A 288,358-nucleotide genomic window follows, 5' to 3' on the forward strand; every position below is an offset into this window, starting at 1 on the left:
ATTTTGAACTATTAATAAACTATTCATCACATCACATCGCCCCAATTTCACAAACTTTTCTAGTACAGGTAAAGTGAAACATATCATATAAAATATACGCTTTTATTATTTAATAATAAAAAAACTCGTATTAAGTAACTTACCTACAACGGCGGTGATACAAAGAGCCAAGAGGTAAATAATTTTAGCCATTCTATCGGAGGAATAGCATATTACATATACGTCGTGTGTTTTTATAGTACCAACATATCAATTACTAGATTAATTAATTGAAACTCTGATAAATATTTAATTGATAAGTGATTGAAATAAATATATTTTGTTCCGGTGCTTTACAACATAATAAAGAATTACGTGGTCTTATTAATGAAAGCCAGTCAAGTGCGAATTTGACTCGCATGGAGAGGGTTTCGTACTATTGACGTAGTAAATAAACGAGGAAGAAGAATTAATATTATACTTGTCAATAAGAAATTTTACGATAGAAAAATGTTTAGAGACTTAAAGTATTCTACTGATTTTCACCTTCTGCCATCGCGTCACAATTCCAAGTTTCATCCGCACCACCTAGATATCCGAAAATCCAAATCAGCGCGATAACCACTCTGTGGAACCAGCTTTCGCCGGGGGTTTCCGAACTGATACGACTTGGGAGCCTTTAAGGAAAGAGTGTACACATTTCTTAAAGGTCAGAAACGCTCCTGCAAGCCCCTCGGTGTTGTAGATGTCCATGGGCGGTGGTAGTCACTTTTCATCAGGTGAGCATACATTCCTGCTCGTTAGCCACCTATATCATAAAAAAGAGTCAATGTATATAAAATTTAACTATAATAGAAAGGATTAAAACGGTACTTTTTCAACAAATTATTATTTAATGTTTTATTCATACAAATAATATTATTTATGACTCAAGTTGTACAATAATTTGTAATTGAGTTCTAAAAAATATTAATCCTTCCTGCCCTGACTGCCTGAATGATGATTAGATTAACATTCATAAATGAATTAAAATCGTTCAACTGATATAGATAAGTTATGGCTGTTCTGGCAGCATTGCTAGCATTAACGGCCTTTGGCATCTTCTTCATAATCCATAAAAGTATGTTATCCAATGCAGTAAATAAAATAAAAATAAAAAAATAATAATCTTCAGGATATATGCTAGTTAGATAGTGTTTTGAAAACGTGATATAATTAATTTGATATGATAGAAAAAAATCACAAACTTACCTCTGTAAAAAGCTATTGAATCTTTTAACGACGATTCATTATATTCTTAATTTGGTGCGTAAACGCCGTGTACAGACAGTGCACAGGCTTGCCGTTTTTGTCGATTGTGTAAGTGCGTGCGATTTACAAGGACACTTAGTTCTTGTAGTACTACTCTTAAACTTGATGAAAGAAAAGTGCTTATAATACAAGACTATTTTATAAAATCAATTTTGATTAATATATTTGTAAATTTCGATGTCATTTAAATTTACCCGATGTAGTTATAATTTTTTTTCTCATAACTTATTCATAGAACAAACTCGCATGAATAGTTTTGAGCGAGCCGTGGCATAGTTGCCAAAGGAGACAAGGTACTATTACTTTTTTATTTTATTTAAATGTCATCTCTCACTCTATTGATGCCAACAGTCGCCCAATTTTATTAACCGTAAAATAAGAAAACTTTTTAAATTATATTTAAAAAGTTTAATACAAGAATTAAAGAATTAATTAATTTTTTAAAGTTATATATTACATAAAACTGTAAGAAGTTTTAACAAACTTCAAAACTGCATTATTATTATATTTTGAAAAGATATACGCTATTAAAACAATGAAATACGATACAATAGGATAACTCACCAATACATTCAGCATATTCAATTTGATGTTTGAATCTAGTGCTAAGCCGATGATATAAAAATGCAAAAAGAACGAATACGAAAGTTTTTGAATTTGAAAAGGTTCATCGTGGCAAGTATATTAAAAAAAAATACTCCAAATTAAAAAGTAATTATATCCATATTTAAATCAAATAAATAATTTTTCAATAATTGATTAATTTAAAATTAAGTTAAAATAAATGTGTCATAACAAATACTCTAACGATTTCCGATCGACTTTTTTTAATCTTTTGGCTAGTTATGCGTTTAGATTTCGAATTATTACGTCGTATCGTTATAGCCGAGTGTATCGTCAGCCCCGCGCCCCGGCATTCTGTCAGGAGGGGCAAGCTTATGGCGGTTTACCCATAATAGTATATGTTAATTTTTCATTGCTTACAATATTAATAATTATTTTATGTCTAACGTTACCAAGGATCATATGTATAATAAAAATAATAATTTAATTTATATTAACACTGATAAAAGTAATTTAAATTGAATTTTAAGACAATAGAGGTAGTCTCTGGGTCAAGTATTATTTATTAATACTAATATTAATTTACCTAATAGTAATTTCTCCATGGATAAATTCACATAGATATAAATAAACAAAACAGTAATAATAGTAAACTTGTAAACCTGGTGCACCAAAACATTCAAGGAATGACAGGAAAAGATTTAGAAATTGAGTTATTCATAAACAGTAATGCCATCGATATTTTATGTATAACAGAACATTGACTTGTAAATTATCAGTTGATGTTTAACTTCAGTGGTCACCAGATGGCTAGTATGTTCAGTAGAAAAAAAGCTATACGTGGTGGCTCATTAATACTTATTAACAAAAATCTAAAATTTAAAGAATGTAAGGATGTTGTGAGCCTTTCTATTGAGTAGACTATTGAAATAGCCTGTGCAGAGCTTGAGCATGTCATTGTTGTTTGCGTATACAGACCTCCTAGCGGGTTATATAAAGCATTTGAGAAAATATTGGAAATGGCATTATTGAAATTATCTGGATCAAGTAAATATATTTTCATTTGTGCTGACTTCAACATAAATTTATTAGAAAACTATAGCACATATAGATTCAGATCATTATTATATTCATATAACCTAATTAACTTATTCTTAGAGCCAACTAGAATCACTGAATCCACTGCAACATGTATTGACAACATATTTACCAACTGTGTACCTAATTATAAATGTATTATAAATATGTTAAGTTCTGATCATTGTGGACAATTGGCAAAAAGTCAAAAGTCAAAAAATCTTTATTCAATATAGAAGTGTTTACACTTGCTTATTGATTGTCAAAAATCTACCACCGGTTCGGAATTTAGCACCTCGGACCTGAGAAGAACCGGCGAAAGAAACTCAGCGGGATATATATATATCTTCTTTTTTTTATTTTAACCATTTTTCATGTACAAAGATGATTATATTTTAGTTATTTGAAACAGCCTGGAGGCGATCATTTCATTCCCAAGGTGTGCAGTCAACTAAAAAGTCATTAGTGTTGTAATATCCTTTAGCACACAAACGCTCTTTAACGACTCTTGAATTTTATAATTGAATAATTTTGAACGTTTTCTGGGATCCTGTTGTAAAAACGTATACATTGTCCCAAAAAAGAGTTACTAACCCTGTGTAATCGGGTACTTGGAGTAACAAGTTTATTCTTGTTCCTAGTGTTAATAGAATGTACGTCACAATTTCTGGGAAAATCATTTATCTTTTTGCGTACATACATAACATTATCAAAAACAAATTGAGAATCGACAGTCATTATTTTAATTTCTTTAAATTTAGCTCTTAACGAATCTTTTGGGCCCAGGTTATAAATTGCACGAATAGCCCTCTTCTGCAGTACAAAAATAGTATTAATGTCAGCTGCATTACCCCAGAGTAGGATGCCATACGATATTATCACTTAATTCGCAAATAAAAAATAATGCTAAGGATTTAAAACAGACATTTGTTCCAATTAATTTGTATCGAACTGAGAAGTTCAAGAGTAATATCATGGCAAAGCTCTCATATTTACAATTAAATGATAATTCTAATGAGCTTTATAACATTTTTTTTTAAATAATTAAAACAGAATTTAATGCCATTTTTACTTCCAAGACAGTCAATTCTAGGAATTTTCTTAAATTTAATGATTGGGCTACTATCGGAATTCACAAGAGTAGGCAGAGGTTGTATGAACTTTATAGTGAAAGATCATACAACCGGTCTTTTTCATTTATCGGCTATGTGTCTAGTGTCTACTCTAAACTATTCAAACGAGTATGTCATACAGCTAAATAATTGCATATAAAAAAAAAATTATTGACGCACCTGATAAAATTATAATGACATGGAAAATTATTAATTGCGAAACTGGAAGAGTCAAAAATAACATCTCCGACTTTAGCTTATCTATTGATAACAATTTATTTTCCTCAGATCGGGATGTTGCAACTGTTTTTGAAAAATTTTTGCTGACATTCCATTTTCGACTACTAACTCATTAAATTCCTCTTCTATCGTTGCTGAATCATTATTAAAAAACCATGTGGAAGAATGTAATATTCGCTTTAAATTTAATACAGTAAGTGTAAATGATGTAATAAGTTCCTTCAGATCACTAGATATCAAGAAAACGGCCGATCTGTGGGAGATCTCTGTTAAGGTGGTCAATTCAATAATTGATGTAATCGCACCCTACCTTGTCACTATATTTAATAATTGTGTCCTTAGTGGCGTGTTTCCTGACCTCATGAAACATAGTAGAGTATTACCAATATTTAAGCCAGGTAGTACATCAAACCCCAACAAGTATAGGCCCATCTCTGTACAACCAACTCTTAGCAAGATCTTTGAAAAGTTATTACTATCTCAAATGCATAGTACATTTTAACAATAACAAGTTGCTACACAAGAAACAATTTGGATTTACAAGGGGTCGCTCAACAACTGACGCTGGTGTTGAACTCGTTAAAAATATTTACAAGACCTGGGAGGAGTCACAGGATGCCTTAGGGATATTTTGTGATTTATTTAAGGCCTTTAATTGTGTGCAACACGAAACTTTGGTCAGGAAGCTACGTCATTATGGAATTAGGGCCACTGCACTCAGTCTTCTGATTTCGTATCTGAGTAATCGGATTCAGAGGGTTGATGTAAATGGAAAGAGATCTCCCGTGTCTCCAGTTACTGTGGAGGTCCCTCAAGTATAAATTCTTGGACCATTTCTCTTCCTTGTTTATATAAATGACCTGCCACATCTCCTAGGTGATAAACTCGACATAGTATTGTTTGCTGATGATACTTCTTTAATTTTTAAAATAAAAAGACGTATTTCAATATATGACGATGTGAACAATGCTCTCTCTGAAATAATAAATTAGTTTAGTGTTAATAATTTAATGTTAAATAGTAAAAAGAAAAATGTATTAAATTCACTACTCCCAATGTAAGATGTGTCAAAACGAGTGTATCTTTAAACGAGGAAGCATTAGACGTTTTAGAATCAACAGAGTTCCTTGGTATGACAATAGACTCTAAGCTCCAATGGGGCCCCCATATAAATAAATTGGCGAATAGATTCAGCTCTGCAGCCTATGTGGTAAAAAAAATTAGACTTTTGACTGATATGGATACGGCTCGCCTTGTGTATTTCAGTTATTTCCACAGTATAATGTCGTATGGCATCCTACTCTGGGGTAATGCAGCTGACATTAATATCATTTTTGTACTACAGAAGAGGGCTATTCATGCAATTTATAACCTGGGCCCAAAAGATTCGTTAAGAGGTAAATTTAAAGAAATTAAAATAATGATTGTCGCTTCTCAATTTGTTTTTGATAATGTTATGTATGTACGCAAAAACATAAATGATTTTCCCTGAAATTGTGACGTACATTCTATTAACATTAGGGACAAGAATAAACTTGTTACTCCAAGTACCCGATTACACAGGGTTAGAAACTCTTTTTTGGGGCAATGTATACGTTTTTACAACAGGATCCCAGAAAACGTTCAAAATTATTCAATTATAAAATTCCAAAGAGTCGTTAAAGAGCGTTTGTGTGCTAAAGGATATTACAACACTAATGACTTTTTAGTTGACTGCAAACCTTGGGAATGAAATGATCGCCTCCAGGCTGTTTCAAATTACTAAAATATAATTATTATTGTACATGGAAAATAGGGAAAAAAAACATATCCCGCTGAGTTTCTTTCGCCGGTTCTTCTCAGGTCCGAGGTGTTAAATTCCGAACCGGTGGTAGATTTTTGACTATCAATAAGCAAGTGTAAACACTTCTATATTAAATAAAGATTTTTGACTTTGACCTTGAATACTATCACAAGATTTTTTGGTGTCTTTTACATAAAAAAATCCAACATCGTCTAACAAATTAGTACGAGGCATGACGTTGTGTTGCAAAGGGCAGTGTCGCTTTTCCCCTCAAAAAGAGGTGTGAGTTCTGCGAGGGCAAATTCATTGGTTACGTCTAATCAAGCAAGATATTAACATAGGCTCCTGTTGAACCGGGGGAATTCCACTAACACAAAAGGGTTATGATTCGTTCCCAATTCTAGTCGTTTAACTTCGACCGCATCTGAATCGTTGTCTTAGTAGAATAAAAAACGTCTGAAAGGCAACGATAACGTTTAGATTCGATTGTTATAAAGTGACAATTTGTAAGCAGAATTGGCACAAGTGTGCGACGCTACAATAAAAAAGATTTTTTTTGAATTTTATTATGTCTTCTGAAATCCTCAAATCCTAACAGTTTTATTATAACTATTCATGACATTTATAGAAGAAAAGGTACATAAATTTTAAATACTAAGTAATTTGTTCTAATATATTTTTAGAGTCATATTTTCATTAAATATATTACAAATTGTATTTCTTTGATGACATTTATATTATAAATGAAAGATTTAAAAATCTTAAGCATTAGTTTGAATCCAGTCCGTATATTTTGAAACTCGTGTGAATATTCCAGGAAATTGTGGTAGTCCACAATTTGCGCCACGCGACACGACGCCTACGATCACATTATTGTGAGCAAGGGGCCCGCCAGAATCTCCACTGCAGATACCATTATTTGCCACCCTTGGTCCGGCACATAAAACACTGTCTGGAATTGGTATATTCATATAGTTTTGTTGGCAAATATTTTGGTTAACTGTCCAAATCTGAACGTGACGGAGTTCCTCTGATGGTTGCCCATTGAACTAAAAAAAAATAAAAAAATACATAAACTTTGAATGAAATCTTTTAGGATAATCGCCTAGTAAAGATATTCTATAAAATAACTAATTTCGTAACTCAATCGTTAAATATTGAAAATCGACTTAAGGTGATATACTATTTTGATGCACACTTTCATTGGCCCAACTATTCTACTCAATGTCGTACTCTCTGATATTTCGCGAATGTATTCTGATGTGAGTTACGAAGTTGTTCTTATTATTCTACAGTAATTAAAATAAGTTATTAGATATTTTAAGCTATTGGTAATATAAATAAATGTCCCATTAATAGTGGAAATAAAAATAATTTGTTTCTGACATAAATCATCTCAATGTTTTTAAATTTCATTTTTTAGTAGGAAACTTGGGTCGCAAACCAATAATTAGGACCAATTACTGCCACACTTTTCGTTGATAGTTATTATTATCCTATCGAAAAGTAATAACCCGTATATGTCTCACTGCCAAAATCCTCTCCACTTAAGAAGAAGAAATTCATCAACGAATTTCCTGAAGCCAATTTACTTCATCGCAATAATAAATCCTCTGAATAAATATACTTATGCTTGTTATTTAGTAGTCTAATATTTCGACATATGAAATAAACATTTAGATTGGATTGACAATACAGAAGTAAAACCGCTTAATTGTTTAAATCGAGAAATACTCACGGAAGTATATCCCCATCCTGCAGCCCAGACAACTTGATTATCGCCGATATGATATCCACCGATACGTCCCACTTGCACATTACCGCCAAAGAGAAATGTACTTGTTATTCTTATCATGCCGATATCATTGTTTGCTGTCATTATTTCGTAATTAAAATGATTATTCATACTCATCACATTGTAAGTCCTACCGCCACTGTTTCCAAAACTGGATCCAGCCCGAAGGCGATAATTCGACGGTGAACCTCTAAAACGGTGATCCGTGCTACAGTTAGGTTTAATCGCACAATTGTGTTTAAATTAAGTAACGTGGGTGGCCGAGCAAACTGTCCACCTGATGCTAATGCCAAAACACCACCAACCTTTAAAATAAGATGTTATTTCCTTTTTACCTGTTGTAACACTAGTTTAGTTACCTTTCCGGAACCAAAACACAACAATACTGGGTATTCGACGGTTGAATATCTGATGAATACCATAAATGATAAATTTCTTACTCGGACGGTCTTACACAAAGCCTTACCTTCAAATGAACTCAGTAACTGTTAAAGCTAGTGGATTGTCAAATATCAATATATTTATTATCTCTTTGAGTCTAATGCTAATGAATCACACTAGCTGGCGTGTTGTTTTATCCTAGGATACACTGACAGCTTAGTGTCATGTGAAGCCTATTGTCGTTCTGGATTAGATTTACTTGGTAGGTGCAAGCCTGCCTGGATAGGTACCACGCACTCATCATATTTTCTTTCGCCTAGTAGCAATACTTAGGATTGTTATGTTTCGGTTTGAAAAATGGGCAAATCAATGTAATCACAGGCCCAAAACACATCACATCTCAGTTCCCAAGGTTGATGGCGCAATATTTTAAAGCGCAATTTTCGAAAACAGTATTTTTTGAGAACAATTTAGTGGTAATTATGGGTATTTACTTACACTAAGCAATGGGCAGCCGTAAGAACTGATCTATTGTTGATTATTGATCCACCGCAAATATGACGGAAAACTGAGCTATCTTGACTATATAAGACTGCTACCAAATACGGATAGCGGCTAATATCAACCGTTGAACCGCCAACTATCCTTGATTCGATTGGTGAACCTGAAAAAGTGCCGTAACTATTAAGATTTTGTTATTAAAAAAGCTAGACAAATTCTTCGCTCTAATCTTATTATTCATTTATTAAGTTAAAGTAATTGATGTACATAATTAAAATGTTTATATAATATTATCATTCATTTATTAAGTATTTTTAAATAGGGAAAAGTTATCGTTTCGACTTACCAAGAGCGACACTTAGACTAAGTGCCAAAAGGCAGATAATTTTGGCCATTCTACTAAAGGAATATGACTGTACTAAATTGTTAATTTACTAGCCGGTCCTTTTATAATATCTAAATTTTTTAAATAAAATATAATATAGATAATAAGATAGATCACTATAAAAACGATAAATACTAATATATTGATAATTGTAATTAAATAAATAAAAAGATATTGATTTAAATCATATTCAAATTATCGAAATAGGAAAACCCCCGTCATTTTCATCATAATTTAGATTGTACCTTTAATTTTGATTACTACATTAAGTTTTAAAATATCAAATATTCGCTTGCTAATTCGCTTGCTTGAAATTGTCATACTCAATAAAGCCTACTAGACGCTTCTGTCTTGGAAGACATGGCCATGATTTGAGAGCACTGCATATGTAGCCAATCAGCTCTTTTGTGCTGGCGACCATTCACATTCCCGTCGACTTCCACAGTTGCACTATGGCAGAGAACGGTGGTCAGTTTCGTTACCGATGCGGTTGAACCGATGCGCCACCACTCGGTATCAATTGTGCGGTTGGAACGACCTGCTTTAGCTGGCTAGGCCCGGGTGCGCGTATCTTGGACAGGGCCTCGGTAGTCTGCACAAAACATGGCGTATAATACCGCCGCATGTCTTTTGTCCACCATTAGTGTGCAATGGACCAATGTTCGGAAGAAATCATTTCTCAATTCAGTATGATGAGATAGACATGAGTTACGAAATGAAGGAAACTAAAATGAAATCCTCCAAAATATTTTTTCCTCTGGCCCTTTTAATCATAATGTAATTATATATAACATGTTTTGAAAGCCATGAAATCTCAGGAAAACAGTTTATACGATAAAATACCTTCACAGTTCACGCATTTAGTACAAATATTTACAAATTGTGTATGAAAACCTTCCTCGCTTATTGTTCTTTCTATTAGTTTAAAAAGTATCAAAATCCGTTGAGCGGTTTAGAAGAAGTAAACAGAGGAAGGAACAGAACGCGACTTTGTTTTTTTTTATGTCAGAGATGGCAAACGAGCAGGAGGGTCATCTGATGGAAAGTGACTACCACCGCCCGACATCTGCAACACCGGGGAGCTTGCAGGTGCGTTGCCGGCCTTTCAGAAGGTTCCAAAGTCGTATCGGTTCGGAAAAACCGCCGGCGAAAGCTGGTTCCACAGAGTAGTTGTGCGAGGCAGAAAATGTCTTAAAAATCGCGCTGTTGTGGATTTTCGGACATCTAGATGGTGCGGGTGATATTTGGAATTTTGACGAGATGTCCGAAGGTGAAATTCAGCAGCCGGGATTAATCCGAACAATTCCTCGGAACATTCCCCGTGATAAATCCTGTAGAAGATGCAGAGCGATCCTAAATCTCTACGCAGAGCCAAAGGATCAAGCAGATTGGAAAGGGCTTGATCGTCGATAATTCGAGCTGCTCTACGTTGGATACGGTCAAATGGAAGGAGCTGGTACTGGGGAGCACCCGCCCAGAGGTGAGAGCAGTATTCCATGTGAGGCCGAATTTGCGCCTTGTATATATAGTCTTAGACGATGGGCCGACGTGAAATACTGTCTTGCCTTGCTGAGCGCACCGAGCTTTTTTGATGCCAATTTGGCTTTGCCTTCCAATTGACCGCGGAACTGAACGAGGCTCGAAACATCGACGTCAAGTATTCCGAATCTTATGTTGCAGAAGTCCACGGTGAGGGTGGTAGGGGTTGCCTTATGATGCCTGCTCCACTTGCCCCGAACATTTTACGCTCACCACGAGCGTAAAATTGCACCCCAAGAATTCGGAGGACAGCCTGGGCATCCCTGCTCAGGTTGTGTACGTCCTGAGCATGGATGCCCAGAGAGTGATTCTCCACCGCAGTCGCTGATGGTACCCTCCTGGGGTAATAAAACCAAATTCTGCACAACCATTATGTTTTGGGGAGGACGGGGATCGGGCCTCCGGGACTCTCACATACACATACGTAGTAGCATAGCTACCACTTCACGCCGATTTTAAGTGAGAGAGTAGTACTTCCCCGGGCGTGCTGGCCCATTCTGCTGCAACCCGAAAGTATGCAGTGTGGCACTACCACTAGGAAAAACTTGTTTTAAACTATTTATCATATTACGGATCAAGGAGAAGATACGTTTCGTAGCAGACAATAGCCTAAATTTAAACCGTTTAACGGGTGGACCGTTGTAAATTTAGGCTATTGTCGTGAAAAGCGTAAATTTCATATTCTTGTTTTGTTTCTACGGCGAACTTATTTAACCTTGTCTCCCTATTAAGAGAACGTCATCCAATAAGACAAAATTTCTTGAATAAGTACTTTCAATTGAACACTAAAAACAGCGGGTGACCTCGATAAATCACCTTATCAAGGGTATTAAAATAATCTATTAATCCTATTAAAATTATAAATGTGAAATGATTATAAATATAAATTATCGAGAAAACTGATCTATTATTAAATGCTTATTTATACTCACAGAAGAATTTCTATAAGTATTCATGTTAAAAAACTAGTACCTACTAAATACGATATTTTATAATGTAATAGCGATTCGCCCCGGCTTTGCAATAAATTTCATTTATAAAAAATTTAAATTATGAATATAATTTATTTTATTACGATTTTTTAGTTATAAGTTTATACATATATACGTTTATGTCTTAAAATAAAAAATGTAAAGGTAAATTTGTCGAATCACGGCTCCACCTCGAAAGTGCTCCAAATTGGAAATGCGTAACTAGTTTTTCCAGCGAGATAAAAAAATAGAACCTAACCTATTCATCTATGTTATATTTTTTAAGGGGTCCAAAGCCACGCGCCTCCTTACTATACTTAGAGATACAGGATACTACATACTATACTTAGGGATACAGGCATATTTCAATTAACAATAAAAAAATTAAATTGTAATATATTAATAACAACGGTACGGACAGCACGTTTGTTGAGAAATTACTATAAAGTAAAAAATATTTTTATTTTTTTTAGCATTAGCGGCCTGTAAATTTCCCAAACTGAAAACTGCTGGGCTAAAGGCCTCCTCTCCCTTTGAGAAGAAGGTTTGGAGCATATTCCATCACGCTGCTCCAATGCGGGTTGGTGGAATACACATGTAGCAGAATTTCGTTTAAATTAGACACATGCAGGTTTCCTCACGATGTTTTCCTTCACCGCCGAGCACGAGATGAATTATAAACACAAATTAAGCACATGAAAATTCAGTGGTGCTTGCTTAGTATAGAATCAATTTCACGTCCTATTACCTACATCAAAATTATTGTAGCTTCAATGCACATTGCATTTTGTATGAAAAAAAATGCGTTCTAATTTTGAATAAGAAATTAGGTAATATCTTTTTTACTAATAAAATATTCTATCTTTGCCCTTTAATCTAGTAAAAATGTATGTTCAGGTAAAAATTGTGATTATGTGAACACACACAATACAGAACCCTTATACGAAAATTATAAATGGCCGGTCATATTCTTCCTTTACAACTAAGTAGAAAAAAAAGTATTAGATAGTTTCAGAGATTCTGATAGTTAAAATGTATTTACTTTATAATATTATTAATAAAATAAATATTTTTTACGGACTTAAAACTTTAATATCGTTCACATTAGTTTATATTTATACACTCATAACTTTACAATTTGACAGACACTAAATAAATATTATTCCTTAATTTTTCTCTTTAAGACCATCTCTCATCACCAAACGGGCATGCATGGGCCGCAGCACCCTCCACAAACGGGAACTCCAGGATAACTACACCGCTTTGGCGAACAAACTGCTGGTTCCGTGCAGCAGTAACAGGGACAAGGCTTGCAACGGTTCGGTCTACAGCAAGGAATAGCAACCGAATCGCAGAGTCTTGTAGGTAATGGAACGGGGTTGCCAGGCTGAAATATTCATAATTTTATATTTAATATCACAATTATAACCGTCTAAAAAAACATGAACACATCCTTTGAATGAAATACTTTGTTAAATACCAATAAAGTTTTAACACCTTAGTGTGCTTTGTAATACTACATATATATATATATATATATATATATATATATATATATATATATATATATATATATATTAAGTAAAGTTACCACCGGTTCGGAATGTAGATTCTACCGAGAAGAACCGACAAGAAACTCGTGCAAAGTTGGGACGTGTAGCTAATATAATGAAAGAAAAGTATATTTTGTTAACAAACCTTATCACATGGGGGGCATGGAGGCAAACAAGGTAGGACAGGTGGGGGCAAGCATGGTGCAGGACATGGGCGCACTGGTGCTGGGCAAGGAGAACATCCACCACCAGGACAAACAGAGCACGGCCTTATGTCGTTACATGACGCAACGCAAGGTTTAGTCGAGTAAGGGTAGCATGCTCCACATGGCATGCCAGTACACACACAAGGGTCGTAACTATAAAATGGAGCACTCATGATGTTTTTATTTAAATTTTTAACTTTTTTTATGTTAATAATTTATACAAAAATTTTATCAAACGGCAACTAGCATGTATTTTTGATTTTTATATGATAGACAATTACATTGTCAAATAATTTTGTTTTGAGATCTTCAAATATTTTTTCAAAAAATTAAATAAAAAAGTACCGATAGCATATTTCAATTAAAGGAGTAAACATGTAAAGTTTGGTGTTGTTTGCTGATAACTCTGCTGTGTAATATATATTATGACCTACAGTTTTTCTTACATATATTTGTAAAGGGTAATTAAGCGGAGGGCAAACAAGCCAGATGGTAAGTGGTCGCCACTGTCCATATACTTTGACACCGTAAATTTTTTTAACAATTCCATTTTCACATCATATTTCCACTATTTACATCGTCAATGAGCCACTGATCTTGGGGAATAACGTTATTATGTTGCTTATGCCTGTAGTGGCAATGGCTCACTCATCCTTCATCACAACAATACTAAGTATTGATGCTTGGAGGTAGAATATAATGGTGAATGGTTGCATAAAGTTTTACAACGAGTTTTCAAATTTTTCCCAAAAATATTTATCAATTAAAATTCAAAAGCGCCTACTGAATTTACAAGGCAATTTTACAACTGTAGTCTTTTGAAATTAATATGTTCTATGCGTAATAGTCCAAGAGCCAGTGATCGGCACACTTACGGTATAGTAGCAAGCTCCATATTACTGCCAGGTATACTGCTTCACCTACTGTTGGTGAAATGGAGGTTCACTATTCCCATCGAGGGTTCCTTTGAGCGTGCCGTGGAGTCGAAAAGCATAAAAATTGACTTTCAAAACGTGATCGCAGCAAGTCTGCCCTTTTGATATCTTAAAATATGTAAAAAAATATATAGAAAACTTCAATGGCAGACACTTACTCCGGTTCCTTCTATATTTTTTATAATTTCAATGCTACTTAAATTTGACAAAAAATTTCTTATTTCAGCAAGGCTGAAATTTATATATATTATTTATATTATTATTATATACATATATTTACAAAGGCAGACACATATGTCGGTTCTAAGGTGCAGGCAGACCACATAAAAGTTTATTAGCTGTCCTTATGAAGGTGCATTATTTTGATTCTCGCACTCTTCATTTCGGAAAAACTAGTGTTTCAGCATATCTGCAATTTATATATATTATGTATATTATTATTATATACATATTTCTACAAAAGCAGACATATAGGTCAGTTCTAAGACGCAGGCAGACCACATAATAGTTTCTCAGTCGTGCTAATAAAGGTGCATGATTTCGATTTTCTCATGCTTCATTTCGCGAAGACCTAGTGTTTCAGCATAGCTTCAATTTATATATATTATGTATAACTGGATAATATAACGTTATTTTTGTACAAACCTTACTCGTTTATTGCTTTTTGTGGTTGTAAAAACCGCCTCAAAATCTATTGAAAGATTTTTTATGATATAGGTTAACGTTGTAAAAAAATGTTATCCATTCCTTACATACATCACCAATGCGCCACCAACTTAAGGAACTGAGATATTATTATGCCTGTAGTAACATTGGCTGCCTCCCCTTCAAACCGGAAAACAACAAAACTGGGTACTGTTGTTTAACGGTTAAATATTTTAAGTCAATGAAATAAAAATAAGTCAAATTCAATTCAAATTATACGAATATAATTAAAACAACATATATAAAAAAATATAAAACGGTTTTTTATTTATCTATTATCAATTTTAATAAATCAATTTAAGAATTGCTTTGAATCCAGTTGATGTATACTGGTACACGGGTATAAACGGCTGGGTATCCACGGTAGCCGCATCCGCTAGCCCAAGATGAAATACCAACGACAACACCGTTGTGAAGTAGAGGACCACCATAATCACCAGTACAAGGGTCACGACCACCCTGATTCAGAATACCGGCGCACATCATGTTATTAGTGACAGTCATGGCGATAACATTGTAGTTACTTCTACATACGTTTTGGTTCACTGTAACGACTTGGACATGTCTCAGCTGGTTTGATTTGGGACCATTTACCTAAAAACAAGAAAAAATATATGAAATATTAACCAGTAAATTAAATTCTCTATACAGTTAGTATTGAAACAATGTACTACAAATATGCTTACAGAAGTTGCTCCCCATCCAATAGTCCAAACAATCTGATTGTCAGCTACATTATAGTTGGAACCTGCAAATCTTCCTGGCTGTACGTTTCCTCCAATACTGAAAGTTGACGATACTCTGAATATACCAACATCATTTTGTTTAAGGGCATTGTAGTAGTTGGGATGGATGATCAGTCTGCCAACATTGCGAGTAGAGCCTCCGCTGCTTGCATATGAAGATCCAATTCGTATGCGCCAAATATTAGATGAAGTACCGCTGTAAAATAAAATAAAAAATTTTGTAAATTTTTGATGAAATCACGATATTTAAATACTTTTTGCCATTGAAAGGAGTATTTGTTTACTTAAAAAAATCTGTTACGAAAAAACTAAAAAAGGCTATAGGTATTGGTGGTGATATTTGCAAAAGCTATATTCATAGCTTACAAATATAACAACAACATTGTGTGAATAATGTGGGAAAAACTTGAAGCCATAACATGAGGCGTCCCTATTCATCCATATTGGTGATCCCTTTTTTATTTAAAGCGATGATATCAATAATAAGACTGCATGGACATAAAACATTATACACCAACGACTCTTGTTTATTGTACTTGGGGAACATATTATAAGATATTTTACAAAAGTTATATCTTAGTAAAAAAACTAGAATATCAATGAATTTTATTAACTTACTAAAAGCAGTGAGCAACTGAAAGAACAGATCTATTGTTCAGAATAACACCACCGCAGGTTTGTACATAACCTTGGTTAGTGTTCCTCAAGACCACAGCGGCGAAGGGATAATTTTGTATGGTAGTGAGTGAGCCACCAAGGATTCTTTCCTGTGTGGGTACGCCTAAAAATTAAGATAAGAACATTGTTAATTATGGTCATTTTAAATATTAATTCAAGGTTGTTTGTATGAGCCTAGTTTACTTAGTGTTTGTATGAGCCTAGTATTCTTATATTGCCTGTTATATGGACTAGGAAATGAACCACCTGACGGTAAGTGGTCAACACTGCTTATAAACATTGCTCTTGCAAGAAATATTAATTATTTATCTTGTCACCAAGACGCCGCCAACCATGGGAACTAAGATGTTATGTCACTCATACTTGACTCACACTTCAAACCGGAACACAACGCTACTAAGTATTGCTGTTAGTTTTTATTCTGTGATGAATGGGTGTTACTTACCCGAAGACGGTTTACCACCACGAAACCCTACCACCAAGCAAGTGTTACTGTCTTGACCCCGTGTGCCGTAAAATGATGGTGATGATATAAATATATCTTTAACCCTTCGTTATAAATAGGTCATCAAACGCAAAAAGTTTTTTTCAAATTGGACAGTTAAATTCTGAGATCATTGATTCCAAACAAAACAAAAAAAATAAACTCATCAGATTTATATATATCATTATAATATTATTAAAAAATGCTTACCCACAACAGCCGTTAAGCCCAAGGCGAATAGAAATATTAAAGAACGCATAGCTGTTACGAGTTATTAAAACTGTGTAATAAAAGCAATTTTAGGTAGTTCATATATATACTCAATCAATATCAATAATAAACAGCATAATCTGATAGACGTTAAGACATTGACTTTTATCTGTAACTTAATTTATAACCCCAATAATTGTATTATGGAAGTAATATTGGCTTAGCAACTAATGTTTATACATTTATACCAGTCATGTTTTTAACGCAATATAGATCGCTTAGTTCGTCGGTGAGTTCATCAATAATATCTTCGCCATATTTATTCAGCAACGATAATAAAATTAGTCAACTGAAGTAGCAGTAGGCTGGTTATGTTTAAGCGGCAACGCTTCTTAGAGCGATCTGTCCTGGTGACTTCAGGCTGAAGTGCTCGCAGTATTATACCAGTTCCCTGTGAAAACTGAAGAAGTGTAAGAGCAGCATCGTTGAGTAGCGAGACGAGATGACATTCTCACGTACATGCTAACGGAGGTACCAGACACGGCTGTTTCGGTAAGTACCTACATGGGATGGCAAGTTGGGAGGCATCGCCCTGCTCTCACAAGGGTGATGCACCACTGGGCACAGCAAACCGCAATTTGATGAAGTTTGCTGAGTGGAGCTCCAGATGCATTCTCTTGTTGTGATAGCCGTTGGAGATCTCTCACTGCTGAGTGTGATAAACGCTATTTTCGGTGACCAGCTCCATATAGTTGCTTAATGGAGATGGTCTCTTTCTGCACAAGTGTTATATCATGGCAGGAGGCTGAGGAGCGGTATCGTGGGGAGAGTATCTCCTCTGGCCCACTTCGTCAAAAGAGACAAGCGTCAGCGTAATGTGCACTTTCTTCTCCTCCGAAAGCGTCGCTAGAAGTAGAGGGTTACTTGTACCCTGATAAACCTTGTAAGAATAATGCTTGGAAGCCCACATATATAAGCCAACCAAGGGCATTTCATGGTAGCTTGCGCAAACAATCCCGATATAACAAGGGAGGTCAAAAGATACAAGTGCAACTGTTTTTTTATGGGTATTCTAACGTACCCAGCATCTACAAGTTCTAAAAACCTACGCACTTAATGTTAAGGAATCGCGTAAATGCCATTATTCAAGGATATAAAAAAGAATAGTCATGTATGTCGAGGGACGGATAGCTGTTGGAACGGAGGAGTGAAAGTAATTAGACAACGCGTATCAAGTGGTCTCCATGCGTAATGGCCATTGTCTCGAAGTAGATTATGGGACTTGATTGGAAGGGCGAGAGATGAGAGGATAGGTCTTGATTATTTTAATAAAACTAGTTCTTGCTTTCTTTATTTCAGTGGAAAATCCATAGCTAAATTTGGAATTTGCTGAAAGAATAAAATCGAAAAATATTTCTTATGAAAGACTGATTTCAAATTCGTTTTTTTATAATTTTAGCAATTAATTGCAATGAACTAGCGCTGAGCCCAAAATTTATTCCAAACATTTTGTTAAGAATAAGGTTAAGGAGTTCGGTTAGTCACATATCGACTCCGTCATCAGACCCTGGATGGACAACACCTTGGGGGCAAGGTATTGGTTAAAACAAATTAGAATTAAATGAAACTTTTTATAGCAATTTGTCACTAAAAACTGAGCATCAAATAGATAGGACTACGTTTCGTCGTTAAGGAGTTGCGTTGATCTAATTTGAAAAAATCTTAGTAAAACGAGTGAAGCGGTTTAGGTATGGTATGGTATCAACTCCATACGGAGCGCCATCGTCGCTATGCTTGACCAATCAGAGGATTTTGCTGTCGTCTGATAGGTCCTTTTAAATTTTATCAAAATATATCGAAGTGGATTTGTTTACTGTACCAACATTTTTCCCCGAGACGTCATCGCAGTAAATTGTTGATCCGTTCGGAGCGATATTTGATAATAGAAATATATTCGTATATCATTAATTATGAGACCTGGATTAAAATGCATTTTCGGATAAACTGCACGATAGCGCACAGGATCACGATTTGACATATTGCTATTTCATGTATATAAATATACTAGCTGCTCGTTCCGATTTTCGGCGGGTGAAAAAGATTTTATTTTACTTCGGTCCAACTGTTCAGAATGCTTGCAGTCAGAGGCACAAATAAAGAAGGTTTAGATATATAAAGATGCCTTTATTGAAAGTCACTTCTTTAATATGTCATAATTGTTTGGGTTTTGCTAGTACTCCAGTTCGGTAAGCAAAAATAAAAATCTACATGTTTTTGTAACTAATAAAATATGGACATCAGTATTTAGGCTTATATTATATGTGGCAAACAAGCAGGAGGCTCACCTTATGGATAGTAACTACTACCGCCCATGGACATCTGCAACACCGGAAAATTGTTACGAGTTTCATCAGATAATGAATTAAAGCAACCTCTGAAATATTTACCTATGTATGTCATATATATGTTATTTATAAAAGGGTGTCTGTCTGCAAAAGAGTTTCTGAAAATTAACTACCTAACAGGGTGAAATTGGTGATGAATGTTTTTAATTTTGTAAGCTATTAACATGGAAATCTATATCTCCTGTTTATAAGTAAAAAACCAACGTTAAAGTGTTTTCTGATGGGATATTTCATCGGGTAGTAAATTATAATGTTAAGATAAGATAAATAAGATAAATATACTTTATTGTACACCGAAACAAAAAAAATACAAGAAGCAACACAACAAAATAGAAAACACTGTACAAAAGGCGGTCTTATCGCTAAAAGAGCGATCTCTTCCAGACAACCTTTGGATAGAGGACATTGAATACTCTAAGAAAGGGGTTCGGAGGTGTACATAATGTTATAGATAACACATAAAAATAACATTTCCTTATGATATATATTTTTGTTATCTTATCTACTTTGTATATTAAATATAAAACAATAACACATGTAGATACTAGAAGTGTTTATTCCACCTCTAGAATAAATTAATGATATTAAAAATATTATATAAGTAACAATCTCAGAAGAAAGTCAAAGACTCGGACGTAAAGGTCAGAGACAAACATTTAGTGATCATTGCTAGAAACACGCCCACTTGAGAATTCTTCAATTTTGTTGATTTTTTTTTAATTACTTCTCAGTCTTTCTTAAGAGCTAAGTGTCCTCAGTTTTGTATGAAAATCACGGTTTGGTTATGACATACTCATATCTTATTCATAGAGGATGAGGAAGGCTTGCAGCTTACACACACATTCATAATACAACAAGTTTAATATAATTTAATTAATTGTTTATTAAAAACGTGTTAAATTAAGCTCTAGCAAATTGTTGTTGGTTCAAATTATCGCAAAATATGCCACACCAATCTAATCATATAAGCTTCTGTTCAGTTTAAATTTTATTACCGTTTAATGGAATTACATAAAATGTATATTGATAATACAGAGCTCGATTTGATTTGATAATAGGCAATTTGACAATTCGAAAAATAAATTGTCAATTATAATTGTAATCAGTATATATTATGAGTTTTAAAATCGTTATTTATTAACGAAAGATGAAAATAATAATTAATTAATCCATAAATAAAAATGCATTTTTTTAAACGTTTGTCACGTGACACAAAACGCTACTCGTCGGTCGGGCTTATGATACATGTTAACCTCGTTTACTTACTGTATGTGGATTATATGTGCCACAGATTATTAATACAGGAAAGTGACGTCACAGACCCCATTGCAGCGCCATATTGTCAAAGTAGCGTTTTCGCGCGCTGTTTAAATATGGAATTTTTAATTTGATATTTTTCAGCAAATATATACTAGAATTTAAAAAAAAATCAACTTTTACTGGCTTCCTTAACCTCTACTAAATAATATAAAATGGATTTACAAAAACAGTCAAATAGCCTATTTCTATAAATAGCAATTGTTTCGATAATTTATACTTTATATGAAGCATATATTATGGTTATCACACTAATATTATAAAAAGATAAAGTTTGGTTTCCTCCGAATTGACGTAACAACTGTTCTACTAAGATATTTGATAAGGTACTTTCACATTATACAAATTATTGTTATCGGTCGAACCTAGGCGATATATGATTTTGTTGGTGTCGCTGAGATTATTGATAATATGTGATTTTTAAGCGATCGCTGACAAAATTGTACAGATATAAGAGATACGTATGAACGATCTCTGAGCATATAAATATTTGTCTGTAATAGACAACTGATCAAAATAATTATTTAGATCATTAATTCATCAGTTATTTGGAACACATTTTTTGAACGCATTCATAAACTTCAAACATGGCCGCCCATCGTACTGTCATGTCATTAAATTTCATAGATTTAATACGAAATATATCGTATAAAAAACACAGAAAGCGACTTCGTTTCATACTATTTAGTATTTACTATATTATCGATATAGAAGTAAGTACGCAGCGTGGCACTACTACTAGATAAGGAAAGTTTGCAACTCCGATACACACATTCATAATACAACAGAGTTTATATGTGATAAATTGTTTATAAAAATCATGTTAAATTATAAGTCTAGCAAGTTGTATTTGATTCAAATTATTATAAAAAAATGGCAGACTAATGTAATCTTATAAGCTTCTGTACAGTTTTACAATTATTATCTTTTAATGGAATTACGTAAAATAGCTACTGATAATATCTAATATAGTATTTGATTTGATAATTTCTAGGAATAATAATTTAGTCTTGAATTTATAGTATCTAATATTGAACCATATATTACGGTTATCACTTTATCGAATCCACTCACTTAAACTACGAGCATCCAACATAATAATTCGACGCCCGAGATACACACTTATTAATCTACGATATCCTGGTATCTCCTTAGAAGCCTCACCTCGGAGAAACGATATGTTATCGCTCTTTTAATGTTTTGGTAAGTGATTTTATGCAGTACCTGTAAATACTACTGTTTCATTTTACGTTTCTTTTACAATTTAATATTGTATTTTTTATTAATTTTCTCATCGTGATACTACTACTAGGTCATTATTCACAAAGAACTCACTATTTCAGATTTTAACTCTCGTTCAAACACTTTTGCAAAGATAATTTTTTGACATCGAAAGCCTTTTATCTGAATCAGTACCTGCCGGACTTATCCTGATTACTTACGACTGCTACAGGACTAACTTAAAATTACTTCATATTTTTCCCCAAAATTTACAAAAATCTAAAAATAATTCAAAAAATTATGAAGACTATTATATTCTTGTAGAATTCAACATAAAGTTGGTGATTTCGTTTATTTATGAAATCATTTTAGACATGCTATTCATATGGAAGGACCCGTATACAGCAATGATGATTCATTATTACTTATAATTCAGCGTCATGTGAAACACTACTTTGACGTAACAAACACGCACAATTATACGAGATACCTTATTCTAAAAATATAATTTACTTGAACATTTAAAATTTAAAATCTAAATTTTACATATAGTACCAGAACTTAATGATAGAACTATAGGAGATAAAATAGATGACTTTATTGAAGATTCGTTATAATACGAATATGAACGATTTGATAAGCATTAGTAGCCCGTAAATGTCCCACTGCTCGGATAAAGGCCTCCTCTCCCTTTGAGGAGAAGGTTTGGAGCATATTCCACCACGCTGCTCCAATGCGGGTTGGCGGAATACACATGTGGCAGAATTTCGTTGAAATTAGACACATGCAGGTTTCCTCACGATGTTTTCCTTCACCGCCGAGCACGAGATGAATTATAAACACAAATTAAGCACATGAAATTTCAGTGGTGCCTGCCTGGGTTTGAACCCGAAATCATCGGTTAAGATGCACGCGTTCTAGCCACTGGGCCATCTCGGCTCTAACGATTAACGATTTGATAAAGTTGGCCTTATATTTTTTTCAAAATGTGATTTTTTTTTTTATTTCACAGACGTTAAATCTACAATAGACATTTTGGTAACGGAATTATTTAATAAACTTTAATCTAGCATTAAAATGCTTCATAAACTTTGTTTATGCTTAATGATATTTTTTTTTTGAACAATATAGTCTTAAATTCTCTTACCTTTTATACCTTAAATTCTCATATAACGTATATGTCGGAGAAGTAGTCGGGTTTACAGATTCCATCGCAGTGAAACGCAATCAATATAAATAATCTTTATTAGTTCTGTTAACAATTTATTGTCTTTTTTAAAAAATGTGTCAATGCAATATGGCGTTGCTATAACAATGCCCGTTTCTAACGCGTCCTTTTCGAATGAATCAAACGGATATTCACAACGACAACTTTTTATAATAAATTAATGCAATTACTGCAAATTCATTCTTAAAATATAGTTTGATATTAAAGATGAATATCTATTTGGTTCTTATTATTAAATATAGCTCTTAATTAATTACAATTGAATTACTTAAAAAATAATATAATATTTTTATTACATAGTCCGTTATGACACATTACAGGTGGCGCTACAAGACGGATCCAAATTAAGTTTTACTTATTGAATAATAGTGTTTTACAAATTTACATAATAAAATATAAACATTAAAATGATAATTGACAATATACTTATAATTATTATTTTATATTATTAATATTTTAAACCATTGCCGATAAATGGCTACTTGCGCCCATACGGCCATACTGACTCCAGCGCGTCCCCTGCGCTGTTACATGTTATGATATAATTTCATACAAGGCATCGACCATGCTGGGATCTAGCCAACACACAAGGCATCACCCATGCTGGGATCTAGCCAACACACAAGGCATCACCCATGCTGGGATCTAGCCAACACACAAGGCATCACCCATGCTGGGATCTAGCCAACACACAAGGCATCACCCATGCTGGGATCTAGCCAACACACAAGGCATCACCCATGCTGGGATCTAGCCAACACATAAGGCATCACCCATCCTGGGATCTAGCCAACACATAAGGCATCACCCATCCTGGGATCTAGCCAACACATAAGGCATCACCCATCCTGGGATCTAGCCAAAACATAAGGCATCACCCATCCTGGGATCTAGCCAACACATAAGGCATCACCCATCCAGGGATCTAGCCAACAAGACCAGGTTTAAGGATACGCATGGTGGCCAACCAGCGTTTTAGGAAGGGATATAGGATAGGATAGGTTAGGAAAAATAAATTTACACATACACGCACATATTAATTATATCATTAAATAAATTATATCAACAAAAAATGATGTTAATTACGCCATAAAATAAAACATATCAACAAAAAAAAATATATGTTAATTACACCATAAAATAAATCATATCAACAGAATGTATCATACATTATCAACATTGACCGGAGCGGCAATAGATGCACCGTCACGTTAATCAGTCTCATTTGATTCCTCCGCCCATACGGTAAATTCGTCCGAGTTGACAGAATCATTAAAAGGGTCTGATTGAGCTGTAGGGCCAGGCCGTAAGGCATTATGACTTACAATTTTTTCTGAACACCCACGAAGGTTAACATGCTTAAGTCTGTATCGATCATTTGCCAATATATCTAAAATTTCCATCGGGCCTTCAAATTTAGGACCTAATTTAGTGGTGTGTCGTTCATGGCGCTGCATCAAGACGAAATCACCGACTTTAAATGGGCGAGTTGTGGCTTTACCTCTACCAAAGCGCATTTTATCATTAAGGGACCGCTCGTCCATCCGTTTTTAAGCAATTGATCTAATGTCCTCTACGTTGTCTGTCAGTATGTCATCGTCAATTTGTAACATTTTGATGGCAGGTGGGGAACATCTTTTACCTATTATATATTCCATTTGATTTTTTCCTGTACTTTTTATACTGTACAGTTAATAGCTAGTTGTAATTTTTGTAAAGCGGTGTGCCATGGCCTATTAGATTCTATAACGGAAATATTATCTTTTAAGACTTTCATTAATCGTTCAACTTGCCCGTTGGCCCTGCTAGCTCCCTTGCCTACTACATAATATTGAATCTCATATTGTTCGCAAAAATTTTTAAGCTCTGTAGATGTCATGCTTTTATCCTGATCGGTAATTAATAATAAATAAAAATTAAGTAATAAATTTTGAAAACATTTGATAGCAGTTTCGCTTGTACAATCATTGGTATAAAGCATATGGACATACTTAGTGAAACTATCAATAAATACAAAAGCATATGCAGGTTCGTTGCATTTTCCGTTCATTCGTCCGGTTATATCAGCATGAACTGTGATCAGTGCATCTACCACCTCGGCAGCGGAAGCTTCTGGTCTAACTCTCTTGAAAAGCGTCCAGGCCGTCGTAGCATATTCAGCGTAGCTGCTCGCATGGTCCGAAGTGTAGCTGCGCCATTTTTGCACATCATCCGCGTACCGGAACTCTTCACCAAACGTATGGATCAGCTCCTGCTTCACTTGCTCCCACGTCGTTGAGTGCAGCGACCAGGTGTCGGCCCATACCTTGGCTCGTCCTCTCAATTGCAGAATGGCCTTCATTCGAGCTTCGTGTGACGGAATATTCAATTTTGTAATGGTTTGATCAACATTAGCGCACCAGTCCCTGATGTCATGTGATCTCTCATCAGGGTTGAACGGCGGAAGATAAAAGTCATGGTGTCGCCGCAAAGTTACGGTCTCCTCAGTTAATGTTGCTCTTGCAGCGCTTGTCGCAGCTGTCCTCGTAATAGATGTTAGAAGACCCATAACTTGTTCCATAGTGAATATTGACTCATCCGGAGGTCTTGAAGAGTCTCGGGGCTGTGATCCCACCGCTGCTGTCGGAGAAGTAGTCGGGTTTACAGATTCCATCGCAGTGAAACGCAATCAATATAAATAATCTTTATTATTTCTGTTAACAATTTATTGTCTTTTTTAAAAAATGTGTCAATGCAATATGGCGTTGCTATAACAATGCCCGTTTCTAACGCGTCCTTTTCGAATGAATCAAACGGATATTCACAACGACAACTTTTTATAATAAATTAATGCAATTACTGCAAATTCATTCTTAAAATATAGTTTGATATTAAAGATGAATATCTATTTGGTTCTTATTATTAAATATAGCTCTTAATTAATTACAATTGAATTACTTAAAAAATAATATAATATTTTTATTACATAGTCCGTTATGACACATTTTTTTTTTTTTTTAGACAACCACCCGATTGAGACAACCTTAATAATATGACTAACCACTGGGTCCATAGGACCCTGACCCACTGGGTCAAAACAAAATGACACGGTAGCTAAGGCTACCGGGGAGGAGTTGCCCGGGTAAGGAGGGATTCCTCGAGGCCCGTACCCAGTTCGGCCTAGCCGAACAGGAAGACCTAGGATGATGTATGACACATTACAGGTGGCGCTACAAGACGGATCCAAATTAAGTTTTACTTATTGAATAATAGTGTTTTACAAATTTACATAATAAAATATAAACATTAAAATGATAATTGACAATATACTTATAATTATTATTTTATATTATTAATATTTTAAACCATTGCCGATAAATGGCTACTTGCGCCCATATATACTATCTTAAAACACTGCTTTATTGTCATCAATTAAAGAGTCATGTCTCTGGTTGTATGTCACTGTTGTATTTGAATATAATTAAGACCTTAATGTAAATAATTATTTGATTTTAATGATTAATGGACAATCTTGATATTATAATTTAAATTAGTATAAAATATTTGCATACTTATCAAAAATATTAAATCGAAAGTAATCCTGAACTTTGATACAGCTTATGAGTCCGTCACCTTATTAATATTAAGGTGTAGGTAAAATTATTCACAATTTTATACAGCTTTTGTCAGTTTCAATTAGTCAATTACAATTAAGAATTGTTCTGAATCTAGTTGATGAATAAAGATACACGGCTATAAAAGTACAGGACAACAAAAACCACCTTCACAAGGGTCATGACCCTCCTCGAGAATACCGGCGCACATCTTGTTATCAGGGAAACCCACGGAGATATTGTAGTTAGATCTATATATGGTTTGGTTGACTGTAAAGACTTGGGCATGTCTCAGCTGGTTTGCCTTGGGACCCTCGTAAATTGATAGGAAATATTTCTAGTTTAGTTTTTACAATATTTAGATTTTTTGTATGAAGTGAAGAACAAGACTTACTTGATTTCACTTAAACGAAATTAAATATGAAATAAAAAACTATTAAGTTTTGTAAATAGATATATTTCTAGATTTGCATAATATATAAATAGGGCCGTCCACCTGATGGAAACATTTCATCTCTTTGTAAACCTATTAAACCAACAGTGAATTCATTCTCATAAAAAATATGCTCACATAAATAGCTCTTCATCCAATAGTCCACAACACAATGTCAGCTACTACATTATAGTTAGAACCTGCGAATCTACCAGGCTGTACGTTTCCTACAATGCTGAAAATTGATACTCGAAATATACCAATATAATTTTCCAGCATAGCGCAGTATAGTTCGGATGGATAATCAGGCTGTCCAGATTGTGAGTAAAGCCTCCGCTGCTTGATGAACATCCAACTCGTATGCGCTAAATATTAGGTGAAAAGTGCGGCTGTTAAATAAAATAAGTTTTTATATAATTTTCACAAAAGCTATATGAAGTACATTGTCGCAGCTTGTTTAAAATCATGACGTCACGAATTTCAGGGTTTGGATTTCTATCCATCCTCGAAGGTATGAAATTAAACGCAGCAAATATTGTTCTTCGATTTATTCCAAGCGAGGAGGTCTGATCGTTTCGACGGCTCGCACAAGCCTCGAACTATTCGCTTAAAATAACACCTATTTATGTAATATTGAGTAATTTAACACATAATTCACTAATTATAATTTTAATAAACAGTTTTCAATCATTAAAAAATCTGAGAAATAAGAGCCATGCCAGGATTATAATATAATGTGAAGAAAAATGTGTTGGGAATAAGAAAAAGATGCTTTAGTTTAAAAAAAACTTTATTTTCACATAATGCACGTAACAGGTATGCCTAACACCCTATACAACTGCAGCAGACTTAGAGACGAAAAACTAACAGATCTTCGTACAGCACGTGTAAATAGTGATGCAAGGACAGCATGGGCCACAGCCTCCGCAGCAACCTCCACAAGGTCCACACCTAGAAAAAAGACAATGTATTTGGCATCAGCAAACAATAGCACCACTAATTTTAATATTTGAGTTATTTGACCGACTGAGGTCAGACTTACATTTTTGCTTAGGGTATTCTTGATTCCGGACTATGAAGAAAAAAAGTAATAATTAGTTTTGATTTTGCTGGACAAGGGTACAGAATCTAAATTTTCTGAATTTTTTTGAGCTTTTTATATATGTGTATACAACTCGAATGATTTTATTGAACTGACCTACTGAATCATTTTACTTCTACACATCACCTCTGTTTCTGCACAAATCAGTTTAAACGAAGAATTTTAGAGAAAATATATATTTAAATTTTTTTATTACGTTTTTTTTTCAGCCAGAAGGACATTTTCTATTGACAGAATTACTGACAGTATTATCAAAAATAAGGGCGGCGTTACACAAAGCGGGTAAATTTACTTACTTTTAATTATAATAATTAACAATTGTATTATAATAGCCATATCTAAAAAAACTCACTCATAAAAAGATAATATACGGTAGTATCATGAAATTTTTTGATGTGTAACATCTTTACTCTTTTTCCTACAATGTGTTGGAATGATTTTGTGAAAAGGGAAGTGGCGGCTTTATTTATAACATGCTTTTAACTTTCTACAACATTCAAGAATTCAATTTACTAATACAGGCATGGTCATCCATAATATGGGCAACTAATAAACTTATTTTATAAAAAAATAATACAAAGTAGCATAACCCTCTTGATTTATACAATTTTTGTCACAATGAGTAGCTTAAAATTGACTGTGTTAAAAATGAAAATGTAATTTTTATTTTTTTTGTTGACTAATATATCAAAATTATTAGTAAAAAAATTTACAATTTCATAGCATAATTACCAGTTTTTTTATACAGTCGAATTGTTTTTTTATTTATTCAAATATGGTTCGTAGCAAGCCTTGCGCTCCTTTGAGGAATTGCCAAAGCCGTGAGTTACGGGGTGGTGTACTTTACACAGACTGCTATTGTCTACGTCGAAATGGATTGCAGTATGATTGTCGTAGAAGTGGTTGTCAAACTTCGCCGCTGTGCCAAGTATTGCCAACACCATTGTGTGGTCCAGCAACCATGGCATGCATCAAACACTGCGGTAATCCACATGCTGAAGCGTTGTATAGCATTTGTAAAATGAAAAAGAAATATTAAAGATATTACCTATAAAGATTTCAATGACTGGCGACAAATAAAATAAAACTGAAATTGGAAGCCTTTGAAAAAGTACTGGCACGTTATTTTGACAATAATATTCATAGAATAATTATTAAGTTTTGTACCGATTTAAAATGAGAACACAGGAGCAGAATACAAATCGATATCGTCATGAGTAGACATAAATAACATACGAAAAATTATCAAGTAAATTAAATAAATTTTAAAAATTTCTAGTGTTATATTCGGATAATATTTTGTTAATTTAATTTAAAATCATTAAAAATCAGTAAAAATATATAAATTACATCGTTTCGACTTCAACGCGGTATAGAAGGATTATAAAATGTAAGTGTGCTTTCCATTTCATACGTTATTTTTTGCTTCACTAGGCTTTAGTTTAAATAAAATGCTCTTAATTATTCCAGGTGTTCGCCGTGCGGTCCCATGGTTTGTTACAAGTATGAAGACTGCGGACCGCCGGTAAGTTTATATAAGAACTTCAATAAGTAAAAAATGTTACTTCTATAACATTCGTTGTAATATTAGTTGCAGTGTTTGCCGCGGTCTGCATTTAAGCGTAATGGACTGCAGGACTGTCAGTTCTTTCAGCAGGGGTCGATTCGATATTTATGTCGGGCGGGCCCTTGCTGTTCAAAGCCGTGTCCACCGCCCTGTCCGCCGTGCGTACGCTGCCCACCTCCCGGCAAGACCTACGTGACACGCTTCAGTGATTTCGACCTTATTTCGCAATGGTAGCAACTGCATCGTTAATCAACTGATTGGCAAAAAAAATTCGGGTAATACAAAACTATTTTCACGGCGGACATGATGTATACTTTGAAAATAAATTACTTTTTATTCTTTAGATAGGTAGAGCAGCCGAAAAGGGGGCTCCCACCGCGGAAGAAAACGATGCAGAAAAAACAGGATCAAAGGAAAATCAGCTGAAGAGAACAAAAAGCCGTGAACTCCGTGGCGGAATTATGTATTATAGCTGTCATTGCATAAAAAGAAATGGTCTTCAACATGATTGTCGGCGTACTGGTTGTGGTGGAGAGGCGGCATGTTTAGTTTTACCTGACCCTTTGTGTGCGCCAAGTCAACTAGCGCGAGCGCGTGGACTTGCAGATCCGGCTCCGCTAGCAGCTCATCTTCGGGCTCAAGCGGGCACTTCGGGAGATTTAGCAGAATCGAATTTCGGATCTAGTGGTGGTAAAAGGTTTATAGTCTGTGAACTAAAAGGCGTGGTGCCCGACGGTTCATCGACTAAAAAGGAACAATGTTGTTGTAAGTTACCTACACCCCTTCCTAATCAAGTAAATAAAGATTGCACTAGAGATTTTAAGAGTCAGAATACACCTGAAAGTCTTTTCGTTCTGGACGAACAAACAATGAATGCAATTATCAACAATATACAAAATAAAAAATTATTAACCACAGATTCTAAAAAACCTAATGATCGATCACAACGAATAGATACGGTTAAAGAAGTGTGTACTAGACCTGGCTGTGTACACTGGAAACCGCCGTCGCCTTGTTTATGGGATTTACCTTGTAAAGCAGACTGTTTTGAGGCACCACCTGGTATTCAACCTGGGCGTAATCTATTAAGTGGTAGCGGCGGTTCCAGAATACCAAGCTTGCCACATCGAGAACCCGGTCAACACATGATAATACTTAATCCTATAGAATGAATTTTACGCAGGTTCCTGTGCAAAGAGTGGTGGTGCTGATACTGCTGATGCTGCTGGATCTCCGGCAGCAGGATTGCCAGTTTTGGTGATGAAACTTTGCTAAAATTAGATCGAATTAAGATAAAAATTGCAATATATTAAATGTTTTGATGTACCTATCTTGACTTTGGTTTTATTATGAAGTTTTCATGTCACTTACTACTTGAAGCTTGAAAAGCGCTCTGAAACTAGAAATGTATATTCATTTAAGTAGAATATATTGAAATCGAATTGAAAAGGAAAAATAAACGTCAGTAAAGTTTTTAAAAATATATACACGAACCAATTTTCATACAATATAAACTTTTATCCTAAATTTCACCTTGGAATTTTGAAAAATGTTTAACATTATTCTATGATATATATATTTTTATTCTTTTATATTTTTACAATTCTGTTATATTCTTTCCGCCCCGTTGCTATCGCGATCCCTCTTTTCTGTTACTATAGTTGCCATCGGCAACGGTCTCGCATAAATAACGAATGACGTTCCGAAAAGAATGGTTTGGGTATTCCATTCCTCACTGTATAATGGGATGTGACGTCACTAAGTCCCAGGCGGGCGGGCTTGGCGGGCAGGTCCAGTACTAAGTCGTGATATGGCTTGGCTTGACTGGGCTCGGTTCAACTCGGCTCGGTTTAACATATAGTGTGGCGTTACAGAGACGAATTTTGAATAATCCTCCTTTTTTGCTCACCTATGTTCCATCCTTGAAAAAAAATCCTTTGCAAAATTGCTTCCAAATAGACACACAAGTTTCGGCGATGCATTGTATGTCTGTCAGTTACTTTAATATTATGTACTGTAACGTTACTCTATATGCTAAGCCGAGCCAAGCCTTACCAAGCCTAGCTTACTAGTTGTTATTGCCTTCCGTTTCAGTACATATCAAATTGATTATATATTTTGTTAATTAAAAACTTAACACGTACAGAACATATTACTCTTGTACTTGTTGATAAGATATTATTATAACAGTGCCACCTATTATCATTTTGTTAAACTAATTCAAATTCTACTGTCGTACATTACTTGATATTGAAGTGCGACATCTAGTGATTTAAACTTAAACTAATCTCTGGTTATAACCACTTATACAAACGTCCATTATTGTTGGCAGTGTTTGAATTTTGATGGTGTTTTCAGGGCGCTAAATGCTGTTACTTTAATGTCAAAGTGACTACGTTTCGTAAACCTCCAAACAATATTTTTATACAATAATTTGGGTTATATTCCCAATTTCCTATTAGATGATTAATTTCTAATGGGTATAAAAAAACAAAAACCACGGGAAGCATGGAGAAAGGCCGAGGGCTGTGTTCTGTTAGAAGTCTATAGTGCAAAAAAAGGTTGCTTTCATTACAAATATGAATGCTGTGTTAATAATGATATGTTTTGAAGATATAACCAACAATTAAATATAAATTTAGAGTTTTGTTAATATTGGATTATTACATATATACTTAATCTTAATTAAGTTGTCAGTTACTTATTGGCGCTCAAACCCTCACGAAATGAGCTCCTGGCTACAGCCATATCTTATGAATACATTATTGACAGTTGGATTAATGAAAACCATAAAAAATTCATATTTTAATTGAAAATAAGGTAAATTAATATATTTAAAAAAAAAGATCTAACACACAATCTTTTATGACATACATACCAGTACTGAAAAAATATGCCTGGGTTATTTAAAGTAAGGTTAAGTAGATGCATTTGGAAACAAACTTAATTTTTACATCAAGAGAAGGTCAACAAATAAAATATATTCATGAAGGTATTTTATTTTTAGCCAACTAAAAAAAGAGGTTATCAGGTAGCAAGTACTACGTAATTTTACTCGATAACTTTGTCGATTGTAAACCGATTACGTTAATTTAGTTTTTATTTGATAGGTTTTGAATTCGAATTGCCTCATTATAATTGAAAAACATAAAACTGATTTCAAATTAGAGGAACTTTTACGAATTAATATGTGCCTTTTATGAAGCAATATTTAGATTATATGTTTTTTATTAAATTACAGGTTTCGGGAGGACCCATATATCGAAACATTCCCCGTAACAATCAGTAAGTGAAATGACGGTGAATAGTTAGGAAATTGTACACTTTGATAATTGCAAATCGATTTTAATGCATTTTTAACGTATAATAAATAGATAGATAACACTTCGACGAAACAATACGTGTAAATGGCATTGTCTCTTGAGCAGCGCGCTTAGATCTATATTTATTATATACTTGAAACATGAAAGGCCGGCAACGCACCTGCAAGCATTACCGTCTTTACCATAGGGCACATGGGGCACGTACCCAGGGCCCCCATCCTGAGAGGGCCCCGAAGAACCAACAAATTACTAAATTAAACCAAAATATATCTAGCAAAAGGCCTCCAAATTCATGGGTGCCCAAAGGCCCCAGCATAGCTTGAGACGGCTCTGCCTGCAAGCCCCACGATGTTGCAGATGTCCATGGACGGTGGTAGTCACTTTCCATCAGATGAGCCTCCTGCTCGTTTGCCACCTATAACATAAAAAAAAAACATATATTTACTACAGAGAAATACTAATATATATTAAAACATAAAACTCGTATTCGAAAATATTGTTCCAAGAATATCATCATATATCGCAGATATTTTACAGGGGTAGCAAGAAGTTCTAAAGCTAGACTGCCACTTGGTACTTCATATGATCACTCTCCAGTAGTCTCTTATGACTCTCCCATCGGACCATGATGGTGAGGAAATAAAGATTACTTACGTTTGCGTTCACATTTAAGCTTTATATTACTTTGGCGTCATTGATATCAGACATATTTCGGATAAACCCAGAAATGTGTTTATCTATCTATTATGATTAATTAATGATAATTTTGTTTATTTCAATCATTAATCATAATCATCATTAATCATCATCATTATAGTTTAGCATAAATTAATGTTGATAAACCCAAGTTTATATCGAATATTTTTTTTTTATCCACTGATCTCTTTAGTGTTTTGGGTCTGGTGATTGATTAACAATAATGAACTCCTTATGATTATGTCCACATTATTGACACATTTGGTGATCAAATGGATTTCCAAAGGAATGAAACAATGCCATCTAGGGGTGTCTTGGGATAACCGGGTGACACATAGTTGAAATGATTATGTATTAAACAATAAAAACAACACAATAAAATAAATTAACAAAAGTTTTAGAATAATTAAATAACGTTGGTAAAATTGTTTTTAAAAATCACTTGTGAATCGAAATAATAATAAAACGAACTTGAAATAATATTATATAAATCCATATACAATAAAAGAGACGGAGAGAAAGGTTGTCCGAAGAGGTCATACCGCTTTTTCCTAACACGACGAAAGGACTTCGTTCCAAAAATAAACAAGGTGTATAATTCATATATGATCAATAATATATATTGGACGAATGTTCTTGGCAAGCCTAGTTGGTACATCTTATAAAGAAGGCCGTTGGATTGGACATAATTGTGGGTTTGGACAATACCCTTGAATTTTTGGACAAAAATTGGTAATTAGTAAGAATGTTATTAACCTTTGTCTTTTGATCTCAGTACCGTTACCAATATAGTTCAAAAGGCTAATGAGTCGATAGCTCGTCGGTTAAATCCAGAGTAACGTATCCGGGAGTCGTTTGGAGGTTTAATTTGTGTTGCGATCTGTGCGCTTATTATCCACTCAATATCACCAAGATATGTAACTCAGGATAAAAGATGTATATCTGGTTTTATTGAGGATCTACCTATGTCTTCCTAGTCTACGTGGACGAGTTGCACGGATTTGTTATTATCTTAAACTTTTCTAATAAATGTAAAAAAAATGTTTTTATTTTTACATTATCTACGGATCTCTAAAACGAGCATGTACTGAATATTTACAAAGATATAAGGTATTATATTATTAACATGTTTAGATAAATAAATTCAATGTTTTTCAATCAATCACACGATTAAGGATTTAATATAAATAGACGCCTAATTTTTGAGAACACGTGTAGTTGGCATTTGACGATCATGATAAAAATTGTCTGTCTCTTGGCTTTGTGCCTCACTGCTGTTGTGGGTAAGTAATTCTTATATAGAGGATACATATAATGTCAAGAAACTATTATTTTATATAGATAATAGGTTTATTATTTCTTTGAAATGGAAGGAAGACAGTCCATAGACATCCAATCTGTAAGATATAGAAAATACTAATGCACGTCACACGCGATATAGATGCTTAAATATTTTATTTTAAGATAAAATATTGCTCGTCATACAATTAATGGACCTTTACACATGGAATAGTTTATATATATTATACAGAAATATATACAGAGTTAAACTTCGAGGTCATGTATATTGACATCTGTGCAACTTATGCTTAAAAAGATATTTCTCCCTCTCTCTCTCGACTGGCTTCGCAGAACCAGGTCAGGCGTAAATACAAGAAGATATCTCTAAACACCGGAGATAATGCTTTCTTTCGGCATGTTGTTATAATCCTTGGATTTATTTTAAAATTAATTATATTTAATAAATAAATATAAAGAAAATAAGTCATTTTACTTAAAACGTCTATTGCAGCTTTTATTCAATCAAACAAAGCGATATGTTTTGTTAGCACGCAATGAAAACTAACGCAATAGTTGCTGTCATATGCGCTTAAGCACGCAGTACAGAGGATTTTATCTTTCCAGTGAAACGTGTACTCAAATATTCGATTATGTTTTATTTAAAATTAATTGAATAAATACATAAATTCAATGTGACGATTTCGATGATACGAATTATTAACCTTGTCATTTTTTTGTTTGACAATGACATTTAAATGCTCATGACTGTATAGTAGACGCTCTCATGATAATGAGTTTTCCATTTTATCTTAACTCTATGAGTGGACGGAAGTAGATTATGATTTTTTTAATAAGCTTAAATTGCACCACATTTCTCTATTGACTTTTTATAATAATATTATTTTGAATTTTATTTGTGCCCAATTCTAATCATATGGTTTATCTTATTAATTATTATTTATTATATAATAATTTAAAAATGTATTGTATTTCTTATTTTTAATTATTATGCTTATGTTTAATTCATATTTTCAATAATTACATTGTGTAATATGATAATGCATGGTGAGACTACCTGTAAGTAGTAGATAGAACTTTTGCCTTGATAATTTTGAAATGTAATTTTTTATTTTTATTTTTATTTTGGATGTGATATTGTATCTACTGTTGGTTGTCCTAATGAAAATAAAATATTCATTATGTTTTTGTATTCTTGTAGCTTTACCGTCACAGCAGAGAATAGTAGGTGGATCATTGACTACTATTAACCAGTATCCATTTGGGGCATCAGTTTTAAAGTTATTCGGTTCAAGTCACCGCCAAGAATGTGGAGGTACTATCATTAACAACAGATCTGTTCTTTCTGCTGCTCATTGCTATTTGTAAGTAAAAATATTTTATTTAAAACTTTGTTTATGCCTACATATAATAACGCATTTAAAAAAATTAACAATATTTTAATGACTACTTAGTTAATAAACAAAAAATGAGTTTTTTGTGTTAAAATCAGGCTTCTGGCTGTCTTTGATACCATAGACAACATATTCAAAATTCACCGAATTTTCAATAGTGTATCTGCTATGGAAGTCGTGTTCCATGTTAGAAATATAATATTAATGACATATGATGATAAGTAATTCGCGTAAGTATTTTTACAAATAGGTATATATCTCAAAATTTTCATTTTGTTTCACTATTGTGTCGGCTATTTGAACAGGGAACATGTTAATTTCTGTTAAATTATTTTACATGCATGCATCTTATTAAATGCAAGCAAACAAAACAAAACAACTGCGAGCATATTCGGACATTAACAGTAATTAAGATTTTACTTTAATTTCAGCCGTGAACCAACTAATTTATTCCAAATTCGAGTCGGCTCCACCTTTGCCAACAGCGGTGGTTCCGTCCATCCTGTATCTCAAATCATCAATCATCCCAACTTTAGATTGAATAACAATGATGTCAGTGTATTGAGAGTTTCCCGAGCCTTTACTTTTGGAAACACTGTGCGAGTTGGACGTATAGCTGGTAGCAATTATGCGCTTGCTGATAACCAAGCCGTATGGGTTATAGGATGGGGCAAGACATCTGTAAGTACTCGTATAAATACTACGGTCTAACACCAATATAGTTAGTATATCATTATTTATACTTGTTATGTGTGTTAATTAATACAAAAATCCTTTTTTTTAGTTCGGTGGTTCGCCGTCTGAACAACTTCGCCACGTCCAGGTATGGACAGTCAACCAAAATACTTGCAGAAATAATTACGGTAGCGTAATCACTGACAATATGTTGTGTGCTGGACATCTGAACGTGGGAGGACGGGATAGTTGCACTCAGGACTCAGGCGGCCCTCTCCTCCATAACGGTGTTGTGGTAGGTATCGTCTCCTTCGGTAATGGTTGCGGAAACGGTCGTTTCCCAGGTGTTTACGCAAGAGTTTCAAGATACACAAGCTGGATACAATCTAATTCGTAAATAAAAAAATGCCCGAAAGCTATAATAAATATTTATTCTATATTTTAGAGTTTTTTTTTATGCCATCGCTTGACAACTCCCTTTTAATAATGATAAATAACTTAAATATTATAAAGTGTTTAATATTGTAAATTATGCTAAAGTTTTACTGTTCTCGAGACATTCGAAACGGAAGTTGATAAATAATGAACGTATACATAGACACATATGTTGCTTTAATCCATAGTTTTGCTCCAGGGTTCTTAAAACATTATCTATGTTTAATAAATGTTACTAAATATCTAGAAAGCAAGTAGTATCAAATATTCTAAAATGTGAAACTGCAGAGGAGCCAAAACATAATTATGCCAGCAGTGTGAAGACCACCAATCTTAACACATTTACGAATGCTTTAGTCTGTACAGATGAAAATCGTTACGAATAAAAAATGGAAATGTTATTATGCTTCTACTTGTGATTTTATTCGTTTTTTCAGTTATTCAATATGAATAAATTTGTGTTACAAATTAGTTTTTGTTTTTTTTACGAAATTAATGTTTTATAAAAACCCATCAAAACTACCTATTTGCTTACACATTCATTTTTGTTACTGGTTGCGGAATCAGGCGCTATTTACTTGACGCCCTAAATGTCAAATAAATAATACCATTATTTAAATTACTTTTTTGACTCTTAGAAAGTATATCTAAGAATGCTCTAAGATTTTAATTGGAATTAATTTTTTTTTTTTTTTTTCTGGCTTTTATTTGTGTCAAAAAGACACAGATTATTTCGCCAATGTCACGTGCGAAATTGGAATTAAAAAATAAATACTAATGGCATAAGTCAAAAAAAACTTTTACGTCATGTACTATCAAAAATGAAAACGTTTTCTACCAACATTAAATTTTATTAAAAAATAATTTATAAAAACATGCAAAAATGTTATCAAGCCAATTTCGTTTGACGGTTTTTTCTGATTGCCGGTGTATTCCAAAATATATTAATCGATACAAAAGTGGTGTTTGCGAAAGTGATCTAAGTAAATACAAAAAGAGCGAAGAGACACTGTGCGCAGTGTGCCGTGCAAATCCTTGTGAATGTAACCCGTCATCACCCACAATGTATGATGTAAGATATCTAACTTACCCGAAATTCATATAAATTCAGTAATAAAAACTATAGAAGAAAATTAAATTGAACAAAAAAAAACGGACAAAGAAATAAATATCCCGCTGTTTCTTTCACCGGTTCTTCTCAAGTCTGAGGAGTTTATTTCCGAACCGGTCGTAGAATTTCGACAATCAATAAGAAAGTGTAATACTTCTATGTTGACTTAAGATATTTGTATTTAAATAATTGCACCTGAATATCTTGTATTGTGATTTGACGTTCAAGTATCATTAACTGTAATATTTATTGTTATAAGAGAGTGGAGGATTATTTACTGTATCATCTTTTTATAATTTCGAATCTCGAGACTCCTTTCCGGATATTTTTAACAAAGATATGCTATTATATACAGTTGCGTTACGATATTATCCGTGTTTATATGTATGAAATATTGTACTTTTATCTTTATCGTTATCTTGAGATAATATTGTAGTATCATTTACGTGTGTGACACATTTTATTCAAAAGAATTTTATATATTTTTAATGTATCTAAATTTTTCCTTATCAAATAAAGCCGAGATAGTTGAATTTATTTGGTGGTAGGGTTTTTGCAAGCCAATCTGGATAGGTGCCAAGGTTGGTGGCGCGTTATTTTTTTCATATAGGTAGACAGACTCAAAAAAATGTCTATCTGATGATCAATATTGACATTGGAAGAAATATCGAACATAAAATTCAAGATATTCTTTATTCAAGTAGGCACTTCTGAATCGTCATGATATACTGTTGAATTAAATATAAAGCTACCACCATAACTAACAATGGAAACTAATATTATGTTATGTCCCTGGTGCCTGTATTTACACATGCTTACTCAAACTTAAAACCGAACTCCGACAATACTAAAAAATATTACTAATCAAAGTAAATATGAGCACGTGGCACTACCTAGACGGGTTACACTAAGCCTACTAAGCAATTATTTTCTCCACATGTAAGTTACCGCAAAAAATAATTGCGCGAATTTCGACAACACGCGGTACTAATCGTATAATTTGTGTGTTTTTCTTTAGAAGAGAAAATATGGTCACAATCTACCCTGTGATAACACAACACCTCAATTTGAAACTCTGCCACACTTTCCTAAGGGTATATTCCGCTGCACTGATGGCGAGGTATGCAATGCTTCATCGAAATATCCTTAAAAGTGTTTTATATAAACTTTTTAGACAAAAAATATTGAAGGGAACGATATAACACTTGTATTTTAATCTTAATAATACTCTATTAGACTGAGTGAAAAATGATAGAAAATGTAAAAAATAATAATATAAGTGGAACTTGAGCCCAAAATTTAATATTTAGGAATATTAATCGCAAATCTTGTTTTTTTCTTTTTTTAATTCTTTGTAATCGTCTTATTTGTTAACCTGTTTCAGACTCTCGGTCGCGGAGCAGATAAATGTTCTTATTACCAAAATCCTGAGTACTTTTCATATCATCACATGACCTTTTATGATATGCACATGTTTTTAAGAAGTTATCGCAAACCGAGTGCTGAATCTGGAAGAAAACCGTAAAAACAATAAAACGGGTTGCTTTTTGTCGGTTTTTTTTTTTAAATATATTACGAAATTCATAGACACATAATTCAATTCATTTAATACCCAATATTATTATCCTACATTTCTAATAACATCAACAAAGATCACAAACAAAACACAAACGTGTTTTTTTTTTAGTTATTTAGGAAGGTCAGACAGGATGTGAAGAGTCCGTGTTCTCTGCGTATATCTATACAATAGTACTACTAATATTACATATGTGAAAGTAACTCTGTTATCTGTTCAATTTGGTATGGAGATAGTTTGAGTCCCGGGGCAGGTCAAATATTAGTTTATATCATCCTTTTAAGGTGTGAAGCTGGAAGTTTGTATAGGAAATTAAAGTATTTTTTTTTGGTTGTGTGTTGTAAAGTTTTATAAATATTCGCCCGAGCAAAGCCGTGGGTTCGGCTGGTACGAAAATATGCATTACAAAACTAGCTTTTATATAATTTCTCGTCTATCACGGTGATTGTTGAGGACCACCTTTGTTATAATTCACTTTAATTCATCACTCATCATTCATTTCTTTTTAATTCATCTCATGCTCAGCGGTGAAGGCGAAATTCGTGAAAAATATCTGAATGTGATTAATATAAATCTGGCACAGACAGGCTTTTATTTGTGCCGAGAGGGCACAGATTAAGATTAAAGTTGTCAAACAAACCTTTATATGTCATTAGTCAAAAGTACGTTTGACAATAATACCGGCCAATGGTAGTCCGTGCTTACCGAATATTTTACAAAAAAAAAAAACATATTCAATAGATATTATTAATCGCCTAAATGTTTAAATAGCTAGAACAGTTTTTAAGAATAAAATATGGTATATAAAGAAATATTTAAAGTTATCGTTATTAAAACATTAAGCGAATTAGGTTATTTTTAAAATCGATACAGTGAATACAAGGAAAATCTATTATTATATATATAATATTCATAAGTCATTTTCCTCGTTAAAGCAAACGCTATTGCAAGAACAACGCCTGAATACGATAATGATAAAGTTGCTTAAACGGTTTATACTATAATTATTAAGCAGGCGTTTAATAAATGTAATAATTATTTTATGTAAATTGTATAAATCATATTAAATTTTAGCATTACGAACTATATTATTCATAGTTATAAATTTTAATATTTTAAATTAACAGCGATAAATTGTTAACTAATATGGTAGTTAATGTATTACGTTGAAAAATAAAAACGCAACTCATTTAAAAAAACTTAAACTCGTAAACCTATTTTAATAATATTAATTAACGTAATACTATTTTATAGGGAGAACATCAAAATAAATTAAAAAGGACACAAAATCAAACCCTGCATAACGTCTCATCTGACAGTGTAACGAACGATTTCACACATTTTGAGCAATTTGAACTCTAACACTAAGATAAGATCTCAATATATCTATTGATAAGCATTTAACGTTATTTAGTACGAAGAAAATATTGATCAAACTGAAGGAATAAAATAAATGTCACACACATGAGTAGTAAAATTTTTCTCCGTACTTAGCCGACATCCGCTTCGATTTAATAATCATACGACGTACATAACATTTGTACCGAGACTCCTAAGATTTACAAGTGAAAGTAACATAAGAATTCTCCTTACTCTTTCTCTATAAAACTTTACGTGATTCGAATACAATTCGATCAAAAAAAGATGAAAACAAAATCTTAACTTATCCTAAGACATGACCAGACTGCTAACAATAACTGACATTTAACAGAGAGCCAGCGACAAATGAGGAGTTACTAGTTAAAACTCTTGTTATTTTGCTGTACGGGTAATTTAGAATTTTGCTCAGCATTAATCTACATTTTCTATGTAGAGCAACTAAGTACAGCTATTATTGTGAAATTTGCTTACGGCTTTCGATGATCGGGATAGACGTGCATGACAAATAATAGAGATCCGTTTCTGATTCAAATCAAAACGGTATAAGGTAGAGGAACCAGTAATTTAACTATAATTTAAAATACGCTAAATTTAAATATAACGCCACTTCGAAAATTCACTATAAATTTATAATATTAAATATACAATTAAATATCAACATTGTTCAATAAAAAATAAAAGTTAATTTCGTTTAATTGTGTCCCATGAACATATTTGTGAAGGAAATAACATTCTGTCCAATAGAGAAATGAGAACTTCGAATGTTAAGCACCTTCGTGCTCTATTGACTCTGAAAGAAAACATTCAACACGCGAAGCCATCGCTCCGTCATTATACATTCAATTATCAACGATCACTCTTGATTAAAGACATTTAACACTAATTATACCAAAATTTATACGCTCCTGCTGCACCTGCGTTAACGCTATTGAAATTGTTAATGTCACTCCGTAATTGTTACATAAGTCGTATTTATGAACGTAGTAAACATTCACGTATTTAACAGTTGACAATGGGAATAGAAACTACTGCGCTGCAATAATGCGCTAACAATAAACTCACGCTAATGTGACCGCTGTTTGTGTGTAAAATTGCAAACCAAATTATTAACAAACTACCTCTTACGGATTTGGCCACCTCTGCTTAGTTATATTGTGAAACATAATATCCTGCTTTAGGACGCAGATGTAACAGTACTACAAACAAAAATTAATAAATTTTCGAATTAATGTTTGAAATATATTTTTTAGTTTATCTAGCATTCTGGTTAGCACAACGGTGTCTAGTGGTAGCTCTTTGTGCAACTACTGCTAACTATTGCTATCCGTCTGCGTAGGTTGTCCACCCAATCACCAAACTTTGTATTGTTGTGTTCCGGTTTGAAGGGTGAGTGAGCCAATGTAACTACAGGTACAAGTGACAAAATCTTAGTTCCCAATGTCGGTGACACATCAACACACACTTTCGTACAGCGTCAATGTGACTACTTACCATCGAGTGTTTATTTTTTTATATTTTGTTGTGGTATACAATAAAATACAGTTTATCTCTTCGTTTGCGGTTTCACAGTCAGGAATAACCTTTTTGTGTCGTCGTCGTTTTTTTTTTCGATCATATAAATACTTCTAAATTTAAATTCAACTTGACAATCTAACCATGTAGGTCGATTCACGCTCTCTTTTTCATTTGTGTCCCGCCTTTCAATTATATCTCTTTGTCCCTTAAAAGGCAGTGAATCTGTGAATTGACCGAAATTTTTAACTATCATATAAACTAGCAGATGTATCAAATCATTACAATTAAGAGGGATGTCATGGTATGACATGACAATCCGGTCTAAACAAATTTATAAGTGAATTTAAAATACTCTCCACACGAGCAAAGCTTTAGAAATAGCATTGTTTGGTTTTGGGTCACTTCAGTTCTCCACTTGATTCACAACACTAAAATTACAAAACGTCATTTATTTTCGAAACGTGTACGTTTTGTTTTATTCCCTATACTACCGCTAAACATTTTTTATTTTCAAGAATAGTGTCGATTCTTCATGACTGGGCTCTCCGACTAAATCTCACTAATTATTTTTTAAATTAAATTGTGGTAACACTCATTGAAGTAGAGAAGTTATATGATATATTTAACCTATATTAATATTTTATATGTAAGTAAGGCTGCATCTTCACATAAGAAAATTCTCGATTTTTCGAAGCATAGCACAGCAATTCCCTATTATTTCAGTGGAAACACACCATAATATGTTAAAATTGTAAGCAAATCTATACATGCACTTGCATCTATACAGAGTTGTACCCGCAAGAACTTTACTTTTACTCCGGTCACTCTATGCAACTAGCAACAATAAGGGCTAGCTTGCATTGCGCAAAATAACCCGGTTTGATTTTCGCATTTCTGTACGTCTGTAATCATAATATTATTTACGCACACTGACTCGCGAAAAAAATTTGCCAAATACAATAATACAATTTTGATGTGACGCAGTGCGGATTGAAGCCGCAAAAATGAAAATCGCGCGTTAGGAGTTTACAGTGCGACCGTAGCTTTACACGTGTTCCTATATTTAGTAAATCCACTTCGACTTCGTTAATTAAACACCGGCTGCTGAAAGTACCGCGACACGCGATCGATTATATCAATCTATTCTAAAACTCGTTGGTCTAATGGTTAGATTATAAGGCAGTAGATTCCGCAATTTTGGGTTCTAATGTCGTGTTGAGGTAATAAATATTATAATTTTAGATAACTTTGCTTAAAACCTATCCCAGAAAGTAGGTGAAACCGTTGGTCCTGTGCCTGAACTCTTTCTGGTCATGCCGGACTTGCAGGCCCATTGGATTACGAGAGCCTAACTAAATATTAACTGGAGAAGTGCACTCTAATTTCTTACGCAGTTTGCTAATCCCTATACATACGACCGTGGCCGATAATTTTCAAAAGAACATAACATCAAAATGCCTGCCTGGGTTTGAACCCGAAATCATCGGATAAGATGCACGCGTTCTAACCACTGGGCCATCTCGGCTCTTAAAATTATAATCATTAAAGCAAATAAGGTTACTATGACATTGGCTATTTATTCATTAGTAAAATCTCATAGCGATATAAAACCAAGGCGATATAAAAGGTCACCAAAAACAACAGTTAATCGTTGTAGTTAATACTGACTCATTTGTCACGTGAACCTCGTGCTATTTAACCGAGATGACCATGTAGAAGAGTATATTAGGATGCCTACTGGAATATCGCGGGTTCGAATCTGGACTATGGACTGTGGTTTTAAAAGCTTAATTTATAGTTATAACGCACTTCATAGTTGAAAGGAAAACATCGTGAGAGAATCTGCGTTTATTAAATGATATTTTGGCACATTTATATTCACCAACCCGTTCTAGAAGAGTGTTGTGAGGTACGCCCCAAATCTTCTTAATCATTTAGGAAATGGCCAACAGTTGGACACAAGCGGACTGAAACTATAATATTTTTCTATAAGTGAACGGGCAAATGGGTCACCTTAACCAATCCTTATCAAATATCTTTTATTCGTGTTTTTTTTTCTTTATTGTTGTTTTTTTTTTTTTAAATCAATAATCAATAATACTTTATTTATTTTTATTTTTTTATTTGTCAGATTGTGTTCAATTGTGACGTGTCCTTAATAAAATTTTCTTTCTATCTTTTTAACATCGCAAATGCAACCTTTGGAGCTAAGAAACTTCTTAACTATACCTATCCCCTATGTCTGTAATTACTGGTTCACTCACCATGTAAACCGGAACTCAACAATACTAAGTATCTATATATCTAATGAGTGGCTGGTGTCTACCCAGACTGGCTTACACAAAGCCCTGTCACCAAGTAAATATATATATCTTACTGTAAAAACATATACAATATATACAATTAAGTAAAATCATTTTTATCACAAACAAGGTTTATTAAATAAGTAATGGCGGTAGCCATATTTCTATTTAAACGTCTATTCACATTCTTTTATTTGACTTAAAGGTGACGTCTAAGGTCATGTTCGTTTGTTACACGTAAAGATCAAGGTGACTGACCATATCGTTACTAATAAGTTGAAGCTTACAATATAGGAGAATAAGACACAATAAAAAAGCCATTGGAGATTTTTTTCTTTCTAACGCAATTTTTATTTCATTTTTAATTAATAAATGTGTAATATTATAGTCTAGCTTTATTTTTATTTAATAATATTTACTGACTGTAATTGTGTCTCAAACAAATAAGTGTAGACATATACAAACTATCGAAAACCATTACCAACCATAGTAACCATTGAACCCTCCCGATCTCCGTCATCAAATCAGCTCGATAGTACTAAGGTATTATATTAACATCCGTCATCGAGCCTCAGGCATCAGAAGTTCAGGCCGTCGTATTTTTTTTTCTCGTTATAGTTATAAACCCAAGCGTTTCACCTATAAAATTATATTTAGATGGATAGTTGAAAAATAAAAAAACACTTATTACTGTAACTCTCACAATTTTATTGGTAGTTTTGCTTATAAATGTAGACTTTGAATATTTAACTTTCTAGTCTTTAAAGAGATTTTTAGGTAATTCATAGATTTCTTTACAAATACAGAAATAATTACAACTCTAACTACATCATTTAAATTGATTTTGAGTTAGAGTATAAAGGATAATTACTATATTTTGCTCAATCAAGTATGTACTTTGCATTGGCGCGACATTATTGGTCGAGATTTTGTCAAAAAAATTGCATTTCGTCGTGTCGGCGAACTGTGATCAGAACGACAAGTAATATTAAAGTGGATGCAACTAGTTAAGTGTTGTGTTATAAATAAATAGATATTAATCAAATACTGTTTTTGTAAAATATAGCTGAGTTATTACAAGAAACGCTTGGAATAGTAATTCAGTTTCTATAATTTATGTTGCCTGTAATTTTTCATAGATTGTAATTGGGTATAAATTACTTACCGATGTTTACCTTTGCCGCGAACCACGAGCTGCATCATAAACACAAATCATGAACACATTGAGGCATGTGAAAATTGTTTGCCCGTATCTAAACTTCGACCTTTCGGTAAATATACACGAATTCGTATCCACGATCTCGACCACGTATGATGAAAGGAAAATTAAAATAACAATAGTCCTTGAAAACTTTATTTACAGACCATTGATTTATAGAATTGTTAAAGATAAGCATCATAGTGATGGTATAATAAAGTGTGTGAAACGAAAATATTGCCGAATTGTCTTTTGCTAATATATTATTCGTAACAGAAAACGTAGTCATAGTAGGCAAAAACAAAACAGATTCAGACATAATTCAGCTTCATTGTTCAATAAAAAAAATACAAACATACGATTTTTTCTCAAATTTTCATTAATTAGAGCCGAGGTGGCCCAGTGATTAGAACGCGTGCATCTTAACCGATGATTGCGGGTTCAAGCAATCACTGAATCATCTCGTACTCGGCGGTGAAGGGAAACATCGTGAGGAAACTTGCATGTGTCTAATTTCAACGAAATTCTGCCACATGTGTATCCAATCCACCAACCCGCATTAGAGCAGCGTGGTGGAATATGCTCCAAACCTACTCCTCAAAAGGAGAGGAGGCTAAGGCCGCCTTTTAGCCCAGCAGTGGGAAATTTAAAGACTTAATGTAAAAGAAAATAATTAATTCTGAACGACTTTCTACCACTGTGCAACCTCTAGTTATTATTAAAATAATAATGTTTATTTCTGTAACGGCTGATAAATTTAAGTGCGTTTTATTCGCAACACATTAAAGTTTTTATTACTAAGTTCCCTTAAACCACTTAAGGAGTCGGACGGATGAGTCACGCTGTTTGCCTTTTTTGCGCGTGACACAGAAATGGTGGCTTTGGTTTTGTCTACTTTTACTTTACTATCCTATTAGTCACAAGATATTTTATAAGATAAATAATATATTCATATTAAAAAAAAAACTGTTGCATCGAAAATGTATAGAAACGGACTTCGTTTTTTCCGGTCAAGAGCCAAAATATTCATATTTGCAATACGTGAATCTTTAACAAAAAACGTGGATTCAAATCACACGCGAAGAAAAACATGTCTCATTCTGCTACATATGATATGATACAACAAAATAAAGTACCTATGACCACAATTTTCGTGCAAACATTCGCCTGACCTTACCTTCCATTCAAAAAGTACTTAAGAAATAAAAGTAACAGTGGAAGAAACTACCAAGTAGTTCATTACGAATATGGCGACCCTTCAAGGGTTCAATTACGTAATCAATGAAACGAAGACGACCCCTATGACCAGCGTTATGATGATTGGCTATTGATATTGCATCATTAAATAAGTTTCTAAGAGACAATGTGGCTTTATTAAACAACTAGATTGAACTACGATTTTAATTATTTTCATTAATCGCGTCGTTTGAGACTTGTATTGTTGTGGTGAATTATTTCATATATTATCATGTAAGTAAGATTGATTCTGATCTATCTGCTACGTGCCTTCTCATTCTTACGTGACGTTTGCAATTTTTGCGCCTAAATAGTGAATACATATTAAATAGTGTTGACAAATGTAAATATACCTAGTTTGCTCTGTTTCTAATTACATAAAATAATATATTAAAATATAAATAGTAATTCAATATCCATTGGCTGTTGAAAGACATACTTTTACAACAAAAAAAAAAAAGTAATAAAATCCCGACCGTATTTGAATCATGGGTTCAATTCAATTTTCGATTCAGATCGACTTGAAATTTACACTAGTTTATTTTAGCTTTTTACTGTAAACCATGTAAAATTAAGTATCATATTAATCTAATAAAAATAACTTTACCAAAATATCTTGGTAAATCCAGTCACCGTTGATAAATTGATAAAATACGATCATGGCTATGAAATGAGAGATATGCAATCGATATACATATATGAACATTTTCTTCTCTCGTAACATTATTTACGATTTCAAAACAAAGTCACGATTGTGTTTCATCGTCGGCTCGTTGAGTAAGTTATAATTATGCCTCACAGTCTATATGAATATTTAACATAAATTTTTCTAAAGCGGCTATTTCCCACGAATTGCATATTGGTGTTTTGTATTACAGGTTTATCCGTAAATAAAATAGAATTATCTTATCTGCTATGCGGCAGGCCGGCTCGTGTGGAGGGGAAGGGGGGCGGTGTGACGTTCCGTTAGCCGCAGCCACAGCTGATTTCACATGTCTGTGATCGTTCTGTCGCGCGCTCGCTCTGTGCACTGAGCGAATATGCGGAGTTCGTAAATGCAATATTTGCTTGTTAATAGTGAATGGTGTTTTTATTTATTGGGATAATAAGTAATATAACCGTTGGAAGCCGAAAAACTATACATTTTGTCATCGGTGAGTGCTGGTTTTATATAGTTTATTCGATTTAATATTTTTAATTGTTTTTCTCGCGTCATCGTTAAATAAGGATAATCGTTTTTTTTTATATTTATTGTATTTATTAGTTATTCATTGTTATTATATTTATATTCATAATAAATTGATTTCTTAAAATAATATTATAGACATTTGGATTGAAGATTTTATTGTCTTATCCTTCATAACTTTATCCTAGGTATCATTAAATAATAAAAAAAAAACACAAAATATAATAAAATATTTATTTTAATGTTCGAAAATTAAGTTGATATGATATGGATGCGATTGTAAAAAACCCAGTTTATTAGAAATTAGAATATATATATTATAATGTGCGTTTAAGAAACAAAATTGAGAAAGTAAATATTTTTGTTTAAATTTCAAAGCGATCGTGATACCTTATTTTGCCTCGTAAAATTAATACCTAGATTAAAATTACTCTAAATAGATGAAAATTATACAAATACTTTTTGAAATGGTTAAAGTCTTGTTTATAGAATAAGTATAACATTTTACTTCTAATATAGACATAAATAATATTTCCCTTGCGGTGTTTTTCTGTTTCAACCCTTAAGATTCAATCAAAATCTGTCCGTATTAATGTTATCGATAGTTACTTGATATCCTAAATAAATCGTAATAATGATTGGCTGCGCCTAGTTATCTATATATCTAGGGTATCTATATATCTAGGGGGAGGTTCTCGGTGGCAAGAAATATTTTTTAAAACAAACAATTTTATATGAAATACCTAAAAATATAGCTAGTCGCAGGTCCTCATTTGGCGTTACTGTTGCAAAGAATATAACCATTCACTAACAACTAAGTAATCAAAGTTGTTATCACTTAATGTGCTGTACTTTGTTTTGCACTAAGCCGAGACCAACCACTTAGATGTCAGGTTAATCTTAACTTAAGATTGCGCGTTCTAACCCAATCCAGCACCACTGAATTTCCACGGGATTATAATACATATCAAGTTCAAAAAACAAGAGCAAACCTGCACTTATCGGATTAAATCTGCCAAATATCAACCTACATACAGCGTGTTGGAATAAGCTTCAAATTCACTTAAAGAGGATATGTCTTAGCTCACCAGTAGGATATTTATTAATTTATACAAATCTAACTTTTTTATTGCGCTTATTTGAATTTCTAGTGATAGAAATAATAACAATTAAAAACCTACCAACACGATAAGAGCTACTGCATAATAAAACAAAGTTATTTGGTATAATATAATGTAAATAAGTCGTTATGGTGCACATTTCGTGGCGCGTACTGCGTTAAGATATATTTGCCGTTATACTTATAGACACCGCGAAGTGCAATGCCACTAAATATTTAATTTATTAATGAGTATACTTGTACGTATCTTATAATTGATACGTTTACAACTTAGTTTCTATCTGTAAATCATTTTATAAATATTCATAAGTGCATGGGGCAATAGACTGAGATATAATATACACTTACATAATTTAATATATGTATATATATATATATGTATATACTGTACATGTGATCGCTTGATTGATTATGTGTTAAATATTAAATAAAAGCGTTGTGTAGATAAGCGTCGTTTTAATGTTTGTTTATTTTTTTGCAAAATTTAATTAATATATAGTAATTCTGTCTGTTGCTCTTTCATGTCTTAATTTGATAAAATTGAATTTGAAGCTTGCTTGAACTCGAAGGAAGGACCTCCTTCCTGGCAAAGCCGCGGTCGACAACTAGTTGTAAATAATATTAGTAGTTACAATTATTATATTTTTTAATTAATATAAAACCTATTCTAATTGTTAAAATAACTTTTTTGGAAAGATTCAAATGTGCCGGTAAGATCTTATAAGACTGGATTAGGTATATTAAGGTTATATTTGATTTAAAAATAGTCAGTCTGTGACCATGTGACACACGAAAAACAAAGTATAATCGCGTCTAAAGCCCGGGAGACTGAAATGCGTAATAGCGTGTTCCCGCCACTGGACAAAGGGCTTCTCTGTGTCTTTTGATGACTTGGAGTTTATTCCAATTATTTATTATTTAAATTATAAACGCTTATATATTATAAATACTATATTTCCTTCTAGATATCCAAGCGAATGAAATTTACAAGCGACAACGAATTGTAACAATTATCAAAATCATATACAGTTTCTTTCACCTGTCCCGTTTCGATTAATTAAAAATTCCAACTGTAAAATAGCTTTGAAATATATAGAATGCAATCGGTAACTCAATAGTCAATAACCATAGACGATAGTACATTGATACCGGCGCACGCGCACGGCTGTGGTCATGTGTGCGATTAGTCTCGAATGAGCCGTTACATTTCAATGATCATTATGTTTTTTTTTTCATAGATCTTGTTCTCATTAACCTAAGTTTTGAATTGAACAAACCAAGTATTGTATCGAATTTTTCACATGATAATTTTCTAACACGTTCACATCATTGTTCATTGAATCACTTTAAAAACAGTTCCATAAAAGGTCATATCAAAAAAAGCCAATAACTAATAATGTCAAATAAAATATACGCAGTGTGAGGTGTAATAAGTTTTAATATCAAATATCACATACGTCTTATACTTCTATTAATTATAAGAAAATACTTTTTTGTACGTATTTGAAGAATATAATAAACGCGTAAGCGAAAACAAATCTCAAATGATTGTTTTCTTTGTTAGCAATTGTAAGAGATCAAGAAATTTACGGAAATATAATTCTATTTTATTTTTAAACTAGCAAGCGATCCCGGCTTTGTACGGTTAAAAAGGAGGTCTTTGGGATACAGACTTATGCAGTCTTATGTGTTAATCTTTATAAGTTATTTATATTTTATGAGTAATATTATTTGTATTTTATGAATGGTGTCCAAAAACTAAGGAAGAAGAAATTTCCGAAGACAATTTAGAATAGAATAGAATAAGTTTTATTCGGGAACATGTACACGTATACAAATTAAAGTAATAGACAAAAAAGCATAAGAAAAATTAAAGTAATCTTAACAATTCTTAAAAGAGAAAAAAAAACAACATACAATCATTAAAAAAAAAACAATATACCTAAAATGATGAAAAGAAAGATAATAAAAAACTATAATAAAACATGAAAAATGAAAAAAAACATTAGGTAATGAAAATAAAATGCTTATCTATCTGGTGGTTATATAATGGTGCAATGTCCCCGAAAAGGAATGTCCCTCAGTTATGATAGGAGTTTTATTTAAAGAACTATGCATATCTTACAAAGTTTTCGTATATAAATAAATCTGCAATAGTTTTGGCGAAGTTAGACCATACCGAACATTTTCTCTCATACTGCGTCATATACCTAATTATACATATATTAAACAATATATAAAAAATATACAACATATTCACATACTAAAAAACGAACGTTCGTTCTGAAACTAAAAACAAAAAAGTGAACCACGACCACGGCCGGAAAAACAAACGATCATCAAACAACAAACATCGTCTGATCCGATAATGTTCTCTCCAATTGTAATAAAGTGTTGTTCAAATACACAATAGTTGTAACTTTAATGAGAAATAAACAACCCAACAATACCTCTTTATATATTAGTATGTTTTTGTAAACAAACAACATTTAACACTGCGGAAAAGTTGGATTCGGTTAGCGGCGCGCAAGAGTGTTCCGGATCTAATTGTCAAAGTGCGACGTCACAGAACCGCGTTCTGTGATCATACCGCGTGACTAAACGACAAAAGGCCATGACGATTGTATACCGCAACGAAATGCGAAAAAACGCCGATTAATTATATAGGATGGCCGTAATTACGTTTTTACATACGTAATCATTAAAGGTATGAAATAAATTAACATTATTTAATATTAAGATTATTAATTTTGCAAATTTCTATTTAATTTTTGGTATTCTAATGATCAAATGCCACCTTATGGTAATTGGTCAAATGTATCTATAAGTACTGGAACTGCTAGAAGTATAAATCGTTACACACAACGCGCCGCCAACCATGGGATCAAAGATATAGTACCGTCCCTGGAGTCTGCAATTACACTGGCTCACTCACCGTTCACGGTAATATGAATGATGTGTCCCTTTGAGACGAGCATGTATAAGTCCTACCTAAGTTAAAAATATTTTCGATGACAAAATCACGGTATTAGATGACCACAGTAACTCCATTGAGCCAATCAAATTTTTTTTATCATTATGTTTGGCATGGAAAAACAAAAAGAGTGTTTCTTAAGGGTCAACGCTACTTGTATGTCAAAATTTATTACAATCTTTTATATAGTTAATTTCACAATTAATTATATTTTTTTATTATAGTAATACTCCACTTGTTTCGATTCCTCGATCGTGTGTCGTAACCCTTAAAGAGACTTCGTTCCATATTCCCGCAGGCTTTGCCTTAATTCCATTCGATGCGGTCACGTGAAGTGGCCCATCAATACGTCGATACGTCACGGCAGTTGTCAATCAGAGCGAGAGACCGATGTTGATGTGCCTATACAATTGCACGATACCGACCTCGATTCTGAAGAGATTTCTCTTAACCGAGACAATCGTTCAGCTTTGCATAATCCTCTTTTTGAAATTTTATTCAAATTATGAAACAACATGAGAAAATTACAAATAATTATAGTAATTGGTTTAGTTCGTTTGATTCGATCACAGATGATTATGTAAAATATTAGATATTATTAAAAATTTGCCGCTAAAAATAAAAAAGTACCTCAATCATTATCATTAGTGATAAATAATCAACAAATTAATAGAGTATATGAAGAAAAATATTTGGGATTAATTTTGGATACCGGGATGACATGGAAACCCCACATAAATAAAATAAAAGTTAAACTTATTTCTTTGATGGGTTTTTTGCGAGGCATTGTGCGTTGCTTACCACGACAAGTGCGTTATATTATTTACAATTCTCTTATCAAACCTCACATAGACTATTAAATACAAATATGGGGAACAGCTGCTAAAACTAATTTAGGAAGTCTACAAATAACTCAGAATAAATTAATAAAACTATTATTTCATTATAACTATTTAACACCAACGCAAAAAATCTATAAGGAAACCCAAATCATGAGCATCCACCAATCATATATATATTTTAATTGCGTACTAATACGAAAAATATTAAATAACGAAATACACACTCAAATAAAATTTACTAAAAAACACGAAGAGCAAAAAATGACATTACGATCAGCAAACGACATTAGCTTATTTAAGCCGCGTACTAAATACGGTAAAAAGTGCATTACGTATGAAGGTGCTAAATTGTATAACTCTTTAACCAAAAAAAAAAAAAAATATTCATACATAGCATTAAAAAAAATCTTTATTTGGTTATAAATTTTCTGTTAATTGTACGAAAAGTAGCTATATAATTCCAAGATTTTTGATTAATAATGTCGAGGCTGGTTGTTTCTTTTATTTTGACAAAAAAAATTATATAGAAAATTAACCTCTTTTTTGATTTCATATTTATTTGAAATAAAAAAAAAAGAAACTGAATATAATCCCTTCATCTATATTATAAAACCGAACCAAACACAATGACTATTACTAAAGCCTTTATTATTCTAATTAACTGTATGAAATAGTTTTTATTGTTTACTCATAATAATTAATGCCAACGTACATTTCACGGTGTAAACCCTACATAATAAATATTTTGCGAAAGACTTCTAAACACATGAAGAAAATAGAGCATCATGAACAATCTGTCTTTTCCAAATAATTTCAACGAAAAAGTATTTTTGAATAGCTCATACAGATTAAAATAGCATTAACTATCCACGACAAGAGTTTTTATATTATTTATGATGCAGTAACACAATCGCGCTGTGATCGCACTAATCACCATATAATTGACAGATGGTAGTAAAGTAACAGCTCGTAAATCGTTCCCCTGCGTATAATCATAACCAGATAAGGATTTATGTGGTTTTGGTATTACAAAGTAGTATTAATTTCAACCAAACTCGTCTTGGGGAAGACAAGCGGGTGCAGTCTTTTGGCGATCTCCTCTCCTCTAAAAACCTTTATAAGAAACTTTCCAGGACGCCTTACCGATGACCTAAGACTTGACGGCGTGGCGCCAACACGTGGTGCCGGGTTTTTGAACCCCTGCACCTTCGATTAAGTCAGGCTTGATTTCCACCAAAATAGCTAAGATATTTTTTATCCAAGTCATCCATCAATTAAACACGTAATCGCCTGAACCAATTGGATTGTATGGAAGTAATAAAGACTAAGTCTGCCGAATGATTAAGATGCAGCTTACACGCTAAAGGATCCCATATAAATGAGATAAGATTGAAGACGTTCAGATACATCCGTCGTTTTTGCCACGCCAACCACCAATGTTTAGTTTTTTTTTTTAATTTCATCTAGCTTAATACAATAAAGTAGGTTACTATTTTCTCTTACGTAAATAATTCATTCAAATAGTTAAAAAACAATTGCTATTTTCTCAACGACTGCAATTGACAAATTCTCTTGAATTGTCATCTGTATTCTACAATGACACTTATGTTACTAGTTGGTAACTTTTGTTTATTTTATTGTTTTAATTTGATTCAAGTAATGTATTGCCAACGCCACAAAAAAGTGTATGCAAAATTTGTCACACAAATGCTACAAACAGTTATATTTAGACAAAAATGCTTGAAAGTATGGGAAAAAAATGACGGTCCGATTACGTGTCACTATCGATCCTTATTAAAATAAATCATAGTGGAATTATAAACACTTAAATAAGCGTAAAGTCGATTTAAACGTTCGCAATAAATTGCATTACGTGTAGATATAACAAATGCATATGTCATGGTTACTAATAGTTACATTTATTTCTTTATTCACCGGTTATTTCTTTTTTAGATTTTTTTAAAATTAGTTTCTTATATTTTCTAAACTTTATCACAATACTAGAAGGAATTTATTTGTTTTCAAATTAAGTTGTTTCGTTGACTAATTAATTTAAGTATGTCAATAGTGTCTGAGTAAAAAAGAAAAATATAACATTTTCGATAAAAAATTAAAGTTTTGACAACTTATCATCGACTTTAAATGCTAAGTTTGAGGTTATCGCGAATGAAAAAAAAACAAACAAAAATACATTACATATATAAACGCATTAGTTCTCGAATATAATTAATATTTAAAATATAATTATTGGGTATGTAAAGTCTTTCAATGTTGTTTTTTTAATTCACAGACGAGTAAATATTTTATTAGCACAATGCAATTTGTTGAATATTATAAGAAGTATTCATTGTAAAATATAAATAAGTAAATGTTTTTAGTTCACCGGAAAAACACACGGAATTGTGTCTTTATTTTATCATTCCAAGAGAAAACAAACATATCATAATACATATAAATCTAGAAGAACTAAAAAATACTTGCATTTTATTTTACCATTCCATTTTGACCTGTGCGAATTGCAAGTTTGTCGTGATAATGGGTTAAAATCAAAAAAAACCCCTTACGCATAAAAAAATAGTCGTATAATACTTTTACCAACGGTCGTGTTTAGCATTAATTCTTTTGCAATACGCTAGCATTATAATGCAATTATATTATTAATTCATATGCGAAAGTATTTTTTTAGCCAATTATAAAATTGCGTAATTTTTATTACATAAATCTTTGAATCTAAAATTTAGTCTCTTAATATATGATAAAATATGATTGCAACAAAACCGTTCATTATTTTCAAAGAGCAATCATTGTAAATATAAATGTCGATATTGACGCTGCAATAGTAAATACAACAACCGAGTCTTTACACGCATCACGTAAATAAATTGGTAATATTTTAAAACGGAACTGCAATGCTCGTGATCGGCGGTGAATCTAAATTGCAAACAGTTCTGTAAAAATATTCCACATTTATATTATAAAGATAAGTTGGATTTTTTATGAATTATATCAAGAGTATAACTTGACAGCTGACAGATTTATGAATACGTATGTATTCGTAGAGTTAGGCCCCTGTTGTGGTTCATTCGAAGTTGAATCGGAATATAATCGGGAACATTGTATAGTCGTATCGTAACTACTATACATTAGATATATTAGAGAATAGAGAAATATAGTTAGTAGAATTTGTCCCCAGTTACATGAGAACTGTAGTGTATAAAAATCTTGGTTCTGTATATTTTAAAAGCTGACCGTTCGAATTACGAATAGAATTAAATTGAATAACGAATCAAAATGTTTACAGTTTGTAATAAATTGGACATATTGCAAAGAAATACGAATAACTTTAAAATTCCTTTGCGTTAAAGGCTTTTCGTATGAGTACAAAGTTATTGCGGCATGAAAATTGTGAAGCACTAATGAGTATTTCTTAAATATATTACAAGATAAATAGGATGAGATTCTTTATTTATTTTGGGATAAGAACTAACGCTTAACACTAACGATCCTGGTATTGTACGTCTACTATAGGACTTAAATATTCTGTGTCTAATTTAGTGAGGAATTGAACTGACATTTATTTGTATTTGACGTCAAAACAAGTCCAATTCTCCGAAGTAATGCTATCATTTGTATATACACGTCTTTAGCACATTTTTTTTTAAATGATTTTATTTAGTTTTTTGTAATGCAATAGAAAAAATATTGCTGTGATGTTCTATGTAAATATGTCTTACAAAGAAATACATCTATTTTTTGTATCGTCTAACTGATAGTTTAAAAAAAATGTTCTGGCTCTAAAGAATTTTCATTGGAGCATTAATCGATATCATCTATCAATATAATCGGTTATTGGCGCAATAAGAGTCGTAGACACTTCATCGTTTCTAATTCACGGAAACAACCTATAACCTCTTTGGTAGAAACTAGTTCAGGCATTCGAGCGATCACTAATGATGTTTCTGTTATATAAAGATTGAAGTCTATATTTGGACTAGCATTACTATCACAGATAATGTTCAATATTACAACAATTATTTGTTTTGATATTATAAATTTTATATTGTTAAGTAAAATAACAATTTGTGAAATCTATACAAATATTATAAATGCAAAAGTGTCTGTTGGCCTTTCACGGCCTTTCGCGGCCTTTTTTTCACCACTGAACTGTATTTAAAAAAATATATAAAATTTAGTATGAGGAAAGCTTGATACCCACGGAGAGACATAGGCTTTTTAGGCCCTAAAACGCGAGCGAACCTAACTCTACAGCTGGTAATGTATTACTTTATAACAACTAAATAAAGGACTGCACAGAAATTGAAACGAAATTCGACAAAGATATGTGTGTGTGGGCGTGTGGTCTGGATAATAGTAGAGAGGATCTACGGGAAAATAAATGTAATGAGAATGAATTAAAAGCCGAGGTGGCCCAGTGGTTAGAACGCGTGCATCTTAACCGATGATTTCGGGTTCAAACCCAGGCAGGCACCACTGAAATTTCATGTGCTTAATTTGTGTTTATAATTCATCTCGTGCTCGGCGGTGAAGGAAAACATCGTGAGGAAACCTGCATGTGTCTAATTTCAACGAAATTCTGCCACATGTGTATTCCGCCAATCCGCATTGGAGCAGCGTGGTGGAACATGCTCCAAACCTTCTCCTCAAAGGGAGAGGAGGCCTTTATCCCAGCAGTGGGACATTTACGGGCTAGCAGCCCGTAAATGTCTAAAAAAAATGCTAAAAAAAATGAGAATGAATTTGTTGGAAATATCAACATTGTATAATCCTTGGTGCGTCTGTCCGAAGTCGTGTAACTCGAAAACGCTTAACAGATTGAGGTTCTATTCACACAATAGCAAGTCTAGTCTACCGAGACGGTCGTTTATAGCTATGCTGGTATTCCATATAAAAAAAAAAATATATAATTTTAAACAAATTTTATATTAATTGAGTAAAATTACTCATTCATTAAGGCTTTAAATTAACATAACCGCATATATATATTTTGTACGCTAGACTTTCATCAATTTTATCCCTAACTTTTTAATTGTAATTAATATTATTGACAGAATAAAACCTTTTTTTTAATGTTAGAAAGCATTTGTTAAGCCTACATTTTAATACTGTTTTAATTACATTATAATAGTCAGTTTATTATGTAACGTCTCAAGAGCTACTTCGAGTCCAGGCTTTGCGCAGTTTATTAGATAATATAAAAGTAAATTTACATGCATAATATAACTACTAATTTAATGTATAATAAGTACACGTATTGTACTTTCTTATTAAGATATATAATTTAAAATATAACGTTAACTTTAACGATGAAAATATTACCTATATAAATATATAATTACAAAGTTATCGTTTTAATGTCGTTACTAATATTTAGTACCTACATATGTACGTCTAAATTGTATTTACAAGTTGTTGAATCACTATCGGCTTTGAATATAGTAGATATATTATACTCAAGAGAACCGGTAATTATTTTATCTCATCAAATATGTATTTATGTCACCGTAACATACAGCTTACAATTTAAGGCATTATTTTTCTGTAGAACAAAATCTAACAAATTGATTTCTATTAATTTATAAAAACTCTAACCTAAATGAAGGATACTCGAAATTTTATGTGTTTTATTGTAAATCGAATAACCGTTCACAATATTTCAACAGCTAACAATCTCTCGAAATATATTATAATATAACGGTATTTTAACAAACATGTCATTATCATATACAATTAAATGTATTTATCCTGTATGAAATCAAAGAATGTTAACATAGAGTTCATTCATCCATACAATATTGAACGTTTACATATATAATATTTATTAATAATTATCACATGTGTGTGAAATAGTGTTAATTATTCATACACACACACACATATATACATTTTTTCAAAATTTGCATAAAAAGATCCGTGATAAAGCAAAGTGCTGATATAATTGTTTATGGGTTTTGAAACACTGTATGGTTGAGTAGCATACATGCACTGAATACCCTCTACCGAACAATATCTAAGTATATGAAGAGTACGTACAGACAAACGAATAATGCGAATTGTCATTGATGCGTTTTCGCGCGTTTGTGTGAAGTGCGACCGAACAATGGAGACGTTAGTCATTGTTAAGCGATTTTGCTAAAGACTTGCATCATTTCAGTGTATATTCCATGTCCTAACTTTTATTCAAAACACTAAAATTATGTTAAATTATATACAATTGAAATTCGCAGCGATATATTAACATAATTAACTAATTTAGACGAATTATGCAAATTAGATTAATGTTGATCGAAACAACAAAATTATACACATGTTTAATTGCCTGAGATTTTGTAATCATTTCGAGATGATATTTGGCACAGGTCAATTAAAAAGAGTTCCTAAACGAGGTGATATAAACATTGAAATGTTGCAGTTTGCCGGTTAGTTGTAGGTAATTATAACGAAAAGTGCCACGCTTACTAACTAATCATGAATAGGTATATTATCGTGTAAATAATATGCGTGTATGGCTATTACGTGATACTAAAAACTATATAAATATGATCGATATTACTTCAAGTGATGAGGGGGAGCCCCGATGCTGACATATCTCAGCTCATTTTTCACGATTCATTTTCCTTACACGCTTTTTCAAGTATCGTGTGAAATGGCTTTGTATAAACTCTTCTCGATGAACTCTACTATATATAGTGTGAGTGAGCCTGTGCAATAACAAATACAAGAGACATAGCATTATAGTTTGCATAATTAATAGCACATTTCTGGTGTAACACTGAATATTTCTTAGAGGATAAATGTCGGTGCTTGGCGGACTTCCTATCATTAATAAAAAAAAAGAAATATATTAGTAGGTACACATTAATCATTTTATTAGACAATTGTTAAGAACAGATAATTTGTTTTATGTTACAATATACAACACTAGCACGATATAGATTAAAAAATCTCAACATTTTAATTAGGTCTTGGGAACGAAATAGTTTCAGATCTTATTAGAAAAAAAAAAAAATATGTATTTATAACAATCAAGGTTACCGTATCAAGTTGTAATACTGTCCCAACTTGCGGCAGATAGCTTATATTTCCTCAAGAAACCTTGTAACTGTCAACTTGTGTTTTGAATATGATTTGTGGTAACATTGCAACGTAATTGAGACTACTAGCATTGTTTGACAAGGACAAAAAGGTTAATTAATGCTTATACAGTGCATTAAAGTTTTAAGACGTAAATAATTACGTATGACGTAACATCAACAAAGTGATAAATCTGAGCCAACATTGCTACTCTAGTACCTATACACTATCATTTTAACCGTAAAAATGTTCCCAAAAATAAAAAATATAACTACCACAGATATTGGCAGAATTTACTATTCCCTTGTTTCATATAGATAATTTAAAAAAAAAAACGATGCTGTCAAATTTTCACTTACAATAAAAATAAGTGTTATGTGTAATATTACGGATTTTTTTTCAATAAATACAGTTTTATTACGAAATAAAGATAAGATTTTCTTTATATCAAGCATGGCTCGTAACATTGAATACTAACGTCATGAATACAAGAGAAAGCAGAACTTAAGCCCTAAAGGATCGATAAGTTAGTGAAAGTTGTTTGTTGCGAATTGGTTTTATTTGTTGTTAGTATCATTTTTATGATAAAAGATGGCGGACTGGTTATAAATTATTTTTGGCGCTTTAATGTTTTGAATTTCGAATACATATTATTTTACTGTCACAGTCACACATTACGAGATATTCGGGCGACTTTATTGCCACGAACGCTTGTGATAGGGATTTGACTTAAATCTTTCTACGTAAAGTTTGAATAATACGGAAAAGGTCACGAGAACTGAATTTTTAATTACGAGATCGTTTTATTTCGAATTATCGTGTTTTAAAATGACTTTATGTATCAATGAAATAAAACCACTGTTTTTTGTGTATTATTTAAAAAGGAGCCCCATCATATTGTTATGTACATGTTGGTAATCCGATAAAAACTATTCATAATTTTATTTTATTCAGCCAGTGTTTTGAGTTTATTTTACTATCTAGTTTTGGCATCTGTAAACACCAGAAATACAATTATAAAAGTATCTTTAACTCACAAGCGACACTTATACGTTTTTTTTATTATTTTATCTGGCAATATTATTGGAAATAAAAAAAATTAACATTTCGTTAATATTTTAACTGGAACAAATTGTATAATTTATTTCGAGTGCACATTATTAACAAATAATCTGTGTCAAAACTGTTTTTATTATTATCCTTAACAGTAATACGCGACGGCTTCGCACGAAAACAGAAACAGAAATAGATAGATAGATAACAGAGATTTGGCTTTAAAAAATAACATACGATCATTTTCATATAACTTTGTCGAATATTCATGGCTTGTAATGGAAGCCCTGGAGAGGCGCGATGTAATCAACAAATGTGATCATAGAATTATTTAATTTTCACATAGTTTCTCACAATTGATGAAGATGATTCTAGAGCTAGTCGGTCTGTTATGGGCTTATACATAGCCCCACCACCAAATAAGAATTGTTTATTAAATTTCCTGATTATATATTTTTTTAAATGGTTCTTATCGTCGTTACCGTTCACGAAAATTGCCAACCATAATTTTGGGACGTTTTTATAAAAAATAATAATATTAAAAGGTATATTTTTATTAGAGATAAGGGGGTCGTCATTATGCAATTTCTGTCCCGGTTCGAAAAAACCGTTGATCTGAAACTCGAAAAATATACAGACAGTTTGGAACGATTAAAGACGAATAATCATTGTGAACATCGAAATCATTCAGAAATATGGGGAAGTGAAAGATTGTTAACCCACACATGGCTATCAGTGCCAACTGTTGAATAATCAATGAGCACTCACCATTTAATATTTACCTAATTTGTTTTTTATTCAAATCGATTATTCTAACGATCGAGTTTTATACACGTAACGCTTTGTTAGCAGCGTGATACGGAAATGAAATTATAAACAGTGGCTTGACATCGAGACATATTTATTTGGGAAACAAACAATTATCTACAACACTACTATTAATACACTTAAGTGAAACATAAATTAATCACTCAAGTTTCCGCCAATTACAATATAATTATTATAAATTAGACAGAATTAATTAATTGGTGCTTAAAAAAATGTACAAAACTTGTTGCAAAAAAATCTAACAAGCGCAATTAAAATAGAAATGACAATATATATTTTTTTGTGTTAGTAATTTGTATCAGATTAATGTATGGAGAGAGAGCCGAGATGGTCCAGTGGTTACAACGCGTGCATCTTAACCGATAATTTCGGGTTCAAACTCAGGCAGGCACCACTGAGTTTTCATGTGCTTAAATTGTATTTATAATTCATCTCGTGCTCGGCGGTGAAGAAAAAAATCGTGAGGAAACCAGCATGTGTCTAATTTCAACGAAATTCTGCCACATATGTATTCCACCAACCCGCATTGGAGCAGCGTGGTGGAGAGGAGGCCTTAGCCCAGCATTGGGAAATTTACAGGCTGTTTGCAAACCTACACGCAATAGCGCAGCGTAGTTGAATATTAATTCTAACATTATATTTAAGAATAGAAGAGATTCCTTTTGAGACATTTATGACCTGTTGATTATTTTCAGATGAACCCCTGATTCTTTTTCCAAGTTTATATAAACATGACAAAAGTTAAGAAATACGATCCGGGACTCGTTTAGCGAAATATAATCTTATTAACGTAACAATAGCACAGTCAAGGTTTCCTCATCGAGTCACATGTTTTCAAGGTAACGGTCAGGGATTAAGGCAGATGCAAGCGACACGGCTTAGTGTACACGTGAATCCTTTGAAAGTACGTACGCAGTTAAGAAACCGTTTTAGTGCGCTGACACATGAGTGCTAAAAATAGCCTTATCGCCTTAAACTATTAGGTTTTCATTGCGAATCGATAGCGACTTTGACGTGAATAATACTAACACAATGTCAAGTAAAGGCATTACAGCACGGTCTTGGGAGTACCTGCCTCAGATTATAAATCAATATCGAATATATTATTAAAAAGATCCTTTCTTTGTCTGTATTGAGTGTATTGTAATTCTATTTTCACCAATAGCTATAAACAGTGGCAAACGAGCAGGAGGCTCACCTGATGGAAAGTGACTACCACCGCCCATGGACATCTGCAACACCGGGGGGCTTGCAGGTGCGTTGCCGGCCTTTCAGGAAAGAGTACGCTCTTTTCTTGAAGGTTCCCAAGTCGTATCGATTCGGAAAAACCGCCGGCGAAAGCTGGTTCCACAGAGTGGTTGTGCGAGGCAGAAAATGTCTTAAAAATCGCGCTGTTGTGGATTTTCGGACATCTAGGTGGTGCGGGTGATATTTGGAATTTTGACGAGATGTCCGAAGGTGAAATTCAGCAGCCGGGATTAATCCGAACAATTCCTCGGAACATTCCCCGTGATAAATTCTTATGGCGTGCGCTGTGACAAATCGAGACAGTACAGTACAGTAACAGCCTGTAAATTTCCCAATGCTGGGATAAGACCTCCTCTCCACCACGCTGCTCCAATGCGGGTTGGTGGATACACATGTAGCAGAATTTCGTTGTAATTAGGCACATGCATGTTTCCCCACGTTGTTTTCCTTCACCGCCGAGCACGAGATGAATTATAAACACAAATTAAGCACATGAAAATTCAGTGGTACTTGCCTGGGTTTGAACTCGTAATCATCGGTTAAGATGCACGTGTTCTAATCACTGGGCCATCTCGGCTCGAAAATCGAGACTCGATATCGAGGTATGAATATAATGGTGGAATAGCTCCTTTCAAACAGGTCTATCTGCCTTGGTTATAGGGTTTATATTTGAAACATGAGTTGTTAAGTTATTCTATAACACGTTAAATAGTGGTTATTGAATGTCAGGGAAACTGATGAAACACGGGTACATTATAGGTCTATATATAACTTTTAAATTGAAAAGCAAATATAAACGAAAACTTCTTGTTTTTTTCCGGCTAGGATAGATGAAATTTTCGGCTTTTTCGATTATAATATGCATGTATTATACGTACAAAATCCACTTTGAATCATTCTGTTTATTGATGAGAACAACATTAAAACAGTTGCGAAAGATCTATGAGATAGTATGTAGAAAAGTTGTCAATCAACAGTTATTTATAAAACATTAATTCCAGAATATTTAAACGTTATGATTGCAGTTACCTGGCAATTTCTCTAAAGTTAATATTACTATTAGCGTATGCAGGCTTTTGTTATAAAAGGGAACGAAGCTCAATCTTTAACAAATTTTGATTTAGATAAGTTTAATCCAAGTCTATTTAGCAGTGCCCACCCATGCCTGTACTTGGCCCTGATAATGAATATTACTAGATTTTTAATTATAGTTTTAAATCGTACCTTACATAAAAACCAAATGAATTTATGTAATTATCATCTTATATCATATTGGCAATAAATATAAAACCGACTGACTGTAGTTGAGTTTAAAAGTCAATCAAGTACAATCAGTGAGCTCGATGACTGATGATTTTTATCGTGAGTACATCATCATTATAGCAAGTAGAAGTTAGACTAGAAAATAGTACAAAATCCTGAATGTCTAGATTATTTTAATAGATTCGTCGTTGACCTTGTTCGATTGGACTTTAAATACGCCACGTGGAAACGTCAAAGCCCCTGTGCCCTGTATTTGCAGAGAATATCATATCCGGTCCGTTCAAAAGCATCAGAGGTATTGCATCGTGATTTGTGCGTATCAATTACGTAATAAAATCTTGAAAAAAAATTTAGTAAAACTAATCTGCAAAAATAAAGGTTTAGTGTTGTATGTATTTTTAATGTTCCGTTCTAAATAAAGTTAGTAAAACTTAATAATTTAATTAAAATTAATTATTTTATTTTTATTTGTATTTCTCTCTTTATCTTTAACTCTCTTTATCGTGACACATTATCGTTCCATCTTATTTCAAATCCCAACCCAATAAACAAACAAATATAAAGTAGTTAATACACTTCGATTTCATTTATTTGTATAGAATTTAATTTATGTATTATGAGGCTGACATGTACCGAATTGTTTTACCGTGTAATTATAAACTATTCCAATTGAAGAAGAAATAAGTTAGACAAACCTTAAATTAACGTAATAAATATTAGACAACATCACATACATTACTCTGATCCTAATGTAAGTAGCTAAAGCAGATGTGCTATGGAAAATCAGAAGTAACGACGGTACCACAAACACCCAGACCCACGACAACATAGAAAACTAATGAACTTTTTCTACATCGACTCGGCCGGCAATCGAACTCGGGACTTCGGAGTGACATACCCATGAAAACCGGTGTACACATGCCATACCGGTGTAACATATGCGACTTGCTTTTAACTCAATTATATAGTGCACTACTAACAGTACTTGATAAATATATATTTATTTATAATAAAACACTATTCCAGTTGAATACTTACATCCACTTTAATTATACTTTCACAGTTCCGATAACAGCTTCGTCGACGTGCAAAACGCCATTTTGTCGGCAATCCATAATGAATACCATAGAATACTCAAGCTCTCGACCAAAGATATCGCGTCGATTCGATGTCAAATGTTATTTATCTGGCTTTTGTGCTCTTGTGGTTGGAATAAAGTATACACACATGCAGGTTGATGTATCTACAGACGGTAAAAATATTGACGCACCTATTAATTTCCGATCATTACGCAATCGAGGTTTTGTAAAGCCATAAATTGCTATTGTGTGCAAAGGAAGTATGGCCGAATGGATGTTTTTGTCCAATTGTTTATGATATAATAAAGTGTGACGGATCATTGCGCTTTTATCGCGTTTTATCATTGAAATATATTAAGCAATGAAATACTTAACTCTGAATAGATATCATTGATAGCAGTAGCAAGTTTAATATTATTGGCAATTGTAATTATTAATAACTAGTTGTCGCTTGCGGCTTCGCTCGTTTTACAACTTGGTCGTTAGGTATTAGGTATAAAAAGTTGCCTATGTCCTTCCGTGGAGTTCATTTACTTCATAGGAAATTGGCTAGAAAACTGGCTCACTCGCCCAGGAAATCGGAACAAAGCATTCGTCATATATTCTAATGCCAAGCAGCAATACTTAGTGTTGTTGTGTTCCGGCTTGAAGGGTGAGTAAGCCAGTGTAACTACGATTGGCGGTTATGTAAAATTTCCTACAGCGCTAATGTCTATGGGCAAAGTTACCATCAGGTGGCCCATTTGCTAATCCATTTACTGACATAAAAAATATGCGATAGACATAACATACTAAATATACGTGATATACATAAGTGAAATTAAAAACAAATAAGTTCCATTTTTTACACGTTCTGTGTTAGCTTAGCCAATATGAACACGTAACGATGTCAGTGTGTATAAAAAACCTAGGAAGTAGATTTACCCTACTTCTCTCTGTATCGACTATTTACAATCAATTTGGAACTTCAGATTCATATAACATGGACAAATATGACTGAATTTGAGCTTATAAATTCATGATTCATCCCATGCACGGCGTGGATGGCAAAAGTCATATTTATAGCTGTATGAGTTGGATGAAAATCACACGTGTATTAACTAAATCGTATTAGATTATCGTAGTAGAATAAGCCGTCTTATCAAGAGTACACAGAATCTTAGCACAGCTATAGAACATATACCTACAGACCGCTTTTTACTTCAGACATAGGCTAGTCCAGCTGATATAACGATGTTTTGGTTGATAGTTGACTCTTCTTCTAGGAAACCCATAGAACTTTACCTTATTTTAGTTGCTTTAGACCATTAATTTGTTAATAATAAAATAACGATTATTAAACTTAATTATTATTATTATTAAATAAAAAACAAAGTCTAAACTGTAATCGGAGTCAGCGTAAACCCAAATAATAAACAAGAATTTTAAGCAATTATTTCTTATTGCATCTGTGTGAGTAAGATCTATTTCTTTTTAAATTGCTTTATAAATACCAATACCATTGTTCGGTGCCGCTGTCGCAATAAATACAGATATCGTATACTGTTCAACAAGCAGTCTAAGTTTGCATTCGCTTCGGTGGAACGAAAGTAAGGCCATTCGATACCCGCGTTATCCAACCTTGGAGTCATCAAAGAGTCCATTATTTGTCTAAAATCAATCGCTCGCGTCATTAAAAAAAAATGTTTTATTACTAGGTTAATATCTATTACATAAACTCACGTATATAAGATTTCTAATTACTTGTGAATACAGGTTTAAATAATGTGTCTGTCACGGAACGCCCAGCAGCATGTGAAACTTCGAATTTATAGTTATTGAAATAATTTATTATTTAAAAAAAAGCAATTATAAATGTGGAGTTAATTAAATAAAAACAGAGAAGTTTTTAATAAAATACATCTAATTTTCTTATTATTGCAATAACATATATTAAAGTAACCTGTAATTATCCCACCGCTGGGCTAAAGCCTCTCGAGAATAGAGAGAGGGAGAAAGGCGTGACGTTATATGAGAGCGCCATGCCGTTTACCGTCTCGGAATACGAGTCGTTCGAAGGCACGCCAATCGATGTTTCATATAACAAAAATCAGCAAAATAATCCAGGCAATTTTTCTAACGTGATTTTCGATAACAGGAAATGATAAGGCTAATGTTACGTCGCGTGTATCTCCATTATTATATTACTAAGCCGAACTAAGTATATAATTAATTATTGTTCAAACTACGTGTTATCTTGGACATTTAATTAGTTAAAAAATGTATATTCTTTAAAAATGTTTTAAATAATATGTTATTAAAAGAAATTGTCTGTATTATTTTTTGGGATAAGGATTATGGAACTGCGTCACGCGGTCATGTTGTTTATGAAAAAAAGTCGTGTGTTTTTTTTTTATGTATTACTTGAAATGTGTTTAATGTGTACCTAGTATTAAAATACGTACGTTTATTTTTAAAATAATGTTATTCGGTTACTGTAAAAATCATTTTAAGTAAATCTTGTTGGTAAAAATATGCTAAAAATTTATATAATGCAATCCTTGAGAATATTATTAAGGTGAAAGTTTGTATGTATGGATGTTTATTACTCTTTAACACAAAAACTACTTAATCAATAAAACTTTACAATTATACAACTTATACATCAGAAAAACAGATAGTCACACATATAATTTATAAAGATATTATGTAAATACCTGACAGCCAATCCTCAAAACGCGAGCGACGCCACGGGTGAAAACTCCTGAATGAATTTGTTAGCGATGCGAACGGTATATAGAGGCATCAGTTTAGTCATGCCATTCTAAAACGCTCATCCTTACCACATTTGAAGTATATAAGATGTAATGTACCTAATAATAATACGAAAAAGAGTTTATCAGTTTGATGAAACGCGCTAATCTCGTAACTGACCAATTTGAAATAATAAATCTACCTTAGATAAATAAATAAAGAAATATTATAGGGCTATCTAACATTATGCTATGATCCAAGGGGGCGAAGAGGTGTCATTTAACGCAAGTGCACGAAGTAGCCAGTAAATGATAAAATATAAAATAATGTAACATTACTTAAAAGTTAACAATTCTCTTGTTTTTCGTACAACGTTTTTGGCCTAATATCGCCACGCTACTTCACTGCGGGTTAGTATAAATAATTGGTAGAGTTTCGTCCGTCATTTGTTTATTTACGTATAATGTATTCCCGATATTTCGTTATCTAAAAGTAACCTTTAGTAGGATTTTTAGATAACAAAATATCCGAAATTAAACTCGTGACTCATAGATTAAGATCGCGGCTATTAATGTTATTACCTTAATGATATGTTATATCCTTACTAACAGCCAATGCTTGATCTTTATTATTATATACATGATATATGACGCGTCTGTTAGTGATCGGGTAACTTCTGAACGACTTTTGTTACGTCATAGGCCTACCTATATCGGTATCGAAGAAATATCTTGACATCTAGGCTAGGCTGGTTTTCTTCGCGTCTAATTAATATTTTAGATTTAAGAATAATTTAACAGATGCAATTAGTCTTCACGAATTAACTTTATTATATTTTTTTAGATAATCCGTATATTTAATTTAAAAAAATATATTTAAATGCCTTATGTTTTGTAGATCTATTCTATAAACAAACTCGTTTTCAACGTAGAATACGATTTTGTAATATCAGAAAGTTGAATTCGTTATTGAATACAATATTAATAACATTTAAAGGATATACTCATCAAGATAACGTATCGCTGTACGTTCTCACTCGCGGATGAAATTCAAAGTGAATTATTACAGAACACTGCAGGTAAGTAAAGTTTTCTTCAAAGATAAAAATCGTTACGTGACTATAAAAGATCATACCTAACAAAAAACGAATCGATTTTTTCTGCTCTAACACCATAGTTATTGATAATTGAAAACTATTATTTACCCTATATAGTAAAAAAGAAAGTGTTGCTTTCTCGACTTGACGGTATCGATGTTTCGAACGACGATGCTATTTTGAAGTCAGTTTTAAATCTGTCATCGGTTTTGTAATCGATTTCAGTTATCGAGCATTTATAATCGATGTTTCACGATTGAATCTGATTTAATGTAAAAGCGAAATATTTTTTTATGAATTATGAATACAATCCTAATATTATAAAATTTCTTTTATTTCTTTGTTTGATTGTTTTGTACGCTTTCATAGCTATTCATCCGATACTGATGAAATTTTGATACTGGTCATCAAGGGTTCTGGAATTCAGAAAAAAATTATAGCGAGTATAAGGTATATTCCAATGGAAGTAGGAAAAAAGATAAACAAACCTTAGATTTACGTATTTCATACGATTTGCTAATAACTCGACTATATTGTGCACTATCAAAAGTTCAGTATCAATATATCTTTATTTCAAATACAACACTATTATACTTAATTACTTATTTCACCTTTAATTTGAATTCCAAAATTTCGATAACAGTTTCACCGATCTTCAAAATTCCATTTTGTCGAAAATCCATAGCGAATATCATAGATTAATCAAGCTCTCAACCAATGATATAGCGTCAATTTGCTGTCTCTTTTTTTTCCTGTTCTGTTTGGAAAGACTATACTAAGTCCTGGGATCCAATACTACTAACAATTAATTTGTCCGCTTGTCGCAATCTAAGCGTTGCTGTTCAGCCATTTTCCTATTCCACAAACGCGGCTATCCAGTACGGTTCGTTCAAAGTTGGGACGGAATATAATGGGGATCGTATCGTAGTCGATATAAATAAGTGGAATTGGTCTTCAGTAGCGCCGTAAGACACTTTAATCATTCCTTACATCACCAATGCGCCACCAACCTTCTACACTAATTTATTAAGTTATTGAGCCTGTTACACTGGCTCACTCAACCTTCAAACTGGAACACAACAATACAAAGTATTGCTGCTTGGTGGTACTCAGACGGGCTTGAATGAAGCCCTATCACTAAGTACTTATTTACCAACACATCGGAATATTGTGTGGAACAAACTGCGTTCTCCTCGAAATGTGAGGAGGCCTCAGCTTAGCTTACTTTCACAACCAGACGGGTTATCTGTATTACCCATGGAGATTTATGATAAGTATATTTTTTAAATATAGAACTTAATAACTAAATCGTCTTAATAATTTTGTTTAATAGAATATCTATTAAACAAAATTATTAAGACGATTTAATTCCAGAAATAAATCTAACGTTCACTTTAATATATTTTTTAACCTAAAATGTTAGATTATTTTTTAGAATATTCTAGAGAATAAATGTGTTTGTAAGCAATTATCTGAGAGCGCTCACGCGTCACTTATTGTACGTTGATGGTACCACCAGTATGTCAAAACCTTCACGCACGTGTCAACAATCAATGTACGAGGTTTCAATTGTATAGGAACTCATATTTGGCACATAGAGAATCATTTATCTTTAGAAATATATATGATTAAATAAAATTAAAATAACACTTAATAGGCGGCTTAACGGACAACTTGATCCTTTTTTTTATCGCACTAAAAGTAATAGACCTACATGGTTGAAAATATTATTTTAATTATCTTAAAAAAAAAACTATTATTTTATTTTGATTCTCCTAAATATTATTCTTTTTTTAAATGTTCGTTGGTATTCGACCAACAGTATGAACAACAACTTTCAAGGCTATGGCTTCAATTGCATTTGCATACAAACACGTCTGCAGTAAATTCTTGAAAGGACCGAAACAGGTTCGAATGACCGTTGTTTTTTTTTATTTGTTTCGTTTTTGCGATCTTTTGTCCATTATTTGTTTTTAAATTCAAATGTGGAATTGTTCTTTGATAGAACAATAGTTAAATTATGTGGATAATATTGTGTATGTTCCAAATTTAATTTTCGTAAAGACATGTCATTTTTAATCTGTGTATTTTATTCATACTGATTGAGCATAAGGACTTATTCACTTATCTTCTATAAAGAAGATAACTTTACATACAGCCTTTTGCAATAACACTAGCGACATGTTATGTTTAGCGGTCTGGGTAACCGGCATCTGTCAGATTACGTTCAACCCATAATAGGGCGACTTGGAATAAGGCAAAATAAGAAATAGGACTGTATTATAAAAGGACAAGATGTCTTTACCCAATATTAGAACACTTACGATAATTTCGTCTATAACACTAAGAGGATATCTAATAACAACATCAAAGTTTACTATTATTAAAATAAAATTGTAATTTGCATTTATATATAGAATATCAACTTTTTAACAACTACTAATAATTGTATGTTTAGGTAAGTTTGGGTAAATTAGGTAATTACCGCTCACGCTATTCTGTCGTCAATCTGCGATACTTTATTTTTGTTTGTCCTAATTTATATAGCTGAATATTTAGTAGCTTTAGTACAAGTATATTGACTATTGTTAGAGTTACTTTTTTACACATTGTATAACTATAATTTATTAGAATAATTTAATTAATAATATGTTTTAATGTAATATTTTAGTTTTTCACGATTAATACTGATACTAGCCGGTAAGAAAAAGAATGTCAAGAAATCGAACGCGGCGGCAGTGTTTTGTTATAATGTCAATTATTTTTAAATAATTAGAATTATAGAAAGATTCGGAGAACAAGGGATGTATTGTGAAACACGGATTAGTGGGTAAAATAAATGTGAAAATAGTGTTAATAAATGAATCTGGAAGAATATCGTTGTTTAAACTTGCGACCATCCTAAGCTTATATTAAAATATTAATAATATACTGACAGCGCTTTAAAGCTAATAAAAAAAAAAAGTTATTTTTAAATATATATTCAAATAAAACGCTTCAAATATTGGTATGCTATTAAATCCCAGCCGGATTTTCTGTTTGTTTTGAAGTTTTTGTTTATTTTGTAAAACTATGGCCCTCAGGCTAGTACGAGTTGATACATAAACGGTACATCGACCCTAATCGGGTGTTCCGGCTGCATTCAGTTCAAAGGAGTTCTTAGGCCTTAAAACTAGGTTTTATTTAAATGTTACAAGTTTTTAAAGAAAGTACTACTTTGTTTTTGAAATTTTAAATTGTTTAAAAGATAATAAGGTAAATGAAACTTAAAGCAAAGTTTGGATTAAAAAATCTTATCGGCAATAATCTCAATATTATATAGACGTGTGCAAACAAGACGCTTGTTTAGTTTAAATATTTTTTTACGTTATTATAAATTTATTTTAACCTACTTCACTTTATTTTATACTTTATTGTACATCGCACCGAGAAAATATATAAATACAACATAGGTCCAGCCTTAATAAAAGACGCGTACAATTTTGACGCCCTTATCGCTACATAGCGAACTCTTCCAGGCAACCAACGTATCCACCCATATAATTATAATCAAGTAAAATTCATAATTTAAATGACTTTCAAAATAGATGTGTTTATTTTTATATAGACGCAGTTTCTCATAAATAAATGAAAAAAGAAAGTTTACAAATTACATATTTTAACTCTCTTATAAGTAAATGACAGTACCCGAAGCATTTACTTAGATACAATATTTTTTTTTTAAATATAATAAAAATTATAGGTTATATCAATGAAAGTAGCAAAACGCCATTCTCTGTAAATATAACCGTATTATACAAAACTAAAACATATAATCACTTGACGTTCTGAATTATAAGTTAACGCTTGGTGCATATTGGCACCAACACCGATCAATTTTATGTCAACTAAGGCTACATTCACACAGCGATGAATTCTATAATCTTCTAACGTAACTACCAATAATCGAATGTATATTTTTCGAACTCCATTGTATTAGTACATAAAATTTTAATTACCTATAAAGTTACGAATTCGCTTTTACAATAATTGAGTTTGACTATAAGATATTTAATAAAAACCGCTTCTATTATTTTACATTGTCTATGGTTACTGACTTTCTTTTAAAACACAGCAGGCAGACAATTGAAATGCATTTAACTTATTGTTTTATTTGTTAGAACTCTTCAGACGTCAAAATATTGTTTGAATATTTTTTTATGTTGCGAAAATTAAACAATTATTCGGTCTGGTTAGTAAGTGCCGAGCGAGTGGTTGTCAAGTGTAAAGAGTGTGGACGATTAAACATTTGCATTTCAGACAAAGACAACTAATATTTAATGAACTTCACTTGTTAAGCAAATATTTTATGTCATCATCGATTTCTCAAGAATGCCGTGTTTACATTCAGTTCGTGATCTTAGATGTATTTCTATCTCCTATATTTAGATTATTGTCTAGAGTGAAGCACTATAAAAGAACAAAAACAAACGGGTCAATTTTTATATCGAAGTGTGCGTGAAAGCTACGCTTACTACGCTAATCGCGAAATTTCATTCTAATTTACTAGTGTGCGTGTATTTAGTGACCAAAAGTGGATAAGATATATGAATAATCAAATCTTATATATAAGAACGGATCTTGTCTTTAACACTATTTTACCAATCACCGCGGAATCTTCAAATGGTTAGTGTTTGAGATCGGCAGATAAAATTAGGTCAGACGGAGTTTATTTCTTAATATTATCTTTAGATTTAAAAATAATGAATACTTTAGTTTTGCTTAATAATGCTAACCTAGTTTTCCTTTGTTTTACAATTTAATTCTTAATTTATTGAATTTTAGTTGGACCATCGATTATATATCTTTTTGGAGTTAAAAGTAGAAAGAAAAATAACATCGAAATACAAACATATATGTTTTCGTCAAATTTCACACACACAAACACAACAATACATAAGTGTTATTTTTTTTATATCGGGACCGATGATGCGTGTTCCTTCAACCAAGATGGGTGTGTTTTCCGAGTTAGAGTGTTATAATACCAACAAATATAGACATACATACCAATACGAATATCCGTTTCCAACAGTAATTGAGCACGCGATTCATAAATATACCTTATTCAAGTAGTATTTTACAAGCAATCAATCCTCGATTTCAATCCTCGTTTTATGTCTATCGTGACAGTTTAATAAAAAGTTATCACCAATAAGGAATGTTGATTTATATTCTCTTTTAAATTGATTTCGTTTTATGTATTTATTCATGTGTACAAAACGAAACGAGATAGATAAGTGTGTGAAAGACTGAATCTTAACCGAAGATTGAGGTTAAGATCCGGAAGACAAAACACTATAGAAGTCCCAATGTTCCATGGATACATTCCGGAACTTATTCTCCAATGCGGGTTGGAAAGTGTACATATATTTTCATCCAACATATGTTGTTTTTTTTGTGATGTTCTACATACGAACAACAAATTTATTATATTAAACGTGTGCTCGCCCAGAACTGATGCTTGAACTCACTGCCTTTTATTTAAATTAACGTGTTCTAACAACTGTTCCACCTCGACTCTAACAGTAAACACGAATAATCTTTTAATTGAAACCTTATACAATTTCATGGAAACTTCTATAGAAAACATGTTATAATTATACCAAATAAGTACACAATCGTGGGACTCTTAAATCATTAACATAAAATTACGCGCATGTGAAATACATTGACCCCTTAAGCTATGATATATATCTATGAAAGGCACTCTGAATTCCTTTATATTAATCACACGTGTTCGTCATTACTATCTAGATGAGATCGAGAATATTGTGTTATTATGTTAGAACAATAGAGTCAAGTCTTCGGTTAAATCGTAGTTACGAACGTAATGAGACACCACGTATAGTATTATATTGCTAATTTAATATTATTGAATCGTACACGTTTAAATGTATGTTATTAATATCTAGGAAACGAATTCAATAATATTAACGCTCGAGTAAGCTCTGTAAGTTCCTGAATACGTTGAAGGTTGAATTCGTAGTGTGACCGAGTTGTTGTTTCATAAGTTAGTCTATATATATATATTTTTTTTATAGTATATATTTTAGGCAAAGATCGATGTATTATGCATTAGTGTTATCGAAGTTAAATTATCTGTATGGATTAACGCTGAAAATATTTTAAAAAATCTTATTCGTAAATGTCTATCTATTAAATTTGACACAGTTCTAATTAATTTGATGCTAAAAATGTACGGAATTCTGTATCAAAAACACGCACTTATCGCCATATTTTCCCTTTGTTTCCTACAGAAAAAAATTGTTACAAAGTAATAAATTTTTTTCTCGTATAAGTATTAATGTGCATGTCAGACGTTATAAATAATATTATCGATTCAAGTTCTTCAATAAAAGAATTTATGATTGATTTACTTGTAGAAACTTGCTTAAGCATTTAACATTGAATATTTAATAGTTGTTTATTAAATAATTTTAATCGTTTATTACAACATTCATCAATATTAACAGCCTGTAAATTTCCCACTTCCGGGCTAAGGCCTCTCTCCCTTTGAGGAGAAAGTTTCGGAGCATATTCCACCACAGTGCTCCAATGCGGGTTGGTGGAATACACATGTCTTTCTTCACCGCCGAGTAAGAGATGCATTATAAACACAAATTAAGTACATGAACATTCAGTGGTGCTTGCCTGGGCTTGAACCCGAAATCCAAACCACTGGGCCATCTCGGCTCATTTTATAATATGTGTGTTTAATTAAATGTAAAAATAAAAACAAAAAAAATGAAAGGTCATCACATTCATATTTCAAAAACGAATTAATCAATATTTAAAGAAATTAATGTTATGCATATAATATTAAAATTCACACGTCTTGTTCGATTTAAAACGAACTTACGTCGGTTTCGCAAAATACAATAAGTAAAACCGAAAAAAACACAATCAAAATTTATAATTAGCAAATAACAAATAAATATTTGCGTAATTACAATAAAAATATAGGATAAATATTTGAGGACTTTTTTTTAATTATAGGTGTTATTTAAATGTGCTTGTTACGGAATAATTTTAACACTTGGAAGCGCTTCTCGTAATTTTTTGTGGATTTGGTCAAAATGGCTGCTCTAGGAAGCGAAGTACGGCTATTATTTTATCCAATATTCCTTATTGAACGTATTTCAAATTAGAATTTACTTTCTCGTTTATAAAAATACATCGTAAGAGATCTCCCTGACGACGATCTAAATACCAAACGCGCAATGCTTGAACTTTAAACGTTTAAAATCGCTTTGTTAAGTGATTCACAAAATTGACATTTAATATTGAACATTGATAGACAAAAGGTCACTTTAAAGTTTATAGTTCGTGTTTTTTTCAAATAGTAGATATGATACACAGAGAATTATGATTATGCGTACAAATTAAATAGGAACGCTGAATTTGAGAAACGACTTAAAATTTGATGGTACATATATATTTTTTTTATACCGTCATTTTAACATTAGATCTTTTATATCTTGAAAACTTCCAAGGCGTGCGTCCGGGTAGGTTTGATTAGTCACTCACTCATCCGATGATCTGCCGCCAAACAGCAATACTTAGTTTTATTGAGTTCCGGTTTGAAGGATTAGTGAACCAGTGCATTTGCAGGAACGAGGTAACATCTTAGCTCCCAAGGTTGTTGGCGCATTGGTGTGATTTAAGGAATAATTAATATTTCTTACAACGCCAATATCTATGAGCGGTGGTGACCATTTTACATCAGGTGGACCATTTGCACTTACAATACGGAAAAAAAATTCAGTGATATTTTTATGAAAATTTTGAATCCAAAACTGAGGGTATACAAACTGTGTAAGGTTTTAGATACCCTTACCGTATGTTCGAAACAGTTAGCCATCTCTGTATAAATACTAAAAATTAAACACTCATTTCTAAAACTGTATATGTAGCAAAATCACAAGGATCTCGATTCTCAAGATGTGTCATGTTAAAAGGCAATTCGACTAATTTGTCAGCGTCGTTGCAGCTTCGTGTTAAAAACATTAGTGAAAGTGTCGCCTCCGTCCATCCATCCGTCCGCGAGTGTCGCATGAAAATATTTTAATGCCATCATTACGTTGTATTATTCGCTAATTACGGCTGGTGTCGTGTTTTGATATAATACATAACCTTTCGCTATAGCTTAACTTATATAAAGCGTTATATATAATCTTCTTCTTAGTAAATAAAAATTTAGATTGTTTTTTTTTTATGAATCTTGATGTGTAGTTCTCGTACACTCATTCCTGGCCAAGAGTTTATTCTTTGTATAAATGTCATAGAATATTATAAATGTTCTTTATGAACGAGTACCTAGATTTAAATCAATAAGTATTTCATATTAACTAAATTAATTAAGTCAAGTAACAGTCAGTCAGTCATATATATATATATACATCTGTCACAATATTATTTTCACCGCCAAGTATTAATAGCATTAAGTGCTCAAATGTATACAAATATGAATTTAAAATAGTTACTGTATAAATCTTGACCGCGTGGAATGGTGGCAAGAATGCTACCAGCATTTCCCCGTTGAATCGCAATTCCGATCCTCTGGGCAAAAAACGAACCAGCCCTCCTGGCACCAGTGAAGGCAATAAGGCGAGGTGTTATACTTTTGATGAAGCATTTTGCGCCACTACTCCAACTACTCTTTTTTTTTGCTTCAGCTTTTACCGCCAAGTACAAGATGAATAATTATAAACACAATTTAAGCATATGAATATTAATTAATGTTTGTCCGGTTTTAAGCCCGCGATCATTGGTTTCGTGTTAATCTCGCGTTCTCGCCACTGAGTCAACTTGGCTTGATTAGCATTTATACTCTTATACAGAACAGAGTGCTGATTTGTTGAAAATATATCTTTAATTAAATCGAGACGTGCTTATAAATGATGCTTATTAAAAATTTATCAATAAAAATTATTCAACCAGCTGTCAAAGTATACTAATGGTCGTTTTATGATTTTTTTCATACATATTCAGTGGAGTATTAAAATTATCATATTGCGAACATAGAAAAGTCAAATTAATATTTTTTCAAAATAAATCAAAGCATTCCTGCCTTAAAAGTAATCTATACTGCATATTATATGTTAATATAATTCTAAAGACATAACAATTTTTTTTACATAATAGGTAATGATCCATTTCTAAAAATGTTTTCACATACATATATATCTCATAGTATTTTATTTACTAAGAAACTGCACCCGTGCGAATGCAGTGCGGATCGCCAGTTTTAAACTTTATTGAACCTATATAAAATTAAAAAAATATGTTAATATTAATTATTATGCATTATAGGGTATTCCATTTTCAAATTTAAATGTTTATCCAATCACTAACGGCTACAATAAATTACAAAAAGGCAATCAAATACCAATAATTTGTAGGAACTTATGTTAAATAAATAAAACGTATAGTTCCTCGACTTTCTAATTACTTTATAATAATATTACATTTTTTTTACGGCTTAAACAACATAAGACAAATACGTTTATGATCACATAATTGAATACATATTATAACATCTATGTTACTGCATACAAAAGTCCAAATATTACGATTCATGTTCCTATTACGCCATACAAATACAGTACCACAAAGTTGACACCAATTTGACACCTGTGGAGTTTATTCTGTGACAACAAACTCGAAACGCGACGTAGAACTCGATCTTGTTATGTCAGAAATATGGATTAGCAATATTGACTACTAGATAAAAACTTGGCTCCGCTCATTTATTAATTTATTTTTTGATAAGTTTCCATTGAGTTTACTGTACCGTTCGTGCAGGGACGGAATTATTATTTAGAACACACTGAACGCACCCGTAAACGTCAAACATGGCCGCCCGTTGAACTTAATGACATTTAATTGTATGGATTTAATATAGAAATATCTCGATTATATGATATTTTCGGATATATGTTGTAGATTAATTTTATTTTTATTTTTTAACGATCTATTATTATGGATTGATTTAGATCTATCGTAGACCTGCACAAAATTATTAATATACTGATAATAGATAATCGTTCTCATGTAAAAAAAAAATTATGTAACTAAAGTGCAAATATATTTATATTTTGTGAATCAATCAAAGATACAAAAATAAGTATGCGTTGTTGCAGATTTTTTTATACTTTTTTTTAAGCTCTTAACTTTTCTATAAAAAGCAATAATGTTTACTTACCGTTAGGACTGCGTAATAAACGAATTCGCTCGACCGTTTTTTCGTCGACCTACATTGTACAAATGGTCTCCATTTTCCTGAAGGTTTACTCCAAATATCGGTAAAAGAATTCTTGAAATCAAATGAGCAGCTTCTAACATTACTTCCTATATTAAAACTAACAAACTATTTCTTTATAAAAAAAATACGCGTAATATAGCGCATCACGACATAAGTCGCTTTTTAACGTTTTACGATCGTGTCGAGCGTTAAGTGCAAATTTGTTTCTTACGGAATAACTTTTGTTGTATAAAAATTGTCAATAAAAGAGTCGCAGTTACATCATAAGATCAACTATACCATTTACCAATAGGTATAATATTCTCGTACGTTATACGTTCACTTGTTCTCGATTTCAGTATGTGTAATGTGTGTCAGATGACGGAAAAAAATGTTTGTACTATTTTACGACTACTTAGATAAAAAAAAAATAAACATATATCACGGATTTTTTTTGAATAATCCATGTTCGGTGCGTGATTATGGTAATATTTTCAAGGTCGAATTAAAGTTCTATTTTTCTGTTCCTAAATGTGACGTTTTAAAAGTGTGAGACTCAAAATTATATTATTTTGAAAGAATACTAGAAGTGCCCCAAATTAATTAAGGAATTACTAATATTCCCTCCTTTTAAGCTTATCACAGGTGTTATGTTAGGATATTGACGCCTAAAACTACACTATAGTGTTATCCTGTGTTTAAGTGGTAAAAGGTTTCTGTAGATTTTAATGTAAAATTCCGCTAGGTGGAGCTGTATGACATAATCTTCTATACCGTTCAATCGATCGCAATGATGATCGCCAATTGATATATTATATACTTATAGCTTATTAAAATCGAAGGAAGCATATAAGACATAGCTCTGCTATATAATACACTAATAAATTTTTTTTTAATTTATTTCACTTTAATTTTACTTCCAAAGTTCCAATCCAATCCAATCCAAGTTCCATACAAAACGCAATATTTTCGCGAATCCATATTGAATATTATATATTATAGATTTAAGTTTCGGAATTTGTTTATTTTCATTTACACCTCTTGTGGTTGAAATATACTATATATTTAATCAGAACAATGTTTAAGGGTCTGTTAAGCTTACCATGATTACATATACGAGATCTTTGTTACTTCATTTTGTTTACTTTAAATAAAGAATAAAATTATTATTATTATAATAATTACAGAAATTTATTTATAAATACAAACTTCATTGTAATTTAAATATAACTGTAATTTGCATATTTTATTTACGAAATACCGTCTAAAGATTTTTATTTAAAATTAAACGAGTCATAAAGATTTAAATTATATTAACATATTTTCGCTAAAATAATTACATTTAAATGGAATTCCATTTAAAATAAAGTTATAAAAAATTATAACTCGAACAAATAAAAAAATATACTTGCATATAATTAATATGTAGATTATTATCTATGTCATTTGCGCAGGTCAAAATAGACGTATGTACATTCAGAAGCTGTATAATACGGGTTAGAATTATAATTGTATTATGTTACTTTTTTCTATTCATGAAAATATTTAATTTATAATTTGTTTTAGTTTTTCCCGCAATGTTTTTTTGTCATTAAATGATATGCATATTGTATAAACAACTCAGTAACTATGTTATGCAAATGATTGTATGATTTTGTACGAATTCGATGTTAGGACGGACTGCTAGTATTCTTTATTTTTTATGTAGGCGTATATATATATAAAGGCGCTGTAAGAAATATTAACCCTTCCATAGGTCGCTTATACGCCACCAACCTCGGGAACTAAGAGGTTATGTCCCTTGTTAAAGTGGCTTTCTTGCTCTTCACACAGGAACACAGCAATACCAAGTATTGCTGCTTGGCGGTAGAATATCTGATGAGTGGACGGTACCTACCCAGAAACTTGCACAAAGCCCTACCAACAAGTAGCACCAAATAGTAGATCTTAATATTAGTATTTCTAAACACACACACACATCAGCCCGCATTCGTCCACTGCTGGACATAGGCCTCCCCAAATGCACGCCACTGTGGTCTTTCTTCGGCAACTCGCATCCAGCTCCTGCCAGCCGTCTTGCGCAAATCGTCACTCCACCGTGCCTGAGGACGTCCTACACTACGTTTGCCGAGACGCGGTCTCCACTCTAGAACACGTTTTCCCCAACGGTTATCGGTTCTACGACAAATATGGCCAGCCCACTGCCACTTCAGCTTACTAATCCGGTGGGCTATGTCGATGACCTTGGTTCTCTGACGGATCACCTCATTTCTGATGCGATCCCTCAGAGATACTCCAAGCATAGCCCTTTCCATAGCACGCTAAATTTACTACTAATCTACTGCATCAGTATTTAATATAAATGGGGTACCGATTTCATTCCAATAGTTGAAGAGGCCAAGCTTCTGGTTTGATAGGAAATGTCAAATGATATGTTATGGTTGATGCATTTCTTAGTTTAAATACGGGATTTATACTGTTACAATTCTTCGATGAAAACAATGATTCACAAACACTACTTATCGGTGAATTGATAGACGGTGCGAACGCAATCAACAGTCTGCTGTCAATAGTAACCGTTATTGTATAACGTTCCGCTACTTACGTTTCAAAACCATTATAAAAAAAAATCATACCGATCAGATTAGTGCGTAGTTTTCGCAAGAATCTTTGAAAAAAAAAAACAATCCAAAACTTACCTCTTTATAATTTGAATATATACATATATATTAAAAGTATAATGATATCTCTTCATAAAAAGTATCCAAGGTGCCAATTGCAATTCTATCATTCAATACGATCCAACTTGATGATAACTCAAATATAAACCTCATCTGAATCGTACCAAGAGGTGAATTCTACTAATTTATAATGGCAACGATACGTTTCCGATTCTAATCTGAGCAAACATCAACCGAACCGCAACTGTTAGGCTGTACCAAGAAACTCAAAACTCACCGCAGAATACGATATTGAAACGTCAATATGTGATACGCGACATTGAATATAATAATTATAAAATTTATAGGACACACGTATCAAAATGGCTTATCGCTATATCGTAATGAACTAAATCGTAAATCGGTCGTCGATATATCGCGAGTGTTAGATAAACGGAAGACGACGACGGATAAATGCTTTTCGTTTGACTGCGATGAAGCGGCAATTTGTTAGTAGAATTGACCAGCAGCAGCGTGCACAAACAAGTATCGATGGAACCAAAATGACATTAATAGGAAATCAATAACGTATTTATTTCGTGTAGATAAAGCCGCAGATTCAGCTAGTATTCCTACAGAAATCTAGTATTTTTATTTATTTTATTATTAACAAAAATATTATAAACAGAAATGTTGGAACGATAACGTTATAATGCTTATTTGTCAAGCACTTGACCGCGTTTTTATTGCCGCTTCAATTCCAGATAAGTCATTTCATAACTTTGTTTGTGAATATCTGTTGCAGATTACAAACATAATATCATTATTATAATAAAGTTTTTCTGTCATATTTTTATAATGAATAAATATACCTAATTTTTTTTTTTAGATAGTAATGTATTTGTAATGTATTATAATCTGATCGGACGGTAAATCCAACACGATCGTAAACTTGACGCGCAGGATCAACGGCTTTACAAGCTTCAAGACTCCAGGCTGTTTTGTTTTTGTACGACCTGGGATTTGAAATCAGGAATTTATGATCTGCCTTCTATCCAGCCACTAGGCTAACGAGGCAGTCAAACCTCTAAGCAGTTAATCTATAACCTAAAAGCTATCCACCAACTTTGGATTGCTTTGATATTAATTGAATTTGAATCACGCAACAGAAAATTTCAATCACTTTCCCCTCCCGGAATCACCCCAAGACCTCGAGATATGCTGTCTTATAGCCACTAGACCAACAATGAATGAGGTAGTCTCGTACTATAATAAATCGAAGGATAAAAAGTAATGATAGCTTTCATAGTATGATAGCAATAGCAATTATTTGACAAAACCAATATTTACTTATCTTTATAAAAAAAAAAATGCATATCAATAAGTGTGTGATATGGCAATCATGCTGACTTTAATGTCTTCGCTTAAAACGAGTCACGTAAGGTAGCTAACACACAACGGTGAGCTTCATATTAAACGATGTAATTTTTCTCTTAATTTCAAGTCACGATATAGTTGCGTAAATATATTTTTAATTGAAAAAAATGAGTTTTGAAGTTCGTCCAATCATATGTACCTTACATATACGATAAATATTTTTAATTACTTGATACGTGATTGATATATTCATTGTTTTCGATAAATAGTTACTCAAATAATGTTGCAAGGAATAAAGACTTGATGTCCTAGTTTTTTTTAGGTTATATTTGAATTGTTTGTGATCTTTTATTTCACTTTTAATATGTTTTCCTCACTCTTAGTATAGATACACAAACTACGATACGATAAATCTCTCACGCTTAATGTATTCATATAAAAGTACCGGACGTTGAACGGACATGCTAATTAACTATTTATCTAAATATGCATTTATTAAATAGGAACAAGTTATGCCTTATTTGGAGTTGTTTTATCTTTAACGCTTAATAAAAAACGGAATTTCTTTTCATTCACCAATACGGTACAAAAAATAAACAGTTAGTCGTTTTATTTAGATCTCAGATAGTTTTCAATCTAATTACCTCGTGGGTCTAGTAGGTAGTTTAGATGATTGCGGTTCGAGAAGATTCGAGTTTGCATCGGGAGTTGAATCATCAATAAAAATAATTCGTTTTGTACACAAATAATATCTCTATCAGCTTGGAGACACTTCCTATCAGAGAATAAGTTGTTAGCGCTGTTATACTCCAGTACCTTAAAAATGTTCGTTTTTCTGCGATTCATTATGATCAAACGCATTCGTCAGTTGGTTAGTTTCATGTGCTTAGTTTGTGTTTATTTGTTACAATTCATTTTGTTTTGTTTACTATACATAATAGTAGTACAGGATGCTACTATTATGTATCTAGAATACGGAACTTGATGTTTGTGCGTGTTTCAAGACACTATATTCCATTAAGATTTTTTTGTTGGAAATCAATACTTTCTTCACCATAGTAAAATAGGTATTGTTTTCATGTAAGCATATAATATAAAATATTAAAGTTCTCATTTTGAATATGATGAAGTACAGATTTAAATATTTTGTGAAAATAGCTTTAAGTCATAACTATCAATTATTTTAGTGACAGTTTTAATATAATATTGCAGATGCAATCGATGTGAACCATGCGCAGTGACATGGCGTATCGGGGGCTCTCGGAGCACGTGGAGCTCGACCGGGCGGCGGACCCTCAAGACAGGTTTACTCTACAAGAGCTCATAGGGGAAGGAACTTATGGCGAAGTTTTCTGTGCAAAGGACAAGAAGTCTGGAAAACGAGTTGCTGTTAAGGTAACTAATTGAAATTTAATTTACATTGAGGACGTCTGACGAGCCTATAGAACACCCTCACGCACACAGACAACGGAACCAAGATATAATTATTAATCGTATTCAGATCACCAACCAGACCACAAATAATACAAAAATGTATTGCTGTTTTGCGGTCTACTAGCCATTGGTGAAATACTAATTTACTTGATGATAAAATGCAAATTATATTCTTAGTTAAAATAAATAATTCAACGATGTAACTTAAAGTTACAGTGGGAAATTTTATCTATGCTTTTTATTTATAGTTGCAATGTTTTATTAATGGCAACACCTCAACCTATATTAGGGAAAATTAGCATTCTGGTCGTAACAGTTTCAATCCGAAAAAAAAAACATTCATAGTTATAGATATGTGCGCTCTTCAATATGCACCATGAAGAATCTTTTACTTATACGTACTAACTCTGCTTTCATCCACTAGTTTTTGACTAGGTTTTTCATCTATCTTCTATTTTCAGTCTAAGTAGATATTTACAGCTTGCCTCTTATATGAATATGCATAAAGTAGTCGTAATTGTGTTTTCAAATACTCTAAACATAATAATAGCTATGACCATTGACATAAAAGGCTGCGTTCATCATGATCCAAATGGTAAAACGCCCTTGACATCAATAAACACTTCTGAGATAATATCTACGCAATCCATTACGAACTCACTAACAATACGTTAAAAAAACAGAGGTGTCTGTACTAAAACTAATAACAATTGTTGGGATTGTTTTTTATGCAGTGTATCTACACGTATCTATCTGGTTACGAGAATTTTATTAATGGACCTTAATGAGACATTGGAGTGCATAAATTCTTTTATATTCTATTTAGTAATGTACTCCGAACGTGGATTATTCAAATTATCGAATTTAATAATAAAATTTTCATATTATAAATATAGTATACATACATATGTTACGCAAATTTTTACTTTATGTGCAAACATATTCGATATTCAAATGTTTATTTGAATTGACCTGATCTCCATTTACATCACACCATGTTCTTACATTTCAGATTTTAGAAAATATTGCGGAGAATATAGAAGAAATAGAGGAAGAATTTCTCGTATTCCGTGATCTTTCAAGCCATCCAAATATTCCAGAATTTTTCGGATTATTTTTGAAGAGAGGTATATCTTCTGAAGATGACCAAATTTGGTTTGTTATGGAGGTAAATATAATCTAAATTGCATGGCGAGATTAATTTAAAGGAATAGTTCACTTCTTCTTGGTAATGACTTACCATTTCTAGGTGTGCTGCAGTTGCCATTTTTTTAACGAATATGATTTGCCTTTATTGCAGCTTTGTACAGGAGGTTCGGTGACAGATCTGGGTGCAGGTATGCGAGCTCGAGGGACCCATTTGACAGAGCCACAACTAGCGTATGTCATACGTGGAACAGTCCGAGCTTTAACTTACCTCCATTCGCATCGATGTATGCATCGTGATGTGAAAGGCCATAATATTCTCTTGACTGAAGATGCTGAAGTAAAACTTGTGGACTTCGGAGTATCATCACATTTGGCCGCAACCGTTGCAAGGCGAAACACATCTGTTGGCACACCGTATTGGATGGCACCAGAGGTAGATTTAATAAAAAATATTATCCAGACTTTTTTTTGCCTCTAGTAACAGAACATGTATATACTAAAATTGATAGCTAAAAAATTGATAACTTAAAAAAAAAATCCTTTCAGGTCATAGCATGTGAACAGCAGTTAGACCAATCATATGATAGTAGGTGTGATGTGTGGTCTGTTGGTATAACAGCTATTGAGTTAGCAGAAGGAGAACCACCATTATCCGGTTTACATCCAATGCGAGCGTTGTTTCAAATACCTCGAAATCCGCCACCAACTTTATCACACCCTGAACTATTTACGCCACAGCTTGCAGACTTTATATCTGAATGTTTAGTCAAAGATATGAACCAAAGACCTTTCGCAAGAGAACTTCTAGAACACCCATTATTGTTAGCTGTTAATAATTTTGAAGACAAAGTGAGTTATTTCAATGTCAAATATATACAACTAGTATTTGAAAGATTTTAATAACATTCCTACACATCTCTTAGATTCGAAGAGAACTTCGGGCAGAAATTAAAAGACAAAGAGCTGAAGGACGAAGTAGTCGAGCACCAGAAGCTACCACCAAACGAGGAAAATTAAAATCTCATAGAAAGGCAAGACCAGAGAAAATGTACACAGATGATTTAGCTACCTTGGAAACTTTGACAGAAGACGCCATTGTAGAACAATTGCAAAAGAGATATACACAAAATCAAATTTACACTTACATCGGGGACATTCTAGTAGCAGTAAATCCTTTTACTGATATAGGGATATATACTTCAAAGGTAAAAAATAACCATTTACCAAATTTTATTTTTAATACTATAATTTCGATAACTGATAGTAAATAACTGATAGTAAAAAAAAATTATCAAAGGAAAACAAAACCGTTGATATTTCTACGTATTATAAAACAAAGTCGTTTCCCGTCGTCTATGCTAAGATATATTAAAATACGCAACGAATTTGAATGCGGATTTCATCAATAAACGAAGTAATTCAAGAGGAAGGTTTCTATATACATTTTAGTGGAAAAAAGCCGAGGATGTCAACTTTCCTGGTCGGATACAACAACATAATTTTTTAATTTGTTTTTCAAATCTATAAGTTGTATATTATAGACCCTTACTGATCCGCATGAAGCCGGGAAATGGAGATTAGGTAGTTCTAATGTAAAATATTAATTTAATATAAAAAACTATTACAAGTGTTTTTCAAATTTAGAAGAGGAGTCTCAACTTTTAAAGTATTGTATGTACAATTTGTAAAAATACATAAACGATTATTATTATTATAGATAGAACATAAATAAAAAAAGTAGAAGAACGTAAGTAGTAGTAGTAAAAGGTTTTATAAAATTTATTAGATATTTCTTTTCTTTCACAGACTCAACACTTATACCAAGGTCGTTGTCGTTCGGACAATCCTCCTCATATCTATGCAGTAGCAGACGCTGCTCACCAAGCGTTAATGCACCAAAAACAAAATCAAGCTATCGTTATATCGGGTGAAAGTGGAGCTGGAAAAACGGAATCAGCCAATCTTCTTTTAAAACAACTTGTATATTTATCTAAAGTACGTATACGATACAAAATATTTGTTACATAAAAAAAAAAAAAAACATATTATAAGATCTATGTTTATTTTAAAACGTTTTCTTTCTCTTTAGACACAATATAGTAATTTAGAAGATAAAATTCTACAAGTTAATCCAATCATGGAAGCTTTTGGAAATGCGCGTACTGGAATAAACGCTAATAGCTCGAGATTTGGAAAATATTTAGATCTATCTATAATGAGAGTGGGAAGAATATCAGGAGCTCGAATATCTGTATATCTGCTAGAACAATCGCGGGTGGTTCATCAAGCATTGTGAGTAGTAGATATATTTTACCAAATTATTTTGATTAAGGATTTAATTATTCTAAGCTGATCCTGTTTTCATTCATAGAGGCGAAAGTAACTTCCATGTCTTCTACTATCTCTACGATGGACTAGAGAGCGAAGGGCGGTGGAGAAAATATTACCTCGATGAACAGTTAAAATCTAGGCACCGTTATTTACAACCACTTTCTGTGACTCATCGAGAACATAACGTTCATCGGTGGCGTCAGCTTAACCAAGCTTTTAAGGTACTATTGTAGGTAGCAAATAGAAATAGACTTTATAGTTATTACAAATACATTTTATGATATTATAATGGTTTATGGTTATAGGTGGTAGGTTTCCATGAAGACGAGGTACAAATAATTTATAAAATGCTAGCTGCTATCTTACATCTGGGTGATATAGAATTTGCAGAAACGGCCGGTGATCACAATACTGATAATCGAGCTACCATCATTGACACGGCACCGTTGCATCGAGGTAACAATTGCTTCAAGTATACATTTATTTACATAAGAATTATGAACATTAAGTGTTATATATATTCAGAAATTTTATCTAGAACGTATACTATGAAGCTATTCTTTAAAAAAAACTACATTTTTGATAAAAAGTATTACTTATTATAAGATCTTGAAATTTCTCAATATGTAATTAAAGTATTTTTCTAGCTTCTTGTCTTTTGGGTGTTGAGACAAGTGACCTCCGAGAATGCCTAACAAGCAGCAGTGTGGTTACAAAAGGTGAAACAATAGCAAGGTATAGTTCACCAACAGAAGCTGCCGTAGCGAGAGATGCGACCGCTAGAGGAATTTATGCAAGAGCATTTGATAGGATCGTTGAAAGAATTAATGCTCTCCTAAGCCAAAACAAACCGCAAAGGTAAATTAGTGTACCCAAAGTACATACCATAATTAAGACCATAAAAAATAACGCATTAATAAACTTGTATGTGTCCTCAATTTCGGTTTTTTGCGCAATTCTTAATCGCTACAAATATATTTTTTTCTATTTCCGTAGTGACCAGCTATCCATAGGAATTCTGGATATTTTTGGATTTGAGAACTTTACTAGAAACTCATTTGAACAGCTTTGCATAAACATTGCCAATGAACAGATCCAGTACTATTTTAATCAACATATTTTTACTTGGGAACAGCAGGAATACATGGCTGAGGGTGTGCCTGTCGACCTAGTAGAATTTTCAGATAATAGACCGGTCCTAGACATGCTCTTATCAAGACCAATGGGATTATTAGCATTACTCGATGAGGAAAGCCGATTTCCACGTTCAACGGACAAAACCCTCATAGGTAAGTAACTAATATATTACCAAAAATTCATAGCAAATATCCATATAAAAGAAAAAAAGGTAACTATGTCTAATTTGTTCCAGAAAAATTTCATCGAAATATTAAAAGCAAGTATTATGTACGACCCAAATCTGACGCGGTCTGTTTTGCGATTCACCACTTCGCTGGACGCGTTGTTTACCAAGCTGATGGTTTCCTAGAAAAGAATCGCAACTTCTTACCTCCGGAAGTTGTCCAACTGATGAGGCAAAGTCAATATGATGTAATAAGATTTCTCTTCCAATGCCCAATAACAAAAACCGGCAACTTATTCTCTGCTATGCACGGAGAAATGGACGTCAGCAGTTTGGAAGGCCCAATATCGGGTGATGTTCGGGTAACTATACTTTTACGAGTGACATTTACACATACTACTTATTATTATTTTTATACGCGATGATTTAATATTATTTTAATTTAATAGGATCGCTTCAACAGTCGAGGTCTCGCATCTCAATCACGAGCACAACAAACCGTATCAACATATTTCCGGTATTCTCTTATGGAACTCCTCCAAAAGATGGTTAGTGGCACTCCGCAGTTTGTGAGATGCCTCAAACCAAATGACTCACGGTCACCAAAACATTTCGATTCAACAAAGATATTAAAGCAACTGAGATACACTGGAGTCCTTGAAACTATAAGAATAAGGCAGAACGGATTTTCCCATCGTCTTACCTATGACGAGTTTTTGAAAAGGTGCTCAAATTATTAATTTTTACTTAAAAATATAACAAAATTTTTCAAATATTTTACTAATTTTATTTTAATTGTAGGTATGGTTTCTTAGCATACAGTTACGATGAAGAAATGAAGCCAAATCGTGACTCCTGCCGTCTTCTATTGCTACGTTTGAAAATGGACGGATGGGCACTTGGCAAATCCAAAGTATTTCTGAAATATTATCACGTCGAAGTTCTCTCACGAATATATGAAGAACAGGTAATTGACATATTTAAGGTGTTATCTTAAATGGATATAGGTATTATCCAAAAATTACCATTAATTCGACTTTTCTTATGTGTAGATAAGAAAAATTGTCCTGGTACAAGCGTGTGTACGTGGCTGGTTGGCTAGACGCAACTACATCAGACTGAAGGCTCAAATGGCGATTTCTGTTCTCACGCTGCAAAGACATGTGCGCGGTTGGCTAACAAGGAAGCGACTTCAAGAGAGACAAAAACAATTAGCCAGAGAATTTAAGAAAGGACAAATTGAACAAGAAAACCAAAGGAAACAACAAAGAGCAGGTAATGATTATATTATATTTCTGAAACAAAACATATTAATCTTATTATTATATAAAGAGTTACATTTTTTTAAGTAGGTATATATTAAAATTATAAATAGGTACTGTACAAATCCAGACCACTTGGAATGGTGGCAAGAATGATAGACAAATTGACTAAGGCAAAAAAATAATCCAGACCTCCTATCACCAGTGGAGGCAACAAGTACACTTTTAAATAATATGCGAACGTCATTTTTTTAGGTGTTCCAGTTAAGAATAATATCATAGTGGCTAAAGTATTAAGACGAATGAGCACAGACGACAGCGACAGCAATGATACAAATTCAAGCAATAAAGAAAATTTCAATTCTGCCAAAGCTGCTATAGTATTACAAAGTCGTAAGTAACTGGTTTATAAATAATAGTATGAATGCTAACGAACAAAAGGGCCTCATGATAATCATTGACCATTCTGATATGAGCTTTATTTAAAAATATATAATACTGTAATAGCTCTGTATGGTCTATCTATAACATTGGCTAATAATTATGAAACAAGAATTTCTAGTTGGCACGGTAATACAAATTATAGTTCCTAGGTAGTTCAATACGGACTTATTTATAACAACAATTTAGCATTTTTAGCATTAGCAGCCTGTAAATTTTCCCACTGCTGGGCTAAAGGCCTCCTCTCCCTTTGAGGAGAAGGTTTGGAGCATATTCCACCACGCTGCTCCAATGCGGGTTGGCGGAATACACATGTGGCGGAATTTCGTTGAAATTAGACACATGCAGGTTTCCTCACGATGTTTTCCTTCACCGCCGAGCACGAGATGAATTATAAACACAAATTAAGCACATGAAAATTCAGTGGTGCCTGCCTGTGTTTGAACCCGAAATCATCGGTTAAGATGCACGCGTTCTAACCACTGGGCCATCCCGGCTCTTATAACAACAATATGGAAGTTTATTTGTGGATTTAATATTCTCTTAAGTTTTATTACTGTTGCGCCATAAATCTGATTAAAATATAATTGGACAATATTCTAGTAAAATTTAAAAAGAGCAGCTCATTAAGGTTTTATGACAGATTTCCGTGGTTACACAGCGAGGCGGAAGCTGAAGAGCCGCGCGCCGCCGCCGCCGCCGCAGCACCCCGCGCCCGCGCCGCCCACGCACCACCACATCATGCAGCAGTACTCCGTGCAGGAACGAGCTGCACAACTACAAACTTTCGCTGAGCAGGTAAGATTAAAAATTAGATACTTTTATGACCTATAATTCGGTGGACTGGCAAAGGGCACCACTGCTCATAAACATTGAAACTTAACAAATATTTATCATTTCTTATATTCGCAATGAGCAACCAGTTGTAACCACATGGTTAACATGTTTAATTGAGATGTTATATCTCTTATTATATAGGATATAATAACATTGTGTTCTGGTTTAAAGGGTGATTGTGTAATCATAATACTACGTATTGTTCTCTTGCGGTAAAATAATATGATACGTGCGATATATTTTTAACTTAGTCAATAATTCAAATAATCAGAACATGGCCGTTAAAAAAAAATAATCGATCAAAAAAGTAAATTGGTATCAACTAGTTACAAAACATAATATTTAGATACTACACTCGATACATGTAATATTGTGTTTATATTTTAATGATTGAATAGTTTACTTTCAGTGTGTAATCATTATGAGAATATTAAAATACTTAGTAACACAATATTTATGTATTTTCAGGTACACAACAAAAATCAAGACGCCCATAAGAATATCCGCCGAAATAAGCCAGGAATACGCCTAAAGGACGTAAAGAAACCACCAGACGAATACCAGCTCCCTCCGGGATTTCGTGTCGTACCAGCGATCATAAGAGGCCAACCATCACAAGCCGAACAAGAAGCAAGTAGACTTTCAAGGTAAAATAAATCCATTTGCTAAAAAAAGATAATTTAACTGTTTTTATAAAGCATATAAGTTGTTTATCCGAGAAAGCGTTCAAAATGCCTTTGTTGCCACATAATAAAAAGTAAAAGATCGCTTGTCATAGCACAACATAGGAATGAAACGATCGCCTGCTGGCTATTTCTTGTATTGTAAACAATCACAAATTTACAAAAAAGAACCGCAGAGTTTATCAGATACATTCTTTTTATAACCGCTTATAGTGTGTAGTTTGACATTTAATATGTAAGTGTTTATGCTTCTATAAAGAATTTGGATTTGACTTGTCGTTAATAAGAGACTAATTTAGATATTGTTTCTTTAATTTATTGCCTATCACTGGAAACTACAAGTCCGTCGCCGGAGTTTTTTGAAAGCGATACCATGCCATGGGATCAAATATTTCAAATAAAGGATATTTCTATAAGAAATATGAGGTTTGTATACTATATAGTAACAGTAACGGAAAATGGAACGAGAAATTTTTAGTTTGAACTTCAAACGTAACATTATCCGTTTGTACTACGTCTATAGTATAACTAGTCACATGGAATGGAATCTGGGCAAACGTTAAATTTTCACGTGCTTCATTTTGATAATTCACTTCGTCTTTGGTGGTGAAGAAAACATTAGTGATGAAATGTACACGTATCGATAAAAAATTGCCACGTGTTTATTTAATCCGTATAGGAATAACGCAGAAAAATAAGTTTAAGACATCCTCCAAAAGAATCCAGCCGAGCAGTGACATTTATAATCGACTGGTAGTTTTTGTAAGGAAGATTAATCAGAATCTATTTACTATTACTCAAATAGTAGAAATATATATTTTCATATTACTTATTATGTTGTTTACACCTTTAAAGTTGTTTCACTTTGAATGTTACCCATATTAATTTTAAGTGCTTATAAATAAATAAATTGTTATTATCAAATCTACATCAGTATGTTGGTTAAGAAGGATCTAACCAAATCTAGGATAGCTACTGCAATGATATTCGTTATCACGACTAGCGTTAACATTGTATACTAATTATTAAGATAGATTCTTAATAGTATTACAATCATTTTCATATCTACAATTATTTTTATTAAAACAACTCGAATGCAAAAGTCGGTGGAAATAGAAATTGCATAAGGTTAATGAGAGAAAATTATTCTAATGTAACTATTACTTTTTCAGACACCAACAACCCAGTAACGATAGAACTTACAATGAAGAAAAACCTTTATACTCGAGTCAGAATCGTCAGAATCTACCGTGCAGCAGGCAGTGCGGTGGTCTAGTCAGGTATGATATAGAAAATAATCTAATGACATATTGGCCTTGAGAATAATTTATACTTTAAAATGTGTCGCATGCTTTACGAAGTGGACGAGAATTAAAAGGGTAAAGTATTTTTTTTTTTTTAGTTTTCGCTAAATTTGTCTCTAAAAAAATTCAACTGACTTCAAAATCAACAGAAAGTACCATGAAAACTGTAAAATAACCCAATTAGGTTTTAGTCAATAGATTATAAATAGTACGACAATAATAAATTAAGTCAGTTTCATGACTAAAATATTGATATGCCCTTAAATCTTCAAAGGAGCTACCTTAATAGAAAACGAATTAAACCATGCATATCGATATATAGTTTATCGAATAATCGGTACAAAAACAACACAAACATGTACGGTGACGTATATCTTAATAGTGTTGCACTATAAAAGAACTAAACGGACCAACTATATTATCTTCGTGTGCGTGACAGCCACGCATGATACTCGAGTGCGTATACTCAATGCCCACTGTTGGGCAATGTTTTTTCGACGCGTTCTCAGCTTTGGCAATCTATCTAGACGTATCACAAAAAACAACACCCTACTTTTGAAGTCGGCAAGCATATTTTAATTAAGCTTATATTATCTTATTTTTATTAGATAGATTAGTTTTCTTTAGACTTGGCAACGCATTAAAAATAAATCATAGTTTACTTTTAAACATATTTCATGCTGATTTAAATTAACTTTTACGTACTATCTCTGCATTGACTTAGTAATATTCATTGAATATAGTAGTTGTTTATACGTTGCTAAATTGATGTAGATTCATACTTAGTTTATCTCACATAATCATCATAATTATATAAAATTCTAATTGCAGTTTATTTATTTTTTAATAAATGGTTTCTATCATTTCAGTAACAAAATAATCGAACTTGTAAAACAAACACAAAAAGCTGATCCACCGCCGCGACCTGTTTATAGTACAGCCTACGATCCCGAGTCTGACCTTCGCAAGATACTACGTAATTCACCACAAATCCTCGCAACGCCTGTCTTCAGCTCGGATGACGACTACAACGACGGCCCCTTCAGATTCAAACAATTATTAAGACCAACGTTAGGACCGACGGAAAGTCTTCGAAAGCGAAAAGTACGAAATTCCTCCGGACAAAGCCCGTGGTTATCGGATAGCTCACAAGACAGTAATAGCTCTAAGGAAGCCTTATACAATAAGCGACGTCCACAGATTAGTATGGGGGTTTATTACAATTAGCTGATCAAGAATACAGCTGTTATATACTCACGTAATAATAATCTCCTATTAATATGTAGTTGTTGTTTTCTTGATTATGTTAAATAAAAAAAAAAGTTGATGATATATTTAATTTATGCACGTGTTTGTGTTGTATGATATAATATTTTTACTTTTCCTTCTGTTAACAGTGTAACACACGTAAGTACTAAAATAGTGAAGTGTATTTTAATTTAATTTACACGTTATAATACCACCTAATGTAAACGTACATGAAATTATTTTAGATATTATAATAATTTACGTTATAGAAACAATTGCCAAAGTTCTAAATATACTTTATTATATCTTAAGCTTCCGAACAGGCTCTTAATTCAAATACTAATCGTATGTCGCCTTATTAAAATTTAAACACACGATTTATTTTTTAAATATAAATAGAATAAACATCAAAATTAACATTGTATAATATTTCATACAGTAAATCTATCTTTTGTTTTGTATTACAGGACAGAATAAAATAAATAATATTTAAATATCATTAATATATTTTTTGATGTTTATTAATTTCATCTTACAATGTACTATTAAAAAAATCGTAATATATTTACGATTAATTCCCAACACGTAAGTATAAATCATTGACAAATGGTGTGATAATGTGCCAATGATTATCAGTAAGTGTAACTTTATGTTTTGTTAATGTTTAAGTGAATAAAATATTCCATGAATTATTGTTTTATTTATACCTTAATTTAAAATAAATAAAAACTTCGATTTCGAACAACGAGGATAAATAAATTTCATTAAATACCGAAGCATCGTAAAAATATAACTTCGATAGTTTCGAGGTCACACGTTTAGTTTCGTTTATAATTGGGTTTCAAATCAAAACAAAATCAAACACGTAAAGCAGTAGTTTTATATTCCCGCAAGAGTAGAGTACGCGTAAACATACAATCTCACGATTACGGCGTACGAGACTACGAGCGGTGGCGCGGCGAGCGGCGCCACGTGACGAGGGCGGCCAATGGAGCGCCCGCGCCCGCGCAGTCGCGCCCGCGCCAGCCATGGCGGCCGCCGGCCTGCCCGATGGCGATGTCCACATGTATCAAATTAAAACGCGCTCCATAGAAAAAACTCTACTCCCACTCATCAAGCAGGTATGCTACGCATGCATTTCTACATCAGCCAAACCGTAATCAAACGCGAAGTCATTGTAATGCACTTCGCCCGTGACGCTTTACGATTATACCGTAATGTACTGGAGTAACCCTCTGACGTAGCATTAATATGCTGACGATATTCTCTGTTTTTACGTATTGTCTGAAGCTGTAAATCTATTTTCGGACCGCACAATCGTCAGCTCGCGACGTTACCGAGAGCGCTTTACGTCAGATTTTCCCGCCTAGACGACATCTGTTGCATATAATTTTGCGCCGTCGCAGTACTGATACGTATAAAAGCGGCTATTTTAAACAAGCGGGTAGTATTATCAATGACGCAGGAGCGGTGCTTCACGTCATATATGTGATTATAAGCGTAACCTTTGTTTAGCTAAAAGGAAAGTTAAGGTTGGAACTAAAAAGGCAAAACGTTATGTTACGTCCAATTAAAATAAAATGTAAGGGCGGGCGGCCACGTGGACTCGTAGAGGGAGGGTGCGTGCGGGGTGACTGAGGCCGCGGATCGATGCTCCCGGTCCGTCAGTGCCGCGACAGACTCGGGCAGAGCGGCTCGGTGCCGCAAAGACAAGCCAGCGCCACGGAGCACGTGCGCGCGCCCGCGTTAGCGCGCCGCCGAGGGCGCGCTCTACCTCTACACACACATCGACGACATGGACGCTCTCTCCGATGACGACGAATATGTGTGCCGAGAGCCCCAGGTACGTGACTTGTGACGGGGCATGTCGCGCGTAATATTATTTATTTTAAAAGGTTATGTGCTCGATCATTTAATAAAGTCATTAAATTACAAAGCAACAAGTAGTGTCGAATAATAAGGTTGCGTGTAGGTACGACCTTGAACGAAACTCCAAATAAAAATGTTCTTACCCATACTTGACTACAAAAGACGTGACGTCCTCTGCGACTTAGGCTTCTTATAGCTTAACTTAAGTATAAAACATGAATATTGGCGGTATCCGTTTAATGTTGAAATAATTAATGTTTATATTCAGTACCAATACTTAATACAATAATAACGGGTGTGGCAAACATTAATTATGTTTACTTTGTCATAACAATAATATAATTTTATAATCCTTATAAAATCTATAGTAAAAGTATAAAATTATTTAGAATCAGGAATTAGTATAAACCCTGCAAGGGAAACGAGATTCTTGCTTCAAATAAAGAGAATTTCGATTTGTGGCTTTGTTTGGGTGATGTCGCTATTGTATTATGTTTGCTGATCCAGTTTCCTTTAAATTGGTGTCTTAGAAAATCAAATGAAAATCAAAACAAGTATTCGTGAAACTTTTGAGAAATGGCAATATATTGTAAGCGTTTCAATTATTGAAAAAATAAATAAAGTGTAAAAAACACATTGGGAAATAATTTGAATTTCGAACGAAAATATAAACGCTATGGTGAATGATCACAACCATTGTCTTTCTTTCAATAAAAATTCAAATATTTGTCTTCGTGTATACGAAGAATAACTATACTTAAAACTATTTACAATACCTAGTAATTTAATTTTTATTATAAGTTAAAAGCCAACCAGCCGGTGTAAAACACCTTTCGTTTGACTTAATCTCAATAGGTAATTTAAGTGACAATTATGAAATATAAGAATGTATTATGTGCTTTGAATTGTAAACAATGTGACATTTAAAGGTAATATTTTTATGGATCAAAATAGCGTATCACCGTAAATCGCTTTACAATATATAACGAGTGGAATGAGAAAAAAATTCTTATAAAATAGCAAATTTGAACGGTAGGAAGGATTTCTGTTGAAATGTTAAACTAAATATACCGTAGATAATCAATTCTATATGCAATTTTGCAGATACTCTATCATTTTTCAAATGTGCTAAAAATTTTGTTAAAAACAAAAACGTAAAATTATTAGGCGTTAAAAATATTTGAGTATTCGTTGATTTTTAATATATAAATTGTCATATACATAATGAATATAAAAGATTTCATTGAATAAAATGAGTATTTACTATTTCTTGACCGTTTTACTCGATAGAATATACATTCTGAACCGGTGGTAGCTTTACTTTGAATTTATTTAATTTATAAGAATTACTTTTCAAAATTCTTGTATAAAACTAATTTATTAAATTTTATTTTAATTTTATGACATAAGGGATCATTATAGCAATGAATCAAATTATGAAAGACATAGGTATTTAATAATGTAGAGGCAAAACAACTGGTATAGTTTAAAAAAGTATTTTAAGAGAGATTACTTTGGAAAACCACTATATATTATTACACTATACGGCATAAAAACACAAATAATAATTATTATAATTTATACAAATATGTATATTCGTTGGTATTTATTCAAAAAAGTTCTGAACTAAATAAACATACTCTGTGTTCATTCGCTAAAATACATATTTTAAAACATCTACTCATTACTACGCCTACGGCGGTAAAATGGTCCGAAAAGGCCGCATTTTCAGTACATGAAAATTCGTGAAAATTTATTATTTTAAAAATAGAAACACATGGTAGAAGGACACGAGGGAATTAGGGTTGTAGAGCATGAAGGAGCTTCAATTAATTTACAAGAGGTAATTTTAAATAGTACAAGATCCGATGTGGCTCAGTTACCAGAACACTTGAATCTTAACTGAAGTTTGCGAGTGCAAACCCGAGCGAATACCACTGAATTGCAAAAATCAAATTATTAGTTTTTATAATTTATAAAATTTATAATCTTCTTTGTAATTGGGTTTCATATTTAGGGTAGGTACCACCCATTCGTCTTATATTCTAACGTACAAGAGTTGGCTTAGTATTGCTGTGTTCCTGGTTGAATGTCACATTGCAAGCACAAGGGCATAACATCTTAGCTCGTGAGTTTGGTAGCGAATTGATGATCGAAAGAATAGAAAATATTTTTACAGCGCAAATTTCTATGGGCAACAGTGACCACCTACCATGAAGTGGCTCATTTTACCATCGGCCTACCTATAACACCAAAAAATTAAGGTAACCATCTTTACTAATACTATAAAGACGAAAATTTGTATATATGGATGTTTGTTAGTCTTTACGTTACGCAGAAACTACTGAATTTTACTGAAAAATTACAATAAAAGAGCTTATACATTAGAATAACGTATACTATAATCGTATCAATATACGATCTCTACACTCTTCAGTAACAATAACTTTGAGCTGTTTAAAATGAATGTAGATTCAAATATTATAAGACGTAAAAAGAACAATGACGTCAGCAGACTATTAACCTAAGAAAAGTAAAGAACTTTCCCGGCGAGGTAAAAATAAAACCTTGAACTGTTTGGTTGGATAAGGTGGTAGATGTAAAGGGAAGCGCGACCCTTAAAACAAAAAGTTCGCAAATATCGGGAAAATGAACGAGGTGTCTTTCATTTTCTAGTCACTATGTACGGTTTGAGCTGTAGTTTGTCAGTTCGTGGAAATGTTTTACGTACATAGATAGGTAACATAAACAAATCCAACGCTCGTTCAATTGAAACATTATTTTAATCTGAAGCAATACTATAAATGCGAAAACACTTCTGTCTGTCCCTCTGTTACTCGTCAGGGAGAAAAAAATACGTTTCACTTAATTTAATGAAATTTGGTGTGACGCAAACTTGGGGTCCAAAGACTTATACGAAGTTTTATACCTGCCACCAGATGAGCAACCTCTATAACGCAAAGCGAACGAAGCCGCAGGCGACAACTAGTTACGAATAAATACAAAACTTCTCCGCAAAAAGCAAAGAGGCATTATTCCAGCAGAAGGGCATATTTTCCTACTTAAAATAAATTAATGACTGGCATTCCATGATATTCTGTTTTGGGGAATAGGCGCACTGAACAAAGCCACTTAACACATTTTCCACCGCCAAAAAGCAGTAAAAAGCAGTACTCTGTATCGTTATCTGGAGCAAAAAAAATTTTTTATTATTAGGTAGGCGGTTGAGCACATGTGCTACTTGATGCCATAGAAAATGGCGCTGTAAGAAATATTAATCATTCCTTACATCGCTAATGCGCCGCCAACCTTAGGGAATAAGATGTTATGTTTCTTGTGCTTGTAGTTACACTGGCTCACTCACCCTTCAAACCGGAACACAACAATACTGAGTGCTGCTGTTTGGCGGTAGAATATATGAGGAGTGGGTGGTACCTACACAGACGTGCTTGCTCAAAGCCCTACCACTAAGAAACAAGCACAATGTACATAACATCCTTGTTCCCAAGGTGGTGTATTGCCGATGTAAGGAATTGTTAATATTTTTAACGTAGACACCATTTAACATCAGGTGACATATTTGCTTCTCTCACTACCTATATAAAAATATTAAATGGAATAAACATCAAATGACATTCACAAGCACACAAGTTATGTGCCCTTTACAAAAGGTCATGAAAGGAGTTCAAACCCACGACCGTAAGCACTAGAGCAAATAACCACTGGAGTATATAATCAGTTTCATATAGTTGATATGAAAATGTGAAGAGTATGGGTTAATATATTTTACCAACAGTAGATACGATATCACATCAAAATAAAAAAAAAATACATTCCAAAATAATCATGGCAGATGTTCTATTATTTACAGGTCGTCAGAATGTACTATCACTAAATTAAACATAGGAATAAGAATAATAATACATTTTTTTTTAACTATTATTATAATAAATAATAATTAATAAAACAAATGAGATATGTTTTTGTACTGATCTGGCGAAGATATTGAAATATATTCCTTTAATAATCGATGATAAGTATAAATTATTTAAAATGTCGCTTTTGTCAGTGTAATTGGAATCCATTGAAGTTCTACCATTCACTCCTTTCGCTCAGGCCAGCTCGACGGTATCAATTATTGTATTGAAATCGAAATGTTATATACGTTTACAATTTTCAAATCGATACTACAACTAGAAGTAGGTCAAAATCGTCTAGATTTGTTTACGTAGTAACTTTTTAGTTACGTACAGCTAAAGATAAAGTCTTTTTAATCTTTATTATATGTTTATTTCATTGTTAAACATTTAAAATTAACAAATGATATACCTAGGTAACATTCCGTTCATTATATCATTCAATGTGATACGTCTTAAAAGGTGAAAACAACATTGACCTTCAGTAATATAAACCAAACTACAAGGTTAGTTTGTTTTAATAAAATTTAATTCAAAATTCAGTGATACTTTCCTAGATTTGAACCCACAATAATTGGTTTATACGTAAACTTTCTAACTACTCGGTCGTCTCAGTTCCTTAGTCAATAAAATTAGTATTAAATACGTTTAATCTCTAGATAATGTCGTTTCACAGTCTGTATCCTTCAATACGCTAACGCAAAGATTTTAATGCGGTTTCATCAATAAACAGAGTGAATCAATAAGAATGTTTATATGTACATACATATATATACATACATATTATAGTAGAGAAAAGCCGAGAATATGAAATTTATTATATTTCTATTTTTATATTGAACCCATGTGGAAACAGGACAGCTAATAATAATAATTAAATTTAATTGAACGTAAAAAAGTATCGAACATTTAATGTCTTCATTACTCGACTCCAATTGTATCCTACGTTACAAGTACATCAATTTAGTATCAACATATGTACCGCCATAAAACGAAAAAAAAACTCATAAAAACCAAATTATATAGTTGTCTATAACAAACAGTATTAATGTTTGAACATCAAAAATAATAACATCATAAGAAAAACACTTCTAGAATGTTTACTTTTTTTTATCAACAAGTCCTTGTCAGGTAATGACAGTGATAAATGTCACATAATGCCAGCGAATTCAGTCGACACATCAACACGTAACGTTTAATAAAATAAATTAGGAGCTGGCCGTCCCGACTTTGTCCGGTTGAAATAAGAATTTTATTTACTTCCCGATTGCAACGCCACCTACCGAGTCTAATTTAAACCATCCATCTAAGTCAAATACACACAAAAAAAAATATCGAAATCATTCCAACCGTTTAAGGGGAGTTTAGTTACATACACGCGTACGGAAGATTTATATATATTAAAAGATATGAAAGTGTTACTACTGGATTCCTATGGCTCATTTAGTAAAATAAACTAGGTTAGATTACGACTGATAAAAAAAAGATATTGGTGTTTGTTTGGAAAATATGACATTTATAAAGGTTGAAAAAGCTTGATTTTATTTTTTATTTTATTGTTTAAACATTACCAATTAAACAATGTTGTATTTATATTACAGTGATCATAAGAATATTTAATAATACACATATATACTATTAAAGTTATTATATACGAATGAGTTTCCTTCGCCGGATCTTCTCGAGTCTGAAGTTATTCTTTCCGATCCGGTGTTAAAATTTTAACAATCAACAGAATAGTTCTACTTTTATATTGAATAAATATCTTTGAATTTGACTGTTAAGGAAATTAATTAATGCATTAACAATAACAATGTAACTAAGTAAAAGGTAAATATACTTATGGTTATACCTGTTATAAAAAGGAAACCAAAAATGTGTGTAATAAAATAACACCCAAACCATATCACTCAAAATGCACTAATGCTATAAAAAAGCAGACACAGATTAGATATGATATAATGATATACTATCATAAAAATTATAATTTTGGGGTAGATTAGCAGCCTGGTGGCGACTCGGGGCGAAGCGGCGGCGGGCGGCGCGGCGGTGCAGCGTGTAGGCGCCGCCGTTTGCTGCGCCGTGGAACGCTTCGTGGCCGTTGGAGAGACCATCGCAGATGACAATCCAGATGTACGTCACAGCATGGTGCTAGCGTGCAAGGAAGCTCGGGCTGCAGGTAATCTAGTCATAAACTTACTAGTTTTTAGGTTTACTGCTAAACCGCTAGGAATTTATCGATCAATAGTAATAAAATAATGAAATTCAATGATTAATTGTTTTTCGATGATTTTCTGACCGATTTCGGTCACTGCGAAATGTTACCAGAGACTAACCAAATGTGTGAGACAAATTGCGATGGACAAGTGTAAGCGAAAAACAATTGTAATTTACATCCTCACTCCCATAGTCCAATGAAATGTCAATGCACATAACCGGAAGGAGGTCAGGCACAGTACGAAGCTAACATGCTTCTTAGAATGTAAACTACTACGCTACCAATTTCCAAGTATCGAACGGCTACTGAGAATTCGTTAACAGAAACAATCAATAACCCGAACCGAGACTTGAACTATAAGACAGACACGAGAAACTAGAATTTTCAAGCATTTTAGATTAGCCAGAAATTTAATGATACAATTACGTATAAAACAAAGAAATGTCACATACAACAGTAATACAGCAACCGTTTAGCTTACGGCCGCTCGCATTGGAGTAATCCAGGCCTTAACAAAGCCGACCGCAAATACCATGTTATGAATCTCGGAATAAGCGTTGCAAGCGTTTCTTACGCCGTATTAACTTACACAATTCTCACATACGAACCGTGCTTACGACTAAATGTAATTTCAAATTAAAATACATCTATGTAACATATTTTTTATGTCTACAATCCACGAGAAAACACGGAATTCTTTATTCACACCAACTATTTGTGAGTTTTGAGATATAAATTATTTTCAATCTTTTGGTTATTTTTCAATTATTATTTTTCTTTTAACGTCCGTGCACCCCTTACTTGACTAATAAACTAAAGGGACGGCAAATCCGACATGACTGGAAAAATTTAAGGTCGTAGGATCAACGGCTTAACGTGCTTTCCAGGCAGTTCCAGGCACGTGAGTGTACACACCTCCAAGTCCCAGACAAGGCTGCTAACGACAATTTTTAGACTAATAATAACCCAATAATATTTTGTCGAGGTATTTGAACCCAGGGACCTCGGTATTTGCGGCCTTATATCTAGCCACTAAATCAACGAAGCAGACACTTTATTATAATATAATTTCTTCCGCACAAAAGTTGTCTGGAAAAGATTGTTGTTTTAGAAATAAGACCGCCTCTTGTAAAATATATTTCTTTATTCTTTATTTTTTCTGTTTCTTTTTATTTCCTTTGTTGATATACGATAAACTGTATTTGTATTGTATTAATTACTCTGCAATGTTTTGTTACAAATTGATAAAAGTTTAATAAATATAAATCACAATAATTTTACTTACATCTGTGATGGCAGCTTTAGAAGGAATTTTGTAAATAATTTAAAATAAAAACCTTAAAGCTAGCTTATAGTCGAAAGACTAATTTACTCTGAGCTTGAATTCCCGTTTTTAATCATAATAGTTTAAGGCTGGAGTTCACATAAATTTGCATGGAAATCGACAGAGCAACGGGGTAGTTCGCAATTTTGTCACTTTCAAAGTTTGTACATTTGATTAAGCGTTAACAACTTTTACTCATATGTTCGCGTATATTAACTCTAGTTTTACTTACAGTTTAATTATAATGATTTTGATAGATATAATTACAAACATTATATAAACACGAGAAATAAAGATAAATCCGTACCTCTTATTTCTCGCCTTCTTGACAGATTATTCAATTAAATCCCGCAAAACACTATTAATTAGTCATACTATTCCGTACAAGATTACTTAATCTATAATATAACTGGCAGACAGTTTTTGTTAATTTTCATACGTATTTATTTGTTTACGATAATTAAATGTATGATTGTCTTTGTAAAATATTCCAAACCAAAGCAGCTTTTTATTTATTTATTTATTTATAAGGTTTGCTAGCGATTTTTACATCTTTTCATACTTAACTAGTTACATCTTAAATTATAATCATGCTCAGCGTATGTAAAATCATATAAAAGCAAACACTACATGCATTTAAAATTCCATTCATTAAAAATATTAGTTACGATAAAAAGTCTAAAAGCGAGTTAATAACAATTTACAACAAAAAAAAAAAATAACAACGCAATTTATACATAGTAATATAAATATAGCTTTCCATCATTAACAAAACTTTTGCTTATTATATTATGGTACGTAGGATTTACAATGCAATGCATATTAAACAAACTAAAAGACTTTAAGCTTTGATTTAATACATCTTTAAAATGACATTTCAAAAGGGTTAGTAAGAGCCTAGTTGAATAAATTATTAAATAAAGACAAAATTCTTTAAAAAAAATTAATTTTTTAATAAAATATTCATTAAATTCTCTTCACTTTTCACTATAAATTACAATAATTTATATTAATTAAAATATTTTATTATATATACCGATTAAATTAAAATACAACAGTTATTGAACGATCAATGACAGTATTTTTAGTCTGTGGTCAATGAATGTCTCGCGAAACATATTATTATTAGTAAATAATAGGAGTGCGGTTGAATTTGAAAGCAGCCTATGTTTCATTCAAACATTCTGGAAGTAGGCTAAGTTGATGCAAGCGGAGCCTCGCAAGTACGGTACTGTAGGTAGGTTATATTTAATTACTATGCTTAGCTCTTAGTCCGTTTGAGACGAAGATAAATTCCGGTGCTCCATATACAAGGACCGTATTCTACTAAATACACGTCAAATTCGAATCGTATTATTTAAGTCTTTTAGTTTGTTTATGCATTGCATTGTAAATCCTACGTACCATAATAATACAAGCAAAAGTTTGCTTGTATTATTATGTAACTATAGGGGCCGGTGAAAATTTTTACTAACAAAACGTTATATTATAAATGTTTCTAAATTGAGTACGGAAATATAAATATTTATGTTACAGTTAGAACTCTATCTCGGTCAAATTTACTTTTGACTAAAGACAAGACAGGACTTTTTCGTTTATCTGTGCGTCATCCTTAATGCATACAGAAAAACGATTTTCTAGTGTCGTTTAAAAAAAAACCTAACTAACTATGTCATTGCGAGTTTCTTGCCGTTTCTTCTCGCTGGAGGTTCTCGCGAAACGGTGGTAGTATTTTAATATTGACGATTCAAAAACGCTTCGTTGTGAAGTTTACTTGAATAAAATTGATTTGATTTGGTTAAAAGTAATTTTCAATGAAAAAAAAAAGTGAATGTAACATATTTTTAAATAAGGCTTTATATTTGGGTAGTTAAATGAAACCTCCTTTTATACGATTACGCTCTTTTAAAAAAAATCATTTTTATTGTTTTTATATCCCACATTAGATACTGTAAATGTTATTATCAATCACTAGCTTTAGTTTTTCCCGAGATAAATTGTATGTGAACGTAAAAGTCATAAACTTCAATTTTATGGGTCGGCGCGAATTTATCTGCACAAAATATCAAGCTAATCCGTTGCTCCGTTGCTGCCTGGAAGAAGGATTAAACAACAAACTCACTCTAACATTTATAATATAAGTAGCGGTAGCAAAATAAGGAAATATTTTACCCTAAACTTGAAACGAAATATCAGGTGTACTTCACAAAAGGAGTTGTTGTTAAAACGTATTCTTGAAATAAGTTTGAGTTAATTTGCCTGTTACTCGATACAGAAATATAAATTCCATTACATATTTCTTAATGTTTGATACATTTATTTCAAATAGACAGACTTATAAAGACGAAATAAGTGGGCAATGTAGTTCTTAATGCATATTCTCACTGGCTCTTTTGAATCCTCAATTTACAAGTCACTAATTTATTTTTTAAGCTAACCTTCTAACCATTGCTCCCTGACTACCGTCTGAGAGTTATCAAAAATACCAAATGTTTTTTTTTTCTAATTCAAACTCATACCATTTTATCTTGAACCCTAAAAGCTAACTATTATTTTATTTTGACTTAGTGGAAATCGTTGGTTGTCATGTCTCATGTTGGAAAAGAATTATGTAGGATTTTACCTACTGTGGCCATTCTCGCTCACGGGACGGAGGCTGTGAGTTCGTTTTAGCTTAAAAAAGTAGATATTCCTTTGACGTATAATATTAATTATAAACGAAATAAACATATACGATTAAATGTCTGCATCCTTCACGAAAATGAACCTTTATAATTTTATAACGATATATGTCGTGTTTTAATGTTTTCAATAAAGATTTGCAAGATTGAATACTATACTATTTGTTCATTTACTATTACAATTTATTGTAATAAATAAATAAACATATATATACCCGATGATAAATATTTCTTCGAAATAAATGGAAAAGTTTTGAAGAAGGATATTAAGCGGAACGCGAGCCAAATAAATGGGTGTGAATTTAAACGATGTACAAAGTTGCACATGAAAAGATACTGAAAATCGAGATCTGGCTCGTGCAAATGGAAAAATACGGCGGATATGTACACGTTTCGCTTATACGTATAACTGTCATTTCTAACTAATAAATTAATTGATTGTCATATTTAATCAAAGTCAAGTACTTCACATCAAATCGAACGACAAAATTAAAGCTAATGTCAGTATGATAAAATACTTTGAAATGGTGATTTACTTGTTGGTATAAAAAAATACGACGTAAATATACATCGACGAGTTTGTCTTCTTTATTCGAAAATATCATTGAAGATACAAAACTTTTTGTTAAAGACTTATCTAAGTAAGAGGCCTTCAATTGTTTCACCGCGTATTAATGTGACATGTCACGATAGTTCTAGACACGCATGCTTATTTCCTATTACAATTTATTGTGTGGAGTAGAAAGTGTACTAAGATAAATACAAGTATTTATATAGGAGATTTTATCGTAATAATATTGATTATTTTGGTAGAAACAGTGACAAATATTGTAAAAACACGACACGTAAAAACTCATAACACTTCGCAAAGTTAATTCATCCTTCCTTGGCTATTCTCTCCTTCCTCCCTCCTTCCTAAAGAAGCGAAAACCTTACGTTTTCGCTTCTATTATAAAATTCCTCAGATACTTTTAGCTTTAACAATTAATAAATTTCAATTACATGTTAAAAAACCTTTGTTTAATAATGCGTATAACTCGATAGAGGATTATGTAGATATTAAAAAAGCGTGGTGTTAGTATTCGTTGATTTACATGCGAGATAAATAATAATTCATCAATCATGATTTGATATCAAAAAAGAGTAAACACTGAGTTTCTTGTACCGGTTCTGATCGGTAGAATCTACACTCAAAACTGGTGATAAGAGCCTGCTTGAATAAAATAAAATTGAGAGTCAGGCAGAGCCATGATCCTTCTGATAGTAAGTTGTCAACTTTGCCCATAAACAGAGGCTCAACAAGAAGTATAAATCACTCTTTATGGAGATAATGCGGCATAAACGTAAGAATCCAAGTCATTATAACCCTTGTGCCTGTAAACACTGGCTCACTCTTCACTCTGAACGCATCAATATTTTAAATTAATGGTTGGTGTTACGTGGCGGCGAGCCACAAAGCTACCACTCATAGAGATTACGTTTTTGATACATTGTACCATCTCGGCATCGCGATGAATACAGTATTTAAATTTTTATTACATTTAACTCGACACTTAGAAAGCAGGAAATTAAACGTTCTAAAACCTTCCTCGCGATTATAATAAATCCACCTGACCTGGTTTAGAAAGGTGAAAAGGGAAATGGAGAGATTTCAAAAGACGCCCTTGAAGCACTCGAAGAAAACTGCTATATTTGTATACAGCGGCCGCTCCCTCTCGAGAGCCTCTGACTGCCCGAGTAGACTACTCAGCTTTTTAACAAATGTAAACTTCATTTCAACTAAAATACCAGTAAACTGAAAATGTTATGTATAAATTTTACCTTTCATTTCATTATAGCAAGTAATTTTTCATTAGCTTAAACGAGCAGACCACGAAAGAGAATTATTATTTATAAGCGAGAAAAACCGGACAGACGTACTGTCCCGTGTATTATCTATACTAATAGTCCCAGTGATCGGTTGAGCATAAATATAGAAGTTGAAACAACGCCATCTAGCGGTGAGTTACAACATAGTTATTAGTATAAAAACCTTCTTCACTAAAATACATATTGTAACTTTCACAGTAATCGGTCAGACGATAACGAAGTCTATTAATCTCAAGAAAATATACCCATATTATATTTCAAAACTCGATATATTAGTCAAATTATATAAGACTTTTAGACACGCGGGACTCTCAGACGGTTAACGACACATCATTTGTCATAATATGATAAGTAGCTTTGGAGCTACGCAGGTGAGCATACATACATACACACACATACATACAGACAATAAAATCACAACTCTATTTCTACTTTGCCTTAATCCGGTAACATAGTAATAACCCTAACTGGTATTATAAATAAAAAAGTGAATTAGATTTTTTTAGCTTTAACCTTTTAACTACTCATCTGATAATCGTGAAATTTGCTTCCACGTTATTAGGGGTAAATGATACAGGGTACCTATCCCCTGACTCCTCATCATTATAATCATCATATCAGCCAAAGGACATCTATTGCTGAACAAAGTCTTCACCCTAGGATAATCCACAATGGCCGGTCTTGCGCTATCCGCATTCAACGGCTTCACGACACACACTAATAAAACCACGGCGGAAACTAATGAAATATCGAAACTCTAATATATAAAATTAAAATATAGTTAATTTAAGTATGTTCTCATAAGCACTGAATAACCATACTATAAATGTATATACATACAAGATTGAGTTAAATTTAATCTCTCATGTGTAAAAGTTTTTTAAATATATAATATATATAAATATAATTTTGATCTATACAGATTTTAAGAAGGAAATCCTTAATAGCCTAACAATGTTAAGCCGAATATGTAAAGTCACGTTTGATACAAGTTCCGAGAACTATAATATTGTAGCCAAAGATGAGTAATCGAAGATCCAAAATATCGTGTCTTCCACAAGCACCGTCAAGTCGTAATTTTTCATGATAAATTACATTTATAGAGTACCAGTTGTGGTTGAGATTCTACCGAAAACGTGCCAGAAACTCAGCAGTTATTTTCAACCGACTGCAAAAGAAGGTTCTTGTTATGTTCTCGGTTTTTGTTATGTGTGTCACCCCAGAACTCATTTATGAACTGATTTGGAAAAATATATTATTGTTTGGGAAAATTAAACGCATATCCCATTTGGTCCCATTTATATTTGAAGAAAAAAGGGTGATGTTTTTTGTAAGGGTGAAAAAGTACGGTTGACATTTTTGATGGACTAAATTTATTTTCAGGGTATTATTTGAACATAAATCAGAGTATTATTTGATGTTGAGTTTCAATTTTTTTTGTAAATAAAAATTATATTATTCATCGTCCAATAAAACACAACTTATTTGATCAACGATTAGTAACTTTAAGCATTTTTATCATCTCTATAACCTTGTATTCGTTTACATGATCTGCCAGATTTGAATAACTAGCCATTGACTGATGTAATAGTTATAGTCAAGAATTTGTCTATAACGTGAAGTCAAAAACTTGGTACAAAACTACCATTGCAACTGGCTCCATTGTCAGGCGTCTTTATAAGGCCGCAGATCGTTAGTAAACTTAAAATCTCGGGTTTAACAAACAAAGTTATTAGGTTTTATTTCAATATACAAGGAATTAATTTATATATATTTTTATTTGAGATGGTGATGTCGTCCTGACCGATTTCGGCCACGACAGCAAATCTCAGATGAGACCAGCCAACTAACAGGACATATTATGCACAAGTGTATGCTCATTCTCATAATCCGATCAATCGGCATATCCGGAGGCATAGAACCGACGTGCATTACGAGGCATGGGAGTGTACATACTTCCGACTTCCAGTTACTGAGAATTTTTCGATAGATGAACCCAATAACTTTTATCGACCCGACTTAGGATTAGAACCCAGGTCCTCGGGATATGTGGCCTTATATCTAGATAGTTTATGAATATATATCATATCGAATGATCACATTTAATCTATTTAAATGTTTTCAAAAGTATAAATTCTAGTACCTATATATTATAAAATCAAAAAACTTTCAAGTATGAGATTGAAAGTGGAAATCCGAAGCAGTTATAAAGTTTGAAAAGTATTAACATTCGAATTTATGAGACATATACCCTTCTAGCTCTCAGAAGGAGACCGTATATATAACATTTAATAGCTGTTACTCTATCTATATCCATTATATACGGACATACGGACATTATAAATCTAAATAAGTCTAAATGAAATGCTGTAAGCATTGATTACTATTACCATTATACGAACACCATACGTTAAATCTCGCTATGAAACAACTATATGAAAAAAAAATCTTCTGAGTTTCTTGCCGGATCTTCTCGGTAGAATCTGCATTCCGAAGCGGTGGTAGCTTCACTTAATTTAGTTTGTTAAATGACGATTCAAAAGTACTTGTAAAAAGGCTACTTGAAGGAATAAATTTATATTTTTGATTTTGACTACAAGAAAATATATTTTCTTGGGTAAATTTCTATCAATTAATGAATCAATTCAGCAGGGCTAAATAGAGTTACTCCATCTCATAGTACAGTAGAGATATTCTGTAAAAAAAAAAACTTGAATCTCACCATGAATCACGATCGTAATATCTCACATATTAATGTGCAATAACAACAATATTTACAACTTTTAAAGTAGACACACATTAAAAAAGTGTATCTCCGTAAGTCATAAGATTTCATAAGTGATATCCGAAGTGAGTTACTTAATAATACTGCAGGTATTCTAAGAGCCGTCTAAGGGAATTTTCGGGAAACTTACCTATCAATTGAGCACATAAGTATCATTATAATGGCGATGAGCCAACCCATCAGCAAAATCATTCGCAAGAGAGTTATATTTTAACTTTCCTTCTAACGAAAATCTTCGGTAAGTTGTCGTTGTGACCTTAACTTTTGAAAATCGAAGTCACTTCGAATCTCCACGTGGTAAGATCATTCTTACTATTAATAGGTCGTCGTCCGACCGTGTGTGTTCTTATGTGTACTTTTTTAAAAATTACATCGCATGCCATTTACAAAATATAGCGTTTCAATAATTGAAAAATATATATATTACCTTTTTTTTTAATTGATATTATTAATTTATATATTTATAAAATATTAATGAGATAATACATATAAAATACATATAAAAAATTGCGCATCAAAAATGATAAATGAATATAATTTCGAGCACTTAAAGTGCTCGAAAAACACTATAATCATATAAAATTTTCTAAATATTTTTTATTAAATTATATAAATATTGACTATATTAAGTTTCCACTTAATTAATTAAAAGATCAACAAAGGTCAAGTCGTATATCATTTTTTCACTTATCACAAATAGTTTTGAATTAATCTCTGAAGACAATCAATTCTTAAATACTTGAAAGCATTAAAATGTCAATTTAAAAAACATATTCATTATATATTTCAAAAACTCTGAGAATATGGGAATTAAGATTACGTTTTCTTTATATTTTGAGCCGAGATGGCCCAGTGGTTAGAACGCGTGCATCTTAACTGATGATTTCCGGTTCAAACCCAGGCAGGCACCACTGAATCTTCATGTGCTTAAATTGTATTTATAATTCATCTCGTGCTCGGCGGTGAAGGAAAACATCGTAAGGAAATCTGCATGTTTCAACGAAATTCTGCCACATGTGTAATCCACCAACCCGCATTGGAGCAGCGTGGTGGAATATGCTCCAAGACTTCTCCTCAAAGGGAGAGGAGGCGTTTAGCCCAGTAGTGGGAAATTTACAGGCTGCCAATGTGTTTCTTTATTTAGCGCAATTTAAAACGAAGGTGCAAATACCTAGCTATTTTACGTAGGTATCGGTAGGCTGTCTATGTATATCTTCAAGCGAGTGGTCAGCTAAATCCCTTAAAGATAACACACTGCGAACCTTAAATGAATAGGATAAAAACTTCACCTACTGTCTTAAGCGCAATATATTTTATATGTAAGATACAAGTTTATTATCTTTATTTAATAAATGAAAATGTATGTTTATCCTTTTTGCATTTCTAAAACACTCATCCGATTATGATGAGAGTTTGGTGAGTTATTCTACGTACGCTTACGAACGTTTCTGGCCCAAAGAAAGATTTGTTTATTTGCCCTTCACTTTACACGTTTTATGTAAACCTTCCCATGCAAAGCCAGGATGAGGCTAGTCTTTATCTATCTATTACTAGAAATAAAATTTTACACATGGTCCATATTATAAACAATCCAATTCCAAGCTTTTAATCACGGTTCTTTGAACCCCGCGTGTTGTATGTATTGACAAACAACATTTTAAATTCATAATTTATATTTTTCATTGTTTTCGTCTACGGTTTTAGACCTTTAGCAATTTCTTATATAAGAAGCAATATTGCTTTTGGAGAAATGTAATTCTAATTTTAATTTCTTGAAATTCTTTTTTAAAAGAATGATCGTTCTTACTTTAAATAAAATTAAAAAATATAGTCTAGTATTATTTTTAAATCGCACAAAATGTTGTTTAATAAAATTCTATTTGCAACAGAAAGTAAAGTATAAAAAGAGAAAATCGAAAAACTCTCGCGGCGATTACTGTAGAGGTCTCCACAAAAAAAAAACAACTTCAGTATTTTATATGAAATTGTGAAATAAAAAATATACAAAACACTTTGAAAACCTTATTTTATAGCTCAAAGCTTTTATTGAATTACCAAACATAACGTTTTAAAGGCAAATCAAATAAAATTATTTAATTAAATTGGTTAAAATTTAATATTTTTAATCACTGAACTAAATCTAGACCATAACAAGCGTCACGCAAAACAGTGATAAGAATATATTTTTTTTAATGTTTCCTTATCGTTCTTGCTTTTATAGTATTGTTTTTGTATTCATATACGATACAAAAGTGTGTGACACAGAAAGTATTTTTGAACCGAATTTGCTTATAATTCATCTCGTAGACGGTTATGTAAAACGCCGTAAGCACACCTGCACGTGTCAGACAATATATCGAGTCACAAGGGAGCAACCTGGTAGAAAATAATAATAGCTTTTTCTTTAATGTATTGAGAAGCATTTCAAGACAGGAGAGAGCCAAGATAACCCGTGCAAGCAACCTCTTTTTTATAGTATAGGAAGGCTGGTCGGTCAGGTGATGGTAGGATCTTACCACTGCCCATAGACATTTAATTGTAAGAAATATTAAACACTATTCACATCACCAATGCGCCACCAATTTTGGGAGCTAAGATGTTGCGTCTCTGGTTCCTGTTATTACATTGACTAACTTACCCTTCAAACCGGAAAACAACATATAGCTGTATAATATCAATAGAATATTTGATGAGTGCTTTATAGTCCACGCTTGCACAAAGCCACCACCAAGTAAATTTCGTGTGCTAATTTTTTATTTATAATTCCTATCGTATCTAGGTAGTGAAGGATAATCGTAAGGAAACCTGCATATGTCATAACTTGCATAACCATCAACGAATATTGGAGCATCATACTATATAAGCTGGGATCCCTATCCTCAAAAGGAGTTTAGATGTAACCCTATCAGACGGACATTTACGAGGTTTTACTTTATAAGACTAGAAAACTTGCTGAGTTTCTTTTTTATCACAGATCAGCGCAATTCTTTTCCAAAACGGTAGTCATAAATTTAATAACGATATTTGAATTTGAATTCAAAGAGGAGAGGAGACTTTTACTGACAGGCGTACTATTTTACGATTTAATTTTACGTGTAATAAATTAGATATATGGCCAAGGGTTTCGCAAGTGTTTGTCTACGAAGTGTTTGTGCGACTAGCGAGAGATTAGATCGTAAAACTGCGAACATAAACTTGTAGTATGTTTCAGTTATCTAACATAACTATTCGCTCTTTACGGGTTTATGAATTTTTAAATAACATTTTCATATTTATGCTTGTTTTAATAAGTAAATAAAAATAATATGATTTTCTTAAACATAACGATTGGAGCTCCAAGCTGGATCTTATATTTGTGGAAACAAGTGTGGCAGAATTTCATTGGACTTAAGCACAATATTATAAGCACAAATGAAGTAAAAAAAAAAACTCAATAACTCTTTCCCGATCTTTACTCCCACTGAACCATCGCAACGTGACTTTTTTACGCCATACAAAATGTTATTTAAATAAACATGATATTTCTCGTTGCTAAAAAATCTGTATACCGCTGCATAAAAGTTGTGACGTAATACGGCACGCTCGGGATCCGAAGTCATCTCGTTTTTTAAATCCCCGCACGCATTGAAGCTTTATGTAATAACCGGAAATACGTCCGGAAAAAATATCACACTCATTAATTAGATTGTAAACACGCTTGAAATTTTACACTTTAATATTTTATCTTAATTATTAGTAACTATTACTAATAGTTTTTTCCTTGATTCGAATTCTATATTTAATAATAAACTACAGCTAGTCAAAAGTATAAACAAGTATAATTGAACGCATAATCCGGTTTTTAAAAAATATTTCCTTAATTTTATCATAATAAACCTAAATAATACAGAATTGTATCTACGACTCCTTATTAACTTTTAATTTCAATTTATTTGTATGTTAAATAATTATCTTGTTGAGTTGTTTCGCTTGTTTTCAACTGACTATTTTGCTCGTTTTTTTATAGCATAAGGATGCAGTCGGGCAAAAGGTCATCCGGATGGAAAAAGGCTGCCAATAGACATTGGCACTGTAAAAAAAAATTAACACTCCTTAGATCAATACACCACCGACCTTGGTTACTAAGATAAAAGATCGCTCGTGGCTGTAGTGACTGACTGACTCTGACTGACTCCCTTACAAAGTATTGCTGCTCGGCGGATTGAATATATGAGGGGCTTGCACAACCTACCACCAAGTGCTTCAAGGGACGATTTAGTAAAACTTGCATAAGTGCTAGATCCAAAGATACTCTCTATCAAGAAAAACAGGAATATTATTTGGAATAAATAGAAAAATTCATCGCCGTTGAATATTTAATGTCTGAGTTTTTCAAGTGTTTTGTACCGTTCTATAAAATTAAATCGACATTTTTAAAAGTGTCATCCAGTTAATGGCGTTAAAATGTAGATTTAATGACTTTAACGGATCTTAAGGACGTTATAGATTTACGGAACAGTTTTATATAGAATATGCATTAAAATATACATCATTTTAATGTCTGTCTGTAAGTGTACGAAAATAAACAATCATGAACTAGACGTTTTGATATCATAAATACATTAATGTATTGTTTATTAAGCCTTATATATATAGGATAATATTTAAAGTTAAAAATATCCTATAGAAATGAATACCTTGCCTTGCAAAGTCAATACATCCTGTTGACTTTCCGCAGTCGTATAATATTAATGGTTGTTTTAAATCGTAAATTAAGCGTTCGTGTATTGTTCATCTGATTGAATTGGAAGTTTGGTCTTGTTGTTGACACTTGCATGAAGGTTTCTGGTATAGTGCCATTGACGTACAAATTAGGTCGTACGGATCATGTATTACTCTACGAGACGAGATCGTTGAAGTACATGACGGATATTAACAAGTTATTTATAATTAATTAATGTCACTTTATAAAAAAGAGGCGAAATCGCGCTGTATACGCGATACGTGAATCTTAATGGAAGGTTACGGGTTCAAACCCGAGCAAGCAGAACTGAATTTTCATGTGCATCAACTTGTGCTCAGCGGTGAGGTAAAATCGTAAAGAAATCTGCATGTGGTGGATGACAATCTTCAAATCAAACAGAAGAGGCCTTAGCACAGCAGGGAGATTTAGAGACTTACTCTTTTTGTTATAATCTTCTTCAATTCACATAATGTTGTCTTAGATTTTCGCGATTATTACACATTGAAATAAAACTAGTTTTTAACGGATTTAATCGCGTATATTAATTATTTTAACATCCCGACGTTTCGAGCACTTTGCAGTGTTCGTGGTCAGTCTGCCCGTGACCACCAATTAATATACGCGATTAAATCCGTTAAAAACTAGTTTTATTTCTTCAATTCAGTTGTTTTTATTAATGTTTATAAATAACGGATACATACGTATAATATATACATATTTAGTAATAAATATCTCAAGTATCGTCGTTTTTACGTCACTAAAAGTACTCTTGGTGTGTTTAGTCAGGCTCAAGTAAGTAGATTAGCCGCCTTTGAAACAAATCTAATAAATTACAGGTGTCAATGTCGAACTTCGCGGCCGCCACTCCTGTGTCAGCTGATGATTCAATTCTATTCTACAGTCCTATTCTTTAACTGTAGTTTGAAAAACAATCACAAATTAAATTACGATAAACGCTCTTCACTTTTTTTTAAATTGTTCATTTGTGCTAACAAATCGTCACCGCCTGTATGTGTATATACAGTGTAAGAAAATAATCAATCTATTCACAATTGAATCTCCAACCAAAACTAAAACTGTCAGTGTAATTAAATTTTGTTTTGCTTTTAAGTAATAAATTGTTATATAAATTATTACACACGATATTCGGTATTCGTTTTTATAATACGAGTCCACAGTGAGTTTTAAGTTAGTCTATTAAAAAAAAAAATAAGGCATATTACTCAATACAAGATTATATTAAAGATAAAAAAGCGTGGACATACTATTTATTGATTTTTAGACAATATATATAAAAAATTAATTGTACTTTACTGACATAGTATGTCATTAAAATGACGGAAAAGTGTTACTACTGAGTTTCTTGCTGGTTCTTTTCGGTAGAATCTAATTTCCAAACCTGTGGTAGCTTTACTTTTAATTCAACACTACGACACGATTCTATGATGCTTTTATGAGCCTACTTTAATGAAGAATACTTTGATTTTATTTTTTTACAAACTGAAAAAAGTAAAACATTGAAAATTTAAAGGGAAATGATTTGAAATATTCAGCGGATTCCGATGTAAACACGACCGGGGCGTAAATTGCGACTTCCGTCAAAACGTCTGAGGTAACACGCCGCAGTTCAACTTTTACCATTCTCGTAACCACGCAAGTCTCGTAAAAGCATCTTCTAAATTTCACTGGGTTATTTATTCATGAACATCACAGCTATTGAATATTCAATATACTAAGCTACCGCAGAGCTGAAATAATATGAAACTTTAATCATTACGTATATATTCATTATTCAAAAATACTTTATTAACGTAACTGGTTGTAGAATGTATAAAAGCTCAACTTGGTACCATTCCTATAATTGAACTCTGGCAGTAATACTTTGTATAGCTGTATTTTGGGATATGTGGGTGAGCCAGTGTTGTGACAGGCCCACGGGATATAACATCTTATTTCCTTAATTGACAATGCGTTGACGGTGTAAGAAATAATCTTATTTTTTTCTTACAGTGTTTATGATGAGTGTTTTGCTCGTCTACTTTATCTGTACTAATATTATTAATGCGAATGTAACTTTCCCTGTCTGTCGTACAGTCTTTCCGTTAATCGTTGACAGCCAAACCACTGAATTGAATTCTATTAAATTGAATCAACCCCTAAAACGCGAGCAAAGCTGCGGACAATAAATAATTATTTAGAAAAAATGTATTTAATGTAAACCGTATTAAGAGGGTATAAAGTTACATTAAAAAGGAGATTAAAATATTAGATTGTCGTCTCTAAAGAAATCTGAGAAATAAAGTTGAATTTAAAAGTAATCCGGAGTTCGCACGAAATAGTTTTATACGAAAATTTATTATGCCATACAAATATGACTTGCTTGAAATAATATGAAATTGTTCAACTCTAAAGTGTATCTTACATACACAAGTTACTATCAACAATGATAAACCACCTTTATATGCAAAGTTTCTTAAATAGCAGATATATTTAAAGTATATTATACACCTATGCCTTGAAATTTATAATATATCTACGATTCGAGATTCAAATTTGTCTTTATCCAACTATCATAGATGTATCTTCAATCTACGTTCTAATTACAAATCCAAAGTGACATAAGTCTTTTTTAAATATTTCCATTTCTTACCAATTAAAAAATTCTTTTATTATTTTTCCTATATAATAAAAAAATCTAATAAATATTTTGATTGGACCGACGCTATATAAAAGTTAATAGCGATGGATGAAATTTAATGGGTTTTATCGAGAAATTCAGAGAACGGAAGTTGGCAATGCTAACCCACTGGTTGCATATTAAGTTATGAATTATTTATACCTTATATAGTGCCAATATACGGACAATCAGCAGGAAAAAAGGTAAAGTATCAGCTCAAATTGCCCGAATTAATGTCCCTTTTCTGAGCTAAAGCCTCCTTTCCTTATTGACGAGAACTGGAGTTTCCACCGCACTGCTCCAATGCGGATCGGTGGATATAATATAACCATATCAATGTTTCCAAACGATATTTTCCTTCTTCACCGAGTATTAGATGAATCATAAACACAAATTAAGTAATTGAAAATTTAGTACAGCTTGCCCGGGTTTGTACCGGAATCATTGATTGAGATTTACGTCTTCTAACCACTGGGCCATTCTCTTCGTTCGTATCTTAATCGGAAAATATTGAAAGTTTGATGTATACACGAACATGTATACGTCAATAAAAATCTTCAATATTCAAAGTAGCCTCATAAAAGCAATTTTAAATCGTCTTGTTCCTGTATAATTAAATGTAAATTTATGTACTGTAGAAGTATTCTGTGAAAAGAAACTCAAAACTCATCGCAAAACACGAGCGCGTTATGTCAGAATGTGACATGTGATATTGATAATTATAAAATTTACAGGATACACGTACCAAAATGAGATATCACCGTAAGAGACTGTCAACATTTCACGGGTGAAATGCGAAGTGAATTCTTACAGAATCGCACTGCTGAATTAAATATAAAGCTGCTACTGGTTCGGAATGTAAATTCTCCGTTCCGAACCGACAAGAAACTCAGTCGTTTAAATGTAACAGTAATTATATTCGATAACGCATATCAATTTTTAATGTTATTCACGATCGTTTTCTGCTGTGACTTAAGAGATTCTTCTTACAGAATAGCAACAATATAGACGAATTTGTGAAAACAAACACAAATATCACCTTAATTCGGTTTTAGAAACGTCACGAATGAGTTACGAAGTCACTTTTAAAGAATAGTAACTACAAGCCTGGTAGTTGTAGCTAAGAAATAAAAATAGCTAAACATTTTAAAACCCAACTTAAGTAATTAATAAACTTTATGCCTGAATTCAACTACATTTATAACGGAGAACGTAGAAAATGTGTTTGTCGTATTGTTACGAACGTGCATGTCCTGGTTTAAACTACACGCAACAAACATTTCTCAACAGAACAAGTAAACAGAGCGCCTGTTGTTATATTATTTTTATCTGTGACCTTATTAAAGCTACTTTACTTATTCAGCTGACTTAGCTTTTCTAGGCATCGTTCGCGTTATGTAATGAAACTTTTCGAATTGTTAAATATATAAAAGTTATCGATTCCCAACACTACCGATTTGTATTGTATTGCAATACTGTTATAGAAATATATTGAACATTTCGTTTGGTAATAGAATTAATTTTGTCATGTCTTATACCGATGACAGATATTCTACCAAAAAACAACAATACTCAGTATTGTTGTGTTCCGGTTTGAAGGGTGAGCCAGTGTAACTACAAGCACAAGGGACAAAACATCCTAGTTCCCAACATTGGTGGCGCATTGGCGATGTAAGGAAAGGTTAATATTACTTATAGTACCATTGTCTGTGGGCAGTGGTGACCACTTACTATCTGGTGGTCTATATGATCGTCCGCCAACCATAAAATAAATTTAAAAATTTTGAATAATATAGCTTTCTACCAGTGATTAATTTATTAGTTCCGGATATGACCCCGCTGTATACAAAGAAACAAATTTTACATCTTTATAATATTTATATAGATTAGTGTAAATTGGAATTGAGTTATTATTTAACAGCACGAAACAAAACAAAACACTAAAGCTCAAAAAATGTATATGTCTGTGGAGATACATGTAATACACAGACGCACACTCACATCAATATCAAGATAACTTAGCATCAGGAAACCAGTACCATGTGTTTAATACTCTTATACACAAAGAAGCCATAACGAAAGGTGTTTCACGTTACACAGCATAGTTTCAAGTACAAAAATGTTACTTGTTAGGGTTCTGTGCGAAAATTCGTAGAACCATTTTTATTGGCTGTTTTTGTTGGTTGTATTTAAAAAGTTGCAAATTATTCTTGCACAATCTTCAACCCAATACTTGACAGAGTGTATTAATTATTACGAACAACCTATCAATGAATATAGTAGAAAATATTCTTATATAAATACTAATACTCATTTAGGTAAAACTAAATCGGCGTATACGCATCGTAACGTAGTAATATGTAAAAGTATATAAATATTATCTTAACAAGTATAGGCTTAATATAATTCTTATGCAAAAAGAGAATGCTTAAATAAAAAATACGCCACGAAAAAAAAAACTTGTGTTAATAAATGCTCTATATTATCGCAATAGGCTGAATATTCTTTTTAATCCAAATGGATGATCGTTTTTTTTAAACAATCCACTTCCACGAATCAATTAAAACTACTGAATGGATTTCGATAAGCACTTGCATAGTGATAATTGATTTACACGTGGAAATTGAAGAATTTTATAAAAAAAAAAAAAAAACGGAATATCTATCGTATTCACTCGTACAATATGAATGAGTCATGGGAGCAGCAGCTTTTTAAAATAAAGCAAGATATCACAAACAAAATTAATAATATAATATTAAAAATAGTGAAGTAAGATGTCTCACTGCGAGGTTAAATCCTCTTTTGAGGCTTTTAGAAAACGGCTTAGAACTAACCGAGCACGAGATGAATTATAACAAATTAAACATATGAAAATTTAATGACGCTTTCCCAGTTTCGAACTTATAATCATTCGTTCAAATACGGTCACCGCTGAACGTCTCGCGAGTAATTCATCGTAGATACATTAACGTACATCGTCCTTGCCCTTATTACTTGTATCGAGGGCAACGTTGTGTTTTTAATGTTTTCATGACACTGCAAGAGGGATTTGGCAGACAGCTGGTCGCCTGACGTTACGTCAATCGTCCTTGGAAACCAAGACGTTTGAGAATCGTTCTAGCTTGAATTTTAATTCTTTTATTTTCCTAACATATTTTTATGTAACTGTTTCATCGCAAACGCGATTTGTTTTAAATAACTTAACCGTGTTTGATTTTCTTTATCATATCTTTGCAGGCAAGTAATTTGAATAAAATAATAACATCTAGTATAGACTTTATATGTTGATATATAATTAATTCTAGTTGTCGCCCTCAGCATCTTTCGCGTTTTAGGGGTTGATCTTCAGGTGTAGTTAGAAAAAAGCCTAGGTCTGTCCTTGGAGTTCAAGCTAGCCCAATACTACATTTTATCAAATGCCGTTTAGTAGCTAGGCCGAGAAAGTGTAATAAATTTTGAATTATTAATTGAAATGTGTTTATTGAAATTATACTACGTCATTGAAATATGAACTCTACTCGCGCTAGATCGATTTTTTATTGTTGGGACACTAATGCTACTGCGATAAGCCACGGGCTATTCATACGACGTCACGTTGCATACATCATTCAGAATAGAAAATGATTTATACCCATGCGGGTCGCAAGCTTAAACGCCTAGCATAATGGAAATTTTACTTGCAAATGGTAATACTTACTCGACTATGTCGAAGTTAATTGGACGGACTAACAGTTATTTTAATCACAGTGATTATAAGACAAAAGATACTGACCTGGGAGAGACTGCTTAGAACCCTAATATATTATCTCTGGTCTTCGTAGCTCAAGGGATCGTTGAACGTTAATGGCTTTAAAACAAATTGCCTCAGTGATTAGTAAAAGTTGGTACGATGAGATTTCCTTTTTTTAGTTCTTGGTGATTTGCGATTTTACCTATAAATGTTGTTTAGATGTGATTAGAACACTGCTCTGCAGGTCCGGATTTAGAGGAGGCTGGGGCAACTGCCCCGGGGCGTCCACATGAGAGGCCCACAATAGAGGTTCCGATTAGTTAAAATATTTAATTTAACATATGCCTAGATATCTATTATACAGTCAAATTATAGTAATAGCAAATTTTATAGTATTACTGTTAAAATTTAATGTATTTTAAGTTAATAATAGAAAATAAATAAATTATATAATAAATAACTTACTGACAGAAATTAAATTCTTAAAATTAATTTATAAAAAAATAAACTAGGGGCCTCCGCTCCTCTGTTTCCCCAGGACCTCCAAATCTCTGAATCTGATTCTGATGCTCTACCTTCTACTTTTGAATGTTGAATGAATGATGGTAAAAATAGAGAAACGTATAATTAAACCACTGAACGACGATAAGTTGGTAATGTTAATCAAGTATGTGACATTTTAATATTTTATAAATATTAAGTGCGCTCTTTTATTTGTGGTTTTATTCCTTACTTGCCACTCGTTTTAGCTCGGCGTAAATTAAATTTTACTAATGGTTTTTTTTATGTGTTATTAAAAACCAACTGGAAATGACTTTTTTTCACGACATTCAACTTTCAAGTGAAAACTTGATTAAAATTCGTCCAGCTTAATAATTTTTTTATTGATAACGCAAATAAAAAGTATATCTATACAAAAAATTAAATCATTATAAAAATGAGATAAAGTTTTCCTCATCACTTAATATACCTTAAGATAAACAATTGATGGTACTTTATTCAAGAAACCATTAATAATGCTTAGGGATAGGAGATTTGTATCTGAGGCTACAATTAGAAGGCTTACGAATCCGAATGCTTACTCAGGTATTAATAACGAATAGTAAGGAACATCTATGAAAAAAACATACATAGCATACACGTACCAGTTTCAACCAAACATTTTGTACAGTTTTACTAACCGTAAGCAAAACGAATCGTCTTACGAATATAAAACCGGCCTCAAAACAAATCAAATTACATATTATCGTTTCGATTACAGAAAACTTAATAACCATGACCCTACTTCGGAGGCAGTCCGGTAAAATTATATGTTATATCGAATATATTGCAGTTTCAACGTTTACTTTGCCTGACGGTCAAGTGGGTGCTCGTCTGTTCGCTCTATGCGAGCTACTGTAGTACTTATTACGTTGTTACGATAGAGTTTCACAGACGAGGTTGTTAATAAATTAATTATTTAATAATTTAATATCCATTTTATTTAAATATAGAAAGTGGAACCCGTATCTGATGAGAATGTCCTCACTACACATTGGTACTGTAAAAAAAATTAACTATACGTTGACGCCATGGGGACTCTATAAATACATGTATATATATTAGCAGGTGGAATAAAAGAGCCACTAGCGCTGTATTTCGAATGACCAGTACTTATAGTTTTATTAATATTTTATCATATTCCCGGTAAATCTCGGCAAACGTGGCTCTGTCTGTATATATTAAAATTAGTTTAAAATAATAACATTTATTCAATAACACATATAAATATGAGCGCGTTTTGTTTTAGGTCTTTTAAAGCTCTACCTAAGTTTTCTTCTAAGTAGTCTTCTAAGTTTTCTTTAGAATGCATTCACATAACTCTTAGCGTTAAGGCAGCGTTCGTAAGAAACGCATTCGCTCGTCCGTTTCTTCGTTGACTTACATTGCAAAATCCTCCACCCACGAATCCTTGCGTTCCCTTTTCCTTAAATGGTACAATGAAATGCATGTGTTCCTCTTGAAGGTTCATACTAAATATTGCTGGTGTTTTTTTTTAATCGAACGAGTAGTTTTTGGAGTTTACGGCTACATCTAAAAAGTTATGTCGATTGTGCCTCTGATTACACTGGCTTATTCGCCATTCAAAATGATACACAGCAGCTATTGCGCTGTAGAATAAACAGTTTCTGGGGTTCGCATGTAACCCTACCACCAATCAAATTTGAACTTATGTGCCTTTTAAAACTAGATCCTAAAGCAAAATTTATTATTACATAAACTCTTCAGTAATGACGTAAATTTTAAATGTTCGCCAACATTTTATTACCTCTGCGTCCATTAAGTTTTATGGGAATATTTTAGGGTCCGTGGATGTGATTCGGGAGTAGTTGAAGCTTAAACGTCTGGGACTATACGATACGTTTCCATTGTGCCTGTTTAATGTGATGATCTGTGATCGTCGTTTAAACTACACTGATCTTAATCATTCTATCGACCTTTTCTTTCAAATTCAATTTTTGTCTGGTAAAATTAATTAAATTTCTTTGAGCTGAAATAACATATTATTGAATTATTGCAGTCTTATAGCGTTTTAGTTGAATGCGATACGGAATTCTCAGGGATCTGTTACCTATCTATATATAAGTAAGGATCGATTTATCTTTCTTCACGACGGCCAAGTAAAAATGGAATTATTTATAGAGAATCTGCTTTTCATTTTGTAATGATGTAATTTGGTTTCTGCCTTATTTTAAAATAATCAAACTTAATAATATATAAAACATTAATTATTTTCAGTAATTTACAAATGTTTGATGATAAAGAAAATTGAAAAAAAAGTTAATTGAATCACTTCGTATTTGATTATTTATGACTTACAATTGAGCACTTTAGACTATTTATATATCTAAACAGAGTATATCCCTACAAAAAAAAACTATAACAAACGAGATCAATTTATTATCTTGGTGTGCGTGACAGGTACGCTCGATACTCGCCAAATGTCATACCACTTTATTAGTGTGCGTTCTCAGCTTTGACAGTCTAGACATACAGATAAAAAATAGAGTAGACAAAATGGCGACTAATTATTAGAAATTATCTTCATAAGTATTTTATTTGCAAAAATGTTAGTAAATTACTTTGTTATATGTAAATATTGAACGTGCTTAATCTTCGACATTATTTTTAGCCTAAGAGTGGTAACAGCAGTGATCTCCGACACGCATCAACATAATACTCTGATAATGTTCTCCTTGAGTGCGGGCTCGAGTCGAGCTCTGTGGATTATGGCCGAAGGTCTACTCGCAAATAAGGCCTTTATCCCGACCCTCCTCTAAATATATTTGGATCCCTTTCGTAACAAAATATTACCATCTTAACGAGTTCGATATTTTATATGGAATAATTTTAACAGCGTGGACAGAACGGCGTGCTTTTTTTTCGTACGAATATATACCTATTTACCAAACGGTTTCATGGTTTTATAGAAAAATTAGGGCTTGCAATTTAAATATCACCTATATTTATTATAAGAATATTTAATTTTATCAATTAAAATGAATACATTCCTTATATAACTATATATTTAAAAAAAATAAGTTTTTTTTTTCAAAATAAAGACAATAATCACAATTACTGCTAATAGTATATGAACAATATAAATAAATGCTTTGATATAAAAAATAAAAAACAATTACACACACATATATCCTTATGGAACGTCTAGTTTTAGCACCCTAAAGACGTTAGTGCTTTAATGTTATTCCCATATACATTATTAAGGTATGGCGTAGTCATATCAAATTAAATAAATAAATAAATATCGAGAACTTTAATTAATAAAAACTTTGTTCCAAGTGCAATATGTTAGTAGCAGTCAAAAATGAAATTGTGTCGATCTTATATTCAATTAATATGTTTTTTTTATTTTTGTTTTGCTTGTAAAACGTATTTAGTATTCAATAAAATATTTTTAGCAAAACATATCGTTTAAAGATTATACAAAATTCAAATAATTCTGTGCACAAAAATACGTCTCCCATGTTCTGACCTCGTTCAAACAAAAATATCCACGAAAATGATCGCTTAAAAATTTATTATCACATTTGGCTCTGCATTTCTTAACTGGCCCCGTAATATTTTCATTTCAATGGCAACGAATAACTTTAGTAAGGCTGCCAAGGATATCCGTTGCTTATGACGAATATTAGCAACATAAAATTAACCGCCAGCCAACTTCAACACGAACGGTTATTTATCAAGTTCACCCTATTTAGTTGAGGCCGCTAAATTGTCGGAAGCACGAATTTCGGCCAACGTTAAAGCGGTATACAAACCTCGACAGGTTACACAAAGGATTATAATTCGTCGTTATTTCGAGTAATATTTTTATTTGTAGCTCCGATTGCGTTTTATACAGTCAATTATTATTTTAACTAACTGTAGAGGTATTCAAAAACTACAAACTGGAAACTCACTGCAGATAACGTGTGTGAAATGTCAGAATATGATCCGCGACAATAAATATAATCTATACTTAATATTATAAGTTTGAAAGTAACTCTGTCTGTCTGTTTGTCTGTCGCTCTTTCACTATCAAAGCAATGAACCGAATTTGACGAAATTTGGTATGAAGCTACTTTATTTGCCCAACACATGACAAACAACCCTTAAAACACGAGCGAAGCTGCGGGCGACAACTAGTAATTATACACGTATCAGAATGGCGTCTCACCGTTAGCCGGTTGTCGACATATCACGAGTGAGATACGAAATGAATTCTTACAAAATCGTATGCCCTCAATTATTATACTAATATTGTATTGAAAAAAATGATATTTATTTGAAATTAACAGACTTTAACATCGTTTGACTTAATCGTTCAGTTCAGCATTATCTTTTGGCATTGATATTCATATCATTTTCCATGGATTTTTATACCATTTTGTGGTGACTTACCGCTAAATTGCGCTACAGATATACCATACATATACCATACCCTCAATGCCATAACAATTGGTATAGGTATACACATCGTCTGCCGAGTTTAATTAAAGTAATATATACTTGAGCTAGAAGCATCGAGGCGGTGCAAGGTCAATAGGGCTGTTGCACTCTAAGTATGGTAAATGTTGAAAAGGTAATTGTAATATAATTAGTCGGTCGGCTGACTTTTTTTATAAAAAAAAATATTGATTTTGTTAGTTCATGACATCCTTACTAATTTGAGTTTTTTTTAAAGGCATTATGTAACATACTTTAGAGAAATAAATAACCACCATTAAAGTCAAATTTCACCTTAAAAAAAACAAAATACACTCAATTTCGAGGGCCACTCACAAGTACATTCGAAACATCATTTTACTCTATCAATTGTTACATATAAATATTATATTAAAGGTTCAGATTGTAAAATTTATCAAGAAAAATCAACAATAAACTCCTTTCCCAATTAACTTACATAGTTATGTTAATAGGGCTTATATCATGTAAATTAAATTGCATCATTTCTTTAACGAGCATTAACTCTAAGTTATTTTTATCATCTATTTAATCTTGAATCGAGAAATGTGACTTATTTAATAACATTTTTTAACATTAGATTTAAATGTAGATATAAAATAGACATCGTTTATACAATGCGTGCCATTGTGGTCACAATCAGTGGCGTAGCTAGTTGGGTAAGGGCCCCGGTGCATAGAAAAAGAATCGGGCCCTCGCCCCCTCTTTAACGTATATAGGCATTCCAAATTATAGATAGTAATAAGAATGGGATACAGGATACAGTGAGTTGGTGGCGCATTGGCGATCTGAGGAAAGGTTATTTGTCTTTGAGTGGTGATCCCTTATCATTAAATGGTTCATTGCCCTTACTATCAGTTTACGTCATCCAGATTCGTTGCAGTTCATAATCGTTTTAAATTACTTAACAAGTTGTAAAAAACTAAATTATGGAAAGCCCGATCATTCGACTACGTGATTTGATAACGCTCTGACGCATGCATTATAAGAACAATACGATTATCTAACTCTGTATATTAATAAGCGACTTACGATGATACGCAATTTTGATACGTATATCCTATAAGTATTATAATTGTGTTATTCAATTTCGCTTATATATTTTACACATTTCACGATAGCGTACTGCGGTGAATTTCGAGTTAGTTCTTACAGAACAACTCTACTGGAATCAAAGTGTAATTAAGCATGGACACGCGATGTTTACGTAGATTAAAATACTATTAATAATATTTGACCCCGAGGTCTCTATAGTGACCTATACACAGTACATATGATGTTATTTGTAACAAAAATTTCGTGGCGAAAGTCAGGCAAATTTGTGACCTAACACAAAAACTTTGTACTGGGGAACTGTAAATATCGAAGTCCGTGGCAATAAAAAATTATCTACAAAATTGCCAACACTGCTAACATTAAACTAGATCTATTCTTCTGGTAAGAATCATACTTATCCCGTCGTTACCGTCGGTGTAAGTCACGATGTAATAGACCACTGCAGAGAAACCATTTGATAATAGTTTCCCATTCGATATGTTCCGCAACAAATAAAATATTACTCATAAAAACTAAAAAAAAACTGAGAATAATATATAATATAATATACATAAATGTCGTAAAAGCTTGTTTCATTATTGCGACGTCAAGTGTATGATCCACAGCGGAAATACGTATTCTTATCTCTATAAAGATCAAAATTTGCCGCGTTGAAACCTTTCTGTGTTTTATTACAGGAATTAAAAAGTAAGTATAGTGCTCGAGACTTAGCTTAGCTTAGCTCTCCATAAAAATACGTAACTATTTTAGTGTAATTTGCGGAAACGAGAATGTTTTTAAAATGTTGACACTCTTTATGTGAGTGTTCTTTTATGTTACTGTTTATTAGTCTTAAAATAAAGTGATCTAAAATAAAAATTATTTATCAAACAGTTTTGTATATAGAGTAATATTATGGTAAAAAAAAAGGTTTTAACGACACGACAAATATACGGCATATAAAATTTGATGCGGCTTATAACTTTTGTTCACAGTTCACTACTAAATTTTTATACATATAATATTTGAATGTATTTTTTTGGTACGTAGTTAGTTTACGCGGCTTACAATAGAGAGAACTAGCAGAAATCGCCAGGCGACTCATTCGTCTCTTTCTTATTCTCTCTGTCTCTTTATATTGTACACGGTTTTATATAAAACTAGCTATCACCCGTGACTTTGTGCGCGTTTGAATTTAACAAAAAAGTTATTATTGTAACCTAAGTTACTCCTTATTCCTACTACCTTTACTTCCTACTCGTATACATACGTATGCATTAAGTAAAAAGCGATATTTATATTACAAACGGATACTCTAATTTTATCATATGTATATAGATTATATAAACTATTTTTTTGTTATTGTTTTAATTCAGACGTGATTTAATATCAATTTTGTGACTGTCATTTCTCAAACTTTGTTGATTTATTTTATTGTGTATTTTTTTAGGACATCATATATAACGAAAGCAAACGGGTGTCCAAAAACATCTCTGGTTTTTTATTAATACTCATTACTATTTCTACTGCCGAACATCAATAGTTATTCGAAGGGAACTTAACCATTGCAACAGGCATAAGAAATATAACATATTTTATCTATGGTTGACAGTGTAAAGCATAGTTTATTTTCTTATAGTTCCAGTGTCTATGGTTGAAGGTAACCATATAAGGCGATGACTACAATGTTCAAACTATGTTAGTTTTTATTTTATTCAATAAGCGTTTGTAGTTATTTAAAAATAAAGGACAATTTAATTTAAAATTACGAAGAAACCAAATCGAATAGTGTAATAATTTCAATATATAATTAGTTTTCAACTTACTAAAACAGTATCGATATTTTTTCATACGTAATAAAATTGCAATTTATAAACTATGGATTAAATGTAAAGAACAATAAATGGATCGCGGTGTAACAATGAAAGAAAAGCAGGACACAGCAAACCTAAGCCTGGGATTACGCCGCAGAGGGGCTTCTTGTTATTGAGAGAGTATAACATTCTCGTGTGATATTCGAATATATACAAAACCACCTACGGTTTCAGTTCGATTCGTATAAAAGGTTTAGGTTATAACATATATTATTACAGTTGATTTAAGTAGTAAATCATAAGGGGTTCATAGATGTGAATTAAGATGCATACGGTGGTATTATTGGAGCTCCAAGTGTCACTCAAACAGTGTTGAAAATCGTGTCTTCTTCAGCACTAAAAGGAAACATTGCGAAATATCTTGCATGTGTCGGACGATTCAGGGCTTCAATTTTTTTTTGTATCAAGAGACCTCTGCACAATTTTGGGAAATTTATTAGATTATCACTCATTTACTTTACGTTGAAATTCCATTTAAGCAATTGGCTCTCCGGTCTCCTAGATTATAGTTTTAACGGTTCAGCCGTTGCGACGATAAGCCGCTCGTTAGTATGATTATGTCAAGTTGAGTAGAATCTCAAAGGTCTCGGTGGCGTGCTTCAAAGAGCATGTTCATCCAACAATCGGTAACTTTAGTTTAGGAAATTATTTTCAATTAAAAGTTTGTAACTGGTGTAAAAATTAATTATCTAATCAATTTGGGTAGTTTGGCACACAACTTGGCAAATGTCCGGAATATGAAAATAAGGAAGTATTTAACACTCAAGTGGATAGTTCTATAAGTTTAGATAAGTAAATCAAAGCAAAATAAATATGTGAATTGAGAGATTAAAATTGTATACAGAAAAATTTAGAAACATTGTATAAATATTTGTCTATTGAATAAACTAGTAGTTTAGAAATTCTTTTCGACTGAACGATTCCAGCCGCTAAAACAAAAAACAATATATTTTTACTACGCGCTGAACTTCGTGTATTTTGCTACATTTTAAATTCTCCGAATACATTTAAGTCAATAAAACCACGCTTTATAATAACTTTATAAAACACACAACCAAATTAGCGTAAATACTAACAATAAAAAATTTGCCATTTTTACAAACAGGACGTTATTTTAAAACTATATAAAATGAATTCTAATTAAACAACTTTCATAAAGTTGCAAGGCTGTGGGAAGGAATATTTACTAATATTTTTTTTGTAAAACACGCTTAAGCCCTACGCTACTTTATTTCAATTATATTATATATAATTAATTGCGCTCGTCTATCGCAAGAGCATGACTCACAATTAAATTAGTGCTAGCTATTCTACAGCGTGCTAATGAAATACTCTACGAAATCTACGAGTACGTAACGAACGACTACAACTTAGTTGATTAGATAAACTGTTCATTATTTGTATATTAACTTTTTGGTGTCGATTTTCCACATATAATGTCTATAAGCGAAATCTTTTTTTAGTAATAAACTTATTGAAAGGCTAAAAAAACGCTTAATCTCGTAAATAAATATGACTTCACAAAATAAAAAAGTAACTTTACATTTATATGTAAAAATATTCTACCATTATTTTCTTTTATCTGCCTTAAGGTTGTCTCAAAGGTATCGCTGTCTCAGCGATAACATCGCTATACCTTTTCCTTGACTTTATGCTTTATATACACAACTCATTGACTTATAACATCTATCTGATATTGTTTTTTAATGCATTCAAGGACTAATGTATAAAAATGTACACACAGACATATCGAATCTAAGTCAAAGAACCCAAAAACATGTTTATTTGATTTTTAAACAATTCAAATACCCAAAAATAGATTATAGATACCAAATATATAGATAGAATGTCGATGAATTCTAAGATATACGTATAACAAAGGACGGGAGGGATTCTATTCTAGAATAAATGTATACAAATCGTCCAATTGGAGAAGACGGCGATATTTAAAGAGAGTTGACATTTTACTGGAACATTAATGTCTTTGGCATACAAAGTATATACAACCTTTTTTTAATTAAATTAAAAAAGTGCGATCATCTCTGTACAAAATTATGTCCGAGAAGTAAAAAATCTTTTACAAAAATCTAGACACGCGGTAGCGTGTCAGCCAAGTTCTAGTAACAGAACTGGCGTGCAGCACCGTGTGTAATATTACACGAACCATTTGGAGCCACTTTTGACCTCCTCATAACTCAAAAACTATTTGACATAAATGTGTCAAATTTGGCTTATATATTGAGACTCGCGAGATACATATGTGTTCCAAATTTCATAAACGCATCTCAAATGGTTATTTAGATATTAACGTCTAAAAATCGTCATTTTTATCACTGACTGACCTATAGATCAAAACTATATCCTACTTCCAGGTGACCTAGAAAGTTCAAATTTGGCATGCAGGTAGATAATTAGGCCAATATAAAGGAAAAAATCTGAAACTGGTAATTTTTTATCATTTTATTATAATTTTTCATTTTATTAGGTCTATTAGGAACACTTATATACTTAGTTCCTGTAATAACTGCAATAAAAAAAAATGATATAAGAACCAGCAATCAAAACTTATGACAGCCGGTCTTAATGTGGATTTTAAGGTCTTCACGTGAATATATAACAAGTTGAATACCACCCTTAAGTTTTTTAAATCCAAATATTTCCGTTTTAGTACTTATGAGTATAGCCGACTTTAGTAATTATTACGTTATTAACTAGAATTTAGCGCATATCAATGGTGCAAAATAATTATACTTAAAAAAATAATAATAATAGGCATTTCGGTACACGGCGCTCGACGCGACGCCGGAGCAACGGGATAGGAGCGTTGCGATTAAACCTTAACGCGAACATGTCTGAGCGAGTGGCAACCGCGCTCATAAGAATTATTTCAATGCCTTCCGACGGAAGCTGCTTAGTCTATTCGACTGCAAATTTTTTGTTTGAGTATACTAGTATACAACAATAAAATATTTTTCGTGAAACTGTAGTAGAGTATGTATGTCGTAACTGGAATGATTTAAGTTTGTACTCTAGCGCTACAAACGGGGATCCTTATTGCTTGGAAGAACAGTATCGAGCAAGCTTGTTGATGTCAGCAGTCAGCAGGACTGGTGAATGGGTCCAATGGAAAAATAGAGAAGGTACATTGGGGACGTCGACAACAACAATAGCGCATGTAAAATAACAATTCAATTTAAACATAATTTAATTTGCGAACTAGAAGTCAAAACCAAGCTACAGATATTAAGTAATGTACATATATGTTCAAAGGAAACAATTCTCTATTTGCTTAGCATATTCTACTACTGTACACAAATCACAAGGCCTTCGCCTTGACGGTGCTCTTTTCGACATAGGCTCCTCTATATTAAGTAAAGAGCAGGCTTACGTTGGCCTCTCCAGAGTTAAAACTTTAGATGGAGTACATCTTATCAATTTAGGTCCAAGTCAAATCAAGACACAAGAGAGCTCTATTGTAGAGTACAACCGTCTGCGCACGTTATACCACCCCTATTTGGCCAAATTAAGTATAAACAGAAAACGCATAAAAAAAATCCGGAAACTGAATGGGCAATTCACTCGAACATTTCAGAGGTACCTACAAGAAAAATAAGAACGTATCAAAAAAAAAACAATTATACCCCGTAAACGTAGAAAATAGGAAAATAGAATAGCTTAACAAAAACCATTTGGTATTAATTTTGTTATTAATAAGTACCTACTAATAATTTATATACAAAAAGTAGTGATATCCCATCAAAAACATAAATGTAAAAATGAGAGCCAAGTTAAATATTATGATATATACCTTGGTTGTTGTCTTCAACGACAAAAGAAGTGAGATCTAAATTTGTGCCAAGTTAATAGTCCTTTCTGAAATTTATTTATAACTACATAAAATATCATTTCTTCTTATAACTTGGGGTAATATATTGTTGCCTAAGGTCTGACTTGGCTAGTTCTTATATGTTTATAAACACAACTTGTAGTTTGTGTTTAGAATAACAAATTATAACTCAGAACATCTAAGAAGAATGGAGGACAGCTCAGTATTGCTTAGTTAGTATTAACGTACATTAAGAGCTGCGATTGTCCAGTCACTAGAAAACATGATTCTTAACCAGACACCATTGAATATTTGCGTGCTTAATTTGTGTTTATAATTCATTTGTAAAGGCTTAGAACTTACGAAGGCTATAATATAATTTGTATATGCGAACTAGCCAAGTCAGACCATAGGCAACAATATATTACCCCAAGTTATAAGAAGAAATGATATTTTATGTAGTTATAAATAAATTTCAGAAAGGACTATTAACTTGGCACAAATTTAGATCTCACTTCTTTTGTCGTTGAAGACAACAACCAAGGTATATATCATAATATTTAACTTGGCTCTCATTTTTACATTTATGTTTTTGATGGGATATAATTGACAAATTGAAACGTAGGCTACAAACGATGCATTCCAATTTGACCCTGAAATTTACTCATCACGTTGAATGATGTAGTGATGTAAGTACATCTATTATTTGATTTTAATATATTACTTTTTAATGCCAATATATTTGCCAATATTCAAAATTCCGAGTATTAACCAAACCGCCCAAAGATGGAAACGGTTAAGCTGCGTTCGAAAGCATTATTTATGTCAAGTCACGCTTCCGCTGAAAGGTAATAAGACATTTTTATAACAATATTATGTTTGAACATGTTTCAAAATATTTTGCTATAAGCGTTTGCGATAGAGCACGTAAATCATAACTTATAGAAAAACTTTAAATAGTTAACATTATTTAAATTTGTTTTGTTTTTTTAAATGATGAAATATTTTATTTTTTATTAATCTCCACAGACTAAGCATGACAATTACTTCGTCACAACTATTGAAAAAATAAGTAAAAATTCATGTATGTTAAATTACAATAATAAAACCGGCCAAATGCGAGTCGGACTCGCGAACGAATGGTTCCGTGCTATTATTATTATTATTATTGTTTATTTTTTATTTATATTATTTTAATTTCATTATTTATTATTAGTAAATGTACAATTAAGTATTTTGTAAATATTTTCAGTGCCTACCTGTTACCATTTATTGATATCGAGCAAAAATAGGCAAAAAAATGGCGTCTTTTAAATGGAAGCCCCCTTAAATATTTATTTTATTATGTTTTTAGTATTTGTTGTTATATCGACAACAGAAATACATAATTTGTGAAAAATTCATCTGTCTAGCTATCGCGGTTCTTGAGAGACAGACGGACGGGCAGACAGCGAAGTGTCAGTAATAGGGTACGGTTTTTTATGGCTCCGTACCCAAAGGTAAAAAACCCTTTGGGTACGGAGCCATAAAAAACTATGTTATTTACTGTTTGAATTTACTCCCAGCTCAAGCAATAGCTTCACTGCAGTTCAATTCTTGGAACGTAATCCCGTTTATTATGACATGTACCATACCCATAGACATTGGTACTTTAAGTATTAATCATTCCTCGTATCGTGTATTCCTCAGTGCGTCACCAACCTTGGAAGCTATGATGTTATGACCCTTGTGCCTGTAGTAACACTGGCTCATGGCTCATTCTCCTTTCAAATCGGAACACAATGGTACTAAGTATTACTATTTGAGCTGAACAAAATCTGATTAGTAAATTAGTAATTGACTTGTAAATTTAGGTCATTAAAGTATATTATCATTCTTATAAATTGAATCCTTGTATAATTATAAGAAGACATGCTTCAATTTATATGCTAATAATAAATTGCTTTGATTTATTTTATTTCACTTTGTCACGTGTGTAGATATACTTTTTTTTATTAGTAAAATATACGTGTCTTAAATTAACTTTTCCTTATTCTTATTATTTAAGATTTAAGAGGGTATTTCTGTCAAATGTTGTCTTTACGGCAATGTTATAACACTATGACAGACAAATCGGCGTTAAAAAAAGTAAAACAATTATATTATAAATTCGTAATTATTTAGTGTACTAAAAGTTTTATTGCGTACTATTCTAACCAAATAATTTAAAAATTTTAAAATGTATATTAACTAACTCAGTCTAATGGACTATCATACGGGTAAAATAAATGATCTCTTAGGGGTAGCTACGCAAATGCTTCATCATCCATCGGAAATAGAGAGTCGGTCACAGGAAATTCGTCGGAAGCGCTCACAATTTGTTGGACCATTTGAAAATTTTCAGGAAACTATAGTTGAAGTCGTAATTGAAGTTGTAACTTGTGATTGACTGATTGAGTTGCACCAAAAAGTTACGAGAATATTTCCAATATTTCAAAATACGAACAGCTCCAAAACTTTAGTAATGACACAAAATTTGAAAGAGAAATGTATAAGTTTTCATTTTGACAAATATCTCATTAAAGTGATCTGTATATATTTTTTGGCATTTGCCTCATTTTGATTGTGGCTAGCATTAAGGTTGTAGATCCTTAAGTCCTTTTTTTCGTTGACAATGCATTTACATTTTGTCTCCACATAAAGCACCGGGTGCGCCAGAATTACCACTAAAAATTCAGTGATACCACCTCTTCTCTCGTCTCTTCGAGGCGGGGGGGCGTCACAGGATCGCTTGTGCATGCTACGATGGCAACCCGACGGATAGCCTGCCAATACGGCCACATATATTTAAGGGGGTACCCCGATCACGAATTCTTACGAATTTCTTTATTCCGGTGGGAATACAAAAAACGCTCCTAACCTTGGCGACGGTTATCGGGGTGAAAAGACCTCGACCACGACCTCTATGACCCTGGGCTGATGGCATCTAGTCAGACTATGTGATTAAGAAAAGAGTGGGCACCTGTTTGGAAAAACAACATTTTGAAGTACTTTTTCAAACATATTACTTTTCAAATACCCTATTCGGTTTTATGTCTTAATTTTATATTAAAAAAATATATCATACAATGTTAGCCATAATTATAATAAATTTAAATTGTATACGTTGATTTTAATATTTTAAAATCAACGTTTAAGGTTTAACCCTAGATAAGCAAATCAACGCTTAACTAATTAGCACTGCACTTTTATAAAATGAAATTAAAGATAAGCATGTTTCTATTCAAATGTTTACATATTTTTTTTAAATTTTATAACACTACACCAAATATTTTCTTTTAAATGATGCTTTCACGCGACATTTCCTTCTTTGTCACGTCAGTTAATTGCCATAAAACGTTCCAACGCACACCATAATATTAATCAGTGTCCCGTGACAAAGCAGACGGCACAATAGAATCGTACTGTGGTTATCAGTTGAAATTGATGTAGTGTCGTAACATCGTGTCGGGGTTCGGGCGCTCCGGCCGTTTGTGAGCGAAAACATTTTTTAATCACATCCATTTATTTGAGACACCGCTTGCTAATCGTTAGACTATTATGATTTATTTATTTAATACCAAAAGTAATCAGCACAGATAAGAATATTCACTGATATTTTAAATGACACTTACATGTATTATGATTTTTTTTTAAATGATTTAAGATAAATGTTAAAATAAATCGAAGCACGCTTTTGCCAATTAGAATATAAAAAAATTAGATGACATAATTCTTCCAAAGAGAAAAGTTTTTTTTTTTAATTTATATAAATACTAAGACTAGAACATTTTTTTTTAAGTCAAAACAACAATTGTCTTACTATGCATGGAGTACTTTTTTCAATTTAATTATTTTTTTTTTTATTTTTATGCAGCACACTATACGATAGAGTTGTCGTTAAAAAAATTGTCAAATTAAATTAAGCTGCGCAGATTTTTTCATTTTATCTCCACCTAGTTTAAATTGCCAAGAGAATATATCGCAATATGCCGTATATTTACTTTGAAGTCTGTTTACATTTCGAAATAATCAGCTGTTGATAAATAATGTAAATTTTGATGATAAACATATCTGTATGCTGATTTAAGAGAAAATCAAAAAGTCCTCTAATAATTTCATAGAAAATATATTATTATCTAAAATAAAATATTTTCACTGATACTGATGTGTTCGTTCTTGTCTTTATCTATCATTTAGCAACATATATTTGCGTTTATTAAAAAACAACTATTGAATTATTTTATCTCCATTTTTTGTATATAGTTTCTTATTTTTGAAGTTTTGCTAAAGTCAAACGCAAACTAGCGTGGCAGTGCTCTATTATCGCCAGAATAGAATCGTGATTTACCGGCTTTAATTATTTTTAACAACTTTACATAATAACACTACTAAATTAAAAAATACACACAATTATTAGATTTATTAGTTATTTTATTCGGACTAATAATAAACACAATATTGTTTTTAAAGATACGATTTCGTTTTTTAATTTTTATGCATGTGCAAGATGTTACGATATTTTTAATCTATATTTCTTGTTCAATCCTCTTAATGAGGTTTGCTGAAAAAGGTCCCTTATATAAAATTCTCTCATTGCGCAGTTGAACTGATTTGTTTAGTTAGTTATATCTTTTTTTCATTCATGTGTTAATATACAATAGATGTGACTACTTGACATAAAGCATTAAGTACACGCTTGTCTTTCTTAAATTGTGTATTACAATAATAATTATGCTTTTGAATTTCATTGTTCATAAAATATATGTTTTTTTATCGTAATAAAATGATATATTTATCACAATAGAAAAATGTTGATACGTTGATTTTCTAAAAAAATAAACAAAGATATGTGAGGAATATTTCAAGCACAAAAGATCGATTGGATTTCCAGCAGTATTGTAATTTATTGGAATAGAAACGTCAATAATTTCCCGGGAGACGTCGAATTCAGCGTCGAACGCCATACTGCGGGACAAAGCACGTACATCCATTATTGGTCTAGCTTCTTTTTTGCAGTAGGAATAGAACGAAAAAATAATATTTTTAAATAAAGAATATAATCGACGTTGTGTGCGTGTATTGGAGGTTTAAGCCGTTCATTGGGCAATTAATTCTCGCAGTCATCTTGATTCGACATCCGAACTGGGTTGATTAATAGCCAATGCGAAGACTTGATAATCTGTTAATATTAACGATGGCAGAACGGATATGCATATGACATATTATAAATTAATTATCCATCAATATTTTCAATTATTAGTTCTGGAACAAAACTTAACTTGAACTTAATAATATAATAATTTCAAATTAATTATTAATAATATAAATGTTTTTGAAAAGAATTTAGTTAATGTGACGTTAATGTGAAATTATTTCTTGTTCGTGAAAACTAACGATAATGCGAATAGGTTAGAACGAAAGTATCATTCTTATGGTCACACAAGCCGCAGTAGAAACTAAGAGAGCTATTACTTTGCTAGATGTCAGAACATTAGGCGATATTAAGGCGAGTATTTGGGCCACGAACAAGAAGTTCGCGATAAGCAACACAGACGGCATTGTGTTTACTAACTTTTAGTAACTAAAACTGCTTGGCACTCGTATATATTACTAAGGAAAGTGAAGTAGACATTTTGAACGTTGGTCCCATTTAGTATATTACAAACAGTAACCGACGGACGACGTCGTAACTTTAAATGTCAACACACAGCCAAAGTGCCGACCGTCGTATATTTGTCTCGGAAAGGTAAAAGTTTGCGAGACAAAGGAAACATCGGAATATCGAGTAAACTTAAACCGGATAAGTTTTCTACTTACCGGCTCCTCGTCGTTTAAGTAATCCTTTTTTGGACGGAAGATGAACTAAAAAATTAAAGTCAGTCGAGTGCAGTTCATACTATACCGCCGAGGTTTTCGTCAAAATTAAAATATTCATAACCAACATTTTGTCTATGATATTTTTTGTACATTTAAGTTAATGAAAAAAATGTTTAAAAAGACAATAAACAATTAAGATTTCATTTTCATTTCTTAACCTTGGAACATTTTTTTTTCCGTCACAAAATATTGGGTCAACGTGTAGTGCTTTATTGGGTTTTAAGGAGCAATCAAATAAAATAATACTTTACCGTATACTCATGGAATCAAATCTTATAATTTTATTTCTGGCCAACAATGAAGCTTCACTGTTACATAAATTTTTATTTGATAATTAGTGTAATTTTCCCGATTTCTGGAAGACAAATATTTGCGAAATTTCAAAGTTTGGTTTCTACAGTGACAATCATGCATGTTTCATAAGCTTCCTGTCATATTATTTTCTACTGATATCTTTATATGTATATTCAATGATAATTTTATATGAAATTTATTTAGTCGTATAAAGGAAGTAGTCGAATAACTATATGAAGAGTACACGTTTTATTTGTAAGAAAGTGACGATGTCTTTAAATGTACGGACTACATATTCCTATTATTTTAATAGTTTTGCAGTTATTTTTAAATTGTCTTCCTATTTTCCTAAGGTTTGGAGTCAGTGAGAATAGCTCAATGGGTCAGACTATCGTACCGCTATAATACATATACATTGAAATAGCTTGACAATTTATATGTTTTAAATTTTTCATAAAATTTTGTATTCACTTTTTCCGTATAAATACATATACATATGAATCAATTTAATCATACTAGTTTATGATCGAAATTTGACCAAAATGATTATTGAAGATTCGAGATATTAACCTATTTATAGCTCGTTAATAGGTAAAAAACACAAGAAAATTGGTTGACAAATAGAGTAGAAAAAAAAATCACCTTTGCCTATTTATATATATGTATATAGAATTAACTTCCAAAATAATAAAAATATCTTCAAACCTTATTACTCTATGTTTCATTTAATATTTAAAGCCAGTAATATTTTTACCCAATGAAATGTATTAAAAAAAATACACAAAATAAACTTTATTCAAGTAAGCTTGTAAAAGCGCTTTTGAATCGTCATTTTTAAAGATTAAATAAAACGTAAAGCTACAACCGGTTAGGAATGTAGATTAACCTAAAAATATTTAGCAAAAAACTCGGGAGTTATTTTCTCTACTAATTAATATTGAAGTTAATTATAGTGATTTTCATTAATAATTTTAGATATTCTGTATGAAAATCAAAGTTTAACTGAGACTTAGACTAATACTACTTATTATCTACTGAGTCAATTTTAACGACCGGTGAACAAATTTTCTAAAACAAATGTGTAAAGTCTGGTATATCGGATACTAGAAAAGACGACTGCCAAAATTTATAGCGCAGATTCAGTTTCTACAGCGTGGAGTAGACTAGCTAAAGATAGAGAAGCAAGAAAATTTCTACTGCTCAAGTAGCAATAAATATAAAACGCTTATACATAACTAACAAAAATAGTCATAATAATGTCCTCCTAATCGATTCCGGCGGAGGCCATTATTTTTTACAAAGTTGAAATCCTGATAAAGGTACCCGGCAATCTGATAGCATAGCTAGGTATGTCAGATTCTTACCCACTTAGATCACTCTTACGGAGATGCTGGGGGATCATGTCGATATAACACATACGCCTCTCCTCAGAGGACGAAAATGATATTAGCTATGTTATAAATAACATAAAATTTTAAACAAAATGGTTGACAGTACGTTCTGAGTAATCCTGCCAGTCTTACATTGTTTTGATAATTAGGACCATTTATCGTCTTAGAATGTAGTTTCAATCAAAAAAATCCCCGCAGAATATTAATTAGTGCTGTCTATATCTTTCGGTACCAAAAGAAGAAATTCACAATTTGTTATAATTTTTTGTCGATTACGAAAACACAAGGAATTTAAAGATATAAAGCGTCGAGTACATTACAAAACGATTGCTCCATGTACACTTATTAGTGGTTAAAATATATTGTTGACTGCAGATTCACGTTCAGCCGTAATATTTAAGCTATTTTCCAACTGTCCTCCTGTGACAAATATGTTTGTGGTTACAAAAGTCAGATACATATCGTACCGCGGCGTGACATATTTTCAAACGTTGTGGTTTGCCGCTCTAACATCTGATTCAATTTAACCTTTGCGTGATTGATTTTAACAAAAGCAATTTTGGGAAATAGTTTATCCTGTAATGCATCTTTGACGAGAATATTTTATGAGTTTCCCACTAACCTGCTCCAATGCAGCTTAGTAAATATAAATGGCTTAATGTTCATGCTACACATGAAGGTATCTTGATAATGGCTTCCTTCAACTTCGCACATCGGCATGAGCTGATAAACAGAAATAAAGAACACGAAAATTCAGTGGTGCTTAAAAGTGGTGCAAATATCGGCTGTTTAGGTAATTTTTACACTACATTAGTAGCCTGTAAATTTCCCACTACTGATGGTCTCCTCTCCCTTTGAGGAGAAGATTTGGAGCAGTGGCAGAATTTCGTTGAAATTAGACACATGCAGGTTTCCTCACGATGTTTTTCTTCACCGCCGAGCACGAGATGAATTATAAACACAAATTAAGTACATGAAAATTCAGTAGTGCCTACCTGGGTTTGAACCCGAAATCATCGGTTAACATGCACTCGTTCTAACCACTCGGCCATCTCGGCTCTAGGTATTACTCCTCATTTAATCTACTGCTAAAAATCAATATTCGACATATCTCTGTGCCAGTTTGATCTGTGATTGAGCCATTGTTATTACAGGCACAAGGGTCATACATTCTTAGACCGTATAGCTAACGCATTCACATAATAACCGTACTATTATTTTTAAGAGTCTATCAAACTATCATCTCATACATCATGAATACTTTGTAAAATACAATAAAGTGCAAGATTTATTGGAAATCAATGAATAAAATTCAACTCACAACTAATATATGATCTATATTGTAAAGGTTGTATTCCGAATAATGTGTGAACAGGTCCTCGGGGATCTTAGTATCGAAGTCTAGGAAATGTGGGTAAGATGACTTTGGCATTCTGCCACGACATTACGGCGGCACCGTTACAAACAATGCCTTGAAATAGCTCAACTTAGACTTTAAATATCTATACCATATACTTTTATGTCTCAGTATATATGTAATTTAACAATAATATTTCAATTGAGCAAAATTTACTCAACCTTTTACCGACAATAAACTCAATACTAGTAGGTCTCCCGCGAAACTAGTTTCGCGTTTATTCAAAATATTTTTTAGGAAGTTCGAAACCTATGAGAGGTTTTGTTTTGATTTCATTTCATTATAAACTGCAAGTCAGTCATCTACATTTGGCGCCAAAGTGATAAAACCTCTTTTAAAAGTTTTTTTTTTTTTAAATCAAATATTATACATTCGTTCGGTTAGAACGTTTACGTTTTCATTTTTTTCTTATACAGCCGTAGTAAGGCTCTCTAACGGGCCAGTACCTTTTCCGATCTCTAAAATCAATTCTTTGTTAAATCGTAACAATTAAGTAAATGACAATCAAGAATCTTCTTTAATTTTCTGCACGTCTACGGCGGGAGCTCTTCAAAAGGAGACTATAACCGATTTTTTATTTGTGCAGCCATTTGCATGCAGCCATTATTCGTCCCATAATCACTGGGACAAAAATCGGCTCACGCTATTAGTATAAGATCAACACTTTTCCACTGTATGGAATACATTATAGGCTATTTTATAGAACTATATTAAAAGTAAAGCCGGTTGAAATTGTAGATTCTGCCGAGAAGAACTGACAAGAAACTTAGTTACTCTAAACACAGTTATAATATATTTTACTTGGTGGTAGGGCTTTGTGCAAGCCCGTCTGGGTAGGTACCACCCACTCATCAGATATTCTATCGCCTAATAACAGTACACTGTATTGTTGTGTTCCGGTTAGAAGGGTGAGTGAGCCAGTGTAATCACAGGCACAAGGGACATAACATCTTAGTTCCCAAGGTTCGTGGCGCGTAGGTGATGTAAGGAATGGTTAATATTTCTTACAGCGCCTTTGTCTATGGGCTGTGGTGACCACTTACCATCAGGTGGCCCATATGCTCGTCCGCCAACCAATGCCATAAAAAAAAAATATCCTGCCTGAAAGAAAATAAGTATAAATATTAAATACATTATATTCTTAGTATTTCGAATGCCAAATATAAAACTTAAACGAATGATTAAAATATTTTAATATTTATAATGTAATGTTATTGTATATGGTAATTTTTTAACATCATTTACTTTTTGTCTATGACAGGCGGTAATTTACTCCTTTAAATATCCTGCATTGTAATCAACTCGATGTCTTTATTTTTACCATCTGTATAGATAAAAAATAAATCCACATACTGATATATTAGTTCGTAAAGAGATTTTATATATTTTTTTCTGATATTCCATTCTACAGGAACACAATATAAGGCGAAACGCATGTCCCACAATAAACATGTTGCTTGCATTTTGTTCTTAACAATACCGAACTAATACGTAACATGTCAAGCTTGTTCAGCAAAAAAAGTAAAACAACATAAAAAATACGGCAATTTATTAACGGACTACATTTTATACCATTCTAGACTTTTCTAAACCACAATGTTAACCTCTTTTATATACATGATAAGCGGACAGGCAAATGGACCACCTGATGGTAAATGGTCACCACGTCCCTTTGTAATAAATATTAACCCGTCCTTACATCGCCAACGTGTCACCAACCTTGCGAACTAAGATGTCCCTTGTGCCGATAGTTACACTGGCTCACTCACTCTTCAAACTGGAACTAGGTAATTCCGGTTGGCAGTAGAATAGAATTTGATGAGTGGGTGGTGCCACCTAGACGTGCTAGCATAAAACCACCAGGTAAAGCAAAATTAAGTTACACTAAAACGTCTGTTAATTCTGTTGTATTTTATAATGAGGTTTATAGTATGCAGGTTTTAATGGCGTATATTTTGAAATTTAAATTAGGTCGAAAATATACCTTAATATAATTCGAGAAATACCTAATTCAAATTCAGAAAAAAAATAAAAGCGGAATTTATTTATTTATTTATTTATTTAAAATTAATTTAAAAGCGGAATATTATGCGAGGCGCTATTTCTTTATTCAAATTGACTTTTCTTTTTATTTCCACAAATGATAGCTTAAAAGAGATACTTATTACGTTGAATACAGAATAAAAAGTGCAATTAACGTGCTAATGGGTTCTGTAGAGGAAACGTGTAAAGGTAATTTTAAATGTAATACTTTGAAAATGAGACTTCTAATCGAAAGCGTTGAAAAACTGTTTTACGGTAATTCAGTTATAAGCTATACTACTATTATTAAAATAATGAAAAGGTAACGCTTAATCGTTTTTTTATTAATTTAGGAATGCAGTTAATAAATCCGTAATCTTTATTTAACTCGTTTATTTTTAGGTAATGTTTTTTATAATCCCGCCAAAACTACCTGGCATTTTACCACAGATAATAAAAAAATAAGTTGGTTCATAAATCGATTAACAAAATTAACGTTCGATTATTGTAGACATAAATAATAATGGAGAATATATATGTATATATTAAGTTTTTTTATTAAAAATATATTCATTTAACGTTGAGTGACAAGCTTAGTGAGTGATAAGATCTATATGCATGTGTACTTTATTTAATACTAGCTGAATCTGGATATTTACCCGCGAAAAAACAACAACTGTACCTATGCCATAAATTGTCTTTCCAATGTTACCTCCTCGAGGGGTGAATTAAAACCAAATTTCATTTCAATCGGTTCAATGGTTTAAGCGTTATGAGGTAACAGACAGAGTTACTTTTGCATATAATATAATAATAATAATATTAGTATGTCAACGCAACAAAACGACGCACGTTCAAATTGCAAAATCGCTGCACACGTTGAAAACAGTCCTTTATCTCTGAACTCGTCTCTCGTAATGTATATCTATATGTATACTTTACTACTGGAATCAAACCTGTAATTCTTTTGTCAAATTAAGTTTCATTAAATTGCCAAACAGCAGTATTGTTGTGTTCCGGTTTGAAGGGTGAGTGATGACCTTAGTTACCAAGGTTGGCGGAGCATTGGCGATGTATGAGTTAGTTATTATTAATTACATGGCCAAGGTCTATGGGCGTGACCACTCACCATCTGATGGCCTATTTGCCAATCTGCCAACCTATTTTAAATTAAAGAAATACAAAATGTAATGGTTTATCTCACTTGCCAAAAATGAAACCCGATACAGCTATAATCAAGTTGATACAATTTTAATAGGAGTAGATAAAAATAAAATTCAAGCTATTTTCAAAGAGAGAAGTGTTGCCACTTTAGTAGAACTGTAATAATTTATAATAATGCTTTTAGTTTGAAACGCGAACTTTGTGGATATCGATCCTTCACTTTTATAGCTGTTCTAAATTAACTCTCTAGATAGATTTACTTTGAGATTAACGAAGTTATGAGCCTAATTTGAAACGCTTTGAACAATAGATAAATTAATATAATTCAATGAAAACTTCAATTTATAAAGATAACAAAAGATAGATAAGTATCATTGACAATTGAATTTAAACATACAATTACGCAACACAACAAATATAAAAAACATAACAAACAAACTTTCGCACTCACAATTATCATAAACATAAGTAAACTTTACAATAACGCATTTTTGAATCGTCTATATTTCAACTCTACTGCCGTTTCGGAATTCACATTTCAGTGAAAAAAACGGCAAGAAACTCGCATAGTTTCTCATTTTAATAACTAGATTTATCAATTTATTTTGTTTTAATATACATATATGTCATTTTGGTATAATTGTGTGAATCACAACTATGTATTATAGGATATATATTTGATTGGTTAACTTATCTTATTCATTATAAGTTTTATTAATTTGTAAAGAACACTAACTACTACGATACAGGTTGTAACCTTGTATCAAAGTCAGAGTTGTGTCATAATTATTCCTTAATTTATTTTGATACATTATCAACACGAGAAGTACTTAAAATTGACTTAATATATATTTTTATTTTAGGATGCACAAGTCTGATTTAAAAAATATTTTTATACAAAAGGCCATTCATTTCAAAAGATTAAACCACAATAGACGCGAGCGAACACTAACCATACATAATATAACGTAACAAAATCGGGAAGAAAATAACTATATACCGTTAGGCACGATCTCGTAATGCCCCTGACATACATGAAATTTCGTCTCGTAGTCGTGTTGTACGGGTCAAGGAGCAGGGGCTTGAGCGACCTATCTAATTACTCACTATCAATTTTGGATGCTTCAATACTTGCTATTATAATATAAGGATCGCTTTTAGTCACAATTCTTTCAACCGTAAGAGTTTTTGCTGACAATTAAAATAGAAATAAAGTGTAGAATAAAAACCAGTCGTACACTATTTCTCATAGAGGTAATTGCAAACAGTATATAATGACTTAGAGTAATGATGGCTTAAAGTATCTAATTAATAAAACCCAAAGAATAATATTGAAAACATTTTAAAACGACTGACTGACATATAACGCAGGCTAAACCAGTAAGTCTAATAGGATGAAATCTTGCACAGAACTTCATCGTCTAAGGTGTTAAATAAGAATTCGGAATTCGAAATTCTGTATTTAATCTTTCTTTTATGAGTAGACAGTTGTTCTACACTTAAGAGGGTAATATTAGTAATGATATGGATAAAGCAAATTACCAAAAAAAACACAAAAAATATATGAATACTTTTGCTAATGAAATATACACGACTAGTATTTATTTATTTATTTATTTATTTATTTATTTATTTATTTATTTATTTATTAAGGCAAACACAACAGGTTACAATCACATAGAGAATATTTCTTAAACATTAATAGTATCGAACAGATTATAACCCTAAGGGTGCATGCACAACATGACGGGATTGCCAATTATTACAGTTAACAATTTCCAATACAGGGGACAACTATGTATTAGTACAAAACAATAACAACAGTAGGTATATCAAGAACATAATAAAATTAAATTACATGGACTAAACAAAAAAAGACAAAAATAAAATATTAAAATTGATATTCAATGAAGTATTCAAATAAAACCTGTTATTCAAGTATCAGATGCATCCGGAAGCGAAGCTGCAGCGATATTATACGATACTGAAAATATTTAAATGCTTTATACAGGTGAACATAGTTTCATAACGTTCTTCGCAATAATCAAAAGATAAATATCTGAAAGGTAACTCCAGTGTAGTGGAAAAACGTGGGTGTATCGCCGAGGGGCCTCATTATTCGAGAATGTAACTCGTTAGCGAAGGCGTCATTTAAAATCGCGACCAATTTGTATAAGTAAGTATAATCTTATAAAATTGCTTTCAAGAATCCTTAAAAGGTTAATCTTTATAAGTTAAAGGTGACGTCTGACATAAAATATTATAATAACGTCATATCCGTTATACGCAACGAGCAACGTTATACGTTACGGCGTCTGCTAAATGTGCTCTGTGCTCTGTGAATAAAGTGCTCAGCCGTACCTACTTCATTTTTATTCGCAGTTAAGATGTCAGACGTTTTTTTTTATTTATTATATTGTATATACATTTAGCGACGATTCATACAGTTATTCAATGAAAGAAATAAAAACTGACAGATAAAAAAAATCACAGTGAAAATATTTACATTAACTCAAAAAAAAAATATTCAAAGAAAATGAACATATTTTATATAAATATTTTAGTCAGTAAATAATGGTTAATATTTCTTATCATACAATAGCCAATGCTCCACCAACCGTGGTAGTTAAGATGTTATATTATGTCTCTTGAGCCTGTATTTATACTGACTCACTCACTCTTCAAACCGAAACAAAGCAGGACAAAGTATTGCTGTTTGACGGTAGAATATCTACTAGTCACTTCTCAATTAGCCGCTGCCAATAGAAGGCCCCGATGACGTGCCATACCTACTTTCCACAGATAGCCTAACATCGTCGATTGTGACTTGTATTGATGTATCATACAATAATAATTAGCATAGCACATAAAACTTCCTCGGAAAAACAAGCGAATGCTCCCATTGTAACATTACGGTAAAATACAGGTCAGTCCCCAACTTAATGTAGCTTGTGTTCATAGTGTGACGTCAGGCTGCCTCATTACCCATGCTAGATGTCGTTCATTAACGTGAACGCCAGGCAAAAGGTCTTACCTTACAAACTAATCTAAACTAAATGAGAGTACTGCAAGAAAACCATAAAAAAGTGCTTTTTTACACTTAATTTATGTTTTGGATTAAAATATAATTTTATTTACCTTATTGGAAATAAAAATTCAAGATAAATTTAACAGTTTTAGTCGGGTGAATAATATGTATAATATAATATATTTAAAAGATTTTAATTTAAATGAAAACAAATAGTAACAAAAAATTAAATAAAAAAAAAAGCAAGACCATTCATGACCAATGAAATCCTATAGTTTGTACAAAATTTAATCCATTTTGAATATCCAATAAAGATATCAGCATAATTTTCGATATCTCGCAAAATTGTGGTACCAAAATTCAAACCAATAACCACGCCGATATTAAATTTACGACGCGAACCATTTACATAAATATTGGATATTGCTTGATTACGTAACCATTCGAGTAAATAAACCATAAATTAGCAGTTACGTTTGCACCGTATATCTAAATATGGTTTGAACATTTCAGGTAGCTATATTTAAAAACGTAAAAAAACTGCCAAACAGCGGAATTTAAGGTTTTCGCGATGAATATTCGATTTTAAATACAATATTCTGTATCAAATAAGCATCGATTATTTTTGAAAATAGAGAAGCACCTGTTTTTGCACTATAATATTTGTTGCCTAGCTGGCAATTTTCAATTGACGACATTATTAATATCATGGATTTACAATTGAAGACATTATTTTTTGTAATTAAATAATTGTGCAGTACTTCAAACAGTTACAAAGCAGATTGACAACTAATTCAGGGTAAACTCACCAAAACATTTACTAACAATTCAAAAGTAATAAATGAAAATATTCTATTACATAGCTGTAAATACAAAGTCATTAACGAGTGGTCTGACTGGAATAGCATAATAACATCAACATAAATAAAAAAAATATTCACCGCAAGTGTTAAACTAAACTATTTTCATTTCATTTACTAAGACTGTTCGCAAGTTGAAGAGTCTCCGTTACATTATTCAGCACAACACCCACAAGCGTCTACGTACTCGTAATATCATACGTAGGAGCGTCACTCGCTGTGCACTCGACCGCACAATGAAACAAAGGAATGAATAAGTACAGGTGCTCGCTACGCGTCTCTTGCTTTAGATACCCTTCATCGAAAACCAAGTCCTCGAAAATTCCATCGTTCAGTGCAGTTATTTTCGCCTCGCCGATGTCGCATTGCGACGTAAGTTTTACGACAAAGTTCGAATTGTCTTCAAACATGTCCCGGTTGAACATTGTAATTTAACGAAATCGCTTACAAATTTCAAGTTAACTGTTGTGAGAACTTAACTAAAACTTTCTTCTTGATTTATTCTCTCACAGCCTTCACTGCTACGTTGTATAGCGAGTAAATAGTTACACACCGATTTCTCTCTCTCTCGTTTCTTTAATTTGACATTCGAACGAAAGAGACAAAGCATCGTGTAACTACATACACTATACAACCGTCCAGTGACATTTATTAGTTACGGGATTAGTGTATAATTTTCACTACATTCGATTTTAATAACGAAACATTGATAATGAATAGTTTATTTTTATTTAAAATTAGCATATTCTGTGGCATTATTAAAAATGGAATAGATTCGCAAACAATGCAATTCCAGTCTCAACGGCTAAAGTGAAATTTTATTCAGTATGAGTGAGATATTTAAAGTTAGAGTGCAAAATTAAAACTGTCACACCGTAGAATAAAGGCAGCATAATTAAAAAAGGGCTGAGCTTCACATTAATCTTGACGGAGAACAAAATGGGGGTGTCATTAGCTGAACGTGGCCGCTTAGCCATCTATCACTTTCAATAACCTAGCACTTGTGTGAAAGGAAAATTTCTATAACTTAAAATTTTTATCACATTTTAGAAATCATTCATTCAACGTAGTTTCATTCGTTCAAATATCTGTTACGTTAATTATTGAATTATTTATTTCATTAAAATTTAAAGAATGTAAACTTTATTTTCATTTTGTGTTTGTGTAGACATTAATTGAATTATAGTTTTAAGTAAGATGAGCTTTAATTTTATTTCCAATTAAAATTGTTAAGTATAAACAAACAGATGAGTATTATATAAGTGTATAGTAATCATATCGTGACAAATTCTCGTGAGATATTTTAGACGAGTGCTCCTGCGGTGAATTCCAAAATTATGAGAAAGAGAAACGAAAAAGTTTCATATAAAAAACTTCATTATGCAAATTTCATTAAATGAAAATAAACTTTATTCAAGGCAGTTTTAGGGGAAACTTTTGAATCACCATTTTACAAGACTAATTAAACAGAACACGGCGTCCGAATATAAACTCTACCGTGAAGAAACTGCAAGAACTTCCTACTACTATTACTTTAAAGAAATATATATCATAAGGATAACAATGAGGCACTAGTACTATAATTTATTACCGGGTGTAAACCAAATCACGAGGGTTCGTAAGCCGTCACTGGAGCCGCGAATTCGCAAAGATACGAACGAGTAAACCCCACCGGGGATTTAGGCGGCCTTGCCCCAATGGCGGTCATCTATTTTTAGCCTGACCTGCCCCGCACCGATCAACGATGCTATTTAAAACGAAATTGACTATAATTATCCCACAGCTGTCCGACCTTATAGAAATAAAAATGCTTTATTGGAAAAATGTTCAATAGCCCTTTTAAGGCATTTGAGGTCGTAAAAATCATTTAAAATTTCTACTAAAATAAGATTAAATAAATTTATTTAATATATCATTTTCATGTATTTTTATAATAATAAATTGTAATAAACGAGAAAAACGTAGTTTAAGTTAAGGCATTTTGTACTCTGTTGCTACGCAATAGAGACGAATATTTTTGTGTATTGCCTTGAGCATCATTGAAACTTGATGAAAGGACGTTTCAAAATTAAAGGAAATTTACAAACCCCGCATCCCAGCGGCCTTCGTTTGAAACTTTAAGCGAACTCGATCATCACCACGAGTAAGACCACGGGCAAATTTATTTTGCTTTTTAAATATTTTAATTTATACAACTTATAGATATAATTAATAAATTACTTATTAAATGACGAAGATTGTGGGTTCAATCCTGGCTGAGCACTATTGTATTTTCATGTGCTTATAACACATCTTAAGCTCGACGTTAAAGGATATTAACCATCGACATCGTTAGGAAACCTCCATTTGGAAAATAAAAAACCGTGATTAAATGTTAAATATAAGATAAAGTTTAAAGTTAAATTTTGATGATATATTTTCTGACGTGTTACATTAAATATTACCTCTTTACTTCTAAACAAAGTCCGAATATGAGCACCTTAAAGCTAACATCAAATTTCTTGTGTCACTTCAAACTACGGCAGCAACTTATAAAAATAATACCTTTAATAATGCTCAAGTATTTTGTGCTATAAATTCAAGCAAATAAACAATTTATCATCGTAGTGGACGGAACATCATAGTAGACATTATAAAGTAAACACCTTTATCATATAAAAAAATTAAGTGGACAGAAATTTGGTACCAGAGATTTAAAAAAAAGTAATTTTGACAAGCTTTGAATTTTCGGCTGACCCAAACAGAACCTTTGAATGTAAATATACACTCGTGTCAATACAATCATCAACAATCAGTACTTGATATCTTAAGGTGAGTCGACTTCAGGCAGACTTGCTAGCTTCTAATAATCTGCCGAATTATGTTCCTTCTAGTGTTATGTCGTCAAATAAATGGGATATGGGAATGAAGATGAAAAATAAAATTAATTAAATGGATTAAAATCGTCAAAGGTAACGAAGATACAAGTAGTATTTATTGATCTAATTAATAAAACGTAAATTAGAAATTGCATAAATGATTTCCTGTGATCTATTTTAACTCGAAACAAACATTTTAATTTCTGAACGCTTCTCTTTATTCTGTTTTCATTACCAATTGTTACTGAAAAAGATTAAAAGAATACTGAGATTAATTAAAAGCGAATAGAAATACAGAAAAAAATAACTTTCGAACTAATTATACAGATACAAAATCAGAAATTGAATAACATTTCACCCGAGACCATTGATCCGTCTATAACTCTAAGCAAATAATTTTTCCTCCTCGCTAGAGCCAACCTTCTGGCGCCAGCGGGTCTTAAAATTCGGTATAAACGTTTCCGATCTCTCAAGGACCATATATTACAAGTTTATTTTCATCTTATATATTTTTACAAATATAAAATTTAGTTTAGAAATTTAAATATTTTTGTTCGTGTGTGTAGCCTGGTCCGATCGAGGAATAGAGATAAACTGACCATATTTTACGAATTCGATGCGATGATTGACGGATGATGATGATTTGATGATTTTCTAATAACTCTGCTATATTGTGCATTACAAACTCTTTTTCACTAATATATATTTATTTATATTACAGTGCTGCTCTCCTTAACTACTTACATCCACTTTAATTTGACTTTCAAAGTATCGATAACAGCCTCGTCGACGTTCAAATTCAACGCCATTTATTTCGCGAATCCATAACGAATATAGTTTATTCATAGTCTCGACTAATTATATCAATTCGAAGGCATTTTTTTTGTTTATGTTCATCTTGCGATTGTGATAAACTATACTTACGAGATTGCCTTACGAATAAACATTAATATCATAAATATTTCTGAGTTAATAGTTATAACTTTCAGAAATGCAGTATTCACAACATATAATAACTAAAGTATATTCTGGGGACCGTCGAAATCCGAGACGCAGATGTCCCAATTCCTTCTGAGCAATGAAATAAATCTTGGACACAAAATTGAATGGACATATACACAGATACAAAATACGTTCTGTTTTTAAAAAGAGATTCGCTTTGAAAAACTGTTAAAAGCTTTTACTTCACCCTCTGTCCTTTGAACTCGAAAACTCTCATTTAAAAAGAAAAAAAAAAAAACATTTTAATTTACCAGCAACGCTCTTTTTCCTTGTTTATTAAGATGTATTAGTATTTTAGCACCTTTTAAACCCACAAGCAAAAACGATTTTTTAATTAAAGTCGTATTAAGAATAATATTTGAAAAAAAATTCTCAAGGATGGGTGTATCTGGACCATTATTCAGGAACAGGATCAGCATCTAAATTATTTTCTCGGTCGGTAAAATGCCATTGATAAGATAATAAAGATTAGAATATATGGGACAAATCAAATAACTTTATGTATACAGTTTATGATTTATCTAAATCATTTGATAATGTAGCACACGAAACACATACTCTTGAAAGTAAACACTGGTTGAAAGTAACACTGTTAAACGGAAATCTCTTAATCTGATTTCTTCGTTATTAAATTAAAGAATCTATAAATATTCCCTTAATGGAATAAAATATTTTAAATCTATGTTAATAATGGGCGTGCTACGGGGATTGATTTTAGGTCCTTCTCTATTTATCATATATACGTTAAAAGTGTTTGTGACATTATATTGTTTAATAATAATTATTATAAAAAAATATTGTTATTGTTGACAATATAAAAAAATTAACGATATATTATCACTAATACAAAGTTGGTTATCAAAGGAACGGTTTGATTTGAACACCAATGAAATAAAGTATATCGTGTTTACCTAATAAAAACAGAAGCATTTTACAACAAATACAATTACTTTAGTATCTTAGCGTTAACAAAAAATTGAATAATTATTCCTTGACTGGTTCAGCCAGACTCAGTTCCAAGGTATAAAATAACTAACGGATTACTGCTTGATTACTATATTTTATATGATTAAAAAACTCTTGAAGAAGAATCTATTCAAACACTCCGATTGAGATGAAAAAAATCGAAAATAATACTATCCAATAATATACGTGTTGCGATACAAAATAAAACTTTGTCGTATGACAAATCATAACAGTCCATAACCTCTAAAATTTTGATGACATAATCAACCTTAATGACGTGTTATATAGAACATTAAAAGTAATCTACTGAGATGATGAAAATAACATTAAAAACAGCGATAAAATCTAGATAACATAATTTAACATTTCGACGAGAAAAAATACTTCTCTAAGAAGAGTAATGAGCAAAGAAGCAATGTGGATCTACACGCGATTCCAATAAAAATCAAGTTCACTCAGTCTGCCGCTTAGAAGCTACACTCTTCGTGTTTAACCTCACCCGCAACGGAAATGTAGCTTCAATTTAACCTTAATTGAAACTTTAGAAAATTAATCTGAAGTAATAGAGTTTGATGTTAAGTTGTTGCTCTACCTGTTGCTCTACTTTCGTGAAATAAAAAAAAATGTATCGAGTGATTTAGGCCTAAGTAAATGATCATACTGTCTAAACTGTCGAGGTGATCAATCCTAATAACTTAGTTATCTTTCCAGAAGATATTGTGTTACACAAGTGTGGTTGCACACTGTTGCATAATGATGTGCATCATTTTATTCGTTTACTCGCACAATCCAATGTCAAAGCGATTCGAGCTTAATGATATTTTACTAATCTGATCTGGTAATTGAACTGCAGCTCTATGAGCTAGTCACAAGATAAACGAGGCCGTGAGATCGTAATCTATCTTATCTTTGTATAAAACATAGAACAGAGAGCGATTCGACCTTTTTTTATTCTTAAAATATTCTTTTGAATCGCTTTCCGAGTATTCAATGATAATAAAGCGAATGAAACAAGATGTTCTTAAAGTTCTCTGCCTACGTGAGACAAGCGACCTTCGATTCTATATAAATGTATAAAATGTGAGGATTTACGCCAGGCCAACTGGGCCACAGGTGCGACGAGAAGCCGCTTTAGGGTACATAAAGTAAATGCTTAATGACTGCGAAAAATTTGCCGTTTATTAAGATGTCTATTATTTTAAAATACTTTTACGATAATATGAATTATATATAATCATTACAAGAACTAACTGTAAGTGCTTTTATACTTAACCGAGATGTCGTAATGGATAATTTGTGCTTTGGTGTTTAATTTGTGTCAATAATTTCTGACACGTAAATAATAAACAACCCCGCACTTAAGTAGCGTAGTGGAATAAGATCCAAGCCCTAAGAGAAACCGTAATTTTGCCCAGTAATGGACCATTTATGGGTAACTTTACTCGTATATCAATATTAACAAAGAGATATGATTCGATTGATGTCTTAGATTCACGAAACCGTCTTGACTTAATTAAATTTCTAATAATTTATATTGTATATATGTTTATATACATGTGTATCTAAATATCAAATTATTTAAAGAGAAAACCGTTGGTCTAAGTTCCGACGAAATCTGCTCGAGTACTGTTATAGCAAATACAGATTATATATGTATGTACATACATAATCTTCGTGTTTAAATAAAGAATGTTTAAGAAAAACCTTTTTTATAGCTGGCGATAAAACCTTTTAACAATGGCAGGTACGTCTGACTATTATGTGACGCTAGAAATCAACTAGAATAAGAAATGTTTATATATATTAGTTGTTGCCCGAATGTTGCACGAATTTTAGTGATTGGGCGTCTGGGAGTTCCAGTTTAATTTAGACCAAATTTAATCTAATTCGGTTCAGTGGTTTGACCGTGAAAGAGCAACAGACTGACAAACGGACCAACTTACAGTCGCGTTTATAATATTAGTATAGAATCTAAAAATTATTTCAATATTTTTATACAAAGAATTTAAAGGGATATAATTCTCAAAGGAAACATTAAATATGAGCTCTCATAGTTGGTTGTATATTAAATCTTTTAAGTTTTCTCCCTGTTAGCACTTAACTAGTGCATGAATATATAACTTTTGGTTTTCCTCAAAATTGCCCCGAAAGTCTCTTAAGCTATTTTCCTTGATATTTTGTAATTACACGCCCACTTGGAAAATTCAATCAATAATTCTCAATGACACGTCGTGTTTCTTATTTCAAAAGACTATGAGCCAATTTATAGCTACGAAAAGTTCTGTAATTATATTAAAGAAAAAAAAAAAAACTTGTGAGACGGTATTTTTTACTCGTATAATTTTAGACGTAAAAATATTATATTAATTTATCACTTTGCCTCTAACACGGTGACGATATATTAACGTTATGAGATATTAATGATGTACGAATAAATTTACGATTATGGCTTTTCCCTCCAGACTATAAACACACGACTAGTGACTACTTGTTTTATTTCTGTAGAACTTCTTGTTATGTTCTCTCTGTCTGTTTCTTTTTGGTGTTGCCATATAAAATAATCACACGTTAAAAAAACAGACGATAAGACAAATGTAGATGATAAAAATAATCGAATTATCATTCGTTACTTCTGATGAATGATAAATTTAACATACATAGTAATTTAATCGGAAAATAATAACTAAATTTGATAATTGTGATAATTTAGTCTTTTAATATTACGATGTAAAAATGTTGCTTAATTAAAACATACTTTGCGTCTGTTAGTATAAGGCACATTTACATTTGATTTGATTTGCAATAGTTTCTATACTTGGCATATTAGAAACATGCTGTTCAAGTGACATACGGAAATGTTCCAATGAAATTCGCAATTTAGTGATTCAGCTTAGATTATTGTTTGGCTATGTATTGAATTGATCCTCATTGTATGAAATATCGGAGCAATTTAACCGCACGACGTTTGATATATCTAGTGATCTTTTGTTAAAGATAACAGATAACACTATACTAAAACCATAGTGAATATATAATTTACCTTGTGAAGTTTATCCGTGAATATACCGTTGATTGGATATGCCTCGGCTCTTGTGAAGAGATAGGTCGATGAAAAATTTTGATGGCCGAATTGATACTCGAAGAACACTGAGATTTCACGTGCTTCTTTTTTGTTTCATTCATCTCATACTGTCGTAACAAAACCTTCAATCGATGAAAGAAATTGAAAACACGTGTATCGATTTCAAGAGGAGCACTGTGCTGGAATATTCACCAAATTGTTTTCTTACTGCATATACTGAGTCCAACAGAGTTCGTACTCATACATACACCCACCAAAACTTCCTCTCACACAAACACACACACATACAAACAGACCGATATATTAAAGAAGACCGTATGTTAGAGAAATGCTTGTAGTCGTGGGCCCTTCCCTAATACACTGGCTCACTGGAATTCATTAATAGTAAGTATTGCTGCTTGACGGTTGAATATAATATGATGAGTGTTTGGTACCTACCCAAACGGGCTTGCACAAAGCCCTAGCGTATTAAAAGATATAACTATCATCAAAATTATTTAGTATTAAGAGCCGAGATAGTCCAGTAGTCAGTACGCGTGCATCTTAACCGATGATTGTGGGTTCAAACCCAGCAAGCACCACTGAATTTTCATGCGATTAATTTGTGTTTATAATTCATCTCGTGCTCGGCGGTGAAGGAAAATCGTGAGGAAACCTGCAAATGTATGTAATGTAAAAATTATTTAGTAATTGTAGAACATTACTTGGTTAGTTTCTAAATGTTTTTCAAAATATAATACTCGATATAGATTCCGATTGCATTCAAATACCTGCGAACAAGCCACGTAATAAAGTTGGTTCAAGAATAGAATACAAGCCTCATTTAACTTAGCAATGTAAAATTTTCGAAGAATCATTCAAAGTGATAAATATAGATTCCCTTTCATTTCGTACAAAATATACACTAATGAATGTTGAAACGTATTGATTATATCATTGATGAGAGAGTCGTGTCCGAGCCGATGATACAAGAGTGCATGATACAAGGCGTAATGAAAATCTAAGCAAACAGCTCATTATTTTCAGCCCATTCACTATTCACTACTTGAAATGTACAGAACTGGATCAAAACCTACGAAGGAAGATGATTTATTTGAAATAAATAAATATTGGACAACATCACATACATAACTCTGATCCCAATGTAAGTAGCAAAAGCACTTGTGTTATGGAAAATCAAAAGTATCGATGGTACCACAAACACCGAGAACCAAGACAACATAGATAACGAATGAACTTTTTCTACATCGACTCGGCCGGGAATCGAACCCGGATTTCGAAATGGTGTACCCATGAAAACCGGTGTACACACTACTTGACTACGGAGGCCGTCAAATGATTTTACTGTTCGTAATTAACTTCATATGAATATCAAAGTGATGCAGCGTTAACCTCGCTTCAGGCTGTTAAAAGATTATATAAAAAAAATGTAATACGTAAAAAATAAATGAGATTACCTTTTTTTATACATCGCGCATATTTAAGAAGGTATCATACAGAAATTGCTACAACAAAAGTACACATAAATAAAAGTATATATACATATATTCCTGTACAGTGTTATATCCAGATACGTGCTTAACTTAAGGTAAGCTGACTTGTATGCGTGACGTGTCAACACATGAAGCTTTAATTTAATAGAAGACGATGCTTAGATTTCTAGTCACGAACTTATAATGTAACAATGAATAAAGTTTGTAATCCGTTTCATTCAAATCGCGTAATTTACGAGTTTCTGAAACACTCTCAAGATCGCGCTTTAATTTTATATCCGAGGTAGTAAATTGAGCTGAAAGAGCTTAGATGCTAAAACATAGATTATATATATACCCAATTTACACCAAAATTCATCAAATTCAGCCGAATTGAGCCACCGAGCCCAGTGATTGGACCGTGAAAAAGCAACAGACAGACAGACAAAGATACTTTCGCTAGATAGATAATATACATATATAGTATTGATATAAACTAATTCATATTTGTGCGAATCTTAAAATTATTTGAATATTTTATACAGAGAATTTAAAGGGATATAATTCTCAAAGGATATATATATATATATATCTACACTCATATTATAAATTTGTATTTAACTCTTATAGTTGGTTGTATATTAAATGTTTATGGTTCTTCTTTGAATATTATCTAAATACATTTCTTTGAAACGATTCAGAATTTACATAAAACATTTTAAAGATAAGTATCGAAAGTTTATTTCTTGTTGAAAACAAAGTTGTATCAACGGTATCCCATTTTGTAATGGCTATCTGCAGCGCAATGCAGCAGTAAACAGTGACGTATACTGCGGCACAATAGAACACCTTAGTTAAATACAAAGCAATTGAGCGTGAACCCTCGCCGTGAATAGTTTACGCAAACAATCAATCAGTGATGTTTGTTGCTTAAATTGAAAATCTCATTAATGCATACATTTCACAATCACGGTTTGATATTCGGTCCATTTAACCTCGAAATGTTCATTGGTTCAAATTCCATGTAATCAAGCGATTATATTAAATCGTTTAGTGAAATTAAAATAATCGTAGCGTGGACGAATCGAAACTGTAGTCTATTTTAATGATTGTTTTGCCTTTTTCTGAGATATGAAATATTTAAGCGATTTTAAAGTTATTCTGTTTTGTGTTTTTAATAAATTATCAGTTTACAGTATTTTATTTTAATATATATATATATATATATATATATATATATATTTTCTTAGTTTTCTACTTATTGCTAATTTAACACATTAATTATTATTATTATTTAATAATTATTTCCTTTTCATTTATAAGGATTTGACATGATTAGAAATTATTTAAATTTTATTTCAATAATCATGTTGATATATAAATTTCATTTTTCAAATGACTTTATTAAAATAGATAATAAATCAATAAAGTAAACAATTTTATAGCTTTAAAAATATTAAAAGTATCTCCTTTTAAAGTTTTAGTGAAATGTGGTATTTTAGGATTAAATTAATAAAATCCGAACTAGATTCTATCAATGAATAATATACACACACAAAATATTTGATTAACGATACCACAAACGAGAACGATAGCTAATCGCCCGCGGATTTGTTCGCGTTTTAGAGGTTGGTCAACACCCATAAAAAAGTCATAAAAAGGCTTTTGTACGGGTTCAAGCTTGTTTTATACCAGATTCAATCAAATTTGATTCAATGGCGTCGCAGTGAAAGAGTAACAAACAGAGAGAGAGACAGAGATACTTTCAAATTTATAACCTTAGTATAGATATACATATTTCTATTGCATACACATTTGCAAGACTGGAAAATGCATGATTTATTACCGAACTCTTCCAACACCATGTTTTAATTAAATACAAGTTTATTATTTATTTATTTATTTTCGGGAAACAAACAGTACAATAGAACAGTAATAAAAAAAAAACAATAAAATAATACATAAACCAATCAAGTTTCCACTGATATCTATTACAAATTAGAAGCAGAAAGTAATAAGGACTAGAATAATTATATCAACATATAAAAAAAAATTACAAAAACAAAAATCAATTAATATTAGTAATTAAAAAAAAAATTAAAACATTCATAAAAATAAATATTAATTACATAAGACAAAATTAACATTCATTGATTTAACAATTCCTTGATGTTCTTTTTATAACTTAAAAGGGAACATGAAAATATATATATAGTACTAAATTATTTATTATACATGTTACATGACCGATGGATAAAGCTATTTTGGGCATATTTAGTTTTAGTACAGGGCAAATCGAAAGGAGCATGTTTTCGCTTACAAAATTTAGGCACATTAAAATTTAAACAACCTAATAAATAAGGGCTGTCGGTAACATTATTTAAATGTTTCTATTAATTGATTGTTTTTAATTCTTCCAATTTATTTTTGTCCCATTGCCGTTGAAACGTTTGCATCTTTGAGTAGTAGTGCAAAAAGCATCATTAAAAGTATAACACCTCGTCTTATTACCTCTACTGGTGACAGACGGGTTCGTTTTTTGTAAGGAGGATCAGAATTGCGATTCAACGGGGAAATGCTGCTAGCAATCTTGCTACCATTCCACGCGGTCAAGATTTATACAGTAACTTAAAGTATTTTCAATTCATCCACGATAACACTACACCATAGAGTATTTATTGTACACACATTACACATAACATTACACTGAATCTATAATTTTAATTTATTATATAGACTCAATATCTTGAAATAAATAGTTTAAATTATAATTATTATAGTTACACTATTGTAAAATACATTTTTTTAGATAAGACCTATTGAACTAGCTGTTAAATCAATTATGTGAAAACGAATGTAAAAGAACACGCGAACTGGCGTTTAACACGAAAAATAGATTTAATTGTTTTATACGACATTTTAAAGTAATATTTTGAAAAAAAGGTTTTATTTTACCAGTTCAAATTTGTCTGGCGGCACACCCACTCATCAAGGGGCGAAAGATTTGTCTACATAAACATAAATAACATACATAAGCAGCCCGTAAATGTCCCACTGCTGGGATAAAGGCCTCTTCTCCCTTTGAGGAGAAGGTTTGGAGCATATTCCACCACGCTGCTCCAATGCGGGTTGGCGGAATACACATGTGGCTGAATTTCGTTGAAATTAGACACATGCAGGTTTCCTCACGATGTTTTCCTTCACCGCCGAGCACGAGATGAATTATAAACACAAATTAAGCACATGAAATTTCAGTGGTGCCTGCCTGGGTTTGAACCCGAAATCATCGGTTAAGATGCACGCGTTCTAACCACTGGGCCATCTCGGCTCAAGATTTGTCTATGACAAATTTTTTTTTCAAGAATATTTGGTCAGGCAATGTTTATGAATTATGTGCCTGGATTGAACTGATAGGGACTAGAGGTTGGAACACGTAACTCTCAATACTTAGAATGCGGTTTAACAGGAGTAAAACTGATTTTTTATTTTGAATACAAACTTCGTGGTTAAACCTTCATGTATAAAAATAATGCCACATCCAGGTATAACCCACCTCCTGATCCAGGATTGAAGCAGCGTAGTGAAATTAGCTACAAACGTAATCTTAAAAATGAGTTCTTTCTATTTTCTTTATAGTATAGGAAGGCGGAAGAGCAAAGAGGTCACCTGATAGTAAGTGATCACCACTGCCCATAGACATTGGTGCTGTAAGAAATATTTACCATTCGCCACCAACCTTGGGAGCAAAGATGTTATGTCCCTTGTGCCTGTACTTACATTGGCTCACTTACCCTTCAAACCGAAACACAACAATACTAAATATTACTTTTTGGCGTTAGAATATCTGATTAGTTGGCACGATGCCCTAATACCATGTAAAAGCCTACATTTATTAGCCAAACAAAGAGTGCCTTTATCATTAAATATATAAACGGCTAGTTGTCGCCCGCGGCGTAGCTCGCGTTTCAGGAGTTGATCGGCAGGTTTTAGACATTAAAAGTCCTTACGTCGGGTTCAACCTTTCTTCATATAAAATTTCATGAAATTCGTTTGAGTCTTTTGGGCATAAAAACGTAACAGAAAAATATAAGGACTACCAAACATACAGACACAGTTACTTTCGCATTTAAAATATAGTATAGACAGTTCATCAAGTAAGTTTTCAGAGTTTAGTAGCACGAAGTCCATAAACTTCTAAGATACAAAGCATAATGTCGGAATGTAATCACCAATATTCTAAATATCGAGAACTAGCACTTAGTTTAATCTTTTAGACCTGAGCATCACGACAACGTACCTTTTATATAGATCCTTTTTTCTAAACAATTGTATTCTCCCTTGCTTCTTTAATTTATGGTACAACGCCAGAAATCTTAACCCAAGTTCCAACGATAACTTTCACAAGTTTCACCTCGAATCGGATAAACGAAGCGTGAACTCATATAATACGAACAAAAGCAAGCAATAACTTTTATATATAAGCTTTAGATATTGTACATCATTGAACACATTCTAAATTCAAATTCGAAATCTTTTTTTTTTTAATAGAAGTGGCAGTTTCATTGCTTATCGATAGTCAACCATAAACATCGTATTTATTAGGTTTTTAAATATCTATCAATATTCTAACAACTGTATAATCGAAATGTTTTAACAATACGAATAATTCGAGTTAAAAATTCGCAAAAGCGGCATGATAAGATCTTTTCAACACTTATCTCAGCTTAAATGAAGTCGAGTGTCGTTAACATTTCAGAAGTTCGTGAACTTATCGTTAGCAAAAGTCAGAGAGTCTCGCGTCTTAGAATTACAACCAAGGTCGTTTAAACGATATATCATAAAATAACTTTGTTATTATATCTCAGCAATAGGTTACATTTATAATAGATCTGGATAATATATATTTAATCGTAACATGTTGGGAGTTTCCTACTGTTGGGAAAATGCTGGCTTGGGACTGGTTCCAAAATGTTTTTCCATGGGAAGTTTTTGGATACACATATGGCAGATTTATCCGACACTATTACAATGGACAGATTTTTGTTGGTAATCCAACGTAAGTAGAATTCTTTTCATTGAGTAAAAGTATTCTATTTTTAATATTACACTAACAAAATTGGATCAAAGCTAAGAAATCGTAACATAAAAAAACCATTAAAGCGATCTAAAAAAGTGCAAATAAAAAAAACGTATTTGGTGATACCACAACGCTGAAGAATTAGTACGAATGATATATTGTATTGTTTTTTGTGTCTCCGTGTTAAGAAGTTAAATTATTTGAAAGCAAGTCTAAATATTGATACAGAGCTACTGCTACGAGTACAATATTTACATTTCTGAACTGTCGCTGGTTTGAAATATTTTTTTTTTTAAATATATTTAATAAATTTACTTGTATATCGATATGTAAACGAGTGCGAAATCGATTTAAACCTACTGATAATAAATTCATATCAATTCGAAATTCGAATTATTGCTTCGTGCTTGGTACTTGCGAACAATTACTTGGTATGTCAATAAAAAAAATCCCAAAAACCAGCCCTTAATTTTTCTTGTAATAACTGATAACTTCATATTTCAGCAAAACAAAATTGTTCATACACAATACACATATGTACTAAATTAATGAAAATTATTTTTACCTCTAAAATAATTATTGAAACCTTTATTACACTACTCTCAAGTATTACTTATGTTATTTTTTATAGTATAAGTGATATATGCCTCTTTCTATATATATATATATACATATATATTAAGAATAGTCTGATGTAAAAGATATACGAGTACATTTAAATTAAAGTGTTCAGTTTAAGCTCGGACGGTTTTACTAAATAGTGGTTAAACGAAACGCTGAAAGTGATTTTCGTTGCAGTAAAACACCAAATTGAAACCAAACGATGACGTGTCGCTTTCAAAGCCAACAGTCCTGAGGTACTAGCGGGCTTTATAAAACATTGTGTATTGGGTAAATAGATACATCACAATATATCTCTTTTTAGTATTAGTAATTTTACGTTGAAAAGAAAGAGACAAAGCTTTGTTTGTATATAACTGATAAACTATGGTTATTAGTAAGGGGGTTAATGTCTAGTCGTGCTTGTTATCTTACTTTGAAATTACGGTTTGTAATTAAACTAGCAACCCTAAATTAATAGGACAAAAGTTAAAATTTTCACAAGCCGCCAATTTATGAAGTCCCCTGAATTGGATGCTCTGTTAGATGTACGAGTGTCAAAGACAATGTCACTGGCAATATTATTTTAATTAAGGAACTAAATGTGTGTGCATGTGTTACAAATCAAAGTTATTAAAAACTCGAAAAGTTAGTAGGTTTTCCCCGTTGAATCGTAATCCCGATTCTCTGAGGCAAAACCTAACCAGACTTCCACTTACTACTTCTAACAGAGTGGATATGAAGACGAATAGGATTGTTAAATTTTAAAAATGCAATATTTAGTATTGTTTTGTTCAAAGGGTGAATGAGCCAAAGCCAGGCAAGACAAGTTACACAAAATCTTAGCTCCCAGGTTGGCGCCGCCTTGACGATGTAATGTATATATTATATAAATGTCTTTAAACGGGAGTTACTATGAATAAAAATGTTTTTGCCTAATTTTCAAGCAATTTAATAATTCTAGCTTTAAGGTCTTCAAGTGTATGAGGTAAATTCCAATCAGACAAGAATAAGAATCCATACTTTTTAAAAATAAAACTAACATTTTAATATTGTTATTTCTAAAATAGTGATATTATATTTGTGTGTTTATTTTAATATTATTAAACATGTATTCAAGCAACAATATTATTTCAGTAATACGTTTGTTTGAAATAATTTTATGAAATATTTAAACAAAATACTTCAGTTAAAGCCGCAAATTGCTATTTGCTACATTTTTCCCTCGCTTTGAATTCATTCAACGAATAGTCGAAGCTAAATTGGATTTAGCACGGATCAAAACGGCAAGTGTCGACATCCTCATTTTACAGGGGTACCGACGTAAATCTTATGAAACCACATTTCGGGCTCCTTTATTAATCTCGTTTAAGCGCGATTGCTGCTCCAATCAACTGGAAACGTTTTAGCGACAAGCAAACGATTTTTACTTCACTGATTTTAAAAGTCTCTAAAACTGTATTAATAATGTGATATCAGTTCCAACGAAAACTACCTTAGTACACATAGGTACACAGCTGTTGCCACTAAAGTAGCTAAACTTATACACCAATTTTTCAACGCCATTTTTAACATACAAAACACTCGCCATAAATATTATATAACAAAACGACGTCTTATTTAGATCCTAATCACAGCAAATAGCCTTGTTAGCCATACAATATGGAGAAGAGGGGCTAAATGAACCCGTACAATCACAAAACGATGAACTAATACATATATGGATTTGATTGGGTAATATCTCACCACAAACAAACAGATCCTTTCAACTAATACGTGCGCGTTATTCGGTCCAATTACGTAGCTATCAAATCACATAATAAAATTCCCAATACGCACTGTTGTTTTTATTAAGTTGTTAAAACTTTATTGATACAAATGTTATTAAGAAAGTTGACATTGAAATCAATCAACTGTAATTAAAAAAAAAAAAACTTCAGACTCGAGACAGATAAAAGCCAATCGTTTATTTTAAAGTTTATTTCCAGAACTTTGGGTGACTGGCTAAATGCCCGGAAAGTAAGGAGCATAAACTTCAACGAACTTCATTGAATTTCTTTATTTCATTTTAAAGGAACAAGAAAAATTGGAAAAGTTTCGCGTCGTTATTATTAAGATTTATTGTGACTTCGACTAACTGGCGTCGTAGAACCATTGTAGACTCAACCCAAGAATTACAAAGGCGACCCTAATTTACAAACACACGTGATATTCGCCGGAATTTAATAACGAAAATGTATTTCACCGTCTTTGTTGCCAAGACATTGCAATAAATTACAAGGGTATTATTTCATTAATTAAATTGGCGAACCTATCCTCCGGGCAAATGTATATTAATTAAGCTTCAAAATTAATTTATCTCTGTTGAACAGACGACTTCTATTTAAATATTCTGAAACATCCCTACAGTGATTTCTTACGTTGGTTGCTAAATATTCATTTTTTTAAATTATCATTTTAAATTTAAGTTTAAAAAATAATTTCTTAATATTTCATTCTGCGTATCCGTTTTCTAAATATTGTTTACGTGATTGATATTATAACTAATAAAAATATTGGTTATGGGCCAAGTAAGTCTGCCTGGCAAATTCGACTTAGGAATTTATTTGTCTTGTTAGTTTTCCACCAATCGATATAAAAAAAAATATATATATATGTGTTCCTACGACAACCATGACTTAAAAATGGGACTCTACACTCACAGACGAAAACCACGCGGCAAGTTTTTCTTGTTTTTATTTAATTAAAATAATGTTTGGTCTGCAGGTCGTGCAATAGAGCGTGTGTGCGCAGGTGCTGATGGCGCAGGTATGGTGTCGGCGGCGCGCGCTTTGCTCGCTTCCGTCACAAGAGTACTCTTATTAGCAGACATGGTCGTCGTGCGACAACTCCTCCTCGCTAAGGATAAGGTAAAACATGCGAACACAACGTAAATTCCAAATTATCTATATCTCCCTAATTGTATGTTACTGTACTAAGCCAGAAATCTCCAACGAACTGCCTACCTACCATATTTTATTTACAAACTAATTAAAACGACCTCTTAGCCCTAGATTAAGTCCAGATATTTGGGTTTAAAACTAATGACTTATAAGGAAACACCAAGTGCCCGGATATAGGGGTAAGCCTCCAAGTCGGTAATGTGCCAGAACGGATTTAGCCTTTCAGAAAATGCTCCACACGAAAGACAAACAAGAACTTTACACGTGTTCTATTAAAATGTATACGAATAAGAACGATCCGTGAACGTACAGAATACAAACGAAAAGAGATTATGTGTATACCTTAAAGTATACACATAATCTCTTTTCGCTTGTAAATATAATGTGTTGCTAAACAAAACGATGGCCGTTAAACTTATGAACTTATATTGTTCACTTCTCGATTGCATACATTTCAATAGTCTGACATCTAAAAGAAGGGCCTAGTTTTATAGTATATGTATTGTATTTAAATATTTCAACAGTTTAGACAAATAGGAGACCACTAACAAGTTAGATATCATTATATTAGTTTTATTTTTATAGATAAAGGTTATTTCCCTCATAAAATAATCTCTCTGAAGCAAAAATAATATTACAAATCATAATTAATCGTTGGCAGTTCTTAATTAGTGCGTTCAACAATACAAACCCTTCATATATCGATATATCCATCGATATGCAATACATACAACTTCATAGTATTTCTTGGAATCAAGAATTCTACTAATGCTACTAGCGTGCAGTTATAACTACAACTGTACATGCATTGACATAGCTTTACGCTACGAGCCTAGCGGAATGGAGCACTGACCATAAACTTCAAAAGAATTTAAAACAAAAACTATATAAAATTTACTTGTCGTGTCAAAATAAATGTTTTCAGATTTTAATGCAAGAAAACAACATAGGCAGAATGGCGATTTATTAAACATTTCCATCTTTCTAATCTGTAATATACATGAATATATACTTATTATATATATAGTTTGTATCAACGCGCTAATCTCAGAATATACCAGTTTGAATTTAAAATCTTTCCGGGTAACGTAATCCATTTAATGAGAAAGGTTATTACTATACAACATGACGCTACGAAATACGGAAGCGGAGCAATAACGTATAACGCATGTGAAACCACGCTAAGCAGCGAGTATAGATGTAATTTCATTATTATGTATAGCTGTATAAATCACACATTCCATTTCGAAGTAGAGGGGAGGCAATTTCATCTAACGAGCTATCAAACTTTGCTTTTAACTTATTAAATTGTATTTTATGCGAGCAGGTGGCGCGGTCGTTAGATCGCTTAGAGTCCGTGTCTAACTTTGCGGAGTTCGTGCGCGCTTTCACGGAATTCGGAGGGGGAATGGTAGAACTGGCAAGACTAACAGCAGAAAGGAGAGCAGACCTTCGTGATGAAAGAAGAAAGGCTCAAGTAGCCGCTGCGAGAAATGTCCTAGAAAGGTCAACCCTCATGCTTCTCACCTCGTCTAAGGTATTGGTGGTAAATAAAAATATATATATATCTTGAACCGTATATATAGTATGTATTAAACATATATTATATTTTTATGATAGAGAAATAATTATTAATTAAGAAAATATACATTTTATTTCTAAAACCTAAGTACTATTACATAAACCACTGAAATAGGCCATATCGGCCAGTGCCTTCCCAAGATTTGAAACATTCTATTAACTAATGAAATGCACGATAAAAAGAAGTTTTTATATAATGTTTACTATTATTAATATATCAAATTTACGCTATTTTTTTAAATGTTTTTTGTTTTCGAAAAAACAAAAAACAACCCCAAATGCAGTATTTAAATATGAATAATTTTATCAATAAAACCTCTTTGGTCCTCGTTTAAAGTACGATTCGCTGGCGACGGCTTACGTCGCTTAATCAATATCCGGCGACCGTTATTTACACGAATGGCTAAACATAAATTTTGTATCAGTGTGAGAGAAAATTAGGCCCGTCTTAGGTTAGCCTTGTCGATCTATTATGCAGGTTTTGCGCCAATTCCGCACAGCACTTTGTTTGTGACGCGGTTTATAGCTAGCTATTACTCATTCGGTTTTATAGGCAAAACTGGATTACATACCAGTGGATATTTGTATATTTCAGTTTCAATAGAAAAAATACTATATGTTTATTTATTTATTTTATTGCACAACCAAATTGGGTTGCACAAAAGTTGGACTTAAAGATAGTGCATTATCTAGCCTCAACAGTGTATAAGTTAGGGTGTACTGGCTATTTCTCTGTGATATTGAATTTATGTACAAAAAAATACCGATGAGTTTCTTTCGCCGGTTCTTCTCAGGTCAAGGTTTTATCTTTTCCAAACCGATATTAGTGTTTAATTTAACAATCAATGTGTAAATATAAAGCTTCTATATTGATTAAAGGAATTCGATTTTCATTTGATTTGTTAGTAAATATCTAATAGTACCTACTAATACATACACGAACTAGCATATATGTAAAAATTATAGAACCACAAAATAGATAAATTTATATACAGATAATGTACAATAAGAAATAGATGATAAATTCTATTAAATTAGATCATTGTTCCAAACTAAATAAAGTAGTATCTACAACACTAGTATAAACTTTTATTACGGTACTATACTTTGCTGTAATGATTATCATTAAGGATAGCTAATGAACTATTAACTGACTGCTAGAACTTCTTGACATCTATACTACACAACCATTAAACATCTCAGAGTTTGTCTATAACCGAATTTTTAAATAAAATAGATTCCGTCATAGCTCTGTCTACGTATGGATGGGGCATCGAAGAAACAAAAAAAATATATACGCACATGACAACAATACTTCAAATCAGAATATTTAAAATTCAAGTAGACTCATAAAAACACAATTTGAATCATGTCACAGCATTAAATCAAATTTAAAATCTACAATCGGTTCGGAAATTAGATTCTATCGAGAAGAATTACGTCATTTTTAATTGCAGAGTTTATGTCAATAGAATACAATTAATGTGATTTCAATCAGTTATTTACGCGTCCGCGCCAGATTTTGACAAAAGAATTGAATTATTTCTGAACGTGAAAGCATTATTTTAAAATAGTATAAAATCAGGTCATATTTTACAAAGTAATCTCATTAATGGGTCCGTATATATAAAGGCAATAAATCCTATACCTCCCTTATATTTATTCGAAACACGAAGACCGGTCATTCCGTTATGAGCTTCATTACTAGAATTTTATATATAGAGCAGGATTATATACAAAATACTCATTGATTTAAACATTTATTATAATAACTATACAAACAATCATTAGCTTTTCTATATTGGATAACCAATTGACGAGAATAAATCTATAAGATATTGTAATATTTCATATAATTGTTTTTTTAATGCGTAAAGTTTATTTACATTTGTGGCTGCTATTATGTTATATTAAATCCAGGAATGAGCGCAACGAAACACCACCGTCATTCCCCACTTATCCTTAATACAGATTACACAACAATCTAGCTAGGGCATCAGCAGCACAGCCAAAGATTTTTATTGTTTTTGTACAACAAATCATGAAATTAAAATAATAATAATAATACGAATACCCTTTATAAGCAAATAAAATATGTCATTATATAATTTCACATACTTGTATACATAAACAGTTTAACAAATATCGGTGTTATGTATTTTCGCCTCCTCGTGTTAAGTTCATCTGTATTCGTGTTATGAAATATACAAAACAAATTTATTGTATCCACAAGTATCTTTGTCACAGCCCCAGCTTACGTAATACGTATTTTCCTATTGCAAACCGATAAAGCTATTCCCGTAGCGTGGGGATTTTCTACGACTGCCGCATATTTAATCGTTTTTTATTCGTTCAATGTTATTTCAAACTTTCTAGTGAAACGTTACCTTTTTAACCATGTTACAGATTAATAAAACCTTACTAACATAACCTAACAAGGGGGAAATTTGTTTTCATATTTTGGAAAGACTGCACGAATGTCATTAAGCCTTTTAGTTCATGTATTTAAATTGTATAAATTACCGATGTAATTTCAAGATAACATTGTACTATTTTGAACTTAAAAATAATTAAATCGACACGTCACGTCTATGAAGAAAGATATAATAAAAACAGTCTTTTACATATCAATTTCGTCCTTGAATTACTATGTACATTTAAATCGTATCTTAACATATTTTTATATAAAAATTTGTATAAAATATGAACACTAGTGTAGCATGTTTAAGTAATTAATCACCATAATACATATTACACAAAGAAACGGCATTAAAATAGAACATTGTTGGTTCAGACTTGCTTGCGGCATCCGGGCAGTGCATCCGCGCGGGAAAACCGCGACACGGTCTTCTGTCAGATGAGGCGAGCGATGGACCTCATTCATTACGTCGTGCGAGACGGGCTGCCGGGTCACGAGGAGCATTCCCACGAGGTCCGACTTCACTTTGATTTTATACAACAATATATATATTTATTTAAGTATATTTTAACATATAATTAAGATGAATTGACTGACTCGGATGAATGAATGGATTGGTTTTCTTTTTTTTTTTCCTTTTTGCCGTGTATCTTCGGTAGCCAAGCGCAAAATAATCTGCCAATGTCACGTATAAAAATATGACAGATAAGATTTATAGGTTATTTTTTTATATTAAATTATTATTAAGAGTATTATTGAAAGTAGAATAGCTTCTATTTTACATATTTAAACAATACTACATAATATAGTACAACAGAAGATATATTACGATTATTTTTATTGAAAAGTTTATTATTATCTATAATTACATCTTGAGTTGCAGTTAATTTTTTATGACAATGATTTTGTGTATCAATAATTTTAATTTATAAACTAACGTAATAATTTCTCTCAACATAAATTACACGAGGTGTTCTGGTAATACGTTATTTTAAATATCGGCTTTAAATTTGGCATTGGCGGCAAGCCAATGTAATAAATTTATATTTATTTCCATAATTTATGGAATATATTTCGGATTATACTACTCATAGGTGGATTTAAGATATCAACGAACCGCAGCCTCACTAATACAATTGTAGCGTTCACGACAAATGCAAATGGGACGTACTCAGATACAAAGGACTAGCATTTGAAGCTTGAATTTATGCGGTCAGAGACAATAGAAACTTTATTTTTATTCAAAAAGGATTTAACACGGTGCCTTTAAAATAACATTAAAGTTTACTTAATAAAATTCTTGCTAAATAATGACCAGCTAATACTTTTTTTATTTATGTTTTTTACTATACCAGTCCAAAACATATATATATTTGTAAACTCGAAGTATTAAAACAAGCTAGTAACCGTCATGTATTGAATGCTTCTTTTAAAACTTTTTTTATTTATTATCCGATACGAGTATTGTACATTGAAAGTACGGGTAGTTACTACGTCACACGTGCTAACAACAAAGTTTTAACTGAATCGGATAAACGATACGTGACACAGAATACGAACAATGTTACGTGTATTTTAATATATACCTTATATTTATAAGTGGTATATTTTAAAATATACGTTATGTTATTGTATTAGTGATTATAATTAAGCAACAGCCGTGGGTCCTCTTGCATTAATGTTTGGTACACAATAATGATAATTTCTTACTCTCGTACTTGCTTTTTACAACGGGACAGTCTTCAGAACCGTCTTAGTTGGTACCATTCATCAGTTACTCTAAACTCAAACAGAAATATTTAGTTTTCTTGCGGTTTGAATGGTGAGTGAACCAGTTCAATACAGCCAGAAGGGACGTTACTTCTTAGTTCCGGTGATATCCATTCCATTAATAAATCAATGAAGGATTTGTTTTTGTACAAGTACTTTTTAAAAACCTGTAAAAACTTTAAATATTGTTTAATTTGAAACGAACTTATAGGGATATACGATATGTTTCATTTATTTATTTGTCTAACAGTTATTTAATGACTAATAATAAACAAAATTCAACTACATTCGTACTAATAAACGAAATGAATTACCAAAATCCAAAAGAAAAAATATACACTTCATTATATAGAATAAAATAAAGTCGCTTACCGCGCGTATTTAAAATTACACAACGGATTTCATAACGCTTACATTGCAAACGCTGGCTGAACCCTACAAGATAGGTCAAAATAATGCACTTCAGTATTGTACACGTTACAAAGGTCTTCAAAAAAGTCCACGATAGTATATGTCTTAGGGATAACATTTGTTTCCCCAATTGATTCCCTTAGTAACAAAAGTTGTGTAAATAATAACTGCTGTGATATTATATAGTTATAAATATTATATTTACATTTGTCGTTAACATTAAGTTCTTAAATAAATACAAATATTCATTAAAAATAGTTACTGTATAAATCTTAACCGCATGGAATGGTGGCGAGATTACTAGCAGCATTTTCCCGTTGGGCAAAAAACGAACCAGTTGTCCTGTCACCAGTGGAGGCAATAAAGCGAATTGTTATACTATTAATGAACGTTTTTGCACTACTACTCCAAGATCCAAGTGTTATAAAATGCATTATTTTATCCTTTAGAATGTCAAATAATTGAAGTTAGAAAGAGACAAATTGGTGTGCATGTTTTTTAATTTACCCAAAGAGCTAAGGCGATGATAATCTGGTGGACAAAACACGAATCTTAACCGAATTACGACTTTGCATCTAGTACTTAGAATACATATACAATTGACTTATACCTACACTGGAATTAACTAGTGAATAAAAAAAATTAATAGTGTTTAATTTGTATCCGTAATTCATATTATGCGCGGCAGTATAGGGAATTTAGGTTTAGCATGAAATTCTGACACATGTGTTTCATATGAACTCCAAAACTTTCTTAAGATATGAGCAAAAGGTAGATAGACATTGACGAACTTATTACTTTATATATTTTTTAAATTAATAAACGAAATTTCTCCTTTAAATATAGCTTTAAATATTCCCCAACAATAAGGTTCATTGGCTTAATGATTATGCTAACATTACGTACACGCTAACTTAATTACACCGTTATATGTAAAAAGTATAGCACATAGAAACACAAATATAGCTTTGAAATAAAACTAGTTTTTAACGGATTTAATCGCGTATATTAATTATTTTAACATCCCGACGTTTCGAGCACTTTGCCCGTGACCACGAACACTGCAAAGTACTACATTAGTTTTATTTCAATGTGTAATAATCGCGAAAATCTAAGACAACAAATATAGCTACACATAATCTTTACTAATAATTTTTATGTTGTAGTCTCACTGAAAAAAAAAACGAATAAACCAAAAAGTTTATATGTAAAATTTATAGAAAAATGAAGCGCGTTTCGGAGAAAATGTTAAAATACAATATTATCACATAAAGCTGCATAAAATTTATGCTATTTACGTGACAAGTGTAAGTTCTTTGTATCAGATTAAATTTATATGAAGAAGAAGAACTACAACACGATGATCCAATACGGGGTTGGTACACATATATTTGTCGTAGATAACTTCACCGCCGAGCACGAAATATATTTTTTTTTTTATATAGGTTGGCAGACGAGCAAATGGGCCACCTAGTGGTAAGTGGTCACCATCGCTTATAGACAATGGTTGCATCGCCATGGCGCTGTAAGAAATATTAACCATTCCTTACATCGCCAATGCGCCATCAACCTTGGGAACTAAGATGTTATGTCCCTTGTTCCTGTAGTTACACTGGCTAACTCACCCATCAAACCGGAACACAACAATATAGAGTACTGCTGTTTGGTTGTAGAAAATCTGATTAATGGGTGGTACCTACCCAGACGAGCTTGCACAAAGCCCTACCACCGAGTAAAAGAAAAAAAATAAAAATAAATATAAATTAAGAATATGAACACTCATGAGGTGGTTGACCCGATTTGAACCCGTAATCTTCGGTTGAGACTAACATTCACGTGTACTTACCACTAGAAAATTTCGTTCTTTTGTTTTATATTTAATTTTTTAATGAAATGCATTGTTACCTTATTAAGTGAGTTGTTACGTTCCTCTCGTATAATTTAGTTTCAGTATAAAATAATTACAGCAAAAACGTATTATGTTATTGTAGGAGATATTCTATTTTTATTTTATATTAATATAACTGTTGTAGGATAAATGTTATATATTACTTTGCTACATCAATGAACTTCCGTGACTATCGCCGGAAACGCCGATATAGTGTAAACGTAGGAAGCCCGCGGTCGAGCATCGAGCTTGAGATTGCGTTAATATTTAATTCTGTTTGTTCTGTCGTACAATCTATAAGCTAGACTACTAGACATAGAGTGAGACAGACAGATATATTTTAAATAGACGTCTCTTTCTCATGTTAAGGGTGAATTAGTGCGTTTCAGATTGCACTGCGAACCTCACATTGATTTATTTTTATTTATGCGGTTTGTACATCTAATTAATATCATACTGCGAAGTTAAGGGCAAGTCTGCAATGCGAAAATATTCCGCGCGGTTTTCACTGCTGTAACACTTTTAATCATGTGTATGTAGACGCGTTCGCAATTTAAAATTTTCACTATAAAAACATCTGTGGCATGACTTACTGGACTAGTCCGTAGAATGGGCGCGGTAGCATGCGCAAGCGATCTTGGTTGCCCCCGTAGAAACGTAGAGCGATGCGTCGCATATACCCACTTCAAACGGGAGAAACGTATAATTGCGTTTCAGGCCGGTATAGATTAGCAGCAAAAATTAAACGCAGTAATGTGAGTGCGTTCATGTACTTTATCTTAACAAAATTAGTTTGTAGCTCGTATAACATTGTAATATAGTATTTATTACACAAAATGATACATGTATTTTATTTCACTTAAGTAAGAATACCGTACGATGAAGATTATAATAAATTATATCGTATACGTTTTTTATAAGAATTCATACGGTTTTAATTAGTTTTAATTAGAAAAATATTCATTTTTGTATATATTTTAATTATTCAATAATCTTTAACTTAGTACTTTTCTATTTTCTCTGGACGTTCATTGTAACGCAGTGATTTAAATAAATTACCTTTGCCTAACGTATTTTATATCTTAAATTATAAAACTAGTCGATATAATTTCCTGCTCCTGAGATATGATTAAAATCTCTCTACTATCGCGATGGGCAGCCCCAGACAAGCCTACTGCGATCTTAGACCGATGCTTATCATTATTATTTTAATCTGTCACAGATTTATACCAACTATTCTTCAAACTTATAATTTAATCTAACATCTTTTTTAATTAATTCAAAATTATCTTATTAAAAAACATTAAAGATATAATATTTCCCTCATAAACTCTCTTCTTGCTTATCGTACCTTTGTATAAATTTTCAATTTCTTTTATAAACGACTCTACGAACAATGTATAAGGAAAGAAGGGATTTTTTAACGTAAGTATGCCGATAAAAGATTTCTCAATTCTCGTAACGACCTCTCCTCCAATCCTAAACTTTGCTTTTCTCTCATCCCTTCTCTATTTAAACTTTCTGAACTTAAACACGATTTTTATTTCTCTTGTAGTTGCAACCTTTTTCGGATAGTCACGAGCAGGTACATAATTTAAATGTAGGTAGACGAGTGCCTTTTCCTTTTAAAGCATATACTTATATACGTACATAAAATGCAATTAATAGCTCTTGAGTAACGCTTCATTAAAGATAACTTCTTATGCATTATAGTTTTGTTTTCAATATCCTTTCTCATGCTCCAAGTAAACATCTCGTAAATTTTATTCAACGAATTTGTCAATAGAATATATTTAATAAACAGTATGAGAAAGGATAACTATAATAATTCCAGCACTTATAAAGCTTACAAATATTTAACATTACATAACATCAACGAATTAAAAATATAACAATTTCTACATAATGCAACAATTACGGTAAGAATCACGCTACAATCGCCTAGGACGAAGTAGATTTGCTTAAAACTAGTTTTGCGTTAAAAATAAAATAATGTCGAGTAACGACAGAGTATGTAACGAGCTTATTCAGCAGCTAATTAACACGTTATTTATAATTAGCGTTATAAACTTTTTTATATTTAAACATCACTATTTATATATATCACTCACAAATCAATATATAAAACTATAACTCGTTTTCTGTAGGGCTGCTACACAATACTAAGGGTTTGTATGATCATTCAGAATAACACATGTATTTTATTAAATCAATGCTATATTCTATATTAATTTTAAGACCTTATGAAATTATCAAGAAGGTAAACTATAATGGATGCATTAGAAATGTTTGAACCGATCGCCAGGCTGCGCAATGGGAGGCGGGTACGGCGTTAGGCGCGCTACGTGGACTATCGACGCAAGTTCGGACAGCAAGAGCCAGGGGTGGCGCCGACGCAGGAAGGAGGAGAGCGCTCGCAGCTACACTTAGAGCTCTCGTCGAACGGACGCACGACTTCACTGACTCGGCATATACCTCACATGAGCACAGGCAAAGGATACTCGCACTCGCCGAAAGAATAGCCTATGAGCTCGAGAGACTTGTTGCTGTCGCTGTGTCATTAGTGAGGATATTTTGTTTTTTAGCTTAATATAAGTTGGCGATGATGATGTTGTCTTAATCGATTTTAGCCACAATCGTGTACACAAATGCAGGTGTATTCCAGAGAATTAAAAGAGAAGCGACACAAGTGTACAGAGTACAGAGTACACTTGTGTGTACAGAGTACACTTGTGTCGCTAGCCCTCATAATCCGATGGGACCGCAAATTACAAACAACGGAAATATTTCAATCGCAGGATCAACGGCTTTAAACGCTTTCCAAGGCAACGCTTAGACACGGCTACTGAGACTTTCTTGGCCCAAGAACATAATTTTTTTATTGGTACCACCCGGGGCTTGAACCCAGGATCTGCAGTCTATTTAGTCCTATAAGCTAGCGACTAGACAAAGCAGGCATCTACAAATAATTACATGCTTGTACTTGCTTTTTTTATTTTGCTTCTGATATTTACTATCAATATATTTATATCTGTTCCTGCTTTAAATAATTCAAAAATATTAGGAAGAACAAGGTGGTAGTGGAGCTGCTCTAGAGAGCGCGTGTACGGGAGCTACGAGTGCAGCTTCCGAACTCGAGCGTGCCTTGGTGTCTGCTGCAAGAGAACAGGCCCGAGACTTGTCATCACTCGCAGACGACGCGAGGAAACTTGCCTCCGACCTTGCACATATAGGTAACCCTTAATATTACTTATTTATTATGGAATTATGAAAAGTTTTTAGTCATATATAAAAAATATGTGTTATATTCTTTTGAATTTCAGCTAGTTCCTGTGGTGAGAGAGAATCAGAGAGACTGCACAATATAGCGAGCCAGTTGCACGAGCAATTAGATCACATAATTGAGGCAGGTTACCTTTTATTAGGAGTGCCTTCGAATATATTGTCGTATTAAAAGTGAAATCATCAACAGGTTTGCAAATTACTCAGACATATAGCGATGTCGGAAACGTTACAAGTGAGCGCAAAGTTTGCTGAAATAAATTTGCGGATATATGGGCCACAAGTAGTGACGGCGGCGCGGACGTTGGCGGCGCACCCGAGCAGTGCGGCGGCGCGCGAGAATCTTGATGTGTTTGTAGACATGTGGGCGTGGCTGCTCGCTGACGCAGCGCGCCTCGCGAAGGAGCTGCTCGACTTGACAGACGAAAGACCCGACAAACAACAGTATAGTAGTCTGCCGAGGCCTGGAGTAAGTAACTATTTAAATCTGGTACTTTTCAACGAAAAACGATTCAATTTTATAAACGGTTTAAAAAAATCACATTACCAGAAAACATATAGTATTTCTCTAATATATTTACACAGAAACATGGAACGACAAGTAAACCTTTAAAAGCCGTACGATTAGATTCCGACGAACAAGCGAAGATTGCCAAATCAGGCTTAGAAATGAAAATGATGTCTTCTGAAATGGACGCCGAGACTGAAAAATGGCAAGGTGCTGACGAAAACAACGACATTGTGAAGAGGTTGACTAATTACTATTTATTTTCTAACGTTTTAATATTGTCATAATATATCCACATACCCTAGTATTACATTAGTATACTTTTTATACATCGTTATTATTCTATCGAAGTTATTGTTTTTATTTAGGGCAAAGAATATGTCTTCCATGGCCTTCGCTATGTACCAGTTCACTAAAGGTGAAGGTCGTCTCAACACTACACAAGACCTCTTCACACAAGCCGAATACTTTGCGGAAGAAGCTAATAGATTATACAAAATCATTCGTCAATTTTCCTATCAGGTAATTTAATCTTCTGATTTATAATAATAGCATTACTTCTAATTCTTATATGATTTTTGTTATGAAGGTACCCGCTGGGACAATAAAAAAAGAGCTGCTAGAACATTTAGATAAAGTCCCAACATACGTACAGCAACTTCAGTTTACGGTGAAGGAGCCGACGGTAGGCAGAGCCGCTACTTTTAGCAAAGTCGACAACGTCATCCAAGAGACCAAGCATCTTATGAATGTTATAAGCAAAGTCGTCACTACGTGCTTCGACTGTGCGAATAAGGTGATCTATAATACCCTTTGTTCTTGTGTGAATAAAATCAAACTTATCGAGCAACACATGGCACATATTATAAGTATAGACAATTTTATAGGAAATTTAAAGATTTTAGTGCATCGGAACGTAATGTTCCTTAGGTACCTTTGCCGTGGGAGAAGAGTGTGGGAGTGATTAAAAGGCACCAGAGTGTTGCACCCGTTAAGTACTTTAAAGATTATATTTCGTTCGTGACTGTTAGACTTGCGGGGGTCAAAAGTGTATTAACCGACCACAGATTTATTCTTGTCGTAAATAAAAAGATAATCTATACCAAAATGAGATGAGACGAGAAACCTCATTGATTGATGAACTATTTTAATAAATTTATAAACAAGAATAAATCTTCTTAGCAATTAGTTTACTTAGATTGGTATAGTAATAGAACTCTTGAAATTTATTAAAATCCCATTTTATTTAATTGTATGTTATATTGATTTTTTGTTTCTGTTTTCCTATCGCCTTACTCTGGGTGGTTTCCAACGCTCAGGGTCTTATACCGTTGGACAAAGCGATAAACAAAACCTCAACAAATACAGGGGGCGATTCGGTCTGTCTCAGTCTTGCACTATCAAAAACACCAATATTCATGTAACTCTGTGTGTACCTGTGTATGTAGTCACTTAAGCATGCATTGTGTAATTATTCTTGAGAATTTCGTATAGTAAAAGATATTGTTTTTAGAAAATGTTTCTTTGTAATTTTTCTGGTTATAATCATGAACAAAAGTACGCTAGAGAGCTAGAACGATATTCAAAATTAATTAAAATCTCATAATGATGGAATAATATCCAAAGAAAGGGTCTTTATCCACGACGACGAGACACGTTTCACAGACTGCTACTACATTAAGCTTTGCTTTTTATTTCTGGTCCCTTTTATGTTTATTTTTATTTTGGTAATTTCAGTACTCCCTCTGTATGCCCGAGAGAGTTCCTATGCATTGGAAGCCAAATTTGCGAAAAACATCCACATTTAAGAGTGAAAATAGTGTTTTAAATGGATAATGTATGTATTTGTGTGGATTGAAGTTGTTGGCTTTGGCGTTTAACAAAGTTTTTAATCAACTTACTTTAACATGAATAGGTATATTAAAGTCGTGGTATTTATTGGAGTTTAGTGTAGAAATGTTTGATGGTGTATATGATAGTTAATACTGGATGTTGTTTATGTGATGTTGCAAATAATAACTTACTATATTAGTTTAGAATCTGTGTGTCTAATCATTAAACTTAAAGTTTATAAAGTGCCAATAAGACATTTTATAACTTTAAGTCATACGCTATATATTTTATGAAGTTAACCGCTAGTAATACCAGCTCTTAAATGGGCGCTGCCATTGAAAATTGTGTTTCAGTCTTATTGGTTATAAAATATAGTTGTTAATAAAAAGAAATATACGCGTGCATGGTGTTTATTGTCATTTCAATGGGTGCCGTAGCGGTGTCGTAGGCATCGGTTTCGGCTCCGGTATCTTTAATAAAACGCAAACAATACATAAAAGGATTTTATTAAATAATACTTTATTATTAAGAAAACAACGTGAGATCTCCCATCGACCTATCAGTAGTCTGATAATATAAACATCTATGCATCTCCTGGCACATTTTAAATTAAGTAAAATAAAAGGTGAAGAACATATTACAAAATTCTTTTTCATGGGCATTCGAGCGTTTTATTATCGAGCCGTAAAGCCTCCAACTTAAACGTATCACGACGACGTGCTCAAATAAAAATTTGTATGCAGTACAAACTGGACTTCACGGGCCTCTCGGCCGCCGGCGCCGGCCGGGGAAGTTCCCGAGACGAGGAGGCGGCGGGCGGCGGCGGCGGCGACGCCAAGCCGGGAGGGAGCTCGTCCGACACGGCCATGTGACAGTACGGCATGGGCCGGCGCGGCAAGGGCGATGCGCGCCGGACCAGGGTCAGCTTCCTCTTGTTTTAAGAACAACGTCTTAAAACAAACTCGTCGCCTCTGTCGGCTGGACAAGCAGTGGAGTGATAGATGCTTTTCTATATTACCTTTTTACCATGCTCTTGGGCTCAATTTATTTATTTTATTAACTGATAAATATTACTTAATTTCAAAGATGTTGAAAATTTTAAGAAGAAAAGCCGCTGACAAATATGAACTGTCTACGTATTATAGGTACGTATACTACGTTGATAAAACTGAATTATAATAGATTGCTATAAAAATGTTTTTATGCCATCAAAACGCAAACACGTAAGTCTCTGCCACGTCCAGTGTTTGTCCTAGGCGCCACATATATCGAGTTTATATTTATTATTTCACAAAATGAGTGATAAAAAATACGCTGAAAAGATATTTGAACCCATATCGTTACGTTGATATGGAAATAAGAACAGTGTGTTATTTTTGATGTATTTATTTTCGAGTGGCGCCGAAACCGACCTATAAAGTTGTTAATGTGTTGAATAACTCGCCAACCGTTGCGATTATTTAACGTATTACAACTAATTTAAATTTAAGATGAACAGTACGATATAGTTATAAGTTAATTAGACCACTTGCGACACACAAAAAGCGAAATATTTAAAATAAGATAATGTAAACAATGAACGCAATCGCGCGGACACGACGCATTTGGCTGTGGTTCTAACGTAATAATTGTATTGCCATGTAATAGTTTTATAAGAAAATAATTTGTTACACGCGTCATACATTTTCACTATTCTATATGATTAAGAATAAATAAATAAAATCGCTAATAACTACCGATACCCACGTTCTAATTATTATAAACGTAATGAAAGAGTGAAATCGTACAATAATAATTACGAAGATTTGTTAACACTATAATAATGTTACACCTTTTACATGAATACGTAAACATCACACAGTCGAGCCTATTTTTATGTTATCCCTTTTCTAGCTTATAAATTATTTCCGATGTTAACACGTACATGTATATATGTACATATATTATATCCATACTATGATAATTTATCTATAAGATCTCTTATGCACCCTGCACTTTCCGTGTTCCTGTCGCACTTTATTTTCGCTAAAATGCACGCGGCTTCCTTGTTTTTGTTTGGCATTTATGTGTTTAGATATACCATACATGTTACGTCACTAACTTTATACTTTCATACATATTGTATACATAATAACTCTTCATTTGATGTTTTCGCATACTTATCAATGTTGTAACGATTTGTACCTATATTTTAGACACAATATCAAAATGCTCTAATTGCCAGTGGCGCGATGGTCAGTCATTGCATGATTGTAAAATAAAAAAAAAAATGTGTAGATGTGTGTTGCATGTGTGTACGTTATAATCGTATTTGATGTCGTACTTCATCTTTCCGACGGGAGGATGTTTAGTATTAAGATGGGGGAATTTGACTCTGGTGGCTGACTGTGCTCCCAATTTGCCCATGAAACGCTCAGTGTTATATAGACCCGATGGAATCAAAGCGCAAACGATGACTCTAAAAGGAAAATATTGCGAAATGTCGAATGTCAAATGGAATAATTGTTCAAATGAAACTCGTTTCGGTGCGGTGACAGTAATATGAAGGCCAAATTTGACAACGTTACAACATGAAACGCTTCTGCGTTCAAACCCCAAAAGAAGGCGCGTATGAGCGCGTTCGTAGTCAAATTTCAAGGTCAAATTGGAGTACACCATTACTACATGCAACATTTCAGACGCAAAAATAGTTCACTGCTGCTATATATCAATCTAACTACTCAGGCTTGCAACTTGCAACACTTGCAATGCTTCTCTATCTGATTTGTAAATGTGAATTAAAGTGGATTTGACATTAGACATTTGCAAGAATCGAATGAAGGTATGTGACATGTGTATATGGACATGTGTATATGGACATGTGTATATGGACATGTGTATATGGACACGACATTGCACTCATAACTTGCATGCTACTGTGTGTCTGCGGCTGCAACGCTCTGCTACGAAAACATCGCTAGGCATGACAGCCATTTATAACAGCAATTTGAAACAAATGATAAATCGTCACGGCAATAAAAAACATATCAAACGTTGTAGATAATATCATTTCTGTTTGTCAGAAATGACGAATCGTTATTTAGTATTTAAGAATAAACCACTCGATAATAAATATAAATATTATACATATACCGACGAACGTGCCTATTAGAATGAATTGCACCAGTTTAAGTACATATTTAGCTATACAAAAAAAAACGGGATTATATTTTTCGACATTCATGATTATTTTTTAAATAATACGAACGATGTCAAATATATAACTAGAATAATAGTAGAGTTAAAACTAAAAGAGTTTTGATGTTATCGATTCAAATCGATTCGGTCATCGATATCTATCGATTCGATAATTGTTTGTGTTACCTACTTTGTTATAACGTTTATTTTATTATAAATATATGAATTCGATCAAAGTATCTGCGCTAACGCTACCTCGTAATCGGATAATGAGTTAGAGTAAATCGCTAGCATCAGTTCATGTTTAATTAGATTTAATGATATTGACGTGTTATGTATTGTAGTTTGTGCTCGATGTCCGCTGTCTATGGTCTATATAACACTTTCTGTTTCCGTAACCTTTATTACTTTGTAGTCACTACTATGGTCTAAGAGTCGTTGTTATATAATGTTAATAACAAGCTAATTTTATATTATTGATAAGATAATCTAATTTTTATTATTTTGTTATTAATAATAATTAAAATTCGATTTATATAAAAAAATAATTAAATAAGGCTTACTGTAGTTACGATTTAAAAATATTTCGATTTTTTAAAAGAGCTTGATAAAGCTTTATATAAGAGTTGTGAATCGAACTAGTGGCCACGTAACGTTAGACTCGAAATATTATAATATACCGCTCACGAACATAAATAAGTATTATAAAAATATTTGTAAATCATTTTCGCAAGCGGCTTTTAAATGATTTTATTTTTTATTAATAATTATGATTACCGCTTAACAATGTTGACATTTTTAAGTGTATGATTCTATTATGTTTATATTTACTTTATAATTTTCAACAAATGTATCGAAAAAAATGTTAAAAGTTTTTGTTATTTTTTAAATGTAATTTTAGTTCATCATTAACCTAGATTTATAATGAAATGTGCTATTTAATATTAGAATCTATGTTTAAATCATGTTCATTATAAATTAATAGTTATACAAATGATAAAAAGATAGATTGACATTCGTGTGAAAATTATGATGCACATTATATTTATTATAAATTAAACTGTTATGTATTAGTAACAGATTATATTAAATCTGTTAGTAATCATAAAAGTGGACATAAATATTATTTATCTGTTTAAAAAATCTTATGCTACCATTGTAAGTATCACTATATGTATAATTTTTAAACTTAAAAAAAAACACAACAAACTATTAAATGGAATTTTTTTAAATCATATTATTTTAGGCGGATGAAAAAGCAATTAACGCTAAATAGTTTTGTTCAAAGTGATCGTGAAAGATCTATTGAAATATAAACTAGATATACAAACAAGATAAAAACGTTGGTTATTATAAATTATTTCACATTAAAGAATTTCACAAAAATCAAACAGGTTAATAAAAATATACAAATTAAATTGACACCAAATTATTAAATAAAGGTCACAATATATAATGCCTAGTGTTCTTACCGCGTTATTACTTCAACGTAATTCGGCGAGCTTTATAAAATTGTTCAATTTAATGAGTCGAATAGCATCGAATAGAATTAGTAGGTTTGCGTTTTTTTTTAATATTATTATCGAACTAATATTATAATCCACTATAACGATAACTTTGTCAAATACGCAGTAGCAGCCGTCGTGCCTCTTTTACATAGTAATTAAAATAAATCGATATTCGCAAATCGATGAATCCCAAAGGCAATAATCGCACATACACGTTCACTGTTTTTAAAGATAAGAATATTTTTTAAATTTCTCGTAGATCGTCTAATAACGTTAAACGTCATTCCTAATGAGAAAATATACTATAATCATATTATTGTTATAAGGCTTTTAATATTACTAATCTACTTACGTAAAACCACTTAATCAGACATATAAAACATTATGAAACGTATTCAACATCCATCGCATTTACGATAATATTATTTTACTGATTAGTATAGAGACTAGATATACAGAGATTTGTGATATTAAAAAATACTTTTGAGAATTAGTACAATGTCCTCAATAATTTCAAAGTTTTAAACGTAGAGATTTTATTAGGGCAAAAGAGAACACCAATAATAGTTATTAATAATTAATAAATAGTTTTATATTTATAAACAATACGTAGTTCGGGAGGTTGGAGACAAAGATGGATGCCTGCAGAATCTACAAGCTGTCATTATTTGTTGATTTTATACATTTATAAATAATAATTTAATAATAAACAAATAATTTATTTCGTTTCAGATTAATTCTAAGAATATATTTTTTAAATCCTTATAATTTATTTTTTCAAAAATATATTAGGTCACTGGATTATTGCGATGGAATTAAAAGGTACCAATACAAAAAAAAATAGCCTTAACAATTGCTTAATCTTAAAGAAAATATTAGTTATGTAAAATAAACTTTTATTCTTCTCTTTCTACGTATAATTATTATAAGCATGAAGGAGCAAACCCCCGAAGAGTAATGTTGTAAATATTCATATTTTTAATGAAATCAAATAAGTGATCTTAATTTACGAGTACGTAATAATAAAATCGAATCAACCTAATGTTACTATGATAAGGGCGAATATATAAGATAGTACCGTCAAAAAACTGTTGTGATTGTTATAATAAATATATTCAAAGTTGCATTTTCATTAAAGTAAATTAGAGGTATATTTTCCATAGAGCTGCCAAAGATTTATAAATAGATGTAGTCATGTTGTTTACGTAAAAAAATATTTTGAGGTTGTAAATGGATTTGTGGACTATATCGATGTGTCACGTGAATGTAGAAATTATATTTTATTTTTAGACATGGTATCACTGAACGAACCTTTAATCACAATCATTTATCACAATATTTATATTAAAACTATTTTGTTTGGAACAGATAAATAAATTTAAAGTATATTTAAATTATTTAAAAAATAAGCTATACAAAACGTATCATTTGTTTTACAATTGTGATAGCGTGTCTAGAATAAAAAAGTGGATGGAATGTAAATGAATTTGATGCGATTGTCGAATCTATTTGTGGAAGTACCTCTAAAATGCAATGAAAGAAATTAAAGTTATAGTGAATGTACACATATGATGTTGTAGTATGTGGCGTGGTCATGGTCGAATACCAAATAAAAATATTGTATGAAACGATTTCATTGTTTTCATTTCGAAGCATATCTCCCCCTTAAACAATATAATCAAAATCGTATCTGCTGCAAGATTAAAATGAATATATTGTCTACAAATTGTTATATGCACTGGAGGCCTCCTTTTATCTCATGCAGGTTTGCAGCTTAATTCATCACGTTGTTAACCAGAGTTCATGCAGACCCTTCTTAGTCCAGGGTGAAGAGAGTGGAAAAAATCCCGGGTGCCGCGTGTTAGGAGGCGCATTCTCGGACGCACTAGAAATCTCTTAAATTTTTGCGTGGGACTGGATGTATAATAATATAATCTAATAACCTAGCAACGTAAAATATGAAATTAATTTAAAATTGCCTAATCGCATTTCAGTCCTGACCTAAGACAAGCAAACTGTATATATTATACAAAGTGCAGCCATGTGCGCGTAAAACACCACCCTATATTCCCTCTCTCATTGGCTGACACAGCTGCAAGACTGGTGTTACCTACTTTCCATCTCGTCAGTCACGTGATAATACATTGCAAATTTCCCAAACCCAGGCTGTAAAAACCTCTACAACTTTTTACTGGCCCGACCAGTAATAAGGCTGCATGTTATAATAGCAATCTTAATACAAAAAACACAGATCCTAAAATTTTATTAAGTAGATATTATTTTCGAAAAACAAACAATTCTGACAAATACATGTTTCACAAAAAGCAAACGCATCATCCGTATAAGGTTCTGTTCTAACAATGTTTTTTTTTTGTTTTCTGGGTACTTACGTATTAACGCCACCGCAGTAGAAAAATCTGCGAATGCGCCAATACAAGTTCGGTTATATTTTATTTATTATATATATATAAAAAAAAAAATGAAAATAAAATAATACCTTATCTACATTGTCGCATTCACAGATTTCTCTTTTGTTGCAGTTTTGTTGGCGTTAATACGTTAGTACAGTTTTCTGTAGTAACAATATTGGCTCGATGATTCACACTACTATGAAGCCTTTGATCACTATCAAAGGCTTCACAGAAGTGTGGTTCACAGTAAGTTGGTTTTCGAAATATTGAAAACCAACTTTGGTTATACAGTATATTGCTGTATTTTCTTTTGAAAATTCTTATAGAATAATTGTTGCAATCATCGCATATCACTTACTTATAATTCACGATCGAGTTCTAGATAGTTTCAAGTTTATTACATAAAACCTCATCAATGTTAATCATTGTAATAATTTGATATCGGAGATGACACATTAGCATTGAAAGGGAATTCAAATAATGGAAAAAAAAACAATATTTCCTATATATTACGTATTTATTTATATTTATTCAAAGGTACAATATATTACATCGTTTCAACCTTGCCCTCCGACAGCATCCTTCGCGGGACAGGTGATCGCTCGGTAATGTCGGTCGCGACTCGCAGTTCGACAGAAAATACAAAAATTAAGCATACACTTAACACTAAATACCTAATTTCAACTCGGAAGTCAATACTGCGGTGTAAGGAAATAATACAAATTTAACCATGGCATCTTGATTAAAAATAAGATTATGCATTTAACGTGTATAACGAACTATCGATTAGTACAGTGACTTCATCAAATATATTTATATAGGATAATGACTAAAACGAAATTATTTACAGGTAATACATATGTGCTGGATATATATTTCAAGTGATTAATATTCAGTAACGTAATCGAGTCATAACAGGATAGGAGTCCGATTAAATTAATTTACATACAAACTACGTATAATCAATGAGTAGAAAAGGCAGCGTCCCTGCCAGCGATGTCCAACCGTCACTCCCTTAGATATCAGAAGACTAACGCCTAGCTAACGCCTAGCTAACGCCTAGCTAACGCTAACTCACACTCGCTATGAGCATATGGATATCACTAAGCGCCCTCGGGCGGCCACGCGAGCAAGCCCAACTCGAACACCATAACTTTATAAAGAAGTAAAAAATATCTAATCGTCGTTTAAATGTAGTGGTGTTTCTAATATCTCGTAAAACTACAATGCGTAACATCTATCATTAAAAATTTAAACGGAATATTGTTCGCTAGCATTAGTAAAGTATGCTACGTTTATCGATAATGAGAATAGTGCCTATAATTAATTCACACAGTTTTTGAGCGTTATTCGTCACTTCGTACGGACGTACGACGACAGAGATGTCGGAATTAGCGATTTTAAAGACGAAACATTAAAGAGATTTACGTTTAAAGCAGATTGTTATTACAAGCTACTTTGGCAACTTCGTGGACGAATAAGACACGTCACAAGCCGAATCGATTGTGCTGTTTACATCAAACTTCACAAATTTCGAAGTCAATCAAAATATGTCAAAAATTTCGAAATTAAAATAAAAAACGTACAAAAATTAGGCCCCACTTATAAAAATAAATGCTTTGTCATGGAAATATTCTCATGTAAATAGTAAATACAGATAAAATAACGTAATGTATAAGTTGGTACCGAATGTTTGATATAATATTATATTAGTCTTTTAGTATCGTTGTTTCAGAGTTTACAAACCACAGGTCTATAGTAAATAGTTTAACATGTTAATAAATAGTTAGATCTTCTTACTTTACGTATACATTCCCGACGTGACATTCTTAAATGACCAATCTGAAATTTACAACAAACATTCACCACATGTTTTAAACGCTTAATAAATTAAACAAAATCATATATTTATTGCATGAATAAATAATTGTTCGATATTATTATTTTAAGACAATTACAGGAATGATGGATTAAAGTGTGCAAAATTTTCATTATTAGCAAATTTATCCGACATACAAACAGCTTGAAGCAATTTTAATACCATCAAACCGAATGATAATCGTCACAAATAGAATATAATCAATATACATTAGTATATCTTGCTTGAGTCTTACATTGATTTATTTACACCAAAAATCGATAATTATCTTTTGTAAAATAGCAATTCCAAAATTTACAACAATTACACAAACCAAAGCCCATGTTAATATGATTCGAAGATTAAAAAGATAACAATTAGAAGGTTACGAGAGAGACAGACGTAATTAATAATCATACAGGAATGGCACTAATTTAAACAAAATTAATTTAACATAAAATCTCGTGAAATCTCAACCGTATGGCCATTGTCCATCAGAATGTTTACAATGTACGTTTCTTCAAAACATTACGATATGTAGAGTAAATACCTTGAAAGTATAAATATAATTTCATTAAAATCCGTACGATATACAAAAATATTAACCAAATATTGCTATAGCCATTTTAATGTGGAAGCATTATACATGCTCCGCTTCAGTCGTCACACTGTACAGTTTGAGACAATGGAATGATAACAGTGATGGCTAATAGTTAGTCGGAGAACTCTCTCGAATGTTCGCTGAGAGAAGCATGTACTGTAGGTAACACGGTCGAACTCGATGTTAGTCACGCAACATTTACGGTGGGTGCGAAGCCGACGCGAATAAACGCGAGTTTAAAACAAACCTTTCTTTTTCTTATCCTTTTTATCCTTGCCGTCGACCGTCCTGGAAACAAATGGTATTTATTTAGATAAAATAATTTCAATTAATTTATAATATAATTTTTATCGTGACTGTGTTTACTGGGTAGTATTCTTATTTTAATAAGGTTGTAGGCGCGTTAGATGTTAATGTTTATTTCAAAGTACATTCATGTATACATAGCTGGATAAAATCGCTGGGAATCGGATATATAAACAGTCTGATGTATGGTTATCCTCAACATGTTACATTTTCAGTCATTACTGCCAAGGACATACTACTATGCGAAAGAGTTGTCTCGACACTGGGTTGTCTCTTTTGCTTGGTAACAGAAAACCGATCGACTTTGGTGCATAGATGTCTGAGTTTTGTATAAAAATACCTATCTAATCTTTATCCTAGATGTTTAATTTTAAAAGAAAATTAACTATTATTTATTATTCAATTATTACTTAACTTATATACCAAATACATAATTTTAAGGCAACTATTACTAGTTGCAATTAATTTATAACGAACGGTATTCGCTAGTCAGGTCTGTAATTAGTAATTACACTGGACGATCGAGGGTGCTATTTAGTCGTAATTAACGGTACATATTCTACATTCTGAGCCGAGATGGCCCAGTGGTTAGAACGTGTGCATCTTAACCGATGATGTCGGGTTCAAACCCAGGCAGGCACCACTGAATTTTCATGTGCTTAATTTGTGTTTATAATTCATCTCGTGCTCGGCGGTGAAGGTAAACATCGTGAGGAAACCTGTATGTGTCTAATTTCAACGAAATTCTGCCACATGTGTATTCCGCCAACCCGCATTGGAGCAGCGTGGTGGAATATACTCCAAACCTTCTCCTCAAAGGGAGAGGAGGCCTCTAGCCCAGCAGTGGGAAAATTTCCAGGCTGCTAATGCTAAAATGCTAACGCTAATTCTACATTCCCCCGAGCTAACATCTCGTGGAGTAACGTTAAGTGGGAGCAGTGGAGCAAAGGAAAGTAGCGAGGTCGGACTGACTCCTTGCTGTTGGCCTCGAGCGAGCGGCGGCGCAGGTCGTCGAGCGAGAGGCCGGTGTCGCGCTCCCAGGCGGCCTGCTCGGCGTGCAGCGCGCGCTGGCGCTCGTCCAGCTCGCGCGCCTGCGCCTCCAGCGCGCGCCGCGTGGACTCGTGCCGCCGCGCCAGCTCCGTCTCCGACTCCTTCAGCTTGGCGCGCTTCTCGCGCACCTTCAGCTCGAACACCTGCAGAGCGGACACACGGTGTTGCGGTACAGAGTGAAGAAAACCGATGGCTACTCCCTAGCTATCGTTATCGACCAGTACGCTTCGATGCATTTTTAAAATGTTATATTTTTTTTCTAGAAAGATAATGCAAAACAGTATATATACGCCTTAATGGGCTGGATGGACTGATAAAAATCAATTTTAATGTTCGGCCCACACACAACAAGTAGAATGAAACACATAAACGTAATAATGTAGTGACCTGTTCCATGTCGCTTTCCATCTTCTTCATTTTAAGGTCATGTTCTCTCTTCTCTTCTTCCATCTGAGCCAATGGATTCCTGGGAACAATTTAAATATTTAATCAACGTATATGTCTGTTTAATCACATACTGTAGGTGCTATTTACGTATCAAATATATTCTTTACTATAACGAACAACATTAATACTGCAAGTTTTATTTTATTCAATTAATTTGAAATAAAAATAACGAACCATGCAATCGATAGGCAAAAACGAAATCAATACTTTACAAAATTAGCATTAATTTATATTTAAAATAAATTCACATTAGTAAAAATATAAGGGAATTAATGATTACATTAACGAGTTACATAATAATATTTCCTGTTTTCTTGTGCGTTGCATTATAGAAAAATTGTTTTTTTTTTTTTTATTATAATGCAAATAGGAAATAGAGTATATAAAATGTGTGAAATATACACCGACATCAACTAACATCAAGTACATCGTGGAAGCAATATAGCAAGGAAATCATTCAAGCAGTGCCAAATAAATACACCTCGATGAACCACAATCACTCGCTACACTAAACCAAGAGGTATTAAAAAAATATAACAACTGGGTTTTTGAAAATAAAACTATCAGATGTCAAAGATCATGCAAGGTTTTATGTTAAAACTATTTTAAGTACGAAATGTATTATTTTAATAGTTAATTAAAATATAGAATTAGCTTGTACGTAATTGACAAGTGATGAGTTCGTTGAGTATTCATTTACTGACATTCTCTTCGTCATAAGCATACTAACATTATGACGTCATAAACATGCATTGCAACTTTTATATATTTATTTATTATAACTAATTTAAATTTATATTTTTTTACGACAGAATGCTAAAATGGAAAATCATAAAATATCAAATACGTTTCATTCAAAAACCCAATCACAAAATATTCGTAAACAATTGTGCTACGTTGAAACAGTTATGAAAACCCACGTGCCGTAATGAAATGATACACACAACGACGCGACTGTGTGCGGTCGAACTTACCACACGGTCATGAAACTGTTCATCAGTCCTTGCGGGCAGAAACTGAACACCAACACAACGCTCGTTAACGTACACGCGGCTCACGCGCGCTACAGTGGCATTAGCAACGGACTCGGCGCCACTGGACATCGTGACCGAGGACTACGCGAGCGACTGTCGGCCTTGTGGCCACGGAATACAGTTCAGTTTGCAATCGGACCGACTCGAGATGGATATGAGTGTAACTGTTTGTATCAATTGTCCGTCCGAACAATGATACCAGTGCATTGTGAAACACGAATTAGCATCCTCGCAACACATAATGTAAATGATGGTCGATAAATTGTTATTAATGCCACTGAAGAAGCGCATGGATCGCACAGTTATTATGATAAATGATATTCAGTCATGGATATTCTAAAAATTCATTGACGACGCCAATGTATTTAGCATAATGTAAACGATGTGATTTATATGTTAATATATTTAAAATAATCCATGTTGAAGAGATAAAGTACTTCATTTCTGCATGCCCAAGCACAAAACATTCAAAAAATAGAGAATGTAGTATGCAACTATTGCGCTAAAAGTGTGGAAAAAAAAATTAAATATCGTTAGCTTAAAACTGCGAATATTTAAAATAAAAAAATACACCGACTTCAAGATGACCAGACATGCAGCAATGAAAGTGAACAGTTTAATTTTATTTCAAATTTTATAATTTCGTTAATGTTAGTATTATTAGCAAGATAAAATATTCAATATATAAATAAGAAGTCTGGTCACCTTTGAACGGCGACGTCAGTCTTATAAATACATCAAAGTTATTACTGAATCATACCAACCCTGTCTACTCAGGTTGTTAGTCCATGCCTTCGAATGATAAAATCAATCATCTATTCTGTTAATGAACTGACAGAAATCATTAAAATTATAAAGTGATTTTAAAATCATCACGAACAATCAAAGGACAGATGTATCGTAAGATACTTTGACGTAGGGTAGTTGACGCATTAATGGCACCAATTAATAAATACCAGTTAGGGTATATTATATATGACGTCACAGACTACGCACATTTGACCGATACCGTCAAGTACCCTCGTAGAGAAGGAAGAGATGTTTCTAGCGAAGGCATTACGGAGGCGACGTACTTGTTGGAGTTGATCCTGTGAGGTTTCCCGTCGTGCGAGAGGCCGGCCAGCTTGCGGCAGCGGTAGTTCTCGTAGTGCACGGAGCTGGTCACGTCCTTCAGGTCCTGAAGGTGCGTTCTGATCACCATGTTGCGGAGCGCCAAGAAGTCGCAGTGCTCCAAATTTTCAACTGGAATTTTATATATCGTATGTTTATTTTTTATGCTTCATTGAATATAAAAAATGCCTGTTTATTTAAGGATAACTATTTTTTTCCAACAAATAAGCATATTTAATCTTAGTCTCATATGACATAATACTTTCATTTGATAGGACTTAGTCCAGCCGAACTTATATCAAAGCCGACCAAGATTCCACACTAGGATAATCTACACCTTCATTTAGAACAATAAAATATTGGGTGGCCGAGAACAAACGAGGTGACCACACCAGAAACGGTAAATAAAATCCACAAAATTGTATTGAATTACAAGCAGCGCGCAGGCTGGAAGTCATGGTAAGCATTTCTCAAAGTGCTCAAATATTAACTAAAAATTGTGAAGATGATTCTATCGAGTTTAGCGATGTTTCATCACAATCAAACTGAGTGTTGTTTGTAATGAGTAATGTTTAAGACTTCATTTTATAAAATTATTTTTTATTTAGTATAGACATATTCCATGGAAATACGATTACATGTTTTTTTAATCGATGCAATAATCGACGTCTGATAACAGTGATATTGGAATAGTTGGACAAGATAGCATATAAATATTGATGTAATTACTCGCGTCTTTCATTTTAATAACAAAAGTATTATCATAAATAAAACAGTTAGGCATTTAAAACAGTAAATAAATGTAAATTTATTAATGAATGAGTACGAGACACAAACGAGTAAGACAGATCGGGCGATTACAACGCGACCGGCATGACTAATCGACTACCGATCACCACAATCTCCGCGACGTACTTAAAGGTGACGGAATCGTTGAATTTTTATACACCCATATTTAATATTAAACAAACACCGCTGCGTTCAATCATGAACAAAATAAGGACAGCCAAATGATACTTCGATCAAGTAAAGGGGGTCCGGCAGATGCCGACGTCGGTACCTTCGGCGACGCCCCAGGGGTACTTGCGGCCGCGCACGCGGCGCCCGTCGAGCTCGATGACGGCGTTGGCGCCGACGACGGCGAAGGGCACGCGCGCCCGCAGCGCGCGCGGCGCCGCGTCGCCCTCGTCGGCCGCGCCCTCGGGGAACTCGTAGATCTTGATCTTGTGCTGCGCGATCTCCTTCAGGATCTGAAACCCCGACGCCGACCTTACTGACGACTGCTCGCTGAATTCATATCTTTTATAGATCACAGATTATACCTCCCTACCGGAACCGATCGGTCCCCACCGGCATCCGATCGTTGATTACTATTTCTTACGAGCGACGTTCCCTCAACCTACTGACTTCATTTTTTACATTCTTGCCTAAATCTCAGTAAACGGTACCAGAAATAAACGGAAACTATAGGATAACATAGCATATAGCAGAATTAAAAGTGATCAGTTTTAGTGAGCACTGAGCACCACCGACTAATGAATAAATATATATCCATCCGAAGTTATTCTAAATTGTTCAAAATAAACAAATGGCAGTAAATCAAAATACATTTTTACATATAAATAATGAACTAAAAAAATCTTTACGATGCTAGTGTATGTTTTTTGTGAAAAGCTCGTAGTTTATCCGACGAAAACAATTCCGATTACGCCCCGGTGAGCAACGTTATAACCATTATTTTCGTTTCATTAATTACGTAATTCGATCTCTCGAGCGTCGCCATACTTGTAACAAATGACTTGGAATTTTCTGCAACCTATCTCTCGGTCTACGTCGATGGTACCGAACCGATGATTGCTTGCATTAGCAGTATTTTTATTAGTATTTAAAAGTAAAAACAGCATTAATTACTTGTTCCTTGAAATCCTTGCATTCTTCGGGCGTCATCGTATCGGCCTTGGCGATAACGGGTATGATGTTGACTTTATCGCCGAGTCGCTGCATGAACTCTACATCGAGCGGTTTGAGTCCATGCCCGCTTGGAGCTATGAAGTACAGGCAGCAATGGACTCGCGTATCAGGCGGAGCGGCTTTACGAGTCACCCGTGACTCTGCGTTCAGGAATTCTTCATATTTCGATTCAACGAAATCGATTATCGGTTGCCAGCTATAAAAAAAAATATCATTAATGTTTCAACCGAAATATATGGTTATGAAATAAAAAATGACCTTGACCAATAGATATAATTAAAGCAAAGAGTTATATTAAAAAAAAAAATACAAAAAACACTAGATTATTATAAAAAGTCAAATTAATAGAAGTTATGGCTTAAAAAACAGCAACTTAAAACTAGTTTCGTACTTATGACCACAAATTGGGACATTTATCTAGCAAACTGGTTTTATATCATTAACCACAAAAAATTGGGTTACTATGTTGAATTTACCATTAATAGGAGTAAAATAAACTAGAATTGTAGAACTTTATATTATAAATTAGATTTTTTTTTTAATAATGAACGTATTTTTGGGATCACGCACAAAAATTACATGCCCAATTATTATTTTTTAATTAATTTCTTATCTATACTAATAATATACATGTAAAAGTACCCGTCTGTCTGCTGGTATGAAGCGAGCTTGTACTCCAAGGAAGAACACGGGCTACTTTTTTTATGCCTAACGACTGACAAGTAACCCTTAAAACGCGAGCAAAGCCGCGGACGACCTCTACTCTAGTCTAGTAATATGAGACACGCTTCAGTTGTCAGTTTAAAGGTATCACTATGAAATGAAATAAATGTCATACCAATTACTATTGTCGACTGCATCACCGAAGCCAGGCGTGTCGACAATTGTGAGAGTGAGGTTGACGCCATTCTCTTTTAGAACGACCACGCTCGTTTCCACGCCCACTGTCTTTTTAACGCGTAGCGATGGTCCGGGATGTTTGTCCTTATCATACACGTCCGTCAGAAACAAGGAGTTTATTAACGTCGATTTGCCCAAACCCGTCTCACCTGAAATTGAATATTTAACATGATATTTTTACATATTATACATTATGCTTCAAGAAATTTATTCACAATTTTTAACATTAAAACTCATTGTCAAGGTATTATGTATAAATGTTACGTTAAGAATTCACGGTAAAATAATAACTCGCAAGCCATTGTTCCACGGGGACAATTATTATCATTCATGAGCTACGCGAACAGATACCGGCGGTTTAAAACTTGAAAATGTATAGAGCATAAAACAATACCTTACCTACAACCATTAACGTGAATTCAAAGCCTTTCTTGACCGCTTTCCTGTACACTTGGTTTGGTAGATTCGCGAATCCAACGTATCCATCTAATTCTTTGGTTTTTGGTTTCTCTATCTTAGGTAGATCTGGTTTTGGTGCAACTGGTGGGTGATCAGATTTCTGCAACAATTTATCAAAATTTTTTATTATTAATTAACTCTTAAAAAGCTATAATTACACAGTAGCTCCTCAAGTTACCTTCATTATATTCTCTGTACTCCTGAGCGGAGCATTGACGGGAGGCGGTGCAGTTGTAGGTACTGGGGGCGCTTGCATTTGTGGAGGCATTGACGATGTCTTCCCTACGTCCACAGATACGCTGTTGCTGAGCTTCACTGCAGCGGTGCCGTTAGGCTCGTGGTGACTACTCTCTGTCGGATCTGGGAGTGTGGCGGAGCGCTTAGCGAGAGCGTCTTTGAGCGCCGAAGGAGCCATCGGCGGCACGGGTGGCGCAGCATTTGGCAGACCCGTGGCGCTCACCCCGCCGCCGCTGACAGTATCCGATTTGAAGAACAGCTCGCGCTTACTCTGCAACTGTAATTAAAAACGATTAATTAATTACTAAATAAACATTAGATACTCAGTTAAAAAATAATTCGATAAAAATCATCCGGCCCATATAATATTAATAATTAACTATCTGACATTGTAATAATATTAAACGTATTTCTTTACGATAACCTTAAAAAACATATTCTAAAAAAGTAAAATATGTGTGCAAAACAAATATAATTACATTTTTAAGGTTAAGCAAATATACCACTTATGGCGTGACTTTCATATTAACATAACGTTGAATTAAACATTCAAATAAACACATCTACCATTACTTACTCCTAATACGATCCTTAACAATTTCTGTACGTACAAATGTCGAAATAATTTTTAGTCGGTCTATAAACAGGCGTATTCATTGCAAAAATACGAGGGAGGTATATAGCGGCGCTAGTCGACCTATACATGTGCTTTGTTAAGTACACAGCCGGCTCCGAGCCCGGCGTCTGATGACTCACCGAACCCAAGGCAAGTATGTAACAATACCTACTAACAATTATCACAGCTATTTAATGTTGAAAACTAACTTGTACAGTTATATATATTTAAACAACAGTCTTTAGACACACACTTACAAATATGTATACTAGAAGTAATTTGTATAAATATCTACTTATATACAAATAATAATATAACACTGTTAATACTAGTAAAACGAGATAGAACATAAGAATCACTTATGAAATTAAAAAAAAACACAATCTAAAATCTGAATCAATGTCGAAGGCAAAATAAAAAAAAATTAAAACTTGTCTTTGAGCAAGACATTATAAATATAACGAATAGCGATGATTCACGTGATACGACGAAAGCAAAGGCTATACACGTAACTGTACTGTGATTCACAGTTGAGCGTTTTTACGAAAGCTGTATAAATTGAACGGTCAGTGTTTAAATGCCTCGATGCACCACACCAGTGCCAGCGATCGATCGACGGCACCACCGCAAGGTACCGTTTGCACCGAATTAAGTAAACTATTAAGACAAGTTTATTTTTCCTTTAAACTTTCCTTTTCGAATGACAAACAATTAATAAAACATTTTAAATTATATCAAAAGCTTAATTCGTCTACTTTCTTCTTCAAAAATTAGAATTTATGGGTTTGACTAAAATATATTGTTTATCATGTTACGTATTTGTATAGTTAAACTCAAAAGCAGCTTAGATTTGGATGATTTCAACTTTATCTTGGTAGCAGACTAGTAAAAAAATATGACCTATTCACTTTATTATCGATACCTGTTTAGTAACAAGATTATTTTTTTAAAATGTTCTACAACCAAATGGTATTTATTAAAATTATTAGCATAATATACATTTAACACGTTTTCTGCAAACTTTCCGTTACATTTTCAGTTTATAATTTGGACAAGTGCTTTCGGTCACGATCGAGCACGATCTTTAAAAAACGAGTTTTAAAAAAAGACGCCATTATGTTTCATATTGAATTAACACATATCCATATAATTATATACGTGTCAGTATTTTTAATAAACACATAAGAAGACACGTGAAGCGTAGGACAAGAAAGCCGTATTAGCACAGGCGTTACAAGCAGTTTGATAATTATCAAATGCTACTGTTAAATATTTTCGCTCTATTAAGTTGATTTGCATATAATATGCCATGGAATAAACTCAACTGCTCTTCGATTATATTACAAGTAAAGTCCTTAGCCTACACCACTAAACATCACACTTCTAACCGTCTTAAGTTTTATAGCAAAGTACAGCAACGTTTCATATTTTCTATAATATATAACTTTTTAGGTATATTCATAGTATTTACCAATAACTCTTTTTTAATTCTGGAATAGAACTCAAAATCACGATATATACTAAGCCCATATATATGTGTGCCTACATTTAAGTCATACGTGAGTGGCCGAATCTTTCGCTATTCATATTATGGAAACAAATTATGATAACGATTCCAAATCACTCGGCGCGTTGAAGCATGACTAACACCTGATTAAGTGTAAAAGCGAATTCAACTTAGTATTTTTTTAGGGTGCACGTTGTATTTTGCTCAATATTCCCTATAAAATGGCCAAATAGTAAGTTTATACAGCGTAGGCAGCCCAAATCACATCTTGCCCTATTTCACTTGTAATGTAAAGTTATAGATTAAAGGACTCAGTTATACCAAACTGAACCAAACCATTACTTTAGTTCTCCAAGCCTTTTATAATACTAGATGTGCCGGCGACTTCGTTCGCGTTTGAATTAAATAAAAAAGTTACTGTTGTAGCCTAAATTACTCCTTATTACATAAGTTATCTGCCAGTGAAAGTTCCGTCAAAATCAGTACAGCCGTTACAGAGATTAGCCGGAACAAACAGACAGACAAAAATGTTACTATATATAATATGTAGAATATAAGGCTTGAGTCTAACTACGAAACCTTTTTTAAAATAAATAATTAAAGTATATGTTTGAGTCGAAGCTCTCAACCAATGCGGGTTGGTGAAAATTAATTAATAAATCCCATATTAATTAGATTCATGTTATTTTATTCATTATTACAGCACCACCCAACTCATATTCTATGAGCAAAGATGAAGAAGAAGAAGGGAAGAGCGCTATGTAGCGATAAGGTCGCCAAAATTGTACTTGTCTTTTATTAAGGTTGGATGTATGTTGTATTTATATATTTTCTCGGTGTGGTGTACAATAAAAGTATAAAGTAAGTAAGTAAAGTAATTATCAAAAAAAATAAAAACGAATTTTCTTAATAATAATGTTCTTAATTACATATGTCTAAAGATCGTTAACTTTACTTTATCTTTATCTTTAATAATATATTTAAATTCAGAATCTCAACAAAATATTATTTAGAGAGCTGACTGCACTTACGTATTAAATTATTTACATTTATATATTTTATGTAACGAGTCTTGTTGAATAGTCATTACAGAAATTGCGAGAAGCGAAGCGACTGTTTGCGTCGCTTGATCGTTATTCTAAAAATATTCGTCATATCTCCAACGTGGTCGCAATGTACATTATTCAATCATTGTTTTAATTCCATTGTTTATTGTACATATATTTCATTATATATATACAAGACGATACGTCTTCATTGTTTCAAGTCGACTCGAAAATTTTATAATTGTTAATTCGATTTTTAAAAAAAATTTAAGATAAATTTTAAAATTTCATTATGAAACAAAGTTGACGGTTTGTAAACAAAACGGTGCTCGAAACGGTCAAAAATTCGAACGGAACTATCCTACCCCAACTCACTTATATACAGAATTCCTTGTTTTTTTTTTTTTACTTTTGAAATCACTAAATTGAAACTGGTATGACATCTAGTATGCTTGAAAAACACTTAAATTTAAAAATCTAATAATTTTAAATAAAAATTAAATACCAAAACATCCCAAAAATGTAGTGTTTACACAAAATAGAATATCATAGATAAGCTTTATAAAAAATAAAAATTAAACATTACACGCATTTATTGACTTGTAAATTATAAGTCCTAACTTTATATTTATATGCTAATTAGTCTTCATAAATCAGTAAATCATTACAATCCAATTATTTAAAAAAGAAGACAAAAAGGAACGAAAAACATGTAACGATTACAATGTTTAAATTTAAAATAATATTATAAGATTACCATTTCTTTTTCGAGAGCGAACCAAGTAGAACAGGCAAAGGAACTATCGTTCAGCCTACGATTATGATCTCGAAGCATATGCAATATGGATACACGCCTCATTACACAGATAACACATTTTAAATTTTTATTATTTTTAAACATTTGCGTATGATTCATTGATATCACTATTCTTACAATCTCGCTTGAATATTCTGTCTCTAAAACGACAAGACGAGGTCTATCTGATGAATGATCGTTATTGCCGCTCTCAACGTCATCCGGTGTTTACCAGAGCAAGAACATCGGACTGCAAAACGTAAATAAATTCAATGGCATTCAACATCGGAAAGGCATTTGTTTGTTTTCATGGTATGCATGTATAAACAGCCTACTTTCTTATACTACAATGACTCAAAACAGATGCTTAAGTGAAAACAAAGAAACGAACTCTACATAACAAAAAATAAAGGTTATTTTTAATTTAGCAAAAAACAACTTACATCGCTACGATCAGAACGACTTCGTTTAACTTCTTTATCCTTGATACGAAACAAATGTTTAATGTTCTTAAACATTTCGATTCGGTTAATTAAATCATCATGTCGATATAAGTTTATACATTAACTCTGTCAAGCGTCAACCGTTGAGGAAAAATAAATTACTAATGTCGTTGATATAGCCCTATAGAGGAAACTAGGTAAACTCATTGTTAGACTGACCTTGACTTATGATGTTTAATAATTAACGCAATATGCCTTCATTAAATCATTACTTTGTTTACTAAATTTAAAACATTAAAATCGTAATCGTTAAAAGTAATACTCATTAACTAATAATTTATATATATATCATTTAAGCGCGTAATACAAGTCTATTAATTAGACTGGTTTTATATACAAAAATATATATATTACATATAATTATCGCAATAATATTGAATAGTTAAGAAATGTAAAAAGTAGGTAAATATATAAGTATATATATCTTTGAGTCCATTTACTTTTTTTCTCCTCTTGGTTAAAAATACATTTGAGTTAACTTTTGTTAAATTTTACTTTCAAATTTATTGTAAAGGTATTTACTTATTGTTGCTGCCGTTAGTAAGATTATTCGTTTTATTTAAAACTATATACCTGTTCTCAGTCTAACTTCTACTAAATTATCGAGATCTACCTTTGCATAATATGTGCAAATAAAAAAATACATATATCGTGTGTAAAAGTATACATTTCTATTCAGTAGGATGAACATCGCTAGTGTCAAAATGTGTTGGAGCATGGAAGTGTACGACGCGCAACATTAGTTTGCTTCACGCAAGAATTAACAATATTGCAGGGGACACGGCTTCGATGTTGAATTATTACAACCGCTTTGTTGTTAAATACTGTCTATACTTCGGTGTTCGTTTTAACTTTCTGATTATAAACTGGCAAGACAAAGACAAGAATGTAAATTAAATTATTGTTTATGATTTAAAATCAACAAATAAATAACAAGCTGTATTCAAAAAAATCTTTTATCAATATCAATACTAACATTAACCACATAACAATTACTTTTTAGAGTCATCTCTCTACGAAAAATATATACCTATATTTAATTTAAAAAGTCAATGTTACAACAAAAATATAAAAAAAAAACAAATTACATGGAACACCGTCAGTGCAAAACCAAGAATAGGATACTACGTCCATTTTACTTATACACTGGCTAACTCACCCAGGCGAGACTCACTCACTCAGTCGGTGAGATGCGCCAGGTCTCTTAAAAAAACTATTCTGGGTGTAGGTTCAAGCAGTGTTACAGAACACTGAAACTGCGAGTTTTTCGTGCTCAAGACGGGGCTGAACTCAGCATACATATACCACCAACTGTCATAGCGATCGGTTAAAAGTATAAAAGTATATTTACTTGGTAATTACTCCGATCATAAAAGGAGCAAATCTAAAAAAAGCAACTTCGACATTGAACTGACGCCATCGTTGTCATTTCATCGTTCGAAATTTTAATTAATTTATGACATTCCTTACACGTATTATATATCGGCGTAAATCGGAAGTAATCGGCGTGGATATCAGAAGTAAAATTATAGTGGATATAAGTATTAAGTAAGAAGGTAGTTAAGTGGAATAGTCATGTGTTTTAAATAAAATAATAAAAATTTTAGATTTTTGATAAGAACCGTTTGTAGTGTATAATATAGCAGGACTATAAGCAAATCGCATGGTCTAAGTAAAGTTGGTTTGTAATGGTTTTTGTATCATATATCAACTTTAAGGCGATTGGTCGTTAACAGTGTTAGTCTATTAATCCGAAACTAATAAACATATTTAAACAGGCCATAATCTTTACAATAAATACAAACTATACAAACAAATTAAAAAATTGGAAAATCAGTTGTTGAACGAAGACGATTGGACAGTTTTGTATTTGTCTATTTTTTGTAGATATACATTTGGCTTTCCAGATATTTATTATACATATTAAATAAATATAACATTTTAGACATATTTAACATTCACGACACCTAAGTTCATTGTGTCAGTGCACCTGTCGATTAGCGGTTCACAACATATTGCGTAACAACATGAATCACTCATTGTATAATAAATAACCCCGAGACCTCTCCGATACTATAACACTACGTGTTAAAATAAAAAAAAGGCATCCACAAAAAGTTAAGAACATAATAAGCTCATAAATTCCCACGGCTGGGTGTAAGGCCTCCTCCACAATGCTGCAATCCAGCAGGGTTGGTGGATACACGTGGTAGAATCATATCTGATACGTGCGATTTCCTCACGATGTTTCCCTTCATCATCAAAAACCAGATGAATAATAAACAAAAATTAAGCACATGAAACTCAGTAGTACTTGCTCGGATTTGAACGCGCAACCTTCGTTTAATGTGTTCTAGCCACTGAACCAGTCTCTGCTCTGTGTATACGTATGGCTTCCATAAATTTTATAACGAATAAAGAAACATTTCACGAACTTCCGGTTGGTTGTCAATCCTCTTTGAATCCAACAGGAGAAGCTACGACTTGAATATCAAAGTAATATTAGAAATAATGTTTGCAATAATATCACCGGCTTCGATTGCGTTATGAAGTACTAACCTAGAATTGTGGTTTGTTCACTGAACCTACTTATCGGGTTAATATTTGCATATGTGTCTATGTAATAATAGTTATGACTTGTAAAAATGTACTGTTTTAAAGTAGACCTAACCAGATTGTTACACAACAGGGTTTAGTTTTTCAGACAGTCATTAAACAATTATCTATTTGATCAGAGCGTTTTGCTAAATCTTAAAAAGGTAATGGCGAGTCCGTTTAAAGTAGAAACGCTAGTTGTCAACATTTTTATCGTCTTCTACGTCGGCTGACAAAAAAATAGAATTAATGGCACTGGCGGAAACATGACTTACCGTCCTTAGCGAGTAAGACGCGACCGACTACCTTATTCTGATTCATCCTCACTTTTCATTCTGACACATCCTGTAGATCTTACTTGTTTTACATCGGATACCCTCTCCTTACAACGGTACATGATATTGTACATCGTGATTTCATTGAACGGATATCCGTCGAGTATATCTAATACCAACGATAGTGTCGAAAATAAAGACAGTGGTCGATGTGACGTAAACTTAACAGGTACAGGCACGTGCATTAGTGTTTTACACCGCCGTGTTGTAGGTTAATTATATAAATAAAATTAAAGTTTAACGTCCTTTTAATTACAACCTCTTTAGATGGTCATGTAGATAGAACTCGTTTTATATGCTTTATTTGTATGTATACGTGGCGGTAAAAGTAATGACCTGCATTAATCCTGCATGTAAATCTTTCACGTATGTATCCATAACACTAGAGCAGGATGAACTTTAAAACCTATTTGCTCCAAATTCATATTCAAAATAGGACAATAAACCACTGTTAGGTACAGTCGCAATCTACATAAGTAAAGAACAATAGTTAATCTCCGAAAAAGCATTAAGGTATAATTTTAGATCTTTATCGGACATAATGACGTAATCGATTAATATTTAAGTATGAAACATTGATTTGTTAATGGGTGCTAGGATACATGAAACAGCCGATTGCGTGCTCGGGGTCGAAGAGAAATTCTCCGTCCGGGAGCTATCATGGCACATAAGCACATTAAGCTTGATTTATTCGTAACTAATCTTTAACTTTATCATAATGGGGGGATATTTTAAATAAAGAATGTCATTTAAGCATTATAACTCCACCAGAAGCAATTTCGAAGATAATGTTGTTTAAAAGAACACTTTAAAAAATTGACGTATGACGAGCAGTGTGATGAATCGGCGCTGGTTATTATTTACAAACAACTGATAACAGATTATATATCACTTGAAAGGAGATTGAGTCGTATACATTTACATATGTATATCTAAGAAATCTATTCTTTGTTTATAAAATCCTCATTTAAAATCAATTTATAAGAGTCACAAAGAAAATATTACCGTCACGTCGAGAACGATTCAAAACAAGCGATTAGTATGTACAAAGAAATATAGATGACTTCGTAATAACATTATCTGAGTAAATAACAAACAATAAGACATTCTGTTTAAAGAGATAAAGTAGGAATAGATAATGACTGTTCCCTTTCTCGAATTTTCTAGAAAACAATTTAGACATTTAATCTTTTATAGGTAGGTATTTGTTATTGAAGAACTCATATTATAAAACATAGGAAATTTTGGCTGTATGTAGTATATATGTAGTTGTAATAATAATAAAAATTTAATTTAAATTTAAAAATATACTTTCATAGACTCACGTGAATCATTAGGTTCTAATTACGAACAACGGCAGCAAATCGATGTCTAAAAACATAAATCATCAATATAAGTTGACTGACATGAAGTTAGCGAGCTCCGAGACGTTGTAAAACAATAAAAATAACGACAATAAATTTACATAACTGTAACCGCATTCGCGTAAGTAAGCTAATTTATCGCCGCTTTTGCTCCTAAAAACCTTAACTACGTAGCCGCTCGTGACTTAGGTACATCATACCGACCGACTTACAACGTGAATTGGTGGTGTGATTGAAATTACATTGCATCCCTTTGGTATGTTACCATGCAACACATAATTATTTACTTATGTTATTTAAACAAGTGAATAGAGACGCGGTCGGAGTTAAATTTTATTTTTGTTCTTTACAAGAGGGAAGGCGGGCGACTCCTAGACTTAAGAACTATATAAGATGTAAATTATTTCTTATACAGTCGATGTTTTAAACTAGAAATATTTGTAATGTTAATACAAATTATGAATGTATAGTGATGGAATATCCATAAAACGGGCTTACTGAGGAACCTACACAAAAATTAACAAAACTATTATACAGAGTTCCTTAAACATTTAATTACCTAATAATGTTGAAATCGTTTTACTACATTAGTTTCACTGCTTGTATAAAGACGATAACTGTTATTTGGTTCGACGCCGGTTCATTTAACATTACTTTCTCCGCACGATTGTTGGTAACCGTTCTCTCACATACTCATTTTCTTACATTTTGTTATAATTTCCGATAAGTAATAACGAAATATTGAAATAATTGCTTCGAATTATTAATTAATTAAATCATATCACCATAAATTTCCAAAGACCGTTACAATATGTCTAGACAGGTTGTAAACTGTCTATAATATGTAAACGGAGCATTCAATTTAAAAACGCATAAAATTTCGATAAATTATTATATGACCAGATTTATTACAAACTAACGATGCTTACAATTATCCGATAACACGTAAAATTTGTTGTTTTTTTTTTCATTTAAATAGGCTATTTTAGCAAGCACCGACAATAAACTCAGTCATCGATTAAATTACATTTTAATTTCAAATATCGAAACATATTGAATGTTATTGTATGAAAACAATAATTGTAAAAGCATTGACATTTAAAAAAAAATCCTGCTGAATTTCTTTCGCCGGTACTTCTCAGGTCCGATGTTTATTCCCGAACCGGTGGTAGATTTTTGACTAACAATAAGCAAGTGTAACACTTTTGACTTTATTATTTAGCTTAAATTAAAAACAACAAATACAAACCTTTATTTTTACAATTTATATCTACAATAATATCACTTTTATCGAATTTTTAAAATCGAAATGACATAGCGACTTAGTTTTATACTATTTCGAGTAATCAACCTAGCACATACATTGGTTTTTATATACTTTGATTAAAATTATGACGAATTGACAAAAGGTAATATCTGATCAACCTCTGTTTACATTGATTGCACTTATCGTGTGGGTGAAAGATGTTACAGCGTAGGTAGACCGGAGTTTCAGTGAATAAAACGGGTTGATTAAGATCACAGAAGATAAACGCGATGACGCCCAAACGAGACAATAGTTTATACAATAATTATCTTTGTCGATAGATGTTTTTTTTTAAAGAAATATTAGTACATTTGTGCATTTTAATTGTGTATTGTCGTATTATTTTTTTTAAATACATTATGTTTTGTTTACATAAATGTACTGTGCCTTACGTATTAACTTAAAACTATTACGTCATTAAACAGATATGCAATAAATTATTTAAAATGTGATATTGAGTGCAAAATTAATATATCAATATGAAAATCAAAATTTTCTTTATTCAAATAGGCTCAATAAAAACACGTTTGAATATACGATAAACGTCATATTACAGTAATGAATTAAATGTAACATTTGAGTAAATTTTTGATGCAGAATATTTACCTCGTACTCGTACGTAACCTCGTATCGGTAGCTAAACGAATACTTTGAAAGCAGACTTAGTATTTGCATTTGAAACTAAAGCTACGATTTCTTAACGTTCGGTTTAAATTTCATGTCGCTCAATCAGATAGCTCTCCAATGCAATATGGTACATGCACAACTGCTATTGCATTATTCATCCAATCGGTTGATATGTGAAACGATCACAGAGTAACAATAGCCGGGGGACTTGACAAATACTTGTAACAAATAAATATCTGCCCTAGACTACATTAGATAGGTGTTTTTCTTGTCATATGTTGACGACATTTATAGTGAAGAAATTGTAACAAGACTGTTACCGCCCGCACCTTTTACCGCATGTGAGCAAGGGATAGGTACCCTAAGTGGTAAAATTCTATGACGATCAGTGGACTCGTTATGATATACGAAAGCGTAACAACTCGCTTTCGAGTGTACAATATTATTCATTTGGTTTAAAAAAAAATGATAATTTTTTAAAGTCGCATTTATCCTATATAATAAAGACGTACACACAATGCAATAAGAACGGTACATTTCTTATGCTTGAACCTTTCTGTGACCACACAAATCGGTCGTGTTATATTCAATTCTACTAAGTCATAATGGGTAATCTACTACTTCCGACTATTTCTAACAAAAATTAACCTCAGCTTGAATGTAACACAGCCAATTCTAATTATTTATTCAGGTTATGATACCATCCCGATTATATTCCGATCCAACTTCGACCGAACCGCAACTGGATCGTTGCGTTTTAAGAATATATAAACGGCTGAACGGCAACGATTACGTTTCATTTCGATTGAGATAAAGTAACAATCTGTTACAAGTTTCAGAAAAATCATCTACATATGAAAATACAGGAGAAAGACCTCTTACTCTTTTAAAGTCGATTTTAGTTACCTAGTTTGGAGAATTGTTATGCAAAAGCTCGTTTCGTAAATTCATTGTTTACTACAAATTCGACATAATTAACTGACGTATACACCGTGAACTGTTTAATTGGGGTTAAATTAATTATGACACATCAGTAGTTCTAACTTGCAGCATGGACAAAACGTAAGGTCATTGCAAAATGAAATAATTAAAAGTATAAAACGACGTTTTAAAGAACATAATTGGATTGCCCATATCGCGTATTTACCAGATATATACAGCTAGTCGACTCCTAGACGCCAACAAAACTTGATAATGCTTTTGATGATGGATGGAAAAAAACACCTAAGCTCATACGACGTCTACTAGTTGAGATAGTGTCTGTCTCCTTTGCCGGTACCACAAAGTTTAGTACAAATTACCTCGATATGTTACATAATAAAGAACGACATCAATGGTTACATAAAATCAAAGAAACTACTTAGCGGGTCAAATTAACGTTGAAAATATTACAGACATTCCGACGCCAGATTTTTAAATGGAACTATTTAAGTCTTCGTCACTCCCAAGTAAATTTTAGATTGTCTACCGCATTCCTTCTTAAATATACGTTTGGAATATGCATGATATTTATTAGTATAACTTTCACATATTGTGTATGCAAAACCTCGGAATGTACAATTATTAGCTCTTTAGCAGAAACATAAAACTGACAATATTCTTTATTTTTCACATATCTATATAATAAATCACGTAAATCCTATATCGCATTTATTTATTGATAAAGTAAATTATATATTAATCTAAGATAGGGTAGATTTTTTCATATTTAAAATTGGAACTGAATATTACATAAAACCTTTTCGTATTTCAATGACAATAACGATAATAAACTTCCTACGAAAGCGTAAAAAGAAACGCTATGATGAACTAACTATTGTTCATTATTTGCTCGTAAGTAAGATTCTATAAAATGACATCGTGAGACACATTTACTTGTAGATAAAGCCGCAAACTGAGACACGAAATGCGTTTGTGACTTATTACAAGAACAAGTCAACGACCCAGTCACTGAGGATAGAAAATGGATACGCATTGATTTATTAAACTAAAGGACGTAAGAGAAGTAAATTACGCACAGAAATATCACAGTTACGAGAACATATTTCAATTAAATATAATATATAGCTTTCGAACTTATAACGTCTAAATATGTATCTCAAAGATTGTAATTTCTGATTTTTTGTTTTATGTCTATACTAAATTTCAATGTTACTACAATTATTTGTTTAAGTAAATAATTATTTGAAATATATCATTTTAATTACACAAGCGAGTGAGCATACAGTATCGTATTTATTGCCTTTTAAGGATTGATTTAAAGTTACAGAGAATCTAGGCGCCGATGGAGTCGGACAGACGCTAACGCGTCGCGCCCTGTTGATAGCTTAATGTCGAACGATATGTTTCACAAGGCAACAATTCAAGCATTATTATATTTATAATCGTATCATAAATTATATTTACCTCTGCCTTTCTACGTAATGACAAGTTCCTCCATATTTCTCGAGGACTTGTCCATCCGACTTTCGTTCTATCAATTCCACTGTCACCGACACTGCTAGCACACCTATTTAGTTTGGTTTGTTGTGTCGTATTGTTTGCGACTGCTCGATTTGCCATTCTAAGCACATCCAAACTGTGACGAAACACAGACGACGCTAAGAGCTAAACTTTAAGCATATACTTTAACGTGTCGCACCGACATCACTTGCACGATATATATTTTTTGGTCATATAGTTTACTCGATTATTTAAACTTGATTATCTTCGGTTCTTGCTACTTTTTTCATTTAAATAGGTTAATCTATAGATTTATATATGTTTAAGTAGTATTACTTAATATAACGAAAATTTAACACTTGATTGGTTAGTTTACTTTGATCACATTTCGAATAAAATGCTCTTTTAGCGATAAAACGTACGGTGTTTCAAACAAATAGACTGTATTAATGTGAAGCACACTCACGTCTGTATCAGTTTGAGGTTAAGTTACCGGCACTACCGGCTGTTGGCTAGCTGGGCACACAAGCGCCCCACCGAGGTCCCGATACACGGGGCGAAAAAAAAAGCCAACAGATGTTAATGCACGTTTACTTTGAAGCCAAGAGGGAATCATACAATAACTTAACCATTTACGTTTTATAAACAACAGCGCTTATTTATATTATTCATTCGAATCATTCATTTCATTCTTGTCTTCATTTGTTTACGCTTCCAATTTCAATTGAATGTTTTTTTTTCGAATGAACTTTTTAAATAACTTCACAAAGACGAATGTAGGTAACTAGGTACTATTATATCTAATATATTTTTTTAATTTTACGCAGAGTGCAGTACTCTTTTCATATTTTAGAAATCGACACGTGTGTTTAAACTGGTGTTAACTCAGGTACGAGTTAATTATGTCTATAACTACGTATAGACGTAAAAGGATCCCGAGCCCGTCACACTTATACCCAGCAGGCAACACAAAAGCAAGGACAGATTGGTGAAAAGAAGATAACATACATATCACGTTATAAGCAATTTGAATCTTAATATAAAAGCATGAAAGTTGATAATTGATCGTCAACGTATTTATTTTTAAGACTTTTTAAAGTTATTAAGCAAAAGGAGAACGTGCCCTAACCGCTTTTGCTGGTTCGTGAAAAAATTAAAACTTAAGTCGATTCAGTTGCGCAAAGTTTATTGGAAACGTATTTCGCATATAAAACGCATTTCCGAAAACGAATCATCTGCAAAATTATTATTTATAGAATTAATGTACAATTTGAATACAGAAACGAGTCTCGCTTCCTGCGTTATCTTCCAGACATTCTCAAAATGACATGTGATAAAATGCAACAGATAATATAAATTCCTAGAAAACTGTTCACAATAAGAATCCTTCAGACTTCTGAGTCATTTGTTATATTTACAATTGTTTATTCGTTTATATACAAACATCTTGTTAACGACTTATCAAAAAAAGGTCAACAATTGAATATTTACATTTAATAATATATTCTTTTATCAACTATTACCTACAAAGAATATTATTGAGAAGCAATTATTAAGAATATTATTAAGAAGAAGCATTGCAAGAACTCACTTCGTATCTCGCTCAAAAATTTTCAAACGCCTTACGTATATTACGCCTATACGCTATCTTTATGTCCTTTAATTATTATAGTCAATATCTCATATCGCTTTCTGACGTTTCACGATCATGTTCTGCGGTGAGTTTCGAGTTCATTCTTACAGGATATCTCGACAGTACCGAGAAGTTAATTTAAGGTGTATTTTTATTAGGATACCCCGAATTATCAGGTCATGGTTCGACCATGAAACAGTTAATGCCTGTTTAGTGAATTCGACACATGCGAGCAGAATGGCCGCCGTTTCATGGTTATTTTTAACCCTGTAGACATGGGGTCAGTCACCCGCTTACTCCTCCAGCGGCACGGACCAGTCGTATCACATGAGGAACTTGCGTGGGAATACACAAGGCACATCCTTGGGGAAATAAAGGAAAACAGATGTTCCTTACGTGGTATACGATGACGCTAATACCAATACATAACTGAAGTATTTATTATCAAGTGTGTAATAAGCATTATACAATATACAATACTAATATTCTATATGACGAGTACTTTCTTAATTAAAAAAAAATAAAGTTCTTGAACACTTGAAAGAATAAAGGGTTCTATTGACGAACTATTCAAATAGCACTTATCTGTCCAATAAGCGTGTAACTTTAATTAATGTTTTCGTGTGAACGTAGAACGTTTTATAAATTATTGTTTTTAGATATAAGGACATACTTTTCATATTAGAATGTAACAAGTAATTCAATGTAAATAAGCTATTAGAAATTTCCATTTAGAAATCATAACATCATTTTTTTTTTAAAGAAATTGCGTTGTTTAACATGCAAGTCTTCTGCATGTTTTTGTAATGGGCTTATGTTTCTATGTGTGTATCTATCGTTTATTTCTAATACGAACGTAAATAAAAGCAAATCGTAGTGTGGATAAACCGAATATATTTGTAATGGCTTCAAATTTTTATTTAATTTATTGGTTCAATATATTACTTATACTAATAATAAAGTAATTATCATAACAAAATTAACAGGGCGAATAATTGTTGCTTTCTTGACATCGGTAGTACTATAAAAACGATAAAGCCCGTGATGTACACTACAGGAGGGTAAGTTGAACTAAAATAATGCACCTCCCTTTTAGGGGTGCGTTAATTTCGATTAGGGGAACTGTTAGAGGGTGATCGAGATGTGCAGCAATAGGACTTACCGTTGCTGTGTCGGTAAGGGTGACGGTAGCTGAGGTGGGACCAGTGGTATTGTTAGCCGTCAAACTTGCCACCTGATTGTTTGCGTTTTGTTCAATAATACGCTGTCGGAGAGCAAGTCTCTCGAGACTAGCCAATCTATGAGATCCACCTGCTCCTTCCCTGTCCCGCTCTCGGAGCCCTGTTGCACTGAGACTGCTCCCTGCACTAAATGATCCGCTATATTTCGGGAGTGTCGGCGGCGGAACTGGTCTAGCGGAACCACCACGACCGAGTAACGAACCACTGGACGTATATGCATAACTGTTAGGTGTTCCAAGAGTTGCGGTACGTGGTGCAGCTCCAATTCCATTGAGCGCTCCATTGCCACCATTGACGGCGCCACCATTCACCGTCGTCGTGCTGCCGTTCATCTCCTTAAATTGATGTCCGTCATGCGAGTATAACAAATCACACACTGTCACTAGCCGTGAACAATCAAACGATCGCGATATGGTGCGATATGTAGGAGCGTTCGAGTCGGGTGCCCGTCGGAGGCGGTTTGACAGCTCGCGCGTTGCAGACGAGGCGCGCGGGCGGACGCTCACAGCGGCGCCCCGCACTCGACGCCGTCGCCATTCGCCACTGCCGCCGACCCCAGTGAAGCCCAGGATTATTGCCACACGACTGCCCGACTAGAGGGTTGAAAATGCATTGCTGCATCTCTGCCAAGGTCAACACATGAATTCTTCGCGAATTCTACATATTGCTTGACTGTATTTAGATCGAGTTCGAGGACTTTGTGAAGCATTTAATTAGTTTATTTCAGGAATATATTTTGCAAATATGGTTCTTACAACTAATTAATGCAGTGTCCATTATATATTGCATTAAGAGATTTTACTTAGTACTTTACGGTAACGAGAATATACATTAAGTGAAAGAAATATTACGATTATTTGTATTATTACTATTTTATTTAGCTGGAGAGTATCTCAAAAGCTACCAGTTGCATTCAAATAATTATTTATGTATTAGATTAACCGTATATTTTTAAAATACATACATAACATTCAAAAACTCAATCGAAACCTCAGCTCACTGATAACTTACATAAATCTATAGGATTAACTACTACAAAGATAATTTTATAACGAACGCATTTTTTTTTCAAAGTGTTAATAAATTATCAAACATAAAAAAAATAAACACAATAAGATAACAATTAAGTATCATAAGTACACGACAGGTTTTAGCTAAATATTCGTAAATTCGTTTCATGAATGGTTTCCAATTGGTGAAAGAAGGAAATGACGTTATTTGGTTCAATGGCCCGATTGAGTCAAGACTCAAGACGTCTACGGTATTATTGATACTGAAAGTTGCAATTAGGCCAACTATTACAAGAGAATGAACATTTTCTACATTCATTCATTATTAATTCTCAACTTTCTTTCTTATATAAGCAATTATAACATACTAAAACTTTAGATTATTTATCATATAAACAAATTAATTTTTAAATGTCATCGACCTCTCATTTCATAGCTAAACTTGTTCTTACCTCCCTATTCGCTACACATATATTAATTAAAATAAATTAAAAAATATATTTCACGTTATGGTCCACGATATCTAACTTCTATACTAAATTCAAATTATCCAATAATTTGAACAACATTCAGTAACAAACATACAGACCCGAATCATATATAATATGATGTTAAATTATAGACGAAAGTAATATAATATAATATAATAAGGTCTACAAGTCTAGACGGTAGAATTTATATGCAATTCATGAACCACGTGGTCTTCGCGTGGTGTGGTCACGGTCACCCTGATCGACCGAGTACCCCATAGCGCATGCGCGTCGTCAGAGTTCAGACCCCCCAGGCCTATATTTCATCCGCACAACCCTACTGCACTTCGATCTTATCCGATCGAAATTTATGTTTGTTTACGTTACCTGGTGAGATTTATTATTTTAAATTACAATGTCTTAAGGATAATAAACATTAACAAATAATGTCCAATTAAACTTCAACATGTAACATTGTTTCATAATTAATCAACTCGTATGTCTATCGAGACATTTCAACAAACAGTAACAAAATATATGAAGTGTTTTTTATTGTTTATTATTTATTTTAGTTAGTTAAGAGTAATTAGACGCAAGATTGTGCTTGTGGGAACATTTAAAACTTTTTTAAATGACAAAAAAACTATACTTCTTTACTACTATTATAAATGATAAAGTAGCTCTGTCTGTCTGTCTGTCGCTCTTTCACTGCCAAGTCAATGAACCGAATTTGACGAAATTTGGTATAAAGCAAATTTGAACTTCAATATATTCTTGAAATGCGATGTACGAGTATGTCAATATAGCCTATAGCCTTAGGTTGACTGTTAGAAAACGCCTTGATGGCGTAAGGCCTTTTGTACTAAACAATTGTTAATAGACAATAAAGTGAAATAAATTAATATTTACTTTTATTTAATAAATTATTTCATACTGTAATTTATCTACTTATGACGAAAATTTGATTTTTTTTTATGAAACACTCAAGTAAATTCGGTTGGTTTCTATGTAATGACAGTCGATACGGCTAGTATTTTGACATACGTATAGTAAGCCTATAGTGTAGTTCACGACTATTGACTGAAGAACCCGGGATCAAATCTGGACAACTTCCACTGAGTGTTCATGAATTTTATGAATATTAATTCCCGCTTAGCCTAACTTATGTAAGGCTCGTGCTTAAACGTCTTGAAAAACTTGAATGTATCTACAGTAATGAGGCGTGGGTTTATTCTATAGGCATTCAATTTTATAGGCCTCTTCCTTTAATATTCTGAAAGTAAATGCGAAAAAAGTAGCAGTTTCGTTTTTTATCGAAAACGAACCTTGTAAATCTTTTATTAATTAGACTTTTTACTTCACCCAAAGTATTTAAAACGTAAACAATTACAGGCGACTGTCGTTTAATTATATACGTCAAAATGTATACAGGTATGTTTAAGTACTCTTGGTTGATTAAAAACGTATAGCCTATTCCAAAGGGAGGAGTATCAACTAACCTTAGTCACATATTTGCTACGAAGTGCTTATTACTATGTCATACTTTAAATTTACTTCCAAAGTTCAGACAAACCGTTGCCGACATTTAATACGGCATAAATTATTTATTTTTTCCCAACCGATGACGTCATGTCAAGTCAAGATCAAGGTTGTTTATTTGGCTGTTTTAGGCGGCCGGACAAGTGGGTCATCTAATGATATATTAATATGTGGTCACCACTTCCCGCAGACATTAGCGCTGTAAGAAATTGTAACCATTCCTTACATTGCCAATAGGCTACCAAGCTTGGGAACTAATGTTATGTCTCTTGTGCTTGTAATAATAGTGTCTCACTTCAAACTGGAACACAACAAAATATTGCTATTTGGCGGCAATATATGATAAGTGGGTGGTACCTACTCAAACGGGCTTGCACAAATCACTACCACCAAGTAAAATACCATTACAATGAGCTATTAACATATTTATCTCAAGTCTACATATTACACCAACCTAAACAAAAGCTTGCACAAGTGCACTTAGTTATTTTACCCTTGTAATTTCAACAGTTTGAAGGACTTAGTAATTTGAATCAAGTGCTGTCCTAATTGGCCTTACATTGCTAATTTATTTTCGACGTGGCATTTTTTTGGGGGTCGACGTTACACCGCTAAATAGCCGTCCATCTTAGAAAGATTATTTTTCTATTTAATCTTGTTTTATTGTAAAAAATGTAAGGTAGATAAACTGGATGATCAGTCAAATGCGAGTCGAGATTATCAGTCAAGTAGTCAATTAGTCAGCAATTGACTAAATAGAAAGTAAGTCAGTCAAAATCAATCGAAGCCAAATTGAAGGAGTCAGTTCCAAAAATAAGCAAGTTCCATCTTATTAATTCATTAAAAGGTAAAAAATTATGTTATATCCGGATGTTAATTTCACTTTTCTTTCAATCCATAATTGTACAGTAAAAAAATTAGTCGAATACAAAAGTACACGACCAATTACTGTCAAGTATTCATATAAGATTTATATATATATAAAAGATTACCCGAGAAGAGATAATTATCTCTTATAATGATAGATCTTGCAAACAATGAAGCTTGTAACAAATACAAGCTTTTAAAAAATGAATGCTGTTTTTTATAGTACCTACATTTGACCTTTACAAACGAAGAACACAAGATTTATTAGGTTAGGAAGTCACAGACGAATAGGCGTAAAAACTTTACCATAAGAGTTGTAGACCTACATACAAACTATACTACATTTAAAAAAACGGCAACCTACGAATCCAGCGCCATCTAGTTCTAGTGTATGCTATTCACTCTGAACAGTATAAAGTTACAAACGTCATTTTGATTCGAGAATCGCGCGATAGATGGCGTTATTAAGCTGTTTTTCGTTTATAAAATTAATTAAATAATTTTTTTTTACTAATATGTATATACTAATAAATAACAGGAAGTTACTTTCCAATTAATATCTGATAAAACTACTAAACCAATATACATAAAACTTATAGTAAAAGTTACAGCGCGTTTTGGAGGTTTTAGTATTTAGTAAAGAGGCAAACAGGAAAAGTCCTAGCGATGGTTATACTTGTGATATAATACGATCGATATCTACTATAAAAACTGCAAGCTACCTCGAGCTCGTATTAAAAACTATTAATGAATTGAATCCATTAAAGATATTATAGAAACAATTAGTGTTACGCTCGGTAAACATTTTCATAACGTGTACCTATTAACTATTAACTGGTAAATCACAGCTATTACAATTGATTTTTCCTGCTTGACTTTTTGCTTGTATATGTATTAAAGTGTATACGTACAAACCCACACATCAGTAAGGTACCTATTCTTATTCCAAAACGTAAAACTTTAAACTTATTGCTATTAGACGATTTGAAAGGGGTGAGAAAGGATGAGCAAGTCAGTGTAATTTCGTCACAAGAGCTATAACTTCGTTCCTATGGTTCCCGTCGCATTGACGTCGTTAGGAATGTTTAATATTTCTTACAGTGGAGTCTATGGGCGGTACCCCCTTTGCCTGCCCGTCTATTACAAATAAAAGACTATTTATTTAGAACATACTTTAAATGCAATAAAACGTAAATTATCTAAAATGCGTACAAAATAAAATAAATCGCACGTGTAAAATGAAGATATATCATCATCTCAAATTAGAAACTAGTATGTATTCAAATGTGCCAACGTCTGTTATCTGAGACTGTAATGCTATATCTTATTGACGAACCTATCAATTTACATCAGACGAAAGCGAAATCACAATAAGTGACATACTTCATTAGACATGAGATGAAACTGCGACGTAACATAAACACGACCCATGTAGAAATATGTTTAAAATGTTCTTGTTAGTTTTCAAGTCAAGGAAGGTTTCCTATTTAAGCTACACTTAAAATAATAAGCATTTAAACATAATAGCGAACTGCTTTGCACACTTAATCGCGAAAGCGTTGAGTATGCTTTAGAAACGTCTTATTCACTAACTTTAAATGAACCCCTCAATAGTTGGCAAAACCTACTCAATACTTTGGCTTGTTTGTAAAAATGTAAGGCCAATTTGAAGGGAATTTATTAAGAAACATGTTCTAAAATATACATAACAACATCTTCCATAACAAACGTCTATGAAATACAACAACATTCGAAAAACACGATGAAATAATTTTGTTAAGCAACTTTAGGTTTCTCACTCTCAACTCATCGGAAAATTACAAATTTGTAATGATTTTGTTGGCATGTTTAAAGTAAAGAGAAATAGACAGAGACCTAAGGGCATACTTCGGTAGATTTAAAAAATAAAATCAAACGAGCGAATACACTTTATAAGGGCTGGATATCATAACAACGAAAATTTATTCGAAAATTAGTACATGTTAATTCAAGGGAATATAAATGTATTATTAAAGACATCCAGTAACTGCACAAACTAACTGCAATATAATACAACCTTTTTGCACCTCAACTTTCTAAACGTACATTGAAATATAATCATGAGAAAATATTGTTCCAAGCGTCTTTGTTCTATTGATCAGCTACATTAACCGATTTTACTTTAAATAAAAAACTTTATTAAGACCAATGTTGATGTACAATTGCTTGAAAATTAAAATCATTGAATACGGACAATTAAAAACCATTTTGACTGATCCAATCTCTGTCTTTTATGCTATGTCTAGAATCTAAATACTACATAGCTCCCTTTGGGGGTGTACAGGTTGGGAGGGTGGGAAAAAATACTACGAGCACGCTGTTTCAATCTACTGAGATTCGTGACACAGTTTCAAGATTCTCCCTCTTGAAAGTCACTATCCCTATCTACTAGACATAAACGTATATGCTCTTGTTACGAAGTCATGTTGAATGGATCATTTAGATATGTTACAATTTTAAAATTGTTACATCAAGTAAATCTTTAATCACCTTCGAGTTTGTTGAACTGTAAACATGTTGAAAGATTGTATAAAGATGTGGACCTGCACGTGCCTAGTAATGGTTCTTAACGGCACGTTAACTCAAACAGTGCTACGTTATATCCCAACTGAAGATTTAAATAGCAGCTTTATGAGGTTTACGTTTACCAGAATTTTAAGTTAAATTTAAGGTGACCAATTTCTTACTCTTGTCGACTTACCATTTTTTAATTAAATAAGTTTTGTTATTACAGGTAGAGTAAATAGTTTTTTAGTCTTAATAAAAACAATATAAACTTTTCCTATTTAAAAAAATAGCTCGTTTGAGTAAAATGCTAAACACAATTCACCTTCGAAGTTTTTCCATCGGAATTGTTCTACGATATTGGTTTAAGCAAGCTCTAAGTGCATACTTAAAATTTAAGCACGGCAGTACCGTTATGTTCAGAATTCTAGTGATTAAACTTGTTAAAGTTTTTTCGCCAGCAAAACGAAATGGATTCAATGGATTATTGGTATTATTATTTGTTATGAGTAGACAATTTTTACACATCCAACTTGGGTTTTAAAATAGTTGTATGAATTACGCAATGAAGCAATGAAAAGGTTGGCATATTCTAGAGGAAATTGCGAACGCTTTTTATTCCTTTTGTCCAAGCCGTACTCGAAAGTCTAGTTGATCAATCACACAGAGACGACCAACAGTAAGAATACTTTTTATTTTTTCGTGCCTAAAAACGCAGCGAACTTGAATCATAAATGAATCAATCATATAGTATAATATAAAATACTTAATTATATAAGTAAATAAACATCATAAATGTATGTTACCAATATATATTGACGATATAAAAGTTGCTAATTATCCTTTTGTTCAGTTCAATATATTATGTGCAAATTGCAACAATTTAAGGTCAAATACTTGTGAAAAAAATATATGATATAGCTGTACAATTTTAGATACTTATTTGAAGTATTAATTCCTTTTATAATTCCAAAGTACAATTATTATCGATATTATTAATTACAGTTAGGGCAAAAATGCCTGTTGCAGTTGTGTATTACATACTTCATTATAATTCAATACAATTAATTGGTTATACCGATGACAAATGAACTGAAGAGGATAATGGAAAATCGACGTGCAATGCGACATATCCAATCAATACACATAAAAGGACTTGAAACACTACCATCTCTCTTTCTATCATCAGTAATTTGACATTTGCAAGAAGAAGACAATATCTACAGGAAAGCATGACATACTTTATTCTTATTAATTAAAAATAAATTATTCAAAATAATGTAACATTAGAGATATTGTTATAAAATATAATATTATTGGTTTTGTATATAAGTTAAGTTTATATTGAAAGCAACTATCGTAACGTTTCTTAAGCATTACGTAAATCCAACAAAAAAATGTTTTATTTAAAAATATGATGTAGCAGAGCAACCCCATCTCAACCAGCGGGTATCGTAGGACCCGACCAATGGAATGGATTTTTAGTTAGGCGCATCCAATGGAGCACGTAAGCGCGCCTCAACCACCCTTATGGTGACCGGAACTAACACAACAGCAAAAGCATTGAAACAAAATTAACGCCAGATGCCCGAATGACAATAAATTTTAACAATTACCAAATAATTATTGTCAGCATATCGAAAACCAAATCTATAAAATATATTTTACATAGGGAACGTCGAAATACATATATAGCAAAACCAAGACAACTTTTTGTCTTGTCCTGTATATGTTTCTACCAATGGACGTTGCGATCGGTTGAACGGCATAGACTTTGATGTACTGCAACGCTCTCTAGCGGCGAGTTGAACAGATAAACAAACATCCATTTTTATAAATGAGACGTTTCATTAGAAAATTTATAGAATTTCGTTCATATTTCATATGAAATGAGACGTAACGTCTATAATGTATTGATTTAAATAAAAATGTACTAAAATTATAAATAGGAAAGTAACTCTGACTTTCTGTGTGTTACGTTTTCACGACTAAACCACTAAAACGATTTTTATGGAATTTGGTACGAAGGAAGCTTGAACCCCAAGGACGAACATAGGTTACTTTTTCAACCATTACACCAATGTTGGAAATAATGGATTGTTAAAAAGTTCTTAAAGCATTATCGTTATAAACCTACCAAAAATTGAAGGGAAAAAGTGGCCGAAGCCGTCGCGCCGGTGCAGCCAGTAACATATAAATAAGCAAAAAAGAATACAAACTTTTTTTCTCTTCTGTTTGTTAATTAAATTACATTTTTGTTCATTTGGTAACTTATATAATTAATTTTAGAAGAAAACTATTTGAAGTACAAGTATATTTATATACTTATTTTTATTATATTTTTAAAATTAACAACGCATTCCGCGTAATTTTAGGAATAGTTCGTGATTTATCAATTGTAAACCACGAAATCCCCGTTCATACATCAGACGTTGTTTGGGCAAAAGGCACGTGCCATCAAACTAACAGACTTCGATACCAAAACAAAACAACGTTGGAAATGAATAAACTCTTCATCGTTTACCAAACATAATTACAACATGAAATTATTTATAAAATAAAATTTCATAGGAAGCTAAAAAGCGTCTAGTGTCGAGTTGTTAAATAAAATGGGCCAAATAGAAAATTACATATCATTTATATCTTTCAATCAGCTGTTAGAAAAAAAATTTCTCTATTGTTGTAACCTTTTACCCACCATTAATTATATTTAACATCCACGCTTTGTATAAAATCATAGTGGGCGTCAACACGTCACAAATTCAAATCAATCTCTCTCATTTACAAACTTTTGTGTAATCACTCCAGAATACGTCAGGTAAGATGCATTAAGCTAAAATTTTGCTCATAATTTTAGTCCTAATAACAATACAATGTTGTGTAATTATTGGTTTCGTTGGTCTAGTGGCTAAGTTTATTATGCTGTGGATATTGAGGTTTTGGATTCAATACCCAGGTCACGTTTTAATAATATAAGTAGGAGGACGGACAAATGGGCTAAGTGTTTACCCATAAAGATTGGCAGTTTTAGAAATATTAACCAACCTTTGCTAATGCGCCACCAATCTTGGAAACAATTATGTTACGTCCCTTGTGCCTGCAGTTACTGGTTCACTGACCCTTCAAATTGGAACACAAAAATACTAAGTACTGCTGGATATATACGTACTTCCAGTAGAATATCTAATCGTTTTTTTTTAAGTTGACAGTATTTACACTTCGGTCGCTCGGAAAGCACGTATGGGTATTGCGCCTAAAACTTTCCGAACGTGTCCGAATTGCCGTCACATCAAATTTATAGAGTGAAGTAGTGAAGAGAACACTTCTGTTGTGCGCAGTTGGTTGGGCTCCTTGCAGACTGGTCACCGTGACTAAAATCCAGGCCAGGACGTCATCGACGTCATCATTATAATAGTCAATACTGACTGAAATTTTAAACATACTGTTCTAGTTACAAAATATTCTAATATAAATGTATTTTTTATGTTCATAGAAACCTGCTTAAAATATACACGATAATCCAAAATCCACAATTCTAAAGGCTATCGGGCACACCTCATTAGTTATTGCTAGTAATAACAAACAATATGTTAAATACACTCTACCCAGTTATTAGCTTAGCGATAAGATAAGTCATATACAGAAATAGTGCCGTCATATTTATTAAATAATAATTATTACTTGTCGGAGTTATATTTATATAAATAACAAACGCTTACCTGATCTGTACTCTCATTGACTGGCCTGTATCGAGACAGCACTGGCCTATTCCTTGACCTAGTCAGAGGCGATTCCGACACAGATGCCATCGTAATCACTATCACTGCAATACTTAAAATCTTCTGACTTTATCCAAGAGAATATATGCGAATAATAATTTACATAACCCATCCGCTAACTACATACGAAGGAAACAAACTGTTACGACCACAGCACTGCGCTACTAACAAATATGATACCACATTTTTCCGTCGACAAATCACATCCGGAGGAGAGTCGAATGAAGTCGGGTGAATCAACGCCAAGTACCACTCGGCTTAAAGCAAGCACTGATAACAATTTAATGGTGTTTTTAACGCAAACAACTATCTGACTCACTAATTGCATAGAACCGTGCTAAGTATATACCTACATACATACATGTATCGCAATCCACGTTCTAATTATGAACCTTAAATGGGGACTCGATACGAATATAACATTCTGAACGCTTTACCGTTTACTGCCCCTTTTCAGGCTAAAATCGTATCGCTGTTTCACTGAACTCATGTGAACAATAGAAACACCAAACATCTCATACGAAAATAGATTAAAATATCAAAAATTATTTTAATAACCACGCATTTTACTATTAAAATATAATTCTTAACAGTAATTTTACAAAACAGCGTCCACTCAGCGATTACGATTTCGCGTACTGGAACAATAGGCGTCGTTGATATCAACACATTCGTCACTATTGGTTTTGTATATACATGCATCGTTGGAACTTACAGCAATGGATGACCATGGGGAATGATATTTGTGTCACGGTGCCTGATGCGCCCGACGTCTGACGAACATATTCGGCCGAATAGCGGTCGCGAATTCCTACTCGTAATTCAAACGACGCGTGCAAGGCACTCGATACGTGTGGAACGGACAAACGGTCTCGTCGACCTAATAATTCCTTTTCGATATCATTTTATTGCATATTCAAATTAATACTTTTTGCTTGCACCGCCAAACTATTCCGTTACCATAACCTTTTTTTATGAATGTAAGCTACCTGTATAGTACTGTTATTAAAAAAAAAAATACTTACCGCTATTTGTCGCGTTGGATAGGCAGCACATGAAACAAAAACGAAAAACTATAAGATATTTCACAATGATATGATCGTTGGCTCTTGATATTCCATTCTACTAGAACCTACCTATGCAGGGAAGACAACAAATACCTACGTCTTCGAGACTATCTGTACTCATATATCTTTCTTCCATTAACAACGATTGATTACTAACACAGCTTACACCTACATTATAAATTATGGAATGGCAGCATATTACCAGCGAACACTTGACACAAAAAGTCCAGGCAAGGTTCTGTGAGTCAATGAGACGTCTATGCTACCATTGTTTTCAAATTCAGATTCTTTCATTGTTGATTATGTTGTAAACATTTGATACCAAAACAAAACAAATGACGAGAGCACGTTAAAGATATTTTTAAATGTGGAATCGGTGTTCAATTGCTTCCCAACTTTCGCAATTAATATCGCTTCAACTTTTATTTAATAGTATAACTGCTAACATAAGTTATTTGATAAATTTATGCGATTATATTTATAAAGACTAGCTAATGAATTTTTTACCGGTTCTTCTCTATAATTTGTTAATAGTCATTATTTATTTATACAAATTCGAATCACTGGTAACGCAGTCAGCATTAAATATTAAAGATTTTTTGAATTTTCTTTTGATAATAATATCAATACAAATGGTAGAAGTATTTGTAATGTATTTTTCTTACGTGAGCACAGATGGTTATCCAATGTTTCCATATTTGCAGTTATTTTCCAGTATTATTCAAGCATTGAGAACAAACCATTTGATCATATTACAATAATACAATACACATACACACGACTACAACTGTCACTAAAAACTCATTCGGCGTTTCTGATTAGTAAACAAATTATCTCTCGTCCTCAATACAACAGTCAATTGTTTACTATAAGCGAGTGTTAGAATATTAGGATGAGCCGCGCTAAGCCATCACTATAATGTGTTTACGTGTGCAAGACAAATACACGGTGTACGTCGGAGAGACGTATGCGCACACGTCCACAGGAACTAAGCAATGAGTGACGCCCGCGCCGGCCGCACATGCATTTGCACTCAAAGTTATTTCAATACGCGTAGAGAATTTGCAACTTGTAAGATTCCGAAACGTCACAGTAGCATTGGCAGGAGAGCAACCCGACCACCCAAATTCGAATTCATTTAAATTACACCTAATATATATTTTTTGGAATAGAAAAATTATTAAATGTTTATATTATTACATATATAGATATTAAACAAGGATGTTAGGAATATGTCATTTCGTATATGGATACGCATATATGAATAATATTTTACCGGTTTCAGATACGGTTACGGATAGGTACCAAATTATTTCGGATTATCCGATTGCTTCGGATAGTTTCGGTTACGGATTTTAGATTATTTAGATATTGTGAACGAAAAAATTACAAGATATTAATTTAACTTAATTTGTAAGCTATATATTTAGTATTAGGTATAATCACAGAAAAAAGTAATAGATTTAAAATTCAATTAGCTACTCTTGAAGTGTAACATTATCCAAAAACAAAAAACGAAAATTACCGAGTTCGGTTAGGGATAGATTTTTATTTCGGATATCCGATAGTTTCGGTTACATGATACGGAGCCCCATAACATCCCTAATAATAAATCTGTCCAAATTACCTCTTTTTAAAAATAAAAATAAGTAATACGGTTTTTTGATTTATATTTCTTGAATTTTTTAATGTTTTGAGTCGTATATCAATCCTTTTTTGCAAAACAATGCAATAAAAGTTAATTGTTTTAAAGTACCTTAAATGCATGATAACATGATCGTAAACTGATGTATTAATTTAATGCGGACTTCGAACCCATACTGCTACTTGTAAACAAGGACTATATTAATATAGAATACGTTGATATTCTCGCGACACTTCAAATACAATTTAGTATCAAAACTTCTCATACCAAACATTTTTTCATTCAATAAGTTATGCTCGTGAAGGGTCATATCCCCATATTTTGGGGTGAAGACACCCTCTCGATTGTAATGCCGCCTCTAAATGTTGAGCTAGCAATATTGAGTTTTTAATCAGATATACGTTTATACATGTAATGAGATATATGGATATAATATATGGATAATATGAGATTAAAATTGAAAAATCCGTAGTTTCACTCCATCTCATTGTCACAGTAATATTAAAATCGAGATAGATAGAGAAAACACTAGAACAAATCATACAGTATATCAATATTTATAGTTAGTTCTTACAAAACCGTAGTATACAATAAACGAAAAGCCTACGTCAGGCTTTTTTTTTTAATATGTAAAAGTTAAGGTGTTTTCTATCTTTCAAACAGAATAATTAACGTGATGGATATTGTGGACTAATATTTTTAAACGGTTTAAGATAAAAATAATGATAAACATGTCGAATTCCGAAACATATATTGTTAATTATTTAACAGAGATGAAGTAGAAGTATCGAAAAGTAAGCGTGCTCACGTGCATCGCTGTCGAGCAAAATTAAAAAACATTACTTTAAATCCCTTAAAAACATCGCTTCATGTAACGTAGAGTATAACGGTAAGGATAGGTGTCGATTACAGTGACAGGACGCTTGTGGCGTGTTATGACTGTCGGGTTCCGCAAGAGAGAACCGCTTTAGTTATAGAGTACGACGCTGTACGCTCTATGATCACAAAACAATGATATATAGTACCAAACTTTACTCTAAACAAAAGGTTTACTTAAAACAAAAAAATATCTTTAAGTCCATATTGTCCATTTTTTAATTTAAGAATAAGTTCTTTTTTCAAACGTACGTAAGATTTCATCTTACGTAATCTCTTATCTGTATTAAAGCGATAGTTGTCGTGTAACTTTAATTTCTTGTAAAGATTTACTAAAGTGTTAGTTACGACTTACAGCGTCAATAATGTGAAAATGTACAACGATTTAATCGAAGTATTATGAGGATACCGCTTTAATCAGTTCCACATTGAATCAATTACATTTAAAGACAATACAACTCTGTTTCCAATTGTCTGAGATTACAATTAAGTAATACTTTTTGTTGTTTAAATTATCTCCAAATAAAACTCCTCCTTTTTCCTTAAATAATAAATAATAGTAAGACAGGTTTTAAACCTAAGACTCGGGTAGTCTTTTAAATACACTAACAAGTGCGCTACATAAGTGTTGTTCAATATTTGATTAAAAAAAATACATTTTTGGTATGATATAAAAAAATTTAAGTTAAATTGTTTTGTGCGTATATATTGCAAAAATACAAATTAATTTTCTATTATGAAAGGAGGCTTGTAATTTGCACCTGTTAATTGTATACACACACACTCATTGGCACTGTGAGATGCAAACATTTTTTACACATCAATGACACTATGAAACATACTATTTTAGTTCTTACACCTATTATTATTACATGACAATCTTTATGGAATATTATGCTCTCATAATTAAGTTTTAAGTACAGTTTTGTTCAATTAGTGTACCATGGTTCTTACTACCATATTATGTAATATCAAAGATTTTTTTAAATATTGTTTTCTACATTAAGAACCACTCTATGAATTAAAAAACTTAAATTGATTAGTTTCTTTGTTTTGTGATTGTTCACTTCCTAGTTTCATGGCTTAGTGTGTGATCTTTATTCCAAAACTATATCTGACATAGTTTGAATAAATTGCTCGCAATAATTAATTATCATTAATGTGGTATAAAAAAGTGTTTTTTTTTAAATATTATACTTAAATTAGGTAGATGTTTGGCAAATCGTTGATCTGATAACGACTATGCCATAAAGATTAGCAATGTAAGAAATATTAAGCATCCCTTACATCACCAACAACCTAGGAAGCAAGGATATTACGTCCCTTGTACCTTTTAGTATTTATTCTCTAGATCATAAGAATGTCTTTTAGTGTACACATCTTTTGATATGTAGGTCATTAAAAAATACAATGTAATTTAAAGGATGCAGGTCTTTAAAACAATTGAAACCAATTAGTGTTAGAAGGGTTAATACAAATGCTGCGTGTGCAATTTGCAATATTAATTGAATCAAACATTTTGTTTAAAACAAACATTGTTGTGACTTGAATCACATTGGGAGTAAAATAGATTTTATTTTGATTGATATTCAATAAATATTTTACCTGTAATAAAATAAGCTCTAATCATATCAGTAATAATTAATTTTCTTGAAGTTAAATAAATTTGGCCGTAGTGAATAATGGAAATCTATATGAATCATTATATTTAAACTTATATTATGACTCAAAATATGTATAAGATCTCCAATATTTCAAAATACTATAAATTATATTAAGTATAGGTTATTAAGACATCTATATATATTTTAAAAAAATTTGACACACAAAATAATGTGCTAATAAGAAATTAAAAGCCATAAGGTTATAATGCATAGCCATATAAAGGTTTTCATAAGCTTATGTCAGGTTTTTTTTACATGCATTCAGTTAAATTACAAAATAGATCAATAATCAAATTACAACTGTAATGTTTATATATGCATTATTAATATTATGAAACCAATATGTTAACATTAACAAAATTATTAATATTATATAAGCATATACAAAACTATACATGCCTAACATAAGATAGAGACCAATTTAATAAATTAATTAAAATATAGAAATTTTAATTATACTTTACCCATAACAAATTCTTGTTTTGTTCATATTTCCAAATTTAAGAAACTTTATCTAATATGATAGCTTATAAACTCGATATAATCTTTGATTTTGTAATAACAAATTAACGCTTTTCGATAAAATTTATTTCCCCATTATGATAATAAAAAAAACTTCTATAACGAAATTATACATTTGAACTTAAAATGCATAAAAGTAATTGGCGCGAATCATTATAGAGATGTATAGATTTCGGATAGATAATTTATATTTATAAATTCGTAATTACCTGATCTCTGCATAATGATAACAATACTGAAGATATTATTTAGATTAAAAACATGTCTTACACCAAATTCAACTACACTTCACTGTACTGAACTGTCAACAGTTACACCCGCCCTTGGACCGGGTAAAAATTGATTTTTGAATATTATTGCCATCATGTAAAATAAAGCGACATCATATTCACGTGTAGACTTGCAATGCCAGTGATTGTTTGTTATTATGTTTTTAATCTAATGCGCTAAGTATGTGCTTTAAAAATATATATATATATATAAATAAGATATATATCAAAATATATATGCAATACAATAAAACGATTTAATTATATGTGTAAATTATCAATTTTACAGTTAAAAATGTACTTAAAAAAACACCTATGTTTATTTCTAAGAATTACTTTAATTGTTATGAATTGTCTTTGAAATATTTACCTCCAAAGTAGCTTCCAATCAATTTGTTGTTTATTTTAATAGATATAAATCCCACGTGAAGAGTTATAAAGAAATAGTAAATTTTATTACATTTCTTTAAAATATAGTTATTGTAATGTATTATTATTGTGCCTTAGCCCTGCAGTGGGAAATTTACAGGCTGCTAATGTAATGTAATTATTATAGTGCGCTTTTCTCTAAATGTTAGTCTCTAATGCAGCGTTTTATTGATAAATGACTGGATCTATATTTTTCTTCCAACATCATTGATCGTTGACATAAGTACAATAGATATGCAACAAATATGCTATCGAGATAATTATAATACAATTTATAAATCGGAATGTAATCTGTAATCTGAATAAAAAACAATCAAAAATTTCTTCGTTGTAATATTAGTATGATAGACACTACAATTCGATTAAGCAACCTTTCATACTAATTATATACACTTTGGAAAATATTTTTATATATTGCATATTATTTTATTATTTAATTGAAATACATCACATAAATTAAAAAAAAATGTTATCAGTCTGTTTGTATACTATAATAAATAATATCGAATACCTAAGCATCTCAAAAAACGTTCTTGATATAATGCGCTAAACATAATTTTGAATCACGCGGCAATTCTTTCTCGACAGCACAGATAAAATTGACTGAATATGAGAATACAGATTATGTCTTAAGAATAGTGCTATAAATAAAATAACTATATTGTTTATTTCATATTTAACATATGTTTAGCGGTGCGTTTCAAACTTCAAAGTTCAAATGAAAATATTAATAAATATTAAATAAAGTAATAAATGTATAGGCTGTATATCATCTTATCATTAAAACTCTTGATTCAAAAACAAAATCAACTTTCTTTGGATAGAAGTTAACAAAATCTTTAATTATATTGTAAATATCTGTCTATTAATTTAAAGTTTATATTCAGAACGTAAGACCCCAGTTTAAAAGCAAAGAATCACAATTACGTTCAAATTTTCATGTGAATGAACGTGAACTGTAATAGAACGTTATATTAATAATTTATTTTTTGCTCAAACTACACAGATGAATATCTATACATGTAATAAAATTTACAATAAAGTTTTCCAACACAGGGTATATATTTTCAGGGAGGTTAAAAAGAAAATAAACAAATTGTCGCAGGTAATTCTTATGAACAAGAGTATTCATATACTTAACAAAATTATTTATTTTCAAATTCAATCAATTAGTTAATACTATATTTTTATGAATATACACTAATTTTGAATAAAATTTCAGATTAAATTATTTGATAAGACTGTTAAAGCAACTCAAATATTCTCTGGTTTCTGGTTCTTATGGCCTACGAGCGTAAGCAAGAACAATATAAATGCTATTAAAGAAGTAACCTTAGTTCCATCGGTAACAGAAATAGCTGACAAAATGTTTGAGACAGGGAAATATGAAGAATGTTACAACATGCTTATAAAATATAAGGTACAATGTTCAACTTATTACTTTGAAAATATAAACTTATTTTGATTGATCCATTCACTAGTGTTCTGCAACTAAAAGAGGATCATGTATAATTATTATTGTATATTTTTGAATTTTTTGGTAAATTCTATTTAATATTTAGAGACATATAAGGTAATAAATGTTAAATATAATAAAGTGTAGCTCACTCTCATAAACCAAAGGATAACCAAAACCGACAACAATAACAACAGGAAATCATACAGGCACAAGATCAACAGATTTTAGTGCTTTCTAAGTGGTTCTCAGACATAAACACTGCCAAATTCCAAGCTGCTAAGAATTTCTTGAGAGAAATCCAAATTACTTATAGGCCTGACTCAAAGTACAAACCTAGGCCTTCGAATTTTATCCCTTTTGCTCGATTGTAACATAGCTATTAGAACAACTAGGCATTTAAGTTGTGTATCCTTAGTTTTAATCATTTGTTCTTATAGTGAAAGTATTTTTTAATTATATGAATTATATAAAGATTATATTTTAGTTCTCGTCTGCTACAGATTCAAAATGATGTTGAAATCAAATGGCGTGTTTGTCGTGCACTTTACAATATGGCTAAAGAATCTAAATACAACAAAAAAATTAGAAAAGAATTAATTTTACAAGCCTATAATGTGGTTGCCGAAGAATTAGAAACAAATCCAGACAATTTTGCTGTTCAAAAATGGTATGCTCTGATATTAGATGCCAAAAGTTCAAATGAAGGTATCCAAGAAAAGATAGAACAACTTGAAAATGTAAAGAAACATATGGATGTGAGTCACTATATATTTATAAAGCATGAGTTTTAAGGAGATGTTATAAGCAAATATTTAATAATTGTAAATAGTTTGATCCTTGCTGACATGCACTATTCTTTTTTCAAATACTACAGTAGAAGAGTGGTATATAGACTGCCAAAGTGTGAGTTCTATTTCTACAAAATCAAAATAATATTCTTTATTCAAGTAGGCTATAAAATATATAAATATAAAAGCTACCGACAATTCGGAAAGTAGATTCTACTAAGAAGAACTGGCACATTCAGTGGCCACACTATGATTGTGACCTTACTGGATATATACTTTCTGGGTTTTACTTGATGATAGGGCTTTATGCAAGTCCATCTGTGTAGGTACCACCTGCTCATCAGATACTCTACCACCTAACTATGGTAGTCAGTATTGTTGTGTACCAGTTTAAAGGGTGAGTAAGCCAGTATAATTACAAGCACAAGAAACATAACATCTTAGTTCCCAAGGTTGGTGGCGCATTGGCGATGTAAGTAATGATTAATATTTCTTACAGCATTATTGTCTATGGGCAGTAGTGACCACTTAACATCAGGTGAAATATAAGCTTATCCGCCTTCGATCCAACTTCGACTGAACCACAAATGGAATGTTAATTTAGTAGAATAAGTAACAATTAAGTTTAGATGCGGTTGCTATATAATGATATATGTCTCTTTAATATGTATTTTTTGTTTTGTAATGTGTAATACATTTAAAGCAATATCTAATTATTGTTACAGCTTGCTGTCACTTTAAATCCAAATGATGCAAGTCTCTTGCATATGCTAGGTGAATGGTGTTTTCAAATAAGTGAACTACCATGGCATCAAAGAAAAACTGCTGATGCAGTTTTTGCACCATTACCTTATTCTACATATGAAGATGCTCTAGAGTACTATTTGAGAGCTGAGGCTGCTCAGCCAAGATTTTACAGTATTAATCTTCTTAGACTTGGTTGTTGTTATTTGAAACTTAAAAAAGAAGATCAAGCTAAGTATTACCTCAAGTTAGCCGCAAGTTACCCTGCCAAGTCTGATGATGATCATCGAGCTAATAAGGAAGCTGCAGAGTTATTAAAGAAATTAAAATAATATTACTTTCAATCTTTATTTATTACATTGTTTCTTTTAAATGACTGGTTACATATAAATTATTTCTAGACCGAGGTAATTTAAGACCTATTCAATGACTCAGGACATATTTTCTTAAAAATAAATTAATTACAAAAATAAAACTTGAAAAAATGGGTAATTTAAAAAATACATAGTACAATAATAATACTGATCAGAATTAAAATTTATATAATTTTTCTAACATGTAACTATACAATCCCATTATTTTATTCAGTATAAGTACAATATGACAATGACCTGAACACGATACTATTAATTATTAATGGCTTTTAAAATTAAATTATTTAATGTCCTAAGCTAGTTGGAAAAAAAGAAAACAACTATAAATCTCATATTCTGCAGTTTTCTTAAAATCAACCTTTACGTAATTATAAGGGGAATTATAATTCTATAGCGATTTTAAGAATTTTAGATTAAGCTGTATAACACCATGCTTTAGCCTTATCCGAGAAGACAATACAAAACAACGTTGACTTTTGACATAACAAGAACTTCAAATTTTGAATTGTGAAAATAAAGTTCGTTGTACATTCAAACAAAATAATTGGATCGATTGTGAGTGTAGTTACTAGTATATTAATGTAACAATATAATTACAACAATGGCCATGTACTCAGCAGATGAAAATCTTAGTGATGACGAAGTATTTTTTGGAAAGTTATCTTTAAAAGAAGTAAAGAAACGTATTTTATGCAATAATTTTCGGCAAACTTTTTCGTAAGTATTACTTTCTTACCACGATATTATTTGTAGTTCTAAATGTAAAGTACTATATATATTGATTGAATGAAAACTGTTTAATTTATTGGAATTGTAACTTTATTTAAGGTGTTCTACTGATAACGATAAATTTGTAAACGACGAAAGTATTAGTGTCATCGAGACCCATTCGGAGCCCGATATATATTCCGGTAGAAACGCCAACGCGGTCTTAGATCGTTATTCAAATGCTAACTCTATTCCAAGGGCTCCTTCAGACTGGGATGTTAAATCTACAGATGATAGTTTTTTAAAACTAGAAGAAATGGTAACTGAAATGTATACATCCCCAAAGACAATTGTCAATAATGTATTAGATAATACTTTAGAAGTCGTCGAATATATTTTGAATAATGCTCATTTGAATGATAACGGAAATAACAAAGCTGAGGGCAATATTAGTCAAACAGAAAAAGAAACTAAAACTAACATTCCAGAAATAATTACAAGTACAATAAAAAGTAATATTAATATAGAAATACAAAAAGAAAATTTAAGTGAAAAGAATGTAAAAGAACCTGGAAATAAAAATATTGTATCTAAAACAATAACTGACGTACAAGTAGAAAGGTTATATGAAACACCTTTAAAATCCTGTAACTCACAGAAACATGTTCAAAGTGTAAAGACTGAAGGTATATCAACCCCATTTGTTGAAACAAAATGTTCTAAGGAAATATTTAAAACACCAAAGAATCCCTTATCATCTAAAAAGTATCAACTGTCATCTACAAAGAAAACACCCAGCAAAATTAATGCCTATCAACATATTACTAGTCCTGTAGCATCATATATCAAGAATGGTCCACAAGTTCCACTGTTGAGGGATGTACATCCAAAAAAGCCCTTACCTGGTTGTTCATCTATTCCTAAGTTTGTAAAAAGCACAAGTGATAATAAATTGGGCAATAAAGAAAATGTCTTGCTACCCTCCCTTGCTTATAGAAGTGCCAAAAAAACGAAAGTGGTAAATATATTTTTTAATTTTTTAATAATCTACACAGATAAATTAGTATTTAGGAGTCAAGTGATGTTTGAAAGCTGGACACATTAGACAATTAATTTTCATTATATAATTTTTAATGGTTGTCTAAAAATCAGCCTGAAGAATTCTGCTTATGTTAGTAGTATTTTTTTAACCTAACTAGGTTAGGCCCGTTAGGAGATTGGCTTGCCTTAATAAATAAGTAATTCTACATTAAAAACTTCTTAAAATATGGAAAAGTTATTTTGTTGCACATTAGTTGGATATAAAAGCTGGTTTTATATAAATCATATTTGCATAATCTTAAATCATGCATAGTCTTTAAAGTTATGTTAAATATATGTCTTTTATGATGTTTTAGATAACTATACCTGACAAAGAGAAGTTGCCAGAGAGTCCATGGGCTAAAAGAGTAGCTTCTTCGTTACCAAAACCTGTCGTAATTAAACATGATCATAGAGAAGTGAATGCAGTGAAAAAGTCTCTGTTATCACATCAAGAAGACAGCTTCGCCGACCTAACACTACACCAAGCTGATTTGTCTGTGTGTACTCAAAAATCTGCTGTAAATAAGCCCTTATAAGTCTGACTTTCTTATATTGAATTTTGACTAATAAAAATAGTATTTTAAATGATGTATTTTCAATATAACCTAAAGGTGAATAATATAATAATATTAAAGTGGATCTAAATATAAATAAAAAAAATTGTGTTTAATTTTTTTTTTTTATTAATAACTAGTTGTTTGGTTTTATTTTTGTCCTAGCTGAAGCCTAGAATTGATTGGATTGCAATGCCCATTTAATGTTTTTTTGCTCTAAAAAAATACTTCAATAAATGTCAATTACTTGACGGTTAACATGACTGACTAGACTGAGAGCCAGTGATCGGCAGACTTACGGTATAGTAGCAAGCTCCATATTACTGCCAGGTATACTGCTTCACCTGCTGTTGGTGAAATAGAGGTTCACTATTCCCATCGAGGGTTCCTTTGAGTGTGTCATGGAGTCGAAAAGCATAAAAATTGACTTTCAAAACGTGATCACAGCAAGTCTGCCCTTTTGATATCTTAAAATATGTAAAAAAATATATAGAAAACTTCAATGGCAGACACTTACTCCGGTTCCTTCTATATTTTTTATAATTTCAAAGCTACTTAAATTTGACAAAAAATTACGTTATTTCAGCAAGGCTGAAATTTATATATATTATTTATATTATTATATACATATATTTACAAAGGTAGACATAGGTCAGTTCTAAGGTGCAGACAGACCACATAAAAGTTTATTAGCTGTCCTTATGAAGGTGCAATGTTTTGATTCTCGCACTCTTAATTTCGGAAAAACTAGTGTTTCAGCATAATTGCAATTATATATATATTATGTATATTATTATTATATACATGTATTTACAAAAGCAGACACATAGGTCGGTTCTAAGACGCAGGCAGACCACGCAGCAGTCCTATTACCAAGTAAGGTTTCTATAAACAACAATAAAAGTTGAGGAAAAAAAACGATTCGCCTTGAGGAAATCAAAAATAAAACGCACACAATTTATACGAACTTTTTTTATATTTTTTTACATAGTATAATATTAGTATCAAAACAACGTGACAGAATATGTTTTAATAAAGCAATAATATACAAATGTCATAACCACTAATACAATAGATACTACATAAGAAAATTAATAAACATCGATTTCAACACAATACTGAAAAAAATAACATGTCAGAAAATATAAGAAAAATAAACATTTATAAAAAGTAAAAATATATCATTATGTATTTTAATCATATTGTTGCTTTTGATTTAAATATTAAAACAAAGTTATTTTAGAACATTTTTGTGCTCTTATAAGAAAAATAGAATTATTTTTTATGGACATTATATCTACTTATATTTTAGTCCAATCGAAGAGACGAACTCTTAAGGAACCAAAATACTCGCACCTCATTGGTCGGTGGCCGATGTTCGCGGCTAGAGATAAGTGAGACGAACCCGGCATGTGAGACAATTCTAAGCAATGAATTGGCCAATGAAATCGCCATATTCTCAATTTTCTTTGGGAGCTCGTTTCATGGAATGGACTTCAGCTAGATGCTTTTGCTAGATTTATCGATAAATCATAAGTAAAATTTGTAACTTTAAATATAAATATTAAAAGATTATACATCTGACTAGTGGATGGATAACCAAAACAAAAAAAAACAGTAACCAATATTAATTAAAATCATAATTATTTTAATTTAATAGTTTACTGTTTTAGGAACATTTTAGATTTAGAAATAAATGCTATTCAATTATAATATACCAGATCTGTACTAAGTCAAGTAATCAAATCTAAAAACTTGTATTAAAATATTTTTTTAATCTGTAATTAAACGAATACGTAAAACTTATACCAGGAGATGCAGCACGTTTCGGATATTTCAGTACATAATATTGGCCGTAAAGATAAACACAAATTTTATCTATAAATATTGTGAGAAATAAGTTTTTACTAAACGCCGCTAAACGAAGTTTATTTATGAGGCTGTATAAGTTTCGGTATGTGGTTTAAATGTTTATAAGGTTTTTTTGTATATAGCTTTAAGTCTTATAATTATTTTTTGAGTATAACACTACAACTTACAATTACAGTAACATATATATTTTTAATTTAGAGCCATTATATGAAAGCGTAAAAATATAGTATTTACGGTAAGTTTCATAATTATTATAATAAGAAATGTTGTTTTTTTTTTTTAAATTTAAATAACAAAAAAAAGTTTAAATATATTTTTCACATTCAAGCATCATAAGAAAACTCTGCACCAGAAAGAAATACCTTCTAAACTTCCTATGTAGTGAAATAATCTATATAAGATATCACTTGTTATAATCCGCAAATGTGCTTAGAATTAAATTAAACTTTGTCAAAGTAAATGGAAAATAACGGTCTTCGATTGAAGTACCGTTAGCAGAAAACGTTCTTTTTCCGATTACGGAAAAGATCAAACAGAAACAATATGAATTTATTGACAGTATGCGATGACATGTTATATAAATTCGTGAATTTTCAACAACGTCACCTTGGCACATATATTGGCAATAGGCTAGTTGACAAAATTTGGAAATTAGTTTAAAACTATAGCTTAGCATCTATTTCACCCCAAAAATATACTATTTTAAGAAAAATAGGTTTTTTATGTTAGTATTTTGAGTTTTTAGAAATGAACTTGAAATTGACCGCGAAAAAGGCCAAGACTGTCATGGCGTCTTGAATGACGTCACACCTCGCGAAACAGCCGTGTTTGTGTATGACAGTCAATTGTGTTTTTTAATAAATAATGAATTCCTCGTATTATAAATACTGTATGGTGTCCCAATGTGAAAGTACAACGATAAAAACGCCAGACAAATTATTCATATACGTACCAAACAATAAATAAATACGAATAAAGTGGTTAAATGGCATGGAAGCAAGATGCTCTTATTTTGTCAACTAATTCCACAATTTATTTCTGTAAAGATCATTTCGATGTAAGTATTAAATACAACTTGATATATCTATTTATAAATGTATAGTAAAAGAAATGAATTTAGCAAATATAATATATCACACATAACCTATAAAATGTTAGGACTAGAATAGGATTTTATGATTTGTTTGAGTTAAAATATTATTTTCGTTTTATAAAATGTAATAATTCAATCTCTTTTTATTTTTTTAGTTGCCAAATGATATGACTAATTATACAGAGTATCATATTATGGGTAAATACACAAGTGCGCATGAAACCAGGTTGTATACCAACGAAGTTCGAATGCCAAGAAGATATATGTTGAAAAAACAAAGTTTGTCAATAATCGCAGAGTGTTTGAAAGATCCAGAACCAAGTAGTACCCCCAGTTTATCTGCCATAATGATAATTGATAGCAACAACGTAGCGTTCCGCGCTTGTTTCGCGAGGTGTGACGTCACGCAACTCTGATTGGTGTTTAATGTCACGTGATTAAATGCCTCATTTTGTCGATTTTATTTTCCAAAAATATAATTAATCTTTTATTATTTTTGTAGAAAAGTTGTTTTTTTATTTACTAATTATCATGATTTATCATTAGAAACTCAAAGCCATCCGATTTATTATTACTGGAAACAAGCCTATTATATAAACAGACAGGATAATTTCGACCATGTCAATACACTGTTATATAGAAAGTTTACAAGGATATTTTTTCTTATATATAAATAAAGTTACACGCGTATAGTAGAGGCTTACGTCTAATAAAATGCAAAATATAATGTTTAAGGCAATAGCACGATTAAAGTTATACAGTATATCCATCAAAAACTTTGTGCTTAGAGTAAACAACCACATCTGTGTATATATGCCTTAATCTAATGCTTCAATACAAGTCCACTTCATGTATATAGTGTTGAGTGACTTTACACTACAGTAATTCTTTTAGAGATTCATAAACAAGTATTACTCATAACCTTTAGAAGTATGATTTAGTGAGTAGGTAAATTATTTCCAACTTATAGCATTCCAGGACGATCGCTCTCTTGGTTTCCAGACTTTTCGAAGAACATAAAATCCTGAAAAAATAAATACAAATTATTATCATCAGCCCGGCGTTGCCGAGTGTTCGTTTTACGAACCAGCCGCATTTGACTTACAAAGATAATTTGTTAGCACATGAATTGTTTTCCAAGTCCAACTCAAATTATTGACTAGACATTCATTTACAATAAAGGATTAAATAATCAACATTTTTTTTTTCAGGAATGCAGGATACCTACTGGGGCTACTGGTGAGAAGTGGTCGCAACTATATATGACATAAGCCCTGTAAGAAATTCTTAACTTTGGGGTCTATAATATCCCTTGTATATGTAATTACATTCTCATTCTTCCACTGGAATACAACTACACTGAGCGACAGGTGTCATAGTGAAAAAAACATCGTAAAAGTTTATTCCAATGAATGTACTTACGATCAAGAAACACGCTCCAAGCAGAACAGCTTTTATCCTGACATCCAAATCCATCGGGAAGGTGATGCCGAAATAGTCACTGTCGGTGAACGCTTCGCGCGCCAAGCCGGACCAGTTCTTTGTTATTTTACCTACCTTCGTATCACCATCTTTAGAATAAACCTGAAAAAAAAAACATCCAATCAGTTAGACGTTACAAAAACGAGCAAACATTGTAACAGAATAACATCAAAATTGTAAAATTAAAAACAGTCGTTGTGTGCTTAAATACATTAACAAAAGCAATGACTATTTAGATGACGGTCGGGTAAACCAATGAGATTGTTTAGCTTTTTTTCGAAGATAAATTAAAATTTAATTTAACATAATGACATATTTTTTAACATAATGTAGTGAAGAATATTCTAGAACAATTGTGCATCATTTCGGGCGAGGTACGGGCAGTTTATGAATCAAAGACATAATGATGCATTAAAAATCTACATTTTCCTCAAATGTTCCGTATATCATTACTTCCCAGAATTCGATTCTTATTAGCGAAGCTATAGGAAGAATGTGACAATATAGTTTTAGGTTTTATAAAAATCGGCTTCGAGAGTAGTTTGAGTATTTTTTGGAATTAACCTTTGGAAATAGATATGTATGTACATTAGTGAAACTTAAAAACGCTAATAAAATTTTAAACAAAATGATTCCAAAGAATGCCTTGAATTTTCATTTGAACGAGTTACTGCATTAGATATTATAAAAGTAATTAAGTCTTTCCGTGCACATAATCAATAGTATTATTTATAATATCGCTCCGTATATAGCCTTAATTTTTAACAAGTGTTTGGAAACGGGTTCTTTTCATGATTTATTTAAATTTAATAAAGTTTTAAAAGTGGAAACGATAGGCGATCCGTAATAATTCTCAGAGTTAATACATCCTTCCTGGGGTACGGTATTTGTTTCTATAACAAGATCCCTACGTAATTTTTAACTTGGCCTATTAAAAAATTTTAAGTTCATGTCGAATAAAACATCAATAAATAAGGCATATTACTCTACTAAATACAAAATTAAACTAAAGATAAAAAAGCGTGGAATTAGAATTTATTGAACTCTAGGTAATGGTAATGACAGAGTATGTAAAAATGTATTGTTAAAAAGCTCTTATGAGCCTTGAACTCAAAAGCGAATTTCAACTCCATGGTCATAGGCTACTTTTTTTATACCGAACACCCGCCGATCGACCCCTAAAATGCGAGCGAAGCCGCGCGCGACACTCAATTCACCATAAGTCCGCCCATCATCATACATCAAATTTTTAGTCCATATTTTTTTTCTATATTATATAATTAAGTATATTAATAATATTCTAGTCGGTTGCCCGCGAAACATCGCATTTATTCAACAGATTTTTTAAAAATTTCGAAATCTATGACAGGTTTTGTTTTGATATAATTTCATTGTAAACTGTCGCGGTCTGCACGCACGTTATACATTTGTTTTTTGTTATACAGACAAAGCGCCGCCCTCTAAATGGCCAGTAACTTTTTCCGTTCTCTAATAAAATTAATGATTTCTTAAATGGTAACTATTTAGTAAATTGCAATAATATCTGTCTGTATAATCTTTATTTTTCTGCACATCTACGGCTGGAATTCTTCAAAATGAGACCATAACTAGGACGAAAATCGGCTTACGCTATTAATGTATTATATACGCAGCAGGAATAACGTGACAATCAATATAAATATAACATAAATTCGATATTCTAATTATATTAAGGGTAAAATATTATTTTAATTTAATTAGTAATCGAATATAAATACTATTTGGGCGCGCTTATCTTGTACCGACCTCTGAACTAATTACATGGTAACGTATGCAATATCTACACAACAAGAGTCATTCACCTGCTAATAAACTTAATAAACAATTCAAGATCAACACAAACATCGTTCATTTTTAGTAATTTCTTCTTGCAAACGCGAGCGAGTGAAAACTTCAAGTGTTTTTTTTTAATTACCGTTTTTCTAAATATCAATAAACAAAGATTTGTTAATATTTATTTTAAATATATTTTTAATTTCATGGAAGTGTGTTATTCTATCTGTTTTTTGCAAGTAACCTGGTGACTAATTCTACTAACATATAACGGTTTTGATACTACCCTATTTCTCACAAAAATAAACCTCAGCTTGTATGTAACTGAGAGCCAATTCTAATTATTTATTTCGGTTGCGATACGTCCCCTATTATATTTCGATCTAACTTCAACTGAACCGCGACGATTACGATATATTTCGATTGCTATAAAGAGACAATTTGTTAGTAGAATTCGCGCCCCTTTTGGTTTATATAATAAAGTTAGAGTTTGTCCGGATGAACGCACAAATCTAATAAACATGTCCGGAATTCCGGATTTAAATAATTCTTATTGCATCAGATATTTGTTATAAAAAAACCTTTATTATACGAGTACGATTCATGCATTTATGTCTGTAATTGGCTCCCAAAACAATTTCGGAATGTTTGTGGTTTCAACACGCTGCTTCGATGCGGGTCCGTGAATACAACTAAAGGCGATGTTCATCCAATAGTCTTATGAAGATATAACAATGCCTCCATCCACCCCAGCATGAGATTAACTATACAAAATAAGCACATTAAAACTAAATGGTGCGGGTTTAAAACTACAATCTTGGGTCTATCAAACCTGAATCTTGGGTTAAGATTCAGGTGGGTATGCTCAAGGTTTTAGTTAGTCAATAAATGAATGATTTAATAGTTCGGTACGTACATGAAATTCTACATCGCCACATATGGAGAAGGTGCAAACTGGTCCCTTGATCCGCAACACTACGTCGCCGGCTGCGTTCTTGATCGCATAGCAGGGCTTACATATCGACCACTCCTGCTCTATGGAGCCGATGACGGAGCCCGGGGGCGAAGACACCTCCATGCTCTGCAGCCAGCACGGGCACCAGCAGGAGTCGCACGCCAGTGGCCGGTGTAAGTGGATCACCTGTAATAAACGCCACTTAGTAAATACAAAAATAAGGACACAAGGATTTTTTTTTTTTAATATTAAACCCATTTTTTATAATATTTTATGAAGATGTTTTAACAGGTTTATATAAAATATGACGTATATAATAATGACAGATTAAATTATAATTACTGCTGAGATCGTCCTGAACTGAACGTCACGGAAGACAAGCCAACTACTGAACTACACAGAATACATAATAGTGTAGCAGTGTGTGCGCCAACACAGAAGCACTCTCTATTTCCTCATACTCATAATGCGACACGATCGGAGAGTTTTTCTAATTTATGCCCTACCGGGATAACAACAAATTTTTTGGACGTTTGGACATACAAACACAGTTTAAAATTCCTGATGTTTTGTATACACAACAAATTGTTATTAGGATCAAATTGATGAATGAAATACCTCGTTACGGAAATTATCCATAATCTTCATGTCAAAGGGACGCATTGGTCCGCAACAGTTTCTGGTACAACAATCGTTGTCTTCGACGGCATAGTACACTTTTTGACCGACGGAGTTTTTAACCGTATACTTGTTGTTCGTCTCGAAGCCGACAAAAGCTTCCAGCAGCTCCACCTTCTGGTGAACGAGGAGTTGATCAATCATAGATAGGTATTCCAAGCCTGGCGGACAGTTCGAGAGCCCTTGCGGAATAGTCATCCATCCACCTGAAAGTTATTTTATGACAAAATCAAAAAAGCTGTATAAAATTGATTGAATTTACATTATATGTATAAAATATAATTCTTCTGAAAGTGTGTAGTGTGTCATTAAAAGGCTGGAACGAATTTATTTTTGTTTTGAATATTTTATTTGTTTGTATGGCTGGTCTACAATTGACCCCCGTTGGTGGTACTGCGTTTGAGTTATCTGATTTCTTTTTGAGCATCCTAAGCGCTGTGAGGTCGAACCTCGACTTAAGACGGCGTTATGATTGGGAGGAACGTAGTGTACTTTTGTACATCATAGGCCTTGGTGTGAACGGAACGTTATGGATGAGAGGTTTACACATGTGAAGACACCCAAAGTTCTAGGGATATTCCCGCAAGTGGCCCACAATGCAAAAAGTTTCAAAAGGTCTTTGTATGCATGCATTTTTTTTTTTTCATTTAAATTATTCAGTTGAATAGTATCTGTGGCATTATGTTTCAATGATATCATAGTTTTGGATTACACTGTTGTGATATACATTTCATAAATTAAACATCTAATTTTCCTTGTGATAAATAAACATATTAATTACATATATAGTACATAACAACCATACTAGTTATTAAGCGACTTAACCTAGATATTATGCGTTAATGTAAACATTACCGATACAAAACAACAATTAGATTCCCTCCACCACACTTATATAATCGAAAACGTTATTCAACCTCCTTTCTTCGTCCGTCAATAATATTTCATATCGTTGCGAACGATTTTCAAAAAGTTTTCTATAAAATCTATGAACCGTCCTTTTGGCGCTGGCCACTGTTAACGTTTCGAAATAAACACTCTTATTTTTCAAAATAAAAATTTTCGAACACTTCTTTTTTAAATATCTTGTAATTTTATTTGATTTGTCAGAAGTTAATTTTGTTTCATTTGATGATATCTCTTCGCTCAATATATCGAAATTATTATTGACGTTGTTTTTTATATTTTGCATTATTTTTATGAATATGAATTATAGATTTTTAAATACAATTATAAAACTTTTATTAAGGAGTGAATAAATACACACGATAAACTGACAAGACAACAGTAATGCAATTACATTACCTATCAACGATACTGGTCTTAAAGTGTTTCCAAAGTAAACATCTTTATCTCGTTGTCATTACAATTAAATGATTCGAAAGACAATATCAAGACAAATCCAAGAAAATACGTTATGAAATAAACATAACATACGACGCGGTACTTTTTTATTTTTTCAACCGAAAGTGTCGAAACCAATATGTTTATTAGAAATTATGTATTTTTCAAACCAAATAGTCAAATCAAATAGCGTGCGCTTTCCCGGCTTCCTGTTACACACTTCCGTCCCTTTTCACGAAATCATTCCCACAGATTGCAGAAAAGCGAGAGGGAAGATGTTACACATCAAAAACGATAAAATCATTAATAAAAAAAACTTGGTATTGACTGTAAATTTTTCTTGAATATATATTATGAGCTGGTGATTTTTAATACGAGCCGAGATGGCCCAGTGGTTAGAACGCGTGCATCTTAACCGATGATTTCGGGTTCAAACCCAGGCAGGCACCACTGAAATTTCATGTGCTTAATTTGTGTTTATAATTCATCTCGTGCTCGGCGGTGAAGGAAAACATCGTGAGGAAACCTGCATGTGTCTAATTTCAACGAAATTCAGCCACATGTGTATTCCGCCAACCCGCATTGGAGCAGCGTGGTGGAATATGCTCCAAAAAACCTTCTCCTCAAAGGGAGAGGAGGCCTTTATCCCAGCAGTGGGACAATTACGGGCTGCTTATGTATGTATGTTATGATTTTTAATACTGTTAGTAGCTAAACCTGCGGCTTTACACTTTTATATATATAGATTTTAAACTACACTGTTTATGTGATACCTAGCCGATTTTCTCTGTCTGTCTTGATTGTCTTCTGACAAAACTTCTGACAAATTGTCTCAGTCGACTAACCCGACTAGTGTTACATAATATTTCGATAATGAGATGCACTTGGTTACATTCTTATCTTGTGTACAAAACTAGCATGTATTTATGAGGCCCTGTTAATGTCTGACCACTGAGAAAATAAGATTGTGGCAGGTCCGTGATTGATTGGACAATTAATTATTGCATCTTCAAAATTATTAACCACTTACTAACTTTAAAGGTTCATTAATTCACATTAACATTATTACTATTGTTTACATTGCCTTACTAATAAATCTGATGACATACTTATGAAACTGACTTAAAAGACTACTCAACCAATCAACAGCTCATATGAGTGTGAATATTCAATGTTTTATAACCTGATTACTACTATGAACCTACTTATAATACTGCATTTGGTGTCGTAACTGACTTGGATCCAATTTACTATTCAAGTGACGAATACTATTTTGATTACTGTCTGTAAATGCTTGCAGCTTTTTGGTGGTTTAAGAATAAGACACCTCTATCAATATCCTCATGTTGGCCGATTAGTAGTTAACACAAGTAAAAAGTTTATATATGTATATAATATAGTCTGTAGTCATGTTATTACCTGGGCCTTGTGGAGCAGGCTGTTGCATCACTGGTGGTGGATAGCCAGGCTGAGGATGAGGATAACCAGACGCATATGCAGGTTGGAAGCCAGGCTGAAATCCGGGCTGATATCCAGGCTGAAACCCTGGCTGAAATCCAGGTTGAAAGCCTGTCTGCATTCCAGGTAGGGGCTGAGCACCTGGTGGGAGCATTGGTCCAGGCGGAGGACCGGGATAACCGCCCTGTGGTTGCATTGGATAATTTTCATTGCTCTTTGCAACCTCTGGTGGAGGACCATAGCCTTGACTCTGAGGGAAGTTTGGACTGTACGGGGTTGGCTTGTGTGACATGATTTCTGAAAAGCAACATAAAATATATTTAGTTAGTAATATGGTTACAATCTTAATTACATTTAACAGTAAGACAATTGATAACTAATAAACTTAGAAACTCATTATTATCTCCTGGATACAAATATTAGAAGTAGTAAAGATTACAAATCAAGTCAAGTACAATATATATTTGTACAAACAATTGAAAATTAAATTAAATAATTGCTCCTTCGGTATGTGTAATGTGCTCTACAAGAAAAGATATAAATTATATCTATACATTGAATTATATATACAGAAACTTGTCCTCTCTGCAGTTCTAATAACAGGCACAGTTTATCATGATGTTGAAAGTCACCCATTTGATTCTGATCTCTTTTGAAGTTATGTGCTTTGTGCTTGTAAATACACTAGGTCACATTACATGATTAACAATAAAAGCCATGGTACTTATAATTTTTTTTTTTGTCGTTTTATATTTCAAAGAATAATTATATAGTGTCATTTATATACACATACATGATTTCAACCTTCTGAATATTTTGATGTGTTTTTTATTGTAATGCTTAGTCACGTGAAACCCTGATTCACCAATTTCATTATAGATACACAACTCGGCTAGAGTACAATGTACAATATTATGAAATAAAGATAAATTAAAGTATTTGTGTTAAAAATTAAAGTTCTAAATGTACTTCTAGCCAACTCTAGTAAGCAAAGATCTAGCTTAATAGTTATTATAAGCCATGCTTGTTTAAAATTATAATAAATTTGAACATTTCAATTAAAATTATACAGACATTATCTTTTAAACTGAAACCCTTGGTTAATTTTCTTATTCTTTCGATATATATATTTATAATTTATAAAATTTATAAAATGGATTTCTTAAGTGTAAATTTAATTATTGTATATTGTTACTTTATATCAACTAAAAATATGTAGGAATTTTAATATTAACCAGGTTTTTTAAAACTTAATTTGCAACTTACAATACAATATAAAACCAACTATTCGGCGACTGGAAAATTTAATTAAAAATTAGTATAAACGTTTGTTTAGTCATATTTTTCTAAATAAAAAAAAATAAAAAAAAGTGCACATTATAAATGTTTAGAAATTTTAGAATGTTTAGAATATTTTAATAATTATAATTATTGCACTTTTACCTACATAATTATCTTCACGCAAATTAACCATATTAAATAGCGAAACTGGGTCTCTAGTAATTTATGTAAAGTATATAGCATTACGATGTTTATATTGAATTCACATAAATCAAAAGTTTGTATTAATACTTACAGTTTAGGTGGAGAATTGGTACAAAAAAATTCGATTTCAAACAGTAAAGACCAAGAACATTTGCAATCCCGCAGAACACTCACTTATTGAAATATGATTAAATTGAGATCTACATTAATTAATTTAATAAGAATACAAAGTAAGACTGTCTTTAGTTTACGCTTTTTCCTAAAATAAATCTAGTATCTACAATTATCCACCGGCGAAACGACGAATTATGACCTAACAATACTTTTATACGTATGACGTAAATATAAATAGAAAACTTAGGACCGAAAAACCTCAAAATAAAAAGCTAGTGCCGAACCAAAGACAAAACACCTACCAAATATTTTTTTCAATTTTAATTCCAATGCTCTTTTTTATTATTATATGACATTTCTTGTATTTTTTTAATTTATATTTATGCATTAACAATTTGTATTTATATTCTCAATACACCGAATACAATTAATATAGTTGGTTGGTTTGGTCTAAATTTATTCTATTCGGTGATAATCTAAACTTTACAAGTTTTATTATCTGTTTCAAAATGTGTTGTGTTTTTTGAACATAAAATAAGCAATAATTAATTTATATACAAAAAACTATACCCATAAATTATTTTATAATAATAGCTTAATTACTCTTAAAAGAATTAAAATTATTTCTAAACGAAATTCAGTATAGACAACATAATATATGAGCTTCCTGTAAAGTGTTGCTTGAACATTTACTTTTCCTTATCAGATGGAAAATATAAATATTTGTAATAATAAGCTTATACAAGTTCAGACCAGAATAAAAAACAAATATAAACTATATAATTTAAAAAGATATTGAAGTATTACTGTTGTATAAATTATTGAAAATTTTAAAAATAATGAATTCAGTAAATTTTCTGCAATGAATTGGATAATCAACAGTTTTATTTTAAATATTCCATGTTTTATATTATTATCGTTTATTAAAGCGATAAAATTGTAAATATTATCCTGTTAAGATAATGCTTACTGTTAGATTTCTCCCTAAAATTATACAATACTTCATAATAGTGGCAACACTAGCATCCGGTTGACAATATTCCCATTCACCAATCAAACCGTTTCATTGCAATAGAGTGCATTGACCAACCTGCTGCTGGTGCCAATTCTAGAAAAGAGCGAGTCAGTTGGATAGATGTTGCTTCCGTGTTTGTACTATCGAGTGTAAAGTGAATAGAAGAGTACCGCGATGCAATCAAAGTTGTTTTGCCACTCATCTAACTAAAATGGCGTCCCTGTTTATCATTTAGTTAACATTCTTTATGTGTTCGTTTCTTAGTGATCGCATCCGAGTGAGTCATTAACCAACATAGCAATGACATTTTTATAGCACAAAGTGAGAATACGTTTCTGAAACGTTTGTAGAAGACTGGCAAGTGTGATTTATACAACACAATAATGCGCGAATTCAAAGTCGTCGTGCTAGGCTCGGGTGGGGTCGGGAAGAGTGCTTTGACCGTACAGTTTGTGTCTGGATGTTTCATGGAAAAATACGACCCCACCATAGAAGATTTCTATAGGAAAGAAATCGAAGTAGATAACTCTCCATGTGTTTTAGAAATATTGGATACCGCCGGCACAGAACAATTCGCGTCTATGCGAGATTTGTACATAAAGAATGGCCAAGGATTTGTAGTTGTATATTCATTAACAAATCATCAGACTTTCCAAGATATCAAGCCAATGAAGGAATTGATAACGCGCGTCAAGGGATCGGAACGTGTGCCCATACTGCTAGTGGGCAACAAGGCCGATTTGGAACACCAACGCGAAGTATCGCAGGCAGAGGGCTCGGCCCTCGCGCAAATGTGGGGCTGCCCATTCGTGGAAGCATCGGCGAAAAGCCGTACCAACGTCAACGAAATGTTCGCCGAAATAGTGCGTGAAATGAACGTTAGTCCTGAAAAGGAAAAGAAAACTTATTGTTGTTGTACAGTGCTTTAATATTTAGTGTGTAATGTGGCATTTATTTCTCGTAAGACTGCAAGGGCGAGGAGGGAGTGAGCCCACCTCGGCTGACGGCCGCAAATCTCCAGCGGGGCCTGGGCGGCGGCGCGCCGGCCCTGATCGCTGGACTCTCGGCGGTCGCGATGCGCGTCATATCACGTTGTTAATATCTTTGATACATACCATTGTCCAATCGAGGTGCTTTATCTTATATTTTCATACTTTAGTACTGGTAGATACTCCCGCGGTAACCATTATCATACAAAATAAACAAAATGTTAATTTCTATGTTCTGATTGGAACATTGTATTTTAGCTTCATTAAAAGATCATGGTTAATTTTATATTGGTCTTCAAAATCAAAGGTGGAATCGAAAGCTGTATTGAATTTCTAAGCAGCTGTAACAATTGTAATGTAAAGTAATATTAGTCAACTTTGTATATAATTTCATGAGATTAATGATGTGGAAGGACAAGGACGGTTTTAGAGAATAAAAAAGCCATCCAAATATGCAATAATCTTATATGATTGTGTAGAGTGAAGTGCGCTGAGTAAGATTTTACACTAAGTCATATTGCAGATTGTGTATTGTGTAAATTATGTTTATATGAGAAATCAGTAATCAAGAAAATGCAGACAATGATTTGTCAGTTGCGTGATTGTGTTTTAAAGTCTACCAGGATTTGTGATAATACATATAACAAAGTATCTATAATAAAAGTTTTAAGTGGGAGATTGACTAGTGAAGTTTTATTCTTCAGACTTAAGGTAACCAATTTGTTTACTTTCAACCGAATATTGTAATATATTTACAATATGTGGCCTCGTAATGCTTCATTTTGAGTTGCATTATGTATTAGATATCTTTGTTTATTTTATGAATTTTATAAACTATTTAAAGCTTACATCCTTTAAAATCATACTTAAATTAGTTTTGAATTTGTCATTTACAAATAACATAAATATTCCATATCATAAACTATATTTGGCCACAACAATGTACACACATTTAATAACAGGAAGATATTTTGTCATACATTTTATATTGCTGACAATGAAAGGACAATTCAAACTCATACAAAGTTCAGTTCGGATTTTTTAATTTATAAATAATATATAAAATTATAATCCTTTTTTATAAATGATATCTACCGAGTAATTGATGATATTGTGGGTATGTGTAAGTATTTCGAAAAAGTATACAATTTTATTAAATTAGGTGAAATTCCATTACATATATGTTCCATATTTAAATTTTTTTACTGTTCTATAACTGCTTTTGCTGAATGTTTCAATTACATATTTAATTTGCTAAATTACTTATATCAAATTTAATCCAAGTGAATAGATTATTGCTTACAGCCTGTTAATATTGTTTTTTGAAACATATCTAGTTTGAAATATATATAACTACAATCCTTGCAAAAATATTTTATATTTATTATCTAAGTGATAACAAAGTGATTTCAAGGTTACAAAAATGATTGATTGGCAGATCTACTATCATTTTATATATTGCAATAAATATTAACAATGATCATTGTTAAATAAATAATTAAAAACAAATATATCATAGTAAGTTAATTCTTTATGGCAGAATATCTGAAAAGAATCAAATTAATAATTTGTTTTGAAAAGGAATTAGGTATTTTAATGTTTTTTATTTTTTTTATATTAATTAAATTTGTATCAATCCTCTTTTTATGGCCATTTATGTATAATTACTAAATACAAGATATAAACAACATTTCCTTCTTAAATGAGTCATGTGTATTTTGCTGTTTGACAAGTCGATTTGGTTTTCACAATCATGAGTGATGATGGAACATTCTACTTGATAAAAAACCCACAACAAAGCGTGAATTGGATTTTTCGTAAAATATAGCGATAGACTTATTTTTTGTGTAATGCAAACTTGTCTGGAGATAAAAATGTATCTATAACACAATATTCTAACGCCAAATAGCAATGTTTAAGCATTACAGGCACAAGGAATTTATTTTCCGATTAATATTTCTTGTCTGACTAGTAGGGACAGGGAAGCCGTTGCCTTTCTATTTATCAAATAAAACAACAGAAATATGATTTTTCGGCTTAGTTGTTATGTGCTGACGATTTCATGTATATAACGGGATTCGCTGTGTAAAGTTATCGCGGGCTAGTACGAATGATGGAAACGCATACTCGTAAATGGTAGCGTGAAGCGTCTGTTGGACCGTAACGATGTACGCAACCATCTTTGCCCATACAATACTTAACTGGTTCGTTATTGCTGTAAATTAACAGACCATATTATAAAGTATTATTAGATTTTCCCTTCAGCATAAGGCGTGGAACGAATCGTTCGTGTAACGTGTCTTTTTTAAAACATATTTTTGTCTAGTAGAAAGTTTCAAAATATTTCTTGTAGTGTTTTTTATCTATTTATTATTTTTGTATTATTTTTGTACTTATTGCAAATATCATATAGATATGTGAAAACGCAATGCACTTAACACACTTATTAACTGGTCTATGTTAAGCTTTAGAATCACTTGTTAAAGAGCACATAAAGTGAAGGTCATGGTTTAGTTACTCAGTCATTTTGAGCTCTACTACTGTTTAGGTTCCGTTACCGGCCCAGATAAAGCCAATTTACCAGCGCTCACAGCAAATACCGCGTTGTATATTTATTTCAAACCTTTGATCTTTTAAAATATTTCATATGCGTGGAGAAAAAATTGTTATCAGAGAAAGAGAAAATATAGTTCTATTATGAAGTTTCAAGGCCTTTTTACGAAGCGGACTGCGGAGCTAACGATATTTGATTTGCTAAAATTGCTTGAAGCTATTACGTTAATTTTGTCTTCAATAAAATTAGGTTAAATGTCGATTTAATAACGAGTTTTTACGTAATGAATACTGATATTGTAGGTAGATTTAAAAAAAAACTTGATTTTTATTGAGTGCGAAAAATACAAGAAAATCTGGTAATATCTTCGTTTGAAAACATTATTTTATCTTGACAATTGTAAAAGAAATAATAAAGACCTTAGAGATAAGATAAGTAGTTATAATCAATGCCGTGTCCTGTTCGCTGAGTGATTCAGCTTACATTATTCTATTGCAATTTTCTTTTCATATGAATAACACATCAAAACACGAATTATTTCTTAGCGAGAATATACAGTGGACGTTCTTATATGCATAATAATAAGATGCACTTGAGTTCGTAACTTGTTATTCATTCAGATGTAATCGAGTTTCATTGTACCTTTACATTAGTATTCAGCTGTTCGTCCTTTCCACCCTTTCAGCGGTTTAAAGCCGATAAGTGGCAGTTTTTATTATTTTAATTATACGTTCGTACCAAACCACATTATTATTATTATATATTATATATATTATAAAGTAATATTAACACTGGTAACACTCAAATGTGAAAGCGTAACGTGGGTAGGTAAATATGAATAGATGTTTTTTTTAGATCAGTGATTTTATTAATGACTCATTTTTAATAAAATAAAACGTTCTGAAACATTAAATTCTAGCTTAAAGCTTTTTGTAAGTAAACTAAAATAACAATAGGCCCGATATAGGGTTAAAATCGAATATTTCGATGTTAAGTAATATTGTGAACTTAGAAAGATGTTTCAGTTTTACAGTTTACAAGTTGCAAATTTAAATTGAATGTATGTTTGTTTTCTGTAAACTAGTTACACTTTAAAAAAATAGGTAAGACACTTTTGTCTTAAGCTAGCATTGTTAGCAACTTCTTGATTTTATTTTATTTGTATAGGACCACAGACATAAAAACACAGTAAATAAAAACATCAACTATTATTATCTTGCACTAGAAATGCAGTGCCGACCATGGGATGTCAGATGTTCCATTCCTCGTGCTTGTTACACTGGCTCAGTTCCGTATCAAACCGTTATACAGAAATTTATAGTATTGTTATATGGCACTCGAAATATCGAAAATACTGTACTCTGTGTGATACGTAGGCCATATTTTACAAAGCCTTATCCCTACTTAAGTGGCTGGCAGCTTAGGTTAATATAAAATTTATGACTACGTATAATGTTTTCCAAATTGAGAATCATCGGGTCGCCGTCGACGTTGGAAGCAGCAGAGTCAGAAAATTAGGTATAACAATGACTTGCGAATGTTCGTCACGACCGGAAAATAAACTACCTATAATAAAGGATAATGAAGGTAAAGAAAACTGTCAATGTTGATGCTTGCTAGTCCGTGGTCATCAATATTTTATCAGTACAAATGTTTGTAATAAATTTTTTACCTACTTCACTTTGTACGCGTAGACGCAATGGCAGTACAACATTTTCATATGAAATTTTTAACATTTTTTTATTTGAAAACTATATATTTAAAATATACAATAAATTAGTTTATTAAATTGTGTTTCCTTAAATGTTTTTATCATATTATTAATATACTATTGTACGTACCTACAACATATATATTTAATACCTATTTATACAAGGAAGAAAATAAAAATTATCTATACAGGTCATATGTTTCCGCAATCAATTATTGTTAATTAATTTACAAATGACGAAACGGAATATTACTTTATTAATACGATTTAATTACATCGGCATATTGTTAAATGCAGATATTCATTGATTATTATAGAATCTAGATGTCGAAGGTACTGCAACGTTTATAAATCGCTTGCCAAAAACCGGTCATTTGAAATTTCAATGAGTTCATTTTGGTGCTTTACATTGCGAATAAATATCCATTAAATTTGAATTGTTTATGTAATTATTTTTCTGATTATTTAAATATACATTAAATTTAAATTGTATATTTTGTAATTATTTGATTGTATTGAACTGTCGAGTTTTTTTTTAATGTTGCTGTTTTAATCAAATCTATAATTGACTTGATGTTCTGATGGCTAGATCATGGCAGATCTTGAGATTCGAGATTTGAATCGCAAAGGGCTGAGACGAAAAACTTACATGAGAAGTACTATAATACCTTCTGCGTGTGTGTGTTGGTGATTTCTTAGTTAATTGATAAATATGTTAAATGAGAATATATTAATCGAGAATTAAGATTAATGCAACAAAAAATGATGTTTAATCAATACATTTACAATTCATTTAAATTTTGACTGACTTGAATATATGATACAAATATGTTACGTTAAATGTACGTGTATGACGTTTATATTTTCATTTTTATATCACTAATGTCTTTGAAAACGATAATAATGAATCAACGGATATTTCTTTTTATTTACAATTCGGAGAAACCGACGCTAGCTAAAATGTATTACGCTATAGGCTAATGACGTCATTATTTCATAATGATATCTTATCGATCTCAAATTGAATTATTTACACAAGTTTTTAGTATACTTTAGATATTTACAATAAACATATTCTTGTTTATTGTTAATTAATTGTCAATTTCATGTGCTTAATTTGAGTGTAATAAATTCGAAAATGTCATTAGGATAATTACAGGACTGTTCGATGTAAACTGTCTATAGCCTATTCCAATCTAAGAAGGAGTAGAGATAAACAAACCTTAGATTTACATATTCCATGCGATCTGCTAATAGCTCTGCTGTATCATGACAAACAGTTCTTGACTAATATATCTTTATTGATAATACAACACTATTTCAAATTAAGAATTCCAATAACAACTTCGTCGATTTTGATGACGCCATTTTTTCACGATTCTATAATGAATATCATACATTTTTTAAGATCTCTTGACCAATGATACCATCTTAATTCAATGTTAAAGTTATTTTCTTTACTCCTGTGGTTGGGATAGACTATAAATGTATGCTAACGACCCCTACAAGTGGAGATCAGGCTAGGCTTGTAAGTAGTTGATACTCAGTTTATATTTAAATAATTATATAACATATTATAGATAATTTTAAATTCGTCTCAAAATTCTTATTTTATTACGTTAATGGTAACTTAATATTTTATAAACTATAACCCGCCTGTGAGTATTAATAGATGACCAATGAAAGTCTATACAAATTGTCTATAAAAAAAAACACGATTGCAACAGAGCACCGTTTTTATAGCCGGTTAAAAAGTAAGTATGGCTACATCGAAGTAATAGAGTAGTTTATTAATTCGGAGTGAGTAATGAGTTGGAAGCATAATTACACGTTGTACAGCTGGGCAAGGATAGCAGCGAACAGCAGCGTCTCTCGTGCTACTCTACTCGCCAGTCGCCACTGCTGCGTGTGGGGCGTAGACGGCTATTAATAAATGTAACGTACGCTCTGCATTCGTTTCATACTTCACCTATCTGTTAGGTAATATTATTCTAAATGCTTTCATAACAATAAAAATACTCGCTCCTTTGGCGTTGCAATGAAATTGTAACGTCGAGCAATAACAAAATAGATATTATTTTGATGCAATGTTAAAACAATAACTTTAAATCAATTGGGTTTTTTATTTTTATTTTCTATAGCGAGTAAAATAATTAAACTCATTGGTCAATATTATGGATGTGTGAGTAACTAATATTTGTTATTTATTCAGCTAGCATGAACACGAATGCTTTTGATAGCCCTCCGTTCTCATGATTCGAATGTTCTCAGGGAACAATGAATGCGGGCGCTGGTGTCTTGTTTCTATCAAATACTTCCACGGCAATGGGTGTATTTAGTTTATGTTTAGTTTACGGGAAGTCGTTAAAAAAGTATGAAAGGAGAGGTCAAAATTTGCCTTTAAAATTTCTTTTAAAATATTGTCAAACTGTTTTAAATGTAAAATAAAAACCTTTGATATTATGTTTTTAATTATTTATCATTGTTTTAAACGTAAAATAGCCTAACCACGTACCGCAATGTGTTCGTTTATGAATTAAATATAATATAATATATAATAGAATAGAATATAATATGAACAATTTTGTTATTGATCAAAATATTATGTAAGTAGAACAAATGAATTAAAAATCCGTATTCAATACGTCAAGCGTTCATTTGCTCATTTTGTTTTAATAAATAGCATCGAAGCCGGGGCAGATATTATATATTCTAAACCAAAAAACAAGTGAAAACTAATACTTAATTCGATTTGCAATAAGAGTTTTCGTACGAAGTCATTATTTTTGACGTGAAAACATTATTTCTGTTCGTTAATCCAGACTTTTCCCGTAGGTAAACTAGGAAAACAACTAACGACCGTTTTTTTTTCTGTTTTTCATTTGTTGGTTGTAGAATTTTTGTTTTTAATTTGGTTTATTTGTTACGAAGTTGTATAATAGCTTGGTTGGTATTTTAAATCATGGATATGTAAGAGTGTGTTATTTATTTCACGTGCAGATTAAATATTCTCCATTTATAATTTTACTTTCCATACACATATTTAATAACAATAATTATTTTAGTTTTATTTAACCTTTATTTATTTTATCTATTTTCAGTAATTTAATACATTATATTCGTACTGTAACCGCGATTACTCTTGTAGTGGTCATGATCTGACTGGAAGCTTCGTGTGCCACTGACGTTGTTTTTTCCTCTACCTCCATTTTTCTATTCACTATCATATAAATGATTATTCAATGTAATGTACCTGTGTACATTTAAAATACTTTAATATAACAAATTTAATTATATTATATTGAACAAGAATAGATTATATTACGATCAGATTAAATTTTATTTGTGCAAGTATATGATTTAATTATTTATCAGACGGTAAGATACCCGTTAAAGAAATCTCTTTACAAATTAAATGGCAGTTACATTTAGTAGGTCCATACGTCCATACGACGTTTATTCACAATATTAATCAATAAGCAACTTTAAAACGAACGATATAATAACAGTTTTATCCCGTTCGTATAGCGAATATGACCCAACATGCATATTTTTATTACTATATAAAATAATGAAGAACTTAAATCGTTAAAACAATATAAAAACATAACTTAAGAATACCAGCACCTAATTGGTTGACACACTTTTGGACAATGATCTTTAAAATAAATATTTCATGTAAAGTTTAATCATTCTTTAAATTTTTTGTTGCGTATAATATATGATTATGTCAATTTCTCGAGTTGTATTTACTATTTACGTTTAAAATACTATTGCAGTTAAAGGAACAAATGCTTTAGTCAAATAGTAACAAATTAATAAGCTGATAATAACTACAAATATTCAGCTCTGAATATGATAAAGTAAATCAGAGCAAAACTCTGATAACATTGTTCTTGCATTAGCGAATATTTGTCGGCATAATTCTAAAGACCGAATCTAGTTGTCAGCTGTAGGTTGCGGGTACACTCCTGCAGCGAGTCCTTGGCGAGTTGCGCAAACGCCTACCTTGACTTGCATTACTTGCACCCAACATGGCAAGCTCATTTTAAACATAATTATACCGCACTACGTATACCTATATCTACTTAATATGATGGCACGTTTTGCTTATTTTGCGTTTTGATTGGATTTTATGCCATTGGTTATTTGTTTAATAATAAAACATTTTTCTTATCATTATTTGGGTTGGGTTTGTTTAACATGGTTTATACATATCTCATTGATCTAGGAGCTAGCTAGTCTTCGACACGGGAGACCGACAGAAGGACATTAGGATGTCAGACAATGCAGTAAATGGGAGATGCAAGTGGTTAGCTTTAACTTTAGGTAACAGCAGATAAAAGGTTTTAAACTAGTCCTAACATAGAATATAAAATGTTATATCCTGTATTGACACTGTCTCAGTGAAACTTCAAAGCGGAACATAGCAATATAAAGTATTAATATTTGGCGGTAGAATAATTGTTGAGTGGGTGGTACCCAGACGGGCCTGCACGCATAACGTCCTGCCACCAATGATTGAAAATCTTAGTTCAACATAAAATTACACTGGCTCACCAGTTCACCGGCTTGGAAAGAAACGTCTCGGAACTGAGCGGAAGCGGCGACGTAAACTTTTTTTATTTTAAAAATTAAACCAACGACGATATTTTGCGTATCAATGTTTGTTAATAATATTATGCATTATAAAATTGGTTGTACCTTAAGCACACAATCATAAATTGACGGTTATTATTCTTGAAAAGTTTTAGAGCTAAGTTATAAAAAAAAAATCGAACTCATAAGCATTAAACAGCAAATTATTCCTTCCTGTAAATTATATTTATAGACCAAGTAGATAATATAAATAATTCCTGGTATTATCCTCGAATATAGATGTCAGTAAAACATTCCTCAAAGTAAGACATTGTCGGACGAGTTTTTTTTAATTTCCATAATCTGACAATACGTATCAATGTTACCGTCATATTGTGTCTAAGTACAAGATGTTAAGACATACTATTGATCAGTGGCTTTTTGGGGTCGGGTGAGATGAGCAACAGAACACGTGCGCCTTCTGAGGAGCGACACAATAACAAAATGAAAGACGTGCATTGTGTGAGATGGCTCTCCGCATAAAATGCAGCCACGTGGTGAACAGGTTTCGATTTAGGATAACTTTACACTTTACTAAGTACATGATTTAATAACATCTTTTTCTTCTGATAAAATACACGTACAGATGATTTAAATTAGGTTAGGAAGAAATAAGAATAAATGATTTGAAAGAAACGAGTGAATTGAAACAAAAACAAAGCTAATTTTATTACAAAAAAACATAGATTTAGTACCTATGTGTCATAACGATATCACGTAATAGTTTATGCTATTATTGTATATTTATAGTTGAATATATTTAACACGTATGCTATTCAAAGATATGCATGTAGTTCAAAATAAATATTTAAGACCAATTCAAAAATCGTTTTTGTTAACTTTATGGTCGCAGACGCATCGAGTCAACTTCCGTTCGCATTGCTCTTTGACCGCGCCCGTTTTATTCCTTTTAATTTAGGTATTCAATGAGCTTGTTAATAAAAAGAAATCGGTAACTTTTTTAAATTGAGTATGTAAAATTATTTTATATATTTTCGAATGATGAATAAACATTTTTTATTTAACTATAGTATGAATTTAATTATGTACGTTAGAAATTCTAAATAAGTACGCATACTTAAGTTCAACGATCCGTGACACATCTGTGTAACTATCTAGAACAGTATTACTGATCATTAGAAGTGAAACTACATCGAATAGTCGATCACGAAACTTTTGTTAACATTTAGTGATTATAAGTTGTACGTGCGTGTGTTCGGTAGCGTTTGTAACATGCAATGTCGAATCGGAGTACGGTAGGTACCGATTGTTAGCTGGTAATAATAACTATGTACGTAGCAGTCGTGCCAGAAAGTGAAATTAAGAATGTGGTCGATACGATTTTCACTAATTCGCTCGCTGACGTTTATTGTGTTTTGCGACTTAATAATTTGCGCAATTATTTAACGTGACATTATTTTGTGATCATGAAATTATGACGTCAGATATCTTGGCGAGATACTTGTTATAGTACATTTATACAAGTGCAATTATACGTCGATTCTAATAAATGCAATAACTCTATATGGGTTGATAGTTGAGACAGCTCAGCGGTTGGAACACGTGATGCTTAATCGAATGTAAATGTATTATTGATTATTTTATTTTTATTTTCTTAATTTGTGATTAAAATTTATCTCGTACGTGGTGCTTGTGGAAAACATCCTGAAAAATATTCAGAGGAAAGCTGCACGTGCGGGATATATGTCAATCTGTGTATCCAATCCGCATTGGAGCTGCGTGGTGGAATTAGTTAATCTGCTCTTTTAAGCCTCCTCTTTAATGCTTTGAAACATTTACAAGTTGTTAGTTGCAATTGAGTCACTTGACAGCAAGTCGTCACCACTGCTCACAGAAATAGGTACTGTAACAAATATTAATCATTCCTCATATCTTTAATGCGCTGGTTCAGTCATTTAACCACCTGAGGACATAGACAATGATCCTGTAAGAAATATTAACCATTCCGCACATCGGCAACCTTGTCGACTAAGACGTTATGTCGTTTATGCCTGTAGTAACACTGGCTCAATTACCTTTCAAACCGGAACACAACAGTACTTAATATTGCTCTTCGGCAGTAGAAAATATCATGAGCTGGTGGTACCTAGATGGGCTTACCAGCACAGTTTATCATTGTACATTTTTAGCGAACAAGTTACTAGTTTACTAAAATTAGCTCTGTCCATCAAAGACGTAGCTTAAGTGAACGAAACGAAAAGACATGGTTGCTAAGTCGCTCTGCCCAGAAAATACTGATATCACGTTCTTCATCGTCATTTACAATAATACCACTCCGTTATTTTTGTTAGAGGTCACATGATTTGAATAAAAATACAATGTTTTGTTTGTGACTCACAGCATTGTAACATTTTGTTCTGAGAATGAAAAAAATGTTGTATTATACTCGCACACATAACTCGATATGAAGAGAAAGAACGAAATAATGTTCGTTAAGTGCAAGATTTATTTTATTACGATTCTTCGAGAAGCCGAATTAGCTTTGTGTATCGAACACGGCGAACCTGACAAAAAATCGCGGTTTCAAATTTGGGGTGGTTACTACTTAATTTTTACGTTCGTTTTTTTAATTAATTTCTTGCTCAGAATTGAAGAAAAATATCCTGAGGAAACCTACATGTGTCAGGTGATCTTTTGCCACGTGTTTGTTAACTAACCTACACGAAGATAGTGTTGTGTCTCGTGACCAGCCGTCGGATACTTATTACTTTTTGGGTCTTCGAGCGAGGTAATTATAAAAAATATATATAATGAAAGTTGGTCAAGTACGTAAATGATACGTTACGGGCACAGAACCTACTCTTCGGCACGTCAAATTGTAATATTACAAGATAATAATCTATTGTTCTTTCAATACAATTGGGTTGAGTCATATGTTCACATTAGATAAGCCATCGCTGATTAACATTGGACTTAACTTTACCAATGGTCTGTCTCACATCGCATTTGAGAAATGAATCTATTACATTGATGCAAACTTAAGAGAATTATGACATATTTTTTGTTATATTTTTATCGTTGAGCCGAGATGGCCCGAGTCGAGTGATTATATCATGTGCTCACTGCGTAGTAAATAGACGGACGAAGATACTAGTGAGGCATTCATTGAAAAAAATGATGCCGCTGTATATATTAACTACTAATTTATAAAAAAAAAAAATAAACAAAACTAAAAACTTTTCCTTTGCGCTAAAATGCTTCGAAACAAATGACGGATAGCTATTGTTAATGGCTTGTTTTTTTTCTTCTAGTCTTCTAGTGCTATCATGCGTTTTGCATTGCTTGTCTGAAAATATAATCTAGTTTGATTGAAATAAAACTAGTTTTTAACGGATTTAATCGCGTATATTAAACGTCGCGTATATTAAACCACGAACACTGCAAAGTGCTCGAAACGTCGGGATGTTAAAATAATTAATATACGCGATTAAATCCGTTAAAAACTAGTTTTATTTCAATGTGTAATAATCGCGAAAATCTAAGACAACATTATATAGTTTGATAATTAATAATTGTTTTATTTTAAAATGTTGTACCTAGAGACCACCCACCCCCTCACCTTAGTGGCTCTGGTGCATCGCAGCGTGCCCTTTGATAGCCACGCCACTGATCACATAATTGAATGCGAATGCGGGATTAAGCACCACTTAATGTTCATGTTCCCAATTTGAGTTTATTCATCTCGAGTTCGGCCGTGAAGGAAAACATCGTGAGAAAACCTGGACATTTATCCACGACGTCCATTGGAGCAGCGTGGTCGAATAACCTCCAAACCTTTTCCCTGAGAGAATTCGTCTTTGTCCAGCTTTGTAGGACATGCGGAATACACTCTTACTAAAGTGACTTTACTAGAAACTAAAATGTCTAATAGCGCGATGACATTCTTTGAGTGATACGTAATAGTGAATGGTTGTAATATAATAGGTATTGCGAAACGGTTTATTTAAATTCTATAAACTAATAAATTAAAAAGATATAAATATCTATATGCCGTTCTTTAAAACGTGATCAGTTGGAAATAATCATTATAATTGCCTAAATTTTCGAACATGTGAATAACACGGTTTTAAAAAATATATATTATTGAATTTGAAACTACGTGATATAGGTATAAAATTATTTTGTACGTCGTAATAACTTTTAGGTTAAGAGTGATGCAAACGGCTAGCAATCATTTCGCATCTGAAGTCGAGGTTAATTAATTACTTACAGAGTCCACGACTAACCGTGTTATTGAGTTTATCTGAAGGAATCTGATATATTATGTACTGATAATGGTGATGATGAGGACATTGTCTTGACCGATTACGGCCACCGAGAGAATAGCCAACGGCATGGCACATGTTAAAGTACACAATGTGTCAGTTCCAAATATGTCAAATTAGTAAAAAGTTGTAATTGTCTATGTCTACATCTGATTGTCTTTGACTAGACTTCTTTGTAGTTTATAGTATTCCAGAAGGATATGTATTGTACATTTATTTACATATCAATTTAAACTGTAACAGTATTGAATGTGTTCGAATTATTTTTTTGTACGCATTTTAGCCGATGCTCTTTCGGTGCACATCTATGGCAAAGCACTTGAATTACGTATATAAGTTTAATTTCACAGTTTCACTATTTCTAATAATAAATACTAAGAAACTGTGGGACATACTTCAATGTTCACGCGGTAAATATACCTACGTAATATCTGATCATTATTTGAATTACTGGCTGCTATTTAATATATTTCCAAAGCATAATCTAATTTGAAACGGATATTGTGGCGATATTAGTGCTTTATGTGTCTAAATATGAACTTTGTTTACTGTTTATTGAGGTTCAGCGGTTGGTGCGGTGCCAAACGTATGTCATCTCTACCCCTTAATGTTTAGCCTAAAGTTCAATGCCGACGTAAATATGTTTTGTAAAGTTTACTCGAAGGATAGCATACGTTTTGCGTAAATAAATGGAAAAATATTAATGTTGTTTTATTTATTATAATGCATGTTTACGAAAGGTTTACGCTTAAAAAAATATTTGTAAACGTATTAAAATTAAAAGTGGGTAAGTTGATTTGTTAGAAGAATGGTTTCTAAAATTTCTTTAGCCTGGTATAATAGTTTGTGTCCCTAGCAATATTTTGCAATGTCATTCTGAAATGGACTATAATTCAGAGTCAGGTTGGGCACAAAAAATACTTGGATAGCTACGAATGAATCAAGAGTCTCTTCTCATATGGTTTTACGGACTTAAAGCGTAATGAGAATGTTTTAAAGTAGCACATTATTAAATAAAAAATACCAACACCAATTATAACTAAATAAATTAACTTTAAATAATAATCGCTGTAAGGTTGTTTTAAATATATGTGTAGATATATAAGACATCTATTTTATACCCATGTTTATAAATGTATATTAGTAGTTATAGTCAATAAATCTATCAAAAATCAAAATAATGCCCTATTTTTATTGAATGCCATGGCGAGACTCACCACAACAAATTTATTACAAAATCAGATTTAATAATAAAATTACAATAAAACTGTGTTCATTTGATAAGAATCAATAGAATCGCAAGAACCTTAATTGTAGAAACGACTGCTTCCTAGGAGCGTTGTAACAAATGTCATTGGGAAGTAGAGCAACTTTTTTCTTGTCTTTATCCGGCGTTGAATCAAGCGAAAGGTATCATCATACAGAGTTTCCCGGTGAAATCGCGTGTTCACAGGCGGCTCACAAAAACTAGCGATATTCTACTACAAGTTGCTAATTGTATTGAAATATGCGCTGCGAGCCAGTTGAAATCGAACAAGAATCAGACGTGCTTATAGGCCTGACTCACGTTCATCGTGATGGTGGCAAATAGCCAATGTTGCCAGCGGTTGTAAATGACTAATTGTTGGAAAGAATATACATACAATTACGGGAAATAAATCAGGTCAGAGAGGAAGTATTGTGTTTGTTTGTAATTCGTATACTTAGTCTGCAGAATTATTATTTCGTTTTCACTGTTTGCGTATTAACTAATTATCGGGCATTATTTCCACACATATTGAAGTTTTTATTTTTACTAGTATTATTTTAATAACCTAATCTATAAATTATAAAGATAAAAAGAGATAAACATACTCGCTTAAATGCGCATTCTATTAATGATTGATAACTTAATACACTTACTAAAGATAAATAAAATATCGACATTTATTTGTGCAAACTATAGAATAGCTATTACAAACATTTTGACGTTTTTTCTTTTTTTTTTTAAAGATGCAAAAGGTAACAGTACAAACTTAATATAAATAAAAGGCTATCTTGTCTGACTTTGCACAGCATAAACTATAAGGCAGTGATTTCAAATATGGAAAAATAAGTCTTATTGAAGTAATGTGGAGGCCTGATAAGATGGGGCTTGACGGAAATTCAATTTCTTGCAGTTTAAAGTATAATTCCATTTACCATAACCAGACAAATAAAGATTCCCATACACGTTTTGGGATTAGAGTAACGTGTTGTGCTGAAAAACTATTTATATGTATTTTTGTCCTTTCTTAAGCGAAGTCGTGGCTGTTCGTGTTAGTTTGCTAGTAAAATAAAGCAAAGTATTTTGTATTACATGTTGATTACGTGCTCCGAGATCGCCCATAGAAAGTGAACGTGGGAGCCTGTAGAGACTTTGCTGTCTTGACGTCATTTAACTGGACATCGTTGTTATGTTAAAAGGGTTGAAAGTTGAAATGTATAAGTTATTATTTTACTTAATGCAGTAACTCAATTATAGTATTAAAATAAATATTTAAACAGAAGTTTGTTAAAACATCAAGCTGAACCTTGTGCATGAAATGAATGCTTGTCTGTATGTATTTGATTGTATTTATTGTGATAACGCAGCGTTGAACTGATTGAGATAAAACTTTATACATGTGTTATTAGCACTTGCGATATGTTTTCTGGCAAAGTTTACGGGCAATTGAAGACGCACAAGTCGCATCAGATAATCGTTATTAAAGAAATAAAAACAGACATTGCTTTTCCAACCTTTTCGTTACGCGTTTACATGAGATGGGAGTTATGTGACGTGTGTGACGATTCACGTGCCCTGGTACACCGGAATACCTACTAAAAAACCAGCGGTACCCTCTTGGATAACTTTCGCATGCTACCGTGACGATTGCCAAATATTGCCATTTCGATATATGTAATATATCAAGATAAAAGTTGTCCTTGTTATTATTTAGTCACGCGGTTCTATTAAACACCAATAAAGACATAAGACTAGGTTGGTCGTTTACACTAAAAAAATTGTGAAGGAAATTTAAATGACTTATCAGTAGGATGAACTTGTTTTGGAGTCGGTATCCTAATTTCTTCTCAAGTTAACGCTAAAGATAAGGGCAAACGTTAAAACGAAGACAATTCAAAAGCACATCAACAAGTTAGGTATGACCTCGCAACTTAGATATTTGTCAATATTTGAAAAAATAATAGGCAGTTAAAACTAATTTACGAGGAATAGAAAAAAATTCGTTGAGTAAGGCCGTATTATTGTTATAATAAGCATATTTAAATATGTATGGTATTAGATTTGTTTTTTTACGACGTATTCGTAATGTAGGTCAAGTGCGAGGTCGGGTCAAGCATATTATAAACATTTAATATAATATTACGTATAGTATAACTGTTAGCACGTATAGGTCTTCTATATATTTTATGTATGCATCTGTCAATGATCGTGTATCTTCGGGGTTGACCGATTCGATTCACAGAATAAGTCTGTTTTGACAATACGGTTCTAAGCTATGCCCGATTTCGATAGAAGATGTAATCAATTTTAACAACACTTTTAATTTAAACGAACTTGTATATAATTGGTTTAGTGCCAAAAAAGAAAATCTGGACTCGATAATTGGCGCTGTAGTTGAGTTATTTTATTAAATTAGTTATGGATACACGTGTGGCAGAATTTCAGCCAATACGTACATGTTTCCTTATGATATCTTCGGCCCACACAGAACAAGATGCACTGAATAAGTCAGTGATGCTTGCCCAGGTTTGTCTTCAATCTTTAAGACTCATATGTTTTAAAAACTCGACTGTACTTCCTAAACATGTATTATCTAATTAAATACGTGTAGAACCGCCTGGCACGCCTATATATGGATAAATAAAATTAATACATGACAAGATTACCCCCCTACCCTAATTATACATGCGAAAGTTTGTATGTGGATGCTTTTAGTCAATCACGCTTTAACGCATTGAAAGATTTTAACGAGGCATAAAGTAAATTATTTCTTGGAATATTTAACAATAAACCATACTAAGCAGGGCTACCTCGCTCTATAATCTTTATTAAAACCGTTTCTAATTACTTAAAAAGATTACTACTATTCAATATAAATCTAAGTCAGGTGAAGTAGACGAGTAACGGCTGGTATTTTATAAATGCGTATAATCGCAATCTATAATCCATACTAGCAAGTTTATACACTTGTAAAAATGATGGTAATTCAAAAATTGCACAGCTGGTATGTGCAGTGAGGGATTTACGTAAGATAAGTCGGCTTATCAGGGCAGGGACGTGACGCCAACGTAGAAAGCGCTTCAAAGAACGATTTGCGCAATATCACTTCGAGGAGTAACTTGAATACGATTAACAAAATTAAATATACGCGCTTGCAATACTTTTGATAATTTAAATTTATGTTTTAAAATAATTAGTATGATGCTTAAAGTATTCAAGGTAATTCGTAAATTGATTCTTGTTTAAGAACAAAACGAAACGAATCCTACTTTATTAATTAGTATTTCGTAAATTTAATTCGGTCATTTCGGTTCGTATTGAAATTAAATTAGTATTAAGACTTTTTTACTCTGAACATTATGATTACCCAATTATGTACTTGTCCATTATTATTTCAATTTTATGACGATTACATTAAATATAAATGAATTTAGTAACTTCAAAATAATGAATAAAATATTTTGTAACGAATATACAAAGCAACAAAAGGAAATTATTCCTAAATTCGTATACAAAGTGTCTGAATTAAATGTAACAGTTTTAACAAGTTTCAAGTTTCGTTTATTGTTGTTTCATTTTAGGTAAATTTAGGTTGAAATATAATAATAGTCAGTTGCAACGCATCATAATATTAACGCATATCTAATGAAACGAGATATTATAACGATGACGTAGCCCACATCGGTTTACTCCGTATCGCGCTGTTGATCTCATCCTGTCGCCACTTTTATGTGTATTCGGTCTGAAGTGCGAATGAGAGATCAGAGCACATCCACTACGGATAAACATCCACATTCAAGAATAGGGGCTCAATTATAGGACGATAGCGCGTGCGTGGTCCTTCGCTGTGAGTCACCGAGTGCTGATTGGTTCATCCGGTTCTCTTGTAGACAGACATCTTTAACTCTTTGACTAGCCCTATTATAGTCAAAATTACTATTGTAAATTCCACATTTTTTGTGAAGTCGAGTTGTTATTGGCAAGTTTTTGTTTACACATATATATTTTTTTAATTTATTTCCTATAAAATGATGTATCTTTTAAATGTAAACTTTATAGTATGTAACAATAAGGTTTTGTGTAGTATTTGTGTATGAAACGAATGTGTTTTTTTTTTTTAATAAAAATATTGTTAGAGTTGCGCCGGCACATCGTGAATTCTCGGGTTACGGTCAGACTAACTGCTTTTTATTTATTTTTATTTTTTGCCGCTCGCTTCCCTGCTAAGTGCAAGTGCAAATGGTTTTCGTCTCGTTTACAAAGATCTTTTATACACTCAACTGCTTGTTTATTTCAGTATCCGTTATTGATCCGCGACTAAAAGGAACTAATGATTACAATCAGAGATTAAGTAATTACAAACCGTTTTTTTTTAATCATAGTGTAGATTAAGCTTTATATTTTAACGTTTAAAAACCTTTTTGAGTTAAAAACTATACAAGTATTAAAATGTGATAAAGGCTCGGTAACAGGCGGTTATATTATATACTACATTTAAGCCTCAAAGCTTTTAAAAGTCGACTGTATCAAAAGGAAGTAATGCGCACTTTACATTATACCGAGTTTTTATCTTTTCTATAAAATCAGTGGAAGAGTTTAAGCCACAGAGTTAAACGTTGCATCATATTCTCGCTCCACACGTTAATCAAGACAACCTTTGCATGTATGTTAATTTTTTTTCATTTGTTCCAACGTATGATTCGTGTATCTGCTTGATTTGAAAACGGTACAATTTGTTTTTTTTTTTCCAGAATTCTCATTGACGAATATCATTCGGATACTCACATCTATTTAATTATACATCGTCGTTCGTATATTGACGTCGGACGTCGGAGCGAAAGTAACTCTGTCGGTTTTCGGCTTCATTATGACTAAACCACTTAACTGATCGCAATGAAATGTTACATATTAGTACCCTGGACCTGGTTAATGACATATGAATATAAATTACAGGCTATACGGGAAAAATAAAAAAGACACAGAAGGCGCGGGGAATAGGTAATATTTCAATAAATTAAAATAAAAACTAGGTTTTAATAACAGCAGGAGCTGTTCGTGAGAGTGCTCCGTGGGCAGTGTTATTGCTTACATGCGAGAGCCGTGAGCCATAGTCATAATTTCAGGTAGCGAGCGTGTTGTTGATAAAAATCAAGGAGTTAAGCATGTAGGCGGTGAATTTTCACGGATCAGCGGGTGTTTGGCACAGTAATGCGAGGTGACCTGCAATGGCTGTCGCCAAACCTGTTCTATGAAGCGACAAGGACGAAAAATGTTTACAATGGAACAGAAATGTTAAGATAATCTTTTACTTATGACTTTTTTATATGTTACTTTGAAAATTAAATAAAAACGAAAATATACTTTAAAATTTGTCTGCACGTATACCTAGTCTATTTAAATATTTATCACCTACCTATTCAATTAATTTTTGAGATAGTTTTCATATCCAGACAGTTATTTTTTGGATTAGAACCGAATTTTTTTATTAAAATGGGTTTAGTGATATTTTCTTCTAATTTGAATGAGACGATGATATCGATTAACAAACACAGACCAAGTTAAAATCTATTAGTTTTTTATATAATGCATACTTACACGTAATTTTCTAAAATTATTAAAATAAAATCGATTCACAATAAAACTGGTGAGATGATAGACGTTATTTCATACAAAAAATAAGGCTGAATTGATAACCTTCTTTTTCTAATAGTCTGCTTATACAAATATGTGATTGTATATCTTTTCTACATAAAGAAAAAGGCCCAAAACTTATCACAGTTTTATCGTTAGCAATGACTTTCAAGAAATTTCTAGAGATAAAGCTTAGGCACACAAATTAGTATTTATCAGTAACCATTACTTTAATGATTTCATTGTTAGTAATGCAACAACAGTAAATTACCCACTGTGGGACAAACACCTCCCCTTACCCTTAAGGATATGGTTTGGAGCTTATTCGACGACGCTGTTCCGGTACATAAGCATTACAGAGTTTTCCACATGATATTTAATCACAAATAAATCACAGGAAAAGTTGTTGTGCTGGCCCGAATTTGAACTCAAGCGATTCAATTGAGATTCGTGTCTTGCCACTGGGCTATCTGGGCTCTTATCGAAAGAAATTTATTAATAGCAATAATAATAATATATTCTACAAAGATTGACGTATTTTATTGTTAATTGTGAAAATGTTACAATGTAATTGTGTGTGTTAATGTAATTGTGTGTGTTAATGTAATTGTATGTTTTTTATTTCGAATGTAGTTATTTTACAGTTATTACGTGCGCGGCCTTTACAATGTTATTAAACAATTAAGAAAATAGGCGGCATGGCTAGTCACAGCATTCCTGATGAGTACAGAGTTTGATATGTACAAGTGTGGTTAATTAAAGATAATATCATTGTCCCGTTAGTGTCATATCTGGATAGCGCTTAGAAATTCTCCTGAAGCTCGGTCGCTTGCGCTCGCGCACGCAGCCGTGTGATGCACGACACGAATAATAAACCAAACCACTTCCTGCCGAGCGATAAGCGCTTCACACAACGTACATCACATCACACAAATCATGTATTACACAACAACACATACACATTATCCTGCTGGACAAAAATATATGATAAACGTATAAGAATAGAGTTCCTTTCTTAAACGCGTCACACACATGTGCAAATATACATATTTATTGATTCTGCTTAGTCCATCTCTATTTAAATATTAAACGCTGTCATCGTTTAAAAGTACAATAGGAGTTACCAGGCGAGTAATTTGGATTATTTAAGCTAATTGCAGCGGAATTTACGCCTTTAGTCTATTGTAATGTGTTTATTAGACATAAGTAACGATCACCTCGTTGGTCTAATGGCTCCCTCATAAGGCTGTTAATTATTGATCACGGGGTCCTGGAACGAAAAAATTCACATTAAGTCGTTGGTCCTGCGCTTCAATTCTTTATGCTCGAGTCAGATTTACGGTCTCATTGGATAGTGAAAATGAAGGAATGGAGATTACACTTTTGTTTGTACTTAAGTTCGTAATATGTATTGCGCAGTTGACAATTCTCTCGCGAGAATGGTCTCCGTGAGATCAGCCGGGAGATCACGTCATAAACATTAAGTACTAAGACAATAGCAAATTGTTCGGTAATTAATCAATATCAGTGTACAGGTAAGTTAAAATAGTAAATATATTTGTATATTTAATTTTAGAAACAGTTAATTTAAACGAACAAAAACAAAATGAAATATAATTTTTATGTGTGTTTGCTTATATCAAGAACGGAAAGGATGAAATTATAAATATTGTAGAAATCATTTGATATACAATATAATATTATAATTGTTAAGTTACACAACCGATACCGAGAAAAAATAATGTTTATTCTACTGATATACATACGTTCTGATGACTGTCTGTTTACCTATCTTGGAAGTGCCTACATTACGTATCCAGCGTCATCCATGTTGAATCATCGGCTAGTTTGACGATATGCATTGCATTTAACAGACACATTTCTCAGAAATGATTCTTAGTAAAATATTTAAAATATACAGCAGTTCTGAAGGAAATTGTTTAAACATTAACCCCTTGCTAATAAACTTCATGTAACTGTTGTACAGTCACACGGTGCTTTGTCATCTGCTTTCGAATGTCAATTTATTTATGACAGAAAGAGAGGAATCGATGCGTAACTATATACTCATTACTATGTCGTTAATAATATGACCTCGTTGTTTAATTCGTAAGTAATAATGACGACAATTAACATGTTCTTCCAGGAGTTCGTGTGAGTTTGAAAATTAACATAAAATCACTCTAAGTAAAGTTACACCTCGTAAATATCCCACGGCTGGGTTAAGGCCTTCTCTGCTTGCGAAGAAGACTTGGAGCTTATTCCAACATGCTACTGAAATGCGAGTTGCTGGATTCACAAGTACATTAGATTGGGTAGATTTTCACATGCAGAAACAAAAAAAGAATACATTTAGTGCTACTTGCTTTGGTTAGATTCGAGTGTTCTGGCCACTATGCGATCTCGCTAAACGAAAATAATACCTGCTGAGTTAAATCATACGCAACTACGTGAGTTGTACGAATTTCTGAACGAGTCAATTGTTTAGTAAATATGACTAATTGAATATTTGATAACGCTTATATTCATAATACAAGTGTTATCTCAAAAACTCTAATGTTGTTCATACATTCGTATCTAAAACAATGGATTGTGTGATAGAAATATAAATACTTACGTTATATTTCTAATGAATTTCTCGCTTGTCCTTCTCGGTAGAACATTACGAACGTGTACTTTTACATTTATATAATCTGTGAAAATGTAGATTCTAATTGCTTTTAAGAGATGATTTTTGAATTTCGAATATATTTCTAGTTTTTATTACGTAGTTACTATGTGTGGGTAAAATAAGGAAGGAATACATTTTTGGTTGTATTTGCCTCAATATTATCAATTTATGTAGTCTGGTCATTTGTTGATAAGACTAGGAAAACATACTGTTGACAAAGATTAACGGATGCGACTGATAGATATAGAAATAAAAACTTATCGGTTCATATTTCACGATAACGACTTGATATGCATTTTTCTAGAACAAACAAGTGATGTTGAATCTATAAAAATAAATGTCGCTGGAATTGTTCGATAAGATTTTACAGTTATTATAAAATCACAATATGCATTCAAAATTGCTTATTTTTTAATTGCTGAAGTTAACGTCACTATTTACGAATTAAAAATACGTTTCGAATAGAATACAAGATATAAATATGTTATTTTGTTTACAATTAGATTCGTTAATAGGTATTTGTTTTAAAATTATGTTAAAAAAAAAGTACATTGTCAAGATAAATGATAAACACCAAGACCATAAATCAAAGGCCAAGTTTGGAAACAAAGAAAAAAAGATTAATGTAGGTATTTATTTAACTTGTAAATATAAAGTTACTTCGTCTGGTTTTTGGTCTGATTGTTTATAAAATTAAAATTTGATAAATAAAATAATTATAAGTAACTAGTTGTCGGCTGGTTTTCTCACGTTTTAGAGGTTGAAAATTATGTATAAATTATGTCCTTCGGGTTTAAGATTGCTTCATACAAAATTTCATCAAATTAGGCTTAGTGGTTTGACCGTGAAAGCGTAACAGACAGACAGAGTTACATTTGGGGCGATTGGCTTATTCATTGGTTCAGTGATCTTCATCTTCATCTTACTTCTAAAACATCGTAAGGAAGTAACTCGGATTGGAGCAGCGTGGTGGAATAACTTCGGAAAACCTTCTTTTCAAGAGGAAGCTATTGCCCGGCGGTGGTAGGGCTTTATGCTAGCCGGTATGGATACCTCATCAGATATTCTACCGCTAGACAGCAATACTTAAGTGTTATTATGTTCCAGTTTGAAGTGTGAGTGAGCCAGCTACAGGCACAAGCGACAACATCACAGTTCTCCTCTTACGGTTAGTGGCGCATTGGCGATGGAGAAGAAGAAAATGTTTAATATTTCTTACAGCACCATTGTCCACCGGCGGTGGTGAAAATGTCTATGGGTGGGTGTGACCACTTTCCATCAGGTGACCGAACGTCTACTTATACCATAAAAAAGAAAAAAAAAACTTCCTGTCAGATTACATTAAATAAATAAATAAAATAATACTGATAGCAGATATAGTACCATTACACGAAGTAAAAAAAAATACGAATTAGCAATCTTAGTTTTTCTTTATAATATTATTTGGTAACGGTGGACTAATTCACACGTCCAACTTTCGTGATAATAAATAACGCTATAGCCAGCTATTTTGTTGGCAATGGCTACATCTGCTTTCTGTTGAGCCATTCTTTAATAAGACACATGAGAAACACATCTGTCGCGAAACGTAATAGTTAAAATTATCAAAATCTGTTTGGAATTATCTAGGAATAGAAGGCCGCCATTTTTAAACCTTTAAAAATAAATAGTACTTCTGAATTGAGCTGAGATGGTTTCTAAATATGAATCTTAATCAAAAATTGAGGGTTCAAACCAGGGGCAAGCAATTCTATATGTTTATAATTTAGTTTACAAAACGTTCTGAGGAAACTAGCATGTTTTGAATGGGAATTATGTAACCCGCAATGGAGAAGCATGGTGGCAAACTCCAAACTGTCTCCTCAGGATGATCATAGTCCAAAAGTGGGACATTTACAAGATACTACTTTGATAATTACGTTACTTTAGTAAGTATTTTTCTCATCCTAGTTTCGTTAGGCGTTTTGAGATTGGATTAAATCCGACGTTGCCGCGTATTAGATATGACGTATTGTTCTTAAGTTTTAATGAAATGAGGTTGTATTCTGTGAATTTGGCCTAAGTTGAAAAGGGTATACGTGATAAACAAGTTGTTGTAGAGCCAGCCGATTGCCAGTTGTATCGAGGACACGATGACACATATCTAACGGTAATTCAATTTTTACGCGGAATGTGCGCGTGAACAGGTGATGGTTCAGAGGAAAACCTCAGATGGCGTACTAGTATTTTTATTTGTACAGCTGTTGTTTGTATTGATGAAATTGACTATAATTTATTTAAAAATCTGCTCTATGTGGAATGTTTTTACCGGTTGTTAGTTATTAGTGCGTTATGCATATTTATTTTTTCAACTGCTTTGTTTTGGTCAGGTGGCTAGCTTATGAGGCGAAACCTGCGTTAGACCCCGATTTGGAGCAAGAAAAAGTTTTAGTTTATAAATTCTCCATAGCAATCTGGAATCTAGAACGAAGTGAAGCTGTTGGGTTGTCTGGAAGGGATGGCTAATAAGCCATAAGTCCGCCCGTTGTACAGCACATCAAATATTTTTTTATCTATATTTTTGTTTTTATTTTTTAGTATTATTTATATTTTTATTTGTGTTTAAATTTTAAGATTTCTGTATTTTATGTTCGTGGTGTGCTATAAAGTATATTAAGGATTACAATTTGGAAGTGTATTCGTCGGAAAGTTCTTGAGAGAGTGAGGGAATACAGAATGCATCTTCCTTCTAGAATATATCCTGCGCAGTTGGCTAATCTACAATGACAAAAGCCACTGTCACCGAAATCGGTCAGGAAACTTAATTTTTTTTAAATAATTCATTGAAATTGTGCTAAATATTAGAATATTATACACTAAGATGAGATTGTACATAGTATATACAGTAAATAACTGACGTAAGGAAAAGTACGACGAACATTTAGCTACATAACCACGCAACAAAATACCGAGTAAACGTTTATAGGTCAGGCGGTTAACTTTGGTGAATTAACAATAATTTCTTAATAAATTGTTTATAATACGTAGATATGATCTTTTGCTCTTGCATTTAAAATCGTCAGAAGGTGTTGTAAGCGAGGCGACGCATTGATCTGTACAATAATATTAAACATATGCGCCGACGAGCGCTTACGATTGATATATTTTCGTAACCGGTCTTGGTTTTCATAACATGATGATAGGCTGTATTACCGAGTGGTTTGTCTAGAGTGTAAGCCCATACACGTTTACAATACTAATGAGGAATGGTTAGGAAAGGAATCGTGTCGTTACTTGTTACTAACGAATCTGAACGTTGTCTATTTGTGTGCTGGGATTGTTGGTGCAATAATGATTTATTGTATATCATAACGATTACTAATTATAATACACTTCATTGCACACCGAGATGGAACGGTTATAGTGAAAAGAGAGCTGGTTCTATATCAACCTTATCGCTAAAGAGCGATCTCTTCTAGGCGACCAGGAACAGGGGCTGAGACAATGGTCTTGTGAAGGTATAGTTGTACAAGCTTTACAAAATGATACATATGTAAAAATATGTTATCAGTGTATCAGTTCGTGAGTGGGATTTGTGATTTATTCAACCGGTAAAAATCCATATTTGGAATTGTTGTGTTCCGGTTTGAAGTGTGAGTGAGCTAATATAAAGGCACAAGGGATTTTTGAGTTACCGTGTTTGATGGCGCATTGTTGATGTAAGCAGGGATTGACCACAACCAAGCCACCACTAACAATCAGGCACACATATGTATGTATGTAAAAAATTTAAATAAATACATTGTTGTGCATAAGTAACGGTTTAATAATAATAATATTGCTTGAGAGATTTTTTTATAATGATTGCATATTTATTGAGTGATTTGTGTAAAATGAAGTTCCATTTAATGATACTATAAGTAAATTTGTGTCAGTCAAAGATGGTTCTCGATTCGTTCCCCTACTGTAAATGTCAAGCGCAGTGTCCATAACGTTCAGTTACATAATGCTGGCGCAACAATGAAGTAATAAATACCCTCATTTTAAATGTTATAATGAAATTGGGAACACTTATATTCAATATCTCGCTCATGGCAAATAATTATAAGCAATGTTTATATTTTTTTTTATAGTTTCCAATATATTGGCAAGGCATACTAAAAGTGGCTTTTTAACGAGGAAATGGTTATCAATTTATGTATGTGTAAATTGTTTATGACTAAAACTTAAAATCTTATCATAACCAAAATTCAAAGAAAGGTAAATTAATTGATCTACTTGTAATGTTGTAAAGTTAGATCAGTGGTCTATGATTTTTCGGTTTTAGATAAAACTTTTTATTATTTTGTTTATAATTTTAAGAATATAATTTGATTATACAATATACATTTGTCACATATTTTTGAGTCATAGCCTTTTATAAGCCTAATAAATAACATTTATTTAATTTAGTATTTTTAAAGTGATATCATATCTATGCTGACCGAAAAAAAAACATCTGTTCGAGCGATTTTCACGTGATCGTTGCCAATAACAGATTTTTTTGTGTCTGAATTGTGCATTGCTGCTGTACTGGCCTTGACTTCGTCACCGGTTCGGATCTTTATTCAGTAAATCAGCTGAGAACATTTAATTAAGAATCTACGTGAGGGTTCAGTGAGAGTCCTTAACTCCATAAACATCAGAATGGTTCGTAACAGATTCAAAAAAACTTGGTATGAAATATATGTGGACCTTCAACATGTCTTCAAAAGAAAATTCTGCGACGGTATCTTTTTTTTTTAAACTGTTTATGTAAAAAGTTTGAATCGCTTAACGACATTTATCTGAATCAAATAAATAACAAATTCATTTTAAGCGTTTTCTTTTAATTAAGTTGCCCTTTGTAATTTGCAATTTGGTTCGTCGGTTTTATAGATATTGCGGTGGGATGCATTAGCACGACGCGGGTATATCGCTTATCTCCATAATGGTTTTATTATAATATTTGTTTATACATATTAATAAAATGTATACAAAAGAGTAAATCTTTAATATTATACGTGCAAAGTCACGTCGGGTAGCTCGTGTTTTATGAAGCTAGCTAGCCTAATGTAAATTGATTGACATGCTTTTTAAGCGGTTAGAGCCCGCGTGTTGGATGGATATTTTCGACCTGATGGCCGCATTGACGTAAACCAATTCAACGGACGTGGGAAGCGCCACAAAATCCTCGTATCTGTCGGCAAATAGTTTTACGGTGCATTAAGAAGCTATTACACAATTTCGGAGCCAATTAAAATAAATTCAAAGTCAACTGAAGTCAATGAATAGAAACCGCATGTATTGAGTCAACAGAGGCTCAGAACATGAGACCATCGTCGAGTTCCAAGTATGTATAAATGGGTAAGAATGCGTTTACTGATGATAAATGTTAAAAATCTCACGGCGCTTGATTTCTTTTATATAAGTAGCGATATTGCTTATTATCAACAAAGGTCGTCTGAATGAAAACAAAAAGAACATAGAGATTCATTGTATTTGAACAAAGCGTGTGAACCCAAAGCTGAAAGTGTGCGTTTGGTGACAGGATAAAATAAAGTCTGCGTCAGATAACTGCATATTATACACAATGAGTTGTAACAGTTTGCGTCTAATTAACTTTCATGTACGATCGTATTTCATTTCATTCAATAATGTCGATAGTATTCGCAGACACTGTAAATTTATTTTTATCATTTAAGCCAGACCATTGTCTATGCGCCCCATCGTCTATGGTAGTTTTTATTAATCACGTATAATAATTGAAGTTACTCTCGACCAACAGTATGGTAACATTTCCAATCCAACAGTAAAACCATTCCTAATGAGAATTCATGTTACAATAGTCAGTCGTAAAATCTGCTTATTACTTTTCTTGCTGTATAGACACAGTACTGGTAAATAGAGCAAATTACGATGATAAGTTAACAATTCAAGACAAAATATCCCGTTATAAGGCCGCTGATCCACAGGACCGACAGGCTGAAACAAAATTAATAGAGTTTAATGACAAAATATTCTCGGTATCAGTCTTCAGTCTCCTGGAGTGCCTCGGAAAACACGAAAAACCGTTGGTCCTGCACCTCTTTACGGCCTGAACTCCGATTTGCCATCTCATCGGATTATGAGAGTAAAGGAATAGAGATTGGTCCTGTTTTTGTATACACTTGTGCCTTATAATATGGAGCCGAAATCAATTTGGATAACATCATCATTGTAAGGCAGGATAATGCTAAAAATACATCGTTGGTCATCCGTTATAATGTATAGATTCTCAATTGATGTGGGACTATTTTGATTACACGTTTTTTCACATTTTTTTGTGTATCGATGTCGAAACTTTTATTCACATATGCTTCCGCTATATTTTTTTTTATTTAATATAACAAACTCAACTACGTTCACAACTTTCAACTGAGAAGTTATGCCACTTCGTAAATTGTTATTTAACTTGTATGATGAATATGTGATAATTGGGTGGTACCTACCATCAGCTATTATTGCTAGGTTAAAAATGAATGACAACTTGTGTATGTAACTAATAAAAATCATTACGTTATTTTCTGATTTTACTATTTCATGAAATATAAAAGCAAATTGTGTAACGATGTAAAGCATTATATGCATGAGTGATTGAATGTTTCTCGCTGTTGCATTACGTTCATCGCTTCCAACTGAAGGTCGAGAATCCGAGCGATGTTAGTGCGTGTTAGTAATAACAATGGCTTTGTCACTAGCGCTGCGTTGTTTGTGATGTTTTTTTTTTTTAATTTTTATTCATAGGCAAACCTTAAACTATTTGCGTGATTATTTTATAGAATCGATTATTTTACAAAAATATTTTGTGGAGACGGAAACTAGGTGTTACAAGAGTATCATTACTTCTCATGTTTAGGTATGCAAATACATATAGTATTAAAAAAAAAGAACTTTAAAAAGTATACAATTTACAGCTTGAAAATATTAAAAATACTCATACTTTAATGTACTTAAAATTTCTTACGTCATTACTGACATATTCAAAAGCGAAATGTTTAAGCCCGTACCGCAGTCGCGTATTCATAATCCACTTTTAATGGTAGCACAAGCTTCATTTATGGAAGATACCGACAGAATCATGGCTACATTAGCATAATCAGGAGTTATGGTATGCCTGTATTGAAAAAGATTGCACGCATGAGCCATGCCTTATTACGTAGTTCCTTCCTCGTCTTTTGTACTGACTAATGAGGAAAGACTTATAAAAAGGATGAGTCTAATTATGTCGTGTGCATTAAATATCTTTCCTTAACAAATGTTGAGTCATTTATGAAGATATAATAAATCGATGGATAAGACCTTAGTTGTTCTAATATGTTCCGAGTAAAATGATTCCAAATAATAAAGGTCGAGGAAGTTTGTTTGTCTAGTAACCATATTGAAATATTTATTTTCATTTCCCTACTGCTTTACATATTTTTGCATCTGTTTTTGTTTGTAGGGAAAATGTTCATCCGTTGTTTCATCTCAATATGTTGGTATTATTGAATCATAATGATTTTAGTTATATAATGTATTCAAGAGTGAAATCTTTTTAATGAACCTGTAACTCAATATTTTGTTCTACAAAATAAAATGTGTCACTTTCAACGTATGTATCTTTTATAAATGTTTTATAAAATATTTTGTACCTTATTTACTTGGTTATATTAATTATATTATATATTAATAGATGTATTTCTTCATTTAATAATGATTCAGATTAATGAATGTATTTTTAAATTAATTAAACAATTTAATTTGTATTATGCTTGGAATTGAATTTGTAGGTTTGGGTCATAGTAAAGCAATTAAAAAAGAAACAAATATATAATTACATTACATATCGAAATGACTAACGGGTGTCTTGTTTATTTAATGAACGAGTTTTTTTACGTAGAATTAAATGTACAGTTCATCACAGCGTTGAAATTAAACTTTCCTGTTCGAACCGCTTTTATAATATATTCAAATAAAATTACATTTGGCAGAATTGGGTCACGACGATAGCCTAAATGTGTGGAACACTCGTCGATAGCCACGGCAGATTGGCTCGGCTTCTCGCGTCTTGCCGGCTTAACTAGAGTAGTGGGACGGTTTAGGATAAACCGAGTCAATGGCCGGGTCACGGCGCTATTTGCGTCCTGCCCCACCCGCTCTCAACACCGCCCTCCCTTGTTCAACTACCCGAGACCAACTAATTTGGTCACAGATCTGTTGATTTGTTATACGTAAAAGCAGTTCAAGGAACTGTTGCATTTCAATACATGTGATGATACCATAAATGTATGGGAACAGAAAAACAAATCGTTCCAAGCGTAAACTCTGTATCTACATAATATTGACAAAGTTATTTTAAGCGTTGCGCCGAGTCGTATGTTTGAACACTAAAATATGCGCCCCAAATAGTCTAACTAATTTATCTCGTTGAATTGCTAGGTCGCTGATAGTGTTGGTGTAAGGGGATAGTTAACTGGGATTAATTATTTCATTTACGACGTTTTAATTATTAACGTGTCGAGTTGACAACTCGTCGTACTAAACTGACAAATACAAAGCAAATGCTTTGAAGAATGTTATTATTTGATAGTATGCGGTCTGTTATATATCATCGGTAACATTCAGGTTATTAACCCTATTTAATTACATCAAACATTTTGTTTTAACATTTACAGTGAATAAAATATCTTAATGATTTGTGTTTATAATTCATCTCGCGCTCGCGGTGAAGGAAAACATCGTGAGGAAACCTGCATTTGTCTTATTTCAATGAAATTCGGCCACATGTTTATCCACCAACTAGCAATGGAGCAGCGTGGTGGAGTTAGCTCCAACTAAAAGGGAAAAAGGAGGCTTAAATCCGACAGAGGAAGAATAACAGGATTAACAGATATGACTTTACTTTTTACTTTATTTTAATAATTAGGACTTTACAATGTCCTAAGTTAATATGGAAATGGTTACCTATTTATTTTCATTGTTCCGGTATAAGTTCCATGCAATTATAATTGTCGATTATATATTTGTATTAATGTATAAATAAGGTCGGTAAATCGATGAGCGAGTATATATGGTGGTACGGTGATCAGGACGTAACCATACCCGAACGGTATCGTGGCTAGTTTATAAGGCGGCAGATAATAATCGGGATTCTAATCTCAGGTTTGGATTTTAAAAGTTCATGTAATTTATCGTCAAGATTCTCAGTGTAAGTTGAAAGTTGATAGTTTAAACTCCCGTGACTCAGAAACAAAGTTTAGTTGTTGATCCGAATTTTTTCTTTCTTTTTGGATTTATAGATTAATGAGAGTGAGGGAAAAATTGTTTAGGAAAACATTTTTGCATTATAATATTTATTTCAATAGTAGTCTAGTTTTAGTTGGGGATCCATTCCAGGTCATAATTTAAGCAAAAGTTTAGAAAGGAATGTGCGTGGAAATTATCAGCGTTTCATTATGGGAATCATGTTAGTATTTATCGCTTATTTATTATTATTAAAGATAAATAATCCCAACCAATGCCATAAAAAAAAAGATCTTTTATATAATTTTAATTTGAAATATCACAAAGAAGCTATAGGTGTATATCATTAATCGTCCACTGTTGTTATATACAGAACACATAAATATAACTTATTATATATCTACTAGATGAACCCGCGAAATTTATAAAACTACGCCCACAAACCAAGACCGCCCCTTTTTACACCTTTAGGGGGTGAATTAAAAAAACAAGCCGATGTCCTTCCCCGGAACTCAAACTCTCTCCACAGCCAATTTCATCTAAATCGGTTCAGCCGTTTTAGCGTGAATAGGTAGCAGACAGGTTTACTTTCAAAATTATAATATTAAGCATAGACTTCAGATCATAGAATGTAATCTATTTTTTTTAACCGGATTTTGTGTATTTTAAATACTACCCATAAAAAAAGAAGTGTTACTCTACATTATAATTTAAACTAAATAAATTGTCTACACAATTACCTATAAACAGCTTCAAGAGATGACATTACTGATAATATAAAAAGTAATGAACTTCATTTTTGAAATTGACAACAAACTCTCCGTTTCGTAATTTAAGTAGTCTATTAGACTATTACAGCACTCATAGATAACAAGTTCAATCACCTCCAAAACAAAGAACGTCTAACAGTAATATGGTAAAGGAAAGGGAACGATAATAATAGAGAGAAATTAATAAAACGGCAATAACTTTAGGGAATAATTAATAAAAAATAGGGAGTAATAATAAATATAAATATATATTAACAGTAATTTTTTGTATCTCTTTATGATTTTGCGTCTGTGCCTTTTAGCCAACTTGAAAAAATGGAGATAGTCAATTCGACCTTTTCTTTTATTCCTAAAGAGCTTTGTTGTTGTTGAATAAATTTTGATAATATTTCTGTATTCGATGCGCCTCTAGCGATCTCAAACGTATTTTAATTTGAAAAAGTTCTGTGACATAAAAAAAATACAGACGAATTGAAAACCTCCTCCTTTTTGAAGTCAGTTAAAAAGACACCTCTAAGTTTGGAATAAGGGTAGAGAACGTGGATTTTTCACCGGTTCGGTTTATATTACATGATACTAGGCATACTGTGAACCGATTTCAATGATTCTTTTTAGTAATAAATTGATTCTCTTTTATGTTATATATATGTTAATTATCAAAGTGAATATATACTATTGAAGTGTTGAAGTATAATATACCAGTGCGTATAATATATAACGATTCGTACGGAATTTGTGTGTACGCGACATAATTAGGTAAGCCTAATATTGTATAAAAGGTAAATTTTTCACATGATTTTTATTCGATGATTTTTCAAACTAAAGTCCACTACTGTATAACCGAGAGCGTTAACGTAAATAACATTATAACAACAATTAATTAAGACGGGTGCACACTTGTTCTCGAATATGAACATAGTGTTTGTTTTCACGGATAATATTATTAACAGTTTTGCTACCAAGTACTAGGAAGCTTTCACTAGCAAGCGTTGGTAATTATTTGTATAAAGTTTGCGGGGATCGCGAGAATCCGCTAGACTAGGAAAGGTAATGACGCATTGTTGTTCAACACAATCCGCCTTTTAATGAGAAGGATCGCTTCTACCGCATCTCGGAAGTCTCGTCTGACATTTAATCAGCCTTTCATTTTGTTGATATTTCTATTAAAGCATTTTTTTATACACTTTGTAAGTCATTTAAAAGAGGCAAATGCTGATAGTATTCCGTTTTGAATAATGATCACTTGTTTTAATTAAATATTTTATTTTCGTAATGTAACTTGAAAAATGTAAGTTTTCGTCGTTATTACCTAAATTTTTAAGCTAAATATTTAGGTACGTACTACGTAATTAGTAACTGGCAAAGTTGTAATATTTACCGGTAAATTACGATAATATGTTTGCAAATATAAAACATTTCATTTAGTAGAAATGTTATAAACTAGGCTCAACATATTTCTGAAAAGATCTGGAGTTGTCAAATATAATCTAATAGTTGTAGTCGATTTGAGCAGTTGAGTGGTATTATGAAATATATTC

The 288,358-nt window shown here is 32.3% G+C and overlaps 14 protein-coding genes and 1 long non-coding RNA gene across 32 annotated transcripts in view; 8 read left to right on the forward strand and 7 right to left on the reverse strand.

The window, feature by feature from the left end:
- Positions 1-192, reverse strand: part of LOC125077903 (trypsin, alkaline B-like) — a 2,632-nt gene extending 2,440 nt beyond the window's left edge. The window contains exon 1 of the mRNA XM_047690018.1: positions 144-192. Within this exon, the coding sequence (XP_047545974.1) occupies positions 144-192 (49 nt within the window). The remainder of the gene's footprint in view (positions 1-143) is intronic.
- Positions 193-6,738: 6,546 nt separating this feature from the next.
- LOC125068755 (trypsin, alkaline B-like) lies at positions 6,739-9,189 on the reverse strand. Its single transcript, XM_047678094.1, has 4 exons — positions 9,090-9,189; positions 8,741-8,906; positions 7,805-8,051; positions 6,739-7,115 (listed from the first exon to the last, which is right to left on the reverse strand). Exons 1-4 carry the CDS (start codon positions 9,136-9,138, stop codon positions 6,828-6,830), a joined length of 750 nt encoding a protein of 249 aa, XP_047534050.1. The 5' UTR covers positions 9,139-9,189; the 3' UTR covers positions 6,739-6,827.
- A 3,531-nt stretch (positions 9,190-12,720) lies between these two features.
- On the reverse strand, positions 12,721-13,604 carry LOC125066263 (male-specific sperm protein Mst84Db-like). Its single transcript, XM_047674279.1, has 2 exons — positions 13,337-13,604; positions 12,721-13,025 (listed from the first exon to the last, which is right to left on the reverse strand). The coding sequence occupies exons 1-2, from the start codon at positions 13,568-13,570 to the stop codon at positions 12,834-12,836; spliced, it is 426 nt and encodes a 141-aa protein (XP_047530235.1). The 5' UTR covers positions 13,571-13,604; the 3' UTR covers positions 12,721-12,833.
- A 1,689-nt stretch (positions 13,605-15,293) lies between these two features.
- On the reverse strand, positions 15,294-17,234 carry LOC125065299 (trypsin, alkaline B-like). Its single transcript, XM_047672835.1, has 4 exons — positions 17,156-17,234; positions 16,402-16,564; positions 15,724-15,979; positions 15,294-15,631 (listed from the first exon to the last, which is right to left on the reverse strand). The coding sequence occupies exons 1-4, from the start codon at positions 17,202-17,204 to the stop codon at positions 15,335-15,337; spliced, it is 765 nt and encodes a 254-aa protein (XP_047528791.1). The 5' UTR covers positions 17,205-17,234; the 3' UTR covers positions 15,294-15,334.
- Positions 17,235-28,124: 10,890 nt separating this feature from the next.
- Positions 28,125-28,631, reverse strand: LOC125066506. The gene is made up of 2 exons (XR_007119680.1): positions 28,395-28,631; positions 28,125-28,303 (listed from the first exon to the last, which is right to left on the reverse strand). It is a non-coding gene; the product is annotated as an uncharacterized LOC125066506 (long non-coding RNA).
- Positions 28,632-29,181: 550 nt separating this feature from the next.
- Positions 29,182-31,351, forward strand: LOC125064433. 2 transcript variants are annotated; one of them, XR_007119588.1, is made up of 4 exons: positions 29,182-29,844; positions 29,925-29,979; positions 30,046-30,296; positions 30,366-30,499. XR_007119588.1 is itself a non-coding variant. In XM_047671442.1 (4 exons), coding segments are annotated over exons 1-4 (570 nt in total). In that variant the 5' UTR covers positions 29,182-29,842; the 3' UTR covers positions 31,297-31,351. The 2 variants fall into 2 exon arrangements, 1 of the variants encoding a protein (XP_047527398.1); XM_047671442.1 differs by lacking the exon at positions 30,046-30,296 and adding an exon at positions 31,205-31,351 and having other exon boundaries at positions 30,366-30,786.
- Positions 31,352-35,236: 3,885 nt separating this feature from the next.
- LOC125067799 (trypsin CFT-1-like) lies at positions 35,237-37,840 on the forward strand. The gene is made up of 4 exons (XM_047676621.1): positions 35,237-35,323; positions 36,541-36,703; positions 37,165-37,414; positions 37,518-37,840. The coding sequence occupies exons 1-4, from the start codon at positions 35,275-35,277 to the stop codon at positions 37,803-37,805; spliced, it is 750 nt and encodes a 249-aa protein (XP_047532577.1). The 5' UTR covers positions 35,237-35,274; the 3' UTR covers positions 37,806-37,840.
- Positions 37,841-38,692: 852 nt separating this feature from the next.
- On the forward strand, positions 38,693-40,502 carry LOC125066837. Its single transcript, XM_047675125.1, has 3 exons — positions 38,693-38,915; positions 39,973-40,074; positions 40,339-40,502. Exons 1-3 carry the CDS (start codon positions 38,727-38,729, stop codon positions 40,477-40,479), a joined length of 432 nt encoding a protein of 143 aa, XP_047531081.1. The 5' UTR covers positions 38,693-38,726; the 3' UTR covers positions 40,480-40,502.
- Positions 40,503-49,144: 8,642 nt separating this feature from the next.
- LOC125073699 (myosin-IIIb-like) lies at positions 49,145-97,676 on the forward strand. Of its 7 annotated transcripts, none has more exons than XM_047684714.1 (23): positions 49,145-49,316; positions 86,208-86,390; positions 87,442-87,597; positions 87,730-88,011; positions 88,125-88,427; positions 88,502-88,783; positions 89,385-89,573; positions 89,668-89,870; positions 89,950-90,130; positions 90,215-90,365; positions 90,557-90,767; positions 90,906-91,198; positions 91,282-91,574; positions 91,662-91,936; positions 92,014-92,179; positions 92,265-92,487; positions 92,730-92,867; positions 93,559-93,713; positions 94,221-94,399; positions 94,778-94,861; positions 95,608-95,715; positions 95,797-95,814; positions 96,609-97,676. In XM_047684714.1, exons 2-23 carry the CDS (start codon positions 86,226-86,228, stop codon positions 96,964-96,966), a joined length of 4,413 nt encoding a protein of 1,470 aa, XP_047540670.1. In that variant the 5' UTR covers positions 49,145-49,316; positions 86,208-86,225; the 3' UTR covers positions 96,967-97,676. The 7 variants fall into 7 exon arrangements, with proteins under 7 accessions (XP_047540670.1, XP_047540906.1, XP_047540838.1 ...); XM_047684950.1 differs by having other exon boundaries at positions 93,577-93,713; XM_047684800.1 differs by lacking the exon at positions 49,145-49,316 and adding an exon at positions 64,865-64,883.
- Positions 97,677-98,006: 330 nt separating this feature from the next.
- LOC125064168 (alpha-catulin) lies at positions 98,007-188,010 on the forward strand. 6 transcript variants are annotated; one of them, XM_047671075.1, is made up of 15 exons: positions 98,007-98,108; positions 104,772-104,952; positions 170,417-170,559; positions 171,920-172,129; positions 174,968-175,105; positions 180,217-180,246; positions 180,967-181,224; positions 181,726-181,894; positions 181,985-182,067; positions 182,134-182,412; positions 182,529-182,692; positions 182,820-182,973; positions 183,041-183,247; positions 183,771-183,830; positions 185,028-188,010. In XM_047671075.1, exons 1-15 carry the CDS (start codon positions 98,016-98,018, stop codon positions 185,154-185,156), a joined length of 2,298 nt encoding a protein of 765 aa, XP_047527031.1. In that variant the 5' UTR covers positions 98,007-98,015; the 3' UTR covers positions 185,157-188,010. The 6 variants fall into 6 exon arrangements, with proteins under 6 accessions (XP_047527031.1, XP_047527074.1, XP_047527058.1 ...); XM_047671118.1 differs by lacking the exon at positions 183,771-183,830 and adding an exon at positions 184,189-184,288 and having other exon boundaries at positions 185,028-185,164; XM_047671092.1 differs by lacking the exon at positions 98,007-98,108 and adding an exon at positions 98,539-98,830.
- A 3,868-nt stretch (positions 188,011-191,878) lies between these two features.
- On the reverse strand, positions 191,879-228,088 carry LOC125063831 (septin-7). 5 transcript variants are annotated; one of them, XM_047682394.1, is made up of 11 exons: positions 217,286-217,862; positions 201,295-201,630; positions 201,057-201,216; positions 200,596-200,806; positions 199,698-199,953; positions 198,847-199,036; positions 197,750-197,918; positions 195,583-195,661; positions 195,118-195,338; positions 194,087-194,127; positions 191,879-193,788 (listed from the first exon to the last, which is right to left on the reverse strand). In XM_047682394.1, the coding sequence occupies exons 1-11, from the start codon at positions 217,694-217,696 to the stop codon at positions 193,742-193,744; spliced, it is 2,121 nt and encodes a 706-aa protein (XP_047538350.1). In that variant the 5' UTR covers positions 217,697-217,862; the 3' UTR covers positions 191,879-193,741. The 5 variants fall into 5 exon arrangements, with proteins under 5 accessions (XP_047538350.1, XP_047544581.1, XP_047530488.1 ...); XM_047688625.1 differs by having other exon boundaries at positions 191,879-193,222; positions 217,286-217,861; XM_047674532.1 differs by lacking the exons at positions 191,879-193,788; positions 194,087-194,127 and adding an exon at positions 194,244-194,711 and having other exon boundaries at positions 195,039-195,338.
- A 6,643-nt stretch (positions 228,089-234,731) lies between these two features.
- LOC125065159 (regulator of microtubule dynamics protein 1-like) lies at positions 234,732-237,443 on the forward strand. Its single transcript, XM_047672637.1, has 4 exons — positions 234,732-235,150; positions 235,268-235,465; positions 236,005-236,259; positions 237,018-237,443. The coding sequence occupies exons 1-4, from the start codon at positions 235,052-235,054 to the stop codon at positions 237,366-237,368; spliced, it is 903 nt and encodes a 300-aa protein (XP_047528593.1). The 5' UTR covers positions 234,732-235,051; the 3' UTR covers positions 237,369-237,443.
- Positions 237,444-237,864: 421 nt separating this feature from the next.
- On the forward strand, positions 237,865-239,830 carry LOC125065183. The gene is made up of 3 exons (XM_047672675.1): positions 237,865-238,127; positions 238,239-239,136; positions 239,516-239,830. Exons 1-3 carry the CDS (start codon positions 238,012-238,014, stop codon positions 239,735-239,737), a joined length of 1,236 nt encoding a protein of 411 aa, XP_047528631.1. The 5' UTR covers positions 237,865-238,011; the 3' UTR covers positions 239,738-239,830.
- Positions 239,831-243,314: 3,484 nt separating this feature from the next.
- LOC125065217 (phospholipid scramblase 1) lies at positions 243,315-252,275 on the reverse strand. Of its 2 annotated transcripts, XM_047672724.1 has the most exons (6): positions 252,026-252,275; positions 250,411-250,746; positions 247,588-247,853; positions 246,931-247,155; positions 244,143-244,304; positions 243,315-243,744 (listed from the first exon to the last, which is right to left on the reverse strand). In XM_047672724.1, exons 2-6 carry the CDS (start codon positions 250,739-250,741, stop codon positions 243,685-243,687), a joined length of 1,044 nt encoding a protein of 347 aa, XP_047528680.1. In that variant the 5' UTR covers positions 250,742-250,746; positions 252,026-252,275; the 3' UTR covers positions 243,315-243,684. The 2 variants fall into 2 exon arrangements, with proteins under 2 accessions (XP_047528680.1, XP_047528688.1); XM_047672732.1 differs by lacking the exons at positions 250,411-250,746; positions 252,026-252,275 and adding an exon at positions 248,503-248,892.
- An 840-nt stretch (positions 252,276-253,115) lies between these two features.
- LOC125066271 (ras-related protein Rap-2c) lies at positions 253,116-254,734 on the forward strand. The gene has a single exon (XM_047674292.1). The coding sequence runs from the start codon at positions 253,447-253,449 to the stop codon at positions 253,990-253,992; it is 546 nt and encodes a 181-aa protein (XP_047530248.1). The 5' UTR covers positions 253,116-253,446; the 3' UTR covers positions 253,993-254,734.
- Positions 254,735-288,358: the final 33,624 nt, after the last annotated feature.

Source organism: Vanessa atalanta, chromosome 1, assembly GCF_905147765.1.
Source record: "Vanessa atalanta chromosome 1, ilVanAtal1.2, whole genome shotgun sequence".
Classification (NCBI taxonomy): domain Eukaryota; kingdom Metazoa; phylum Arthropoda; class Insecta; order Lepidoptera; family Nymphalidae; genus Vanessa; species Vanessa atalanta.

Excerpts from the sequence above, each read along its gene's own strand:
- LOC125068755 (XM_047678094.1), bottom strand. The coding sequence starts at position 9,138 with ATGGCCAAAATTATCTGCCTTTTGGCACTTAGTCTAAGTGTCGCTCTT. Across the intron at positions 8,907-9,089 it reads TAGTCTAAGTGTCGCTCTTG|GTTCACCAATCGAATCAAGG; the intron begins GTAAGTCGAAAC and ends GCACTTTTTCAG. Across the intron at positions 8,052-8,740 it reads ACGGCTGCCCATTGCTTAGT|AGGTTCACCGTCGAATTATC; the intron begins GTAAGTAAATAC and ends TCACCGTTTTAG.
- LOC125066263 (XM_047674279.1), bottom strand. The coding sequence starts at position 13,570 with ATGAGTGCTCCATTTTATAGTTACGACCCTTGTGTGTGTACTGGCATG. Across the intron at positions 13,026-13,336 it reads CATGCCCCCCATGTGATAAG|CCTGGCAACCCCGTTCCATT; the intron begins GTTTGTTAACAA and ends TGAATATTTCAG.
- LOC125065299 (XM_047672835.1), bottom strand. The coding sequence starts at position 17,204 with ATGCGTTCTTTAATATTTCTATTCGCCTTGGGCTTAACGGCTGTTGTG. Across the intron at positions 15,980-16,401 it reads TCAGTTGCTCACTGCTTTTA|CGGTACTTCATCTAATATTT; the intron begins GTAAGTTAATAA and ends TTTATTTTACAG. Across the intron at positions 15,632-15,723 it reads TTGGATGGGGAGCAACTTCT|GTAAATGGTCCCAAATCAAA; the intron begins GTAAGCATATTT and ends TCTTGTTTTTAG.
- LOC125064433 (XM_047671442.1), top strand. Across the intron at positions 29,980-30,365 it reads ATGAAGACTGCGGACCGCCG|ATAGGTAGAGCAGCCGAAAA; the intron begins GTAAGTTTATAT and ends TTTATTCTTTAG. Across the intron at positions 30,787-31,204 it reads TAAAAAGGAACAATGTTGTT|GTTCCTGTGCAAAGAGTGGT; the intron begins GTAAGTTACCTA and ends AATTTTACGCAG.
- LOC125067799 (XM_047676621.1), top strand. The coding sequence starts at position 35,275 with ATGATAAAAATTGTCTGTCTCTTGGCTTTGTGCCTCACTGCTGTTGTG. Across the intron at positions 35,324-36,540 it reads GTGCCTCACTGCTGTTGTGG|CTTTACCGTCACAGCAGAGA; the intron begins GTAAGTAATTCT and ends GTATTCTTGTAG. Across the intron at positions 37,415-37,517 it reads TAGGATGGGGCAAGACATCT|TTCGGTGGTTCGCCGTCTGA; the intron begins GTAAGTACTCGT and ends CCTTTTTTTTAG.
- LOC125066837 (XM_047675125.1), top strand. The coding sequence starts at position 38,727 with ATGTTATCAAGCCAATTTCGTTTGACGGTTTTTTCTGATTGCCGGTGT. Across the intron at positions 38,916-39,972 it reads CATCACCCACAATGTATGAT|AAGAGAAAATATGGTCACAA; the intron begins GTAAGATATCTA and ends GTTTTTCTTTAG. Across the intron at positions 40,075-40,338 it reads TCCGCTGCACTGATGGCGAG|ACTCTCGGTCGCGGAGCAGA; the intron begins GTATGCAATGCT and ends AACCTGTTTCAG.
- LOC125073699 (XM_047684714.1), top strand. The coding sequence starts at position 86,226 with ATGCGCAGTGACATGGCGTATCGGGGGCTCTCGGAGCACGTGGAGCTC. Across the intron at positions 90,366-90,556 it reads CACGGCACCGTTGCATCGAG|CTTCTTGTCTTTTGGGTGTT; the intron begins GTAACAATTGCT and ends GTATTTTTCTAG. Across the intron at positions 92,180-92,264 it reads CACGAATATATGAAGAACAG|ATAAGAAAAATTGTCCTGGT; the intron begins GTAATTGACATA and ends TCTTATGTGTAG.
- LOC125064168 (XM_047671075.1), top strand. The coding sequence starts at position 98,016 with ATGGCGGCCGCCGGCCTGCCCGATGGCGATGTCCACATGTATCAAATT. Across the intron at positions 180,247-180,966 it reads TTTCGGATAGTCACGAGCAG|GCTGCGCAATGGGAGGCGGG; the intron begins GTACATAATTTA and ends ACCGATCGCCAG. Across the intron at positions 182,974-183,040 it reads TTCGTCAATTTTCCTATCAG|GTACCCGCTGGGACAATAAA; the intron begins GTAATTTAATCT and ends TTTGTTATGAAG.
- LOC125063831 (XM_047674532.1), bottom strand. The coding sequence starts at position 217,696 with ATGAACGGCAGCACGACGACGGTGAATGGTGGCGCCGTCAATGGTGGC. Across the intron at positions 201,217-201,294 it reads GTACAGAGAATATAATGAAG|AAATCTGATCACCCACCAGT; the intron begins GTAACTTGAGGA and ends AAATTGTTGCAG. Across the intron at positions 199,037-199,697 it reads GCAAGGATTTCAAGGAACAA|ATCCTGAAGGAGATCGCGCA; the intron begins GTAATTAATGCT and ends TCGGGGTTTCAG.
- LOC125065159 (XM_047672637.1), top strand. The coding sequence starts at position 235,052 with ATGAATATCTATACATGTAATAAAATTTACAATAAAGTTTTCCAACAC. Across the intron at positions 235,466-236,004 it reads ACATGCTTATAAAATATAAG|ATTCAAAATGATGTTGAAAT; the intron begins GTACAATGTTCA and ends CGTCTGCTACAG. Across the intron at positions 236,260-237,017 it reads ATGTAAAGAAACATATGGAT|CTTGCTGTCACTTTAAATCC; the intron begins GTGAGTCACTAT and ends TTATTGTTACAG.
- LOC125065183 (XM_047672675.1), top strand. The coding sequence starts at position 238,012 with ATGGCCATGTACTCAGCAGATGAAAATCTTAGTGATGACGAAGTATTT. Across the intron at positions 238,128-238,238 it reads AATTTTCGGCAAACTTTTTC|GTGTTCTACTGATAACGATA; the intron begins GTAAGTATTACT and ends ACTTTATTTAAG. Across the intron at positions 239,137-239,515 it reads GTGCCAAAAAAACGAAAGTG|ATAACTATACCTGACAAAGA; the intron begins GTAAATATATTT and ends ATGATGTTTTAG.
- LOC125065217 (XM_047672724.1), bottom strand. The coding sequence starts at position 250,741 with ATGTCACACAAGCCAACCCCGTACAGTCCAAACTTCCCTCAGAGTCAA. Across the intron at positions 247,854-250,410 it reads GCCTGCTCCACAAGGCCCAG|GTGGATGGATGACTATTCCG; the intron begins GTAATAACATGA and ends AATAACTTTCAG. Across the intron at positions 243,745-244,142 it reads TTGGAGCGTGTTTCTTGATC|GATTTTATGTTCTTCGAAAA; the intron begins GTAAGTACATTC and ends TTATTTTTTCAG.
- LOC125066271 (XM_047674292.1), top strand. The coding sequence starts at position 253,447 with ATGCGCGAATTCAAAGTCGTCGTGCTAGGCTCGGGTGGGGTCGGGAAG.